This window comes from Rhinolophus hipposideros, assembly GCF_964194185.1.
Source record: "Rhinolophus hipposideros genome assembly, chromosome: 7".
In the NCBI taxonomy this organism is placed as follows: Eukaryota; Metazoa; Chordata; class Mammalia; order Chiroptera; family Rhinolophidae; genus Rhinolophus; species Rhinolophus hipposideros.
Genome location: NC_138053.1, coordinates 89,637,012 through 89,894,290, shown reverse-complemented (window position 1 = coordinate 89,894,290; position 257,279 = coordinate 89,637,012). Strand labels below are relative to the sequence as shown.

The following is a 257,279-nucleotide window of genomic DNA, read 5'->3' as shown; positions in this document are numbered from 1 at the left end:
AAAATGCACGGTGCTTTGTGGGAGGCTCAAGTGAACCAGGAGCTCAGAAGGAAGAACCCCTGAGGAGAGTGGATGCTTTGCATGTGTCCAAGGAAGTTTGGCAAGCCTTACTCCAGAGTCACTCTGGTCTCGGACCCAGCAGACATCAGGACAGGGCTAAGGCCGAGGAGAAGAGGGGACAGAGAATCCTGAAACCTCCCACACCGGGCCTCACTGGCTCTGGTGCTTCTGGATGAGAGTGGGGAGAGGAAAGAAGGGTAATCGTTTATACTCTTATACTATGTGCATTTCTAAAAAGTATTCTTTAATCCTTCTGTTCTTGCTTTCCCCTAGAATAAAATGGCCCTTCCCCCAACCTGAGCATTCAACCTGGCATGAATCAGGGCATCTTATATCCACTACCAGCACCCAGCCTTCTTTTACATCATGGGTGGGGCTCACTCCCAGAGCAATTAAGGGCTGTTGTTTTAAGGGAGCTTCTGGGGAAAGTTCTGTAATGCTCCGTCTGAGTGGTCATTGAATACGTTTATCCCTCTGTGTATACATATGTAAAAAATTCATTGATCTGTACAGTGCAGATGTGTGCACTTTATGTATGTGTGTAATACTTTAGGAAGGGTATATGTAAACTCTAAGGTTTATTGAGCACCTACTGTGTGCCCAACGCATTGCTAAGCTCTGTGGATATGTTTGTGCTGATAATTTTATTAAAGCAATTCTACCCTCCTGTTCTTCCCCCAGGAAGCTTGCAGTCCAAGGAGGGGCCAATTACAATTGTGAGAACTGCTGTGATGGAAATAATCGTTCTGTGCTAAGAGTCCTTACTTAAATCATGCACCCAAAATTAGAGAAGGAGTGGAGGACTCAGGTTTCAGGAAGCTGTTTGGAGCAGATGGCAGCTGCCCTGAGTTGTAAGGAGGAGAGAAGTAAAGTGGGGGTCAGAGGGAGGGGGCAGTAATCTCTGTTGGGAGATCAACATGAGGTGCAGGTGTGGAGGCCCAGAGTTCCTTCTATTTGCAGCAGATCACCAAGGCCCTGAATGAGCCGCTAGTGGCAGGAAGTTTGGGTTGTAACAAGATGGCAATGCAGGGTCTCTGGCGTTTCTGACTTGCCTTTGAGTACAACTCCTCTGACAACAGAAAGAAAGTGGTCAGGGAGGCAATGAAAAAACAATGTGGAAACAATTCAAAAGAAAGACTCTCTTCCCAGGTGTTGATCCCCCCTCTTGCTTTTGAAAAGATAAATGATGCTTTATTATGTCATCTGGCCTTTGTTTAGCACAGGTACAGCCCAGAGGTTGCAACATTCTAAGATTTGTTACTGGCCTCTGCAGCTGGAGGGGGCATGCAGAGGAAATGAGGAACCAGACACCCTATTGTCCAAACCAGTGTGGTTGTGCTTCCAGAAGGGTTGGCAACATTCTTCAGGTTGCTTCTCCTCCCCCCCCCCATTCTAATTATTGTCAGGATCTGTTGAAGTAGCAAAAGCTGTTGACAACCAAGACACAAAAACTAAACTCCATTTGCTATATGTAGTTTGCAATCCTTATTTCTGTTTAATGATAAATCCCCGTATCCACCGCCATGTGAGATCTTTTCTCTCTCTCAAAATGACTACGGAGAAAGTGCTACACAAAACTGGTTTGCATAAAAAGCTGGACTAATTGCTCTAATTTGTCTTTTTCACTTCTGACCTCTAACAATTACTGACAAAGGAACAATGTCACAGGAATTGACATTGGCATAGACATGTACATGGGTGCTATTGGGTGTTTTCTCTTTGTCTAATTATCTTTGTGACGCTTGAGTAATTTATTCAATGTAAAGACTACATAAAAGTAATGCTAATGATGGTTAAAATAAACCTTGTCTCCTAGTTTTTAGAACACGTCATGTTTAAAACTCCCGTGGGTAACCTTAGTGTTTAAGATTCTCTTCTGAATTTTGCATCTTTGTATATTGGGAACGGAGTGATTAACACTAACGAACTAGATGATTTGATTATATATCCAAGGAAAACAAGAAAACCGGGAATGTGTCAGAGGGGGGAGAAAGGGAGAGAGAAAAAAAAACAGTTGTAGCCACTGAAGCTAGGAGACAGTTTAGAAAATAACACAGCTCCAGCAAAGAAAGTCAAAATACACATACAAACTCTTAAAAGAGGCCACTCACATTTCTCTTCCAAAAGTAGCTAGAAAGCTTGTAATAGGAGAGAAAAATAATGAATAATTAATTCCCTCTCCAGGAGGCCTCATAGGCAATGCCCCAGTATTTTTTTTCCCCTAAAATGTTTTATGTTGGAATCCTCCTTTAGTAGGTCCATGACTCCTTCCCTGAAGGAGCCGTGCATACGTGTTCATTAGTCCTACAGGTAGATTATGTTTGTGCTGATAATTTTATTAAAGCAATTCTACCCTCCTATTCTTACCATAGACTCTCCTCCTTATTCCTGACTTCCCCTAATTTTCATGTCACTGAGCCAAGACAACCTAGATAATTCACTTTAAGTATATAGATGAATAGCAACATCACCCGACAGCAGCCAGCTGGTGGAAATGGAAAGGAAAATTGCTCCTGGTTTTTAACTCGTGCCTCTCAGAAGGAATTGGCGATTTCTGCTTGGGGCCGGCTGTCTGTTGTGCTCATGAGGATTGGAATCTGTTTAGGTATCCCTCCCTGATAATACACAAAAGAGCTTTAAGGCTTCAGAATGGTTCATGAAAGAGAACTTAGGTCACACCACAATAAGAATATAGCCTAAGAAAATGTACTATCTATCCACAGGCACACACACACACACACACACACACACACACACACTTAGCCAGGGTGACTGCAGACATGAACGTCCACCCCTTCCCACCGTGCTACCAGTTACACTCCAATTAGCTGACTAGCCGCTGTGCTGCTCCTGTGTTACAGCAGTTCATAGAGAGGATGCGGCCACTGATTCACCTGCTACCCAGGCCATCAGAGGCTCCTCAGCCCCTGTCCTTGGAATGTACGTCTGCCTGCCGCTGAGACAGTGGGAGCCATTTCTGGGACACAGGTTGAGAGTAAGGTGTTGTGGAGACCATCTGGACTGAAATGAACCTTGTGAAGGCCTCTCTGTAAAACCTTAAGAAGCTGACAGGCAGGTGCAGAGATCTTGCAGCTGCCCAAAACAAGCCTACTAGGTAAATTCATTGCTCATTAAACCTGCCACCTACCCGTCTGACAGTCTACCAGCCACTTGGTCTCTCCGTGCACTCTATGTAGAGGCCAATCTCAAATTTCACCCAGGGGCTTCCTGAGGTTGCAAACCAACGTCCTCATCTGCAGCCTCTTCCTTTTTTTTTTCTTTATGGTCCTGGTTCTGCCTCATTGCACTTTGGTATCATTCATTATCATTCATTGATCATTAAACCTTCATTAAAGGTTGGTTTGGGGCTTATAGTAAGAAAAGCAGGACTGCTTATGTCCTCATGGTGCTTTCATCATGGGCAAGGGAACAGGACCTGATGGTGGCCAGGTGAAGGGAGAGGGTACGCGTGACGTGCATGGCTGGGGTGGAGGGAAGCCAGCCGGCCCTCGAGGAAAGGAAGCAGTTCTGAGCTAGAGGACAGGGCGAATGAGCAGGCGTGCCCTGCAAAGGGCTCCTTCCACGTGCTGCTTTGGACTTGGAGCTTTGGGGCCATTGGTGGGCTCGCAGCAGGAGAGTGAAGGGGCCTGTTTATACTTCATAACAGAAAGCCTTCCCTGCACAGTGGATTAAGTAGAGCCTGGCAGAGACACCAGAGGAGCTTTTTCCTTATCATTCACTAGGACCGTGAAGAGGAGGAGCAGACTTGCGAGGGACGCTGTCAAGTGTCCTTGGGGACATCTTTGGAAATGTCAATTAGGCAGTTGGGCCCGGGGTCTGCGGCTCAGAAACCAGCGAAAGCTGTGATCCAGGCAGAGGAAATGGCCTGTACGAGAACGTGGCAAAGGGTAAGGCCGAGGTGAGTTCCAAGGCGCTGGCCAGACCAAGTTGACTGCATGGGGCAGAGAAGGTGACGAGACTTCTGGAGAAACACAGCAGATAGAGGAGGGTTTTGCATATCAGTCCCCAAGCTGGACACAATCCTTTGAGCTGTTGAGAGTTCCTGAAGTTCGTGGGTTTCTTTGTTGTTGTTGGTTTGTTTTTACCAAGGAAGCGATAGACCCAAAACGCCTTCTCCTGAGGTCCCAGGAACTCCAGCTTAACTTCCATCATCAAAGTGAAATTGTGGTGTGATTGTTTCTAAATAAAGGTCTCCAAATCAGGCCTCCAGTCTCGAGAGTATTTTGTAAACTAAAATTAGATTTGTGGAATATAATGGAATAGCTATGAGAATTACATCCCACAGACAGCCAAAGGGTGTATTTGGCTTGTCACCTCTTACTAATTTTAGTTCATTAGAAAGTAGGCACAAAACCCGGTGACCCTTTAGGCTGGGCTGGTGGCCGCAGGCCCTGCTGAGAACACGCAGTCAGGCTGTGGCACAGGTGTCCTCTTAGACCAAGCACAGATGGTCACAGCCAGGTGTTTACTGGGCAGCTAGTGGTAACCATGGGGACCCTTAAGCTTTATAAGACTCAAGTGCCTTCTGAACCTTCAAAGGAATATTAAGGTCATATTTGATACAGTTTGAAGTTTGGTATACAGTTGAGTCCTCACTTAACATCGTCACTAGGTTTTTGTAACTGCAACTTTAAGTGAAATGACGTAAAACCACACCAGTTTTCCCATAGGTTAGTTGATATAAACAAGAGTTAAGTTCCTACGGCATATTTCTGGTCACAAAATCATCACCAAACTTCTAAATGAAGACCCAAAACACTTCTAATATTAAACATTGAAATATATATGAGCTATCCATACATTTAAGAAAATTAATACAAACAAGAAGGAATTCTTTCCCGACCCGCTTATTCCAGTTCAGGGTCATAGGTGGCCTGAGCCTCTCCTGGCAGCTCCGGGGCCAACGCGGGACCCACCCTGGACAGGACGCCCTCCCGTCGCGGGGCCGCTCACACACACCCACATTCCCACTGGGACCATGTGGACACGCCAGTTGACCTCATGTGCATATCTGTGGGATGTGGAAGGAAAGCGGAATCCCTGGAGAAAACCAGGGCAGCTACGGGGAGAATATATAAACTACACAGACAGGAATCTTTTTTTTCCTCCTCAACATCATAATGAAACAACATTGAATAAAACAATTTTATTCGAGGACCTGCTGTATTTGCCTGTAGGTCAATTTATTGAAAAGTGATGGTTTCTCTCTACCCCATGTACACTCTCTTTCCTGCCCCACCCCTGTCCTAAGCCAGGAATTCTGGTGCCACAGGCAGAACTTCCTCCAAGTAAATAAATGAGTAATGGCCTTGGGAGCTTACTCTGGGCTGCCTAGACAAGGGCCTGGCTGGGACTGAAGGCCTTTTCCTTTCTCTAGGAAGAAGATTCACGTGAACCCAGAGTTCCACAGGCCCAGGGGCTCCTGCTTCCAAAGCCAGCTTCCCATGGGCCCTCCAATTCCCCAGGTGTTGGGCACCTGGATTTCCCGGACAACTTCTGCAAACTGCTGGCATCAGTGTACCCCTCTCAGTGTGTTCTCCCACTGACAAGGTTGTTCTCGCTGTTGCCCTCTAAGAAATGGAGGTGACAGAGTTGGAGGGGAGGGACTCTATCCCCAGGAATGTCCATCCCAGTGGGTCCCTGAAGGCACCCCAGCCGTGGCACACACCTTATGAGTTAAGCCTGTTCCTTAATCCGTGCCCTGCAAGGCTGGTTCCTCACAAGCCCTGTTGGGAGGACGGGTAGAGATCACAGGAGCCCCTCCTGCACAAGATGTATTATAGCATTTCCAACTTCCCTGTCAACTACAGTCATGCACAGTCCCCAAGGAATATGGAGTATGCTTTGCTTCTGGTCTGTCCTTCATTCTCTCTGTCTGCAGTAACCATATGTCAGGTTTGCCCATAACGCTCCTGTCTGGCGTGGTTCTTAGCAGCGCTTCACTTCCTTTCTCAAAGGTGTCCTGGTGTGGATGATAAATTATATGGACTCCCCAGCCATCTCCAATTTGTCAGCACCACTGAGAATCCGTCCTCTTAAATGCTGCCATGCTATAGCTCTGTTCCCAATCTCCAAACCTCCGGCCCTGTTCAAGTTTCATCACTCGGGGCCTGTCTGGACGGCAGCAGCCTCATAACTCTCTTCCAACCCACCTTGCACACCCCTCCTGTGAAACAGCTTTCAACATGGAACACCCACCCAAGTGCTTACGATGCCCAGCTACCTAGAGCAGCTAAACCTAAATAATCATAAACCACCTTCTACAGACCTGCTTTCTAAAAGCCAGATTTCTTTTCAGGCAGATTAGCTGCACTCTGAATACTTGGCTGTCGGATTCCCTCTTCACTAAGTCCACACTCCAAGCACACACTCCCATCCATGCCTTTGCTCATGCTCTGAAACCTTTTTCATCTTCTCATCGTCCTCAAGCCCTAGCGTTGCTGTCTGCAGCTCAGCTTGCTCCTTTTCCATTAGCCCTTGCTCAAGTGGAAAGAGCATGGGTTTCATGGTCACGAAGACCTGAATTTGATCCTAGTGTCCAGGCACTAACCACTGTTTCATTGATCCTAAGACACTCGTTTTCGTTTTCCTCCCCATGATAACATACCTGAGACTGAAATGTAACTTACAAGCTATGGCACCTTAGACTCACGAAAACATACTAGCTCTCTGACTTTGTGTTATAACACAGTCTTTCTGAGTCTTAGTTTCCTCGTTCTTTTAAGACCTGATTCTCAAGACTGTTGTGGGAATTACTTGAGAAGACTGCAGGGGAGACCCAGGGGGAAGAGTATCACCGTGGGAATCTGGATCCCAGGCCAGCCATTTTGTGAGGATTGCCCACTATCTCTTGGGATTGTGGCAGCAGATATCAACGTTTGTGTACTAATAGAATTTCACAAAATTCTCTGCAGTGTGCAGAGCCAGAAAGAAAAAGCAGTCTCACTCAGGAGTCGTTTAACCACAACTCTACCGAGAACTCTGTTCATAGGAAATAGCTAACTGGGCCATTTCTCGAGGGGTAAAACATCAAGGAACTTTTTGTTGGACACAGTATTTACGTGCAAAAAACTACAAAAACAGCTTTGTCTTTCATTTCATCTTAAGTAGAAAACAGCTGATTTTATGTGAAAAGTCTACAGGTAGATAGGTTCCTTAGCATTGGGATCAGAGGTGGTTGTTTTAATAATGTTCAATTGGACAATTCCCCTCCCTTGTAAGAAGTCTTCTCCTTTCAGTATAAAATTTTGCTCACTCCAAGAAGCCTGGCAGCCAGCTACTCAGGGGTCCAGTCTAGCTGCCTGACAAGGAGTCTTTCCTTCTGCTTCTTTCTGCCGACCACATCAGGTAAGAAACCCCAAATACAGATCATCATGGCTTGTGTTTATCTCTTGCTCTTGGACCTAATGAGGGTTTTCAGTGAAGGGCAACAGAACGTGGAATGGGGGAGGTGAAGAAGAACCCTGTGGGGTAAGACTTGAATTGGAGCCATCAGTAAGTATGAGATTATGATCTGATATTCTAGCTCTGTCCACTGGAACAGCCTAGAAGCCATGACACTTCATGGCAATAAGCTTACTTAGGGACCAGGTATTGGTTCCTATTTCCTATAAAAAAGAACCAGGGTTTCTTAGAGAATTGGCTGACACTAGGTCTGAGTTGGGAACATCTTACGTGCCAGAAAGCAAAGACATGTTCAAAGACTATTAATAGTCCATGTCAAAAGGACACAGAAGCCAGCTTGAAAGGCATCCCACTGACCAACTCTGGGAACCTTTGAGGATCAAAAAGAATAATCCTGGTAAATGATTAGAACACATTGAGTTAAAAAAAAAAATCACGACTCCATGGTGACCCTCAAAAGAGAGAGGAAAAGCTCTACTTCACAAAAGACTATAAACTAATAAATATAGACTAAATTACAGATTTAGAAAAGTACCATTTTGTAACTCTCATTGTAATAATTGATTCAGGCAATGATCATCGATGAATAATGTGACTCACTGGGAAAAAGACTCTAGGGTCGAGGGCATGTACACAATCTCACAGGTTACTATGCATTCTAAAGGGTGTCTGCATTGGAGAGACTCAGTCTCCACCTTATCTGCATCTCACCAGGCTTAGCATCATCATTAGTGGGACAATCGGACCTTATGAGGCCCCTGAACTGATGCCACGGGAGGCACATAATAAAACTTGCTGGAAATATTTGACCTGAATCAAATCCTGACAAAACAGAGGACTCCAGAATGTAGGACGTTCTGCAGGTCAACTGGCCTGGATCTTTATATCATGTGATATCAAGAACAGAGGAAGAGTTTGAGAACAAAGAGATGTAACAGCCAAATCAATGTGTGAAACTTGATTGGATGCTGGGTCAGAAAAATAGCTATCAAGGACATTTGGAGAGAAAATTAGGGAAATTTGAGTCCACACTGTATGTTAGATGATTTGGTTGAATTAATGTTGCTTTTCTTAAGTGTGATGATGGTGTTATGGTGCTGCAAGAGAATGCCCTTGTCCTGCGTGATGCAAAATGCGACATTTAGGGGTGAAATGTCATGACAGCAGCCGTCTGCTCTCAGCAAAAGGGAAGTGTGTATATACAGAGAGAAAGAGACAGGTAAATAGAGGAAATGGGTGTGGCAAGATGTTGGTGAATCGAAGTGAGAGGTATCAGGTTGGTTATTGTACTGTTCTTTGAACTTTCCTTTAGGTTTGAAATTTTTCAAAACAACAACAAAAAAATGTTTTTAGAATACTGTATGAGAAAACAGGTGATAGAGAAATTTCTTATTAAAAATATTTTCAAACAGTTCCGTTCAGTTTCTTTTCCCCCTAGATCATGACCTTCAGCAATTTCTCCTTTCCGTGACTCTTACTTGACTTAAAATTGTTGTGACACCACTTATCATGGGAATACACTGATGGCTGAAACACTGTAGCAACAGGAAGTGAAGTATTTCTATTTTCTTTAAAGAACATAAACTTATCACTTTAATTCAGTCTTTTAATACTGAGAATCAACTATATACTAGATCCTATGAGAGTTACCATGAATGACACAAAGATGAACAACAATATGGTTTTTGCCTTGAAAGACTTAAAATCTAACACAAAAATGGACTCAGCAAACATTTTGAGAGGCTATTATGAGCTACACAAAATATCACAAGTAGGGATCTAATTATGTATAAGACATGCCATCAAAGAGCCCTCTGTCTTTCGGGAAATACACATACATTAATTTCAATACAATAAGACAAGATTTATGAAAAGACCTTTATCATGTTCTAAAAATTATGACCAAGCATCCTGGGACAGCTTCAGAACAAAGCGTACCTCTGAGCTAGGGCTTGAAGAGTAGGTCAGAATGTTTTCAAGACAAATTGGTAGGCCTTTCAAGCAAATAGAACAAAATGTGCAAAAGCATGTAGGTAGGAAATGAGCATGACACATTTGGGAATCTATAAGTAGTTAAATATAGGTAGAATTTTGGGTATTTGTAGAGGAGTAAGAGAGATGGAGCTAGGAGTACAACTTGGTCAAGTTGATAAAGAGCTTTCAGGTTATACTGAAGAGTTTGAGCTGTGTCCTACAGGTGATGGGGAGACCTGGGAGGTAAGTGACATAATCAGATTCTTATCCTAAAAAGATAACGTGGTGGTGGAGTCGCAGATGGACCAGAAGGAGATGAGGCAGAGAGACTGGTTAACAGATGTTTGTAATAGTCCAGGTGCGAGATGCTAAGAGCCTAAACCAAGATAGGGAGGTGGAGACAGAGAAAAGGGTAGATTCAGGAGACATTTTGTATGTACATCAGTAGGGCTTTAGTGACTAAATGAATGTTGGAAAGTGAGGGAGAGGGGAATCATCAAAATAGCCTCTATATTGGGGTTTCCAGAGAAATGGAACCACTAGGGTGTGTGTGTGTGTGTGTCTGTGTGTGTGTGTGTGTGTCTCTGTGTGTGTGCGTGTGTGTGTGTGTGTGTGTGTGTAGAGGTGGGGGCGAAAGGGAGAGCGGGAGGGAGAGCGAGAGGGCTTTAAGGAATTGGCTCATGCAATGTGAGCACAGGCAAGTCTGAAACCTATAGGGTCAGCTGGGAAGCTGGAAATTCTGACGGGAGCAGGCTTGAGTCTGAAGGCTGTCTGGAGACAGAATTCCTTCCTCTTTAGGAGACTTGTCTTTTCTCTGAAGGCCTTCAACAGATTGGATGAGGCCCACTCATATTATGGAGAGTCATCTGCTGTAAGTCTATTGATTTAAATGTTAATCACATCTGAAAAAAATACCTTCACAGCTATAGCTAGACTGGTATTTGGCCAAACAACTGGCGCCAGGGACTACGCGAGTTGACACATTATATTAACCACTATCACAAACCCTTAAAAGATTGGTTGTATTTTTTGTGCCATTACTAAAATATGGAATAGAGAAGAAAAGTTGGAGACAAATTTGGGGAGGAAAATAACATCAGTTTAGAAGATGATAAATTTCATTCAGTTGGTCATGTCCAGTGGTCAATTGGAACAGACACTCAGGAGGCAGATCTTCCTACTGGGCCAAATTTAGCGATCTTAGTGGAAGCCATAGGACCAGCTAAGGCTGCTCCATGAGAGACTGTTCATTCATTCAACAAGAAATGTTTTCTGCATGCCTCTATGGACCAGACAGTGACGCTGGACGATCACAGTGACTGAAGGTAAAGTTCTTATCCTCATAGAGCTTAAATTTTGGAAGGGTTGGCAGGCAATGAGCAAATATGCACATAGATATATAACTTTAGATAGAGATGTATATCATTTACTGCTGCATAACAAACCATCCCAACACTTGGTGGCCTAAAACAACTTTTGTTTTGTTTTGATTCTGTGGTTTGGCATTTGGGGACAGATCAACTGGAATGGCATGTCTCAGATCCACGTGGTGTTGCTCGGTTCACTTACGCATTTACCACCAGTTGGCAGATGCTGGGTGACAGCTGGCTGGGGCTGCCAGCTGACGTGTCTCAGTTGTCCTCCACGTGGCGTCTCCAGCAGGCTAGCTCAGGCTTCCTCATTTGGAAGCTGGGGTTCCATGAAGGCAAGCTCTTAATGTGCCATCACTCATCGGGCATCTGCTTGGGTCCCATTTTCTAATGTCCCAATGGCCAAAAGCACATCACATAGCCAATCCCAGAGTCAATATAGGAGGGGACAACATGAGAGCACGGAATTCATTAAGGACCATTAGCATAACAATCTAACACATGTTAATGAAAAACAAAATCAGAACAGGGTGAAAAGATAATTACATTGGAAGAGGGGGCTTTAACAGACAGAGTGGTCAGGAAAGTGATTTTTGAGCAGAGACTTAAATAAAGACATCCAATTGTGTGAAGTTCTGGAGTCAAGGGCGTGCCAGAGAGAAGGAACGGCAAGTGTGAGGATCGTGAAGCTAGAACTAGCTTGAAGTACTCAAGAAATGAGAAGAAGGTTAAAACAGGAGAGCACAGTGAGCAAGGCTGGGGTGGAGGAATGAAGGGCGATCAGGTGGGAGAGGAAGGCAGAATGAAAGGTCATGAAGAGCTCTGCAGACCATGGCAAGGAGCTTAGATTTTATTCTAAAGGGTGATGATAAACCAATGCAGGACTGTTGGTGGGATTGCAGATTAGTGCAGCCACTATGGAAAACAGTATGGAGGTATCTCAGGAATCTGAAAATGGAACTACCCTATGATCCAGTAATTCCACTCCTAGGCATCTACCCGGAGAAATCCAAAACTCCAATTCAAAAATCTGTATGCACTCCTATGTTTATTGCAGCACTTTACACAATAGCCAAGATCTGGAAACAACCGAAATGCCCATCGGTCGATGACTGGATTAAGAAGCGGTGGTACATTTATACAATGGAGTACTACGCAGCCATAAAGAAGAAAGAAATCTTATCATTTGCAACAACATGGATGGATCTAGAGAACATTATGTTAAGTGAAATAAGTCAGAAAGAGAAAGACAAGTACCATATGATCTCACTTATATGCGGAATCTAAAGGAAAGAATATGTGTATGAACTAATCAGAAACAGTTTTGGGGACACAAAAAACTGAGAGTTGTTAGATGGGCGGGGGGGAGGGGATTGGGGATAAGGGGAAAGGTGAAGGGATTGGGGGGCGGCTGGTGACCACAGGATGACCTCAGGGTTTTTTGAGAATTACTTTGGGGAACTTATTCAATAGTGTTTGGGGATTTTGTTGGGGGTCCGATGGACATGTGTCCTGTTTGGGAGACCACCTCAGGGATGCTGTGGATGCCTGGTCATGACATTGTACACCAGAGGCTGGACATTAATGAATGCCAACTATAATTTTATGTGTATAATGTGATGGCTCGGTGTGAGGTCGGGGTGGTGGTGAATGGGGGGAGGGGGGTTCACGGTGTGAGGGATGTAAAAATAAAATAAAATAAAACTATAAAAAAAAAACAATGCAGGGTTTTGTGCAAGAGGAGGCTTAATCCCATTTTCATCTTTCAAAGATTGTTCTAGTCACTGAGGTGACAAGCATGGAAACCAGGAAATCAGTTAGGGGCAACTGCATTCGTCACAGAAAGAGATATTGGTTGTGGGGGAGAGGGAAGATGGTTGGGTTTGGAATACATTTGGGACGTCCAGCCAACAGCAACTGCAAATAGATTGGATGTGGGGTGTTAGGGACAGCAAGGAATGAAGGACGCTGCTTGAGTCAGATAGGGAAGACTTGGAAAAGTCAAGCATTCTCCTTTGGACAGACTATACTTCATGCGCCTAATACCTGTTCAAGTAGAAAGTTAGTTGTCAAGACCTTCAGCTCAGGGGAGAGAAAGTTAGCAATAAACCACAGGAATATATGAGATAAGTTGGAAGATGCGATAGAAAGATCAAGTGTTCTCTGCTTCCGCTTGCATTTTCAGAATGAACAAGTGAGGGATGGGAGGGATGGCGATAGGAAGTTTAAAAGAGAAGAGTATTGAGATAGTGGTCTTGGGGCACAGGATACCTTGGGGGGCTGAAATTCCTGGGAAGGATGGGACAGTGAATGTGAAGAGCCGGCCTCTAAAGACTGTGGTCATCGACTTAAGGCAAGAGTCCGCATGGTTGTTTCTCCAGCTGCTCAAATAGATTTGGAGAGTTGGGTTTATCTTTGGGTGGGGTTTTTCAAGACAAGTAGAGAAGAGGAAGGGGTGAGGCAGGAGCTGAGCGCTTATGTAAATGAATGATTCTAGTGATGGACCAGAGATTCCAGTCTGGGGGAGGAGGGAAGTGAAGGCATGAGACGGGATGGGCATTGGAGCACAACCACCACCCTCTCCTCATTACACCCATCTCAAACTGTGGCGTAAGCAAGAAATCATCTTGAATAGTGTGAGGTAGTTGAAATGTCAGAGTTTGCTAAAAAGCAGCTTGAGTTACCCTAACACACGTTCTCTATAGAATTTGACATCAAATCTACATAAAGTTGTTTCTCTCCGAATAGACTTTTATCCAATTTGAAGGTATGTTTGTGATGGTCTGACTTATAGCATAGACTGTGTGATATGTATAAAATCCACTCTGAGGGGCCCAGGGATGTTTTACAGAGCTTGGCCGTTATTCTTCACAACTGAAAACGAAGTACATACTAAAAGGCAACGTTAATGCAATCAACATATACACATTTTTTTGTCTTGAAGCGGTCATTTTAAATAAGGGCCCTTGTTGCGCACATCTTCCGGACCTCCTCAGGTTCTCTGGCCTCTCCTGTCCCCGGGCTCTCCCCGGCTTGCTGTACATCAGGCTCCCTGCAGCCTTGGGCCACCGTTTGAGACCAACAGGCTGTGTCTCAAGAGTTCTCTGGATCCTTCTGCCAGAGAGGTTTAGAGGAAATGCTCCCTTACAGGGTGTACGTGCTAGTTTCCTAGTGTTTCTGGAACAAGTTACCACAAACTCAGTAGTTTAAAACATCAATTCATTTTCTTACCATTCTAGAGGTCAGAAGTGTGCAGTGAGTCTCACTGGGCTAAAATCAAGGTGTCGGCAGGGCTGCTTTCTTCTGAGGGCTCCAAGGTAGAATCCTAGCCATGCCTGTCCCAGCTTCCAGAGGTTGCCTGCATGCCTTGGCTCGTGGCCCCTACTTTGCATCACTCCAACCTCACATTTCCTACTACTGACTCTGATCTCCTACCTCCCTCTTATAATTATGTGATTATAGGGGACCCACGTGAATAACCCACAGTAATCTCACAATCCTCAACTTAATCCCACCTGCGAAGTCTCTTGTGGCAGCCAGGTATCCATCACAGGTCCTGGGGATTAAAATGTGGACATTTGGGGGGGCCATCACTCAGCCTGCCATAGTGCGGGATGTGGTTTCCTACACGGCTTTCAAAGACACCAGATGGCAAGGAAACGTGAGGGAACTGGCTCCCCACACAGTGAAATTCAACTAATGGGGAAGAGTAGACAGAACCAAGCCAGGAAGAGACGTTTCTTTTCTTTCCTCTCTCCGGATGACTGCTCCGAGGCGAGGTTTCCCTCGACAGCCTGTGCAGACATCCCACGTACACGCACACCCCTGCTGAGCAACGGGCCAGGTCTACAGTGGCCCATCAGGAAGCAGTAGCTGGCATGGAAATACATTACTTGGCATCACTTCCCACGCTCCCCTGCCTCACCCCCTGTCCTTGCAGCCCTGGAATTGCACTTCCCAGAGCACCAGTAGCTCATCTCAGCCTTAGGCTGTTTCTTCTCCAAGGAATCTCAGCTGGGGTGGCCCCCAATTGAAAGTCACAATTTATTCCTTCAGTAATTTAAGAGATAATTACTGAGTCCCTGCCATGTTCAGACACAGTTCTAGTTAACAGAGTGACAGTAGGAAATATAAAAACTTTCTGCTCTCACGAGGCTTCTATTCTCATTGGGGGAGACATAAAACTGACAACTGAACAACAAGAAAAGATCGTTTAGTGGCAAGTACTATTTAAAACATGGGGATGCGATAAATACAAGCTATTTTATATTTGGTGGTGAGGAAAGGCCTTTCTGGAGAGGTGACATCTAAGTGGAGACCTGAATGATAGAGTCATTTGTGCAGAATTGGGGGAGGGAGGTGCACTGAATGGCAGGTACCAATTTGCATTCGATGCACTTCTAACATGGAGGATTCCCGGTGGCATGCTCTGCGGGAATAGCAGCAGAAATTTACTTTAAAAAATTCATGATTCTACCAAGCAACAAAGGTCAGATGGCTTAAAATACAAAATAAACATTTTAAGCAGAAGCTCTGACTAACCAATAAACAGGCCTCTTTGTTGTGAAGGGGGTATTTTGTTCTATTTTAGAAGTTAAATTTCCTGTCTTTACTACGTTAAATTTTTTTACTATGTTTTACACTCAAGCCTCATTTAAGAGGAAAGGCCACGAATTAGAAGTTAGAAGTCCATAGCTTCATCTAACAAACAAATTGCGTTATTAACCCAGTTCCTTCTAGCCCCCACATATTTTTATTTTTATAATTAGCTGATGTTTTGTATCATTGTTTCACCTCATTTCAAATGCTTTGGTAGATCAATGTACATCTTAGTTAAGACTGGAGCATAAAGGAGATGCCATGAGATTTGACATCAGAGCATATAATATTTCTTTAGATCTTCTATTACATGTTTTTGAGCCCATTGTAAAAGGTGTTCTTTAAGAAGTCTTACAATTGGCTGCAGCTGCTATAAACAACTGCAGATGGTTTTAAAATACTGACCTTTTATCTCATGATCTTGCCATATCCACTCATTAATTCTAATAGAAAATCCAACACAATCAGCTGATAACTGAATGTGTCATCCTACCAGCTGTAAATAATGACAGTTTCAAATCTTTCCCGTGGCTCATACTTTTATTCCTCTTTTTGGCTGACTGAAGGGGCTGGCACCTCCTCAGTGGGGACAGTACTTCACTGTCCCCTTGGCATCAGCTGAGGCACCTTGCAGGCTGAGGGCTGAAATCTTTCGAAGTCTCACTCATTGGCATATCTAGTGGTTGATGCCGGAAGACTTTAACAGCTGGGCGCAGGCGCAGCTGGGGTTCCTCAGGCATTTTTCTGTATAGCTTCTCCACATGGTCTCTCCAGCACGGTAGTTATAGGGCTCCAAAGCACGTATCCCAAGAGTCAAGCAAAAGAGGCCATGTCACCTTTTATGGCTTACCTTGGGGAGTCGCACAGCATCCCTTCTGTCACATTCTGTTTGTTGGATAAAGAGGATTAGACTCTACCTTTTCATGGGAGCATTATCAACGAATTTGGGACATGTATAAAGTCACCACAATTGGTTCTCTGGCCCTAATTATTTACATTTTCCTTTCATGCATTTCTGAAATCCAGCTGAGCACATGTTGCCAGTTTCATGGTTAGAACTCAGTTCTGCTAACTGGGAATCATTCTCCATGGGTTCTTGGATATAGCAAGAGTTTCCCTTCTTTTTCCATAAATGCCATGGACGAGTGACTGTTATATACCTCCTATTGGCCCCCATTTTGAATTAAAGCATCTACAGCAGTTTTCTTTTTTTTTTTTTAATGGTGTTTTCACTTATGTTTATAAAAATTTATCCATGCTGTTGTGTGGCAATAGTACATTTTTTTTTATATAATTGGAGAAAAATCCATGGTGTGAATTTACTGCAGTTTATTTACCCATTCTGCTGTTGATGAACACTTGAGTTGTTTTCCTATTGTTGGCTAATATGCATAAAAGGTGCTTCAACATTCTTGTCCATCTCTTGGTGGGTATAAGCACTTATGTCTGCTTGATACGTACTCAAGAGTAGTACAGGGGGTCCCTGACTTAGGATAATTCAACTTACAATTTTTGACATGACAGTGGTGTGAAAGCGATACGAATTCAGTAGAAACAATTCTTCAAATTCTGAGTTTTGATCTTTTCCTGGGCTAGCAAGCAATTTGCAGTATGAAATTCTTTTATGATACTGGGAAGCAGCAGCAAGATGATTTTGCCCAACTGTAGGCTAGTGTTCAGCATTCTGACAACATTGAAGGTAGGTGAGCTTAACACAAGGTGTTTGGTAAGTGAGGTGTAGTGAATGCATTTCCACTTACAATGGGTTTATTGGGACAGAACCTCTAAGTCAAGGAGAATGGCACTGCTGGATCACAGGGTATTTATATTTTGGGTTTTCCAAGGTTTTCCAAGGTTGTTGTACCAATTTATATCCCCACAACAAAATTAAAGGGTACTCCATTTGTCCCACAACCTCACCAACACCTGGTACGGTCCTTTTAATTTTATCTCTTCTGATGACGGTGTATGCAGCAGTTTTCTTACGCCAGTCCCACTACTGTCTGTGGAGGACATACATATGTATAAGGAGACACTTGTCTCTTTAGCCCCCAGATCTTTCAATCAAGAAGAATGTTGATCAATGAACTATACTTTCAGGAACATGCCCAAGGGGCTGTAGTCACCCTAGGACTTGATATACATGACAAGATCTGGGCCTCAAGCCTGACCCTGATGCCTTAAGAAGGCGGGAGTGTGATTTGCATGGAGGGTGGCTTAAGGCCAGCGGCTGTAATACTCTGAAGACTCACTGACGTCTCTCACGCCTGAGGCTGAGAAGACATCCAGTTGGGCCGTGGAGCACTTGGAGCTTGACTGTCTCTCTGTGGCCCCCTTACATCGTCTTTTTAGCATGGCACCTTCAGTTTAGTGAGGTTTCTTTCATGTCAGCTCAGAGCTGCTAAGGTGTGTGTCCCAAGGGAAAGAGCAGGCAGAGAGGTGTCACCTTTTAGAACCTGGTCTTGTAATCCATGCAGGATCACTTCTACCATAGCCACTCTGGCTGGCCCATATTCACAGGAAATAGTCCTCACCTTCTTAGGAGAGGCGTATCAAGAAGTTGCAGGATCCTTTAAAATTACCACACACACTAAGCTGCAAGGGAGGCTGGGAAATGTATTCTGGAGCATAGCAACCATTGTGAACAAAAACTTAGGGGAATTTTATTACTAAAAGGTCGAAGGAGAGAATGGACATATTACTAGGGGATGGTTTGCAGTCTCTCCAGCAGGCAGCTTTTTGGAGAAATTAAAATCTCAACCAGGTTGTCATGGCTGAAGAGAATATGAACAGCGAAAAAGGTCACTTCATGTAATAGAAGAGCAGACACTTGGAAACGGGAATAATATGGGGGGCATATGTGTCTGTTTACATTAAAAATATGCATCTAATTAGAGGAAACTGGCGGAAACTAGTGGTAAACTAGTCGCATAGAATGGGTGTCGCCATATAAAGAAAAAGAGACAAAGTCTTTGGATTTCAGTCTTTCTTTGTGATACGTGCAAGATTTCAGAGTCGGAGGCACCTGGATTTGAATTCTCCATCCATTGTAGTTTTGTGATTTTTCAGCACGTGTGGTAGATTACAAAAACAGCCACATCTCCAACTTCTTGTTCAGTGACTTAACAAAACTTCCAAGATATGGAGTCTGTTTCCCCAATTCTTGGCTCTTACCTGGTACTGCGTCTTGCTGTGGCCAGTAGAATATGGCAGAATTAACCATGTGCCAGCTTTGAACCTAAGCCTCAAGAGACCTTGCCCCTCCCTACTCGCTTTCTTGAGACGCTTCCAAATGCCCTGTGAACCAGCCAAGGCTGGCTAACTGGAGGATGAGAGACCACATGAGCAGAGCTCCACCAGCTCATCTGAGGCCCTAGGCACAAGAGAAAGCCAAGGCCAGACCATGGAAGGTGACCTGGCTGCGGCTGAACTGGAGTTGGGAGTGCAGGAAGACTGCCCAGCGGAGCGCAGCTCAAACTGATCACCTATAGAATCGTGACCTAAGTAAACAACTGTGGTTTTAGCCACTGAATTTAGGAGTGATGTGTTATACAGCAAAGCTATTATAGCCCGTTACGTAAACCGCTTTCTAAACCTCAATATCCTCCAAGAAAAATTGGTTTGCCAGCACCTACATCATGGTTACTTTGAGGACACAATGAGATAATGATGGTGATACACCTAGCAGCACCAAGCCTGAAACATAATATGTGCTGAGCAAGTGGTCACTAATGCCACTGACCACATCAGAGAGATGGTCAAAGGAAAAACACAGTGAAAGTGAAAGAAGGAATTACTTAGAAATCCATATTCTCTTCATTTTTGTCTGACGGATTTTCTCCATTTTTTCTTGCTTTCTGGATACGCTTTGAATACATATGCAGAAGGTTCACATACTCCTGCTATGTTATAATCAACTTCTTGTTTCATGTTTATATCTTGTTCTTCCAACTATGCTCTAAGCAACTCAACTGAGACAGCTCTTATGTTTTCTTTGTAAACCCCATTGAGATACTTTTGTTTTTTCACCAACTGAATTTGTAAATACTTTGTAAATTATGGTAAAATGATGTAATGGTTGGTGTTGATCCTTAATCAAGTGGACTATTAAATTTCAATGTCAAGTCACTAAGTAAACTTATAGAGAACAATTCCACGAGATCAGTTATAGGAATTATTCGTTTTCTTTTCTGGCAGGTCATGAGGGAACGATGAGAGCTGTAATCTGGCAACTGGTTTCCACCAACCAAATGTCTGGACGCCTCAGGGGGAGCAGACCCTGTTTGCCTCTCAAACTGCTAATCAATTATGATTTTATTATTACTTGAAAGAGAAAAATAAAAGTCCCTGGGAAAACTGAAGATAGGAACAGATTATATACTTTGAAAACCTCTTTAATTTTCCCACATAACTTTCTGGGCACTCAAAACTACTGCAAACTTTGTGTCTTTTTTTTTTACTTCAAAGATTGTTTACTTAAGAAATGTTCTTTAGACTAAGATGACAGTGTTTAATTGCAAAACTGTGAGCTTTCCGTGGTGCGCAGGGCCAAGCTCCTACCGGCTTTTGGGAGCTGACCATGCATGGCGTTCCCAGTTCCACATTCAGTGATGTCACCTAGGAGCCTGAAATGAGCCATGGTGGGGACACCGACACCATGAAAACCAGCAAACACTACAAAGCAGGACTGTTTGCCCCTGGACGGCCCGTGATAAACACTTACCAGCACACCACTGCCAGAGCTCTGGTTCCTGGCGATTACAGTTCTCGTCTTGAGTGCAGACCTTGGTTTCATCAGGAAGCAGTAGTCACCTTCCTCACTGCTGGGCAGAATAGTTTGGGGGACTGATAAAATGGGGATGAAATGAAAGCATGACCGAGAGATGTGCTGCTGAGTCAGAGACACTACGGCTCACGTGTGAGCGAGGTCCAGTGGCCTGGGACACGGTTAGAGGCAGGCGGGAGCAGAACACTCGGGGAACTGTAGGAGAGATTTGTTTTGGTGAGCAAGTTATGCGAGTTTCAAGTAGGAGTGGGATACATTTGGATTTGTGTTTTATAAAGCTTTCTCTGGGCCCCTGGTCTGTGGAGAACAGCATTTATGGGGGACGGGGGTGGAGGGTGTCGGCTGAGGGGGTGGTGAGAGGTGCCAATGGTTGAAACCTGGAGACCAGTGAAGATGCTATTTGGGGCCAGGGCAAGGGCACCGTAGCTTGGCTTCTGACCCTTGCCCTGACACCTGCTCCATGCCATCTCCACCTCCACACCTATACCTGTGTTCCTTCCCTGGCCCTCCTCCAGGAACTCCTTCCCCTCTGCCACATTGCAAGGCCAACTTAAGATTCACCTCTCCTTCCCCTTGAGTCCTTCCTGGCCATTCCAGTCCCATCAATTTACCTGCTGTGGGGCCCCTGTAACAGTACTTTCTGAAACTCACCTGACTCTCACTGTGTCACCTGTGTTGTCATTTAGCATTTTCACGTGCATTTTTCTGATCTCCATAATAAACTTGAGAGTTGGGGCTGTGACTTGTTCACGATTTCTGGCTAAGCCGAGTCCCTGCAACGTTTCAAGCAGGCGCCGATGATGGATTTCTTGGGCTTGTGGAGGAAAGACATAGAGTTTCTCTCCTGGAGAGGCTCTAGTCAATTTGCTGAGTGACTGGGTAGAAATGAGAAGTGATGCTGAGCCAGTCCGAGCTGATGAGGAAACGCAGGGAGGGATGAAAATCAGGGAGGTCATTCAACATAGTAGATACAAACCACTTAAAACAACAATCTCAAAACTGGGGACTATATTCCTAGCACAACACATGGAACCAAAATTCTAACTATAACCAACACTTGGTTATAAAGGAAAGATTCTATTTCTATAATTACCTAAAAAGGGGGGGTCTGCAAATTCTTTCTATAAAGTAGCAGAGAGTAAATACTTTCAGCTTTGCAGGGGGCCCTGTCACAACTAGTCAACTCTGCCACTGTAGGACAAATACTCCTATAGACGACACACACGTCAATGGGTAGAGATCTGTTCCAATAAAACTTTACAAAAGCAGATGGAAGGCTAGACTGGGCCTCTGGGCTGACCCCTGACTTAAAAGATTAAAATTGTTATTTTGAAAATGGCAATGCCAAACCTAGAACCCAGGCCCAGTATTTTCCAGCATATCACGCATGCTGCTCTGTTCAGTTGTATGGAACCGGCATAAGTGCACTAGTTAAATTTAGTTTTACGTATACTTGTTTGCTCTCTATTAGATAAGCTTTTAATGGGTGAGGATTAATGTTTATATTCTTTAAATCACTTATTTTTAGATCCAACACAGAAATATTTCTAGAATTTGTCATATAAAGATCCCAATGCATGATAAATACAGAATTTTGCTATTACATACACGTAACATCAACAATGTGCTGAATAAAAACAGCTTGTAAATTAAAAAAGTTGTTTGCATGCTTAAATTTCTGAATTATATTTAGAGAGGAAACAGGTGGTCCTTTCCCCCCAGAGCTGTTTAGGACACTGCGTACAAAAGAGTAACGCAATTCCTTAGGCATTACGTGCAATCTTTTCTAAAATATTATTCTGGGGGGAAAAAGGTGCAAGAGAATTCATGCTTTTACATATTTTTTTAAAAGGGGACAGGAAGTACCTATGTGAGTATACGATGCTTGAAATATTTTTAAGGATATTGACGAAAATGGTAAAAATAGTTGTTTCTGGGGAAGGAAACTGGGTAATTAGGGAGCCACAGCTGGGAGGAAAAGGAACTACACTTACTATTTGAATTTAAAACACACAAAATAAACCCCACCTATGTGTATTCTCTTTCAAAAGATTTAAAAATTAAAATATGAAAATACGAGGTTGTCGAAGCGTGCAGTGATACCACGTTTCATACTGATACCTTTCTCTGTAATAAGCAGAGATATTAAAAAGCACTCCACTGAGTCCGTTCTGAGCTAGCCACAGGACATGCAAATGAGTGCGTGTAAATCTGGTGAAATAACTCCGTGGATGGAGGAAGCTCAGCTCTCATGTCTTAGTTGTGCCCCTTTTCTCCAGTTACACAAGATGCTACCACCGAGGAGAGCAGGTGAAGGGCACACAGACCTCCCGTACCTTCTTCTGTAACTGTCTCTGAATCTATCATTACTTCTGAATAAAAACGTTAAAATGAAGCTCTTGGCATGCAAAGGCCTGGGTGTAGAGTCCGAGGTCCCAGCCTTGGGGCTGCCACACTGCCTGGCTTGAGCCACTTGCTCACAGATAACTGGGGGTGAGGGTGGCTTTCCCTGGGCGTGAAATGAAACCAAAGACAACAAAACATCAGAGTCATAGCTCACCTTCCTTCTTGTCACGCGAGGCCACAGGGGCTTGGCAGCACCTGGCTTCAGATTACTTCCCAGTCCCTGGGCAGTGGGGAGAGGCCGTTCCTGGACACGGCCGAGGTGGGGTATGTAGTGATAAGAGAAAGGGACATCCGGGTAACTGGTGGTGCTCACGCCCTTTGTCTGGCTGAGGGGACTCTGCAGGTGAGACCCCCGTGCCCGAGCTGGTCCTTTGGGTAAATCGGTGGCTGGCCTACCATGTATTCTGCTCCAGTGAGCAGGGTCATGATTTCACCAGGAGGCACATCTGGGGGCTAGGCAAACGGAGACTGTTTGACATAAACAGACATTTCAAGTCTTCAGATTTCTGTGATTTCTTTAAACTCTTTTATCTTCTTGGCTTTCTTGGAGTCACGCTTTGTGTCTACAAGAGCAGCTGAGATGTTTACATGTCTGTTTTTAGGGCTGGTGATTAAGTGCACGAAACACATAGCGTAGCTTCCCGACGCCAAAAGAATTAAAACCCAAAACCAACAAAAACCCAAAGAAGATCCCATGTGGTATTTAGAGCTGTCCCAATAAAGAAAATACACTGCATGTTAACTAATATCTTTTATTGTCAGACTTTTTTGAGCCAACAAACAATGATTCCACATGGCTGTCCGTAAGGGATAAGGCAATTGTTTCTCCTTTGTGGTCAGACTTAGCTGGCCTAAGTCTTTATATCTCTTCCATATAAAAATAAAAGTCCAAGACCAGATCCATTTTTCTTCCGGTCATAAATGCTGATTTATTTACAGGTGCCCTTTTGCCGACCACCATTATAAACTTGGCATAAAATTCGTGCATTTTATTAAAGCCTCAGCATTTCATGTCAGGGTCCTTTAAAGATTTGCTCACGGACGGCAGCCTCTCTCGCCCATACTCAACATGGTTATATTGTCATCTACCCAGAGTGATACAAGCTAACCTTCAAAGAAACAGTCTTTAACTTAAATCTTTTAGAAACGAAAGACTCCAGAATGACTTCATGTAGTTCTAAACACAGCCCTGGCGTGAGCTGTTTAAGAGTGGTTTATAAATACAGGTATCTGTAGGCTGCATATCTATTATAATACAGCAGACACAGAATGCAGACTCTGCTATGTGTAAAACTGAGTCAGAACGTGGCTTTCGAAATACAGCAAAGACAGAAAAATCCAGGCTTCCGGTTTGTTGATAAAACCACCTTATAAAGTAACAATTGGAGACTATAACTCTGAACTATTAAAATATACAGACAGACTGTTTACACCATTGCACATCCTTTTCCCTTTGCTTTTAATGCTCATGAAACAATGATTAAAGTGATGAATTTGTGGAACACATGCATGCACAGGCAAGCACATACGTAAAAGATGAAACAAAGAAAAAAGTTAATACGTGTCCACGAGGAAGGCTGCCAGCAGCACTCCCACTAAAATACACCGTCCCCTCTCCCCACTCCCTCACCTTCCCTGAAGCTGGGAAATCAGGCTGGGAAGTTAGTGCATGATTGATGGATCAATGCCACTCCCCTCAAGCTTTGTCAGTCTCCCCAGCAGAGGGGAGGGGGAAGCATTTCCCTTCAGTAGCACATTTAAGGTCCATTAGTGTTGGTTCCACAAGTTAAGGCACTTCTGGCTGCTTTGGCAGCAGCATGGGGTCTTTTTTCCCCCTCTCTCTTTTTTAAGGCATGTGTCATCTAAGAGTAGTAAAGCTTTGGAAATTGGGTTAAGGTCGACAGCTTAAAACATGATCACTGAAGTGGACAGGGTGAAAAGTCCCTCAGAGACCCCTCCGTTTCAGGAGGCTTCCAGAGAGAGAGCCTGGGCAGCGCTGCTCTGAGCTCGGCATGCAGGAGCCAGCTGAGGCCACAGTGGGGCGCAATCAGATACTGATGTCACATGGACTCCTGTCTTCACCTGGAGCTGCCCTGGCTGCTGACGGAGCGGGAGGTGCTGTAGCGCTTCTTCACAATCATGCTGATGTAGGCTTTCATGAGCTTCGCCACGTCCACCACCTGCCCGGGGAAGCAGAATTAGCAGGTGGTTACTGGTCTGCACTGGGTCAGCAGGTCCAGCCCAACAACCAGAAGCCCTCTGAGCAAAAGCCACCGGCCTGCTGTGCGAACCCATGGCTCAAGTTTTGCATGAAGCCAAACGTTTACTTGCTTTTACTGACTGCTAGTCAGGGAGAAGGGGAAGTGCGGCTTTTCCAAGTGGTGGGCGCCGCCTAGTGGTGAGCATGCAAAAGTGACAATTTTGCTTGATGTAAAACTGGTGGATTTGGAACTTGAAAAACAAAATCCCACCCCATGAGACGAAAGTGTGTTGGTATCACTGAGCCTGGGATTACTCTCCCCACTTAAAATAAGGGTGAAAGACAGCGCCCACAATCACAGCTTTTAAAGACTGGGTCGTATGGTTCTAGTCAACTCCTTATGATGCAGCTAAAGACAGAACTGAGGCTCTCAGGACGGGCAGAAAGGAGCAGATGCCCCGTCCTGCTCCATGCCAGCTACAATCTCGAGTTAGCTCCTTCTGAGGATGCACTCACCGTACCCTCCTTCTCACGGCTGGGTCCCTGCTAAGACATAACCGGCTTCCATCTCCCTGTTCTCCCTTCCCCACCAATCCCACCCCACATCACTGCTTGCAAACGCGCTGTCGTTCGGTCACACACACAAAGATCCCAGAGCAGTTCCCTGTTGTCCACTGGAGCCGACCAAACCCAGCAGCCTGGTGCGTGGGGCTCTCTAGTCAGAGGTGCCCCTTCTCTCCATCTCACTGCACACCTCCAGTCAGCCTCTCCACCTCTGCACCCACCCGAGGTCTGATCGCTGCCTCCCAGCCCCTCCTCTCCAGTACTTTATAGGCCAAAGGGCAGCGTGGATGGATTTCCCTTTCCCACCTCTGCTTGCTAGCAGCTCCCTATGTAGAGACCTCAACAGGCTTCTTGGGATATCATGATCGTTACATTTTAAGCTTTGGGGCGGATAGCATACATTTTTAGAGGCATATTTCTTGTGATTTTGTGAGCCAGAATGCGCCAAGCCCAGGGTGGTCCCATCCCTTGGCTGCTCCTCCTCCACAGACCCTGCAGAACTGAGTCTCACTGCCATCATCGTCTACCCATCTTCACACGGCTTTATTACCAAACTATGTATTTTTTTCTTAGACCTTTATATCATTTCTCTTTCTCTTCCTTCTCTCCATGAGTAAGACCCCCTGATACAAAGGAACAAAATTTCTCTGTTGCAAAGGTATACAGAAGAAATCCGGGATGATCAGATTTTGGCCTGTGAGGAACCTGCAGCTCGGGGAGGGACCACCGTACTGTACCTTCTTACGTATTCACACGAAGTATTCAGAAAGAATTACTGGGCCAAAGGCCTCAGGAAATGGGGTGTCATTTTTCTGTGTTGACAAAGCCACAAATGGTTTGCCTCTTACCTCGCTGGTTTCAAAAAGCAGCTCCCTCTCATCAACCACAATCTTGTATGTGTTTGCCAGGGGTGCCCCAAAAGAGAGGATGTGTTCATACTGGAAGACTTCTAACGGTCTCCCCTCCCCACGCTTGTAGACAGAGACGGCATCTGCACTGACGCCCAACCAGAGTTCCTGGGGAAAGCCGCCTTCCTTGCACTGTGGACAAGAGGCAGCATAATGGTTAGATCGTGAAGCTATTAGAAACACAACACCCAGAAAACATAAGGCAGGCACTGAGGCCAGCACATCACACAATACCGAACACGTGCAATGCATGTTTATGCTGGGGAACTGCGATGTGGGAAATGGTACCTCTTTGGCTGTCTTAATTGATTTCTGACTGGTCAGCCAACCCTGCATCTGATAAAACCTAATCTGTAAATCCCACACCTCTGACTCTCCATCTCTGGACATCACCACTGTGTGGATCATTTGAATCAGTAATAGTTACATGGCGACGGCCGCAGCCGAAGAACGTGACAATGACCCCTAGCAAAGGTCCTGAGCCAGGTCGGCTCTTCCAGCCCCAGTTCTGCCTCCAGGTCTTTGTTTGATGATTATCCCTCAAATACAAAATCTACGATCACAGAGGAAAATTCTCCAAATCCCTTTGTGCTGAGCAGTTTTGGCTCTTCCCGAAAAACACATCTCTTGACAAGGAGCAGCAGTGACGCGGTTTAATAACAAACTTTCCTGCGCGGATCAGTGAACGAAAGTAAGAGCCCCGATGCAGAGGACAGCAACCTAGGGCTGATCTGAACCAGTACAAACCGGAGGGTCCATTAGAGGTGCCCGGACACAGCATCACACCAATGTAACTGAGTCAACCAACCAGCCAGAGCAACCAAAGGCAGCATCTAGTGAAAGCCGTGAAGGGATCTTGGAAAACGTAATCAGCACTTAGATTTTTATAGGGCCTCATTTAAAGGTCATCAGATAACATGCTCATGATTGTGGTAAGAAAAATGGAAGCTCATCTAGATCTGGGGCTGGCACGTGGATCTGTTAAGGGACAGACAGTAAGTATTTTAGGCTTTGTGGGCCACGTGGTCTTGGCCGCAGTGACTCAGCTCTGCCACTTTGAAGTCGGTGGCAGTTAGCTCAGTTGGTTAGAGCATGGTGCTGATGACACCAAGGTTGCTGGTTCGATCCCTACACGGGCCACTATGAGCTGCAACCTCCTTAAAAAAAAAAAAAAAGGCAGCCAGAGAGAATACGTAAAGAACTGAGCACCTCTTTGTACCAATAAAACCTTATTTACAAAACAGGAGGCAGGCAGGGTTTGGCCCTCCAGCTGCAGGTGGCCATGCCTAGTCCTAGACCATTAGCAGGCTTTTCTTTCAATGAATGGTCTACTGGGAAAAAAAAAAAAAAAAGGATGAACCAATGCCGGCTTGATGCTAATGGCTAAGTTCCAATTGTGAAACAGAAATTCTGCGAATAGTCATGGGGAAAAAATAAAACTGTGAAATCCAAAACTGTACATCCAAAGTTCATAATTTTGTGTAGTTATAAAAAATTTTAATGCAGGTTTTTACTAGCATGTTATTGGTTCTATTGCTGCGTGTGAAAGGGTAGAAGTTTTTTCAGAATAGCGGACATCTTCATTTTCGACTCACTCCTAATATTATGAAAGCATTTCCTATAAAGGTGGAAAAAAACAAAAAAACTTCTGGTGGGTGGGTAGGTGTTACGAGTAAAATTTGGGGGGGGCTCTAACAAAGTGGTAAGAGAGCCGTGTCCCATCCCGTCCTCCCTCCGAATGAACTTGGCCATGGTCACACGGATTACGTTCTCCCACGCTACCCGGGGGTGAAGCGGTCGCCTGCCCGCCCGCATCGTACACCCGCCCGTCTCACCTCCACATCGAAGAGCGTCGACCCATAACCAGGCCACTCCTTGATCAAGCCCATGTACTTGGCCATGACCTGCTCCTGGCTCATGCCCTGAAATTTCTTCCACTTCTCAATGATACTGGCTCGAGCGGAGGAGACTTCTTCCTTGACCCACATGTCCAGCATCTGCTCTTCCTCTGCCTTCTGCCGAACCACAGAGCCAGTCCGGAAGCTCCGCCTCAGCGTGCCCTCTAGGAAGCTCGTCCGCCTCTTCTCCAGCCGCTCACACGGGGTGAAGCTTTTGGTTGACTGGCTGATGCGGGCCTTGAGTCTCTCCAGCGAGTAAACATCTTCGAGAGGTGGGACGGCCGCGTGCAAGGCATAGTCGCCCTGCAGGTATTGGAGCCGCAGAGCTGCGAGAACCTGGAGGTTTTCTTCAGGGGCTGGGTAGTGGCCGTGGATGACGGCTTCATGTGCCTAAGAGGAGGCGGTCAACAGCTTTAGATGCAGACAGCTGTGCTACAGAATGCCCACCTGGTTCACTCCCTTCCTCCACCAGGACTGCTCTCAAATGTCACCCCGTAAAAATGGTGCCTTCACCCTCTTCGCTGCTCTGAATTTCTTCCTCGCACTGAGACCATCTAACATGTATATTTTATTCCTTATTCTCTCTCTCTCTGTCCAATCAGAACAGTTCGTGGCACAGGATTTCACATAAAACGTTTCATCCTACAAATGAATGAAAGCAGCCATGCTGGGAATTCTACGGCCACTCATAATTTCTAAGGACCGACAATTAAACTACGAGGAGTATTGATGGGTTTCACTCCTGCTCTGATTAAGGAATCGGCTTCTAAAAGCTCCTTTTACCTGTTCAAACATAAAGGCGAACTCCACGCTGTCTTTTGGCACATTGTCGGTGTCCAGGAAGCAGTAAAGTTTGAAGTAGAATTTCCAGGGCAGGTCACCCACCTCTGAGGTAGCAGCCAGCCTACAGAGAGAAGTCAAGAGAGACTCAGAAAGCGAAACGAGAGATGGGCCTTAGGTGACTCATAGGGAGTTGACTTTGTCTGGTTTATTCTAAGGATGCAGACATTCTTGTGTCCATCTTCAGACAAAAGCGTGGCTGGAGATGGGAATGGAGGGAGAAAACAACAAGAGCGAGGCTTATGGGAGTTCCTCCCAAATTTTACTTAACCTGAGGTGGGGACCATCCTATCATCCTGGCCTCACTTTAACACAAACAGGCAGTCTTCAATTACACTGTGCTAACGAGTATTTTCCGAGTAGCCCAGTCTAGTTAGTACTAGCTAAGCGGTATGCTGAATCCACAGAAAGAAAAGAAACAAAGGCTGTTTCTTAATTCCCTTTACCAACCCTCAAATAAACTGCCACGATATATATAAACACTGACGTGAGTATTACAGAGGCTGTGCTTATAATGAGCGGGAAATGTCTTTTGTGCTACTTGGTGGGTACGAGAGTCCCGAATAACAAATGCCCAGAGAGATCAAATGCCGTTTGTAGAGCTTCTAAGTTGACTTGCATCTACTAGCCCAGTTTCAAAGCTAATGGACAAGGGAAAACCTAAGAATCAGGAAATCCCAAGGTAATGGGTGGAACAGAGCACTGAGAGGTAAAGGAACCATGACAAACTGAATCATACTTGTGACTGTGGCTTTATCAAGCAATCCAACAAATCAACAAACAAACAGCCAGCAGAGAGAGATGAAACATTAAATAAGCTGAATGCAGGTAAAATAAAACGAATCCCAATGCACACTCAAGAGGAAAATACAATGGAGGTTCAAATCCTCAACTCCTGCTCTTACTTCCCTTTTATTTAATCTGCTGGCCCTCCCAGGAGAAGGAACCTACTTTTCAAACTTGGCTAACACGTCGGCTACGATGGTTCGGCTTTCGATGGCTTTGTCGGCGTGTCCATTGGACTCGAACAAGGCGAACATGTTCCTGCTGTCCTCCATAGCCAGGCCTCTGACCAGCTTCTCCACCACCTGCAACACACACCGCAGGGGCTTCAGCTCCCAAAGCTGTGGTTCTAGCACGTGCCTCTGTCTGAGCCCAGCGGGAGCTGCCAGCAAACGCGAGGGGGGTCAAGCAGCCTCCTAAAACTGTCGTGTGGCGTCACCCAGAATTTCAACGGCGCTGTTTCCCCCTCGTTCTCCTGAAATCAGTTTTCTCTCTTCCTTGCCAAAAAGAACACAGGGTATTGGGGCAGATGTTGGGCCGCTTCCTGGCAAATCCCTACTAGTGGGAAACTTGCATGAAAACTGGAGCCCTGAGTTTTACCTGATAAATTCACGATGGCAACCACAGTGACTTCCACCAATGCTTCATCTATACGGGAAGCTTTTTGGGTTTCACTGCTCTACTTTTGGCCAGTGGTTTTATGATACAAAGTTTAAATTTGAAGAAGAAAGAAAATGTATTCACCTGACCCAACCATCTAGATATCCGTGTGGCAAATAGAAATACTTTGTTGCAGAGGTGACATAGTAAACCCCGGTCATAGTGGGTTATAAACCCCGATCATAGTGGGTTGGCAATCTCTACTAGACACTCTGCTGCTTCTCAGATTAGTAGGAGTATGCCTCAGATATTTTGGCATAAATTGGTTTGGTGTTTCCACTCATCTTTAATACATATCTTTAGCTCTTTATACATGTGGCTGGTTGCTGGTTACATCTGCTTCTGTGTTGATTACGCAGCTAGATTGTGCCACTCATAACTGGGCATGAGAACCAATCTAATTGTGCACGACTGTGCTGACTTAAGCACATTGGTAGGCGGGCATCAAACAGCGTGTGACACCGCGGCCGCTCCCTCACCTCCCCGGCGGTGGTGTGGGACGTGATGGTGATCTTGCAGGAGCCCCCGCCGTGGCAGTACACCATGGACGTCATTTCCTGCCTGTGGATCAGAGCTTCTATTTCATCTCGGGAAGGCACAAACTCTCTGCACTTGGTCCTCTTAAGAGATTCATAAATGAAGAGGGCGTATTTTTCCATCTCGGTTCCTGGAAACTGTTCCCGTATCCTAGGAGACAAACACTAACGTTAATTGTTAGACTGAGGATGGCTGGGAGCTGGGCTGCTTCGATGAGGTGGGCAGGCTCTCCTAGTGGTACATGGTACAAGCAGCAGCCATGTCCCAGCAGGGCCCAGTTCAGCCTGCGCAGGTTGAGTTAAAACACCAAAAACACTCCAAAGACCCAACGTTTGACTGGGAGCGACTTTTGCTGCCAGGTCAGCTTGGCTGTGTTGTTATACTTGAGAGTCACGCCTCATACTGTCGTATGAAAATTGTTCCACAGTTAATCTGAATCAGATTATTTCCACCTGTTTGATCTAGAATAAACACATTTCTAAGCTTTGGGGTTTTTCCTATTTGCGTAAGGTAGTGGTAATTAAATGTATCCAATGTACCACACTTTAGGACACTACACTGAAACAAGTGAGCTGGTCCCTGAAACAGCCTTCTGTGGCTAGAGAGAAAAAGGGTGTCTACTCATTCTGCAAGCTCGCTCACGTGACCAGTGAGTCGGACCTGGAAATCCTCGGCCCACACTAGGCGTCCTTCAATCAGGAACCTCTTTATCTGAACCACAATCCAACACACCACCTGTGCGAACACCACCGCTCAGGCCATCTCGTACCTTTCCTTTTTGAAAAATTAAAACCGTTTTTTTCAATTACTGAAGATTCGATACCATATTAGTTTCCGGTGTACAGCACAGGGAGTAGACATTTCTGTAACTCACCAAGTGACCCCCGATGAGTCTAGTAGCCACCTGACACCATACAGTTATCACCACATTACTGATTATATTCCATATGCTGTATTTCACATTCCTGTGACTACTGTGGAACAACTCGTTTATACTTCTGAGTCCTCTCCCCCTGCCCCTCACCCCCAGCTCCCCTGCCCCTCTGGCGAGCACCAGTTTGCTCTTTGTATCTGAGTTTGTCTCTGGCATGTCTGTGTTTTAGATTGCACACGTGAGTGGGCTCATATGGTACCCATCCTCATCTTGTACCTTTTCAGGTGGAACTTGAGGTACTTGAGGATCCCGCGACTCGGCAGGAAGGTGCAGCTCAAGCAGGCCAGGATCTGCCAGCTGTACAGGTTGCCCACGCTGCCCGGATGTGGCACCTTGTTGGTCTGCTTGATGAGCTGGCAGTACAGCTCGTCTCGCAGAGGTCGGAGGTCATGCCCGGTCTGCAGGATGCCCTGGATTATGGGAATGGGGTCGGACATGGATTCCAGTTGCTGCAGGGAATTGAAGATCTTGATGGCTTCATCCTGGAGGGTGGTGTAGCCTTTGTCCTTGAGCACTGGAAAAGCAAGAGCAACACGGAAGTCACACGCGCAGCTCGGGGAAGGTACCCTCTGAGCAGCAGACCCGAGGAGGGAGCGGGCATAGACTGGACAACATCGGGACGCAGGGCCCTGCACCTGGGAATCAGCTGGACAAAGCTGTCAAAACACAGGTGTGCACGTTACACTGTTCTGTTGTTACGTGACTGAACTATTTTACTGTACAAAACGCTTACTAAAAAGCCAGTCTGCTGCCAAATGGGTTCCATAGTTGGAATCCAAGACTGTTCAGGATCTGGTTCTCTAGGATAGGAAGGCTACCTTGAGTGCATGGGTGTGCTGGCATTTCTGACTCCCTTTGACACTTTTTCCTTTTAGTACAATAATCCTCACCTCACTACAACCAAATTTTGAAATCCCTGCTTTAGTCACGAATCTGAGTATAATTTACCCCCCATACCCCATAATGACTAAGAGAGTGTTTAAGACAAATGCCATTATACTAGAGCTAAAGAACACACAGGGAAGAAAACAAAGCCACAGTGTCATGAGAATTCCGGGCTTACAGTTGAGGTTTATGTCTCCGTACGGCAGGGGCAGAAGCGGGGAGTGGAGGGGGTGGTGGGTGTGGCGAAGGATGGGGTTCCGCTTGTAAATCTGCTCCACCACGTCCGAGTTCAGGCAGTTCTCCTAGAAAAGAAAGGAGCCATTCAAGAAAGCCAGCAGATGAAGCATGAAAAACACATATGCACTGTATTCTCCGACGCGTGACTAGTTTTCAAAAGTCTAAAACATCCGCAAGCCCAGATGGGAGTGGGAATTCTGTATTCATAACTTCCAGCACGAGGAAACCCACAATCTGCATCTAAAGACAAATCGCAAGTACAAGTTATTCTTAGAACATTCTCTGTGTTTTTTTTTTTTTTTTGGCAATTTTTTTTTTTTGTTTTAAATTAGGGAATATTGGGGAACAGTGTGTTTCTCCAGGGCCCATCGACACCAAGTCGTTGTCCTTCAGTCTAGTTGTGGAGGGCGCAGCTCACTGGCCCACGTGGGAATTGAACCGGCAATTCTGTTGTTCAGAGCTTGTGTTCTAACCAACTGAGCCATCCGGCCGCCCTCATTCTCTGCATTTCATGTGCGTATTATTTCCCCATGTTATTTAAAACTTTTCTCCCTGAAATTACATTTACTTAAAGAAATGATTTCAATGTTCTCTTGCTAATTATCTAGCCATCAATCAGTTAGCCGAACCTTGTACCTTTATCTATAATTCATTCAAAAATGCATTTTGCTAATCCTTTAATTGGCCTTTTGTATTCTGTCTGTACCTGAAAACTACAAATGTTAGTATGTTATTAGTGAGCCTGTCCCCTTCCATTCTCTGCCATCTCCTTCACTCCTGAAATTTAAAAGATCCTCTCAGAGAAATTCATCAAGTATTTATGCTCCTAAACTGTTAAATTGGGATGCAAACAAAAAGCCAAAGTTACTTTAAATTTAGAACTTTAAATAAACAGAAAAGTTGGGGGAGAGGCGATGAATCATTCTACCCTGGCAATTTCATTCCCTCTATGAAACATTTTCAATAGTACCAGATTGAAAGCCAGAAAAAAACTTTTTTAATTACTTAAAAAATTTTGTAAGGCCTCACTGAGGACAACTTCTCTAGTTTCTTAAAAAGCACTGTTTCATATTTGGAAAATTCTACTACTCCTTTGATATCTTATTTCAAATTAATTAGAGGATTCAAAAATAGACATGGTTTTGAAGAGAAAGTTTAGCTGATGGGTATTTTCACTCCTTTCTCAAAAGAAAACTTCAAAAAAATGTATTTTTGAGGCTAGAAATAAAATTATTAGTATCAGCATCTTGGGTTCCATGGAAAGCTTTGCAGAGACTTAGAGAGTAACTGACTCAGTGGAATTTAGCTCCAAATACCTGAAAAATATATCACTTTGGCATCAAGAGACCAATTTGAATTGGGAGGGAAATTACACGCCACTGACACACAAGACCCTCTTCCACCCTTGCAAAGGCAGAGTTGGCTTCCTGGACCCAATTAGCTAATTTCCTTTGACGTCCATCAGTGAGTACCCGTGTGTCTCACCATCATTCTGGCAGCTTTGCTGTCACAGCTCCAGCTCTTCCCTTTGTATTGGACATCTACCTGGGATAATAAATCCCAGACCTGGTCCTGCATCTGGGACTGACCAGCTAGGTGAGCAAGACAACCAGAACATTCCACGTCTCTGTTTCCATTCCCAGAAAATAAGTGCAGCAATCCTCGTGCATTTAATTGTGCGTTCACTCATTCAACACACACTTACTGAGCAACACATTTTGCAAACAGCAGGTTTCAATTTAACACTGTCAGTGTTGGTCCAGAAACTTGGGAGAGCTTCTGGGAGTCTGGAGGCATGTGATACAGATTCCAAGTTTTCTAGACCAATCCGAGCTTTTGGTGCATCTACTTGTGTGGTCTAGGAACTGTATAGTCACAGGTCACGCCACGTCCCTGTGATGGGAACCCTAACTCCACACCACAGACCATCGTTCCTCTGTCTACAAAGCCCAACAACCGGGTCTGCCTCAGCAACAACATCCAACACCTCCCTAGAGACCAAATATTTTTAGTGTAACATTGCACTTGAAATCTTGTATTCAGATTCCTCAAGGCCTGGAGAGGCAAACACAACATTAACCCAAGAGTTAGTTTTGATTGCAGACTAAAAACGGAGCTTGACTAATGCTGCTGTCTTGATGTTCCAAGGGTGAGAGTCTGTGAGCTACTGGGAACCACCCTGATGAGCTCGGATCCACCTCACCTTAATGTCTTGAATCAGCTGCTGGGTGGGGGTGTCGATCGGGGCCTTGGTGTCAGTCACATTTTGAATGGCGCTGGACCACCTGGTGGCCTCGTTGAGCAGCTTGGTGTACAGCCGATAGCAGTGCTTCCGTCCGTACACGGTGACGTTCCAGTAGCCTGCAACAGCAGCATCGCACACGCATCAGTGTTAACGTGTGACCAAGGTGACATTCTTGCACGGGAGTCCCAGAAAGCCAGCACCTTCAGAAGCCTATGGCATCCGCACCACAGCCCCTTTAACAGTTATTTAGCTCAATAAATACTTGCTGAATCCATACATGTGCCCCACCCTGCGCTGGGAGGCATTCAAGACACGAACAGATTCCAGTTGAGGTAGACAAACGTAAAAGAATAAACCCAGAATTAAATGTATACATTGTAACATTTACTCTGGAAGAAAAACTAAAGTTCCTTTCAAGGTTCTGGAACAAGAGTGAAAACTTCCGGCAGATTTCTGACTCTCCTTCTCCCTTCCTGTTTCTCCTGTTCCTTTCTTTTTTTAAAATTAAAGTTTATTGGGGTGACAATGAACCCCAATACAACTTAGCAAAATTACATAGATTTCAGGTGTACAATTCTGTAATATATCACCTATATATCACATTGTGTGCTCACCACCCAGAGTCAGTTCTCCTTTCATCACCATATGCTAGACCCCGTTTACCCTCTTCTACAGCCCCCGTTCCTTTCTTAGACTCTCCCTTAAAAAGGAAACAAACTTAGCTAATCCAGAAGTCTATGTGTTCAAAAAAAGATGTAATTTGGAATGGAGTGACAATATTAAAAACACACAAATATTTTTTGAATGAAGCAGCTACATTAAAAAAAGCACAAAATCAAAACTAGCAACAGAAAGAAGTGAAAATAAATCACCTGGAAACATTTTTATAATGGTGAAAAGAAAAAAAAAGAAAAAACAGAAAACAAAAAAACACTTGAGCTTACATTTTTATACACTTGAGCTTTTTATTTTTATTTTACTAAGTTCTGCTCATTGACAGGATTTCTCTCTTAGGTTGCATTATGGCTCTCATGGTGGTGATAAAGGAGACAAAACACAAGCATACAAAAATAAAGCTTCCTATAGGACAATCTTCGTCTGTTTACATTTTATTGTCCTTAGAAGACTCTTTCTGCAACTCAATAAAGCCAGCCCTCTTCACTGTGGTTTAAATCCTAAGTGCTCAGAGAGCTAACCACAGACAGCCTCAGAAGATACATCAACCAGAAAAAGAGCTGCTTCTTGAGGAAAAAAGTGCAGGAATCTAGGCAAGGATCTCATTCCTATGTTCTGAGCAAACCCAAAACAACTCTTCTGGTTTGATGCGCCACGTTTCAGGCACAGCTAGTCCCGAGCACACCGCCCTGGTTACCTGTCTCTTTGAAAATCTTCTCGTCCGGAGGGACAACCGAGCAGAGGCTGTTGAGAACCAAGGTGCCCAATTTCAGAGCATTCTTCTCCGAGCTCTTGTAGTAATCCAAAGAATTGTGGGTTAGCACAAACCACCGCTTTTTCAGTTTCAGGGAAGACATCTTGGGGCTATTCTGGACTTCTTTGTGCAACCACCCTGGAGAGAAAGACGAAAAGTGTGAACTGCAAAGGAGGCAAAGAAACACCCAACACCAGGTATCAATTTGCACAATGCTTATTATACATGGCTCGTATTCCTACTGATTTGCTAGACATGACCATGACAATCATTTCCTATTTAATATTTTTAGCAACTTCGAGGGTCCACATTACTTGGAAAAGCTGCTCAAAAGGGAAATGCTGCAGGTATCTACGCAAATGAGAACAGGATTCCATGAACAAAGAAAAGCATCCGTGGCAGTCACCTCTCACGATGAATTCCTGGCCCTCCACCCTGGTGTCCCCCTTGGATCTCTGCAGCAGCGTTATCCAGTGGTGCATTTCCTCCGGCGTGTCAGCGTTACAATGCAGCACCCGGTTGGCCGTGATGATCACAAATGAATTGGGCCTGAGCGACAGGGCGAGAAGGAAGCAAAGCCTCTTAGCTCTACTGTCAGCATCACCTCTGTTTGAACCAAGCCGGATGCATTTGTCCGGGAGTATGGGTCATGGGGATAAAAACGGCAGTGCTATTTGTATTTCACAGTAAGGGAAACCTTGCTCATTTCTGCAGGATTTTATGCATCATTAACCTTTAAACTTGGAGCGACACATTCTGAAGGGGAAACATTTCTTCACGCAAAACTTTCCAGATGAAACTCGGTTCCGGGAAGGCTAAATAAGGTGACCGGGGAGGAAAATTCTGTTTGGATGCCGTTCCAAAGTCAATTTCTTTCTGCCTCTGGGTACTGCCTTGGATAATATTTCTGTGGGTCGGTAATGAAATGTCAGACACCGGTAATAGAAGATGATCAGTAAACAGCTGTAAGTGGAATATCTTATACACTTGATTATGCCCGGTACAAAAAGCCACCTGGGCCCATGTTTTCAACACAGTCTAACAAGGGTCCATTTCCCATAACACAATCATGGAAATTTACTTTTCCCCTCATCGTCTTCTTGTGTCTGGTAATGCCCTCAGTTTCTCACAGGCCCTTACTCATACTAATTCTTCTACCTAACCACTTAAACAAGTGACTGTGAACCATTTCTTGCAAGATTTCGAATGTTCATTGTAGTTAAGTGTTCCAAGGAAAAGGAAGATTAACCAGACTGCAATAGACAGGGAAAGACAGGTAGGGGGTCCTTAGAAATAAAAGCAAGATGTTACTATCGTTGGGAAGCGAGAAAAGGTGGGCACTTGAGGAAGAGGGAAAGCCTGGGCAGGGATGGGAAGTTTGAAGCATGGGTCATCACATGCCCAGCGGGCTGGAGAGTAGGGACTTAGGAGACAACAGCCAGAGATGAGGTAGGAACCTGACCGGCTGTCAGAACAAACATCTGGGCTTTGATTACTGATGTAACACACACGTGTTCCAGGTTCCTGAGCTGCAGGGGGTTGCTGTCCCTTTGAATACATTCCTAGTCATTTGCTAAAGCAGTTACTAAAAGCAGGAGCCAATTTGATTCTTACTCAGAATTCACAAGCAGCAAAGAAAAACAGAGATGAAAAGACAAAGGTCAGTCACTGGGTACAAGAAGTCCGAAGATCATCTTGGAAGAAGATGTGCCTTCAAAAAACAAAACCCAGGGCCGGCCTGGTGGCTCAGGCGGTTAGAGCTTCGTGCTCCTAACTCCGAAGGCTGCCTGTTCGATTCCCACATGGGCCAGTGGGCTCTCAACCACAAGGTTGCCGGTTCGATTCCTCGACTCCCGCAAGGGATGGTGGGCAGCGCCCCCTGCAACTAAAATTGAACACGGCACCTTGAGCTGAGCTGCCGCTGAGCTCCCGATGGCTCAGTTGGTTGGAGCATGTCCTCTAAACCACAAGGTTGCCGGTTTGACTCCCACAGGGGATGGTGGGCTGGGCCCCCTGCAACTAGCAACGGCAACTGGACCTGGAGCTGAGTTGCGCCCTCCACAACTAAGACTGAAAGGACAACAACTTGACTTGGAAAAAAATTCTGGAAGTACACCCTGTTCCCCAATAAAGTCCTGTTCCCCTTTCCCAATAAAATCTTTAAAAAACAAACAAACGAAAAAACAAAACCCAGAGAATTCTATCTTAAGGGCACAGATAAGGTAGACATGCCAAGGAAAACGTCTGCAGTTTAATTTATGAATACTCTACATATAAATTGCCATCAAATTCTTTTTTGAATTCATTATTAAGTTTAGAAAGGGGTACTACACCCTTGCTGGAATACCATTTTCCGAAACAGTATTCTCCTGTATGAATCCTGCGTTTGTCCACTTCCAAATGAAGAAGGTCTTCTGTGTGTTTGTTAATTGTCTAAATTAGGTTTCCACTGTCTCCTCCAGCACTCCAAAAAGAAAGACTTCCCAATGATGTAAAACTGGGTACCAAGAACGAAGACTGGGGAGAGCTAGGGTTGACCGGCTGGGAACACGCAGCCTAGATAGAACCATTTCACAGCCCAGTGAAGAGGAAAGGGGCCCAGACGCAGAGGGAGCTGTGAGCACGTGCAGGTAACTAACTGCTTTTGTTAACCGTCACATCTGAGCTCACCTGTCAGGGCTGTCGGAGGCGCACACAGAATCAATCAGCCCCACATCCAAAGTGCCCTGGAATGGAGCAAAAAGTAGAGCGAGTGAGAGAACCATCGATGCCGTGCACATTCTCTTACTGTTCCCAGATCGCGACCCTCTAAAGAAGCAAACAAAAAGGTTCCTTTCTGTGTTCGTTGCAAAATAATATTCTAAGAAAGGTTCCCCTTTGTGTTGAGAGTAGACAGCCTACACACAGGGCAACGGCTACTGTTCAGTCATTTAAAAAAATTGTACATTAATCTTTCTTTTTCTTAAAATACCTTCAGTGAAGAGTGTTTTCAAACTTCTTTCAATAATACAAATGTTCTGATTTACACCAAGATCTGTCATTAAATTTTCTACTTATTCTGCCAAGAAACTTTGTTGGACGTTAAGTTCTGACGAGGAAATAAACTTTATTTCTAAACTTTAAACTTTATCTGTGCATGTGTCTGGGATTGAGAAAAGACAGAAATAACACAATAATACAATTTAGAATTCACTCAGTCCTTTGAAGAGACGTGTAGGGCGCTCCCACGATTTCATAAAAATGGGATTTTGTTTTTGTTCTTTTAAGGGTTTGAGGTGGGAAAATGGGAATGTGTTACTCTTTATAATCTTCTATAACTGATTCCATTTTACTGCACGACTTTTAACTGAAATAGTCCTGTTTTTCTCTTTATTATACTTTTACTTAAAGAAAAAAAGAACTGTCTAGAAATCCCCAGCTGCCTGGCCTCCCAGGACGACGCCCCCCTCCATGCTCACATACCACAGCATTTTGCGGGTTTGCCTGCTCATCGTGCATCTCCCGGATCTCCTGGTCTGTGGATGCGTGGACCTGACTCAGCACGCTGAACCACTGGCTGTGGGAAGGAGAAAGCAACTTTCAACAAATGACGAACCTCTGGATGTGCAAAACAGTGGGTCCCTTCTCACATAGAAAATGACACTTTCTCTGAGCAACTTGGCTTTTTAACTTGCCTACCTCTTAGGGTTAAAGGTGGGTTTCCTACTACTGGGGAGCCAAGTTACAATAAACAGCCAAAGTACCTTTACCTACCATCTGTTGCAATTTGAGGTCACTGGGAAGACCTTGACCTCCAGGTATCACTACAGACATCTAACAATGAAAATGAGTTCCTTGAGAAATTGACAGCGAAAATGAAATCCTCAGTTCTACCTACATGAAGGATCCTTATATCAAAGGTATTATTCCCAGCCTAGGGAACGTTCAAGTGCCTTTTCCGTTTTGATTCCAAGGTAAGAAGGCCAATGATGTAAGAATACCACCTCAGAATGGCCACTTGATGTCTGTTTTCCCTACTCATCCCCGATTGGATTTCTACTAAAGTGAATAAAACCACAGGCAAGCTGGAAATAGAAAACAGCTGCTTGAAGTAGGAAAGTGGAAAAGTACTTTGTCAAGAGAACTCTTCTAACTTCATTTTGAAAGAGTTTTCTCACTTCTGTCAGACTCAGGTAACAAAGGAAAACATGTCAACCCCAGAAAAGTCAAGTGGAACAAACGTCATGATGTAGCTAGAAACTTTAGTAGGAACGACTGTGAACATCCGTCTGTCCGTCCAGCCAGCCAACATTTATTAGCAGCTACACAATGTGAGAGGTACCAAAGGTGAGAGAGACACTAGGACATGCTTCCCCTGTAGACGGCTAATAAGACACATACACACACTCCTACTAAGTAAGGCAGAGGAGAAAGTACTTGGCAGGTACACAATGAGACATTTAAATGAAAAAGCAATGCCTATTGATACAAGTTAAGTCACGTAAGTTATTTATAGCAAAGCACTAAAATCTATCTCCTGCGATTCCTGCCAAAAATGTGACCAAGAGTTTTAAATACGCAACATATAGCCTCTTGAGGGGAGACCAGTGGGATCTTCTAACATGAACTAGCTTCACCAGTTCTGGTTAACCCAAAGGCAAGACTTCAATCGTTGCTTAGTTTGGGCTAGTTTGGAGCTTCCCATAAAACAATGAAAAATGTATCCATTCAAGATGTAGGCCCCAGGCGATCACACACACAGAGAAATGAAATTTGCTGTACAGGTGACACCCTTAAATTTACATTTGTTTCCTCCTGAATTAAGAATAACTTGGAATCTGAAAAGGAAATTTTAAAAACGTATTCCACTGGTCAGGGGAAAAAGTCCTTGCCTAAAATATTCCAAATGCTATATTTAGCAGGTTCATTATGGCACAAAACAGGCAGGACAGCAGCCAGATTCTGGCCTATAATTCAGCTGAAAAGCTGTGGGCATTCCCTGGACCACAAAAAACCCACACGTGGTCCCTAGGAGTCCCAGACAGAATGATGGGGCTGTAATTCCAGGTTTGCTTGTTTTTCCAGTTTGTGTCCTAATTTATGGATTTAAGCAGGGTTTTAAGTTGTTCCAATGGGAAGAATTATTTTCTCTGCCCTTAATGCTGCTACCATAGTGCTGTGTCGACTCAGAAATACTCAAAGGACAGGGGTAACGAAAGGCCCTGAGAACGCACTCGAACATTCTAATGATTTCTGAGGTGAAAAGTAAAAACATAAGCTGAAGGATGTCACCCTAATCAATGGGAAGAGTCTCTCTGGCATTGTTCTGAGTGGCCGACAGGCACCCCCACCATCACCCAACAGAGGCACGGAAGCAGCAGGAACCATTTTAGAACATGGCCAAACACAGTAAGTTCTCTAAGTGGTAACTCTCTCTTCTATCCCTATTACACTCTTCAATATCAAGGCCTGAAACACCCACCAACAGTCAGAGCACTCACTGGTTTCAACTGCCCGTGGCCAACGCTCCTGCCTTTTCACTCCATCATTCAACAAACACAAGCTGTCCCCTTTTAAAGCTCAGAAACTTCCGGAAGGGGGCCTTCAGTTATGTGCCGTTGCAGTTTACACGTGCTGCTGGTGATAATAAAATCCTGAGCAGGGATGACAAGGGATCTGCCAGGTGGCATTTGAAGCTGGAAAACCTCTACTGTAGGTGTAGGTGGACACATCTGCCCGGGGAAAGAGTCACCAGCGGACAAGAGTATATCAACCTCTTATCACTCACAGTCCTTCAGCCATTCTAACAGAAAACCCAACTAGGAAACCAATTACAATCTTCTCCGAGCCAGGGGAGTGGACAGTGGTCTGGGTGACTCCGAGGCCATGCAGGAGAGGGGACGCAGTTATGAGAAAGGTGACAGCACAGTGCCTCACCTGGCATCTTCTGGGGACTCGGCGATCAGGTGGAAGGTCCTATCGGCCATAATGATGTCGATCCCGTTCTCTTTGCTGGTGTTATCTATGATCTCTCTGCAAAGGAACAACAGCGCCAAATGCAAATCAGGATCACAGAATTAACAACAGGTGGGAAAAGCAGCTTCACCAAACTGATGCTTGAGTTGGAAACCGTAACTGAAAAATATCAGATACGTAATTCAGCCTTTTTTTTTTTTAAACAAATGATGAAGATCATTGTGTCCTCTAGGGGGAGCCAGGCTTCTCTCTGCTCCAGAGAGAGGGCTGCTGGCAGGGCCAGGGTTCCCTCGACTTCACCAAGGAGGGGCCCTTCTCTTCTCACACCAGCCCACCCCAGGACCCAGGAGGCGTAGGGCGGCAGTCCTCATCCAGCCTGCATGTTCTCGTGGCTCCTCTCACTGCTCTTCAATGGAAGGATCCCCACAAAGGGACTAATCTGGTGCGAGTTCTTCCCTAGTTCATCACAGCTTCCCATCATGCTTTACGGCCTCGGCTGACACCTGTGATGTACATTATTTCCATGGGGGGTTTGGGGTAAAGAGCAGGATTTGGGCCTGTCTTTGGATCTCAATACCATCTTGCTCATACCCCAGCACTCTTTAAACAACCCCAGAGGTTTCAAATCAGTGGGCCAGGTTAACAACATCCGGGTATGACAAACAGATCTTAAGATCGACCCAGAGGTCGTACTATATTTGATAAAGAAGGGTCTTGGGGATAAAGCCAGCCTGTTCTGACAACTGACATGGTACAACTGTTTGCAGTAAAACATTCACTTCACATCTACAAACCTGAGCAGTCTAACTGGTTAGGAAAAATAAGTATCATATAAGCTTATAGCCGGAATCACTGAGATGAGATAAAATATCAAACAAAAAAACCAAGAAGATGAGAATTCATCGAGTGTTCTGTGATGCCTTGTCTGAGTGGCTGGAGGAAGGTGAGCAATCGGGATGGATCAGGTAAGCGTATGGCAAGGGCGTCTCTGGAGCAGGACGATAATCCCCAGGCCAAACTGGCCAGACCAGGTCATGCTGGACCAGCCACTTCACCTCCTGCAAACTCAGCAGCCTTGCGTGTACAATGGGGGGTGAGACTATGACGTGTGGCTGTGGTTCTGGGTCCTGGGGAACATTCAGAAAACACTGGCGGGGGCGGGGAATCTCTATGGGTGGGGTCCAGGGAGTTCCTTTGTAAAAAGCTTCCCTGGAGATGAGGGCGTCTGGAAACTACAGGATAAATGAGGCGGCATCTTCACTAACAAATAGCAAGGGAAAGAAAAGGTAAAAGGGACATTAAAAGAGACCTGAGAGATGGCCAACTGATTTAAATTATAAACCTTATTTTACCAGTTTTCTAACTACCAGGGGTGCCCCCAAAAATGTGTACACATGACTTGTATTCATCTTTTGTTATCGGTATATATTGAGTATTACAATTTCAATAGTTTTTTTCCTTTCTTAAAATGTGTATACATTTTTTTTGCACCCTCTGTATATGTGGTTGCTGAAGTTTGAAGGGGAGTCTGACAACAGGTTAAGCCAAAATAAGTTTTATGCTTAGTATCTAGTTACCCAGCTGTCCCTAACTCCAACAATTTTCTGGAAACCTTACCTCATTTTTAACAAAAATAACAGGCCCTCAAATGGTTTGGTCCTAAAAGAGGGTAGCACAAAAAGGGGTCATTTTGGGTTCAAAGACTAGTTCTGTTCCTCTCATTGATGGGAACGAAAATGGCTATATACCCAACACAGGTAGAGCACAAATTATTCATTTCAAATGATTCACACCTCATGGGTGAAGGGTAATCAGAAAGTACCAAAAAAAAAAAAAAATGGTCAAAGGTGGTCAAGAGGTACAAAAATTATTATAAAATAAGTAAGTCACAGGGATGTAGTATACAGCATAGTGACTAAAGTTAATTATACTGCATTGCATATTTGAAAGTTGCTAAGAGAGTAGGTAGATCTTAAAAGTTCTCATCAAAAGAAAAAAATTTGTAACTGTGTGATGATCATTTTGCAATATATACAATTACCAAATCTTTATGTGGTATACCTGAAATTAATATAATGTAACATGCCAATTATGTTTCAATTAAAGACAAGCAGAAAAACCAAACACCTCGGGTCTGGCTGTTTGCTCCCAATATAGCATTCTGTGGAAGAATTGAAAGCGATATGCTGACAGATAGAGATGATAAAAAGATTCTCCACTAATCACCCAACACTCACACCATGATTTCTGCACACAACCCTCCGCATTCCCTAGTCGCATATCCAATTGGCATCTTACAAACAAGAGCCAACTGTTTGAACAGAACCATAGAAGGTGAACTGCTCAGAGATGAGGTTGTTTCCCCAGTTTCCTAATACAGTAGTACCTCGGTTTTCTAACATAATCCGTTCCGGAAGACTGTTCGAGTTCTGAAACATTCAAAAACCGAGGCACGGTTTCCACATAGGAAGTAATGCAAAATGAATTAATCCGTTCCAGACCTTTAAACCCAACCCCTAAAACTGCAAATCTAGCATGAATTTTACTATCTAATGATACCATAGATCCATAAAATTTACGGCGTCTGTAAACCGAAATGTTCATCAACGGAGACATTCAAAAACCGAGGTACCACTGTGATTCAGTCCTCAGAAGTGAAGGACTGGGACTCACTCAGCACCCACCAGTCTCCTGCTTCAAAGACCTCGCAGCAGCTAGCTTTGCAGGCTTCAATATAAACCATCAGGCCGCCCAGAGCACTGGCGCCCTGGGCCACATCCAGGGTTCACCCACGTACTTTGCTGTCCGGACTTCCACGGTGCCCTTGAGCTTCTCCTCGCTATCGTTCTCGAAGTACATCAGCTTGGACTGACGGAGGACGAACCAGCGCTTCTTCCAGTTTCTCCTGGACAGCGTGGAGGAGCCGCCGCCTTTCTTGTGAAGCCAGCCTTGCTTCAGAGCCTCCTGCTTGGAGCGGAACCACAGGAAGGTTTCGTCCTTGAGGACACACCAGCGGCGTTTCCAGGAGTTCATCAGGCCACCTGTTCCAAGATTGGGCAGGCAGGGGTTTAAGAAAAGTCAATCAAACTAGATGACAACATCAGTAGAGGATCTGAAGGTTCAGCCTATCCTTACCTTTGCCCCCAGTGACCCCGCCCTCAGACACCCCTCAGTGAAGGATGATGGCACTGCTGGCGTGTGTGTGTGTGTGTGTGTGTGTGTGTGTGTGTGTGTGTGTGTGTGTGTGTGTGTGTGTGTGTCGGGGGAGGCGAGAAGGGGGATGCTGGACGGGCATTACACTAGCGTGGCTGGATTATACGACAATTCGGTCCCTTATATCCAGAGCAGCATCTGCTCACTTAGCTGAGAAATCTTGGTGAGGAATTAACAGAAAGGACAAGTAATGAACGGACACTAACCTCACGGTGAGTCAAGGGCCATCTCTGTATGTGTATTTTCAAACACCCCAGAGGAAACTACTTTAAAACAGTGTCAAAGTTTACACATTCCTTCTTTGGTCAATGTGGGAAACATGACTTACCAGCAATTCTGCAGTTTAACAATAAACTAACTTACACAGGAAAATAAAATAGGACTTTCTTTGCATCTTTTCAAAGAAAAGCCTCATCTGAAAATGGTTTATATGTATAAGGTAAACGATTTAGAATACGAAACAAAGTAAGACTCTGAACTGAATGGTGATTAAACCTAACAAAAATGAGACGTTAATTGTAATTCATTTTAGTGGGAAACTTTTTTTTTCAGTTGAGAGAAATTAAACAAGGAGATAAGGATACTCAAATGTTATCTTTTATAAGATAAAAAATATTTCTAATAGTCTTCTAGCAGGATAATTTTATTCTAGATTCCTTAAGGACAATCAAGAGTGACATCTAACCACCATCATTTAAAAATCTGTTTTAATGTATCCACTAAAGAACAAAATCTACTCCAATAATTTATTATAAAATGTCCACAAGTTATTTTTTTGATCAGCCAGTAATAAAAATAAGGGACATTTAAACAAGGATATTGAAAGTAAGTATAAAGACAATACTTTTTTTTACCGATTAGAAATAAATTTTAAAAGACCTTCTCAGGTTAACTTCTTCAGTGACTACAGATCTGAACGTCACCACGGAACAAGTAAAGCAATGACTACACTGACTTGTTTGTGGTGTGCAAAGTGCTCTTGCTTCTCTGAACTATACAAACTGGTCGCCCTTTCTTGTGTCTAAAGCACTGCCTGCTCATCTAGCCGAGAAGTCTGTCATCACACCAAGCTCCAGAGCTGGTTTTCTAACAAGCAGCAAACACGTCAAGGACTAGCAGAAATTTTTTTTCCTTTTTGATTTGTGACTTTAATCTGGGTTTCCCAAACAAGCCCAGAGGAAACGGTAATACAAAACTATGCTCTCGTATCGTCTTTAAACAATAAAGGTTATTCCCAGTTGTTTCTGAGACATAGAATATACCACAGCCGTCACCACCCGTTCGTTCACTCTGGTGCTCTTATGTGATTAATAGGACTCGCTCCCAGCCCTCCCTCTCCAATACTGGGTGCTCTCTCGATATTTCATCATTTAGAGAATTTGATTAATGCTATTAATTTCCTAACTACAAACAACTTTAGTGGGCTATGAGGCTGGTGAAAACACATTTATGCTCATAAAATATAATCTGGAGGTTGGATTTTCTTCATCATTCATTGGTTTCTCTGAAATTCTTTTCACAACTTTAAGACTTTATTAAAGATTACATGATGCATTTATACAATAACTCTTTTTAAGAGATGAGCTTGCCAAAAATTCATTTGCTTACCTGCTTGAGCTTTTAAGACTTCAATCTTGAAATTTAATGCTTTGAATATATCTTTACTAATCTTCTGCAAAGTATGTATTTTCTTAAGGTATTATTCCTAATCTTACTTGTTTCAATCAGATAACTATGTAATAAATCAATGCCATAGATTATTAAAAAGAGCGAGAGTATAAGGAAGTTAAAACTCCTACAAAAAATTGATGCTTAGTTTCGCACGACCCCTCACTGATTCAGAAGTCAATGTTGATCAAGAACATGAATAAATGAGCATGCGGTACAAAGTCCTAAGTAAGTACTTTCCAAAAGAAGTATGCGCCAAGGTCCCCAAAGATGAATGCCCAATACAGTACATTCAAAGTTTAACAGCAAGCAAGACGTACAGCTGTGATTCTCACCATTACAGGAGGCGTCGTAAGCTGTCTAAGCAAGGTGTGGCCCTCGCTCAGATCTTTACCTTCCCCCACGCACACAACGTCCTAGGTTCTCTAACACTCCCACGGGAGGGGAAAGTACAGGTGACCATTATAATAGACTGCACCGATGCCAGGAGCAGGACCTGTGTTGTATGCATGTGTGTGTGTGTGAGAAAGAGAGAGAGAAAGACAGAGAGAAGAAAAGTGAACATGAGAGAGGAAAAAGATGTAGGGGGGGTGGAAGGCAACAGAGAGCAGAGAGGGCCTGTAAAATGGTGACACTGGTTGTAAACTCTTTGTGCTAACACTGCACCAACTGGGTCAAGGCAATGTTCTTGCAGGTATGACCGTGTCACCTATGTCATACCACCATGGCACCCTCCATGCATCTAGAAAACCTAACACCGTTAGGGTAATGTTCCCAAGCCCCTCAATCGGCCTCAGTGAAAATGAAATCTCAGTTTTCTATTGCTCTACCCCCAACCCAGGGGACAGGGCAGTCGCAGGTCCTACCTTTCATGTACAGAAAACTGTGGAAGTAAGGCAGGGTGACACAGCTGTACACAGAGTCCCGACGGAAGCAAAGTTCATCGTCCGTGTCAAACCTCGAGTCAAAGTCCTCTTCACTGTCTTCAAACTGGACAAGGAGGAGACAGCCAATGGTGAGCAAGAAAATCAGAGAACAGGCAAGGAACACGCATCGATTGACACTGACAAAATAAAAACTGACAAAGAAGCCACATGCCCATTCATTACAATGGAGTGGTCGCAAAACATTCAGAATTACAAAGCACCAGCTTTTAAAGGGAAATGGTGCATTGTGCAGATACACAAAAGCGCCAGACATACTCGAACCCAAAGGATGTCTATTCTAAAAACAAGGCTGCTGCTTCAAGGTGCACTTTTGCTCAAACTGTGCAAGTTAATTCCCTTTAAATTACTAAGCTGAAAATATCTACAAATCTTAGAAAGCCAAGGGAGCATTTAACGCAGGGCCAACAGGGAAAAATAAATGTAAACAACAGATAAATCCAGAAGCTGGCAAAAGGGGGTGAAGCCCTTCCAACCCAGACAAGACAACATCCTGCGGTGTGGACTCTGAAGCCACCGTAAGGAAAGTTCTCCAAAACGCCCTTGGCAGGTCTGTCTAGTTCCAGGTCGGGCGGGGTCTCATTTCCCCAGGGGCTGCAAAGCCAGAACGGACAGAGCCCCAGTCTCCACTGAAAGCGCCCGTTTTCTTAGGCTTCGGGCAAAAGGGCAGTGCTGGGCGTTGTGTTTCACCTGCAACGGACACACTGAAGTTCCACTTCTTGAATGCGATTGCTTTTGGGAAGAGCCCGACTTTGGAATCTCCACGTGGGGTGTGCAGGAGCCGTCACCCGAGGGATGGCACCCCAGGGGGGCGGCCCGCAAGCAGCAACGCCCACGTGGCGTGGGCGCGCCTGGCCCCGCGGGGAGGGTACTCACCGAGGACTGCGCCCCTTCGGAGCTGAACCGGTAGGCCCCCGAGCTGTTGTAGGTGCCCACGGAGCAGCGGTAGTCTGGGGACCACTGGCTGCTGTAGGAGTTGGAGAAGGTCACGCTGCTGCCCGAGGTGACGGCGCCATCCTCGTAATCGTCGCGGCCGTAGTCGTAGTCGCCCTCGGGCGAGGGCGGGCCCCCCGCGTGGTGGGGCACGCAGTAGGGGGGGTCCCCGCCGGAGGAGGAGCCCTGCTCGGAGGGGGCCAGGAGCACCGTGCTGTCGGCGCTGGGGCTGGTGGGCACCACGGTGTCGTTCATGTAGGGGTCCTCCTCCGAGGACTCGTCACTCGTGCGGATGCCACTCGTGCGCTGGTCCGAGTGGCCGTGCTCGCTGGGGTTGGGCGAGTCCTTGAAGGCGTCGTCGTCCGCCTCGAAGCCCTCGTCCACCTCCTCCTCCGGGTAGGGCTGGCTGAAGTTGAAGCTGGGCCTGTCCGCGCCCCCCGGGCCCTCGCCGCCCACCAGCGAGCGCTCGAGGTCGCGCACGCACGCGTCGATCTCCGCGAAGTTGAGCGACTCCAGGAACTCGTGCGCCGCGCGGCACGCCTCGGCCTCCAGCCTCTGCAGCTCCTCGTCCCGCAGCTGCTGCAGCTTCTGCAGGGAAGCCTCGGTCAGCGACAGCTCCTGCCGCTCCTTCATGCGCTGCAGGTCCCCGATTTCCTTCTCCAGGCGGAGGATCTCCTCCACCTGTTTGTTTTCCTTCTGCGTCTCCAGCTCGCGGCTCAGCGCGGCTTCCCTCCGCCTCTTCTGCAAGGCGACCAGTTCCTGCTGCTTCCGTGCGGCTTCCTCCTGGACGAAGAGGAAGCAAGACATGAGAAGCTGTCACTGCCCACCAAGGGCGGGCACGGACATCGCTCCTCCTTGGCAGGGAAAAACCGCGCCATGGGGTTGGTGGGGGCTCAGTCGTGGCTCCCCCAGACTCCCATGTTGCAGCCTTAACTAACAACCCTCAGTACCTCAGAATGTGTCTGCATTTGGAGTCCTTAAAGCGGTGATTAAGTTACAGTGAGGCTGTGAGGGGGGCCCTACGCCAATCTGACTGGTCCTTCTAAGAAGAGCAGACTGGGACACATATACATACACCAGACATGTGTGTGCGCAGATACAAGGCCACGTGGGGACACAGCAAGGAGGTGGCCACCTGCAGGCCAAGGAGGGGGGCTGCAGGAGAAACCAAACCAACCGACGACGTGATCATGGACTCCTAGCCTCCAGAATTGTGAGAGTATCAGTTTTTGTTCTTTTATCCACCCAGGCTGTGTTAACTTGTTATGGCAGCCCGAGCCAACTCATACAGTCATTATGTCGCTATAGATTAATTAGGTTGTCACGGTTCACTCTAAAATCTTAACACACTCCTTGTTCACCCAATTTTAATGGGTTAGAAAGAAAATGCATCATAAATATCTCCTCTCATGTTCTTCTTCCTACATCTTTCTACTTTATTTTAATTTTGCCTCCTGAGTCAAAGTGTTTGAAGTGGGAAGGAAACGGACAAACGAGATGTCACAGTGACAGCATTTTTTCACCTGTTGGGCGCGGAGCTCAGCTTCTCTTCGTGCCCTCTCTCTTTCTCTAAAAACGGTAAAGAAAAAAGACCGTGAAAATAAATGCCATGGAAAAAAAAAATCCTAGAACCACTTTTCAGTGAGAACTAACTTTAAAAAAAAAAAAAAAAAGCTTTGCTAAAGACAACTTTAAAGCATGAAGGATGGGGTCTTTCTCTTGGGAATATACCTACTTTGTGCACGAAATAAAAATACACACAGAACTGGGTCTTCGGTGCTGCCAAGGAATTTTATATTTGAGCCACCAGTAGGCTCAGCAGCAACCCCTGGGAATTCTTGCTGTAAGGATGGACACTTAGCATAAAACTCAAAAAGTGTCCTTCTGTTTCATTCGTGAGAGAGGTGCTGTACCTTTCCTCTTCCTCCCGTCTCCTCTTCTCTTCTTCTTCCCGTCTCCTCTTTTCTTCCTCCTCCCGTTTTTCCACCAGCAGCTGTCTGTACACTTTCCGAGCAATCTGACCTCTGAGTTGCTTCTGGAAAACTATGGCTGCTTTTTTCATGTGCAGAAATCTCCTCCTCAGAAGGAATGCTCTGTAATTCTTCTGTATTATCACCACACAATAAAGGACCTTCCTGTATTGCTTTCTGAAAATGAAAACAAAAACACAGCACAACAAAGTAACTGTGGAGGTAATGAGGCTTCCAGCTCTTCAAATGGGTTTATGTTAATGCTGCAAGACAAAAGAACAGGAATTAGCTTTGGAAGACTCTCTTTATAAAGAGGGGAGCGAAAGGAGGCCCCTTTGGGCAACAAAACAGAAGAAAAACAAAAGAATAACAAACAAAACTAAAGCAAGAACCCTATCATATCTTAGCTAAACAAATACCTAACCCCTAATGCTAACTTGGAAATGTTTTGGCAGGAAGCTGGGTTGTAAACAGGACCAAAAGAGATTTGATATATTTTCCTATTCTTATGGGGGTGGGGTCGGGGGGGATCTGGTTACAGCAGGACAGCTTTGTACTGCAGAAAATTTAACGGTGTGGGGTTTCATGTGGCATGCTGGTCCGCGGAGATGGGCAGAACCCAAATGCACATGAAGAGAAGCTACCTCATTCGGCAAACACTGGAGAGTGGGGCCTCTGTGGACCCAATGACATAACCCCAATGTCAACAGACAAAATACCAACGTCAACAGCCCAGGCTGCCTCTGGCTTCAGTACGGGATGAAGATGAACTAGGTACACAATTTAAATATCTCAGCACAGTCCCCTAATACTACTGTTCTAATTGAGATGTCAGGCGCCCCCTTTCCTTCTTTCTGCCCAGGCAAGCTAACGAGGCATCTGGCATCGCTAATTAGAGCACTGACCTGGGACTCCCCTTAGCCTCGTCCCTAACCCTCCATCCAGGTCTATTCTAAGAAAAAGCCACCATGGGGCTGCCCCAGCTGATGGTTCACACTAGGGAAGGCCTCCTCACAGAGCTCAACGGCTTTTCTCCTCCTATGATCCTTACCGTGCCAAGTAACCTAAGATGTGGGCCCTGATCACCATGGCTGCCCGTGTAACTTCCTCCTCCCGCCGCTTCTCCAGTTTCTGCTCCAAGGATTCTCGAAGGAAGACCTGCCCAGGAAGGAATGACATGTCAAAACCAAAGAAAATGGCTGGTAGAAGGAAGGCATCTCTGAGTCAGAGGTTTCTTTGGGGATAAGGCATTTTTCTCTCTCCTTTGCTCAAAACACACAGCCGTGCCATGCTTCTCAAACTCCCTGTGGGGGAAGGGCTGTTGAATTTACTTTTTTTTTTCATTGCAGTATAAATAACATATAACATTGTATTAGTTTCAGTTGTACACAATGATTTGATATTTGTATTGTCAAGAAGGGAAAATGTGCCCATACCCTTCTTAGTTCTTTTGGCTGGTCTAACAATAAAATTGATACAAGACAGATTAACAGGAGGAAAAGAAAACAAATTTAATTACAAACATATGGAGGTCTCACCAAAATGGGGCCCCTGAAGTGACCAAAGCAGGCTGCTTATATACTGCTGTTAGACACAGTTAACAAGTATTTGTGAAGATTAGACAAAACAAAGGGGTTAGTGTTTGGAGCAGCAAACTAATGAAGTAACAAGGCTTGTGAGCGCAGCTTGTCAGCCTTGACTCCCCTGTCTCTCGCGATCAGACTGCTTTCTGTCCCCCAGTATAGGGAGGACACTTTCACATGGGAGATTCATTTCTTGCTTTCAGCGGGGGGAGGCGGGGGTCGGAGTGTCTCTTTTTGTACCAGCTATTTCTCAAGAAACTTTAATTCAAAATAATATGCTACTGTGGCATATTTTGGGGTGGTCTGCCCTGAGCCTCAGTATTTATTGCAAAATGATCACCACAATAAGTCTACTTAACATCTGTCACCATAGATGCAATTATTTTTCTTGTGATGGGAACTTTTTAAGATCTACTCTCTTAGCAGCTTTAAATATGCAATACAGTATTGTTAACTATAGTTGCCATGCTGTACATAACATCCCTGTGACTTATTTATACTAGAAGTTTGTACCTTTTGAATACTTTCACCTATTTCGCCCATCCCCTCACCCCCTGCCTCTGGCAACCACCAATCTGCTCTCTTTATCTATGAGTTTAGGATTTTCCCCACTTTGGTTTATATTTCACGTAAGAAACCACTCAGTATTTGTCCTTCTCTTATTTCACTTAGCATAATGCCCTCAAGGTCCATCCACATTGTCATAAATGGCAAGATTTCATTCTTTCTTATGGCTGAACAATATTCCAGTGTGTGCGAGTGTGTGTGTGTGTATTACAATTTCTTTATCCATACATACATCCATCGATGGACAGAGGTCGTTTCCCTATCTTGACTATCATCGTAAATTATGCTGCAGTGAACACGCGAGTACAGCTGTCTTTTTGAGTTAGTGGTTTCTTCTTTTTTTTTCTTTTTTCAGATAAGTAGCCAGAAGTACAACTGTTGGATCATATAGTAGTTCTACTTTTCATTTGTTTGAGGAACCTCCATTGTTTTCCATAGCGGCTGCACCAATATACCTTCCCACCAGCAGTGCACAAGCTTTCCCTTTTCTCCACATCCTTGCCAACATGTTATTTCTTGTCTTTTTGGTAACAGCCATTCTGACTGGTGTGAGGTGGTTACCTTACTGTTTTCTTTTTTTGCATTTCCCTGATACGTAGTGACACTCAGCATCTTTTCATGTTCTGTGTTCTTTGGAAAACCGTCTATTCAGATCTTCTGCCTATTTTTAATTGGATTGTATTTTTGCTATTGAGTTGTATGAGTCCTTGAGATTAACTTTGGATATTAACCCTTTATAAGATATGTTATTTGTAAATATTTTCTCCCATTCAGTAGGTTGCCTTTTCATTTTGTTAGTTTCCTTTGCGGCACAGAAGCTTTCTAGTTTGATGTAGTTCTATGTAGTTCTAGTTGGTTAATTTTGCTTTTATTGCCTATCATTTTTTAAAAAAAACTTGCCAGCTGTCGTAGATTAAGATATCTAATAGAAATATATTACTAGCAGGGAAAAAAAAAAAGGTTTATAAAATGAAAGTCCTGTTTTGGGGTTATCATTCGATTCAATGGGTATAAAAGGATTGTGGTATTGCTATCACAGTTCATGAATACATATTTCATCACAGGCCAGGACAAATGGTTCACGGACTAGCCCCAGTCCTAAAGTGTAAGTAACAAGAGACAGAGATACTCACCACATTAAAAAAAAAAGAATGAAGGGAGAAAGAAAGGGAGGGGAGGGAAAGAAACTTTAAAAATGTTACTTTGTTATGACATAAAAACACTCTAAGTTTATTAAGTGATTATGATCAAGTGATTATGAAGCACCTTGGCTTCAAAAATTTTCATGCACATAAAATAACTGACAGTAAGAATGTAATTCTGGAAACTGAGTTTGAAATACGACTTGAATCACTTAAGCGGTATTTCAGTTCAGCCATCACAAGAATACTGCAATTGGGACTAAATAGATTATAGCTATTTGCTGGCCTGTTTCTGGGAATAGGCTCCTTAATCCCATGCTTGTCAAATAAGATAAGGGTGTCTGCCAAGTGGCACTTCATATCAGAATTCCTAATTTATGAAAAAATCTTGTTGAAAAAATAATTCTGACCCTCCCTCAATCAAGCTAGTTTTCAATTATGCAATTTAAGATTTAATACACGCATTAAGAAGCTTTGAATTATTCCCTAGAAATACCAGTGCCAAATATTTTTATGCTTTTCTATTAACGGTCAGCACGAGGCCGTTTTGGTTGGGGGGAGGCCTAAATGACACCCTCTGTCACCCACGATGTTTTAATTTATGCTCCCATGAGTTGCTCTGGCCTATAAAGATGCAGTATGTTCTCTTGATGGCACATTTTCCTAGACTCTGTCCTCTTGACATTTGGGCAAAAAAAGCAAATAAAAAATCCTACCACATCTGATTCACAGCCTTACCTATTCCCGCTCTCGGTGCCCAGGCATTTGTAAAACTGTACCACAAATAATTCTCCTAAAAGTTTTTCATACAATCCTCTTCCTCTAATTGCAATTAACATGCTCTGTTGATGCATGAAGACACTGTCTTCAGCACACACACAAAAAGAAAAAAATGTAATGTAAAAGACAGAAACTAAGTAGAAACCTTGTTTGTCTGATAAAGAGTTTGCAGAAATATGAATCTGGTTATCAAAACCATGGATTAGAAGCAGTTTTCATCAAGACTGGACTTTAAAGAAGCATTCAAACTTTTCTTTGAGATTTTTTTTTTGGTACTAAGGATCTTACTCTAATGCCTTTGCTCTGGTGAGTGTTTAAAAAAAAAGTAATGAAATCAAATCTTGGCAAAGCCTGGTGGTGACATGAAACAGTGTCAATTCTAAGGAGCGATACAACTATTAGAGGAATACAAGAGAGATCTTTATGAACCAACAGCATTTTACACCTTCTCTGAAGACTATAGAACGTTTTGGTTGGAATTAGAATCAGAGAAATACCTGCTTTAGTTTTCCGCCCATTAAAGAGATAGCTCTCTGCTCTGCCTATTAAATTTACTTCCACATCTTTATGCAGATTCTCCTGCACTAACCTGAAGGGCTGAAGTGAAATGCTTTCAGAGACTGGAAATGCTTTTCGAGACCCGACTCAGCTTCATTAAGGACATCTACTCTGAATTTATGCAATGACACACGGACAAGTGATGCCAGTTCTCCCAGTCCAGTGATGAGCCATTGTTACGTCCCCACGTTCCCAGGACATGGGCCAAGATTAAGTCAGCATGACGCAGCTGCTGTGAACAGAGGTGCTGTCTTTGGCTTAGGAAAGAGCGGTGCCCTTCAGGGGCTGCTCTGAACTTGACTCAACATGAGCTATTAATATGAACTAACAGGTCCAATTTCATGTGCCTTTTTTCCATCCTTAGATAGCTCAAGAGCCTATGGATTATTCTAGGAAGATGTCTTTATAAAAAATACCTCTGGCAGGCTTTATTTCCATAGAACAGAGGGTAAAGGTCTGGCAACGTAATCCAGGTGATAGAAAAATGAAACGTGCCAGAGTCAGAAGGCAGAAGGAAAAATCAAACCCAGGAAAAGAGAGGATGGAGCAGCTGCTCGTCTCAGTCACCCTGAAGTCCTCAGTGGGGAAATGGACCAGAATCTCCTGCACGGGCTGTTCCGTGGAGGCTTGGACAGGTCTCCTACCTTCTCCAGAAGTGCTTCCTCAGCAGACAGGAATTCTTGCCTTCCAAGGACTAAATATTATTTAAGCCAGCTAATTCAGACCTGGTGCCATGTTTAATTTGCTGGAAGGTCCAGATGTTCATCAGAGGTTCAAGCCTTAAATGCAAAGACCTTCTGGCAGCAATACGGACTAAAACACACACTAGTGGATCATTAAGTCGAACGTCGGTCGGTTAAGGTCAGAGTTATTTAGCAGACATAATTCAAATACTCTAATGTTTACATTTACTTCCCAGTGTTTCTGTGAACTGATAAGCTCCCACCCTACTTCTACTTCCAACTGTTTACCAATTACAGTTTAACTCTGCCTCAAAGATTTCCTCTTCTTGACTATATCCCTGACCATTTCAATCCATGGTGAGCGCTCTCCTGGGGAAACTGTGTCCTTATTCCTTAGAGAGACGATACTGTACAATATATCAGTTGTACGTGGACGTCTTATCTCCCAGCGACACACTAAACTGAGGACAATGCTCATGTCTTCACATCTCTGTAGCCTCTGTGCTACGCCCGGTACCAGCCCGGCATGGGCCTGGTTTCCATAATGTAAGTGAAGTGGGACTGGCTCCTCAGAGCTCAGAAGAGACTGCTAATGGCTGGGTAAATCCAAACAACCTTGGATGCGCCTCTGCTGTATAAAACAGTGAGACAGGAGGAGCTTACTGGTTTAGAGAGAACGCAATATCTGGTTTAAAAAAAAAAAAAATCAGAGCAGACTACATTATACTGCCAAAAGCTATACCTGAGCCATCTTCTTTAGAAGGTCTTCCTTGAGTGACCCAACCTGTGATATCCTGTGCCACTGAGTGAGTTCCTACTCTGTGCAGTGAGTAGAACAGTGAACTCTCCATTCTCCACTGGGAGAACGAGAGAAGTCAACAAGCAATGACAGCATGTTAAGTGTTACAAGGGGGCCCCAAACAAGATGATGTGAGATGAAAGAGGAGGAAATTTAACCAGTTTTGGGGTGAGCTTTTGGGATGGGGTACACTGAAGAATGTCCAAAAGGATTCCTGTCAAAGTACACATCTAAGTTGAGACTTGAAGGATGAGTTAGCTGAATAAGAAGGGGGAAGTAGAGAGACCCAAAATCCTGTGAGGACATACCGTAAGGTGACCCCCAATGAGTTATGCCCATTTAATCTGACCAGTGTGGGTGGAACCTGTGGCTTCCTTCTGGCCCACAGAATATGGCAAAAGGGATGAGATGTTACGTCTGTGAATACATTATGTTATATAAGGCTCCACCTTATATAACTGGAGCAAAAGATTCTCCTGCTGGCCATGAAGAAGTGAGCTGCCATGTTGAGGGAGGGTTAGGAAGCGGGTCCTATGGTATGGAACTGGGGTGAGGGGCGGGGGGGGGCAGGTGGTGGGGCTCTAGGAGCTGAGAGCTGTCTCATGGGACACCTAGCAAGCAAACAGGAACCTCAGTTCACAACTGCAAGAACTGGATGCTGGTGCCACACGAGCTTTGGAAAAGGACCCCGAGGTCCAGAAGGGAAGGCAGCCCCGGCCACAACTCTGACTGTAGCCTTGAGAGAGCCAGGGAGGGGACCCCTGACCCACAGATACTGTGAGATATTAGCGTGCGTTATTAAAGCTGCTGAGTTTGTGGTAGTTTGTTGCATGGAAGTAGATAATACAACCACTCTACTCTATCAGAGGTCTGTACCTTCAACTCCGGGTCAGTTTAAATTCCTCAAGAGCAGAAGAGTATGCCCATTACACATGCTCCCTTGCTGAGTGGCCCTGAGGTGATGCCTAAATACTTGTCACTGACCTCACACCGGTCAGTGTTACACACTGAATGTTGTGTCCCCACCAAAACCTTACGCTGAAGCCCTAACCCCCAAAGTGATGGTATTTGGAGGCAGGACCTTTAGGAATTAGGTTAAGACGAGGTCTTGAGGGTGGGGCCCCAAGGCAGGATTAGTGCCTTTATAAGAAAAGGAAGAGCGACCAGAGCTCACGCCCTGCCCCCCACCATGTGAGGCCATAGCAAGAAGGCAGCCATCTTCTTGGACACAGGAGGCTGCCTGGCACTCCCGGGCACCACACTGTTCATCGGCAAACATGTGTTGACTGCCTGAATGAATACGCACACAGAAACCCTTAGGATCCAATGTTTCAATGTGTCCCCCAATGAAAATAGAGTCCCTGAAAAGTCAAGGACTCCAAGTAAAACATGAACTGTTTGGAGGACAGATAATTACAGTGGGCGTGATCCCATGAGTATCTTTCCAGTGTTAAAAAACCCTGGTCAGCAGGACCACAGCGAACATGGCTCACATCTCGGCCCCATATTGTACCTTTGTCTTCCCCAGCTGCCACTCGTTGTGGGAGGCGTCGTACAGCTGCAGAAGGGCCGAGCACTTCCCCTTGAGGTCCTCCGGCAGGGCCACGTTTCTCATCAGCACGTTATACCTGCAACAGAATGGCGCCCGCGTCACCTTCCGCTGTAACTCCCTTTTCCCGATCCCTTTGCACTGAAAGAGGATGGGGTCCCTTCTGTCTTGCCTTTTGTAAAAGTCCTGAAAGGGTCTTCGCACCGCATACCCAGCTTTGCGGATCCGCACCGTCTCCAGCATTCCCGAGTAGCGCAGCTGGTTCAGCACAACCGCCTGGTCAAAATGGTCTGGCATCTGCAAGGCGCCGAAAGGAGAGACGTTAACAAGGCCACCCCACCACCACTCTGCACACACGCACACGTGCACGTACTAAACCTACACACACAAAAAAACCTATACAATAAAAAAATGAGCCCACCCCATGTATCCACCACCTGGCTTCAACAAGCATCACCCCGTCAACCTTGCCCATCTATAACACCACCTTATTTGTAAATTATATCAGTATCATTTTTAAAAATATAACCGCCACACCATTATCCTTTCGCAAAAGATACCAATAATGCCTTGATATTAATATTCATGGTCAAATTTTTGATTGTTTTACAAATCCCATAAATGTACCATCAAAGAATCTAAAATATCACAAAAATATCACTTTCTTTTTAACCTTCAATTCCAAGGCAAGTAAAGACAGTTTGGGGCTAAAGAATCCAGTGACCCAGGGAAGGCCAGGGGAGGGGATTGGAAGGGCAGAGAAAGAGCTAGCAAGTGGAGGAAAAGAGACAAAAAGAATTTTCCCTTTCTCCATTTCTAGTGAAATACCCCATTTATGGAGAGCTCCAAACCATGATCACCAAATAAATTAATCCCAGCACATGCAAATTAAGGACCAAGGAATTCAAACCAAGACTTAACATTCTGAAATGTATTATCCACTCAGTTGCCAAACAAACTGCCATTGCCGATAGGACAATAAGTCTTTCAGAGCAGAGCCCAAAAGTAGGCCATTTCCACTCACGGCTCTTTGGGCAGTGATTTGTTTTTTTAATTCAATACCCACTCCTTTGTATTTATTTTTATTTTGTTATTCTACACAACTGTGTATAAAGTGGCTGAAAAAATAGTGCCATAGGATACATGTAAGTACATTGTTAAAAAGTACCAAAAATGGAGAGTAGCTTCTATTTGCGAGCCATAAAAATGCAATCGGTCACTAACACAAAATTAGGCTGAAATCCATGTTATTCTGCATGCTTTCCAAACTAGCAAAAAGTAAATTTAAGGAATGCTCTGCATATCTCCTTTACAGCTTTTGATGGACTGGCTGCCATCATCTTCAGGAAGCTGACTTACATATAATTTCTTCTACAAACACTGGTTAAATTGTCCTTACTCAGCAGTATTCTACCTGAGTATAGCCAATAAATTAGGGTAAATATTCCAAGAATTGTGGCTCCCAGGTTTTCAGTCTTGATCATTTTATATATCCTTAGAAAAGTAGGAAGAACATAAAAGTATAAAACCAAATTACCCTCGGTTACTCTGCTACCTTAATATTTGGAATAACAAATGGACAGGAACAACTGTTCTTAAGGTAGTTGGTTAAAATGCTTCTGTTATATGTATCTGGGAATATAATCTGACCAGCAGCAATCTACAAAGACTAATACAGAGCTAACATAAAACAAATACCGAATAACCAAAGCATCAGACTTAGTCAACTATGTTAAACTCATCATCAGAGAAACCCACTAATTTAATTTGCAATCATTTGATGCTGTAAAACTTTTTAAATAAAAAAGCTCTCTAAATCTCTCGCAAACTTTCACCATTCCTGACCCGTCCTGTTTTTCCTTGCTACTTGACTGCCAATCTCTATTTAGCAAAGTCCATACAATTCCATAGTTTGGCCCTAGTCACTAAAACATTCTAAAAAATAGTACTAAAGGGGCGCCCCACCCCAAAAGTTCAGCCGCACTTACCATCTTCCAGTCTCTCCGAGGAACATTCCACCTTCAGTTTGGCTCTGGGGCCAAAATTCATATGGAAAACAACTGCCACACTGACCTTTTCGCCACAGCTAAAGACACTGAACAATAATGAACACCATTCCTGTGCTTTAAAAAGTGCTCGGTCGCCATGACAACCCCTTCCATTCTCGGGCTAATTAGTGTGGTGTGGTTGTAGGATTTCATACAGCCCAGGGAGGGGACAGCGGAGGGGAGGGAGAGCCACCAGGAGTGGCCGCTCTTTCCAGGCACCCACTGCGATTGTGTTTCTGCCCCTTCACAGAAATTTAACCAGGGAAAGGGGGATCTATAGGCAGATTGTCGCCAGGGGCAACCCACGTTGCAATCATGCCGGGGGAAACCTGTATTTCCACTGGTGGTTGTCTCTGGAGTTTCTACTTCCTTTTCTGGGGAACTTAGTGTTCAAAGATGACACAGCTGGAGGCTGGACAAGTCACAAACTTAAAGGCACGCTGCCCTTAAAACTTGGCTAACGCACTCCAGGTTTCGCCAGTAACTCGTTTTCCAGAACAGAAGTTCACTCCCACAAAAGACTGCCTGCAGTGTACTAACAGGGAAGTTTTGATGGCTACCATAGGGTAAATTTTGGGAGTAACAGCCATAAACCCGGGCAATTATAGTCACAGGAGTCGGGTCGTAATCCATTTTCTGAGTATTAAGTTAATAAACACCCCAATGTACAAGGTTCTGTGGGAGGATTAAAAAAAAGGTATGGGCTCGATTATTTCTCCCCCAACACTCCCCACCAGAGTGGTACATTTGTTGTAACTGATAAACCTACATGGACACATCATCATCACACAACGTCCGTCGTTTACATTAGGGTCCACTCTTGGACATTTTAGGTTTTGATGAAGGTATAATGATGTGAATCCACCATCACAGTGTTACACAGAGTAGTTTCACTGCCCTAAAAACCCTCTGTGCTCTGCCTATTCATTTCTACCTCCCTCCCACCAGTAATCTCTTTGTTGTGGCCATAGTTTATTTTTTAAGATAATATTTTTTTCCATAGCCGTCTTAGGTTCAGAGCAAAATTGACAGGATGGTACAGAGATTTCACATAAGCCCCCATCCACTGCATAGCCTCAGAGGGGCTACATGTTGCTTCAAAGGACCCTGAAATTTAGGAGAGTGACAGGCGTGCCATACGTCACTACTTATACAGTAGAAAGCCTAATCCAAAACCACATTAAGGATTAAAATTAACTTCCTTGGGAACACAGGAGAGAGACAAACACTGAGGAGGGTATGGGCGGCTCATGAATTTGAACCCCGGCCTGACCTAGAGTGTGGGCTCTTACAAGCCCTACTGAATGCTGGAGTAATGGGCCATTCCACACAGAGAACACAGCGTGAACAGCTAAGAGGCTGAAAGAACCTGACATGTTCTGCAGTTAGTCTGAGGCAGAAGAGAGGGAGGAGGGAGCGGCCTCGCCTACCAGTGGACAGAGCTCTTCCTTGATGGCCACTGTTTCCAAGATAAGAGCCTGGGGTGGGAGACGAGCCTGGTGAGGCGTATGCCGCAGAAGAATCCCCTTGTTGGCAATGGCACGACTGGAAACTGGGTATATTTTAATACCACGCACATCACGAAATGTTACACAGCCGTTACAAAATAAGACCAAAGTTGACTCTCGGGCCTTTCGCAAGGTGAAAAAGCAAGATATAGAAATATATAATAACCTCATGTTTGTACAACGGCCCCCACCAAGAAACAAAACTCTCCTCTACTTATGTATATGTGCATGATTATGTATGCCTAAGTATGCAGGTGCAGAAAAGCACAGAAAGATGTTACTGTGTGTTGGGAAGGAGAGACAGCAAAGAAACAAGGTAAAGAAAAAAATTAGGCTGCATTAGAAGAAGGAAACAATCCCACATATATAATATGGACCATTTCTACATGGCTATATACCTTTGAAGACGTACAAAAAATACTACTTTTTTACAAGGTAAAAATCAGATACAGGATGGATTCCAGAGGTCCCGCGTGGAAGGAGGTGAGAGGCTAAGAGAACAGGGAGATCAGGCAAGAAGCTGCTGTAAGGGGACTTTCAAGAAACCACCCAAACGCCCATAATCAATGGATAAACAAACTTTGGGAGAGCCATACAATACAATAGGATTTGGCCATAAAAACGAACAAAGCTCTGATACACATTATAACAGGGACACACATTGTACTTCGTGAAAGCAGCCAGTCTCCGAAGACCACATGGTATCCGATTCAATTCATAGGGAACCTCCAGAATAGGGAAATCTATAGACACAAAGTACGGCGGTGATTGTTAGAGCTGGAGGGAGGAGGGGGGATAGAGAGGAGTGGAGAGCAAAAATGGGCTGGGGTTTCTTTTTAAGGTGATGATAATGTTCTAAAAATGACGTGAGGACTGTACATACCTGTGAATATACACAAAAAACCCACGGAATTGTACACTTTAAAGGAGTCAGTTGGATGGCAGGGGAATTATATCTCAATAAAGCTACCTTTTTTGTGATTTTCTTCTCTTCCTTTTTTTTTTTTTTAACAAGGAAATATTTTAAAAGCCAGACATGGAGGCATTTAAAATGGAAAAGAAGGGATGGATAAGAGAGAAAGTTTGCATCCTGGAGACAGGATTAAATATATTTAGTTTCAGGTAATTTAATTCTACTACAAAAAAAAAAAAAAAAAGAAAGAAAGAAAAGAAACCTTTTCCCCCCTACAACCTGAAAAAATAAGATTTCAGAATGCCTAGACAAAACAAATGCCTGATGGAGCATGCTAAGCCCTCCACAAAACTCAATTAGGGGCAAGCCCTACCTTCTGCAGCTTAAAATCTAAAGAAAGGGCAACAGGGCAGGGGAGGTGATTTGCAACAAAAAGGCAAACAGAAATTCATTTCTGCGTTACTGAATGTGATTACCCAGAATGTGATTACCTCGCCTTCCATAATTTCATAAATAAATAAGAGGTGTGACAGCAGACTGAGACACTGTCACCTGTCTACAGCAAGGGGTCATTCAAGCTGTGCTTATTTCAAGAAAATAGAGTGCGTTTATTATCTATGGACCCTTGAAGTTGTAATGCTTTTTCCTACTTGAGAGATCACACAGAAACCAAGTGAGGACCCAGGAAGAGGGCTGGGAGGGGGGGTGCGCTGTGACACAGAGGCCCGTGGGGTTAGGAGGGGATTGGCTTTTAGGGAGAAGGCACTTCTCTCTATTCTGACAGCAAGTCACACATATTAATGAAGCTCCACTACATCTGCAAAACATCCAACTGTGTGTAGATGGGAAAATCAGCACCAGGGCAAGGGGGAAACCCTCCGTGTCCTGCAGAGAATCCACACTAGGTGTCACTGCACTGAGCGGGAAGGACAAGCTAGGCAAGGCGGTGAGGTGGGCACAGGCTGATCCTTTTTCTCACTGCCATCATCCAGTGCTACGCAGTGCCATTTAACCTGGATCAACGAGGTCCATTTTTTAAGAAAAACTTGGTTAGAGGGGGGAAAATGAATCTCTCTAGAAGAAATGGCACGCTTTATCTGACTATAAACTTATAAACTGACAATGACGTAACTCCCTGTAATTCACTTATGCCCTATCTTGTGCCAAAGATAAAATAAACGGAAAAGGTAGTGATTAAAAGAGAAAACAGTGTAGCAAATGCATTGTATTCCCCCTTTTATCTCGGCTGTCAGGAACCCCAAAGTTCAATTTCATTCTCAATGATAACTGTCACTAAACAGGTGATTTTTTTTTTTACTGTGCCTTAATTTTTGAATGACTCTTCATTGGTATTAATCAACAGATGTCAATTCCTTTTAGAAACATGAATTGTTTTTAAGTCCAAAATTACCATAAAACTATGTTAAAACATTAGTGATTTTTTAAAAAGAATAATTCTATTATTCAGCCTTCCACGATCTGCTGCTGATTACACACAAAATTGCAAATTCATGGTTAGCAGCCTTGCATGAACCAAACACTTGTTTCCGTGTGTGAGGTACAAATAGCAATCCTTCAGTTACATAGCATCTGACCACAGAAACCCCAGTGGGGTGGGTGAGATGTGTAATGTGATTCCATTTTGTAGATGAGGAAACTGGACGTGAGCAAGGCTCAATGACCTGTTCAAACCAGGTTTAATATTTGTTTAAATCAAACAACTAGGAAAGTTAAGTCTCCAAGAGCTTCACATTCCTGTAAAGTAGCATGTGAATCCAACTTGTGCGCTTCAAACCTTATTTTCCTACTGATGTTATAAAACGGGGGTGGGGGTGGGGGGAGCATATTTCCTTAGGGTATAATTCTCAAAGGAATGAGTTGGAAACTTCCTTGGGGAAAAGATTTTGCTGGAAATCAGGCAGAAAACATGCTTATACTGTAGCATTCCCCGTAGCCCTCTGTCTTTTGGGAACCCAGAGACACCTCTGATTTTAGCATGAGGAGGGGCCTTGGTCAAAATACGAGGGATATAAAAATCGCAATTTTAAGGGCCATGGCAGTGGGGATGCGAAACTGATTCACTACAGAGTTCGGCCAAATATCTGTATATGGAAATAACTAGTGAACAGAGAGCAACACTTTTGGAAAGTCAGACTGTAAATTCAGCAAACCCATCTCCGGGAGCTGTGGTCCCATTAACACAACGAAAGGCCGATGACAGACACCTTCCCTTTCCGTCCGTCCCAGCCTCAGATAACTGACAGAGAATTCAAAATGTTCTTTGACCCATCTGTGGTTGCAAGCCCACTTGCCTCTCTTCCCTCCTCCCTGGGTACCTGCCAAGGGCGGGTGTTCAAGAAAATGTGATACACACCAGTGGACACACGGACACACATATCCTGTGGAACCAGCCCACATGTGACAACACATTTAATGGTGACAGGCGACAATTTATTTCTGGAATGGGTCCTTCCCTCCCTTTTTCGGAGACAGTTTATTCAAAATCTAAAAAGCAACCCGCTCATATGATCACAATGTCTTGGAGATCAGGTAAAAGTAAACAGTACTTAGAGTAATCCGAAGTATTTATGAAGAACCACCCAGAGACTGAGCAATCATACAGGACACACCAGAACAAACCTAGTCCCCGCTTGGACACGACAAGTGCAGCCTTTGCTGGGGCTCCAATCTGCTTAGAAACATGGCAGCGAGCCCAGGACTGGCAACGCAGGTGCTCAAAGCAGAGAAACCAAACGTGGGATCTGAGGATGACACCGACACTTGTCTTAGTGCCCTAACTTAGTAGCTTAATAAACTCATTTTTTAAACTTCGTATCTTTATAAGACTTAAAACCCACGACCTTGATCTGAAGTGAGTAGTATAACATTCTAAAATTCATTCGTTTTCTCCTGTTTTTAAATGGATCCTGACCTACTTTCTCCATGTGAAATATTGTGAACTTTATTTACACACACATTAGACCTGCAACAGAGGGACTTATTACACAGTGCATATTATGGAAGATCAGTCCACCTCACCCTAAGAAATAGAAAACAAGTTGATTATTTAGTAAAAAGAACCATTGCATGATTGTTTAGAGAAGGTTGAAATCATTAGGTCTATTGGATTGGCATTACCATTATGTGATACACCTCTAACCTAATTCAAATTTAGACACAAACCAACCAACCACTCCTACCTTTGATGATCCTTCTTCAACTTTAAGAAGTCAAAGATTCCGGAAGAGTTACCAGAAGTCACTTATGTTCCACTAATCAAATATCATTCCCAGACCTAACCTGACTGAGAAAGTCGAGACAGAATTCCTGTCTTCACCTCTTACTAATTAACAAAAAAAATTAATCAAAGAAGATGCAAGGCCTAATTTGCTTTCTCTGCTACATCACACTCCCCAAAGCGGTGAGTAAATAATGGCTCAGAAATTTATCAGGCTTTGAACAGTTTTTAAGAGCACAGCTACTAACGCAGCAATAATTTTCCTGACCTTGAACAGACAGCAAACAACAGACAACTAAACGGAGTGACAGAGGTTCCTTGTACTTACATCAGTCATTTCTCTCCTGGACTGGGCAACATTTTACACAGTTGTTGCCACTTGCTATAACTTTCGCATTTGGAGAAAAAAGGCAGACACGAATTTTCTCTAGAGAAGAAGCCATCCCCTCCCAGGTGAGAAACAGGAAGCAACAGGGTTACATGCCTGGCAAACACTGTGAGTCAGTCCTGGAGGTCAGAGTATGGAAATTTCTCCCTCACCAAGAACAGCCTTCTCCCCCCACCCCGCCTGGCCCAGTACAGTTATCACCCCGAGCAAGGAAAACCCCAGCGCTGTTGCAGCTGGAAGCTGCTGTGCTCTCCTCAGACCCACATGTACCCCAACTACTTAACAAGAAAGGAAAAATGTGAACATAAATAACACACACCCCAAATCTTTCTAAGGCCTAATTTTAGCGGTGTCATACCCCTGTTCACAAATTGGCAGCCCATGCCAAATTAAGTCAAAGGTTTCAATTGCACAACACAGGTCCCCACAAGGCCCCCATAGACCTTCCCACCAATACTCCCCTACCCTTAAACCAAACTATAGATGACTCGCTGTTTCTTGACTAAAACCTTTGCTTCCTGTCTGACCTCAGCTGAACTAGCCTCTCCACCTGAAATGTTCTCTGTTGTCTTTAACTGTTGCATTTCATGAATCTCTCCTATGTTCCCTTTCCAATAAACTGTCCGCAACGCATCCACCTGGTGCCGTCTGCTACCTCCTCCTTCCCTGGGTTCTTACTAGCACACGTTGTACTAGTAGATGTGCCCTTGACCATGTTCTTTCTCACGGCACGTATTTTTGTATGCCCATTAGACATATGCCCGTGAGCTCCCCCTTAGATCACAAATCCTTTCAGGGGAGGAGCTGAACTTTATGATTTTCTCATTCAGTTGCCTAGCCCTGGACCTAACACATTATTATACATACACACAGACTTATATTACTGTATTACATAAATAAAACTGTGATGGCATAAAGCTGTTCTAACGTACTTATATGGGGATGACTTAGAAACAATATCAAAAGCAGAGTACATGCAAGGGAAAAATTGGTAAGTTGAATTTAATTAAAAGGAACAATTTCTCCTCTTGTTAACACAATGAAAAGACAAGCAACACACTGGAAAAATATTTGAAAAATACATATCTGAAAGACTGTATTCAAAATTCCCCAAAACAAACAAACAAACAAACAACCCCCACAAATCACCAAAACACTTAAAACTCAACAATATGAAAACAAGAACCCAATTTTTAAAAATAGGCAAAAGATCTGAGCAGACAAATCTCCAAAGAATGTATCGGGGTGGGCAAGAAGCATGGAAAGAGGCTCAATATTAGTTGCCCTAGAAAATTGCAAATTAAAACAGCAGTGACATGCTGCTACACACCTATTAGAAATGCGTAAAACCTGAAAACTGAAAATACTAAATGCTGGCAGGGATGGGGAGCAACAGGAACTTTCATTCATAGCTAGCTGAGTGCAAAGCAACACAGCCAATTTGGGAGACAGTTTCATACAAAGCCACAGAATCTTAACACGTGACCCAGCAATCACACTCTTAGGTATTTCCCCAATTGAGCCGAACACGTACATCCACACAAAAATAGGCACATGAGTGCTTATAAAAGCCTTATTCATAACCGTCACAGTGGAAGCAACCAAGATGGCGAGAGGACAAAGAAACTGTGCTCCATCCTTACGAAGGACTATTCTCCAGATTTTTTCTTTTTTAAAGAAAGAGCTGGGCCAGCCCGGTGGCGCAGGCGGTTAGAGCTCCATGCTCCTAACTCCGAAGGCTGCCGGTTTGATTCCCACATGGGCCAGTGGGCTCTCAACAAAAAAAAAAAAAAAAAAAAAAAAAAAAAAAGAAAGAGCTCTCAAGTCTCCCAAAGATGTAGAAGAACCTTAGATACACAGTGCTATGTAAGAAGTGGGCATATACTATTTGATTCCAATCACATGACATTCTGAAAAAGGCAAAGCTATAGAGACAGTAGAAAGATGAGTGGTAGCCAAGGGCTTGCAGGGAGGGATGAAGAAGAGTGCAGGGAAATTTTAGGTGGCTGAAACTATTCTGTACGCTTCTGTAACGACAGGACACATTTCGAACTTCAGAGCACAAGAGTGAACCCTGGAGGACCATCCCAGAAAACAATGCAGGTTGTCAAAAAGAATCTAAATGTATTACAAATATATGAAACAACCTCCCTGAAGGACTGGCGGGTTGGGAGGAGGGGAGAAGGGGCTGACTTAATACCTTTGGAAATGGAATCTATATGACTTAAGATACAAGCAGCTGCATATAAGCCCTGTACTGTAGCTGACAGCTGTTTCCCCTGGGCCAGGGGTAAGCATTCTAACACTACAGCACAACGAACTAGATGGATGGCAGTTGGTGGGAGCCAGGTTTCTCACGGTTGGAGTGAGAATTTTGCAAGGAAACCTTAACGAAACGAATGCGATTCAACGATTTTGATTTATAATACTTTCATGCAGACAACAGCAGAAAAACTCAGTTCTGATGCTGACTTAACTGTCATTCGAAAGGATGCCAGACGCAAGGTCCAAGCAGTCCTCAAAAAGGTGTTTCTAGAGAACACGCCCCAAACACAGCTCAATATCCAGTTATTTTTCCCACTTATATGCCATAATTGGAATGTGTTTCTACGGGAAACAGTTCACTTGCAAGATGTAACTTTTCAATATAGACTTTAATGAGGATGGACGAAAAAGAATTGAGAGATAAAAGTAAAGTCTCACTGGGGGCCGGCCCAGTGGCTCAGGCAGTTAGAGCTCCGTGCTCCTAACTCCGAAGGCTGCCAGTTCGATTCCCACATGGGCCAGTGGGCTCTGAACCACAAGGTTGCCAGTTCAATTCCTAGAGTCCCCCAAGGGATGGTGGGCTGCGCCCCCTGCAACTAGCAATGGCAACCTGACCTGGAACTGAGCTGCGCCCTCCACAACTAAGATTGAAAGGACAACTTGACTTGGAAAAGTAAAGCCTCACTGTATCCACTGAGTTGTCATTAAATGGAAGAATAATGCCTGCAAAGGTTTTTTGTTTTAATCAGAAATACAGAGAATACATACAATGAAAATCCCATAGCTCTCCTGGAGAAAACTACTCTTGCTACCTAGTCTCCTTCCAGATGTATTCTAATCATGTATGAACACTGTGTGCGTGTGTGTGCATGTATGTGCACGTTTACCTGTAGACACACACACACAGTTTTAAAAAATACAGATAAAAATATGTACCCCATTTTGCTCTTTTCACCAATGGGATCTCAGAGTGTTCCCCGTTAGGACACAAAGGTCTCCCACATTCTTTTCACAGCTGCACGGTACATTATCATGAGAATGTATTTAGCCAGATATTCCCTATTGATGAACATTTAGGGTTGTTTTACCCTTTGTTTTCTATTCAACTTTTACTGAATGAAAGGAAATAAAATGTGGAATAGCAGAGTCCCCCAGGAGAGTTTCCTGTTGACACCTCCACCCCTGGTCCCTCAAGAATCCTCTTTGTTGTGCCATAAACACAGTCCTACACTTCTGGGGGCCAACAGTCAGGAGTACGGCCAACGGGAAGGTCATCACTCCAGTGAGAAGCTACACAGGTAACATCATCCATCTCCATCCAACCTCTGCCTCTAAGGACATGTGATGACAAAGTAGCTGCCTTATGTGCGAGACAGGCTTTGTTCCACAGAAAAGATGACAGTGGGGGACTCCCTCAGCCCCCCGTTTACATACGTTATGTGCCAATTTTACTGTGACATTTTAATCCATCAGTTAGAAAGTAATTACTGACAATGAGAAGACTTTAGTGATTCAATTCAGCTGATTTTCTATTATGTTCCAGTGTGTTAGACCATGGAAATTTGGGAGTTTACCTGTCACTCTATATAACAAGGTCACTTAATAATATTTCTAGTCCAAATGATAGAAATCTAAAGGGATAGGTTAGGATACAAGGGAATGTCTTAAACCGACAGTTTAAATAAAAATAGCAGTCTCTCCCTCCTTGTTGAACAGGGACTAATTCCATTCATGCGGAATTAAGCACTCTGCATGATCTCACTTAATCCTACCACCACCACCCTATCAATGAAACCAGCCCACGATGATCAAAATAAACATGTGAGAGAAGGCCAAGAGAGCAACCATTCAGGAAACGCCATTAGCTAACATCGGCTCAGCGCTTCGCACCTTCCAAAGTGCTTGACATACAGGGTATCATGTGCTCGTCTCTACCATCCTGTGCTGGAGGAAGGGCAGCTACTAGTGTTTTCATTAAATAGGTCCAAAGAATGTGAGTGACCTGAGCCACATCACACAGCAGAGAGCACAGAGGAGCACCCGGCACCCTCTTCCGACATCAGATCCCTACAGATGCTGCCAAAGCTTCCCCACAGTGCAGTAGCTCAGCTCTTCTAAATATTAACAAGTTCAAGTCCAAAATTGCACCACGGGAGCCACTGCGAAGATCGGTCATCTGTGGGTGGTTATCAAGTCTGAGTGTTTCTGTTCTGGGGCATGGACTGGCTTGTATTTATCAACCTCCATGGAGGTGGTACAGTAGTTAAGTAGTAGCAGTACTATTACTGCCAGGAGTAACAATACTAGTAATAGCAGCTGCAGCAGCCTCCATGGGGGTAACATGTACTTCGGTACTGATTACGTGCCAGGCAGTGTGCTAGCTTCACAATGCTGGCTCTGATTCCATTTTAGCAAGTCTATCATCAACCTCATTTCACAGATGTATAACCTGCAGCACAGAGAGGTTAATTAACTTGCTGAGGGTCACAAAGCTTATGCCTGACAGAGCCAACATTCAAATTCAGGCAGAAGGAGGGAGGAACCACTAGCTACACTGGCTGTCCTGCAAGGTGCCATTCAGGAAGAGGGGGCAGGAGAGTTCCCGCAGTTCCAAAGTATTCATTATTTAACAATGGAGGTTGTTTCCTAGTACATTTTTTCCTGAATATTCTTGAATGAAATTCATCACAACAGTTATCTTGGTAGTGGGACTTGAAGTCAAAACAGAAATCAACTTCTGAGAATTAAAACACAAATAAGACAATACATTTAATTAATTTAGTTAGAACCAAATTTGGAAACTACAACTGTGAGCCACGTCAGTCTGCCACCTGTTTTTGTCAAGTTTTCTTGGAACACAGCCATGCATTGTCTGTGTTTGCTTTTACACGACAATGGCAAAGCTTAAAATACTTACTATCTTGCCAGTTACTGAAAAAGTTTACTGACCCGAATTAAAGAATGAAACCCAGACACACAGGGAACTCACTAGTGCAAACTGAATTGCGTGCTCAAGGTAACTTATACACCAGATTTAAAAAAACTCAGCATGAAAAAAATAATGTAAAATATATGATTAACAAGTTTGAAATTTACTATGTTGAAATGATACCATTTTGGCTATGTAGGGCTAACATATATTATTAAAACTAATTTCACAAAACGAATTCCTTTTTACATTTTTAAATGTGGCTATTGAAAAATTGAAGTCCCATACCTGACTCACATAATATTTCCACTAGACAGTTTTGCCATAAGTAAATTAGGCTGAGCCTGTGGTCTCCTTAGAGAGCAAAAAAACAGCAAGGCTTAAAATTATAATTTTATTGGCATCTTTGATACTTGGAGCATGTTTTATGTAAATGAACTGTCAGACTTTTAATACAAAGCTTATAGAGAGACTAAAATAAAATGTATTGCTTCTTACTAAAAACAGTATCATTCAAGGATGAAAAACACACAAATAATGTGGAACAGAAGAGATCTCATGAATAGTTTTCATGAGGCTGACTCAAAACAGACAGGAATTTCCATTAACGTCCCATCAAGACATGATTCTCAAACAAAATATATATATTTTATTTTTCCTAATAAACTTATATTTTCAAAGGTACCCCAAAAGATATATACACACACACATATATGTATTTTTTTCTTTTTAACAAACCACTGAATCCAGCTTCTTTAGCACCTATGGTAAGGATTAAAACACGCATTACTGGAGGAATCTGTAAGAAAGCGAGACTGAACAGGCCAAAATAGGGGCACATACTCTCGGATCCTTTCCCCCCCCAGAACTGGCGAGTAAGTTCTTGGAAGGGCTTTGCCGAACAGCTCCCCAGTGTTCCGTTTAAGCACTTTCTCTTTAACGGTGTTTGCGGGCCATGTGCCCACGTCACACACTGGTTTCCAAAACCCACAATGTCTTGAGAAACCACAGTATTGCACATTTGGTCGAATGCTTCCTTGAGTTAGAAGAATGCAAGCCCACCCTCTTCCATAGCTTCTTTCTTCCATTCTTATTCCTTTCCGGCTTCCTGCTTTTAAGGACCACCCTTGCACCTGCAGCTCTGACTTCTCTGCCTTGGGATGGCCCCGTGTGCAGAATACTGCAACACGGCGGGGTTTCCTTCCCTTCCCTCCTCTCCTGCACACACCGGATACAGATGCCCCCAGTCTGCCTCCCTCCCACCTGTGAATGGCCAGGAAACTCTGCAGGAAGTTCCCAGTCTGCACGCCTGCACGTCCCCTCTGAGGGATGAGGCGTAGTGGGGGCTTTCCTGTGGACACCCTCTGCCACAATGTGACCCTACAAAGAGGAGACCCCTGGATTGCTCACATGGAGCTGGCATGTAATTCTCAATACTGAATTAAAAGTGAAACAGCAAATAAACGGTACCAAATTTTTAAATATGGGCTATTCCATACCAAGGACTCTCATTATCTTAATTAAATCTCAAGGAACCCTATCAAGGCAAGCGGGCAAGCCAGGCATATCATGCCATTGTATACATGGAGGAAGTGAAGCAGATACAACCTGAGGGGCTGGCCCAAGGTCACGTGACTAGTAAGCACCAGGACCTGTATCTAGATTCCGTGCTCTTCCACCTTGTAGGAAAAGCAGAATGGCACGACTCCAGGTGTGGCCTGTGACGCGGGCTGGACCTGGATGACGATACCAACAGTGGGAGAACGCGCTGAGGAACTTGGCAACAATTTGACATGGTTGCCTCATTTTTATGTATTGTTTTCAAAAGCGCCACTCCCCAACAAACTGGAAATAATAAAAAAAGAACAGCTCTTTCACCACAGATAATTTCGAGAAGCACTGTTACTGGACGTACCAATGTCAATTGTGAGGGCTGCTTATAAGAACTTTCTTGATATTTGTGCGGACACAAATCTGTTACCACCACATTATTAATTAACGTTGCATAAAGTACTAGGCTTATTTCCCTTCCTATTGGTCAATGTCACATCAGGCTCAATAGAGAAGAAAAGAGAATGTACCTAAAGCCTTCCTCAAAACTGGTACGAGCATGAGACGTCTATTCAGAAAATCGGGCATCACATCCGTTCCAAGTTCTTCAAACCGTACACAAGGTAAAATCCAAACATTTTTGTATTTCCATCTTTCCATTTTCAACCTCTCCACTCCTCATCTAGAGTTGTATTTGCCAGCGGAGCCTATCAACCCTCACTTGGCAATGGAACCCCTACTGTACTCAGGGCAGATGTCCTGGGAATGAGATCATTCCAAGCCAACCCTGCAAACGCCTTCACCTCTGCCGGGTACTCACCCTCCCAGCTTGCTCTGGAGGGAGCCTCAGCCACAGGCCCCAGTCTGGCCCTAGAACCAGGGAAGTGTGAGGCAAACCTCCTGAGGCGCTCCTGCGAATTTTTTGTCCTTCTTAATAAAAGAACAGCCCCTTTTGGCACAGCCCGGATTCCTTTCAGGGGTTAATGTTTACTCTCAGAGGACAAACTCTTCGTTTGCTTTATTCAGAGATGCATCCCACGGGCACAACAGGAACTCAAACACTATCTGTTAAAAGAATTGAATATTGCTGTTCTGTGAGGATGTGATGGTGGCCGTTATGGCAGCCATTTTGCAACCTGGAGGCAGGACCCAGAGAGTCACAGAGGAAGGGATGCAAAGCCCCAACATTGCGAAGCCTCTGAAGCAAATACTTATTATTAAATGTGATACTTATGTGTATCAATTGTGTAAGTCACTGATGGCCAAGTTATTCCCTGTCTTGTTGCTGAGGAGTCAGAGTCTGCCCAGAAGGAGACGGAGGGGGTACAAGCGTGTGTGGCAGACGATGGAAGACACACGCCCTGTGGAGGCCGGGAAGGACTGCCCCCGGGAAGGAGGGGGTGCCAGTGGGGAATGGGCTTAGACTTCAGAAAGATCAAGATCCATGGCGACAACACAAGGCTGGTGAATAGCTTACAACTCTATGGTGGTTAATACTATAAGTCTCAAAAGTATCCGGAAGGCAAATCCACAATGGAGCACAGGTCAGCAGTAGCAACATGTGCTGACGGATATTACGTCTAAGCCAGATGGACATCACAGCGTTGTCGTCAAGTTCAAATCAAGGTCAGAGAGGTCAGAATCAACGGCAGCGTGCTTGGACTCAGGTTCTGTGGCCATGGTGAGATCCATTCGGCTGTGGCCTCACCTGAAACAGCCAAATAGCCAGGTGGCCTCGGAGGGGGTAGTTTTAGGAAAACAACCCTCAAAGTATAGTCAGGACCTGACAAACAGAGGAGGCGGAGGAGAAACAGAATGCTGTGGAGGAGGGCAGGTGAATTGGCTAATGACAGATGTTCTCAGTCCTTTGGTGGATTACAAGGTGAGGTCAAGTGCCAGAGGAGGAAGGCTGATGTCAGGTTCAAGAGTGTGGGAAAGCGTGGGTGGGTGGGGCGGGGGGAGCAGGGAGGTCTCCTCCTCCAAGGCCAGCACAAATGTGCACTAGAACCAATCAAAGCAAATCTCCCGATGACTGTCTGGTAACACCACGGAATCTGCGCCACACACAGAGGGAACGTGGGCCGGGGAGGCTGGCTACCTGGAGGGAGGAGAGGTCAGTGAGCCAAGGGATCTTAGGAAGCTGCAAGTTCATGACCAAGCGGCTCACTACCTCTCCCCTGACCTAGGATGCTGCTTTTTGTCTGGGCTACCTTTGTGTCCATTCAAAGCTGGACACAAAAATATTTGAGCACTTTTAAAAATGTGTATGCTATGTTCCAACTAAAAAAAAAATTTTTTTAAAGGCCCATCAATGAATCCAACTGAGGCCAAAAAATAATGAAATTCCGAAAAGGGTTCATAGGGAGACCAAGAGAAACTAAGGGACGGAGAGGTCTGTGTGGTGAAAAGGAACAAGTTCACACCAACGCTGCTAAGAGAGGAAGAACAATGGAAGGATGAGAAGCTGGGTTGGGGAGACAGATTTGCATTTTGAATAGGTCATATAAATTTAAAATACGGGTGTAGTTTAAGAGATACTTAAAAAAAAAAAAATCAACCCTGAGAGTCAATTAATATGTGTTGAAAGATTAAAAAAAAAACACACACACAGAGAAACAGGGGGCAGGGAAAGGGAGGCAGAAAGGGATGGAGGGAGAAAGGGATAAAGGAGGAAGGGACTGAAGATTAGTTCCAAATCAAACCAAAAGCCCAGGGAAAGACAAGAGAAGGTCTAACCCTTGGCATAAACCCCATCTGGCAATCCTCACAGAGCTGCCTCCCTCTTGGGGATAAATCTCTTGCCATTTTATCTAATGAACGTAATTAAACCCTGGTTATCTTGCTAAACTAAACCCCATTCTCGCTCTCTTCATCATTGTTATATTTGTGTTTCTCTGTCCCACACACTGAAGAGGTCAGAGTCCCCTTTATTCAGACTCGCTCTGAAATATGCTGAGAAATACAAATGAGGACGGCAGCTGTTTCTCTCTGTAGATGTTGGCAAGGAGGCTCACGTCAGCCATTGAAACACTAGCACAGCTGTGGAACTTACCGAGTCACTTAGACAATCACCAAGGTATGTCAAGGGATAAGAATGCTGAGGTAGAAAATGAAAAGCAGGGGGACGAAGAAAATAAGAGAAATGCATGTCCAAACATTCTTCACTGTCCACAGCCAAGAAAAGTTGTCAAACTGAGATCTGGAATTCTTGGCCAGTTATACTTTTTATACTACGACTCCAATAAGTACTAAGACATGCCGCCATGGCAGCATAAATCAATTTACAGATACCATCGGGATAACTCGTGTGGTTTCTTTCTTTAAGGCGTTTGAACCTGGGAGACAAAAAAATCTTCCCATCCACTGGAAGATGGAGCTCATTTACCACCCTTAGTTTAAAAAAAAAAAAAAAAATTAAGTTGGAATACAGAGGAAAACAATGGTCCTCACAGACAAATAAGTAAAAGGCCAAAAATTAGGAAAGAGGAGCTTGAACGGATATGAAAAGTGTGGACATAAAAATAGCAACTCAGATAAATCTGAGCCCAAACCCGGAGATGTCAATTATTAGAAAGAGTAGGAAGGGTGGCCAGATGGCTCAGTTGGTTAGTACGTTGGCCTTGAACCACAGGGTTGTTGGTTAGAGTCCCACATGGGATGGTGGGCTGCGCTCCCTGCAACTAAAGACTGAAAACGGCAACTGGACCTGGAGCTAATGGGCCCTGGAGAAACACAGTTTCCCAATAGTCCCCAATAAAATAAAATAAATTAAAATAAAATAAAATAAAAAAGAAACAAAGAATAGGAGTTCACCGGATTCATGTTAGTTGACAGCAGAAAGGACCTGAGAAACGATGGCACCCCATCACCCCATGTGTACAGGAAGAAACTGAGACGAAGTGACCACTCCCATTTGCTTAAACAAACAAACAAACAAACAAAGCCAAGGAAAGAACCACCTCTTTGATAATAGATGCAGCTGATTTACAAATATTTGTGACCATAAATTGGGAATATCAGGAAAAAAAATCAAATGAATAATTTTATTTGAAAACTGTTCCATGAGGCCTGCCTTGAGATTGGCAAGTCCTTGGTGAACACTACTTTCCAGAAGGAAAACAAAAGCCTGGTGGAAAGCAGGTGTTGGTGAATGCAGCGTCTTGGGACTCCTTCCTCTGGCTTGTCCGTGAACGGCGCGTCATACTGGGAAATTAGCCAGCCTGAGACACAGCCAATATCTGTTAAGTATAAATTAGGAACACAACATATTCGCTGAGCCCTTGGGAGTTGCTAGGAAACGGGAGGTCACGCAATGCTCAAAGGCCAGGTTATTCCCATCCCAGGGCCTCGACAGGGCTCGTTCAGGCAGGCGCTCAGCATCCCAGCAGCCAGACCGTGCGGCCAGGCTTCTGAGCTGCGTGAGCCAAGCTGCTCGAATCCGCCTGTCCACTTTGCCCCCACCGTGGAGGAAGGTGCCAACGTGCGACATGCCCCGCCTGTTCATCTGCAACCTGGCACTTTTCTTTATGACACGGATGCCTGAGAATTAGTATGACAGGAAGAGTTTTAAGTTGAAGACTAGTGCAACTGACAAAGCAAATGGTAAAAAGTAAAATAAAAATGATGTTATATAGAGAGAGAACAAACACGCTCGCCAGTCCAAGACACAGGAAAACAGGAAACATAGTATCACACATATATGGCTCTTTTCCCTTAGAATACCATGTTTCATCCACATCCTTTAGTGACCCAATTGACTTTATCTAACATTTACCACATACCCCGTTCTTGGATTTAAGGCATAGTTTCAGGGTTCTGATAATAATTTTCCCATGAACTTGTCTTTCTCTACACGAACCCTAAAATGAACGTTACATCCTTCATAAATTCTATTTGAGGATGTGGTACCGAGTTCAGTCTGCCATAAGTGCAAATTACAAACCATAAGAGGAAACAAACTTTATTTTTTTTCCTCCGGCTGGGACAGCTACACAATTAGCATCAGTGGTCTCTACCATGACACAAACGTTGCCTCTTTCCAAAATGACAAATATGATAATTATTATTTTTTAGCCTCCACGACCAACAGTGGCCACTGTGTGCCCGAGTCTGAACTAAGAGTTTTATACATAGTCAATCCTTGTAAACCACCCTAAAGATGGGTGAGTTCTGTCCTCATGCTATGGATGAGAAAACTCAGTACTTAAACGATAGACCAATGATAGACAGGCCTGTGGCTGGTGAAAAGGCGGCGAATACAGCATTTCCTGTAAAACTTCACCCAGTCAACCATGATACACCGCCTTCCAGTACAGCTCCATCCATCATTTTAACCTAGACCTGTTTTTATCATCCTGTTAACCACATGTTGCCTAAAGCACACATTGGCTTATTCACTAGCAAATAGCCACAGAATCAGCCTGTTCTCTGCGAACTATGAAAGCCTTAGACCATTAGCCCCAGACTATGTAGAAAAACAGGTCCAAGTTAAATGACTGCTACAGCATCACTGGGCTGGGCGGGATGAGTGTTGAATTAGTTTAAATTCTGTGATCGAGGCAATGAAATCATGAGACCAGGCCACCTGGGATCAGTATTGTTTAAAACGTTGGTGAACACTCTAAAACATCCTTGCCCCATGTCCGCGTGCCCCCCCACCCCGGCCCATCAATGTTCTGGCGGGTCAGTGATGTATGGACAGAAACAGAAAGGAGTCAGACATGATCTGGTCATCTCCTCACTCCTTCCTAGATTTCTACGCCCACCCAATACTGCTAATATTCAGCATACAAGGGTCGATGCGTTCATACCTATACACATCAGTGCCCTTCTAGTTCTAGGCTGCGTCCTTAGCCTTTCACAGTCCCCACAGCACCCAACAGAGTACAATCTGTGTCTTAGGCATGTTTACCAAAACGACCTGAACAAGGAACAAAAAAGCCTATGCACCCAGGCCAGTTGCTAAAGGCCCTTCAAATATTCCCAAACCGCCCTCTCAATCATTTAAATACTTTAAATCAACATGTTGTAACAAGGAGAGTGGATGTGCCATGAGCAGGCAAGGTGAGCAATGGAGAACAAGTGGCAATTGTATTGTAGTCCTTTTTTTTTTATTTAACAGAGCTTGAGAAGGGTAAGGCTTTAACTCGGTCGACACTGGCAGAGCCCCAAGTTTGTGTAAACCAGGAAATGCCCGCAGCAGACTCGGGAGCTCCTGAGTAGAAGTGGCCTGTTTGCTGATGTAAGGAAGTTACAAGTAATGGCTGGTCTAGAGATGGTCAGTTACATGGAGTTTTGCAGTTTCTTGAGCCTTCCTGCACCTGATACCGTGTTTCCCCAAAAATAAGACCTAGCTGGACCGTCAGCTCTAATGCGTCTTTTGGAGCAGAAATTAATGTAAGACCCGGTCTTATTTTTGCTCCAAAAGGTGCATTAGAGCTGACGGTCCGGCTAGGTCTATTTTGGGGGAAACAGGGTACCTGGCCCTAATAACTTCTTATTAGGTACCTGGTACCTAATAACAGGCTGTGTCCAGAATCCTAGAAATCCAAATCAAGTGACTGACATCCTGACCAGGTTCAACCTGCCCGCCCACCTCCACACAGGACCTCATTTCCCTAACTTGCAAGGGCACCTCCAATTAAAAAGCTCTAAGAGCTGCAACTGTGTGGTCCAATACAAACTGAATAGTCCAAGCCTTGCGGGAACTGATGTCATGAAGTCAATGAATCAAATATACAGGCCAATGTTTCAGAGTTAATACCGAAACAAACAAACAAACAAACAAACAAAGAAGCTGAAAAGAAAAGGAGCCAGGCCAACTTTCCAGCTGCCCTTTCTCAAGCCACCATTAACATATTAAAGATGCTTTATGTTTGGCTCTAATAATTTTGTGGGATTTATTTATTCGGGTCAGCAAAATGTGCCTTAGTCCTATACTTATGGATTGTAATAACCTTAAACTGTCCCACTGAAAACAATAACAAGGTATGCTTGAAAGATTTCATATTTAAACCCTTGTCCTTGGTTTATCGGCTCAAAGCTGAAAAATCAGTGATCCAAATTTGCTATGCATATTCAAACTTCATTTTCTTGTATACCTAAAGAGACTTTAAAAAGCTTCACTAAATAGTCTCTACAACATTTGTTTGCTAGTTCACTATGCTAAACCAGCAGAGGAGGGGGGAGATGCCACAGAATTTTTCCCAGGGACACTTTTCTCTCGTTTCATAAAGGCAAACTTTGAGCCTATCACAGTGTAATCCCAAAGCTAAACAGTATTCCCTTTTAAGTGAAATACTGACAAATGAAGCATCTGGCACACATTAATGGGTGGTTTTACCCTTTCAGAGTGGCTGAAACTAGGACAACCATTCATTTGAGAAAGTGGATAGCACAGAGCAATTACGTAATCCTGCAAGACAGACACTGATGGTAAGGGCGCCCAGCCCCAACCCCCACGCCAACAAAAAATTTCTAATACTGCTTAAGAGGAAAGGAACCAATAATGTTTAACTTAATGACTCAATATATCTGTTAAATGTCATACAATTGTCTATTTTCACCATATATTCAATAGTAAAACAAGATTCAAAGCCACACGAGCGCTATAATAAAAATTAAATTGTACAGAGATGTCATTTTTACTGAGAGCAAAAGAAAAATAAGGATAAAAACCAACAAATAACCAGTACTGACACCTTAACTCAGTGATTTTCAACAAAGGGCAATTTTGTCCCCTGGGTCATGTCTGGCCGTGTCTGGATATTGGGGACGCCTGTTACGGGCATGAGGCTGCTCCATGTCCTGCAATGCACAGGCCAGTGCTCCACAGCCAAGAATCGTCCCGTCCCAAATGACACTGATGCCACAGCTGAGACACTCTGTGACCTAATCAATAATAAAACGGTCAAATAAGGAGGACGGAGGGGAAAACGTGAAATTTAACTATGGAGACATTTGCACTTGAAATGCTGGCCAGGAGATGTAACCAGCATGAAAGGAAAACTTGAGAGAACTAGAAATAAACTCGGTTACAGAATTAGACTATGAGGCCAAAGCTTAGAGGCAGCTTTGGGGCTGGAAGAACACAGTGGAACGGTACTCACCTAGGCTGGGAGTGGAAGAAGTGAGCATTCCTGTAGGAAGGGGACAGGTGAGGAGGTGAGGGAAGAACCTGAGGCCATGCCTCCACCCAGGGAACCAGTCAAGAGCAGGAGAGGGAGGGAGAGAAGCTGGGCAGAGAGGTGCCGGAAGGAGGCGGGGTCTGGTTGTGTCACGGGCCTGGAGGAGGGGGGTGGGGATCAGAGGGCCCCGCAGAGAAAACTGTACCTGGAAGCTCTCAGCATAAGAGTCAAGGGCAGTTTTGATGGTATAGCATCACTTTTTAGAAATGTTTAGTGAAAAGAAGACTGCCCAAAGGAGAGTCTTATTTACTCCCATCCCCTCCATATATTGTATTAAAACATTCAGCTATACTTAATACAAAGAGAGTGTAAGCAAGGAGATGGAATCCTGGTAGAAGGAACTCTTGACAGCACCAGAGAGAAAAATTTGATGGAAGACGGTCCCAGGTAGGCAAGGAAAAGTTACATCAAGCAGACAGAATGAGGTTCTCTCTCAGAAAAGCTGAGAAAATTTAAACTCCCAGCAGCAGAATACATTAGTGGTGGTTTCTTCAAATATTCACAGACCCTGGGAAGTCCTATTAAAAAGCAACACAAAACCAAACAACTCATTCAGTCTGCACAATGGCAACGTTATCCCACTAATTCAAGTTTTGTTTCTTTGATTATACATTGAAGTTGTCAGGTTATTTTCCATGTGTCTTTCACCATTTGGAAATTTCTCATTCGTGTGCTTTACTCATTTTCCTACTAAAACATTGGTTATTTTCTTATTGATTTGTAAAGGCTCTTTATTTATTAAGGTTATAAATTCACTGTTACACATGTTGCAAAAATGTTTCCTGTCTGTTGTTGGTCTCAATGAAAAGCAGTTTGGCCATCTGTATATGTATACATCAAAGTCATAACAATGCATGCTCCGATTTAGCAAATAAACTTCTGAGAATTTATCTTAACAGTCTTGAATGTGCAGGTATTTATACACATGGAAAATATAGAAGCACTATTTACAACAACAAATAAAATAATCCAATAATAGAAATTTGACGTAAAGCATAGTTACTGGCAGAATTCTACTGTCATGAAAAAAAGCACAGAAACATCTGAGGATAAAGTTTTAAAAAAGTTAAGTTACAAAAATTAAGATAGACTATGACCCAAATTTAAAGAGGGGAAAAAAGCATATATATAACACAATGTAAATAGGATTATCTCTGGGTGGTGAAATTATGGCTAATTGTAATTTTAAGGTTTTTGATATTTTGCCTATTTTCCACATATTTTATAATCAATAAGGACTGCCTTTTGATTCGGGAGGGATGGAGGCAAAACCCAGTAAGTCTTGCAGTGGTGTTTTTAGTATTGTCACTATTTGTTGTAGTAGTATTTCTGAGTATCAGGGAAAGAGCTGGCCAGAGGAAGGAACAGGGGAACTCCGGCAGGGTCACAGGCCAACACAGTGAAATGCTGAGCAGACAGGAGGGTAGGGGAGGGCCTTCTCTGAGGCTATGAGAAGATCCAGGGAGGGTTGCACTCTAAGCCCCAGCTTAGCTCCACATTCTACCCTGGTTGTACCCTCTGGTCTCTAATCTCAAACCCCAGCCCTTTGTCCCAGAGTCATTGAGGGGAACCACAGCTTTTGGAATCTGACCTTTGTAAAGCTGCTGGGTGAGCAGTGTTGAGTTCTAGAATAAAATCACAAAGAAATCGCACCTTAAGGTGTCAAGGGGGCTGCCTGTGAAAATGCTAACGGGGGGCCACTTATACTAGAGAACAAGTCGCAGTATGCAAAAGACCGCCCAATTGGGCTGGGATTCTAATCAGGCATCATTCACAAGGCCCAGGGGCAGCCAAAGGAAAAAGGCATAGCCGGAGGGAGGGCTGCAGTGAGGAGGTCGCGGCGATCGTCACGGCGGACACAGGGGAACAGGTTCTCCCCATTTTGCCAGTTGGCACCTCCCAAGTGGGAAGCACGCAGGACAGGTGGAAGTGGTGTCCCTAAGCGCCGTCTCCTTGAACGTGTGTGCTCTTTAACATGCGAAGGTCCTCACCAGAGAGAGTGGATTTATTCCGTTGCTCAAGCCTTCTTGCAAATAGCAATGGGATTAGGGAACTGGGGATTCGATAAACACAGAAATGCGAGAAAACAGAGGCAGAAGTATGTGCTATTTTCTCCTAGATGACTTACGCACTGCCTTTCTCTTATGGTAATTAATTTTATGTCAGATCGATCACCCTCAAGATTTAAAAAAACTGATGGTAAAAATAAAGCATTCTAACATCAACTTTTTCCTTGGCACTAGGAATAGCCTCAGTGAAAGCCGCTTTAGCTAAGGAGCAGACACATTATTATTCATTTCTTTTAAAACGTAACTCAATTTAATATGAAAGACCACCTTCACATTTAAAACAGTTACTCCCTTAAAAGGCACTTTTAGCAACTGAATAGAAATTGAACACATTCATTTGTCTGGTAGAGGAAGAGATTAGCATTTCAGTCTCCCTTTATTATGTTCTTTCTTTTCTTTGGGGACATCCACTTCAGGGAATAAAAGAATCTCAACGAAATCTGCTTTATCAGGTTTCTCCAGGCCAATTGCAAAATTCCAGTGTGTGTGAGCTTGTGTGAAACAAGCACATAATATTCAACAGGTGACCACTCAGCTCCAGTAACTTCCCCTTACTTGTGCAGAAACCGGTTTATATAATACAATTTAAACAGAGATGGTTATTCTAAAGATTTCTTTAAAGAATCATACAAAGCACAAGGCTAGGAAAAGCTGCATGACTAGAGTGTATCAACTTGAAAAAAAAAGTTGTTTGGAATAACAAATTCAAACAAAAGAAAGCACCACTCACGATTTCCTCTGCAATCTAACATTCAAAATGCTTTTTCCTGTAAGAGGTGAATTCCCTCCCAAAAACATTGCATGATCAATGCCTTATCTGGTAAATGCATTATGGCCTTCATTTCTATAAAGCATTAGTAGTTCAAACTTGTAGTACATGCAATGAAAACCAGCACTTACCCTTAGAAACTAAACACTTCTGGTGCTCAGAGAGACCGCAAAACCTGTTCCCTCAGGGGCTTAAAACATTCCTGTGCAAAATTTTACACTACCACGATCATTGCAAGGTACATATAACTTTAAAGCAGTGTAAATAAGAGAAAAACCCCTACCTTGGGTTTCTTGTCCCCCCTTCAGTTTCTGTCCAGTGCAAATGGTTGCATCTTTAGCAGTCTGGCCTAGGAGCACCTAAACCCACAGATACAAAAACGGGCTTTCTTCGGCTGGCTGCTGTTCCCAGTCTTTTATGTGTTGTCCTGGGCTCTGCTTGCTTAATTCATTCCTGATTCTACTGAAAGGAAGTCCAGCCTGGCGAGGCCGGCGGGATAGCAGCTGAAGATCCTTTTGACTTGAGAGCAAAACAACCGCCTCCCAGGCACAAACAAATGTGCAAAGACATTTGAAAGCCCAAAGACTCTTGATTTGAAGAGATGACTTATTATTATTTCAAAAAAAATAAAAAAAAATGCCCGGGACAAAACCAAGCAAGTTGTGACGTCGGAAAGTCTACCCTGAGAACAACACTCTTCACTTGAGCAGAGCTTCATTTATGGCTATTTATCCTGGTCTTTACATACCGCCACTGAGCAGTTGCCATGACAACTTGGTAAACAGGATTCAGGGGACTACTGAGGGGTTGAGTGGCATTGTTTTCTTTAGGGAGAAGAATAGTAGCTTTAATGCTTCCTTTACTAAAATTTCCTGAAAAGGTAAAGCTGCCTTTTTACAGGTTGTCAGATACATACATGGGATATTTTCAAAAGTCAAAGGCGCTGCCTACGGTTGTTGCCAGTTACAGGAGCACAGGCAACATGAATGGAGGGCAGAAAGGCAGGAGAATTATGGAAGGTGACGGATTGCCAAGGGGGCATTTTCTAGGAAGTAAGTAGAGGAAATGGGACCATCTCAAAAGGCTGTCAGACTAACTGAATGGAGGGAGGAGTCGAAGGGGCTGGTAATCCACATATTCCTGAGGCATATGCCCTCCCCACTTTTCCAGTAAGTCTCTTCGAGGAAGTCGGACACTTATCATTCACTTTTTATTGTGTGCACTAAAGCTTCAATCTCAATGTTTCCTGTTTGGCCAGGCAATCAGAAACTATCCTATTCTTATAAAACTGTTACTTGAAAAAAATATTCATCGCATTGTGTACAGAGTATAAACATTGTGCATTTGACATGTCACGGTGTGCATTTCTCAAAACCCAAAGAACCATTCGACACAGGGAAGCTGAATGTTACCTTTGTGCTTTAATACTGATTCACTAATAAAAACAAATGAACCACATTTGTTGCAAGATGTTAATAATAGGGGAAAGAGAGTGAGTGAGCGTGTGTGTGCGTGCTAAAGGGGAGAGTAACACAGGAACTCTATTATACCTTCAGATTTTCTGTAAACTTAAAAATGTTCCAAAAAATAAAGTCTATTTTTAAAAAACTGAAATAAAAATGTTCATCTCATATGTCAAGGATGAAAGGAATTTTTTTTAAAGAAGCTAATTACAACAATCTGTCAAACGTATGTGACTTAAAACTTAACCCAAAGAGGAACAGATCTGGCAATGGTCTTAGAAAGATTTTCCTGTGATTCAGCTTACATTGAAGGTTACACCTGTGAGGCTGCCGTGAGCTGTAAGACTGGAGCATATTCTCCATATTCAAACAGAGAACGCGAGTATGAATTATTTCACACTGCCAACTGCAGCTGCTACATGCCCACGTCACGTCACCGAATCTGTCCACTACTGTGCTAAGCAGACATTGCCATTATATACACTTGAGAGACAAGGAAAACAGTCCCAAGGCCACCCAACTGCTTAGTGACAAGAGGCCGGACAGAAACTCAGGCGCACACCTTTGATCTATTTCTATCTCATCCCACTGCTTTATGGGCCCCTGCACCTGTGCGGCTCTGCGGGGGCCCTTCCCACACTCACAGGAGCGCAGTGCATCGTAACCTGCTAGACCCAGGGCTCCTCCTCACACCGCGTGGGCCTTGGCAGGCATGGAGCAGAGCCACCTATGTCCTCAGTCTGGAGCAAGAGTGAATGACCTAGTGACCAGTTTTGGCAGGTAACCCCGACAGTGTATGGAGGGACAGGGCTTGGGGGCAGGGGGGTGGGCATGGGAAAACAGTTGCAGAAGAAGGAACAGATAAAATACCCAAGTCACAGTACTAAGGCCAGCAAGGCTCTACAAAACCTTTGCGCCAGCAAGAGCCTGAGATACTGTACCATCATGTGCTGAGGTCTGCGGGGAAAATCAGAGATGAAGCTACGTTCAGGAGACCGTTTATTAGAGCAGGGCAAGGTATACTTATGAAGAGATTAAAAATATCTGACACACTCTTAGGAATGAATATGTATCCGACATTGCACTCTACTCTTCTGACATTTCACTTTACTCTTACGTGACCAGATGAAAATCTGAAGGTAAGATGCAGAAATGCAGATTTTTCCTCCAGTACCAGAAAGACCTTTCCATAAATAGTAAGGGCTTAAAAAAAAAAATCTGGAGGGTGGAGGGGAATTTTTAAAAAATCACAACAGGCTGCTTTTAGGTATAAGAAAAGAGTCAATTCTCTGTGCCTGGTGGTTATTTAGGAAGAGGCCGCTTCTTCTGTGTCATATTTAAAGAGGATAAACAGATCATATCTCATCATTTCTTAATGCAAGTATGTTCCCATCTTGACCTGCCCAAACGCATCTATGACTCGCTGACATCCCATCAGCCATCCTGACGTAGGTACTTTTCAACACCTGCACGCGTGTGAATTTGGTCACAGCCTTTCATTCCATCTTAGCAAAGTCTAGGCACTTTTGGAATTATTCGCACTGAATCCAGGCCTCCTTTAAATGTAGTCAAAATATTACATTACAAATTCATCCGTGAAACTGGAAAGTTATTTTATCTGCAGAAAGGCCTGGAAACAGAATGGCAAAGTCTAAACTGTGTTATTAGTCAAACAAATATTTGCGGTGGTGGAAAGACCTCTGTGGGGGTTCAGAACTAGCCATCCCATGATGTGCCTCAAGGGTGTGCGGATTACTTTGAGCTGAAGGCAGTTTTAGCTTCAGGCTCAAGAGAAACTTCTGTCCCTCCTTTTACCCATCTAGAGGAACTTGAATTAGAGGCCTTGCCCATAGAAATCAGTAGAGATGATTTCTTCAGACCTATCTATAGAGCAGGGCCAACTTTTATTTACTAAACCTCTGATCTTCTTACCATCCTTCAAGAGCTCTTCAAAGCCCCCAAGGCACTTTACCTCATCCTGAGCTCAGGATAACTCAGATACCACAACCCCCTTTCTATCTCAGAACCTTTCACACATGTGGAGTCTCTGATTCTCTCATGCATGTGGGGTTCCCGTGAGCACGAGATTAAATTTGATTTTCTCCTGTCAATCTGCCTCCTGTTGATTTGATCATTTGGCCAGCCAAAAGAACCTGAGAAGGGAAAGGGAAATGTCCCCCCCCACCCCACCCCCATCCCCCGCAGCCCTCGTCCCGCACCTCCCTTTCCTACTTTGTGCAAAGCCACAACCAGGAGCTGAGCAGTAAGACAGCATCCTGACCTCGTTCAGCAGGCAGAGTTTTTGCTTCCACAGTGATATGTAAATAATCGTGCATTTTACAGTCATGGAAGTCTCAGATTCAATAAAATACGGTAATAGACAATGCTTGAACCGAAAAATGTAACCTTCCAGAAAGTTCAATCAAAATGCTAAAATCCAGTGTTTAACCTTTCAGTTTAAACCCTTGTAGTTTGACAGGTTCACACATCCAGACTTTTTTGCCCAATCATGGCAGGTAACAAATGCCCTGGGAGACCCCCATTTAGATAGCTGAAGGAGTATGAAGTGCGGGCCCCAACTTGAAGAAGTGTTTGTGAATGAGCCTCTGGTGCTGTGCTTGGCTGTTCCAAAAGGGCCTTGAATCCTAGGAGGGGCTACATCCGAGAAGGGGCCAGCTGCGAGAGGTGGACAGGGAGAAGCAATGTGCTAACACAGAAAGACTGGCTCATATTAAGGACATCCCCTAATACTGACCTATTGGAATATCCCCAGCGTAACTTCCAACGACACAGATGAGAGAGAACCCAGAAGCAAAAAACATGCGAAAAATAAAATAAATTAATGAGAATGGAACCTGTGGCAATAAGAACTAAAGACAGCACATGAGAGTTTATCTTTGGCAAAGTTACACACTCATATACCATGAGCATCTCTCCAACATCCTTTTATGAACAATTCGGCCCAACATGTACTGCGCACACAACAGCCTGGACACTGAGCCACACGGCAGGGTGCGAAGAAGCACCAGGCACAGCCTGCAAAGTGGTGCTGGTCCAGGCCTTCTATATTTATGGAACAGTTTATTCAGATAAAAGGATAAGGGTAGAGAAACCAAAACCTGAAAAGAAATGTAAAAGGCTGCTGGAATAAAGTGCAGTAAGGCTAATGAGACATAAGATGCATAAAAAGAGAAAACAATACAGGAAGGATAAAACTGGACAACCATTCAAGGTAGTTAAAGTGCCACATTATCACCAGAACTTTTTGGTCTTTGTTTAAGATAAAAAAGTAAAAAAAAATAATAATAATAAAACCTACAAAAACAACAGCAGGCAACTCCTGGATCACACTTTTGTTAAAGTGGCAAGTACAAATCCTGAGGATTAAATGTGCACGATTCATTAGTTCAGTCATCAAACCATAATGCCTCTGGAAACAAAAGGCTCCTGTTTCCATAAGGCCTCCACAGCGGTCTCACTTCATGTGTGGTCGCGGGCCGTCTAGGGTGGTGTCCAAATAAGCGACCTGGTTTGATAGAAACAGTGGCGTGAAAGAGAGGGATACAGGTCATGGGGATTCACTGATGGGCAAAGCATGGGCATCCTCTGAAGTTTCCGTGTGAGATGGCAGATGTGTCCTCCTGTCACGCGGAAACAGTGTTTCAAGACAAGGACCAAACTTATGCCTCCAGCTTTGTTTTCCTGCTTGATAGTCCATTTTTCAGCAAATATGACTGCAGGCCACTCTCACAGACCTCACAGTTTCCCTCTTCTGCGGCCTAGTCTCCAGCTTCCCCTCAGTGTGGGCCATCTCTCTCTTCCCCCCTTTTCTTAAATAAACTTCACTCCACACAGCCCCCTCTGCTGGAAGCCTTCCTCCACCAGCCCCCACACCTGGGGGAGTGCCAGGTGACTCAAGGCCTGCCTTTTTGGAGAAGACCTGACAAAGTCTTTGAGGATATACGTCAGGTTACAAATCTGGAGATGACATTGCTGGAATCAAGGATGTTTCCCTCTAGAACCTGAGTGCTGTTCAGAAGGAACAACGAGAGCCAGTCAGTGAAGCTCCACGTCACAGCCCTGATTGCTTCTGCAGGAAACGGGCCCTGCCTCGTTGGGGAGCTACAGACAACCAGTTCTCACGCTGAGAAGGTTTCCCTGGTATTTATCGGTCTGTTCCCTTCTTGAATTCTGTCCAGCACCTCCTCTGGGTTTTTTTGAGGGATGCTAATGACAGTCTTTTCAGACTAGAACTTTTTTGTTAAAGTGACAGGCAAGGAGGGAAGGGAGACCTTATACGCTGTGGAACACCCTTGCGGAGAAATTCTGAGGAGGCAAAGGAGGTTTCCTTTTAGACAGAAACCTCCTGGCCTTGGTTAGGACACTTCGGGCCAGAAATTACTGTTGCCTAAGCAAATATAAGAGAGAAAAAGCTAACAGGCCACATCACCAAGTAAAAATTGGCTAATGGAGAAGTCTGCCCTTGGTAAACTGAAAATGCTAAGCCGAGTAGAGGATTATATCCTTGAGTGCCACCTGAAGAGCTGGATGAAGAGGTGTGCTTTCCTCATTCGCTCCATCACTTAGAGCCAGGGGTACTTCCCAATGACGCCAGCGAAATACCTTTTACAAAAACCACCCAAGATTAGCTAGCTACAAGTTGTCTATGACAAAGAACCAAGGCCACACGTCACTCTAGTTGTTCCAGCATTTCAGTAATATGGTCCCTGCTTGTATCTGCTTTGCAAAGCAAAACACAAAAACCCCAAATAACAAAAACACCGTAACCCTCCCTCCAAGGATTTCAAGATGCCTGAGGCCCAAGTGGCCATTCTGTCACTCACTCACCGAGGAGGGGAAGCAGCCTGTCCTACAAGCCTTGGGCCCACGAGCCACGTGTGCGCTCACACTCACCGCGGGGCCAGGTGGGCGTCTTGGGGGTGTTGGCTCTGCTCCTAACAGCACAAAGGCAGCCACTGCGCTTTTGCTAAGGCCAGTTCTCTAGCCACTGTTCTTATTTATCCCTTTCTGGTCACAGAATTGCCAGAAGGAAAAAAAAAAACCTGTCGAGTCTGCCAAGACCCGTGATCTACGTTCCTGAATAATGCACAAACACCTACATACCCATATATTTGAATACATGCCTCAAGCTTCCCTGATGTACTGACTTGAGAAGGGAAGGAGGTGAGGGCAGTCGCCCTCGTTCTTCCACACTGGAAATATACATTCCCCATCTCTGGGATGAAAGAAAGCAAGATTTTCCCTGTGAGATTTCCAGAAGCATCTACCTTTGGACAAAAAATATTCATAAGAAACTCTAAATGAGGGTTGTTTACGTACATATTATATAACACAGTCACCAGTAACATGCCATTGTGCTCAGTGGAAGGCTAAGTGGGTCATAGTTTAAGATCTCCATATTCTAATTAGCATCTTCATACTTAAAATCACATCTACCTCTTAAGGTCTCAGACAAGTCAGTTCTTGTGTCTGTGCCTTTATTAGTTGGGTATCTTTCAAATGCTACAGAGACATTTCAAAGTTTTTGCAGCCCATCTCTCGGTATGTTATGAATTAGTGTCTGCCCCAGGTCGGGAGAGGAAAAGCGCTCTGCGCCAACACAAATGGAAACATGAGGTTGGGCCGCATCATTGTTTTAAAATGCAAAACCCAACGCAATTAGGCACAATCAAATCTCAGCAAGGACAAGTGAACATCAAAAGGAGAGTAATTTCTTCATTATTCAGGCTACTAAAAAGAGTTTTCAATTCAAGTCAGCCTAATTTCAAAAGCTATTACAGTTTGAAGGAGAAAAACCTAACTCCACTCCATCTGAGAAAGAAAATAAACACACACGGGGCCGAGTTTTTCAAATTAAAATTTCTATCCTTGTAACAGTGCTGGCACAGTAGGTTCCCTCCCCCATTTCATTGAATCTTTGATGGCAATGGCCGGAACACTGTATGATTATGTGATATACAGCTGAGAAAGCTGAGCCATTTAAACTACGGCTCACCAAAAGCTGTAAATCCATCCCAGTATGCAAGGCCTTAAGTTGGGAAAAAACATGCGTGTTTGGGATGAAATATGGTGTTATTATCTCTGTTGTAAAAAGAGAAAAGAAACACTGACAGAAGTTAGACAGCTCCTGTGACTGTACACCCAAACGCAAAGCCCACTTATACTGCCTTGTAAATACTGCCCTTTGGGGTTATAAAATGGAATATAAACCAGCTGACATGGTATATGGTTATGTCTTAACTATTAATTTCCCACATTATGTCAAAAAAACTATGTATTGTTTACGTTGCCATATTTTCGTGATAACCTAAAACACTGTAATATCAATTTCAAAAATGGAGAGTTACTTTTTAACTACCAAAACAGATGCACATTAAATGAAGTCATCACAGGTCTCCTATATGAGACCAGACTCGGCCACTTTATGCCGTACAAGTGCCAAATTGTCATCATCACACCTCACAGCAAGGTAACAAACTGAACAGGTTATTCTTCATGAACATGTAGTTGTGCCTTCCTAGAAGACCGAGAATTCAATATTGTGGTTCTCATAAATAAACATCTTTAAACCATAAATCAGGAATCACTGTCATATTACGTCAAAGACAATTAGCAATCAATATAAAAAGACCTAGCCTCAGCCAAGATATCAGAATATAACACAAGTCTCACGGGAAACAGTTCAGGTCAGATTCCTTATTTTAGCTCTTATGAGGATGACATCTAGTTTTTCAATATGAGGGGCCCTTGACATGTCTGCCTTGTGAGGCTTTCCTCTCTTCAGGGGGGATTACTAAGAGCTGATCTTCGCCAAATCAAGATAATTTCAACTTTTCTAACAACACTGTAAGGCAAGTTGCCCATTTTAGTCTTGGACTCAGCAGCTGAACATATATCTAATATCAAGTTTTCTTTGTTTAGATAGCTTTTCCTTTTAAAACTCACACTGTTTCTGATCAGGGTGTGCTATTAAAAAATGGAGCCTAGACTTGAAAACTCATGATGACCAGCTTCCAGGAGTTTTCAAATTAGTTCTGACCACTACATTCAAGTCCATAAAATTCAGCACTACCACCGAGAATACAGACTCATCACGTTTAACAAAAGAAGCAAGAGAAAACAAACGAAATACCAACCGCAAAAAATACACCAACAATTTCTTTGAAAATGGAAGCGTGCCCAAGAATTTCACACCAAGTGCTTAAAAAAAACGTGAAGGCTTCATAGTGTTAACTTTTCAACTGGATTTCTTCAAAGCGTAAGGGTATCATTCAAAAGCCGACAAACAGGCCCAAAGAGACAAAAGGAATGTTTCCATTTAGTAACGTTAAGTTATAATAACGCCATATACACTGCCAACCCATCTAAAATGAAAGGACGCTGGAGAAACCAAATCTGTGAGTAACCACCCAGGAGGCAGTCTCCTAAAAGACGTGGTCTCAGCTAGTACTGTCCTCAATCTTACCTTCTGCAAGTTTGGCTTGACACAGCGAACAAAGAAAGGATTAGAGGAGCTTAGCGTTGCCATTAAGGAATGCAGCGAGTCCTATTAGAAAGAAAAAAGGATATGTTGATTTAGTCTCTTAGTCTCATTCTTTAAATTTCTCAGCACCCTAGGCACTTGTCAGAAATAATAATAAAAAAATATATAAATCATAGGAATGATAAGTTTTCGTTTTTAATGATGTCATTCTAATATAAAATAAAGCAAAAATATTACAATTCATTGTCACTGAAATTATTTCACAATACAGTATACAGAACTCACCTGTCATTTCCTTGAAATAGTACCGCTAAGAAACACAAAAACACAACAAAAGAACAATAACAACAAAAACATTCTGTTAACCAGCAAAAAACAACCCTAGGATATTTCAATGTTTCATATAGAAAACCTGAGAAGTAAGCACTTTCCCATTGGAATTCTTCCTCCTAATTCATTATTTCCATCAAAATGATAGTCTACACCAGTACTTCACAGGTCTTTGAGCCATAGTCTCTCATTCTCACCTTCAAATCACCAGGCCGATCAATCTTCTGTAATACTGCTTTTTCTTTTTTTATTGTGAAGAATTTTTAACATTTACCAAAGCAGCGAGCATGTAATGACTACTCAGCTTCAGCTCATGGCTAATGTTATTTCATCTGATCCCTGTCTCAGTAATACTATCCCCACCCCTTGTAGAAAAGAAAAATCCCAGACATCATATTATTTCATCCCTCAATATTTCAATATGTATTATTAAAGGATAATCACTTTAAAACATATATAGGTGACCATATCCATATTATCATCCTAAAAAGATTTAACATCAATTCCTTCATGCTAATATTAAAAAGTGCAACTGTCTCAAGTTGCATATTAAAACACGCAACTGTCACAAATTTCCTTATTTTTAAATGCTTTGTTCTTTGAAATCAGAATGGAAATAAGGTTCACATTTTGTCATTGGTTGATACATCTTTTAAGTTTCTTTTAATCCATTGGTTTCCCCTCCTCCATCTGTCTCCTTTTTTCTTCTCATAATTTTGCTGAAGAAACTGGTTGGTCTACATCCACTACGTTGACTATTACTTCTCTGCTTAGAAAGCTTTAGGTTTTTTTCACAGATGACAAAATGTCCTGGCCCTTCAACTTCATATGGCCCTGGTACCAAGCGAACTTCATACCAGGCGTCTGGTCAGCGAGCCCCCATCTACTCACATCCTCCAGGGCTAGGCCTCAGATTCCTGTCTCACTTCCTTCTCTTGCCCTTGTCTCTACCAGGAAGGTCCACCCACTCTTTTCCATTTCCTTGATCCCTAGTCCAGTTTAATTCCCAAGTATGTATAAAGCCTTCCGAGACAACCCCAGACAGTACTGCCCTAAAAAAAAGAAAACTGCACTGGAAGATTAAAAGCATACATAGGTTTTAGAACCAGACAGACCCAGGTTTAATTCAAATCCTAGCATCAGTCTTCAGAGGGACTGAATGGGTTTCCGTTTTTGAAACCTCAGTTACCTCATCTGTAAAATGGGGACAACAGCATGTACTTATACGATTATGGGAGGAATCAATAAGATAACGTATATAAAGTGATAAGTCCAATGAGGGGCACATAATAAATTTATAACAAATGGTAGCGGTTATTCTCACAACCTATCTGGCCCAAACCTGCTCTTCATGTAATCATGTTACCCAGCCACACAGCACAGCAGACCTCACACAGACCCCCGCCCAATGTATCCACCTGTGAGTAAATAATACATAGAGAGCACATTTACTAAGTGTCTGTTGACTCATTTCCCTTCAGATTAGGATTAAGTTAGGGAAATGGTCATCATGTTCTCCTTGAAACTACATGAAATCCTTCCACATTTAAAATGAAGATGACAATGTTGGTTATTTTCTCTGAATTCTGAACATTTGGACAAGGCAACTGACATTGACCTAATGTAAATATGCATTTGGTTATTATTGCTAGTTGCGATACTGTAAACATACCTAGGAAAAATACGAAAACCCAGACATGGGAAGAAATATACTCTATTGTCACATGATCATCTAAATATAAATCAGTGTGATCCCACGTGGCCCAACAGTCCTTCTTAAGAAGAACTGCTATTTCCTAAGCTTAGACTAAGTAGTGATTTATCATTAACAAGAAAAGATGTATATGTTTTCATCTGACTCAGAAAAAAAGTATATTTTATCTAAAGCAGTCTGTTTTAAAAGGATGATATATATGGAAGACAAAAACAAAAACAAAAGACTCTCATAGACCTAGCTCTTGTCCCTAATTCCTATTTTCAAGTTTTAGGTCACGGTGACGACCGACCCCTCAAAGCCAGCAGCGTAGACTGACTAACCTTGAACTGGGAGCTGACCGTGGGCCGCCGATGTTTGCTTCCACATTTCAAGGTATCCTGGTTATTTCGGCTGGAAACATGTTCAAAGAGGTCATAGATGAAGTCGAATCTGTGAAAGAAAAGACCAGAGGGCCATGAGGGCACACACCCAGTTATTAGGTGCTGGATTACTGTAATTATAATGCATTTTCCCACTGACAGTAACACACAGAGGCCTGGAAGAGCTAAGACAGCTTTCAAACATCTCAAGCCAACCATTGCCAAAAAGCTTTAGGTACTGAAAAAAAAAAAAAAAATGTGGTTGCCTTCAAAGCACTAGAGACTTGCAGAAGTGAAGTAGGATGAAAGTGCCCCAGGGACAAGCTGCTTAGGAGTGCCATGCTTTCCAGAGCGCCACCCAAGCTACTGCGGCCCTGATCTCTCTGCCTGTGCAAGGGAGCTATGTGCTTTGCACAGCGCAGTGTTGCAAAATCCAACCAGTTAACAGATGGAAAGGAGCTAACTCTGAAGTGAGAGGCACTGGGGTTCAAATCCCGCCTCCACCAGTTCCTGGCTGCGTGACTCGGGCGGGATGCTTGTCTTCATCGGGAAAATGGGGGCCGTTTTTAACTTTATCTCGTAATCCTGGGGTGAGAATGAAACGAGGAAACGTAGGCAAAAAGATGAGCATGGTGCCTGGCACAGGGGAGAGGCTGATGTTGGTGGCTGCTCCCATTACTAACAAGTTCTATAGAATTCGTTGCCACTCATAGTAAAACAAAAGGCTTCTCAGTAACTTCTTTTTGTCTTCCTTGCAGGGAAGACGTTATGTGCTGTGAAGTTGGGGGTGGGGGTGGGACGTCTGAGGTTTCATTGAGACCAGGAAAGGTGGGGACAACATCTGGGCATCCACACCTCCCAGCAGGGTCAGTATTTCCCCTGTCACTTCTCACTTTGCCCCAGCCCTTTTGCAGTTTTGTTCTAGGGTGCTATTTCACGCTCACTCTTTGAAGTCTGCCAACAGTGCTTTGAGCACTTTGTACAAAAGCTTTGGTTCCATTAAAATGTCACAGAGGTCAGAGGTGAAAGAGCAGAGTGAGCTAACAGCGCAAGCCCCTCAGTCTGCAGAGAGAAACCTGGGGCTGAAACAGAAAGTTCTTTACTGCAATCACAAAACCACTTTACATTATGACAGAGGCGCCCCACACAAACGCACAAACGCCTGCTGATCTCCCTGCCTGTGATCTTTTCAATACAACAAAATGCTTCCATTTAACATCAAGATTACTTTTATTTCAATGTATCTAGTAGCTAAGAAACTGCTCTGACACATAACGTGCTGTGGTGTTTTTAAAACACTGCCATTTTTACAGTTCTGGAAGTTCATCTAAACATAAAAACAGTTGGCAATGTTATAAATAGGGGATCTTCAGATAAGAGAGTTAAAACACATTTCAAGATCTGCCACTTCCAATTCTGAGCTTCTAAGCTGCCCCTTTAGATGGGTTCCCTTCTCCGCAGTTCACAGCTATCTAAATGACAGGGTGGCCACCGGGCACTGACATTCCTAAAAGCATTACGCTTTTTAATAATTGTGCTACTTTCCTTCCTTAGATATTACAAATTTGTCTCTGTTATAGGTTCACTCTGGGTCTCACACAGGTATTGAAAGTTCAAACAGGGTTATTTTCCCCCCTTTTCTCTCTCACAAAGCCTCTTGGTTTAACATATACCAATAGCTGAACTAATCAACTATTGATTTAATGGTGGGAATTTACAATTCATGGACAAATGAATGTGCAATATTTATAATTTTAGCTGAATTAATACCTGCTTATTTTTCTTGACATGCTTCCCACTAATGAGAGGCACAGGGGTTCTATAAACCCAAGGCTGAAATCAATTTAACAGAGTTCTAAGCTTGTTGTGAAGAACATAGATCACAGTGGTTAAGATTTAGTTTCCTGGGCCAAGCAGACCAGATCAAAACTAGTTGTGGGATCTTGGGCAAGTCACTTAACTGCTCCAAGTCTCAGCTTTCTCATCTGCATAGCAGGATTAAGAATGATTTCTAACTCATGGATTTGCTGTTCTTCTGGTACCTTACGAAATGGAAGTCACCACTACTAGCATTATTTTATAACCCTTGGTTATTGTATTAGTGACATGTTGCCCAGGGAATAAGATAATAAATTAATGTTTTCTATGTTTGTGAATTAAAAGCATCTGTACAGACATTACTTGGCTTGCTGAAGATATCTCGGGGAGGAGAGCAACTTACCGGCTTTCTCTCAGCAAGTTGAGAAGGTCGTCTCTAAAGGTGTCTCTGTTCTTCTCCAAGATGCCTCGGACATCATATTGCACCTGGTTTTAAAAAAAGAAACGAGAGAAGGTAGAATTGATCGAAAGCATCATTTCAGGTTATCAGCATCTCCTTTAAAAGCTAGCCCCATGATGTCATTTCAATAGCTTTATGATTGCCTTCTGAAATGACTATTTCTCTAAACACCAAATGGGCCAAGAGCAACAAGAACCTTAATTAAGCACTTACCTCTCCAGCATAGTGTTTCACTCCAAAATTGTTGACAGCAACTCTGGGCTTCACGTAAAAGTGGTTATTCTAATTAAAAAACAAAAACACATACAAACGCCTCGTTTCACTTACGGATTTCCATCGATTTCCAGAGAAAACTAACTACAATGGTGAAAACAATTTTGAAACCCACCAGGTATCAGAGGTTTACAGTACACAGCATGTGATGTCCTTCATCAAACCACAGACCTCTTGTCTGTGTCATTACAACAGGCTAAAAATGTTAAATGCTATCCTCATAAACTAAACATAAGTATATTCTGTCAAGGAACCCCAAGTCTATCCCTTTGGCTTCTTTTAATTTAGTTCTAACAATCAGAGAACAGCTCCACTGGGTTGAGAAAACAAAATTTTAATGTGGGATTCACAGTGGGGCCAGAAGCCCTGAACTATCTCATGTGTAATCTCAATGCACAGATTTGCTATTCAGACATAATTAAGAATTGGCAGGTCTCGACATACAGCATGTTGATTGTGTAACTTCTCCAGTAAGGTGCTGTCTGTGGCTTGAGGAAAATGGCTTTCTTCATTGATAAGGGCTAGCAGGCCAAGTTTCTAGAAGAGGGAAAAAAGGTTGCATGAATTTAAAGCTGAATGTATCCCTCAAAATAGTTGAGAGCTCCTTTCCACTCTCCTCTCTATCAAATAAGTGGTTAAAAAGACAAGGCACAGTAATTTCTTCGATTGAAATAATTTAGAGCAAAACTATAAGGGAATCCAGTAAATTTAAATTCCACATAAATATTTAAACAAAAAAATTGAACCCACTGTAATTTTTTGGACAAAACTTTTCTAATTGGCCCATCTACTCTTGGTACTTGGCCAGGCTTTTCAGGCTGACTTCTCATCCAGGTGAAGCCGATTTGTACAATGTTGATTCTGAACTACTGAGTTCAGTGAGACAATAGTTTTGAAGCAGCCAAGTATTTAACTTCAACCTTGCACACCGACATTTATGTTTCTAAATGGTCCGCTGTGTTCTAAACATTCATATCTTAGATGGGCATGTTCGCACAAGCGATTTCGTTCCCATCAATATGAACCAGCCCTTCAACAATATATTACCTTCTCGATCAAGTCCAGGCATTCTCCATTATCTATCCAGTCAATATCTTCCCACACTAATCCTTCTCTGTAGAAAGATGAAAAAGGGCTGGGTTATAGGAACACACAGTTGTAAAACTATCTAATTTAGTGGCTGATTAAAAAAAAAAATTTTTTTTTTTGAAATAGAATTCTGTGAATGCTGACCTGCTATATTCTAGTTGTTCTAAAGAAAAAATATGCTTGTTGAAATATTCCTGAAGTTTCTCATTTGCATAGTTTATGTTGAACTGCTCGAAGTGATTAACCTAAGGGGAGAAACCATTCGACACGTATCTTTACTATTATATATAAAGCTCTCACAATTAATATATAAAGATGAAGAAAAACAACAACACAAAAATCTGCAGAGAGAAATATCAATGTCTGTGAACAAGCGATTTAAGATCACCCAATCAGGGGGCAGAAAAGAATTCACACGTCCCACTCGTCAGAAGCATACCTCAAAATTTTCAAATCCAAAGATGTCAAGAATGCCAATCGACTTAAAGTCATCTTTGCCTTTGATTCTGCTGTTGATCTTCTTGATGACCCACTCGAAGCAGCGTGCATAAAGTGCCATGGCCAGAGAGTCTCTGCTATCTACTGCCTGAGGGGAGAGGACACGTGCTCACCGTTTCCAGTTGACCCCACACAGCCCAGACAGGTGAGTCCATCCTTATCTCGCTCAGGAGACACCAATGCTAAACAGGCATAGCAGCTGTGCACCCGATGGTACATAAATCAGTACCATGTAGGAAAACACAGACTTGAAAGAAAGGATCAACTAGAGCTCACTTACTTACTTTACGGTAAGATTTACCAAGAATGCCTTTAAATATCAGGCCCAGAGATCAACCTCACATGTCACGTTATAGGAAAGAACCTGACCGAACAGATACAGCTACAGATTTTATCAGGTTTAAACAGTAATTAAGACTGAGGTCTTTCATTTTCATCTTCTCATATTTTACTTTGTGCACATAAACGTTTTCTTCATGCTACATGGTTAGCATTTTTTACTTATCCAATCAAGAAACATATTAGATGGGGCAGAGCATGTAATTGGCTCAAGGCAGTGCCAGAGGCAAAAGTAAGTAATCTAACATAATGTTGCACTGTTTTCATGTATAATAAATATTATTATTATTATTATTATTATTATAGTTAATGTTTACTTAGCTCTTATTCTGTGCCAATCATTAAGCACTTAGCGTAGATTTTTTTTCTTATTATCCTTACAAGATCGTTCAATTAGGTATGATAATTATCCTTGCCATACAGAGGAGGAAACTGAGGCAAGGCAAACAAATTTCCCAGGAACAGACAGTAATAAGTGGAGTCAGGCCTCAAACCCAGGCCATCTGCACCACACTCCATCTTCTAAAAGACTCAGCTACACTGTGTCTTAGAAAATAATCCGACAACTTTATCTCCTCCTCTCAACTTGGATACCTTTATTTTGATCACGCACCAAACTCACTGAAACGGTTCGCTTGAATCGAAGCCATGGATCTGAAAACAAGCTTGAATCAAAGCCATGAATCTGAAAACAAGCTTCGCTGGCAAAATGCGTGTACCTGTTGGACGTTCAGCGGTGTGAGGATCTCCTCCCCCCTGAGGAACATTGATCTCTGGGTCAGAGCGTCCGTGAGCTGCGCTGGGTCCAGCCCAAGTAACTCTGCAGACCTGCCCAAGGCTGAAAATGAAGAGCGAGGCAGAAGTTTCCTAAATTTCCTAAATCTTTCAGGCAGAATTTATGGAACACACATTTCATTAGTAAGTTAGTCCCTCTTTTATCGAATTCTAGGTTAATTGCAGAGAACCCTGTGTTTGGACCAAGTGCAGTCCAGACACCCCAAAGCTATAAGGGGGTCCCTAAGACCCTGTCAGAGGTTTGCAAGATCGTAACTATTTTTAATAATAATAATAATAATAGGATGTTATTTGCTTTTTTACTCTCATACCCTCAATCTGTATACAGATGATATTTTCCAGTGGCTGTATGACATGAGGTATCTCAACAAAACAAATGCCAAAGCAGATATGAGAATCTAGCTGTCCTCCATTACATTAGATATCAAAGAAATTTGTAAGAATGTCAGACAATGTCACTCCTCACTGATTTTCTTTTAAAAACAGTCTTTTAAATAAAAATATGATGTTTATTTTAATATGCAATGGGTTTATTATGGTTATTTTGGAATGAATTTTTCTAAATGCCTCAGTTTTAATTCCTAGTGCGGTAAACATCAACACATATGGCCCACATCGCTGAGGTACTTTACAGACCACAAGTTGAGGGGATAAATAATCCAAGGAAGCCGTTTGTGGCAGAACTGGGCTATAAATGAGGCATTCTGGCTTGAAAACGGTCTTTACCATTACACTGTGCCACCACTCAGTAACTATGAAAAGCTACGGTGACACTACACCCCGACTCAGAATATTTTTCCTGCATCTCATCCTTGTTCCCCGTATCTCTCATCTGGCCCACTTTCCTGCTTTTTTAATAAGAACGAGAACACAGCCCCCCATCCCATTCTGTAATAACGTCTTAAACGTTTTTACCCTTTATTAACAGTTCACATCAGATAGAAAGTTCTGTAGCTCTCTATTCCAGGGATCAGAAACCCCTCTGTGCAAAAGGCCAGACAGTAAATATTTTAGGTCTAAATTTCCTATGAGGAAAAAGCCAAGGAAAGAAAGGGCAATCTTACCCGTTTTGAAGGAAACCTGCGCCCCACCAGCAGTGATGAATTCTATGTTCCCAAGATGTAATATACCAGCGAGCAACCTCAGAACCTCCCGAACTTCTTCCTTGCTAAACTGCATTACTTCCATTGCCGTCTGGAAGAAAATACACGCGTTTAATTTGTTTTTATGTCATTTTTCTTCCCACTAAAGAAAATGAAAAAGGCTCACCACTCAGTAAAATTATTAGATATTGTTGTAAAAGGCAAGGAAACAAGAAATAGATGCATGACCACTCACTTTTACATGATAAAGGCCTTACACAGGTACACGTAAAAGAGCGTGATACTAAGAAAGAACAGTAGAACGCAATTGAGAGAGAACCCAATTGAGGAAATAAAAAGACGAGTAAATATCGGCCTAACGTATAAGCCTCCTAGTTACACCACAAAAGAATTGCCTAAGAGACTCACAGTAACGATGGTGATAAAGAAATACTTTTTTCTACAGATATCAAAGCATAATGGAACATTTATTATTTTCTTACACATAAAAAACTGGGAGGCGGGAAAATTTGGGGGTGGGGTAAGACTTCACGAGCATCCTGCAGGGTAAACTCTGGGGCTTTGTTTTCACGGTGAAATGCAGCAGGGATCCAAAAGGTGGAATGAAATTGTCTGTCGGGAACTTTATAGACAGGAGAGCATTTTGCTCTTTTTATAATAGATATTGATGGAACATATGAATGAGTCTAGACCTGTCTTCCCCATACAGTCATCACACGTCCACTTTTCATTTTTCCAAAGAAGCTTTACGGTCTTGGCCTCTGGATAGTCAATGGAAGTTAACATAATGCTGTTTTGGGAAAAAATAAACAGGCACCTACGGAGCTGATCCCAACAACATGTATCCAAATAACTGTAGTCAGGCATCTTTAGAATCGTATCTAAGGTTTACTCATTTTCTAACGTGATTTAGAAGCCATATTCTTGTCAGGGAAAAAGCTACCCCTTCCCCCCAACACACAACTGAGGGCAAAAGTGTTGACAGTACTGCAGACCCACAAAGAGAACCTGGACCCCAAATCACTACAAAGTCCATAGGAGACTGGGAAGGAAGAAATCACGTACCACTTTGAAGCAACAGAAATTGCGAACAGAAACAACTGGAGATTTTAAAACGTGAAACGTTTTAATTTCTTTACAAGGAAAAAAAAGTTGAAACAAAGGGCAAAAACAATAGATAGGGAAACAGAATTAAAAGAAATAATTGTAAGGGAAAGAGCAAGAACTCTACTAGGAGATCCATGAGCCACAAAAATAAAACAGGCCTTTCTTACAGGAGGAAGTGTAAATCTACAGAGAAACCTTCTCCCTGCTAGAAATGAAACGCAAGCACATTAAAGAAAATCTGAGATTGCTTTAATTAAATTAGCAAAAAATTTCTGAAGGATAAACCTAAAATTGGTAAAACGGGGATATTTAGGCACTGGTCATTGGTACTATAAATTACTATAATCTTTTTGGAAGAGAACATTATGTGGCAACACAGTGCTGGGCCACATATGTACAGTCTTATAATGTTCAGAGAGGTTAAGTAACTTTCTCAGAGTTGCACAACCAAGATCTAAGTCAGGCCCAATGAGCCCAAAGTCTAGGAACTTATTACTCATCCAACTCTACTACTTTCCAAGGATATTTAAAAAAAGAAAAAGAATCTCCTGTGTAATCTCCCATTTTAATGCTGAAAATTTGTTCCAAGGAAAATTTCAACAGCAAAGAAAGTTTTGTGAAATAGTCACTACAGTGTTATCTTTTTCAGACGAAAAAAAAATTCTAACTATCCTACAATTAGACAAATCAAATACAGTAAATAAGGTTGTTGGACTAGTGTGTAGTTTTCAAAGGAAATTATAAACATTATACAGAAACAGACATTTGTGAATGTTTTATGTAAAAACTAAAAATTGTGTTTTTGTAACTGTAAGAAAATCAGGCCGGGAAGAAAATTTACAAAATCGAAAACAGTTGCGATGTTAGTGTGAGTAGGCTCATTGCCTTCTATCATGGCTTTTAATGTTGACATATTTTTCCAAAAACAAATCAGACTATTAATGGGTCAATGGCTAAAGAGATTGCTGTGTATTCAATGGAATACCATACTCCATAGAAAAGGAATGAACTGTGTTGTGTGTGATGGGTGACAAGACGCTCGACACAAGAGAATACAGTCTGTATAATTCCATTTACATGAAACTCTACAAAGTCAAATCTATATACTATGTATAGTGAATGAAGGCAGATCAGTGGTCTCCTAGGGCTTGGGGTGGGGCGGGGTGGCTGAGATTGTCTGAGAAGGGGTGCAGAGAGCTTTTGAGGTATAGAACTGTCCTTTATTTTGATTGTCGTTGTGGATGCATGGGAACGTAAATTCAAAATTCATCAAAATGGTAGACTTCAAAATGGGAGCATTTTACTTTATGCACATTATGTCTCAACGTTGACTACAAAAAATAAAAAGACCATGAATTATGTCATCAAGGGTGAGAAGACTCTCATTTCATGGGTACAAACAGAAACTGATGCAAAGAATAAGAATTATTAGTCAAGTGTTAATAAATGAAAAAGGCCTGTGGAAAAACAATTATTTAAATTTACTTATTCTAAAAGGAAAGAAATATGGCTAACAACTACAGAATAACTTATATCGCTAAAGATTTTTAAAACAGTGGTAAGGAACAAATCAGACATCAGCAAAATAATTATAAAGCACCTATGTGTTATGCCATACAAAAGTTAATATCGTCCCTTCTTATGATTCAAGTTTTCCTCTTATAATACAAGACATATTCAATACTAATTTATAAAAATTTTCTAAACTTATCTTAGAGTGAACACAGAAATGAAAATCTTCACTGTTTAAGTCATCAACGTGGACTTTATACAATATTAAAAGAAACAATTTTTAAAAAAATAAGTTTATAGTCAAATGAAAAACACCCAAACTGTCAAATGAAAAATACCCAAAGATGCCCCATGAAAAAATTCTTGGTTAAGTTTTGAGAATACCTACAAAGATTATATACGGACATCTGAAAGCAAACAGATAAAACGTGTTTACTACATTAATAAATTTGTGACTTCTTCACTTTCAAGTCTAACCCCAAGTGAATTAATTAGTTAAGACTGATAGTGGTGATAGTGGTAATTTCATTAATCATACCAGGGAGTAATTTAATGGCTGCAACCAATTAGGTGTGGGTGTGGGTGCTAACACTGCTAGCCAGACCCTCCATTCATTCATTGCCTCTTACTGTCCTATTTATAATCTTCTTAGTAGCAATCTCTTTTTGGCAAAAGTAGCCACTTTAAAGCTGATTACAATTATAATTATTTTTCTCAACAGTATGGCTCAAGACTGAAAAAAACAAAACAAAACATGGGAAATACTCAATATAGTTCAGAAGCACTCAACAGCAATTTAGTTATAAAGCTGGCACAAAGTTATACAAAATATTTTCAATAAAGTCCATGTTAAGCACATAAAAAGTGTTTGTGAAAGTGCATGTGGGGTGGTGACAAATACAGAGGGTGCCAAAAAATGTATACACATTTTTTTTGCATGTACATTTTCAGAAAGGTAAAAACTGCATTAAAATTGTAATACTCAATATATACCAATAACAAAGAATGAATACAAGTCACGCATATACATTTTTTTTGGCACCCCCGGTATGTGATACAATCCCAACCATTAAGGACCAAAGGAAACTAGGCTCCTCCCATTAGAAAGATGAGGGGGTGAATTTAGGGTAGTTTACTGCCAAAAGGGACATCTGCTCAGGGTCTCAGAAGTCAGCAGTGCGGTGGAGAGGAGTCATTCAAGGAAGCAAAAGGACTGCAGGTCAACTTTGAAGAAATGGCATTCCTCCCCTGGAAGGGGAGGCTACTCTGGGCATAGCACACTCTAAGGAAGTAATCTGATAATAATTTATTATGAAATGTTATGTTATATTAGGCCATAGTATGTTATTTTATAACAAAATTTGCTTATACTCTCATGTTTTCCAACACTGAAAGAGACTGATGTTTTCAAACTTGGCAAAACTGAGGTACAAAGTCAGCACTTGAAATCTTCATAAAATCTGACTCATGAGGAATGAATATATACATGGGCTCACACCATTAAAAACCCATGGGTATGCCCAGTAAGGCCGATATGGTGAGGAAATCCTGGTCTACAGCCAGGCATGCTGTAAACATTCAATATTTGTGGAGTAAGAGAACGAGGAGATTATGGCTCCAAGACTCACCTCACCTCACACACACACTTCATCAGCCACCATCCTGGTAGGTCAATGCAGGCAATAGAATGAATCAGTTGTTACTATTGACTTGAAATAGTTTTTCGTTCTGACTGCAGAATTAATAGTGCAACTTGGGAGGCTGCATAAAAAATGGCTATGATAATTAAGGATATTGTCACTGTCCCCCGGAAACTGTTCAGGATACCTCACAGGTACTTATTTTTATTGATGTCAGTGAATGCCAATGATGGATTCTAAAAACACATACATTCTCAATGAAATAAGCAAAATTCTTAAAAAGTCCTACTGCCAGAATATACTGACATTAAAATTGACAAAAAGAATGATTTTTTTTCAGTCGCTAGAAATGACCACCAGAGGTGACATGTTCATACATGTTCATAGAAATAATTTCTCTCCATTAACATTTTGACCCATTCTGCAAACAAACGTCTGTCCGTTAGCCCCAACAGAATGCTGCTCTTTTTCCTTCAATCCCCAGACCTCTGGGAAAAGGAACTTCATGGAATTCAAGTATGAAGATACACATTGAAATTGTATTTGCTGTTGGAAGGATGTATTGAGACACATTACATAAAAAACAACAGCGTAATCTGTCAGTCCTTGTCACTTCTTCAGCAGAAGGCAGAAATGATGTGGCTTGCTCCCTGCCGGCTCCACAGGCGCTCAAACACATGTTCCATACATAAAACCAACTTCGGTCAGAAGAGTTTCGTGGGTTTTTTTTTAACCCTTTCTGTGTCACTCCTCGTTATAGAATGCTGCATAAGGCAGAAAGATGGGCTGGGTGGTACTGACAGGGGCACTTACGGTTAAATGCCTGTATTATAGAAATTACGTCTACAGGCATATAATCATACGATAATCATCAAAGTTGACATATTTGTTGTAAAAATATAACAGAGAGAATGATAAAGAATAAGATTCTAGAATTCTGCCTCATGAGGTAAGATTTTTGGTATATTTTGTTCCAATATTTTTCTGCCACACATACATATATATGCGCGCGCACACACACACACACACACACATCTTATTTTTTAAATAAAAAGATTACAATGCCTCGTTCTGCTTCCTTACTTAGGTAATAAGCAAGTTTTTCCATATTATTAAATACAATTGAGCATGTATTATTTTATGGATATAAAAAATTATTTAAGCCATTCCCCAATCATGATTTCGTAGGTTTAGGGGGAAAGGATATTATTTTTTACAGAAAACAGTATTCTTCCTCCTTTCTGACAAGTTGCACATTTATTTTTGTTTCTTTTTTGACTATACTATTTAGAATTTCCCGAAGGTTAAATAACAACAAAAATTATATGTCCCTGATTACAATAAACGTCAGCTTGGTTGTCATTGACATTTCTGATGGGTGAACACTAAAAAGTAACTGAAAAGCAAATATTAAGGATACTTAATAGGATACTTATAAGAATACTATAAATAGGATACTTATAAGTTCGTTGTGTATATTGGTTATGTCAATGATATGTATTAATTTTTCTTCCTTTCTGACGATATATCCTTTCATCATAAGACCAAATTTCAAATGCCAAAACCTATCATTTCAATCTAGAAATAAAAGTTAGAATCACTGAAACTAGGCCGAGCTCCAAAAGTTAACTTGTAGCTATAAGAAGAACAATTCTGAATCAGAAAATGATGCCCCAGCAGGAAAGCAGAGGAAAGCCACCAGGGTATCTTCTCCAGGCACCAGGGTGAAAAGGGAGGCCTTGATGTCCACTGCACCCTAGTGGCCAACCCGCTAATGGGTTTCACCACAGGGAAACCACCACCTGGATAATTAGGAGTCTGTCACCAGGAACAACGTCCTTTCTGTCACAAAGCAGTGTGCTCTAGCTTCAAGAAAGAAGCAAAAAGAAAACAAGGTAGGAAAAAAAAAAAACATCCGGAGACAAGTCTTCTTTTCCGCAACTCATCAAAAAGAAGAATGAGTTTTCATACTTATTCTAAGACTCGATCTTTCAGCAAAGAGGGTAATAAATAAATAGTGAATGGAGAAAGTTTGAGTTGTGAGAGAAGTCTAAGAAGCCATAATAAAATTGGGAAAGAACATTTAAAATGCTATTCTCACACTGTGGTGCAAATGTAATCACTTCTGTTTTTATTTTTTTAACATTTCGAAACAAAAAATGAAACCACTTTTTTTTTGGGGGGGGCACTCAAGAGAAGGAAAAATAAGAAAGTAACTTACAATAACTTCCCTAAAGGATTCCTGATCATTGATTGTCTTGTCTTCTACACATCCAGACTGATTCAAGTAGTGGTAGTTTTCTGGCACAGATAAATAAAATTCTTCTACAAAAATGAAAAGAAAAACAACATCAATACTTGACTGGCCAGGATAAAACCGAATCTGAGTTTTCACTTTGTGACGTTAAAATAAAGTACATAAATAATTCTATGCTAATAGTCCCCTATAGAGTTCTCAATTAATTCAGGGAAAACAGAATTTAATTAAACTAAATGGGATGGTAGAAAATGTTACTGAAAAAAAGTAATCAATGAGGATCCTGTTTTGATTGTTTTCTCTTAAAAATCAAATGTTCAGAAATTAGCTTTATTCGGTTTTTAAACCATTCGGTTGTGGTTTAAAAGTAAAACCAAAAGTAGTAATACATTGTAAGTATTTTAGTAAGTATCCTTTAAATCAGGAAAGTACGAAGATTCCAACCAAATCAAAAATTGAAGATTTCTCTATTGATGATTTTCCCTTTACATTATTTGCCCCTAAAATGAACCCAACATTTTCCGGTACTCTTGTACATGTTGTTTTGATTGGTGGAAAATCAACAGAGTCCAAGCAGATGTCTTCTCATATCCTAGTGGTTTTTAAAGGAAAAATGAGTTGCTTGCGAACGGGCATTTCTGGGCTGTGGTACCATTCACTCACCTCTCTGCTCATGACCTCGCCCCGCCAGTAGTGCATAGAATATATGGTAATTCCTTTCCCCCGGATTTTGCCTTACTACTCGGTTCTGTGGACATAAATCAGATCTCTAATCAGAGGTGTTTCCCCTCCTTAATTAACACACACTGATAATTTCCAAAAATTGTTATTGTGGAAGAAAATGTGAAGTAAATCACGTTTACTTACTTTTTCTAATAAATCTTCACATGAAAAGCAATGGTGAGTCAAGGAACAAAACCAGGATATAACCCGCTTAATTAGTCTTTAATTTTCTATTCTTTGTTACTGAAATAATTACTAAAAGATAAGCCCAAAAGGACAGACTATTTCACCTAAATCCAATTTCAAACATGACACGCAGTGGTGCCCTAGGAGGTACTAGTTGACAGAAGTGATTTCAAACAACGAACACCTGATGTTTGATGATAAATCCAGTTTTTCAGATTAGGGGCATGATAGTAGAGCTTTCCAAAAGAAAAACGGTTCTTTATCTCCTAGAATAATTAGCAGCGCTTTCCAAAAGAAACACAGTTCTTTATCTCATAGAATAATGAACTGCTAAAACAGTCATATGACAGCAATAACTAGGTAGAACCAGACAGAAATGTTTTGTATTCTTCATAGGTCCTGATGAGAACAGTGTCTACGTACTGAGTCAAATACTACGGATAAAAACTAAACGAAACAGGATACAATCTACAATTCTTCCGCCCTGAATATTCCCATTCCGACAGATGTTCAGCTGAACAAACTTCCCAAAGCGACTGGAATTGTTGTTGTACACTGTCTTCGCGTTGCCAAAAGCTTCCATGATGGGGCTGTGAAAGAAGTGACGACAGCGGCGAGTGTGAATCAGGGTAGATCTAAAAACGGCAAGAATGTTCCTCACAAATGTCAAAACATACGATTGCAAGAAAAATCTGAAATCGAAAGGACTTAGGGTGATTATGGTTCTTTAAGGATGAGCCAGATTTCCAAAGCACTTCGTGAAACGGGTTTATTGTGCACATCCATCCACCCTGAAGGAGAGATCGATCGCACAGCTGGTTGTGCGGGCACAGGAGGTGACCGAGTTGAGGAGACCACGGTGGTGGCTCGTCCCTGTGCAACTCAGCTTGGGTTTGTGTACATGAGTCAGGGATCACACAGAAAAAGCCCCCATTTAAATTCTAGGAACAGAAGAAGTTCCAGTCATGGAAAATCCACCCATTCGTTGTACGTCCTGGGAGCAGCTCTTTTAACTTCTTTGGGTCTTCTCCAACTCTACCACGCTGTCAGACTAAATCAGAGGTCAGTAAATTTTTTCTGTGAAGGAACAGATAATAAATATTTTTGGCTTTGTGGTCAATGGGGTGTGTGTGGGGGGGTGTCTCCGTTGCAACCACTCAGATCTGCTGCTAAAGTTTGAAGCAGCTACAAACGATATGTAAACAAATGAGTGTCTGTGTTCCAATACAATTTCATTTAGAAAAACAGGCTGCTGGAGGAAGATGAAAACATCCTGGAGATAAATGGTGGAAACAGTTGCACAACAGTGTGAAGGTACTTAATGAAAAATGTTTAAAGTTATCAATTTTGTGTTATGTGTATTTTATTACAATTAAAAAAATAAAGTTTGAATAATACATATTTTTAAAAAAAACATCAAAAACACCACCAAAAACAGGCTGCAGGATATAGGTATCAGACTGCAGCCTGCAGACCCCTGGACTAATTTCCACACAGTAGGACCTGTAAAGTTCTCATCAGTTCTAAAATCTTATAAGGCACGAGGCAGACACTGGGCAACTAACTGCATATTTTAAATAAAACTTCAGATACCTGACCACACAGCCCTCTTTCAAAGTCCTGAGGTTACTGCCATCGAACGCATCATTGATCCTCTGCCACACGAGGTTACAAAAATGTCGTTTGCTTTATGGTGTTTCCAAAGGGCTGAACAGAGCCTCGCCCATCTCCGTGCTAAGCCCACTGTTACAGGTGGCCGGAGGTTGAAATTTCTAACGATAACAAGGCCTCCAAAAAGCTAGCCAAGGATTCTCGGGTAGAAGGCGGCTGCAGAATGGTCCTCAGAACCACTCCCTCACCAACTCAAACCTGGCCCAGGGTCCGAGTGTTATTAGAAATTGCTATATGCATGTCAAGACTTTTCCTTAACGGTAAAAGAGAAGCCAAAAAAAAAGAAAAAAAAGAGAAAACACTAATTTTAAGTCTTCCTCAAATAAGCCATGCAGAGAGGAAAGTGAATCTTATTAGTTGGAAACGAGAAACACAATAACGAAATACCTGCTTTCAAGAATGGCTTGTTCAACACAGGATGTCTTCTCCTTCAAAGACAGTTCCAAAGACTGTTGACTGATGACGGATAAAAACTTGAGAATCAATTTAGTGCTTTCGGTTTTACCTGCCCCACTTTCACCACTGAAAGACAAAAATGCAGACGTTTGTGCTTCTAAGTATAATTAAAAACAAAACAAAACAAAACCCAGCTTGGCCAAGGTCACTGCAATGCATCCACTACACAACTGTTGAAAGGTGAGGAAAACAGCTCAAAATGCCTGTTTCAAGAGCTGTGTTTGAGGGAAGTAGAAATCCTTTGTCCGCTGGCCACTGTGTTTCTGGTGTCATGAATGCCCCTTCTTGGTACACAGAACTACCTTTACGAAGTTAAGGTAATCAGGTGGATGGTGTCTTTGTGGGACGAAGGTCTGCAAGAGCAGGGACCTTTGTTTTGCTCACGAGGAGCATCCCAGGTACCCGAACAGCGCCGGGCAGGAGGCAGGCTCGCAGGCAAAATTTATTACATGAAGAAACATGTCGGCAGGACGTGGGAAACGAAAAGCAGGTACATGTGCACATAAATGCAATCGTTCATAAATACTGAGGGACGAAGGAAGAACCCGCGGGCACTCGGCTGTCATTGAGTTGTTTTATTCGCACGACCGTCCCGTGAGGAGGAGGCAGTGGCTCAGCTTCTGAGTCACAACGTAACACCAGATCTGTCTGAATCCACAGTCCTACAGAGACCCCGCTTTGGTGGCGGCGTCTAAGGAAAAGCCAACAAAGCAACACAGGGGGGTGGGCAACGCGAGAAGGAAAGAAGGAACAGCTGGGACAAACAGGACTGGCAAACACTAGCCAGACAAAAGGGAAGACTGGGGAAGGACTGGGGGTAAGATGACCGTGTGAGCGAGAGCACAGAAGCCAGCGGAGCTTGGGAAGTTGAGTAAGGGAGGGGGATTCTGGTTAGGCCAGTGGGATGAGAGTAGAGGCGTTAGAGAAGAAAGGGATAACGGACCGAGTTTGATGGTTCAGAGGCAGCCGGGGGAGATGGAAGGCAAAGACAGCTCATCAAGGTCGCCTGGAAAGAACACAGCTCTGGAGGTCATGCTCCAGGAGTGAGGGGTCCCTCTGGAGACAGCTGTTGTTCCAATCCAGGCGCGTGATGGTAGGTCCTGGACAAGTACAAATGGGCTGGTGATGGAGAGCAAGGTATAAAGATGGGAGAGATTTGGAAGGAGAAAATCACTATTGTGTAAGGCGGCGTGCGTGGTACTAGGGGAGAATAGAGGTAGTAAAAAAGGCAGGGAACTTAGAAGAAAAGCAAACCAAGGACATAGGAACCGTACAGCAATACCAACAATATCACAAGGCAGCAAGTTAATCATCGCTAAATGTGTGGGATAAAACAGGTGAGCTCCACACAGGTTGTAAAGAAGACCTCATAGAGTGCCAAGATCTGGAAGTTACTATGACAGAGGAATTTTTCGAAAAACATGGTGAATTTAATCATTCACCATGTTTTCAGCAAAATCCCCCTCCTTTTTTTTAAGGAGGGCACAGCTCACAGTGGCCCATGTGGGGATTGGACCGGAAACCTTGGTGCTTAAAAATCCCCTTTTTAAAGCACATGTAATAAAGGACAAGAAGTACTCAGAAGTGACACCTTCCGTGCCCTGCGGGGTACAGGCCCAGGGGGAATCTCCATCAGTCTGGGCCAAGGGCAGCAATTCCATTCCCTTTGCAAGTGATAGGCGTGGCTGTGGGCCAGTGTCAGGCTGTCATCTAGAGACTTAAAGTCAAGTGTGCTGAGGGCTCCTGGGCAGGTTTGCACGCACACAAGAAAACAGGCAAAAACGCACTCCCTTCCTGCAGACAACAAATACCTGGGAATCCACACCTATCTTGAGATCGTAAAGTGAGAGCCAAGAAAATCAGAGAAGCCTCCAGCGGGAGTGTCTGAATCCATAACCCTGAAATTGCCCTGCCTCATGTTGTCTGAGATAATAAAGGCCTCTGCAAGTTAGGCCAACTCTGCCTGGGTTTTCTGTTATCAGTAACCAGAATCTTCCCAGCAGAGGCTTAGCAGTCACCATTGCCTAACGGGCAGCGGCCTAGCACAGTGGCGGGCACACAAGAGGTGTTCAGCAAGGATGCATTGGATGAGGAACATAGAAACTAAGATAAAATTGCAAGAAGAGATGTAAGTAATTGTTGATATTTAAAAATTATATACATCTACCTAGCAGTTGTTGACTGAATAATGTTAAAGCAAACAGCACGTAAAGGGATAAGTTCTGTGGTTAAAACATGTGAGGCAGAAATAACATCATGGGTCCCCCACCCCACCTCTTTATCCTCGGGACACAGAAGCAGACGACATTTCACCCTCCCTTATAGTGGGACAGCCACAGTACAGGGACTGCATGTGGCCGACTGAATAAAGGAGCAGTTAAACAACTGAGCCAGACACGTGCCATGTCCACGTCTGGTGGCTAAAATGCCCCTTGTTGGTCCTGTGGGTTCTATGTGCCATGCTTGCCATCTAGGTACCTTATGGATGACTCGTCTCCAAAACAAGTAATCTGTGGAGTCAAGTCTCTCAGCTTCCCCGGTGGGGCTGTGAAATGAGCAAGAAATACACATGCCTGTGTTACACCCCCGAGTTGTGAGGGCTGTTTTATAGCAATGAGCCAGCATAACATGACAAAATACAGTCTCGGAGAAGACACTGGTCAAACTCAACAGCAAAGACTGGGTCGAGGAGAGGAAAACGCAGGACTCATTGTCTTTAATCCGTCATGGCCCTCGGTCCGTATGACCCTTCAGACACAGTTTTTCTCATTGGAGCAGCCTGTCTTCAAGCACGTCCTTTAAGTATGTCTTTTTTGATATATTAGTAAAACTTGAAACAAAAATAACACTCAGATTTGCACAGTGCTCTGCAACAGTGGTTCTAGGCTCGGCTGCACGGTAAAGCCACCTAATAGTTCCCTGGTCTGAGCCTGTAAGGGGAGAACTCAGTCATCAGTATTTTTAAAAATTTTCCAGATGATTCTACTCTGAAGCCAGCTTTGGGAACTACCACTCTTGAAGGCAGTTTCAAGTAATTCGGCTAGGACTGCACCAGGAGATAAGAAGTGGCAGCTACCTTATCTGGGGCCATGGAAATGTTACACGAACAAGGCAAAGAGTAAAAACAACTCACAAGTTGTTAAAATGCAGCACTATGCCGATGGCCCCAGACATTGATATCCAGGTAGCAGGTCGTAGGCTTTTATCTAACCCTGTCCTCCTCCCCGACCCGCCTGTGACTTTAACATTCCCCACAAAGACAATTTATTGAGGGTCAAAGCACTGTGACCTTTGGAGCCATGGACAAGGAGCATCTCTGCAGGGATTCCTCCCCTCCCTCAATAATCGTGTGTCTACTACCCATCGGGCTACACTACGTCGTGAGCAAAACGGCCACGGAGGGCATTTGTCTATGATCCCACAGAAGAAAGAGGCATCAAACAGAGTCACAAATGATGGCTAGTGCTGTCCAATACAGATCTCAGGAGATAATTTAGAGAGTGGTCCGGGGTCAAGTAGAGATTGCTCCAGGAAAACGACATTTAGACTGAAATATAAAGACATGCATGGGAGTTAACTGGGTGAAAACTGAAGGGGGGGCGGGAGACGCTGCAAGAGGAAACTCCTGGCTGCCTCGGAAGAAGGAAAAGCAGCCTGGACTGGGAATGGGGTCCCATGGGAATGGGGCGCCACTGTTTTCCAGTCAAGAATGGAACTGGTCTTTTTAAATAGGGGAGTGGGGGGGGAAGATCATGAATCACAACGCGCCCCCCCCAACACTTTCAAATTAACCGTCATTATAATGACATATATGCCATCTATAATACATTATATGCTGCATGTTATATACGAGTGATATTGTGGTTTATATAATAATAAGAAATATATTCTTGGTCTTTGTCTTGGCAGAGCTCCTAAAACCCTTCGGATTTCCTTAGTGATGACAGCAATAAAGGTCTCTTCTATTAATGAGGTGACTTTTGGAAAGTTCCTCGCCTACCCTCCCCCCAGGATTGGGGGGCTGGCTGCAAGAGGAACCAACCACTGATTGGTGGGTTGGAACTTTCAGTTTCTCCCACTCCCTCTGCGGAGGGGAAAAGGGTTAGAGACTGAGTTCAGTCTCCGACGGCCAAGAATTTAATCAGTGGTGCCTATGTCATAAAGTCTCCATAAAACCCCAAAAGGATGGGGTTCGGAGAGCTTCCAGGTTGGTGAACACGTGTTGGTGCTGGGCGAGTGGCCGCCTGGAGAGGGCGTGGAAGCTCTGAACCCCTTCCCGAGACATCTCTTCTCTCTGGCAACCTGGAAAGTGAAATGTTTCTTTGAGTTCTGTGAGCTGCTCCAGCAAATTAATGGGACCCAAGGAGAGGGTGCTTGGAACCGCCAACCTATGGCTGGTCGATCACAAGCACAGGTGACAACTTGGATATGCTGGCGATTGGCATCTGAAGTGGGGGGTGCTGGTGGGGGGAAGGTTCGTAGGGCTGAGCCCTGAACCTGTGGGATTTGATGTGATCTCCAGGTAGATAGTGTCAGAATTAACTGCTTGGTGGATTAAATAACATATGCTATATAATGTGTAGCATATATAACAACATTTTTAATATATTTATATATATAAATAACACTAGGTATACACTTCTTTTATCATAATTATAGAACTATAAAGCCAAAACAAATTTAAGAATTAAAGACAAAGAAAATACACCACCAATAAAAGCCAAGTTACCAAGACTCATGTAGCTCTCTGATTGATGTCGTTTTACGCAAACTGAAGAGCTCTTTGCACCGCGACAGCCTTCCTGCTTCTCCCTTGAGCCTGGCCCTCCTATTCTACCATGGGCCGTGTGGTGACTCATCTATTCCACCTCCTGCCTAACTCCAGTCCCTGTAAAAGAGTAACTCGTGCAGCAATTACGATGTTATTTCACCGTCACTTAGAGCAAACACATCACTTACAGATACAGTCCTACATTTTTCTCATTAGCCCAGGGCAATTACAGTCCTAACCCTTGGCGCCAACACGATTGCAAACACAAACAAGGACTTCGGAGAAAACATGTTCAGCCAAAGGAACTGAAATGAGCTTATACTGTTAAAAAAACCTTTTATAAAGATCATAGTGAAAATGAAGGAAAGAAAACCAACCCAAAGCACTGATGTGGGGTTCCATAGGCCACATTAAAAGTTTTGAGAATTTTTTTGTAGATACAATGAAAGTCCTAAGACCATTTTTAAGCAGGAAGGTGGCACAGTCAGGTTCAAGGTTTTAAGGAACCACTCTGGGTGGAGTATGGAGCGTGGAGAAAGGACAGAGGGAGCCGAGAGAGAAAGCGGGGAGACGAGATGGGAGGGCGGAAGGGTAATGAGAGGGCAGCAGAGGTGAGAAGCCTCAGGACAGCCTGTGGATGGAGAAAGGAAGGGACAGCTAATGGCCCCAGTCAGGAGGGTGGCTGATAAGTGACAGGGACCGTGGGCAATGACTCCAGAGGGCCGGGCAGCTTGCTAGCACGATGAGCTGGGTGTTGGTCCACAGGTATACACATTTGTCAGACTCATCAAGCTGCAGAGGTCAGATCAGTACACTTCATGTACTTTTACCTTCATTTGGGGGGAGATGCTTTCTAGATCCAAGAATGACACGTTGATCTCAGGCCGGCTTGGGACCTCAGAAGAGGGAGAGTCCACTTGCTGAGAATGAGGAGCGTGAGGGGCCCATTTCTGGGAGAAAATTAGAATGAATGTAGGACATGCCACCCCTGCAATGCCCAGGAGACATCTCTGTGATGACACCTGAGGGGAACATCGATGTACGTGTGGAACTCAGAGGAGAAATGGGGGGGGGGAAGCGCTTAAGTCTGGGGGGTCGTGAAGACCTGAGAAGGAAAGGCAGGTTGGTTAGAAGAGGAGGAGGTGCCCAGAGGACGAGGAAGAAATCCAGAGTGATGGAGCATCGTGGAGACGGGCGGGGGGGGGGGGGTCGCGTGGGGTAAGTAAGGGGGGGTGTGGAACCAAAGCTGTTTTTTTTTTTTAAAGATGAGACATACTAGAAAGTTTTGAATGAGAACACCAATGATCCAGGAGAAAAAAAGAGGTCAATGAATCAGGGGCAGGGAAACTCAAAGATGGAGCAACGTCCGCCGGACAGTGGGGAAGAGGATACAAAGGAAGGAGGGCCTCTAATGTGAACAGGGCCCTTTATCCACTCCCAGGCCAGCCTCTCAGTCCAGGGCAGGTGTCAGCAAACTACGGCCCCCACATCTTCCCTGCTGCCTGTTTTTTGTAAATAAAGTTTTATTGGAACTCAGCCCAGCGGGTCGTTTGTGCATCATGAGAGCGTCCGCACGCCAAGGGCTGAGCTGAGTGGTTGTTACAGAGACGGTGTCACCCACGAAGCCTGACGAATGTACTCCCTGGCCCTTTACAGAGTACCCTTGCTGACACCTGACAAACACCTCCATACCGTGAATCAAATCCCCGATTCACATGATTTTCTCAAAGCACACATCAGTCACTCTGTGGCTTGCAGAAGACTTCTCTACTGCATACAGGATTGAGTCCAAAGGTCTTCGCACGCAGGACAAAGCCCTTAAGGTGCAACCCTGTACCAGGCATTCGGATTCTATCCTGAAGTGAACCCAGGGAGACTCAAGTTCAATTCCTGTCTGTTGTTCAGAGCTAAAGTCTCTTTGGCAAGTCACTCAACAGCTCTAAGCCTCGGCTTCCCCAGAGAAAATGCGTCTTGGGCTTCTCCGAGGATCACACACCAATCAGTCTTTCTCAATAAATGTCAGTTCCCTTCCATGGTCTTTCTCTAGCTCCTTCATGTCCCTTAGCAAATCCCATTGCCTTGTAAGCATACCTTCCATTTCTTACTTATCCTTGTTTTTCCAAACATCTATGTTTTTCTGTACCCTCCCCCCGCCCCATGCCAGCGGCATTCCCGCATATTCTTGAACTCATTATCACATGCCACTTTCTCTATGAAATATTGTCTTGGTTCTTTCTTGATCATCTACTACCACCTTCTCTGAGCTATACACATACACATTTCTATGGTACCATTTGGCAAGCTGTAGTGAAATCACTTATTTATATCAGTTTCTTCCCATCAGAGCACAAGTTCCTGAAGGGCAGTGATTGGGTCTTATTCTTTTTAATTTTTTTTAATCCCCAAAGCTTAGCACGATAACTTGCCCTATCACATGAGCATAAGACATGCCCCATGCCTTATTCTGCTTGGTAGCTTTCTGATCCAGGACGCAAGTTCTGCTCACTATTCCAATCCCATCATTTCTCAATATATTACCAGAAATAGAAAAAGACCAAATGCACAATTATCATTCCAGAGTACAGAAGACAGTTAGGAAGAAATAGCTACAGTTTTGGAAAACCAAAACGTGCAAAGCAAGCAGAGGTCCTAAACCAATAGTTGCTCCTCTATCCGTCCTCTGATTGACAGGCTATTGAGAACTGGTCTTCCACCAGACACTGTCCTGGGCAAAGGTGAATTAGCCAGAGGCCTCACCTGCCTTATATAGTTTAAAAGATCGTATGTAGTAAAAGGCCATCGTCAACTAAACGCTGTCTGTCCAATACAACGTATGAAAAAGTGAAGTCAATGTGAAATGCACTAGCTCAACCAAGGTCAAATGCTGACCAAGTCAGTTCGAAGAAAAAATATTCCAGGAAGTTTTAAACTTACATATTTATTATATTTTAAAAACTATAATAGCATAAGCATTCATTTAAACGTGCACAGAAAGTTAAAACTAGAGCTTCAGAGAGGTAACAATTTGAAAGTGAGACCAACGAAAGAGGGTTGCACTAGAAGTCTGGAGACGTGGCATTGCCACCAACTAGCTGGGGACCTTGGACAAGAGATGTGGGCTCATAAAGTGAGAGAAAAACTGATCTAGGAAGTCCTGTCTAGTTCCAAACAGGCTTGTTTTTTGATTTAAAATGCATCAGCATGAGAGGTTTTCAAAGCAGTGAAACACGTTGTAGCCACCAGGTGGCAGACGATGCCTGAGAAAATCTAAATAGGGCTCCAGGACCCTGCAATTTTTATTTTTATAATCAATTTTCTCTTAATTCCCACAGCCCCTACCCCCACTTAAAAAAAAAAAAAAAAACCTGCTGGAAAGAGCTATTAAAAACCAAAACACATTTTAATGGACATCTATTCTTAAATACTCTTGTTTCCTGAGTTAATTTAGATAAGTACAGTTACTCTTTTCACGTCAGCATTACACAATGGGGGCTTCTGTTTGGGATCCACTCCCCCTCCCTTCCCCACCTGCTCCACCTGACTTTGGTGTGAAAATGCCAACCCCTTTCCGTTTTATTACACACATGCACATGCACACACATACATGACCTCATTTGATTTTCTTACTTTCTTCCTAAGCTGCTCTGTCTAGCGAGTGGTACACTAACCATGCTCTCATTCTTTCCACTTAAAGTATAATACTACGCACAAGCAATTATCAATGGCAAATATTTAGGCACCTCCGTGTAGAAAACAATTTGATCCTCTTAAAATAGATCAAGTTCTCTTTCTGTCTATCTTATTAGATTCTGCACGCTGAAATAGCGATCGTAAGTTCTAACTTTTGAACTTTAGTGACATCATCTGAATGATCCCACAAATAGTGCTTCTCGTCGGACTGTGACTCTCAAGGCTCTGCTTAGATATTAAGCAAGTAGCTTCATTTTGATGAACTGTGAGTTATAATCACTCACATTTACTTAATTGAATAAATGGACAGTCCCTCAAGTGGTTTCCACTGCCCAGCTCATTAGCACCGCTAAGGTGACAGAGAGAACATACCAGCCCAGGTGCTTCCCTCCCTTTAAGGAGAGAGGCAGACAGATAGGCTGAGAGGTAGGGGTGGGGGAGGGGGAGGGGGTGCGGGGGTGTGGAAGAAGGAAACAGGAACGAGAGAGGCACTGCTCTGTCTTTCTTATTCACGTAATTCTGATTTGCTGTAATACAAAGCCAGGACCACGAGAGTTACGGGTTAAGACAGCGGGTCAGAACACAGTCCCTGACGCAGGTTTCTGTGTACGGCACCTACAGCTATCACACAGAGCAAAGGGCTGTTGGAAGGCTTCCGTGAGCTGATGCCTGAAAAGTTCTTGGCACTGAGTCCATGACACATTCAACCCTTCAAAACCAGGTGAGCCATTATTTCTTGCCCATCTCCAACCAGCTACCACACAGGGCTCCCAAATATCCTTGGCTGCGAGTGCCTCCATTTCCTTTCCCTGGGGTTTCAACGAGGGGTGTCCTCTGGCATGCCTGCTCACCCCCACACTCCCACAGGAACGGGAGTGGCTTATCTGACAGGTGACACAGGGGAAAGGGCTAGGGTGCTCATCTAGAAAGTGGTTTCCCACAGTGACTGTGGCCACCAGTTACTTGCCTGTACCTATGACCAGGTGGGTCTAATTTGGGGGCTGCAGTGTCAACAAACCTGATTGGCTGGAGGTCTAAAACTGCCATATGGCTGTCCATCTGTCTCCTGGGCCTGACTTCCATTGAATCGGAAAACTGGAGGGGTGGTGGAGTCTCAGTTGTCACCCTCCCCAAATCCAAACACCCCTTGCCTCTTGAAATAATATCATTATCTTGCCACAAGTTGGGACTAGAAAGTCAACTAAAACAGACATCAAAATCTCCTTTCACTCCAGCAGTTCTGTCGAGTACGCTATTGGTTCTCAGTGACAGCCATCTCCGTGAGCGAGTGCCTGCAGGACCACTGAAGGGAGTGCCTGGCGACTCCATGGAAACCTCACTGAGAGTGACATTCAGCGCACGCCTGCCTTGGATACCATCCAAGGGTGTTCTGATCGTCAGGAGACCAGGATTCCGATATAAATAATTAATAAGTAGATCCAATAAGACGTCACTAGAATATAGGGGATGAGGTCAAGTTGAATTACTTAATAAAAATTAAGAACTATTTTTAAAGAAAACTAGATTCTATTTCTTTTTTAGACCGTTCCTAGTAATACATGTTTGATCGTGGGGCTTCTGGTCATTTATTTTAATAAAGAAGACTGAGCTGAAATATGTATGTTAAGACCCTTCTCTGTCACCAAAAAAATAAAATAAGCATTCCCTTTTACCATTCCCTTAACATACGCATATACCTAGCAGTCCCTTTTCTATAGCCAATTCAAATGTACGCTTTAGGAGCATCCAATTAAAATCATTAAAAATTCTTCAATGCGGGTGATTCCATCTAGAATAATCTAGATGCAGGTGTTTGGCTGGCTGGGAAGGCACTGTTCGTGGAGACACCACCAGCAGGCGGGCTTGGATGCTGGCTCTGCAGTGGTCCCCAGGGCCGCCCTCCGCCAGCCTTTTGGGTACCGGTTACCTGATGAGAATGCACTGGTTGTCGTGGCGCTTCCATAGGCAGCGGTAGCACTCGTTGGCGATGGCAAAGATGTGGGGGGGGAGCTCCCCCAGGTGACACTTGCTGTAGCGCTCCATGGTGGTGCGCTCGTACAGGCCGCTGATGGTCTTGTAGGGGTTCACGGAGGCGATGATGGAGCCGATGTAGGTCTGTAAGCACAGGGGCAGCGGGTCACACATGGCACTGGGGGGGTGGGGGTGTCCATGGGCGAGAGCTGGGACAGGGACAGAGAGAGTCTGGATGTCACTGAAGCCTGAGGTTTAAACAGAATCCACCTGAGTGTAAGCTAAGGGACGATGACTTTTGTGTCCCACGGCACACACTGTTCCCTTATCTTGGTACAGGATCTTGTCGTTCCATACAAGTGAAGGAAGCCATTTCAAAGACAGCTTACAGTGAAAGGTACAGGAGACGCTGAAGCAGGCCAGGCCCAAATCCCTGTCCCCGTGTCCTTGGTAGGTGTTTATTATGAACCGGCAGGATTCAAGAAACAACAAGAGAGGCAGAGCAGAGGGGCTAAGGGGAGGGAGGAAGGAGAGTTACTGTTGAATGGGTACATGGTTTCTGTTTGGGTCGGTGAGAACATTCTGGAGGCATGTTATAGTTGCATACCATTGTGAATGTATTTAATGCCTGAACTGTACATTTCAAAATAGTCAAAATGGTAAAGTTTATGTTATGCATATTTAACCATTTTGAAAATACTAGGTATTCAGTCATCTCAAATGCCTCCTGAAATGCCCCATCGCTTATCTGGAACTTGGCTGACTGACACGCTTACCCTTCTGGAACAAAAGCCCGGCCAGAAATTAAGGAAAATTCAGAGCAGCGAAACAGAGGCTACTGAGTTATGAATGTGGAATGCCCTATATCCCCCCGATACGGATGTAAGTATTCACTCGTACTTCTGTGAGAAATGCTAACCAAGTTTGGTTATCTGTTTCCCAGGCTCAGACGCAGCTGACGAGGCCAATCAGAGGGGAGGGAAGTAGAGTCCTGTAACCCCCACCACCCACCGGCCAGCTTTTAGGTGCGTGTGCTGTGCAAGGGCTTCAGGGACGCTACCGGCTAAACCGTGCCCCCACCCCCAATTCCCATGTTGAAGCCCTAAACCCCCAGTCCCTTAGAATAGGATTATTCTGGATTGGAGGTAGGGCCTTCAAAGATATTTAAGTTAACCATTAGGATGGGTCCTAATCCAATCTGACTAGCGTTCTCGTAAGAAGAAATGTGGACACACAGAGAGACACCAAGGATGTGTGCGCACAGATAAGACCATGTAAGGACACGGCAAGCAAGTGGCCACTTGCAAGCCAAGGAGAGATGCCTCAGGAGGAAGCAACCCTACCAGGTATCTTGATTTTGGACGTCTAGACTTCAGAACTGTGAAAAACTTAATTCCTGTCCTTTAAGCCACCCAGTCAGTGATAGGTTGCTGTGGCCGCGCGAGCAGCCTAATACAGAGGGCCTGGCCACTTTAACACTCACAATAACCCTGGGAGGTTCCAAGTATTCCTAGCCCTGCTTTTCAGATGGGGAAACTGAGGCACAGAGAGACAACTCTGTGTATGGTCACAAAGCCAGGAAGTGGTAGAGTTGAGATGTGAACCCAGACAACCTCATTCCAGAGCCTCCTCTTCTCTCATTCCCTGGCAAGGCTTGGCAATGCAGCAGAGAAAAAGAAAAGCAGGACCACGAGACAGAGAGTCCAAACATCCTGAGAGCATCTGTACCCTATTACAGCAATTTGTCATCATTTATATTCACAGTGACTGCCAGGCACATCAGGCAAAGTAGCGTATGCTCCATGTAACTGTTTTCAAATGGACGGGGGTCTGTAATGAGTTCTGGAAATATACTGAACCAAAAAAGGTTAAAAACATAAAAGACATATTACCATACGACCCAACGATTCCACTCTTAGGTATATGCCCCAAAGAATTAAAAACAGGTACTCCCACAAAGACATAGCAGCGTTATTATTCATGAGAGTCTCAAGGTGGGAAGAGCCCAAACGTCGATCATCAGATAGATGGGTACACGAGATGGGGCATATCGATACAATGGAATATGCCTCCGCAAAACAACAACAAAATGAAGTACTGATACATGCTACAACGCAGGTGAACCTTGAAAATATCACACCAACTTAAAGAAAATATCACACGTGCACACATCCCGAAGTAACAAGGAGCGAGCATCATGTTCCTTCACTTCCATCAAATGTTTAGAACACACACCTTCATATTTTAACCCAAATTGAGAAACAAAAATGCTCTGGTGACAAATTATAGGCCATTTAGGAAAGGAGAGAAGTCATTTAGATTTTCAGGGATGAAATAACTTCATTAGAGTTCAAATAGTAAGTACATATGTTGTGGTTGACAGTAAATTCAGTAAATGGACTCCCATGAACCAATAGGGATAGCAAACAACCAGACTGAATTTGGGCCAAAACACAGTAATCTGAAATCCCATTATTTAAAAAAAAGAAGAAGAAAGGAAACAATGTGTAAAACGTGTGTCTGGCTGGTATGGAGAGACCACCCAATTTTTTATTGTTACTTTTTAAGATGATCGGAAACCTTGCCTCACGTAGAGTTAAGTGTCTCGATAGCGTGACACACGCCCCTTTAGCACCCGGGTACATTAGGCTCTTAAAACATGAAGGCCCAAGTTTTACAATTTCACCCTCTCGCTAATGACCCAAGTCATGTCTTTAAAAGGCTTGTCATCCATTTGAAATGACAATTAAGACAACATGTTTCCACAACAACTTTACCTGGTATTTCAGAATTATGGGGCACAGAGGACAATACTACCTCCAGAGTCACACTGCCACCTGCCTTCATTGGCTCCAATATAACCTTGAGATGTGGGCAGGGCGAGCCCACGGTTCTGCGTCCTCTGACAGATGAGGAAACGGCTGAAGGCTGGTAAGTGCAGCCCCTCTGGTCGTAGTGCCGATGCGTCATGTTGCAGTCTGCAGCGACCCCTTCACCACTCACCATGTACAAAACGAGAATCATGCCAGACTCCGTCCAGCCTTGTCCTCAGCAGCCAGTGTCTCCATGCCCTGTAAGCTCTGCTTTCCACAAACCTAGAATCTATCCTCTCTCCCTCCATCTCTGCTGCCTTGGCCTCACTTGCTGAAGATTTCCATTTCCTTTCTCACTGACATCCCATAGTCCTGTACGCTCATCCCAAGCTCCACACTTGACAGATGACCTTCAGAAGACAGAACTAACTCTCCAGCTCAAAACTCAACAGCTCCCATGAACTATAGGATCAACCACAGGGATATCTGAGAAGAGACTTTGAGTGGCTCACAAAAAGGTGATAGGACACCCCAAATCCTAATGAATTATTCTCATAACAGTTACAGAAGAGGGGGGCCTTCAGCACTCTGAAGGGTCTTCATGTAGTCATAGAGATTTTAATGCTTGTGCCCACGCACACACCAAATAGCACTTTGAACCTCCCGAAATCAGAAATGTAAAATAACATGGCAACAATAGTTCCTAATGGTTTATTCAAAGAAAGACACAGTGTGAAATCTTAGCGGTCCAGCAAAAAATAATTACTGCCAAAGACATCTTTTTTCCTCCCCCACTACCTTCAACACACCGGTTTGCATGAATGATTTTGTCACTAAACGAATAACAGATGCATTGAATAATAAGGCAAGTTCAACAGGTAACGTAAATTAAAAAATGGTGACTGGGGAATGGAGGGGGCAGGAGAAGGCCCCACTTGTAAATTAAGCACCATGCGAAGCCAAGATAAAATATAGTAAGCAATCCTAAGAGCTATGAGACATTTGTTGCATGCCTGGACCATTTATCACTCTATAAAAAGGTATTATTACCGCTCTAAAAACGGTCATGATAACGCCACGCAGTTAAGATTCTGGACACACGCCACTCTCAAACACGAGGTGGGACCAGGTACTTACTGGTTTCCTCATATGGGATTCCAAATTCCACAAGAATAAATAGCCTGGTGGTTGTAACAGCTTTTCAGAAATAGCAAGTATATTCTATTTTGAAGCACATTAAAAAAATTTTTTTTTCTAGTCAGAAAAGTTCCTCATAACTCAACAAATAATACATTTCCTTGCCCATGTTAATAATCTGGAACAGCTGCTGCACCTCCTGCTTAAAAATGTTGGGAGAAACTCACTGAATTTCTTCAACCCAAAATCTATCAATTCAAGGTTTTCTAATACCTAGTCTCTTAACTCTCCATAAAAAAAAAAAAAAAAAAAGAAAAATCAAGTATAACCAAGAAAACAAAGTGACCCAGTGGCCTCAGATGCTGAGTGGCTTGTAGATATGGAGGGATCTGTGCTACTGTTGGGAAGTCACTATTCCGACACAGGAACAAATGACCTGGACAGCAAGGGTCAGCCAAGTCACAAACCTGGAAATACTCAGCCTGGAGCTCCCTTCCCTGGGACACTGCTTAACCCCTCTGGGCCCAAGATTCTCTTCATTAACAACAACACACCCTCTGTTATCCCACACAACTGCTACTGTTTCCCTGAAAATCAGACCTAACTAGAAAATAAGCCCTAGCATGATTTTTCAGGAGGACATCCTCTGAACATAAGCCCTAATGCGTCTTTTGGAGCAAAACGTAGTATAAGACCCGGTCTTATTTTCGGGGAAACACGGTAGGTGAAAGGGCTACATAAATAGGAGGGGATTATTGTTTTTGTTAATGAAAATAAAGCCACAACTGCTTTTCATCATGTGGTCCTGAAAAGCTGGTTGTCGACCAAGTAATGTGAAACGCACTAGGGAAATTGACTCAAGTTGGTTGGCATACTTTCCTAAAGGGAAGAACTTGTTAAGAAGTGGAACCATTAGCCAGGTTTATTTCCCACCCACCACTCTCCTCTTTCCTTCTCTTAACCATCATCTTGGCAAAATACGGCAAGGAATGACTTCCGGAATCTTTACCGTGAATGCAGCTTCAGTTTTAAATCACAGATCTGTACACTGGGTGTCTTCACTTCGACGCCCTTAGCTTGAACGCCATGTGGACAAGGGTGAGCGCTCCAAAACATGTGTCTTCTCACAATCCCATCAAGACAAATGACACCACCATCTACCCCAATGGTTGATCCAGAAATCTAGGAATCATCCTGTGGCAATTCAGCCTACTTGCCCCAAACTCAATCAAACACTTCGATTGTACCTTCCAGTATCTTCGGAGTACAAACACTCCCAGGACTGATTCGGGACGCCACCATTTCCTATATGGCTTGCCAGTCACCTCTCCTCCTAGACTGGATGCCTGCTGCACTGATTCATCACCCTGCAGCCAGAGTGAGTTTTCCCAGAACTCATGCTTAAAGTGGTTCCCTATAGCCTTCACAAGCATATTCAGGTCATTAACTTGCACGCGGAGCCCTTCCTCACCTGCTCCTCACCACCCTGCCAGCCAGCTGCATGCAACCTTCATTGCAGCGTCTCCAATGTCCTGCAGTTGGACAAACGCATCCCGTCCGAGGATGTCATGTCTTTGCACATGCTGGTCTTCTGCCAGGAAGGAGCCACCCTCCTCTTGACCACATTCCCCAAGGAATGCTTTAAAACTCGGCACTACTCATGCCTCGGCTGGGAGTCATTCTTCGGACCCTCTCCTCATCTTCTCCTTCTGAGGCTCAGTCTGTGCTCCTCGTAAGTGCTTTTACCACATTCACTTGTCGCCCTGAGTTACTGTCAATCCTGTGCTGGGTCTGCCTTCGCCAGTAAACTGGGAGGTCCTGGTGGGCAGGGCCTTTCATCTCTCCAATCTTTCAAGAAATAATCACTGTGAACAGGCGTGATTTTGCATCCTTGGGGCCTAGCACCCACCCTGACACAGGGGCAGGCCTGAATCGATGTAGATATGCTGGGGTCCCATGACGCGACCACTGACCCACTAAATAAACTCACATCGTAACTGAGTCCTAGGCTTTAGGCCACTACTTTCTACACACCGTGTTTCCCCGAAATAAGACGTAGCCGGACAATCAGCTCTAATGCGTCTTTTGGAGCAAAAAGTAATATAAGACCCAGTGTTATATTATTACATTACATTATATTATATTATATTACATTATACCTGGTTTTAAAGTAAAATAAGACTAGGTCTTATATTAATTTTTGCTCCAAAAGATGCATTAGACCTGATTGTCTGGCTAAGTCTTATTTTGGGGAAAACACGGTAACAAAATCCTTTGCCACCAGAATTAAAAACATTTGTCAACAATTCAGAAAACCCGTTAAGCATTGAAGCTGGCTGGAAACTAGATCACAACAGATAACTCAAGTTGTTATTGAAGTCAAGCTCTGAAATTCAGAAGTGACATTTCTGTTGAATGAGTGAATTTCTGACTAAAATTCCCTCCTTGTCAAAAGGGATCTGACCCAAAAGAGAGGCAAGAAAGAAAAGAAAAAAAATCACAGAAACAAAACTGCCCTCACCATGTGCTGATGTGGAAGTGGGCACTCAGGAGCATAAATGGTTGGTAAAGTTTAAAAACACATATATAGTCAGACAGATGGTTACAATCATCTTTTGGCAACACCAGTTCTTCATTTCATGTGAAAAAACACACACAAAAACCCTTGACAAACCACACTGAATTCAGCTGTTCCCAGGGTTGAGACACAAGCCAAGATTGCTAACCTTCGAACTTCAGGCCATCCCCGAATCCGTGAGAGGCACACTGTTACTTGACACCAGCTTTGGCAAGGAACGGAAACAAACCCCCCAAAAAAGTCTACTTTGGGAAAACCCAGCTCAAGGAAATAAAATGCAGATTTGGATTTGCACGTCCTCAACAGTCAACTCCATGGCACGGTACGTCCACTCCAACACCACAGGCAACCATGACAGAACTCGCCTCCTGCAAGCAACAGGTCTTTCACTGGCGGCTGCATTTTAAAAATGCTAACAACACGCTTGGCTTCGAAGTTAATTCAGGAATAACATCAAACACGTTTCCAGATTCGGTCTGGAATGCCACCTCACCCAAGGAGGGTATTTTTGAAACACCTATAAATACCAGAGCTGTGAAGCACCTTTTGTGCTGACGCGAGCATTTATCTTTAGACAAGGCCCCGCTTCTTAAAATGGGCTCGTTTGCTTCTGATCCCTGCACTGTTTGTTCAACAAGCCCGACAAACTAACCAAAAGGCTGGGTGGAACAGAGCACGGCTTCCTCTGGAGCCATCTCCAACACCATAATTGCAGGCCAGCTCTGACATTCCCTGCAGCTCTCTTCCTGATGTGGTTTTGAGCCTCCCTTCCAGGCTGGGAGAGAAGACTCCTCCATGCCATCGAACCAGAGCACGACCAACCCTATCACGGAGAGAATGTACTTCTCTTCCATGCAGCAGAAAACAGAACTGCCACACGACAGGCCTTGCTGGCCAATCCCTCCACTCTGGACACGGGGCTTACCTTCCATGCAACAGAAACCTCATCTGCTCTTGTCAACACCGTGTTTAGATCCTGTGTACCTAACAATCTGAAATGATCCGGGCTCCAGAGAATACAGTATGTCAGGCATCAAAAACCCAACTCATCTTTCCCACTCTCCTCTCCTGGAGGTGCTGCCAAGGCTTTCAGCGCCATGTTCTCGGGGCCATCTGGGCTGGAAAAGGCTGGGAGTCATTAAAGCTATCCTCCTTCTCCTCCTCCCCCACTGCTCCATCCATTCTTTCCTCGCTCTCTACCATCTGTGCCCTGCTCTAAAACCCTCGTCTTTTCACCCTTGAATTACTGCAACTCTCCCTCAGACTCTGCTCTCTCTCGTCTGACCTCATATCATGTCCCTATCAACTCTTCTAAATTGTTTCTCAAGGAAATTCTCTCTTCAAAAACCTTTAACAAAGACGGGTAGTCTGCATACCACCGAGCCCAAATGTCACTGACTAGCTTTAAGGCAGGGTTTCTCAACCTCTGCACTTCTACTTCTGACACCTTGGGCCAGGTGGTTCTCTGTTGTGGGGCTGTCCCTTGCATTGTGGAACAATTAGCAGCATTCCTTGCCTCCATCGACCAGATACCATTAGCATTCTCTGCCCTGGCTATGACAACCAAAAATGCCTCTGGATATTGTCAAATATCCCCTGGGGCCAGCATCACCTGGGTGAGAACCATTGCTGTAAGGGTGTCCTGACCCCAGCCTGCCTTTACATCTTACTGCTCAGAGCTCCCCCACAAACACCAGAGCCCATCAGTAAAAGGACCTCACCCCAATTCAGTGAGGCCACACATCAGATTCACTCTCATTCCTCCATCTTCATGTGTGGTCTCACTAGCCTTGCCTTCTAACCAACTCTTATCCCTCTTTCGTAGTGTCATTACTGCCAGCTGCTCCATAGGGCTTTTCACGGCCAGCTCTGGCTTTCTCCCCCACCTACAGTCTCTTTGTACCAGACACATACCCTGCCTCGCCACTCCGTGAGTCTTTATGAGCTTCCAGATGTGGGTAGTTGTCCTCACCAGGTCTCACCAGTGGTGGGGAAGGACAGAGCAGGGTGGGACCCTTATCAGACCGTCTCCAAGGGGTGAGACAATCAGGGGCAAGCCTCCGTGGCAGGAGGTTCAAGGTGGAAGTTTGGGCTGGGCTCCCAGGTGGGGAGCTGAAGTGCTGAGCAGGGCTCCTACCTGGGAGTCACCAGAGGATGGGAAAAGCTGGCAAAGTGGAGCCTTAGGCATGAAGAACCTGGAGTTCCAGGAAGAGAATTCAGCATTAGGGCATCAGGCAGGGGCCCCCACAAGGCGATTACGGAAGGAGCAGAGCTGCCTCCAATCAGGTGGCAGAGCCCAACAGGACCAGAGGCTGGAGTAACACAGACCTTCTGACACTAACAGTCTGTACAGCCTCTAAGCCCAGAAGGACAGGGTGCCAAGTGCCAGGCAGGAGCTTTCTCAAGAAAGACTCGGTGGTATCAGCTGAGTAAGATGGGGAGAAAAACACAAAGGTTAACAAAGTTTCTAGAGCTGTCACTTTTCATTTTAAAATAGCCCTGTTAGGCACGGGGGTTATGACATCTGACCTTTCAAAAATCATAAATTAAAAAACACAAAGATTAAATGATTACTACAGAGTCCAAGAAGAGGTGAGTGGAGAAAAGGGACACAAGTTGAGGGTGCATGGAAATGACTCTGAAATTGCATGTGACATATGATGAAAAAGGGTGTCTTATACAAAGAAAACACTTTATTTTGATAAAAGCTACTTTGGAAGATGTTAATTCCAGAGTTTCTTTGGGGTAAGTATTCAGTGCTAAAGTTGACAGATCATTTTGCTGTTAATGTTGTATCATAGGAATTATGTTTTCCTACGTATCTAGTCATTTTTTTGCGCTAAAGTGATGGTTTTTATTGACTCCTGAATTGCAAATCGCTTACAGAGGTAGCTGCGATGCTCGAACATGACTTTTTTTTTAATTGAAGTCTCTCAACACACTTGGCAAGGTTGTTAACCAATCTCTTATCATTCCTCTAGTTTTCACCCTCTAGTCTGATTTGTACAACCTGTCATCTGTAATGACTGATTGACAACTGATTACTTCTCAACCCCACAGGGAAATGCCTTGGACATAGGAGTCCTCTCTGCTTGACTGTCATTTCTCCTAGAACTTCAGGCAGTAGGTAGCCCACAGTAATTGCTTGATGTGAATCAATGAACACATCTTCGAAATTATTCTACCTTGGAGGAGAAAAGCAAAAATGATTTATTCTTACATGTCGTTAAACCAGTGTATACATTTGTAGGGATCTTGGACAAACCATTCAGAGAGTTAGTTTCCCGGTTGATAAATGGGAATTAGAATTTTGGCGCTCTGTCAATGTTCTCTCCTAAAGAGTTAAATGGCTACTGAATACATCCTGGGAGCATGTGCTCAGAATTTAGTTTTCATTTATTGTTTTATGAAAACAGAAATGTCTTAATAATAGGAATTAGAGATTTTTATTAAGTCTTCATAGACCCCAATATCTAAAAGTTGAGTAGTTCAAGTCTGGTGAGTAATGAACACTTTTAATTACATCTATGTCTTAAGAAAAAATTCTCATTAGGTAGTCTTGACGTAAATGAATCACAATTCTGTGTATCAAAACACTGCTTGTGTTACTGTGTAATTTCCCTGAAATTTTCACAAGCTGGAATTTTTCTGTATGTCTTGAAGGCTCGATAACGGAATCTTCCAGCCCAGACTGTGGTAAACAGCCAAGAATTCTTCATAGAGGTGTTGTAAGGAAGCCTGATATCAGGAAGGCTGTCTGATAGGGGCACAAAGAACCCTCCTTGCTCATCTGGAATACTCTTCTGCTTTAGAACACAGACTAAAGTTTTGTCTGTTGAGTGTTTTATCCCTTCATCGCTCTGTACCCCAGTTTTAATGTAGGAGTTCAGAGGCTGGAAAAAAATATTTTATTGGGGTCTGGTCAAGTCCTCAGGTACTAAGGGGATTCCCCAAAGAGAAAAAAGTTATTGGTCCTTTTTGGCTCAAAATAACAGACCTCTCCACTTGGAGATCCTTTGCACAGCCAAAGGACTCTGAAGATGTGATTAAACTCTGAGATAGTGGGCCCAGTCTAATCACATGAACCCTTAAAAGCTGGGAACCTTTCCTGGCTGCAGTCAGAAAGAGAGATGAGGGAGGAGAGGTTTGAAACACGGAGGGAATCGATTCACCATTGCTGGCTTTGAAGGTGAAGGAACGGGGCGTCTAGAAGCTGGGAACAGGCCTCAGGTGACAGTCAGCAAGAAAACGAGGACCTCAGTCCTACAACTGCAAATAACTGAACTGTGCCAGCACCAGGAATGAGAGGGAAATGGACCTCCCCTAGAGCCTGCAGAAAGGAGGAACGAACGTAGCACCTGTACCATTGTTTGTCTTTTAAAAATATACAGGCATCACTCCGCGCCAGGATAAGAGGCAGCAAAGCTGTGTTTTTCTGACAGGCCAGTGGGCTCTCAACCACAAGGTTGCCGGTTCAGCTCCTCCAAGTCCTGCAGGGGATGGTGGACAGCGCCCCCTGCAACTAGGATTGGGCACAGCACCTTGAGCTGAGCTGCTGCTGAGCTCCCAGATGGCTCAGTTGGTTAGAGCACCGGCTCTCAACCACAAGGTTGACGGTTGGACTCCCTCAAACGATGGTGGGCTGTGCCCTCTGCAACCAGCAACGGGCAACTGGACCTGGAGCTGAGCTGCGCCCTCCACAGCTAAGATTGAAAGTTCAACAACTTGACTTGGAAAAAAGTCCTGGAAGTACACACTGTTCCCCAATAAAGTCCTGTTCCCCTTCCCCAATAAAGTAGAATTAAAAAAAAAGAAAAAAGAAAATCATGGTGGCTGCATTATGGATAATAATACAACTATGCAAGTCTCCGAAGGAAGGTACATAAGGGCAAAATTTACTGAATTAAACTGCAAGTTGGATATACAAAAATCCTATGGTTTTCTCCCAAAGAGGCGGAAAGAGATCTTCATTTCAGAAAAAGAAGGACAAGATTGTACTCACAGGGTTTCTTGGGCAATTTAGCTGTCAGGTTTATGTCATCATCGTGGAATGGGGGGAAAAATCTTTTAAAAGGCTCTGCCTTTTAAATCCATAGTTTGTTTTCCTCCAAATTGACTTGCATTTTCTTGACTATTAAATGTATAATAAGAATTTGCGTGTAAGGATATGAGTGCTGAAATACTCACCTACAAGAGACAAACACCAAGACAAAAATTTTAAATCTAGCCTCACATTTTATTCTCCACTAGAAAAGGTTATTTCTAATATGCATGGCATTTACTTTACAAACATTTATTGCACAATTACCAGGCACCTGGCTGTGTCCTTGGCTCAAGAAAGACAAAATAAGTCCTTGACAAACGCAGGAAGGACAGTGCTATGTAAACAGTTACAAGACAGTGTCAAATACTTAACAATAAAAACACAGGTGTGGAGCATTCCATGAGACGGAGGGAGCTCACTGCCACCTACGAGTTGATTTCTGAGATGGGAAGAGAGGAGTAAGTGCACAGGTTCTGCCAGCGCATGGATGGCACAGAATACACAGCCACTTGTACATAAACATGTATGAACGTTACCTTTTCTGCAGAACATATGGGAAACATTTTACATCTAAAGACTTAATATAAGCACACTCAGCAAGTCAGAGGACTACAACACGATTGAATTTCTCTAGACAGGGCTGTTTGGAAACATTTGGCAAACATTAGGTCAATCTGGCAAAAATAACACTTTCACAGTGTAAAACGAAGGCAAATATACATACTTAACAAAAATGAATAGAATTAAGCATTAAACCCACAAAGCTCTCATTCCTCCTCTGTCCCAACTCTTCTTTCGGTCTAAGGTAGATAAATTGGAGGAACCTTAACACTAGGCAGGCCTTGAGTTTCAGTTAGTACCTCGAGCTGTATAAAGACTGTTAATCACCAACGTACTGGCAACATGTAACTCCGAAAGAACAATTATTCAAAGATGAAGGATTTTGCAATAGGAAACGTTGTTGTTGTTTTTTGAAAACTATGAATTTGAACTTGACATGAAAAATAAACACGTATAAGCAGTCGCCCCAGTTTACTGTGAAGACTTGCAAACAGGCAGACGAAAAGAAATAAAATCTGCAGGCCAATCCATCTTGACAGATGTAATGTAAGTATTTGAACGTCAAAAAGTGGTTGGTTATTTTAGGAGTGGACTTTAAACATTACTTTATAATATAGAAACAGTCACATTTCATAAATGTTGAGAGAAAAACGTCTGCTTATTATGCCATGTCTCCATTCAAAACAGAGCCCACAAATAAGGAAGATGGGTTCCCTTGAATCCAAATATCCCCCTGGGTGGGCTCCAGAACCAGAAATAAAGGAAAAAAATCCATAAAAGGAGGAAAAAACAAGAAAATGAGAAAAAAAGCTTAAGCTCAGATACATTGCTTTGCAAATCCACATTCCCCCTAGCCCTTAATTGAGGAAGTCAAATCACTGCTCACGGCTTCTTTATTACAACAGAACACTTACAAACAGAATGCATTCACAACAAGACAGAGGCCAAATTACCCTTCAATTTAAGTAATTCCTCTAATAAAAATCAAGGCGATAAACATGAAGAACATGATTTATCAAGCCAAATTTCTAATTTGGCAAAACACTTGAAAACATAGTTTTACTTATATTAACCAGAGAGTCTCAAAAGGCAAGAAATCCTCTTTGAAAACAATCGTTTGGAAAAAAAAAGAAAATTCAAATGAGGGAATCTGAAAGAGCGTCAGAGTGGCACTTACGTATATTTGGTTTCTCTTGTATCGCTGGTGTAAGTTGTGCATGATGGAGCCTCCATGGAGTTCTGTCAGCATGGCCATGTCATCCACGCCCTCCTCATTCGTGGGGTGCATGGCGGTCACCTTCTGGTGTGTAATTGTGCTCTGCTTGTATGTGAATACCTGATGGGGTGGGAATAAATTCAATTGTTTAGTTATCAGCAATGAAGAGTTTCTAGAACTTTCCCGGACTTACAATACAAACTCGGTACAATTTCAGCAGCAAGATCCTGAATTGGCCAATAAAAAATACACGGCATTGAACTTTTTCATTTTCTTTTGTGCCACCTACCTCTGTTTAAGGGAACCAATTATTTTGACAGTTGCTATTTGGTATTCCTAAAAGACATTCGTTCAAGTGCTCACCATCCTTTGGGAACCACAGAAATTATCAATTTACTGTTCACGTCTCTGCCTATCTCTCCAACTGATACAAATCAGTAAAGAAACTGGCTAACCAAGTTTCTAGAAAGTAATTCGGTGTCACTACATAATGTTTCACACGGGATCATATATTTCAAAGCTTCATAATAACGTTCCTCCGTTTAAGTGTTAACATAAATTCACCATATGTCCAAACACTTGTTCAACGATTGGAACCCATTGGCACAGTAATGTTGGAAAAAAACATCTTTGGACACTGTCCTCGCACAATTGGGATATACAGCATCCATGTGAACTTTGGGTAAAACAAATCCTCTCTCAAATTTAAAATCAAATTAGTCTCTTTGCTTGACAGCCTGTCTTCCTTAAGAGTCCAACACTTGTGACGAGGTGGCATGCATGCTGTAGCACTCACATGAGACAACTCTGATATTGTGAGACTGATTACTGAATTTGCATTTATTTCTCAACTCTACTCAGCGTTCTATTTACCACCACTGATTTGGTTTAGGATTAACCATGTCCAGTCAGCTCCATTTGTTGACCAAAGTTTGACCAGCTTTCTGTACAAACTTGTGTAGTACTAACAACGTCACTCAATTATAGCGTCTCCTCCATATTTATTCATTTTACACTTTTATTGTATTCGCCATTAACACAAAACACTAAAATGTAAAAAGCAAGAACCTATGTAACATGAAAAATAGGTAGTCTTCAGATGCACACACCTCACATGGGCCTGTACACAAACAAACAACATTCTGGAATATTTGCAGGACTTCCTGATTGGGGATTCTATTTTTTTTTTTTAATAATGCAAGCAGTACTTCTTTTTTTTTTTTTTTTTTTTTTTTTTTATTGGGGAAGAGGAACAGGACTTTATTGGTGAACAGTGTGTACTTCCAGGACTTTTTTCCAAGTCATGTTGTTGTCCTTTCAATCTTAGTTGTGGAGGGTGCTGTTCAGCTTCAAGTTGTTGTCCTTTCAGTCTTAGTTGTGGAGGGCACAGCTCAGCTCCAGGTCCAGTTGCCGTTGCTAGTTGCAGGGGGCGCAGCCCACCATCCCATGCGAGAGTTGAACTGGCAACCTTGTAGTTGAGAGGACGCGCTCTAACCAACTGAGCCATGCGGGAGCTCAGCGGCAGCTCAGCTCCAGGTGCCATGTTCAATCTTAGTTGCAGGGGGCGGACATCCCTTGCGGGACTCGATTTGTTGAACCAGCAACCTTGTAGTTGAGAGCCCACTGGCCCATTTGGGAATCAAATCGGCAGCCTTCGGAGTTAGGAGCACGAAGCTCCAACTGCCTAAGCCAACGGGCCATCCCGGGGATTCTATTTTTAAATATCGACCAGTTGCCTACATGGCAACAAATGGTATGTTATTGCAAAAAGAGAATGACACACCAGGGAAAGCAAAAGTACCAATCCAATGGTTTTCATAAGTCATGGAAAATGGCATGTTTTATTTTTCTAGAGAAAAATTAAAACTCAGCAGTGGCATTTCTGCCAGATGAACCGCAAGAGTTGGTCAAAACCAGTCCTGAGAAACTGCTCAAGGCCAGGGCAGACACCCAGCCATCTCTTCGGAGGACCAGCCTCTCTCCCCAGCCATTTCCTGTGCATACAGACCCACCAGGACATGCACCAGCCCCGGCCGCCCTCACAGTGAGGTGACCAGCCCCGCCACGTGGGCACCCACAGGCTGGGGCATGTAGGGTGGAGTACGCCACAGCAAGGGTAACAAAGGGCAGAAAAACGCAGAGAAACATTCCAGAGTGTACAAACACTTAAGACACCCAAACTTTCATTTTAACTCACAAACACCACGGAAGAAAGTTAAACAGAGAGATTTAAGCTAAGAGTAGAAGTAGTTCTAGGGTGTCCTGGAAAATTCCAGAAGCGGACAGCTGGAACTCTGCCTTCCCCAGCTTGCTACATGTCTATGATGCCAACCCAGGAAGGTTTTCCAAAAATACGGCAGTTGGGCAGGGTAGTTGGTCTTCCATCAAAAGCGATGGTGAGAGTAGGGGCAGAAGCAGAATTTGACTGGCCCAGGGTACTGCTAGTCAGCCGAGGGCAAAGCAGCACTCTGGGTCACCTCTCCACTGCCAGCACACACGGGGAAGGTCACTCCTCAGGCTGCTCACTCAAAGCTCCTGCCAACACAACTGGCAGGCACATTCCTTAAGTTCCCCGGGGAATTTGTCCTGTAGGAACGAAGACATGACACCAAAGCCAGCACAGCTATCTCCTGCTCAAGCCCTGCAAACTCACCATCAGCAAATCCTTCCCAACATGAAAACAAACTTTTTGCACTAATTGTCTGAGGATATGGAGATTTCCAGAATTTGAGGACAGAAATAATTTAGAATATTAAAAATGTTGCCTGTATTTATGTTGATTCTGCGGGTTGCAAATAATCTTCTGCACAGTACAACACTTAGACACTAATATATATGTGTGTGATAGAAGTGTACATATATATGTATTTATTTACATCATATGTAAACATCTCGTTGTCTTTTTTAATGCACTGGGAACAGCAAGACAATATGTGATCCCAAGTAAACAGCTCAAAGCTGGTAATATGGCCACTGGAAAAAAAGGCTATGAATTGTAAATAGAGTTCCCCACCTTCGTACATCTGACTTGCTCATATATTTTCAGGACCATACTGTATATGAAATGTGGACCTATACCCAGGCCAGGAGAGGAAAAATCAAAAGAACTAGAACAATCCTTCTCAAGACCTCAAGGAGACAGAATCATGATGGAATGTAACAGTTATTAAACAAGAGGCTACTAACAGGGAAAAAAAAGATAAAAACATTCTGCCAAGATATAGGACTGCAGCTGCTCAAAACAATGACTATTTCCAAGAAAAGTGGAATAATAGAGAAAACAAACTTGTGAAGGAAACATAGGATCACCATCCATTCAAAGATGGGTTAATATTTATAAAGATCTTAAATATTTGGTACATTGCAGGTACGAAATAAATGTCTGATAAATCAAGAAAATCCATTCATTCAACCAAATATTTACTGGTTGTATTCTAAGCATTGGCAATACAGTTCACATTCCAACAAAGGGAAGGGAAAAAACTCCAAATACACAAGTAAGTATAGAGCATTGCCAATGGTGATGAATGTCTATGAAGACATATGAAGAGGGTAAGGGGATTAAGTACCAAAAGGGGTTACTTTATATTAGGTATTTGGGGACAGCTTCACTGGTGGGAAGGAAAAACCCTAAGTAAGGAATAGAACCAGCCCCCTGCATTCAGGGTGTTAATGCATACTGTTTGGACAAACACCTCATGGAATTTTCAAAGATGTCAAAGGATTAGTAAGACCCACAATCTTATTTAAGAATTTTTAAGAAGAACCCTTTGTATACTCAAGTTATATCTATGTGTAACAACTAACAGGGTATTAGTTGTGCAGATTCCTCCCAAACAGAGGAAAAGAAAATCCTAGGTTGAAGGAATGGAATTCTTTTTATACGAACTTTTCGGGAACAGACAATAGTCAAAATATGGTAACAAAATGTATTCCTAAAAGCCCAACTCAGAATAAACAGAGTTACTTTAATGGAGCTCATACTAAGAGAAAGGTGGTACAGTTAAGAAATGGAGTAAAACGTGCACAATTCATAAGAGAGAATCAATTCAGAGAAAATGGGCCGTCAGAACAAATAGCTCCTGTTATAGAAATATAAGCCATTGGTCACAAGACGAACTGTATTAAGCATGGGAACAGAACACAGGAAACCAATGGACACTACTGGCAAAACAACTCAGTGAAGGCTTGCTCGCCTAAGGCTGGGTCCACTTCTGTGGGAAGAATGAAAAGACATGTAGTCCATTAATTAGATAAAAACAGCTGAGCCATTATCAATCCCCTTTTATTTCGAACCTTAGGATAGGACACACAGTGCAAGGAAACTGTCACCAAGCTTACGCAATAATTTCTGGAGCCTAGAGTGATACATTCAGATTTTCCTTTATTACAAGTTGTCAGGAACTCCCAGTCATAATACTTGACTTTTTCAATTGAAGAGAAAGAAAAGGAAATCTTACTTTGTCCTCTCCTGATGAATGGATGGGATAGCGAATATTCTCGGTCTGGGTAACGTCATCTCATGCTAGCCTGGAATTTTCTCTAGAGCGGTTCTCAATGTTGTCCCCCAGGGAACATTTGGCAACATCTATAAAGATTTTTCTGCTCAATAACTTTCAACATCTATAAAGATTTTTCACAACTGGGGGAAGAGGGGAGGGTCTACTGACATCAAGTCGGAGAAGGACAGGAATGCTGCTAAATGTCAAAGAATTATCCAGCCCGAATGTCCAAAGTGCCGAGGATGCAATACCCTGGTCTAGAAATCCCATGACATGCCCACCAACCAGATGTCAACACAGAGTCTAGAAAAAGTGACGAGAAGAGCCAACGCCTATAAGCAAAACCTTTCATGAAACATAGAAACAAGTCTTTTAGAAACAAAGAACTAAAAACGATGAATAGAGGTAAATGAAAGGTCAGAATGACATTATGGAATTTAGTTTTTGATTCTTTCTCATTTGACCCAACTTAAGGGTGACGATGACAACAATGGGAAAGATTACTACTAGGCGTTGGGGTCTGCTTATATTTTTGTTATTATTTTCTAATTGCACTGTATTATGGTCAGGCAACAGGGTCCATACTATTTCTACTTTGGTCTACCTGGCCCAGGGTTCTCACACCTGTGTCTGGGTCCCTGACGTCCTACTACTCTCTTCCTGGAGGTCTCAGCCCAAATGTTACCCCCTCAGAAGGCACCTTGCCACCCTCCTCCTTATTCTGTCACATGTGCTATCTTCATAGCTCCTATGACAGTTTGTAGTCACTTATCTATTCTCTTACTTACACCCATCTCACCCCCACTCTGGAACCTCTGCTCAATAACTTTCAACTCTTTGGACCACAGCCTACAGTAAGAAATGTTTCATACTGTAAAACTACTGCTCACAATTTCATCAACTTCATAAAACACCTATCATAATATTCGATGCACCCCAATATTTCCATTCTATTTCTCTTAAATGCTGGCTGTGACCCTCTAAACTGATTTCACACTTCACTATTACAAGTCACAAACCACAGTTTGAAAACTGTGAGGGCAGGAAGCATGGAGACCTCGCTCCCCAGCCTTGGCCCACGATACAGACCCAGTAACGACCGAACACATGCTCCTGGCCTCCCAATGGGTATAAAATGTAAGGAGAGGCAGAGTGGGGTAATGACCAAAACAGGCCCTTCGAGTCAGATCTGGGTAACTTGTTTCTCCTAGATCTACGCAACCAATAGTACAGGGACAATCAGCAAGGTAACTTCTCTGGCCCACGGTTTTCCCCATCTGTAAAATAAGACTGATGATACTACTATCTAACTCATAGCATTATTGTGAAAACAAAAGGAAATAATGTGGGTAAAAGTCATATTGATTGGAACGAAGGAGAGCTCAATGAAAGGAGCTAGTCCTGGGAGGGGGACACAACACAAGGAACAAGGCAGAACATTCTATATGGAAGTAAGAGTCAGCACAGACGGGGGAGCTCCTGCTCTTTAGGTAAGGGCCAGAACACCAGCTGTGCGGGAGAAGAGAGGGAGGACAAGGGAGCGATGTACATTTGGTTCTCCCTTTTTAATGCGGATCCTGAGCTGTGTGCTGATGAAAAAGTACTTGACATAACCCTTTGTTCTTCCATTTCAGTCCGTTTGCACAAATCTCGCTGCCTTGTGTAGGTCTTCCCTGGAACTCTACTTTGTGTCTGGAGATGCCTCTCAATGTATTTTCCTTCTTTCTTTTGTTTATTGACTCATTAATTCATGAATGAAAGTATGATGGGTGACAAAGGTTCAGACGCTTGCTCCTGACATGTGGCTGCAATGAGCAGTCCTGTCAGTGAAACCTGAGCTTCCTCAGGCTAGGCTTCAGTGACTCAGGCCACGCTCTTCAACAAGTCCACTTAACTGAAAAGTCTGTCTTGGCCTGTTATCTCGCTGCTGCCTCAGGAGACTACAGAAATATTTGGGGCATGAAAACGTAAAGTCCACTAGAAAGTTCCACTGGAATCTAATCAAAAACAAAATTAGACATGTCTAATGGGAAAAAACTGGTGCCTTTCAGATCCCATTTGTCAGAGACTCGGCATCCTAATAAGCAGGGCACAGGATGTTAAAATTATCTTTATATAAATAAATGTTCTGTTCCTTTAAACTCCCTTGGGTGAGTTGGTTAGATAACCGACTATTAAGTATAGATAAAACAAAGGTTGATATTTTCTTTTTCAAAGACTCAGGCTAGTTTGTGAGATTAAGTCATTTAAACTGTCATCAGGTTTTCAATGCCTAGTGCAGCCGCATGCATGGCATTTGGGTACAGAACCAAAATAAGGGAGCGGGCCGGGCAGAGGGAGCTGTACTTACTGAGAGTTGGCTGCAAGCACCAGGCACACTGATTTAACCTCATTTGTTGCTCAGCAGGGGAGGAAATACTGTTGCTCATTTTTTAAAGGATGAATTCACAAAGGATCAGAGAAGTTGGGAAACCTGCCTGACAGCACACAGCACAGCTAACCTTCAATTGCTTGGGATCAAGGAAAAGTGTGCATGTCAGAATCAGACCGTAGGGGGACACGAGTTCAAAGACGACCTTTTGAATTCCAGCTCTGCCACTGACTGGCTGTGAATTGTGGGGTACATTAATGGAGTAAATGGGAAAGAGCCCCCGGGCCCTTTGAACTCCAGAGCTGGGGTACAGAGGGTGGGAGGAACACACAGTGCACGGCCTCCCCAGCATGCTGGGTTTAATCTCTCATTTATGCCATTATTTTTCATTTACTTTCTCTGGATCCCCCTGTCATTAGCGCCATGCTGTGAGCTGGACCCTGGGAATAAAAAAGAGCTTACCATCCACTGAGGAATCAGAAAACAAAAACAAAACAAAACCCCAGGCAATCCTAACCATATGGTGGGGGCACAGGAAACTCCCAAGGTACAATGGGAACACCATGATGGCTGGAGGACAGCCAGGGAAGAGCAGACACAGAGGCCAGGCAGAGCAAGGCATCTGCTGGGTGGTGTGGCCGGGACAGGGTGTGGGGGCCCCCGTGCCCTGCAGTGGCGCCTGGCCTGAAGGAACTGAGGGCCATGTAAGCAGCTAAGTGGAGGCAGACACTTCTCTACCTACTCATCATTACGGACAACTCTAACATCTCATGTGACAATGACACTGTTTTGCTAGAGGCAAGATGCAAAGAAGAAATTGCACCAGAAATGCAATTCAGTGAGATGAGACCAACTTTGTAGAAACCCCACAGGTAAGCAATGTTTGAATCACTTCTAGGTGTGATCACTACAAGCACTGTTGTTCCCAAAATGGAGGGTTTCTTCCTGCTTTCACGTGCACAAATAACGCACCACCAAAGCATCAGTGGTGATATGCACAAGCCAAGAAGGACGGAAGTTCTGGCAGCTCAGTTCCTGAACAGTAAATGTTAACCACTGAGCAGGAATCTGTCTGATGACACTGCAGAGTCTGCAGACAGACCAACGAGATTAAGAGTCCGAGAAATCTGAAACACCCAAGAAGCTAATCTGTGGCCAGCACACCCTCCGGTGGAGACGCTGAGCTGTGCCACATGGCAAACAGCACGGAAGGCAGCGAACTCACCTGCACCGGGCACCTGCCCAACACCGGAAGGCCTGGATGACACAGCGGCCCTGACCCCTCCTCGGGGTCCAGTGGGGAAAGCTAACTGTTAGAGTGAGCTGGCGTAGCTGGAAGGAAAGGCTCCCACCCACACACCCACACACATATACCACACACACACACCATATACACCCCATGCCACACACACACACCACACACACACATATACCATACACACATGCCACACACACCACACACGCCACACACTCACTACACACATACGTGTTAAGGAACATATTAGAGTATTTGCAAATAAAGGAAGTTAAGACCTCAAATCTGAATTATACGTAACATTAGGAATCGTGGTTTTATTGAAGAACGTACAGATTTCGTTTAAATGCTAAACGACATCACTTTTATTCATTACAGAAAATTGTATGTGTAATTTTGGGGGAATATTTGCACAAGGAACGTCACCCTTGCTGTTCCAGTTGTGCGAGGAGATGTCTCAAAATGCTTTCTTGTTGCTTACACCACCACGCAGGCCAAGCCTACCCAGAAAAAGACGATGCCCCTGCCCCTTCCGCCACTTTCCACGTTGAAGAATTCAGTGTGTGGGAAAAGATCACAATATACAAATGGTTTTTCATTATAGAGTTATATTAAAATAAATCTGTGATAAAACTATTCTGCACACACAGTAGCATCCTAGGTTTTTTTTTTTTTTTTTTAAAGCGTGCACACACACACACCCCCCAGCAGCTGTCCTCTTGGGCATTCACTCCACATAACCTTGCAGGAGAATATTCACAGGAGCTTTACCTGTAACAGGCCAAGCTGAAAAAGCCAGTCCCAGAAGATTCCATGCTGTACAGTTCCCTTTACGTGATATTTCTGAAGTAACAAAGTTATAGAGAACGGGAGACAGACTGGTGTTTGCCAGAGGCTGGGGGCGATGGGGCCGGGAGGGCTGTAGAAGGGTAACCTGCGGGATCTTTGTGGGGCAGGACACCCCTCGGTCTCGACGGTAGCAGTGCTGAAACACTGTCCTGATGCTGTAAGATGCTATCATGAAGGAAAACTGGGTAAAGGGCACATGGCATCTTTCTGTACCACTGCTTACATGTGCTTGTGGGTCTACAATGATCTCAACACACAAAAAGTTTAAGACATACAGGCAAAAAGATGGCAAGAGAATATATTAGAGCTCCAATAATGGGTTGCATGTTTGTAGGCATTTTTAATTCTGTTTTTTCATACTTTTCTAGGACTCTTTCCCCATTTTCTAAAAATGTTCAACATTTCTAGGCTTACAAAGAGAAATCAGTCCAATCAATATCGCTATCAATGAACGTATCTGCATACATATAACTGGTTCAATTAAGTTTTTTTAATTGTAGAACTGCTTTCACACACAAAAAAACAAAACAAATAAACAAAAACAAAACAAAATGAAATAAGAATTCCCCACCAAGAGTCACGAAGAATTAGTAGCAAAAACAGTTTCTGTTCTAATCCACTTGTTTTAAGTTTCGGCCCAGAGAAACTACAAAGCAAGAAGCAGTGATGGGGTGAAAGCCCAGGTACCCCAATTCTTGGCCTAAACGTCCTTCAACAACTGGTCGATGAGCTCTTGCTTCTGGGGCTCCTTCGCTCCCATCTTAATATCCTGGCCCTTGTTCTAATTTTAAGGGCCCTTTCTTCCCAGTCACAAGCCTGGACCCTTAGAGCATGAACTTGAACTCTGGTACAGAACCTCCAGGCCAACCATTCTGAAGCACGTTGCTGTTTCATAAGCATCTCAAAACAAAGACAACAAAACACCCAACAGAGAAACTAAAAAACCCCAAACCTAGACTTCCACTTCTCTTCCCTCTGTGCCTACTTCCTTATCGCCTTCTCAGAGAATGACACTTTCAGTACCAGCTGCCCAAGTCAGAAACCAGCATCAGCCTAAAACGAACCCCCTTTGCCGGCCACGTTCCAAGCCCCGGTGACTGGATGATGGACACCGCCTGGAATCCATCTTCTCTCCCTCCCACCTCCCGCCTCGGCCATGGGTGACTCCTCACATTTTCCATCAGACCCTACAACCCCTTCCTAATTAACGCCTCTGCTTCCAGTGCCCGTGGCATGAATCCAATGATACTCAACCTGGGACTCCAAAAAACATTTGTTAATTTTGAGTTTTAATGATTAAAAAGAATTTTCTTTTTACTAGTTTTAATGACAAATTTTCTTGGCACTGATAACTTAAGAATTGAAAGACGTTTTCCAGAGATGAAACTTTGTGTTTCTTTGGCTCGTGGTTCCCAAACTGGAATCAACTAGGATCTTGCAGGGGCCACAGCTCAAGTCTGACCAGCATGGCCTTGGATAAGTGTGAACCCCCACTCTGCTCCCCATTAGCTGAGCACTCCATACTCTGCTCCCTCATCCTCGGTTTCATCACCTATAAAATAAGGGCGGGAATAACGCCAACACCTCATAGAGTGCTAGGGAGAATGGAGTAAGAAAACTCAAGTAAAGGATTCAGCCCGGTTCTTGGTACTGAATAAGCAACTCCAATATTTCTGCTGTTCGAGGAGTTACAGTTATCAGTGATGTGATCTGATCCTGCCCTGACTGGAATTCTCTCCTTTGTTCCCAGTCACTCCCAGGACCGAGAATAATCTCTTTAAGGTGGTTTCTTACAAAGTCTTTCCTGAGGGCCCTGCTGCTTCTCCCACCAGACCGACTCTGGCCTGCCTGCCTGCCTGCTGTGTCAGAAGCTCTGAGAGTCTCTTGCCTTCTCGCCTACCCACCCTGTGTTTCACACTGTGGGGAGCTCTCCTGGTCACCCTTTTTCCAAGCCTCAGTCACCGCTCCCAGCCTGAGCTGAGTGCCGTTCTCTCCCACAGCACCTTGGACAGAACCTGTCCTGTCACTTAACACAGGACAACCGTAATCTCTGTATTATCTCTGCCTAGGAACCAGAGGTGGCAAAACTTTCACCTCCTGCTCGGAAGTGGCTGATTTCCTGGGGCAGAGGGATGAGGATCTGGGGTTCCAGATGGGCCAGTGGGAAGGAGGGAAAGACCACAAATTGTGACATCCGCAGCAGTCAGTGGCATGCTGCAGCCATGTGCCGGACCAATGTGGGAGGACCTGGACGGTGTCTCGCGGAAGGAAACCTCTGGGTCTAGGTGCCTAGTCACCTGTCTGGCACCAGTGGCTGCTTGCTAACTGTGTGCTAAAGGGATGTGCACCAGCTGTCCATCTGCAGAGCTAAGAGCACTAACGAGCACCTTGAATTTGTCATCTAATACGTAACTCCCAAGGCTGGGCTGTCCATCAACATTTTTCATTTACTGGCTGCCTTGAAACTGCCTAAAACTGAGTAATGTGACAGTAATTCCTTGGCTGCTCTTAAGTAAAAAGAAAAAGGCCATATCTGAGCCAAATATGCATACATCTTGGAGTTTAAAACAGAGTCGAAATCAATTTTATGAGCCCTAGCTTCAAGCACTATGTTTTCTGCATGCTACTAATTTCCAAGTGTCAAGTAAGAATTAAGAGATATCACGCAAGGTATGATTAATCCAGTGAACAAAAATAGAAGCGGAGTGATTCCAGATTCCAGACAGAAACCAAAAGTCATTTTTGGCTGCTAGTTTGGTAAAGTATCTACAAAGGAGGCAGGAGGACAGCTTGGCTTACACTTACAGTACAAGAACTAGGAGAAAACACACCATCCAGAAGATAACAGGAAGGGGGCAGAAACGAAGCACAGCAGCTTGGAACACGCAATGATGAGCTCCCAGACTTTCCCTGTGTGCCAACCCCACCCCTACTGCCAAAGAAATCTCTAGAAATGTCAGGAAAATGCTACCTGAATTACTGAAAGGCTCATGAAGAGGCAGAAGGCCAGAAAGAGACAAGACTGAAATATATATATATGTGTGTGTGTGTGTGTGTGTGTGTATATATATATATATATATGTCACTAAATGAACAAGACAAAGATCTCTTTACAAAAGCATATTTTCTAAGAAAAATTATTACTACGTACTGAGATATTTTTCCTCGTACATGAATAAAATAAGGGGGCTAAGAAGAATACTGCTTGTTTGTTCTCTGCCCGGAAAGTATTAATAAAGAATTATTCTCTATAAATGTCTGAATACAAAGGCTGTAAAAGCCTTGTATACCTGCTGAAGAAATCTGGTCCATGTACCTGAGGTTCAGAGAAACTGGTGAGAATCTGGTTGAAATCTTAATCTTCAGAGCAAAGATTATGAGGGATGAACATGGCCTCATTTTAGTCAATATCATTCTTTGCCTCCCATACTCCACTCAGCTTTCCCAAAGGGAAATTCTTTGGGAAATTCTTCCCAAAGGAAGGGAGATTCCTCCTTTCTGGCAATACTCGTGTAAGCTTGCCTCTCTTCCAATTTCCATTTCAGAATGTTACAGAATCAAAACATGGCATAAAGACAAAGGGACCCCACACGCTCTCACTCCCCACCAAGTGGTCAACATTCCAATCATAGAACAGCTCCTTGGGCATGGATGGAACCACAACACTGAGCTCTACTCCCCATTCCTGCTTTCACTGTAACACTTCCACTTCCGCTGCTCTCACTCTTCATCCAGCAAGGCCACTCCACCTTTAGCTGCTTTCCAGGGGCAGAGAAAATGGAGAAGGCCGAAATCAGACACTCAATGATCTCACATGTGCACAAGATGGGCACAAGATGGCAGCTGGAAGCTGGTAAAGAACTGGATGGTGAGAACGCACCAAGCAACAGCCTCCCACCTCGTGGACATCTGAAAACAGAGCAGTCAATTCCCTCAGAGACCTTACGATGTGCATTAGAAATAAATGAATACATCTATATTATTCGAAACCATTATATTTAATTTTTTTTTAAATTCTCTACTTTCTTCATCTCTTGATAGCTATATATGCGCCTGTTAAGAATATGTGAGTGACTACACTGCTGGAGAGAATGTAAAATGGTGCTTGCTGCTTTGAAAAACAGTTTGGCAATTCCTGCAAAGGGTAAACGTAGTTACCATACGTCCCGGCAATTCCACTCCCAGGTATATACCTAAGAAAAAGGAAGACATAATAGTTCATAGTAGCACTACGGCCATTAGCCAAAAAGTGGAAACCACTCAAACGTCCATCAACCGATGAATGCACAAACATGTGGATAAACATTCATCAACAGATGAATGGATAAACCTATACCGTGGACTATTCAGTACTAAAAAGGAATGAGACACTCGGACCTGCAACAACATGGATGAGCCCTGAAAGCATTATGCCAAGTGAAAGAGGCCACACATTATGATTCCACTTCTATCAAACATCCAGAATAAACAAATCCAGAGACAGAAAGTAGACCAGTGGCTGCCAGGGGTTGGGTACATGGGAAGGGGGAAATGGGAGTGACTGCTAATGGGTGTGAGGTTTCCTTCTGAGGTGATAAAAATGTTCTAAAACTGATTGTGGTGATGATTGCACAACTCCGTGGATACACTAAAAACCACTGAACTGTACGCTTTCAGTGGGTGAATTCCAGGGGGTGGGAATTATATCTCAGTGAAGCAGGGTTGCATAAAGCACAGCATCTCCAGAGTGGCTGAAAAAGGTGGATACAGGTACACAAAGCTACACCTGGGGTTACGTAGAAAGCTACGTCACGAGGAGTCACCGAGTCACTTGCTTCATCTCCAATGTACACAGTCACTGTGACAAGCCACTGTGGTGTCTGGCACAGGATCAGTGTCTGTCATCCCATCGATCCCAGGTGAAACCCCAGCTTACATCCTTGCCACTTCCGATCAAGGCCGCGCAGCTGTGGGAATCACACCTCCCCACATGAGGCCTCAGTTTCCACAACTAGAAACTGGGAAATAAGATGGCCTGCCTCACATGGTTGCTGTGAGCTAAGTCATGTAAAGCACTTAGCACAATCCTTACCTCAGAGTAAATGTTCAGAAACACCTGCTTTTCTTGACATCAAGATCATCAGGCCTATGCAAAAGCAGTCTGCAGGAGCTCCCTCGGCTGGGGGTTTGTTACATATTCAAACGCTGGCTCAGGAGGCCTCTGCTCAAAATCACTTTATTAACCATTATTTCGGGGGACTGGAATATCTCAAAACAACCTGTTTTACGTCATTAACAATAGCCAAACAATGCAATCATCGCTTTAGCAAAGCAAAACCGCTCAATTAATTCAGGCCGGGATTTTATACAAGTGCGAATTAGTGCAGGTTCCTGCTGTCCCAGTGTCACCTAAGCATGAAGCCACAACGATCCTCTGCCACTTTCCACTCTACGTGCAAGGTCCCAGCCATAAGGTGACAGGTGGCCAAGGCCTCCTTTCAAATCTCCCCAACCGTCTGGATTCTTACTTTCCATACTACTACCATGTGGAGATGGCAAGAAGGCGCCATGCAAAGAAATCCAATTTCTTTGCTTGCAAAGCACCTGAAAATACCGTGTTTCCTGGAAAATAAGACCAGGCCTTATATTAATTTTTGCTCCAAAAGACGCAGTGGGGCTTATGTTCAGGGGATGTCATCCTGAAAAATCATGCTAGGGCTTATTTTCTGGTTATATCTTATTTTCAGGGAAACACAGTAGGATCAACATTTTCTTTAATCTGTGGGAAGTATTTTCTTTTTCTTTTTTTTTTAAGGAGGGCGCAGCTCACAGTGGCCCATGTGGGGATTGAACCAGCAACCCTGGCGTTATTAGTACCATGCTCTAACCAACTGAGCTAACCATCCACCCAGGAAGTATTTTCTGTGATATGGAAAAAGATCTTTCTTTAATCTATTAGTGTAGACATGAATAATGCATACTTAATAGATAAGCCCTCAAAAGTCATTAAATGGGATTCACTGAGTTTTATTTCAGAAATATGTGCCAATAGTCCTTCCCTCATGACTATCTCCTGATAGACATTTTCTCTCTATGATGGTTGTGAATAAGATGTTACATGAATTGAATAGTACAGAGCTAATCTCTCAAGTACAGCATTTATTTGGGCAGAAATGAGGTAAAAGCAGAACTTTCAGAGACTTTCACACTGTTTTTGTTAACTCTGCAAAGGATTACAGAATTCCCAACTAACTCCCAGGCGCAGAACCCTATTTGGGACTCATAACCTCTGTAAGAGGCTATGCGGGCAGCTGGGTGGCTCAGGTGGTTAGAGCGCGAGCTCTGAGCAACATGGTTGCCGGTTCGATTCCCACATGGGCCAGTGAGCTGCGCCCTCCACAACTAAAGACAACAACTTGAGCTGAGCTGCCAGAGGGGCGGCTGGATGGCTCAGGTGGTTAGAGCGTGTGTTCTTAACAAGGCTCCCGGTTCGACTACTGCCAGGCTGCGCCCCCTGTAACTAGACTGAAAATGGCAAATGGATTTGGAGCGGAGCTGCGCCTTTCACAACTAAGATTGAACGACAACAACTTGACTTGGAGCTAATGGGTCGTGGGAAAAACACACTGTTCCCTAATAAAGTCCTGGAAATACACACTGTCCCCCAATAAAGTCTGGTTCCCCTTCTCCAATAAACTCTTTAAAAATAAAAAAGGCTATGCTACTCCAAACGAGTACTGTGAGAGCACCAAATAGCATCCGTGATGTGTTGAACCGGTTTTTATTAAAAAAAAACAAAAAAATCCTCCTTCAAAACATGAAGACAAACCCTAGTGAGCACAGCAGACAGAGTCGGTAACTTTTCTCCACTCGTACTGTAAACACCCGGGTGGGTGGGTGGCAGTGTGCCCCAGGAAAGCGCAGAGAAAGGGCATCTGTTTAATGCTCACATTGTATCTGAGCATGAGACACCCCACAATGCATTTCAGCAGGATCATCATTATGACTTACAAACAAAATCAGCATCAGTACCTTGCTTTTTGAACTGATTGCTGAAATTTCCCTGAACACCTAATAAAATCGGGGAGCAGTTGTGCAGAACCACAGGGAGAGACCTGGGGTCAGAGGGTAAGACACCGGACAGAGGCCAGGCTGAGACCAGATATGGTGGGGGCCATGCTCCAGCTTTAGTGTGCCTAGGAATGACCAGCAGAATTGGGGGCAATGATGCCCCTGAGGCCCCTCCCCCAAAAGGTCTGACTGGGTCGAAGTCTGGGATAGAAGTTTTGCAATCAGCTAAGGAGACGATGTTGGTGACAAACGGGAACCAATGAACAGCATCTAAGACCACGGCCTATTACTGATATTGTACTTATACATCCCAGTGTCACTAGATGGAGAAAGAATCCCGGAAATGGGTCTATAAAAAACACGAACAGATGTGGATCTGAATTCAGGCACTCGTGAGGACCCAAAGACAGAAGCTATAGGATAGTAACCAATTGGATAGCAGGGAAGAAGGCTTTCAGGATTTATGTGCCAGGGTGACTTAGCGGTACAAGTCAGGGAAAAACTAGGAGGAGGAAGATTTCAGAGATCTGGTAGCAATTCAGGGCCTAGGCAGTAAAACAAAACAAATGAACAAACAAAACCACTCACATTCAACATTGCCTAGAAGACCAGGGTTCAGGTTCCAGTTCCCCCATGCCCTATACTTTGGCAAACCACTTTGTTCAGTGACAAGAGGCTATGGGCTTTAATTCCAAGTTCAATGGAAAAGGAAGGAAGTCCAAGAGAAAGATGGGCAGACCTGTGTATGAAAGGAGATGAGAAGAAAATGGGATAAACACAATCCAGCAGCTTCTGACAATCCCTGGCCAGGTTTTCCACTAAGAGACTGTTAACACAGCAACTAGAAAGAAAAAATTAACACTGCAGAGCTTTAGCATACCTGCCCTAAGAGACTCTGTGCTTCACGTTTTACTAGCCACATTTGATTCTTTCTACTCTTAGAAGCCCCTGTGAAAAATACTATGGTCTAGTAACCACCACTAACGGAACAAGGGGCTGCTGCTACTCACACACTGTAAACATATCAAATATATAAAGTGTTTACACGTCTTCAGAGGAGGTGTAATAATTGCCAACATGGTACAACAAAAAATAAGCTGTAAGCCCTTATTTAAAATATCTGGCTGCTACAAATAAAGTTAAAACCAATGGTGTGTGTGTGTGTGTGTGTGTGTGTGTGTGTTAGTGGTGGAGGGATTCAACACAGCGAAAGCTATCTGTTTCAAAACTGAAAAAGAGGTGATTTAAAATGTTTAGAAGCTGCTTACATAATCTTGAAGACAGACCCAGAAAAAAGTATTATTCAGAAAAAAAATGCACGTTTCTCAAGTGAATTCGGCTTTAAAGGGTTTTTTTTGCTGTGTATTAGAAGAATTGAAATATTATGGGTCATTATTTTGTAGATAGAGTTACGCCTATTAAAATGGAAACAATATTTCAGTACAAAAAGTCAGGGCAAATTATTATCAACACAAACAATTCTATTAATCAGGCCAGAACTCAATAGTTGAAAGATTTGTCAGATTTTAGAAAAATGGCTTAAAATGGCTTTATTTTGTACTGACACCAACACTTACCTCTGAGAATTTAACACTCTTTACGCATGAGCAAGCATGAAACAGCAGAGCTCAAGATGAACGATCATTTGAAATTTTTTCAGATTCAAATTCAGTTTTCAAATTTCTCTGAGCTAGAAAGGTTGGTTATGTTTCATGAGCTCCACAGACCATCAAAACGGAGCAGCACTGTGGTCTGAGACACTAAGAACTAATTCAGCCTCTCCTTCACCAAAGCCAAGTTCTATTGGAACTTGCAACAATGGAAGCTGGCTCCTATGCCAACTCTTCTTGCAAACTGCTTTTCATCAATAAGCTTTTTGGTAAGTGTGTCTAATAATAAGCGCATGGTCTCTTTGTCCTGCCCTCATTATTCCAAACTCAGGCGGGTCTGAGGCCTGGAGTGTGTTTAATCGGCTGGGCACATATTAACCCACGCCCAGGCACAGGCCCGTTTCTAGCTGAGATTAACACAATATCTGAGAAGTAGACAGAGGACTGAATCCTAGAAGCCATGAGACTAATGTTTGGGGAGGATTGTCAGAAGTGGGCCTTAGCATTACATAATAAACAGAAAATCAAGTGGCAGGATAAAGCAGGGCCTTAGAACATAGCACCTTATAGAAAACTCTTTGCACGTATATACGCACGCTTCGAAAACGTGTCTGCACACCTGCCGAAGTTTAAATAAGTGTGTAATTTCTGATGCATGTGTTGACTGAGGTAAAGGCTTAAGTCTGCGTGCCTGCCTTTTGCCAAAAGCTCTTTTGATCAAAGTGTATTAACTCCATGCCCACCACCGTGTGGGCAAGTGAATTCGGTTTTAAAGGTGTTTTTTTTTGCTGTGTATTAGAAGAATTGAACTATTATGGGTTATTATTTTGTAGGAGCTACGCCTATTAAAATGGAGACAATATTTCTGTACAAAAAGTCAGGATAAATTATTATCAACACAAACAATTCTATTAATCAGGCTAAAACTCAACAGTTGACAGATTTGTCAGATTTCAGAAAAATGGCTTAAAATGTTTATTATGTAATGCAAAGAAGCTGAGGAAATAAAGACAGATGAGGAAGGGTCCTGAGAGCCAGGCAAGAGAAGGGAGGATGGGGAGACAGACCCTGAAAGTGCCTCAAAAGGTGCTATGATAAAGCTGCAGGGGCTGCAGGCAGAGGGAGACCAGCTCCTCCGGGAAATCACCTCCTTACAGCGGTTCCATCACTGCAGTGGTGTGACTTGACGTGAGTCAGTCCACTCACTTCTCGGAACCTTCCTTACCCGTCCAAAGGCGGTTAAAATGCCTCCCTCCCCAGCTAGGAGGCTATTGTGAGCATTGGACAGGTGGTTACACTGCACAGGTTTAAGGAACCTGGAAGTGTGGGTCCTGTTACTGCCAAGATAAGGTGCTCCCATCTGGCAGCTGGCCCATCGGCTCAATGGTGAAACTGTCAAAGGCTTGTTTCCTTGGAAATACTGCTATGGATTCTGGTTCCCTGTGCCGTGTTTCGTCTCACTCCCCTTGTACTCTGGGCTCATGAACACACATTCACGAGGCCATTCACAGCCGTCCTGGCAACCAGCCGAAACCACACCCAGCGAGACCAGTTCAGAACCAGCCCCCACACGTCATAAAACCTTCCACAAGCTCAGCTTCAAATGTGCTCTCCAAGCCATCCTCACCTTTCATATGTCTGTGGCAATGACCTACTTCCAATTACTTTTGTACGTATGTGCATAACGATAGATATATATTCCTAAATATACATGCACACACAGTTATGATCTCTGTATTACCTGGCAAATCCTGTGTTCTATCTGGCAATCAGCCCTTGGAGAAGGTGCTACTCTAATCCCAATTTTATAAATGAAAAAACTGAGGCCCGGCGAGCTTAAATAACTTGCCCAAGGTTCGTATGTGGCAGGCAGGGCTGGCAGCCAAAGGTCCATCTGTCAGAGTATATACCAGGCTATTGCCCGAAGTGCAGGCTTGTGCACCAACAGTGTATGTGACACTTTCTCATTTCAAAATAGGTCGTTTCGTTCATTTCCATAAGGTCCTAGAACTTCCTTATCTTTCTTTTCTTAAAATGTTTTTTTTTTCAGTTACAGTTGACATTCAATATTGTTTTATATTAGTTTCAGGTATACATCACAGTGGTTAGACATTTATATAACTTATGCAGTGATCCCCCAATTAGCCTAGTACCCACCTGTCACTATGTATTACACAGTAGTTGTTGCAACATTATTGACTATATTCCCCGTGCTGTACTCTATATCTCCATGACTATTTCGTGACTACCGATTTGTACTTCTTAATCCCTTCACCTTTTTCTCCCAGCTCCCCAACCCCTCTCCAATCTGGCATCCATCAGTGTTCCCTGTATCTATGAGTCTGTTTCTGTTTTGTTTGTTCGTTTATTTTGTTCTTTAGATTCCATATATAAGTGAGCTCATATGGTATTTGTCTTTCTCAGTCTGACTTATTTCACTTAGCAAAACAGTCACTCTTGCCTGCCCTTTGCTAAAAATCAAGTTAAAACAGAAGAGTGTTTTAAAGCTGCATCTGTGCTCAGTACTTGGGATCTAGTAGAACCCATGAAATATACAGTGATGGGTAAAATTACAGATTTTTTTTTTTTTTTAAAGAGTGAAACACAGTCATGGGGAATGGGTAGTTAACGCTTAACCAACAAGCTGTTAGGTCTTCTGAAGTTCATTAATAACATTAAAACTCGTTTGTACAAGTCAGGCTAGGAGGTTAAGTGAGGACAGCAATAAATCATAATTACATAGTTACATAAGAACTTCAAATAATTAACCCATATTACTTCGTAATTTATCCCAACAAACAAGAGCACTGGCACACAAGAAGGAAAAGTGGGCAAAACAAGAAAAGTGGGTTGTCCTAACTCAAACGAATCAGCTGCTGAACTAGTCACAAATATCATCAGCTCACTTTTCCTGTTCTCGCCTCCCCTCAATAAACCTGGAGAACTCTGCTCCATGTTTCCGTCAGTTGTTTCTGTATACCCTGAAAATGATTCTTTCAAATCATATTACTGGAAACAAATATGTCCCAACTAATTTTGTCCATGTATTTTTCTTAGAATAATGAATTCCTCATTCAACTCAGGGTTGATCATTTGGGCTCTAAGTATTTTACATAATTCACAGAAGAAAAATTCATTTCACTACCATCAGATCCATAACACATATTAAGACAGACCTTTAATTTTTTTTCATTCTCAGAGCACCTTAGTGAGGTAAGTGGAGCAGAGAACAATGATTCCTGAAAGTAAAGATGATATTCAATGGCTCTAATATTTATCCACTACACTTTCTCTAACAATTTGTGTAAATGGCTCTTCTCTTTTTTTGTAGCTGCCATCAAAAACGGCAAATGTGTAGTTATTAAAGTATTTATGGTAAGAAAAGAGGAATATTAAAAAGTGAAACAAGAAAATGTATCATTTTGTAGTCAAATTAATCTACCAGAACTGAATGGTTGTTTTTTGAAAAGCAAAGGATGAGTGGTCTTATAGCATATCAGAACATAAAACTGGCATAAACAGGATTCTAGAAACTAATGTATTCTCACCATCTAATTCCAAGTTTCACCTTATATACTAATTTTTGTCCTTAAAAGCATGTCAACCCAACTGTGAAACTAGGTGAAAATTATAGCATTAGGAACACACGTTATATTGACTAAATTATTCTCAGTCAATGATGTTCTAACCAAGGCCTACACAACTCTGAAAGTTTCACAGAAACCATCGTTAAAAAAGGAGGAGCTTATTTCTGCCCACTCCTCCTTATATAGTCTAAAATTTGTAAACCCTCCAGTAAGATTTTATTTCAAAAGAATTCCATTTCCGTTTTTGAATTATGACAATCTTAATTATCCTACCAAAACCTATAACAGAAGCCATAACTAGCTGATCAAAAATCTTATCTCTAAGCAAAATGAATGAGAATAATTTAACGTGCTTGTTACAGAACTAAACCTTGCTGAGACAAGGCCCAAGAATTTATAAGACTGGAGTTGGGAGGGCATTTTCTGCTCTCACGTAAAAGATCCCTACTGTTCAATTAACTGTAGCAGGGACTTCCAAATACTTAAGTAGGGCTGCTAATTTTCAGTAGTCAAACGAGAAACATACAACAATGGAATAAATTTTTCCTAAAGCTTAACTTCTTCAATTTAAAAGGCTGTCCTTTATGCTGAGATTATGCCCTTCCCACTTTCAATGTGTTAAAATTATCTTTAAAATTAAAATGACGGCCCAATAGTTATTAAATACCTTCACCTGACAATATTAAAGATAGGGTAATTCTCCGCTGGTCTAGAATTTCTGGATGCAGAAATCCAAAGGCCTGGGAACCAACGAGCAACAGCATCCAGACACTGAGGAACATCAAATGCAGGCTGTTTTCATGGGTTGTATTACTGATTTTGTTTTCAAACTAAAATGAGGCCAAACAGAAAGACAAGCGATTGGAAGACTAACAAAAGTACCTTTAAGTGTCATAAGACTAAACAAAATTTGGATGACGTTTCCTTCACACCAAGCTTTTCGCAACACTGAAAAAACACGTTGAAGTCATTGAAGGGTGATAGCCATTTCTGGGTGTGAGACAGAATGTTCTAGAATGGACTTGCCAAGTCCCTTTTCTTCTTCCCTCCCCACACCCAAGTGTAAAGACTAACACCTGGCTTCAGAGAGTCCATTACCATAAGAAGCAATTCTCCTAGGTTTTGGTCATCAGAAAGCACAGATTTTCACTGATCATTTTCCCAATGTCTTTATTATCTCGGTTTTTTGTTGTCAATAGTATAGGCATACCTTGTTTTATTGAACTTCACAGATGTTCCTTTTTTTTTTTTTTTTTTTACACAAATTGAAGGCAAGACTATCAGCAAAAAGATTAACTGCTCGCTTTATTGCAATACTAGCCTTATTATAGAGGTCTGGAACTGAACCTACAACACAGATATGCCTGTAGCTAAAAGAGGGTGAAGAGAAGCTGGGTGGCCACAAACAGGTCCCTAATTAGCCAGCTGTTATTAAAAGGCGGGGAAGATCATATTGTGCAGGGCCTTCCTTTGGGATAACGCCTCATAATACCTGACAGGTGCCCTGTATACATGCTGTCAGCACGTCCCTAAAACTCTCATGCACTCCCTTCCTATTCCTCAAACCAACCCTGAAAGGTAAGTATTACCATCACCATTTCACAGATAAGAAAACAGAGCATGAACGCTACGCAATTGTCCAAAGTTACCCGGTTAGTGGCCGAGTCATAGCTGTGACTCTGCTCCCTGTTACAGAAGTCGTTATTAACCTCTCAATACAATACACCTCTCAAGCCATTTAAGGAAAATCACTTCCCTGTGCCCTCAACACAACTGTAACTAAATCCATTTCAGTATGACACAATTTGAAATGGATATAGAGGACACAGTTCATCTCCGTTCCTTCATCCATGACAATATTCTGGGATGTGTTGGGGAACAAAACAAACATAGTGTCCACTCTCAGGGAGCTCAAAGTCCAGGAAGGGAGACACGCAATAATCATAGATACTTTTTTATGTTATTTAAAAATAGTGAAACACCCAAATGGTACTCGCATCAGACTCATATCCGAGAGAAGACAACGTTGATGTTAGCTGAGTAACACTGACTATAAGAACACAAATGAAAGAGCAACCACAAAAAAAGAAAGCATCGCTTGGTTCAGCGTTTCCCAAGGCGAATGTGTGTTAATGGGCGTTCATTTTATGAATAGCTTCTCTTGCTGTTTGGGAAGCATTATTAAGTAAAGCATGAGACACATTTCTTTACTGCAGAAATTAAGATTAAAGGGGTGCTCTTAATTTCTGAAAAATACTGTAGTCTTTCCCAAACTTGACTTAACCCCCCGACGTGTTTCTCCCAACATCAGTTGTCTTTGGAAAACACTGGTGGCTACTACTGCCATTAGTGAAATATCTGAAGTTGACAGCTACCAGCTACATCCAGAAGGACCAGTCCAGTCTGTCAGATGACTCACAGAGACCACATCAGCATCACCACCGGCGTCTTAGTGGTCCCGGTTGACATAACTGATAACGCTGCTTAGTGTAAGTCCTAGAGGGTAGAGAGCATGGCTCTCCTTCAGTACTGCCTAGGGCATCAGCATGCCTCACGAGCATATGAGTTTCAACTGCATTTAGAAAATGGATATTACTCAGAAAGGTTAAGATGACAGCAACTAGAAAAAAGAAGCCCTTAAATTCTCTTTTTGAATTAATTCTTTTTAAAGCATTTTTCTCCTTCCATTTGGATAACTGAAAAATACCGTCAGCCCATACTCTGCACATGACATGCATTTACCTGGTCACTCCAACCTAACCTGTGGCTAGACAACAGTGGAGATTTAATCCCCTCCCTCACCTTTAAAAAATATATATAATGATTTTTCCACAGGTAACTAAATTCAAAAGGTGGCTTCCAGGCATAATCTTAAGTGTAACTGATTCACATAAAAGTCAGTTATGAGTAAATTTTTTTTTTTAACAACAGACTCTTTATCTACGCCATCCAAGTAAAGTACCCACTTATAAAATCACAAATTAGCAAAAAAAAAAGGTAAGGTCGAATTCTGCAACAATCTCTAAGTTTACCCTCCTGATTTGACCTTAGAGATTGTTGCAGAGTTTGTGGTTGGGAGGAGAAAACATTATCCACAATGCATTAACACAAAAATATTTCAGGACCTGACATTCTTTTCCTGTATATGCTGAAACCGAATCATAGTTGCATGATTCAGACATAAGTTAAACATCTGGCAAAAAAAAAAAAACTTAACAAATTTAGAGAAGCATTCAATGGTGTTAAATAAATGTACTTATTTCAAAGAACACTTGTTCACAATATATTTGAATCAGAAAACTTGATTATGAAAAAAAAACCCAACTTATTTTGTTCTTCCCCAACTTGGTTTGAAATCTTTCCAACATTTCGAAGCAGCTAACATTCATACCATGCCATACAAAAGAAATTAAGATGGCAGGCTGCATACATCTGCTTTAACCTAAAAACAAAAGGCGTCGTGCTCTGTCTTTCAAGCCAGCATAATAAAAGCACGTAAAGTCCAGATGGCTTAGACTTTCTCCACACGAAATAACTGAGAAGATGGATGTCTGAACTATTTACTTAGCAAGTCTGATTCTAACGGCAATTCTAGACCCGGCATTTCTATGAGACAAAGAGGAATGCTTTTAGGTGAGTAAAAAAATTAATTGGTGTCCACTGATACCTCTCAGCATACCAGTCCATTCTGCCAAGCCCAGCAATAGTAGGAAAGATTTTTTTTATTGATAAAACACCATCAATTTATTCAGTTATTTCTTGCTTATAACTGGCTTGACATATTAAATCCAACACTCCAAACTCCAGCAGCTTACATGTCTTTTTTTTTTTCTTTTTAAGAGTTTTAGAAAGCAAACTAAAATGAATTCTCAGTTAAGCAGCCTAAGAACTGGAGTGGACATTGGCAGTAAGACGGAGATGAGAAGAAGGCCATGTACACAGGTACGCTCAAGCTCAAGGCCATCCTGACACCCAAAAGCTCACTGTCCAAAACCCTGGCGGGAGATGGAGGGGTGTGGGAGGTGTCAATAACTCACTCTGGGTTTTTCCTGCCTCGTACAATGCCTTTTAACTGAAAGAGCAGACTGTCTAGTAACTTCAAGTCTACACTGCGGTCAATTTTACAGTTCTGAACCTCAAGTCTTTCAGGGAGAGAATGAAAAAGTGGCCATTATGTTCTGGTGATTTTTGTTTTTTGTCCTTTCTGGAGAGGTGGCCTTAGGACTCTCACCCCAGCTATCTGTTTAATACAGGAAAGTCAGGTCCCAGTACTGATGGACCCCAAAATTGCTTCTGTCTATGTCACAGGGACGTGGTAGTTAATAGATCTTTATATATGACATTTAAAAAATTGGCAAATTGGGTGACAGGGTTGTTACAGGGATCAAAATGAGACCAATCAAATGGAAGTATCTTTCGAACTGCGGAGAATTCAATGTCAGGCTTCTGTAGGTAGCACTTCCACACGTCGTGACCTTTTGAGATTCAGATTTGCAAAACTGTGACCGTGATTTCCCTTTTATTTGCCAAACTGGGTCCTTCCGGAAGATCAACCCAAATAATGTAAACTTAAATAAAACTAGAAGTATCAGTTCATATACACACATATGATCTTACTAGTTAATTTAGCTGAGGAAATCAGAATCAATTTGCTAACCACAGGTTAAGAGGGATGAGAGAGATAGTATCAATTACTGACAGATACAGCTGCAGATGTAGCAACCAAGACCTATAAAACCTATAAAAACCAAGTCTGCATGTAACTGTAGGCACATTAAAAAGGCAATCGAGTGAGGGTACTGGTTAAAAAAAAAAAAAAAAAAAGACACAGTAACAGAAAGTCCAGATTCTAAGTCAGCCGTGACATTTATTGCCGTCCATGAGTGATTTTGTACAATGGCTGAATCGTGGAAGCATAGAAACAGTTCTCCTCGCCATGCATATGTAAATTAAGTCATTCATCAGTCAGGGTCTTATTTTCAGTGCTACCCCAAATGCTTTCATTCACAAGGTTTACTGGGCAGCAGGTACTAAAAAAATTAACGCACTCCTTTGCCTCTGGCTTTGAGACATTAATTGAATTTCTTAACGGTTGTGATTTCCTGTCGTGATTCCCTCACCAGCTGGTGCATTACAGAATGGTGACCATCCGGCCTTTCGGTTCATCTGTGCCACTCTCCAGGCCTGGCCTCGCTGGCCCTAGAACCAAGTGGGGCCTGATCCATTAATGAGAAGCCCTCTGTTCCCAAGGTTCGTTTTCTCTCTCAGGTGACCTTGATCAAAGTACTCGGGGGCCAAGTGTGCTCACATGTAAAATGACATGACAAAACTACGTGATCCCCTATATCCTTTCCTCCCCCACATTCCCCATGTTTAGCAGATACCCCCAAAATGCTGGAACTAAAATGACCTGTGTAAATCTCCTGGGAATTTCCTCCAGGAATTCTTCGAAAGCTGTTGCCAGGCAGCCACAGAGGAGTTGAGAAGGTACAACAGTAAGCTGGACCCCTGGGGATCCCTGTGGACCAGTGAGGTTAGAACTTGAAATGAAATCGTACGACTTGAGATACCACTTAGAGAATCTCAAAATTTCATTATAAAAATTCGTTATCATAGCTCATTTCTTAAAGTTATATGAGGTCTGACAATTAAGTTGGTGAACTCATCCTAGAAAAAAGTGCTACTTACCTACCTCGTTGCTGAATATCATCACTATGGTCACTTTAGAAGTACTCCCCGTGGGAAGCTATGCCCCGATGCCAGCACCTAGTCTACCCTTCAAAGCAATTTTGGAACTCTTTCTGGAATGGCCAATAGAGCTGTCATCGTATTACCCTTGATGTCCTGAATGTCACCAAAATGTCTTCCTTTCAATATTTCTTTTATCTTTGGGTAAAGAAAGAAGTTGTTGGAGGCCAGATCAGGTGAGTAGGGAGGGTGTTCCAATACAGTGATTTGTTTACTGGCTAAAAACTCCCTCACAGACAGTGCCCTGTGAGCTGGTGCATTGTCGTGATGCAAGAACCATGAATTGTTGGCAAAAAGTCATGTTGTCCAACTTTTTCACGCAGCCTTTTCAGCGCTTCCAAATAGTAAACTTGGTTAACTGTTTGTCCAGTTGGTACAAATTCATAACGAATAATCCCTCTGATATCAATAAAGGTTAGCAACATCATTGCAACAGGTTTGTGAACTTAATTGCAGACCTCCTATGTCTTCTCTAAAAATTGCTAGACTTCCACAACATTGTCAAATGTCAAGGCCACTTGCAGTGATTACTGTCTGTCCCTTTGAAGTCAGGATGATAACACAGTCTCACCTGTACAAGAAAATGTTTATGACACTCTCTCACCTCCTTGGACAGAAGAGGCAGGAGGAAAATGACCCCTGACAATCCTCGGTTCTAAAAATCTATGGCGTTACCGTTTTCCCAGGCAGATGACAGGACAACTATTTTGTTCTCAAGGTTAAGTAAGCCAGCCCCTCTCTGCTGTGCTATCTTGTCCTTGAGGTCCTCAGTGTCAAGATGTCCTTTCCCTGTGCTACCAGCTCTCCTCCACCTCTCCTACTGGGAAGACATCCATTCTTCCCAGTGGGAGGGAGGAGCTGGTCTGCACTATCTATGCAAGGATCCTATCTGCTTCAGTTAACCTCCGACCGTGGTTTCTCCGAAACTAAGACCTAGTCGGACATCAGCTCTAATGCGTCTTGTGGAGCAAAACTTAATACTGGACCCGGCCTTATATTATATAAGACCCAGTCTTATAGTAAAATAAGAACCGGTATTATATATTATTATATTATATTATTATTATATTATATTATACCCGGTCTTATAGTGAAATAAGACCTGGTGTTATTACAGTATATTATTATTATACCCAATCTTATATTATAGCAAAATAAGACTGGGTCTCATATTAATTTTTGCTCCAAAAGACGCATTAGAGCTGATGGTCCGGCTAGGTCTTAGTTTCGGGGAAACACGGTAGCCTGCTCCTGGTTAAATAGACCACTTCCCGGGCTGCTTCTGGGGAACTCAGTTTCTAAGACTTTGCTCTTTCCATCTTCTCAGAACTACAAAATAAATGTGCCCATTTCCAGATGTGAGACTATAACTAGAAATAGTGCCTAAGAGAAAGTCTAAATTGTTTTTTAATGCACATAATAGTTATCTCACTGCTCTTATCTCCTACTCTCGAGCCTACACATCAAAACATCACCCTTGTTTTTAGAAATATTAACTGTGACCTATCATAAACCTTTAAAAAGTGGCTGTATATGACTAACCACTCTTTTTCTACCTTTTACATTTTTCTTTTCTCCTTAACTTTAAATGACTATTCCTTTTAAATAAAATGTGGCCTATCTATACAATGGAATATTATTCAGCAACAAAAAGGAATGCAGTACTAATGTATGCTACAATGTACTGATGTATGCTGGATAAACCTTGAAGACGATATGCTAAGTGTAAGAAGCCTGACACAAAACTTTACATAGTGTACGATTCCATTTATATGAAATGTCCAGAAGAGGCAGATCCATAGTGACAGAAAATAGTTGACTGTGGCTGGGGGTTGGGGCTGACGGGGTGGGAATGTTTAGGAACGGCAGCTAAGGGGTAGAAGGCTTCTTTTTTGGGTAATGAAAATGTTCCAAAATTGATTGTGGTGATGATTGCTCAACTCTGTGAATAGAACAAAAGCCACTGAGTTGTGTACTTAAAATGAGGGAACTGTATGGGTTATGGATGATATTAAAATACAGCTGTTAAATTGAAAGAAAAAAATATTCCTTTTCATTTCAGACCATAGCTCAAACTTATGAAAGTTATTAACTAATCATATCCTAGCTGCTAAAATGTGGCTACAGCCTCTTTTGCTCTTTTAGCTAAAAGTAACATCTGCAAACTATTTTAAAATCCCCATCAAAGATAGCAACAGGCCAACAATGATACTTCCGAGTATGACTTTCCTCAAAAGGCAGGCATTCTTTTCTCCCTGGCATGTATATCATCACACCATTGCAGAGAATGTCCCAAACAGGCAACATCCAAAATGAGTGTGGGGCTTGGAGGTTGACATTTACTGTCACTAATGCCACTTCCAGTGATAGTTTATGAGGCCCATGTACTATTTTCTAGGGCAAGTTAAATCCTGTTGAAGAGGGGGAAAAAATAAAGCACAATAAACTTCTTCAATGAACAATCTTCAAATTTTGACTATGAACATTTTTTGAATCAGAAAAAAAGAATGCTATACTTGAAAGATGTGCAATTTTAATCTCCCTGGTTTATCACTGCCCCAGGAAGGAAATTAGGTTAATCGGACAGGATTTGCCCCCTACAAAGGCCTGCTGGCAACATTCCCTGGAGGCCTGATCTCTTTTGAGTCCTTTGTTACAAAAGCTTCCTGAAACTGGGGACAGCATATGTTCCAGCCCATTGTCCCAGAAGTGAGTAGGTCTTCACGTTGCCCAGTAAACATCTGTCATTAGCTCCCTTTGCAAGAGCGAAAGCAGATGCTTGGAGTACGCCATTGTGAACTCTGACCCGGCAGGAAGATGGATACATTTCAGAACAGAAGATCATTCCAGAAGACAAAAATACTTGCTGAATTCTCCAGGGTTAGCTACTCCGTTACCCTCACGAGAAGACTTAGAAATATTGATAATTAATTCAAAAATAATTGCAAGAACCATTTGGAACACCCAAACAGCAGCTAGATTAAAGACCGACTTGAACCTCTGAAATGAAATCACTGCATTTGGAACTTCTAATACAGTCCATGTGCTGAATTGACAGATGTAATGTTATAGTTTTAGGGGCGATTGCGCAAGCCTGCTAGAAAGCCTTCATCTAGGAAACCCTCTGGGGGGGCATTTTCTTTTCCCTCAAAAACTCATGTGAATAATCCAAACCATTTTATTACATACTGCATGCAGTGCCTACTGCGATAATCTTCAGTATTAGGTTGGTGCAAAAGTAACTGTAGTTTTTGCAACTACTTTTAACCTTGTAAACCTCAGTTACTTTTGTACCAACCTAATAAAATGTATTGACACAGATATTTGGGAACAAATACCAAAGAAACGATTGTTCAAAATGAGTCATTTCCCGGAGTATTTTTAAGATCTCAATGAGTCATTCGATCAAAGTGAGGGGGAGCGGGGTGTTTGGTTCCACAGATGGTTCCACCTCTTGTCCTAGGGAGAGCTTCTAGGTACTGCCTAGGTGCCAGGACGAGAGGTAAGGCAGATGACCAGGCACAGTTTAAAGGTGAGCCAATTCTGGGGTACTTCAGCACCTACATGACCCTGAATAAGTGCTTCTTCACACTTTGTACCTTATACACTCCACTAGCCTTACCGTACTTCTGGCCCCTTTTCTGGCTATCTTCTCTATGCCAGGGTGGCATGGACAATGGGATAAAAGCACATATTAATTTAAGGCTAACTATCGAAAGCTTGGGAGTCTGAGCAGCAGCTTCCAAAGGCACAGAATCATTCCCTTCCTTTCTCTGGCTTTGGCATCTCACTTAGAAAATGAGGATGTAATGCAGGGCCTCAGCTCCCGCTCCCCGCACAAGAACGCAGGGTATGGTGAAGCCAAAAGGAACACCAACAAAGCCATAGATAGGGGAGTCATACCACTATATTCTCGCTGGCGGCTGGGTTGTAGACACAGGAAGCAGGAGCCACACTGTCCGCAATCTGCCGTCCACTTGCTAAGTGTACTTGCTAGCCGCAATCCACGCTTGCTAGCATACCCATGGCAGTTAGATTAGTGGCTAATGGCTAACTGGTTACAGCTGATGGCCATCTGCTACCTGAGCCAGCACCTTTTCACGTGAGGCCAAGAGCCTGGAAATTGCTTTCTGGGACTCTGTCTCCACAGAGGGTTACGCATTTTCCTACACTGTACATGCCAAGTGTTGTGCGGGGCGGCCTGCGGGGTCTCTGCTCCTGCTCCCCACATAAGAACGCAGAATATGGTGAGGCCAAAAAGGAACACCCACAGAGCCATAGGTAGGGGAGTCATACCACTATAGTCTTGCAGGCAGCTGGGTTGGAGACACAGGAAGCAGGAGCCACACTGTCTGCAATCTGCTGTCCACTTCTCTGCAATCAGCAACCCGCACTCCGCCGTGCTAACTGCAATCCGTGCTTGCTAGCTCAGCCTCCATCTTCTTGCTAGCCCCCATTTTGCAGCTAGCGTAGCCACAACAGTTATATTAGTGGCCAATGGCTCACTGGTTACAGCTGACGACCAACTCGCCACAGCTAATGACCATCCGATCACAGTTGATGGCCATTTACTGCCTGAGCCAGCACCGTTCCATGTGAGGCCGAGAGCCTGGAAACTGCTTTCTAGGGCTCTGTCACCACAGCAAGTTAACAATGTAACTACCTTTCAATGTTAAAAATAAGCATGAGGAGTCAAAATTTTTACAACAACTTCTGAAAGTGTATAAGCACAATCAGTTCACTTTGGGAAGTTCTTCCTTGGAAATATGTTGAGATGGAAGGAACACGTGACACACAGGTTTTTCTTATTTTTGCTGTGCCTGGGAGTGGCTCTCCATTAAGCTAGAAAAAAAGAACCCGGTTACAGACTAAACCATCAACAGGTGTTAGTATTTAAAATGAAGCTCGCTAGAGTATGTCCTGTTTCTGACAGGACACTGTTCAAAAAATAATTCCTCTATGGTACTCGGACGGTGTGAGTCTCTCTCTCTGTCTCTCTCTGTCTCTGTCTCTCTCTCTCTCTCTCTCTCTCTCTCTCTCTCTCTCTCTCTCTCTCTCTCACACACACACACACACACACACACACACACACACACACACACACACACACGGCCTGCCAAGCCCTACAAACTAGTTCTCAAAGTGTGGCTTCTACAGCAGCACCTGGGAGCAGAAATGCAAATTTTCAGGCCCCACCTGAGCTGCTGAATCAGACACTCTGGACTGAGGCCCGGGATTCAGAGGCTTAACAAGCCCTCTAAAGGGTTCTGATGCCTGTTCAATTCTGAGAGCCACTGACCTACAAGTAGCAGGGAACACGGGTGTGTCCTAAGGAGCTTCATCCTCTTCAGCAAGGCTTTTCTCCTCACAGGGGAGATAAAATGATGGGGCTGGACTAATTGCTCTATTAGCCACGATCACAGCAAAGACTCCTGCTGACTGGTTGCAAATACAGATTCCTGGGCCCACCTCCAGAGAGGCTGGACTACTGGGTACCAGGTAGGAGCCCAGGACTCTCCATTAGGAGCCGCTCGAGGGATTCCAATATGTAGCCAGGACTGGGAACCATTAGGTCTGCTGCAGCACTAAATATCCCATCAGAAGTAATTGGGGGAAATGATCCTTTAGATCAGGGCGTGCAAATTTTTTCTGCAAAGGGCCAGATGGTAAATACTTTAGACTTTCCATCTCCTCACTGTGCTGTGGCTGGAACGCAGTCTTAGACGACAAGTCAATGAATGGACATGGCTGTGTTCCAGTACAACTTCATTAAATCTGAATTTCTTATCATTTTCATGTGTCATCAAATACTCTTCTTTTGATATTTCCCCAAACATTTCAAAACATAAAAACCATTCTTAGCTGGTAGGTGAGCTACAAGCACAGGCAGTGGGTGTGGGCTGTGGTTTGCCACGGCTGTTTTAGTTAAACCCCAGAATAACCACGTACACTTTACTGGGTTCAGTAGCACTGTGTTCAGGACATATGTAACTTCAATATAAACAGCGGCCTTTTTCAAAACTGAGGTTTGTCTACAGCTTCCTTGGCCTTATTAGAGTTTGTTGGCCTTCCCTTCCCAATCAACATTCCTCAGAAGTAACCATTTAGTTTGATTTCTTAGATATTTCTCACCTTTAAAATGGCAGTGCAGTCAGAGAATTTGAAATAAGAGCCGGAAGTTCATGCTGTCACTGCAGTTCTAAGTAATATGCATGCCTCAAGTGGAAGTAACCAACTGGCACCAACTGGGCATAACCCCCCCGCCCCCATCCTCTCCAACGTGAGCAGCCCCTCAGGAGTTGCCTACCTCTTCTTTACCCTGAATGTCGTCCGGCCCAGGTCGGGAAGGTGCATCACTGGAGGAGTGGGGTCGTCAACCATCAGGAAGCCCCGCCTCCTCCCCAGCACAGAGAATAGCCCCGTTTGGAGTAAACAGCAAATGATCAAAATATCCACCGAGTTCACGGTTCTCCAATTTTAGTGTGAACAGATTCATCTGGGAACCTTGTTAAAATACAGGTCCCAGGACCACATTCATAGAGAAGTGGACTCCACATCTGAGTCTGCATTTCCCACAAGGGCCCCAATGATTATCGCACATGGAGAAACACTACACTAGGGCTTCGGGCATTTAAACCCGAATGCCCCGCTCTAACAGAGTAGCCAACGTGAGAGAGTGGGAGTCGAGAGGCAGAGATGAAAAGATCAGGAGCAGGTACAATTCCCTGAAGACAAAGAGGGATGGACAGACAGACAGACAGACAGACAGAGGGACCTGCAGTCACAGAGACAATGTGGGCACAGGAGACATTTCACAGAACCATCTAAGAGAAGAGATCCAGAAAAGGGGCTGGATGGGAAAACTAAGGGAACGTTTCTAAGCCCAGTATTCGAAAGCGGTGCTTTTTCAACAACTTTTAAGGTAATATTTTGATATTAGGCTCATTCTGTCTATGAAATAGTTCTGAACTTGGCTGCTCACTAAAGGGCACCCAAGAAGTTTTTTAAAAAACATACCCTGGCCCGAGTCCCAACTGAGATTCGGATTTCGTTGTTTTGGGGCAGGGCCAATGCTCTTGGTAAATGCTGTTCAGTGAGTTGTAATATGTGGCCAGTGTGAGAACGACTCTATCAGAAGCAGCAGCAGGAAGATCACGAACATAAGATAATGAAACATTAAAAAACAACAAAAACGTGATTTTTTGCTGACCCTTTTATTCCCCTGGAGCAATAAAACAAAATAAAGAAAAACAGCCACCATAAAGGAGGAGGAGGGTAGGAAGGTGGCATGAGAACCCACCAATCTTGAAGACTGACTTCAAAGAGAAAGCACATGACAGGAAAGACGACAGGGACGCTAAATCCCTGGGGCCCAGAGAGAGAAAAGAAATGAACACAGCGAAACAGCCAGGATGGGGAACAACAGGGCTTGAGAAGTGAAATGGTCAACAAACCCCCATCACCAGCCCCACCCCGTCCTACTTCACATCCTCCTTAAGAATTTAGGTGATTACTCAATGGAATACTACTCTGCCATAAGAAAAGACGAAATAGTGCCATTTGCGACAACATGGATGGGTCTTGAGATTATTATGCTAAGCGAAGTAAGTCGGACAAAGTCAAGAACCATATGATTTCACTGATATGTGGCATATAAAACTGAAAGTAACAAAGGTACAAGACAAACAAAGAAACAAAAACTGATAGACACAGGCAAGTTTGGTGGTTACCAGAAAGTAAGTGGGGAGGGGGATAAACGGGATCAAATATATGGTGATGGAAGGAGAACTGACTCTAGGTGGTGAACACACAACATGCTATATAGATGATATAATACAGAATTGTATGCTTGAAACCTATGCAACTTTACTAACCATTGTCATCCCAATAAACTTGAATTAAAAAACGACATACAAATAATTACACGAAAAGATGTTCAACATCATTAGACATTAAAGACATGCAAATTAAAATGACAATGTATTACCAGTACACACCCAGTATAATAGCTAAAATTAAAGACTGACAATCCAAAAAAAAAAAAAAAAAAGCGAGGTGATAAAGTGGAAAGATGATCTCAACTCTGGATCCAAACCCCAGCTCTATCATTGCTCACTGACCAAGTGTGGATTGGGCATGATATTTCATGGGGGCTCCATTTCCGTATCATTAAAATATGGCTAATCGTGCCTTCCTTATAGGGTTGCTGTGAGGATTAAACAGGACAAACAGATGGAACGCGCCAGCATGGTGCCTGGTAGCTCCCTACCCAGCGAATGTCATCCTCTTCCCTTGACCCATCCTGAATGCCGACCCCAATGAGGAAGACATGGCTTAGAAGCAGGGTAAACGCTCTGCTCACCGCGCACCTCGCAGGACAATTATGGAAGAATGTGATTCCCGAATCTCCCCATGATGGCATCCTGGGTTGGAACTCTAAACACATGTTTAAAGTTGGAATCAGACAATCGAGAACTTTCGCAAGATCCCCAGTCATGCATTGAGGGTACCCGCATCGGTCTCTGTAGATGCACTGGATAAGCAATCCCTCCATGGGTCACTGAGTCACTGGGAAAACTGGCTGCAAGTAACAGGCCTGTAAATGTGTTTTTGAAATGGAGGGCAACTCAGTCACAAACCGACAACTGCCTGACTTTGTTTAAACAAATTGCCTCTCCTTTTTCTACTGAAATTACACTCAGCTTTAAATGATGCCATATCTGATTCCTGTAGATAATTTCTGGAATTGTTTTTGTTTCCAAACAAGGTCTACACATACATTTTTCACAAAATGATACTTAAATAAAGCCTCAAAAAAACAACAACATCAAGTCTTGGCTTAACCTGAGCTTAGCATTCAGTATTAATTATCTATTTTCCGTATTTAAGGGTACCAAGGCTGCAAGATAATATCCTGCTTACCTTCAAATATGAGCAATTTAATTTGCTAAACTAACCACAAAACTGAACGCAACAATAGGGTCTGATGACCCCAAATGTCAGTCCTTTTCTTCGTGCCTGTACACTAGCATTGTAGGACCAGGATTCTCACTGGTTTCAGGAAGGGTCTGATTACCGTGTTGCCCTGAAAATAAGACCTAGCCGGACAATCAGTTCTAATGCATCTTTTAGAGCAAAAATTAATATAAGACCTGGTATTATAGCATATTATAATACAGTATCATATTATATAAGACCCAGTCTTATGTTATAGTAAAATAAGGCTGGGTCTTATATTAATTTTTGCTCCAAAAGATGCATTAGAGTTGATTGTCTGGCTAGGTCTCATTTTCAGGGAAACATGGTATATTCAGGCATAAGTCAGCTGAGCTACCCAGATGCGGAGCCTGGAACCCAGAAGTCAACCAAAGATAGAAGGCACAGGCAGGCCAGAGTCAGACTTGAGTTCAAATAAACAGACCGAGCCTAAGGGTTGGGAAGAAGGAGAAAGTAAACAGGTTGGCCCAAAGGAGGACAGGAAGTCAAAGATCATGACCCAGGACAGACCATTTGCTCTCTCTTGCATGTGTGCGTGTGTGCGTGTGTGTGTGTGTGATGTGTGGTGTGTTCAGCGTGTGTGTTCAGCTATAGCCTTGCAGGGGCCAGTAAACCCATCCAGTGCAAGGGCCATGCAGGGAGGTGACCTGCCTGGGCTGTTCAGTCCAAGGGGGCTGGGGCTGGAAGGCAAAAGCTACATTCGGAAAGAAAGGGTCACAACTAAACTGATTCCTAATCCACCTAAGCTGGATTCACTTAAAAAAACAGGGAGACAGACCCCAGAAATCAGGGACAGGGGTCTCCTGAGGTCTTGCCAATGGATTTTTTAGAGGAGCTTGGAATACGGCAGGTAACAGAACAGAAATGGTTGCACCCTTGCAAGCTAAGGTCTATAACACTTGATATAGCCCCCTTTCCTTAGAACACCAACATATCTTATAGCGTTTGTCACTGCAAAATTGCTTCCTGTTTCAGTGTACGTGTTGAAGTATATGGACTAACAATTCAGGTTTCAAAATGTCAAACTTTGGGAAAATATTCTGAACCAAATTCAATATCCACCCACTCCTTCATATGAAAATGCAATTCATATAGTATTTTTGGAGTTTAGCAAGTGAAATAATTCCTTTGAAAAAGACTCTGATTATCTTCATTGCCCTTCATTCACTCTATCCTATGGTCCATGGGTGGTTTATATATGGATAGGATTGAAATAATACAGTGAAACTCCCACTACGACTCTATGACATGTGGCTTTTTCTACTGTCCTCTGTGGTCCTGTAAGACTTGTCATTCTCTATTAAAACATTATATAACAGTCTCAACAGAGCACACAGCATTCTAATGACTAGTCTGGCTTCATATTGATTACAAATGAAGTGGCATTCAGCCCTTCAGTGTTGAAGGAATGCCTCCACCTGCCAGGCTCTGCTCCTACCGTAGGTGCTACGGATACAGCAATGACAAGCCCCATTCTCAGAGAGCTTGGTGAGGAGTGATAGAAAAAAATTAAATAAACACACGCGACACAATGTCAAGCTGGTGGCTCTTTTAAACAGAGAGTCGAGAAAGCCTCTCTGGAAAGGTCTTCACCGGGGCATTCTTTCCTGAATGAAGGTGGGGAGAGAGCCACATACATCTCTGCAGGAACCAGGCTCCCAAAAGGGGGAAAGACAAGTGCCCAGACTGCTTGAGCGACAATCTCTTTCCAGGTTACAGTAAGTGAGTATTCCACCCAGAGCTATGATTTGCAAATACATACATGCTTTTTTCTGGAGCTAAGTACATTAATAAACAAACTTTTTTCCCCCTATCATCCCAGAGTGAAAATTAATGGAAACACGTGACTTTCCATTTTTGAGCCATAAGGTGCCAAGCCAAATTCTTGGAAGAGGTCTAGAGAGTCATCATGTGGTTTTCAGAGCATAAAAATATATTTTTCCCCCACTCCAAACCAATTAAGCTGGACAAAATGCATTTTACTTGGTCTTCAAAGCAAGACTGGAATCCCCAGTGGTGTCCAGTCTCTGGAGTACAGACTTCTGATTCTAAGAAACTCCATGGGCTGGTGTTTCAGATCCATTTCAGAGATGGCCATTTCCAGGATGAAATAGAAAAGTGTGGGAAAAGAGAAGAGAATTTAAAAGTTTCCCAGCTCAATGCTGTCCCGTTAATAGAGCTGCATTGTTTTGATTGAAGTAAATTCCAAGAGTAACAGATGGACCCACGCTAAAGTTTCAACAAAAGGAGCCAAGTGCATCTGAGTTTTAAAAACTGCCACTTGTCACCAGCATGCCTCTATTTCACCTTAATTTTTGGATGGCTGTGCAGAAACAGTACTTTCTACCCCCACACAAACATCACACGGCCGGTGCCCAGTGCTCAGCACTGGTCAGCAGACCCAAGTCACGAACTAATTCTCCTTTCTAGGAATCTGGAGGGAGCTAGCTCCAAAGCGATTCTTTCCTGGTGTTGTCTATTCCTTAAGAAAGGATACAAACCGGAATTTCTGATGGGCTTTTATTTCTAAAAGCAGCACAGAGAAGGCATCCAAGAGGAAAGCAGTTTAAAAATAAATTGTATCGGGAGTTAGTACTTAATGATTATAGAGTTTCTCTTTGGGGCGATGAAAAAGTTTTGAAAATGGATAATGGTGATGGTTGCACACATTACAAATATAATTAATGCCACCGAATTATACACTTAAAAATGGTTCAAATGGTCAATTCTGTGTAATTTATATTTACCACAATAAACACACACACACACACACACACACACACACACACACACACGCTCCAAGCTCTAGTTCAGAAAATAAACTGTATATTCACTCATTTTTCTTTCAATTCAATTTGGACATAGCATATCTTTCAGAACCCCGCAGAAAAACTGAAACCCCCAAAAGAAATACATATGTCACAGCTGTTAACAAACACACAACAACAGAATGAAAGATGGCAGTGGTACGTCAAAAGCCAGTGCCGTATATTGTTTTAGGGATATGCTTTGCCTCTCACCTGAACTGTAAAAAACAAACAAACAAATTGTTTTTCGTTTGTCTGTTTTTTTGTTTTTGTTTTTTAAAGATTTTTTTTTTTTATTGGTGAAGAGGAACAGGACTTTATTGGGGAACAGTGTGCACTTCCAGGACTTTTCCAAGTCAAGTTGTTGTCCTTTCAATCTTAGTTGTAGAAGGTGCTGTTCAGCTTCAAGTTGTTGTCCTTTCAGTCTTAGTTGTGGAGGGCGCAGCTCAGCTCCAGGTCCAGTTGCTGTTGTTAGTTACAGTGGCACAGCCCACCATCCTTTGCAGGAGTGGAACCGGCAACCTTGTGGTTGAGAGGACGCACTCCAATCAACTGAGCCATCCGGAAGCTCAGCGGCAGCTCAGCTCCAGGAGCTGTGTGCAATCCTAGTTGCAGAGGGCACTGCCCACCATCCCTTGCGGGAGCCGAGGAGTCGAACCTGCAACCTTGTGGTTGAGAGCCTGCGCTCCAACCAATTGAGCCAGCTGGCACTGGCTCATGTGGGAATCGAATCAGCAGCCTTTGGCATTGGGAGCACTGAGCTCCAACCACCTCAGCCACCAGGCTGGCCCCCAAACCAATTGTTTTTTGAAATTTTACTGTAAAATTCTATCTTTAAATCATAAACATATGGCAAAGCAAAAATGCAAAATTAGAATAGAGGGCTGTTAACGTGCTCTCAGGTGGAATCACATGAAACTGCTGATATTCAACTCCTCCTATACAGAGGGCAATTTCATATAGTTCAACCACACCACACAGGTTAATTTGGTTGGAAGCAGCAATTGCAGTATATGGGATATCTGAGAGGCTACCGGGGACCAAAACACAAATATTCTTATGTTTCTTTCCTTTTCAGAAAAAATGGGAAAGATTTCCCCAAATACATGCATTAACATGCATTAATATGAAAATGTTTTTCTGCACACACAAAAAGAGATATAAAAGGTTCAGAATAGAGATTAAATATACTTTTAAAAAACATCCAGGAGAGCTGACTAGAAAGAATCTGTCCTGCTGTCCCACAGTTTGGCTCTGAGAGTCAAAGTACCCTAATGACACTACTTCTGCAACATTAATATTATCCTCCAAACTCCTTTTCCTCCATCGTCCTCAATTTAGGTGTCTACCCCTTCCCCCACCAGTCACAGCCCAGGGACCCTTTCCTGGCTTGTGAGCTGCTCTGCGGACCCCAGCTGGCCCCTCCTGCTGGCAACCCAACTTGGAGCAGCGCCAACTGCTGCTCACTCACCCCCTTCGTCTCCTGTTGGAGGTGGCGGGTGAGACCTCTCCCCGGGCAGCTGCCTTGGCCAACAGCTGGCTTTGCATGTGAAGCTTGGAATGCAGCTCCCGTGGCTGCTGAGAATCATGGGAATTCCTGGGCTTTCAGACCACCGTGTGCAGGCAGCTTCCTTTCCGATGACATTTTCACTCGGCCAAAATACCCAGGATCGCCCACTTCCCTTCGGCAGTCAGATCCGATTTGTTCCCCTCAAAGTTGAAATCTCTGAGTTCTATTGTTCAATTCCTGACAATTGGTGGGTCATGGTGTTCTTCAGAGCTTCGAAACAGGAGAGAGACGTGCTGCACTGTCCCACTGTAAATTTTCCAGCAGTCAACAGTTTGGGGCATGGGGGTTTCTCTGGGACACAGGAGTGGACACATATGGTGTATGGAGAGGGAGGGTGTGGAGAAGTCAGAAGGCTACCTGCGGCCACATGACATTCATGACATTTTGTGTACCCAAGGCACACAAAAAGAAACCAATGCGGGCAAACCTGAGAGGGGAAAAAAGCAAAAGAAAAGCAGCTGGCCACGGCAGAAAGTGACAAAAAAAATGCGATGAAAATCACTACACTAAACCATTATCAAGTTTCACAAAATTAGGCCTGTCGTATATTAATTCCAACAAGTCAAAAGCAGAAGGTCAAACCAAAAAAGGTTAGAGGCGCTTTAAATGGAAGATGTGATTCTAAATAATTAGGATTGTGTTTCCCGTGTGGCCTGAGCTAGTCTTTCTTGGGGGTGACTTCAAAGTACCAGGGAATCTAATAGTCTTTTTGTGGATTAATAAAATGAGAAAAATAACTTTTAAAACAAAGTCTAATTATACTGCTGCAAATAAAAAGAGGAGGGCATCTATTTGTAGACTGGGGTAATTAAATCCCCCATCATAAAATAGTTCAGAAGACCCCGTGTAGAGACAATGCACACAGAAAACCCAACAAAATCACTGCATGCAGCAATCGTCTTGATTAAGTTTACTGGGGTAAGTTAAATAACCACCCTTTAAAATACAATTAGGTAAATTGATATCTCTCTAAGCTATTTCAGAGCAATCAAGTTAGGTGCTTTTTCAGAAGATGATAGTTCACCCTCAAAGTGAGAAATCAACTTTAGAACTTATCACTCAATTCTACAATGCACCTAAAAAATGCTCCAGTGATGGCCCATGTGCCTTGTAAATGTTCTAGAAAAGACAGAAAGCGTAAGCTGAAAGATAGCATTGGACAAGAGTTGATCTTTTAGCCATATCTGCACCCTGAAGAACATGGTACCTTTTAAAACTGGCTCTTCTGAAACTCTGTTCAAAACTTGTTATCTAAGACGATAAGTAATTTCAAAATTTCAGGACGGGTGCTGACCTGCCCATGTGCTGCGTCCTCCAGAGGCCACAACTATGCATATTTCTCAGTAAAGCATGCTAGCCTGTCACTTGCACATGTCTTTTTCCATCTGCAAATACTTCCCGATGAGTGTAACATAAATTATGAGTCAGAGGGGAATATGTTGGTCCTCAGTATTCCTAGAACCAACCGACATTAATTTCAATTTTCACATGGAATGCAATTTTAAATGAACTTTAAAACTATCTCCTTGGCAGAAAAAAATGAACAGCTGAGTGAACGTGCAAAATTCTCAGAGACTGAATGAAATAAGAAAATATGCCCTTTCGTGCTGTCCCCCCAAAAAAACCATACTGTCACCTCCCAGGGTCCCTGAGGCTCCGTTTTAGGATTTTCGTTACTCAGGGCTCAGCTTGGTTTCTAACACTAAACTAGCAACTGCTGTTTAATCCACTTGAGGATTATTCCACTGCAGTCAGCACCACCGCTGGCCATGTTCAAGGTGAAATGGTTATTTGAAGGGAGGGCACCAAAAAAGAAGTTTCGAAAAGCCAAAGAAATATTTTCCAGCTTTACCTAAAGCCCTCCTCCTCACCTTTATCTCCGCTTCCTCCAAACAGTAATACAGGTACGAGGTTTGAGAGTACTTCCCTGTCTTCACTGGAGGTAACCATGACCCTAAGGGGGCTTTCAGGAATGCCTTCTAAATCCTCCCTACTCGAATGGGGTCCAAGAACCAGCAGTCTCAACATCACCAGGGAACTAGTGAGAAATGAGGCCCTGAGGCCCCACCCCAGACCTGCCAATCAGAATTGGCATCTGAATAAGACCCCCAGGTGGTTGGTCCAAGTACAGTCAAGTCTGAGGGCACTGCTCTAAACCAAAGGGTAACTAAATATTAGGTTGGTGCAAAAGTAACTGCAGTTTAAAAGGTTATAAATAACTGCAAAAACCATAATTACTTTTGCACCAACATAATAATTTTTCAAGCTCTTTATGTTCCTTGGGAAGTCATATTTGGGCTATATAAAAGTTTCACCGAAATTGTTTTTAAAGATACAGAAAAATACCCATTTGACAGGTTTTACCAGTGATCATCTGACCTCAAACACTAACATCTTTTTTTGTGGAGTAAAATATACATACAATTTACCATTTTAACCATCTTTAAGCACACAGTTCAGTGGCATTAAATACATTCACACTGTTGTGCTACTGTCACCGCCCTCCATCTTCAGAACTTTTTCATCTTCCCAAACTGAAACTCTGTATCCATTAAACAGTATCTCCCCATTCCCCCTTCCCCCCAGAAACATCAATTTCTTAACACTCTTTAATAATGTACCAAATTGGGTTGAAATGAAACAGTGCCTTGAAAAGTTGCCATAGATAGGCTTGACTAGGTCAAGGCCAGGTTCTCCATCTTTGACCCTGATTCCGTCAAGAGTCGATCCTGGCCCAGTTAAAAAGCAGGAGTTCCTGTTCTGTGCACCAGTACCAGTTAATGAACTTCTCCTAATCCTTGGTGCTACGCCCCTATGCTCCACAGTGAACTTGTGACATGAGTGGAAGAAGTAGGTCAGGAGAGAAAGAAACTAGAGTCTTTTGGCCACTGCCAGTTTTTGCGTGAGTCCAATTCTTTCGATCTTACCTCACTTTTCTCCTATTTTAAACCCTGCAATTCCAGCACGAATCACTAAGCTAATTATACTTGTTACACTTGGGAATGACAGAGCAGACAACATAAGACCAAGTATTTGATGACTGAATGTAGATGAAAAGTCAAAGTTGAGAGCTGTTTTCACATTCAAGTACAGGTTACTCTGGCTTAGTTCTTTTGAGACCCACAATCCACAAGAGTGAACAGAACTACTGAACTGACCATTCCACTCCCCTCCTCCCCCGCCGACTAACGGAGAGCTGCCCAACCACTGAGGCCGGCAATGGCTTCACATGACACAGGCTGCTGTCCTCATGGCACAAGTAGTAGCACTAAGGCTGCTGGAGTTGCCATGTTAGAAGCCTCTGCCAAGTACAGTGCAGTTAGATTGGAATAGAAAACCAAGGACACTACCGTGTTTCCCCGAAAATAAGACCTAGCAGGACAATCAACTCTAATGCGTCTTTTGGAGCAAAACTTAATATAAGACCCGGTCTTATATATTAATTATATATTATATTATATTATATTATATTATATTATATTATATTATACCCAGTCTTACAGTAAAATAAGACCAGGTCTTATATTAATTTTTGCTCCAAAAGATGCATTAGGGCTGATTGTCCGTCTGGCTAGGTCTTATTTTCGGGGAAACAGGGTATGTTAAGTGAAAGAAGCCAGTCACAAAAAATGGCACACACTATATAATTCCACTCATATGAAGTATCCAGAGTTGTCAAAATCACAGAGACAGAAAGTAGAAAAGGGGTTACAAGGGCTAGTAGGAGGAGAGATGAGGACTTAGTGTCTGGTGGATATAGAATTTCAGGATCACAAGATGAAGAAGTTCTAGAGCTCTCTTGCACAACAATGTGAATACACTTAACACTAATGAACTGCACATTTAAAAATGGTTAAGATGGTAAATTTAATGTTACGTGCTTTTCGCCACACTTTTTAAAAAAGTATCTTACTGATTAAAAGATAAGTCAACAAAAAAAGAAAAGAATTCCATTAGAAATCTATTTTACAATACTTTTAGCAACAGAGTTATGTCAAGTCAGGTACACTGTTTAGGTATTGTTTTCCTTTTTTATATCATCTTGTGATGTATGTGCAGGGCCTGAAAGGGACTGATGGGGAAAGTGAGAAAAGAAGACTAGTAGAATCAAGGCAAGACAGAAAAATGCTGACCAAGTCTACATGGGAACATAAACATTTAAGCAGTGCCTAATCCTAAAGTTCAGCCAAACCATTTAGTCAGTCCATCATTTATAGACCATTCAGCACTACCTGAGAACCTGAGGAGAAGCCAGACTAGGCATCAGTGTAGTGACCACACTGCTGATGGCTGTTACACATGTGGTCTCTTTGCCACGGCCTCCCTCCCCCCCTCAAATCTATGTCTACAAAACACATCTGTATCTTCACCACCAGATAAATACTGAAGCAATTTAAGACACATGAAAAAGAAACTAAGGAGTTGATAAATAGCCCAGTGACATCAATGCGTATTAAGCCAAGAAATGGCAAAGGTGCCACCCCAAGGGGACCATCCCAGCTAAGAGGTTTTGATAAGCAAGTGTCCTGTCTGTCTCAAACTACACAACACTGACCTTTCAGCTTTTGTTTTCAACACAACTTGCAAATGGGATTCAAAAACTATGAGTTTTAAATACCCTTTTATTTCTCGGTGCCTTAAACTTTGATATGTGCCTCTGAAAGAGGGACTTGTGGTAACATTAAAATTGTTTCCTTACTAAAATGGAGAAACCAGGCTCCTTTCACAAATTGTGCAAATATAGTTGACCACTGAACAACGAAGGGTCAGGGCACTAACACCCCCCCCACACACACACACACAGTTGAAAATCTGAAATAACTTTAAACTCCCCCAAAATTTAACTACTAATAGCTTACTGTTGACTGGAAGCTTTACTGATAACATAAACAGTCAAGTAACACATATGTTATATGTTGTAAGTATTACGTACTATATTCTCACAACAAAGTGAGATAGAAAAAAGAAAACATTATTAAGAAAATCATAAGGAAAATACATTTACAATATTTGTTGGAAAAATCCACGTATAAGAGGACCCACGCAGTTCAACTGCAGGGTCAACTGTACAATCAATGAACCCGTTTCTGGATTTACGTATTTGTTTTTCAGTGACATGGCTGTTCATCTGTTTTACACTAAAGAATGGGGAACCAGGAGCAGCAGAATTCCCACATGTAGAAGGAACTTCTTCAGCAAGTTAACAAAGTGGATAAGGAAACTCAGGTGAGGGGGTTTCGTGGATCTTGTTCTCACAGGAAATCGAGACGCTGACATACTACATTCTCACTGGCAGGCAGGTGTTTCCAACAGTTAACGAAAGTTGAAGAATTTTCGGGGAAAGTGGTAATGAAACCAATTGGCAACTATCGACATATCTGAACCATTTTCTCAGATTCTTGCATTCTATACTTCTGATTCCTGGACAAAATCACCAAGAAGGGAACCAGACAAGTGGAGTGTTCTTCTGTCCCATACTGGCTGGAATGCCTTCTGTGCTCCCTTTGGGAGAATTGTATTGCGTCTCTCACACACTCAAGGTGTTCGCTGCACATGCCTTCTGGGAGTTTGTTTTGCCACTTAGAAAAAATGTTGACGGTTTGGGGGGTAGAAGGAGCGAGCACACACGGCTTTGTGTAAGACTGCCTAAGGAACCGGAACACAGATGTCACAAAGCCGAAGGGAATTGTGCTCACCTGACCATAGTCTGTCCGGAAGACGACAACGCCCTCTGCACAGGAATTTACAGTACTTGGAAAATGCTGGCCATTTTCTCTCAGCCAGACCCGTGTTCCCTGTAAACAAAATAAACAGGATTTAACAATGAGTTTGGATTGCATTTTGTGGCAAACCACCACCCTCAAAATCACTATGACTACTATATTCCTTTAAAAACCAAAAAAGAATGTTTTTTTTGAAAATAAGACTGTTCTTTGCAAACGTGCAAAGAATGACTCTTCAGAAAGCATCATCCATAGCCTTTACTGTATAAAAATGTGACCGAGGGAGCGTCCCACTAGACAGAGAGCAAAGAAGGGACTAAGAAGACAGCAGCCTGTGTTACTAAAAAGCAACTGACTTCTGTGGATTATCTCGTTTCACTCACAAACACCCACTGAGGCAGGCACTATTATTATTCCCATTTTACAGATGGTGAAGTAGAGGCCTACAGGTAAAGTAACTTGCCCCGCATCACGAGACTGAGCGAGAACTTGACCCCACGCCGTTGGGCTCCAGAAACCACAAGTCTGACCAGGTCACTACACTCACTGCTTCACCCCAAGTTGAGAACTCTTTGGGACCTGTGGGCTCCCATATTCCTAGGTCCAGGCCCTTTGCACTTGCCCACTGGAGGGCATTAGAACACTCCACAGTCTTCCTACTTGTATCAAATCCATGTGTCAACTGGAATCTCCAAGAGAGCGGCTAACATTTTAGTAAATATCAGAAACCAATCCACTGGTTATAAATAAATCGTGGTAGGATCTTCCACCAGGCACCTAAAATGCACTTCGAAGTCTGGGACTGTAGCCTAAAAGATAGCAACTTCCAGATTGCATTGTTTTCACCTGGGCATATTTTGGGGGCATTGATCTCATTTCCATTTTTTATTTCCCCACTGGACAAATGAAATGATAACCACAATATTCAGCTTTTCAAAGCTGAATTTCCTCTTCCTTTGCCCAACATGAAAGCCATTTGTTTCCAAGGATGAGTGATACAAAAGTTTGGAAAAATTACTGGGTATGCACTGGTGGTTCAAATTATAAAGAATTACCTTTAATGTACAATTTTATGACATCTGATGTATACCCATGCATTCGTACTTCATTAAGTTATTTCTACTCTATTAGACAATTTTATCAACTCCAACAAAAATGACACAGTGGGAAGTATTATACCAAAACTATCACTTAAAACAGCACTTAGATTGAACTTCTTTTTCTAGAACTTTCAACCTCATTTCATTGGTCTGTTTCATTTCTGTTTCAATTTGAAATGATAGGTGAAATATTGACAATACATCGGTTATGTTCAACTTCTAGTTTAAGGGGCTACTACTGCTCTTGTAACAGAGAATTGGCAGGGGTAAGTAATGCAGACTTAAACTCATCACCTCATACTATTAGGTTGTTGCCAAAGTGACTGCGGTTTTTGCAATTATTTTTAACCATTTAAACTGCAATTACTTTTGCACCAACCTATACTTTAAACTCTGTTTATCAATTGTAAAAATAGTAGCTTCCAGTAATAGAATGCCCCTGAAGTGTCACAGTCACGTGCTAAGAGGTCAATGATACTGTGTCTCACACTAACCCTGGGTAAGATAGGAATTATATCTCCAGGAGGAAACGGAAGCTCAGAGCATAAATTCTTGACTAATGTCACACAGTTAGTGACTGAGCCAGGCCTCCTAGTCGCGTGCTTTTTCTACACATCACACCAACTCTATTTGTCTCCTTAAAAGTAATGCACAAATAAGTCAAATGCATTAATAGGTCAGTTGACAATCAGATATAACAACAGAGAGGTCCCTTTCAGTGGCCACTTGTCACACACAACCATTAGCCCTTTCTCACTTTTTAGGAGGGAAAATTTAAGATGGTATAAAAATCTGATTTTCAAGTCATTCCCCTCAGTGCCAATGATGATCCTGTTTAAAATACACCCGCAGAGACCCAAAACATTAGCTGTCACCACTGTTACTCAGGATCCCCAGTAAGTCAACCTCGACTTGGAGAAAAGCATTTGGGGCCAGCTAACTAGACCCGGCGTCTCTGGAAGGAAGGGGACCCAGAGGCGGGAGCCACATGTGTATGCGATTCTCCAAACATTTCCAAGAAGACCATGGTGGCTGAGGCCTAAGGTTGAAACGGCACCAGCTTCTGTTCCCTGTGACTGGCTCACACAATTACCCTTGCAAGTTCTGCAACTCTCTTAACATCTCCTATGATACCCCTGGGCCAGGCTCTTCCCACAGGCACCCCATTTCTCCTTATTATGGGAACTTTAAGTTGTTAACCCCACCTTTCTTTCCATCATCCCTTCAAAGAAAGGGTAAAATCCTTTGATCAAGATGGAAAAGAGCATCAGAAATGAATAGCATGTGTTTCTCTATAAATCCTGAAGTCGGCTTATTTAAAGAACACACATAATCCAACGGGGTGAGTTCCCATCTCCACAGGAATGGGTCACGTCCCTCTGATTCCCGCTTGGGGCTGAGATGCTGGTAACACCCAGAAACAGTGAGAACTGACTGGCTGTCAGTTGTGATTCTTTATTAGCAAACAGCCTTCCAAAACGAACATTTACGTCAGGCCTCCTATAAGACGGCTCTCTCAAATATTCCATACCAACCCGCATTATCAGTAATGCTCCAGAAAAAAAGAATTCTAGGCCTCCCCATTACTTTTTTCATTCATAGGTCAGAAACTGCAGCATTTGAAAGCTTTCAATCTCTCTCTCTCTCTCTCGGAAATTTTCAGCACATAAGGTGAGAACTTTTACTCATGAAGTAAAACCATAAGCTAATAACTCACCGTGGACTCCATCAGAATCCTGACTTCAAAGCATTGTTTGCTCTGACTATCACCTGCATCGTTTTTATCAAAAAGGATTTCATGGACATGCTTCCCACTAAACTGTCTAAACTAAGATTTTATTATGGACATTATTGAATTAATATATATGGTCACCAGGATTAATATAAATCTCCAGACGCCCAGAGGCTTCACAGCAGACAGCTTCTTTTTTACCTGAGTTTTGTGATGGTTTTTGTCTACCTTTTCATTTGAAAGTACTATATGTAAAGTTCTTTGTTGACATACTCTTACCTGATCAAACACACAGTTCAACTTCCATAGTCCAAAGGTCTTTCTCAACAGGTGTGAAGAGCTGCTGATAAGCAAGGTTTGCGAATTCCAGCCCAGATGGCAAGTCTACAGCCCACAGCCCTGGCTTCCAGGGGCAGGAAGGGAAATGCATTCAAAACTCCCTCAGTTCTTTGAAAAAGTTTAACCTGGCGATTTTTATAGACTCAGAATTGTAAACTAAAATCACTGAAATGGATATGTTATATAGATTGCTTCTTGGTTGTTTCTCTGAGCCCCCAAATTTCCTACTTCCATTCCACTGGAATAGAACAGACACCTCGGTCCAGAAAAGAGGCCACCCACAGGCGTTTGAAAATGAAGTCACAAGCAGACATTTACCAGACCATCCAAGTTTGACTGGGAAAGAAAAATTTGCCCACCACATGCAATCCATTATATTCATCATTGTTAAATAGGGCTGATAATTTAATGTACGATGCAGGCAATAACGGAGAAAGCTCACCATTTGGGTAAAATATGTCTTTATAAGCAGGTAGAACACGTTTGACCATTACATACGCGTTTTACTAAAACTTGGGCAAATTTTCATCTCAGTCTCTGAGACGGATACGTGTTCAATTTAACTCCTAAAAAAACAACAACCCACGATTGTACGCATAATTACCAGTAACAGTTCTAGAATAAAAAGCACTTGCACATAAAGCTCCATCTCCTTTGATCTTCAGAGAAATCCTGTCAGATAGAGAGGCACGTAATACCACCCCTTCTTTAAAAGTGAGGGTCACAGGGGTTCCATGTCCCACTGCCGACCGATGATTTCCCAGCTATAACAAAATAGACTGGCTATACCAACTGTTGGTGACGATGTGGAGAAAGTGGTGGGGACATAAAACAATGATGGGAAACCAGTTTGGCAGTTTCTTAAAAAGCAAAACATAATCTTGCCATATGACCCAACAATTCAACTGCTAGATAGATATCTACCTCCTCAAAAGAAAAATATTTTAAAACCTTGCACACAAATATTCATAGCAGAATCACTCATCCTAGCCAAGCACTAGGAATCACTCAAGTGTCCATCAAATGGTACAGAGACACAATGTGATAAATCCATACACTGGAACTAACACTTCAGTAAGATGTCTCCCGTGGAATGTTGGGGAGTGGGGAAGAGTGGGTGCAGGGGTGGGGGTGGGGTCTTCCTTCTGAATGACACTGAATTCCTGAAACTGGATGGAGATAATAAATTATAGAGCAAAGATTTTTGTAAAACTTTTTTTTATTAGTTTCAGGTGTAGACCAAAGATTTCAATAGCATGTTTCCCACTTTTTTTGGACGTATAATTGACATATAACATGAGTTTCAGGGGTCCCACAGTATTGTTAACAGGTCATTGATAGAATCCCCAACAAGAATGAATCCCAACAACATTATGCCAAGGCAAGAGGCTACACACACGAGCACGTATTATAGGATTCCATTGATATGAATTTTTTGGAAGAGGCAAATCCATAGACACGGAAAAATAGATGAACAGTTGCCTGGTGTTAAGAATGAGAGGGACACAGTGAATGTGAAAAAAGGAACTCTGGGGGATGATGGAACTGTTCTTATACAAGGTGTGCTTATGGCTGCACAATGGTATAAATGTACTAAAATTCATTCAACTGAGCACCTAGAACGGGTATATTGTATTATATATAATTATACCTCAGTAATTCCAAATCATTTAAAAAAAATTAATTTCCCAGCCTATACACATCTCAACTGTACGTGAACATTCTTAATCATTCCATAATGGGAAAAACACAGTCATTTTTCTGGAAGTGTCAAGAAACATACAAAAAAAAAAGGAAAAGGAAAAAAAAGCCCATGACGATGAAAGGTAACGACTATGTTGAAACTCCAAGTGGTGTATTGAATTCATGAAGTCCCTGCTCTCCACTAACACTGGCCAGGGGGCTAAAACACCATACATGAGACCTATCCACGATCAAAAGACGAGGTGTGGTAGATTGCGTCACTGTGTCATGGTACACAATTATTAATCATAAAACCCCGGCCGACTGCCTGTGACTTGCAGTGCCTCCCTGGGGAAGGAATTTTACCTGGCCCCTTCCTTCTGCCCACGGCTATGGGAAGTAGCTATGCAAAGCCTAAAATATTTACCTTCTGGCTCTTTATACAAAGAAGTTCACTATTACCTACCTTAAAGTAGAAAAGATAAAATCACCATTATAGATTTCATCCTCCTGTTGCACTTTGCAAAACTATTTCCCTGGTTTTAAAAATGATTTCCCTGAACCCTGACTGAAAAAATTAAGTTTAAAAATAAAGTAGGGAAACAACCCTAAAAAGAGATAATGAGGATGGGCTTTAAATACCATGCTGTGTGGCATGTTCTAATTACAGATTCATGGAAGAGAGAACATTCTTCAGCAAAACACAGAACTCCCTCTCAGCCGAGAACCGGGCACCACACCTACTTGTGTCCCATAACTGGTCACTTGGCTTATGTTAAGTACCACAGTACGACCTACATGATAAAGTCATAATTTGTTCCTGAAATGTGAAATGTGATCCTTTTTTTTTTTTTGGAGCATTTCTTTCATTTTTTAAATTTTTTTCTTATTGGGGAATATTGAGGAACAGTGCGACCCCCCAGGGCCCATGAGGTCCAAGTCAAGTTGTTGTCCTTCAATCCAGTGATGAAGGGTGCAGCCCAGCATCGAATCCAGTCTCCATCCTCAATCCTAGTGGCAGGGGGCGCAGTCCACTGCCCCACACGGGAACAGAACGGGCAACCTTGCTGCCAAGAGCCAGCGCTCCAACCAACCATGCCATCCAGCCGCCCCACCAGCAGCCCAGTGGCAGCTCGCCGTCCCCAATCCAGCCGCGCAGGGTGCAGCCCACCATCCCATGCGGGAATCAAGCCAGCAACCCTGCCACCAAGAGCTCGTGTTCCAACCAACTGAGCCAACCCGCCGCCCGTTTAGTTTTTTTAAAGACAAAGAGATCGATTTATTTTGTGATGGGTAAGATAAATCAAAATGGCTATTTAAATCCACAGTGAATTCAATAGCCCAAAGAAAGTTGTCCTCTTTTTGCCTGCAGTGACTTAAGAAGCAACCTGGCTCAGAAGATGTCTCCTGTGGAATGTTGGAGAGTGGGGGAAGGGTATCATTCTTCCTTCTGAATGATACTGAATTCCAGAAACGGGATGGGGATAATAAATTATAGTACCAAAGACTTCAACAGCACTTTTTCTACTTGTTTTGGACGTATAATTGACATATAACATTAGTCTCAGGTGTCTAACATAACGATGCAATGTTTGTATATATTGCAAAATGGTCACCACAGTAAGTTTAGTTAACATCTGTCACCTCACATAGCTATAATTTTTCTTGTGACAGAACTTTTAAGATCTACTCTCTTAGCAACTTTCAAGTATGGAATAAAGTATTGTTAACCATAATGGTATGCTCTATCACATCCCTGTGACTTATTTTATAACTGGAAGTTTGTACTCTTTGACGTCCTTTATCAATTTTTTCCACTCCCCACCTCCTATGTCTGGCAACCACAAATCCATTCTCTATAAATTGGTCTTTTTTATTTTTTTTAATTCCACATATAAGTAAAATCTCTCCAGCTTTATTATCTTTTTTTTTTCTGTTGAAGTAGGAATACCTTTTCAACTTAACAGATGTTATTTTTTCCTAATCCTTGTTACTGAAATCTACTTCAAAGGACACATGGCTTTTATAGCATTCAAAGTTCTAATGCTGGTTTTCTCATACTCGGCACTATTGACGTTTTGGTCAAGATAATTATTTTTTTCGGGGGTGGGTGAGGGTACTGTCCCAGTTGACAAGCACTAATCTAGAGTAATACAAAGTTCTAAAGGAGTTTTCAAAACCATGCATTGTCTGAGACCTAATTAATTGAAAGCAGACTCCGTTGTAAATTCTAGGAATTTCCACAACCTCCCAAGTGGGATCAGCCCGGAAACAGTATACTTGGGGCACATCTAATTTCCGGTGACATTAAACTGAGTCAGAAGGGAAGGAGTGACCTCTGCAATATGATTCAAAAAAGTTGACAAACATAAGGAAAACGGTCTCGAAGGCAGACGGTTTTAATGGAAGGACTCTCCTTTTCCTCCTTTCTGTCTACTGGCTCTGTAATATTTAAATGCACTTTAATGTTAATCAGAACTGACTTTTAATGTTTTTATGCAGATGACTGGGAAGGCACCGGCAGAACCTGTCCTCTGTGCTATTTCACCTCAGGAGCCATTTCAATCCCAGGTGCTTGCAAACATACAAAACTTGTCAGAAAGCTTGGAAACGGTGCAGAGAACAATGAAGAGAAAACTACATGGACAACACGAGTATAAGAAATGCAGCATGACACAAGCAGTGTGGACAAGACTGGGGACAGACCCAGGAGATTGAGAAATGAAAGGGCAAGGTGGAAGCTAAGATTGTCCCTGCAGAGACGGCCACCCCTGGGTAGGGGCGTCTGGAAATAAAGTGAAGAAGGGAGGGCAGCCACTGGCTCCAAGCATCCCAACAGCAGTGGGTGGTCCCTTTATTCCCTTGCAGCACAGCAGGCAAAGAGTGTGGACCCACTATGCTGAGTGATCTCCTGACTCATTCCTTACCTCCAGATGGCAGGGTTTTAGACTTGGGCCTGGCAATCATTTCTGAACAACTGTATCAGATTCCAAAGAGGAATGTTTCAAGTCCGCCCACAGCTGTTGGGCTCTGAATGGAGTATGGGCGGTTTCAGGCTTAGGTCTCAAAGGACGCACAACTTAACTGGGTGCCGAGGCCGGCACCAACTGTTGAGGAAGAAAAAGTAATAACGGGAGGCTCAAGAGAGAAACTGTGAGCATACAGCCCGTAATGTTGGACATACGTGGTGTGAGGGTCCCAAGTGGGTGCCATCTTACGGCTGGTTGTGGAACAGCGATGGTGCCAGTTTTCTATACAGGCAATCCCCAGAACAAGTGCTGTGCCCACCAGAGATAATGCCACCATTCTGTTCCAGAGGAAAATGCGGTGCTGACATTCTGCTGCTTGAGAAGTCAGTCATCCTTGCCCCAACTCACAAAAGATTATGGCAGAAGTGTTGGGTAACTCCCCAGGCTGGCCCTAGACAAGTCTTTAACAGTATTGCTTTTTAAATAAGAAATGTATTCAGCTAATTTGCAGCCACAACATACCTGTGCCTTTTAGCTACGTCACCAGCATCAGGGGCATTTCCTGGGCTTGTCTATGGACCCCGGGATCATTAGTAGCACTACTGCCACAGGAAGACGTGCAGTGTCCCAAACAACTAACTCATAAACACAACATGATTGTCAACTGAGACATGTCTGCATTCATTACTGTCAAGTTCACAGACAATCCATCCCCTGTCTTCGGGCAGTTCCAGACTCCAGCACACCCAGTGAGAAGGATCACATGGCACCCACATTCTTTCCCATTGTCCTGTGCATAAGGGCAAACCCTGTCACCACCACCAACTACTAGGAAGGGCACTTCCACATAGAGCACACCACGAACACTACATGAAGAGCAGGAAGTGGAAAGGGAGGGAAAAGAGGAAAAAATGGAAAAAGGTATCACCGATAATAAACTAACCTCTGTACCTTGCAAAGCCTCACTGGCATCTCCCACTCCCAATCCAAATCAAAACCAACACAAACTCTGCTAAATGGCAAGATGCCTGAATTATGAACTTGTGATGCTGTAAAGAGTTTACTCCCGTGGTGACAGGGATCCAACTTGCTAACTGATTCAGTCCTGATTTTATATTCCAATTGTCCCTACTTTCCTTGAAATAGCTTTTCAGTTACACTATAGTGACTAGAAACAATCCGGGAAACAATTTAATATTGAAAGAAATGAGATATCAAGTTACTGAGACAATCCCAAACACGGTAGGAATGTGACAATACAAGAAATAATAATCAAATTATTCCGTCTATTCGTTAACCAAGCATCACAGAGCCAACACATGTGTTTAAAGGGAAACAGAAAAATGGACCTAAAAAATCAGCTACCACCCTTAGAACTCATTCAATCGCGCATAAGTCACTTTACCCATAAATCCATCCATCCATTGAGCCACCCTTCCACAATCGCATCCTTCCCACAAATATCTTTTGAGCCCCCTGTTATGTACCAGGCACTGTAAAGGATTCAACAGTACAGGAAATTGCTCCTGCTCTTAAGAGCTTACAATATATTAGGGGTAAACTATGCCTATTCTAAAACCTCCCACATCATGTCTTTTTCTTTCAAAGGGAACAATCGTGCAACATAAGGGGCAGTAGTACAAAAAAGAGAAGTAGGTAAAGGAGGAAAAGACATGCAGGTTTTCTAAAAGGACTAAAACTGTTCCGAGTCTAAGAATTCTCAAAAACTAGTGGGAAACCCTCTCTAAGAGATGCAGAACAAAAGAGCTGGTTTTAGCTCCGCATTCCAGTCTTCCTTTTAGTGGAAACAGTATGAGATAGAGAACAGAAGGGGCAATAAAAAACAGCGCAAGATGCTTGTACTCCGCGTGGACTGTAAGACCAGACAGCCTTTACTTCTCATTTCCTAGAGTTTACTGTCCTTTCCTATTCTTGACAAGAATATTTCCCCCAAAAAAAACTTCACAAATAAACAAAAACTGATAAGAGGATCTTAATGAAATCCTGGCTGTGTTCTGGCTACCATCTGTTTATAGACAAAAATACACAAATTTACTCAGGAGTTTGTCACTGACTTCATTAAAATGGATGACCCCACGAACACAGTGGGAAACAAGACGGCAACATCTCATAGCTGTCGCAGACATACTAATTATTTCCTTTGCAGAGCTCTATTAAATTTCAAAAACAGTTAATGTTTTTCATAAAAATCACACTTCCCGAATTAAAAGGTGCTTAAAAGATAATCCAGTCCAATCAGAAAGACAGACAACGTGTTGGTGAGAATGTGGTGAAATTAGACCTCTCATATCCTGCTGGTGAGAATGGAAAATGGTGCAGCTGCTGTGGAAAAGTCTGGCGGCTCCCCAGAAAGTTAAACATAGAGTTACCATCTGACCCAGGAATTCCACTCCTAGGTGTATGCCCAAGAGAAATGAGAACATGTGTCCACACACCAAAACCTGCACACAAATGCTCAGAGCAGCATTACTGACAACAGCCTCAAAGCGAAAATAACGCTCGCGTCCATCAACTGAAGAACAGATTTTTTTAAATGTGGCACGTTCATACAATGGACTATTACTCGGTGATAAAAAGCATGGAGAACTGGTCCATGTTACAACACGGATGAGCATTGAAGACATTATGCTCAGTGGAAGAAGTCAGTCCCAAAGGACCACATATTGTATGATTTCATTGATAGGAAATATTGAGAAGCTAAATCCATAGACAGAAAGCAGACTGCTGGTTGCCTAGGGCTGGGTGTAGGCAGTAACTGGGGAGTGACAGGAAAAAGGGATGGGGTGATGACAATGCCCTAGAATTAGGTGGTGGTGATGGCTACGCAACCAGTCGTAGACATCAGTATTATCAGTATACTGATATACGAATACTAGTATTTAGGGAATATACGGAAAAAACACTGAGTTGTATACTTTAAGTGAATTTTACATGTGAATTCTATCACAGGGAGAGACAAACGACGGCACAGAAAAACGAGCAGACATATATCCAACTTCACTCACCCTGGATCCAGTCACCCCAAAGGCCCTCTTCATCCCTGACCTCCCATATTAACTATGCCAAGAAAGTCCCTTTTCAGTTGACACTTGTTTCTGCTGAGCTTCTATGATATACAAGCATAGGAATAGCAGCTATTATTTTTGTCCCACAAACATCATGATTTTCAGAAGAAATCCAGAAAGCAAGTCACTCCTCAGGAGTGCAAACGGCCACAACTACGTCGTGTTTGTGCACTTTCCTTAGAACGCCAACACAACAGTTATTTCAGCGCTTTGACGCTAGGGGATGTTACACTAGGATTTACATCACTTGTACTAGAGGAGGCAGACGTGGTTAGTCTGACTTGCCATTGAAACTCCAGCACCTAGAACAGGGCCAGACGTACTAGGTGAGGGCTACGTATTCATCACTTCACTCTCAATCCCAAATCCTACCTCCGCAATCTGCTCCATGCCCAGTAAACTCAGGGTGGCATCTGCAAGAACCGTGCTGCTCACAGAGAGGCCGGGTCAGTGAAGACTTCAGGATGAGGTCACAGAAACCGCACGGGACGCTCCCCAAGAAGGTGTGGGTGCAAATCCTGTAGTTCAGGACAATTACTACCTGAGACCCCTCTGTGCAAACCGAGGAGTCATCTAGCTTGCCTGTTGTACAAGCACTAGGAGGGCACGCGATATGACTTACCAGGTGCTTCAAAGCCACAGGGCTTCGACATAATGTGGCAGGATCTATATTTGGGGTCTTGCTGCCATCACCTCCCGGGGTCACACCCAGGATGGCTTTCAGCCATCATACTGCTTTAATTCAACCTTCCTGTGCAAGCCTTGCTAGAGAAACTACCAACACACAGGCCTCGGTGAACCACCTGAGCCAACCCATTCTCCAAACCACCTCAACTCCACCTTTGGTTGCTTTCCAGTTACAAAGTATTTAAAAAATAACCTACAAACGACACCCATTGGGATGGTGATGGGGGGCTGCGGAGGACAGAAACATGGTAAATGACACAAGTGCCTGTGTTTATCCAACTTGGTAGCTCTACCAAGATTTTTACTTAAAAATAATCTCTCCTGCACCAAAATGAATTTTCGTTTCTCACCTCCTGTTGGTTTCCACAGAGACCTCGGAACAGAGGGCACTTCTTTTAAAAAGGCAGTGTGTCCGACAGCAGTGCCTGGTTATGTGTCTATCGCTAACTCAGGCTGCAGTCAGACTGCTCCAAGGACACAGGCCTCACGGCGGAGGGTGAGTACCAGGCAGGGAGCAGTGACGACACTCGGGCACCTGGAGTGTGACAAGCCAGAGAGGCCCAGGAGTGTAGTGGGGGAGGTCTGTGGTGCTGTTGCCATTGTTGTTTTAAGTACATTTTTAATAATCGTTTCAGATTTCACAGAGAAGTTGCAAAGATAATACAGCGTCCCCGTGCGTCCCCCACGTAGCTTCCCCCATGTTAACATCGTACGTCGCTAAGGCACAGATGTCACATCCAAGGAACAGGGGTCCATTACTACGAACTCCACACTTCATTTGGATGTCAGCAGTTTTCCCCGTATCTCCTTGTTCTGCCCCAGGTTCCCATCCAGGACACCGTAGCTCACTGCCGTGCCTCCTGGGGTCTTCTGGGGTCTGTGAGAATCTGTCACAACTTTCCTTGTTTGAAGGCCTGGGCAGTTTTGAGGAGCACAGTTGGGTGTCCTATAGAATGTCCCTCCGTCGGGGATTGTCTGGGGTTTTTCTCAGGGTCAGACTGGAGTCTAGTGGTTTTTTTAACGATGGCTCCATCCAGGGTCAAAGTGCCTGAATGGGAATCCTGGCTTTCCTGCCTCTGAGCCATGTGGCCTGGGACAAATTAACCAGCGTGGACCTCGGTTTCTTCATCTACGGAGGAGGAGACATAAACACTACCTACCTCCAGCTCACTGTGAGGATTAAATGTGCTAACTCTGAGACAAAGGTGAATAGATAAGCAGAAATTCCCCACGGGGAGCCAGAGTAGCCACTGAAGGATTGAGCAACAAAGATGCTTTGCCAGACACAGTCCAAAGAGTAGTAACAGACAAACCAGAAGCCTGCAGTCCAACCGGAACGCAGTTTAAATAGATCATCTAAACTCGAGTCCCCAAGGGCTACTGTGGGCATACACACAGAATACCTGCACTGGGGTGCTGACGGAGCAAACAGGCCTCACAAGGTCAGGTTCTGAAGGACGAACACGACAGACCCCAGGGGGCAGCTGGAAACCTCGAGTTGAAAGGTCCAATTTTCTGCAAATTAGCCAGGGACCAGTGGAGGCTAAGATACACTGTAAATTGGCTTACCAGCTCAACTTAATCACCATCCATAAACTATTAACAGCTCCAAACAACTGAACAATGAAGGCATTCACCTTTGTCCAGTCCCAGGGAAAAAAAAAAAAAAAAGGCTCAGCCTCTAACCCACCAAGTGCTAGAAACCACTAAGGACTAAAATTGTCTCCCCACTTACCAATAAAACGTGGGTCAAATTACATGGCTTTACAATGCAATAGGCTTTTTTTCTCACTAGGTTTTCACAAAAACAAGAAACAAAACAGTAGCAGCCAAGTCATTTTGAAGTATCAACTTTTAATTCCATCCGAGTTCAAAAGACCCTCGGTCACTCAAAACTTGGAACTTCTCAAGACCTCCTTGAGTAGACTCAATGGGTGGGCAGAAGCAGGGGCTGGGCCTGCAGTTAAGACCCCGCTGGGGTGCATGAGGAGAACAAGCTGAGCCTGGTGGGCTGACGTCGGGGGCCCTGCCAAACAAATCTGGCCGGGCCCCATGGGGGCAGGTAACACGAAGCTGAGTCCCGAAGCTGAAAGAAAGTTCCTCCCCAGGCCTCCTGGCTCCTTGTCAGCTTCTCGCCTGCTCCTGGATGCCAAGCCCTGTCTAGACCAAAGTGGCCTTGGTCCAAATGAAGGCCCTTTGCTCCCCTTTCTGGTTCCCAGGAGGCCTCTCACTACCTAAGGGTCAGCGGTGAGAACAAGAGATTCAACCCAGCAAAGGAGCAGCTTTCCCAGCAAGAGACCAAAGGAAGTTTCCTAGGAGTGGAGTCCAGTCCTCCCCCAACCCCACTGCATGCTTCCTAAACCACTCCAGCCACAATTAAAGCTCCACCCCAGTAAAAAGCCAGACTCCTGCCTGGATGGAACGGCATGCCTGCAGTAAAAATCCACAATGATGAACGCCTCCCACAGAAGGATTCCTCCTCCAGGACGGGGTGGGATGGAGGATGAAGCAGGGCCTGGCAAGAGCGCCCCCAGGGAGCGAGGCTTCTGCTCCTAAGCCATTCTCCTGGCCTACCTGCTTCTCTCTAAACACTGGGGCCCTCCTCTCCTGCACAGGCTCATGGAAGGAAAGGAAGTACAGGCAGAGAGAAGCCATAACTCAGATGCCAGGCCGAGCACAGGTCCAGGAAACTATCCAGAATAGAAAGGACTGGAAGGGAGGCTGTCATCCGACTTCACAGCAGAACCGAAAGCGCTCCAGCTCTTTACCCGTGGCAGAGCCCAGGGACCACCTGGGATGTGCGCACCTGGGGTAGCAGGGCCAGATCTGCAGTGGCCCCACCATAATTCTGGGCCCAGCTGGGGTGGAGAACTAGGGCTCCAACTCCACCCCCATTGGTGACATTGACCGATTCAGTCAGTGCCTCTCAGCCCTGGTCTGACTCCTAGGAAACACTTGGAGCCCTTCGTGGAACCCTGTATAAAGCAAACACCAGTTTAAACAAAGGGAACTGACTTTAAAACCATGAATCTGAACTGTTGCCTTACAGGGGAAGGCATTAAGCTCCAAGCATGACCAGGAAGGAAGAGAAGGAGGGAGCGAAGTCAGTAAATTAGTTACCAACATATATATTCTGTCAATAGAATGCATCATTCCTGAGTAATTTACTACACAATGCTGGCATACACCCCTGCAGTTATTATTTACTCTAATAATTAATGCTCACTGCCCTCTACGTATTTGTCTTGAACTTACTTAAAGTCATTTTAAAACATGTCATTTAAAAATTATTTTCGAAGTTCCCACAAAACTGTACCTCTCACAAAGCTAGGTTGCTAAACATCACCTAAAAAGGTATCCTTTGTTAGAAAATGTCCTTTCTTAGCATTATTTATGGACTCTTGAGTATCACCGGAGAGATTCCAATAAAATACCATCATATCCTACTCCAAGACACATGCAAAGTGCCCCCACAGGTGTGTGAAACCAACATTGCTAGACATACCTGCGTAAATCCACATTTAAGCCCCTAACTCAGCTTTTCAAATGGCAATAAATCTTCCTTACAGACTTCCACAGAATGTCTCTGGGCCGCTCGCTCCTGCTAACACCAGGCAAACTGGAAAGCCTCTTATGTTCTACAAGCTAAACTCCTTTGTTCTCCCAACAAATGCCACAGAGGTCTGTCAACAGACACTGGAAATCCAGAGAAACCATTCATCTCCAATGCCTCAATTTACAGGCTATGGTGACGGCTCTCCCTGGTGAAATCCTGCCTGGGCGACGAGGTCTAGCATCATTTGAAAGGGCAGAGCCAAATTGGTGTAAACCCCTCACTTATCAGAAAAGCGCAGAAGTCCCCCAGAAAGGTTTAAAATGCAAATGGATCACAGAAAACCAGCAAGGACAAAAACTGCCTGGGTGGTAACACACACTTCAGAGCGATGGTGGGCAACCCACCAATTGCTATTAAGCCCTTGAAGAGTGTCACTAAAACTCTGCAGACCCTCCTAATCTCAAGAACTCCTTGAACTCCTTTTGTTCTAAGAAAGAGATGACCTACAAGGATGAGTGCCCTCTCGCTGTCATCAATCACGGACTGGCAGACAAACAGAATTCTCCTAAGAAGCATGGCTGGCAGGCAGCGGAGGCCTGGAACAGTTGGGCGAAGTCATGAAGGAAGCAGTGAGTTCTCATTGGGGGAACAGCAGCAAGAACTACCTCGAGCAGCCCACAACTCCAGGTGGAAAACGCCAGGCGCTCCCTGCCCAGGGGTTCCCAGCTCCCTGTGAGGCCTCCTGGGGAAATAAGCGCATCTTTGGACCACTGCTTCCAACAGAACTGATGCAAGTCACACATGGGATTTTAAATTTTCTAGCCATCACCGCCATTAGAAAAAAAAAAAAAGTTAAAAGAAGCAGGTAAGATTAATTTGAGTACTCTGTCATTTCACCCAATAGATTGCAAAATATTCTCACTTCCACAGGTAATCAATGTAAGAAATGTATGAATGAGAATTTCACCTTTGTTTTTCCATACTAATTAATTCTCAGTCTCGTGGGCATTTTAGATTCACTGTACATCTCCCTTCAGAACAGCCATATTTTCATTGCCCTCTGGCCGGACCACGAAATTCTAGACTCTAGAGACGTAATTTCATGAGCTAAGACTGGTGATGGTGTACAAAGACATGAATGTCTTCTTTTTGTTTACTTTTTCTCATTTTACAGAACATACGAACTTCCCCAGTGACAACCAGAAAAGGTATGTATGAATTCCACGGCATCTCACGGGCCCTACCTTAACCTACCTTAATTCAACATTCACCTGAGGAGATAAAGGAACTATCTTTTCTCTACCTCTGAAGTAATAAAATAATGTGATAAATTAGAACTGCTCAAAGAATGTAAATTCTACATGCTCCATGTATGAGGTGACTAAATCAGCACTGGTACATACATTACCCTCTGACACTTTTTACCAAAGGAAGGAAGAAAATTATACCCGTTTACTGTAACACGAAAGTCACAGCAATTTCAACAGCCATGTTTTATAAATTCTTGAACTTTTAATTGCACGTCAGCTCATTATCTGAGTTACTAGCGGTTTAGAGTTAAGACAAAACCAGACAATTAATTATACATCAAGCGGCACAAAATATGTGCTTTCACCCCAAAACTGCCCTCTCCTCCTCCCAACCATGACCAGATATTTTCAATGTGATGACAGAGAAAGAGGAAAGTCCTGCATACCTAATAAGAGCTGTCTAAGGCAAATGTATTTCTAATTGGGATTTCCATGAGCTATAGGTTGGAAAGTGAAATGTACTTAAGCAGGAGTAAGACGTAGCCACGAGCATATAGCATCCGGATCTGAAGAAAAGACTGACTGCGGAAAGACTTGTAAAGTGCCCCAATACCCATCAGGGAGGTGCAGAACTGGGAGAGAAAGCAGCAAACTGGCTTTTCAAAACATGGGGCTGAGCCATCCGAGGGCAAAGGCCCAGCTAGACCATCTGTTCTCACCCCCTTCCCATTTGTGATGCCCCCACCCCAGTCCTTCAATCTATGTGCCACCGAGAAGCCCGAGTGATCCTTGTAGACCCACATCCCTGCCTTGCTTCAAGCCTTTTTCACTTGGAAAAATCCCTCCCTCGGCCTACGGACCGGGCACACTCTGGCACCTGTTTCCCCTGCCCAGTTTCAACTGGACTTTTCTCAGGTCTCAGCCAGGCTGAGCTCATTTGCACCCAACCTGCACGGAGCCTCTCCCCGCTGCTCTGCGACCAATAGCCGTGCACCCCTTTTAGTCTGGCCATCAACATCACACCCCCAATTCAGTAATCTCTGCTCCTGCACCTCTGCCCTCTGCCAGAGAAATCAGTACATAAATAACTCCCGCGACGCCAGCGCTCTGCTAGAAGTGGGCCAGGACCCCCTGTGTGGGAAGGACAGAAAGATGGACTTCTTACGAAGACCAAAGAACATGGTGGGCTGTAGCATAAACGTGACCCATCTGGATGGATACTTGGCCAGGAGAGTGCATTTGTCTTTTACTAGCCCTGCCTCATTGCCAATGACCTTGACCTTCTGTATCCAACTCACTTCCCTAAGCTTATCATTACAGCATTTAAACAGGTGACAAGACTGGTAGTACAGATTCTGGGGAGTCACGTGTGTGAAAACCAATAATACAGGTGATAGCTACACCCTAAAAAAGAATCATATCCTCAAATTACCTATCAACACTCACCCTCTTCTAGAGTCACTAGAATGAGAAGTCAGGCCCTACTTACCCTGGAACCCAGGCACAGATCCCTCACTGCCCGGACCCACCATGCTACCTCTGGTGCCCACCAGACTAATTTTCTAGACTGCAGAAGGGGCACTGGGAATTCCCACCACTGCCCCAGCGCCTCGTGCCCTGGCTGCCTGGCAGCCTCTAGAACCAGACCAACATGAAGCTGTATTTTCCATATGGGTGAGAGTTCATTTAAAACAACTGATTTGAGAAGCTGTTTGCTTTTTCAGTCTAGGATGACGTAGGCAAGAGGAATTTCCAGAACTCTGACCTGGTGTTCTATTTCTTTCATGAATCCCAAGGTAGGCTCTCACCTTTTAGCAAATTCATTTTACCTAGCGAAGCACCACCCCTCAAAATTCCAAATGCATTCATTCATTCTACAAATATTGACTTAGCCCTTGTTGGCTGACAAGGCTCGGTTTCAGGGCCAAAAAGGACACCGAATTCAAAGGCAACGACATGAGCTTCAGAATCCAGCAGCCCAGACTCCCATCCCCCGACAGCCGCAGAACCCTGGAGAATAACCGTAGCAGCAGACACACGAACCGCGGGCCAGCGCTGTTCTCAAGATTTCACATGCACTAACCTGTTTAATTCTAATGCCACCCTAGTCAGTGAGCAACAAATAATGCCCCCACTTCACAGATGTGGCAAATGAGGCACAGAGAGTGCAAGAACTTGCCCCAAATCCCAGAGCTAACAGGTGGTGGAACCGGTTTTGTTCTTTCCTTCCTTTTTAAAAAACAGTTTTATTAATGTATAGTTCATAGACCATAAAATTATTTACACCCAGGCAAGTCCATCCTCATAATTCCATATAATTCTGCCTCTCCCCTCTTAGCTTCCCCTGAGACTGTTTCCTATTTTACGAAATGCAAATGAGCTCTAATCAGCAGAGCAGTTAAGGGGTTAAATAAGGGAATGAATATTAGTCAAGTCGCCTGGCAGAGAGGACTGCTCACCAGCCTCAAAGTGGACAAAAGACAGTCTGCTCTCAAAGAGTTTAATCTAATCAGAGACAAAACTAGTAAATACAGAAAATAGCCATAATAAAATGCAGAGAAAGATAAATGACACAAAAAGTGCAGATAAAAATACAAAGGGGAATTGTGTGTTTAAAGGAAAGTGAGAATCTGTTTCTTGAGCTCAAGTATTTGCAACAGAGAGGCTGGGCTGAGAACTCCGAGTTGACTATCGGGCGAAATCACTGAATATACAAGCTCCGAGAGGACAGCCTAGAGCCTATTATTAGCCCAGAACCTCCAGATTGGTGCAAAAGTAATTGAGACTTAAAAGGTCAAAAATATTTGCCAAGACCACAATTTCTTTTGCACCAACCTAAGAGATAAGTCTCACATATCTGACCCTATAACATGAGGTAATGAATCATGCCTACTGTGGAGAGGGGTCTAAACCCCTTTTTCTAGAGATGGGTATGACTGTCTCTAAGCAAACCAACGCACACTTACTAGGCTTCCAAACTCTCCCAGGAAACACTTTCAAGAATGAATTTAGTGTACTCCACCTCAGACATTTGTCTGGTCCCATTCTGCAAAGCTTACTGCTGTCTGCTCAGGACAGACTTCTCCCTTCCTCACCTGAAACCCTCTTCTCCCAAACTGTTACTACGCTTGCAGCCAGAGTCCCACTGCTCTGCTAGGAGAGAGGGCAAGAGGGCACAGGGAGAGGGGCACAAAAGAACCTTCTCCCACTGGCAGGCCAGCAGCTCTCCTGCGACCAGCACCACCTCTGAGACACCCAACGTTCTGCTGGCTGCAGGAACAGCCCCCAGCCTGCCTGGGCAATGGACCCCTTTCAGATCCACTGATTGACACGTGCCCCAAAATGAGAAGTTCTGCTTTAGGAGTTGCCAAAGCAAAAGGCAGTCTTACCTTCGACATCACCCATTTTCAAGTACATTTTATAGCTCTCAGGAACCCAATGACACCAACTGATCCTGTTTGCTTTAAAGAATAAACTCCCTGCAAGGGAGGAGGAACTAAGAAATGTAACTCCTGATGTCACAAATACTGATTGTCCAAGCAGAGCCTTCACGCACACATCGTCCTGTGCATTGACCCACTCGGGGACAATGCATGGGTCCAGGGTGAGAGCTGGGGGCACTTAAGAGTAGCTTGTTAACAAAGTGACATCTGAGGACGCAGAACAATCCAGCAATTGTTGAGTCCCATTTCCTGTTCCATATCTTCCATGGCAAATCAAAAAAAAAAAAAAAAGGAAGAAAAATACCCCTAGATTAGGTCAGACACATCCTCAGCTGCAGTCCCTGGGAGAAGCAACAGAGATTTCTTACACTTGGCATTTTCACAAAAGTGATAAGTGTCTCTCACACACAGCCTGTATCCGTTAACAAGCACCAAAAAGCCTGCGGCCTGACAGGACAGCTGCTGCCCCCTCCCCGGGGCCACTAGCAGGCTTCTAGGGTCCCTGTGCTTTCTAGGAGTAGGGTCCAGAATGGTGCTTCTCCAACACCTCTACCAGCACAGACTGGAATGAGGAGCCAGCAGGTTGCTCCTACGACTAAAAGAATGTGAACCCTTTACTTCAGGAAAGGTCTAAAGCAGCTTTCTCAACATCAGCACCACTGACATTTGGGGCCGGACAACTCTCTGTTGTGGGGGCCATCCTGGGCACTGTGGGAAGTTCTAGCAGATCCCTGGCCTCTACTCACTGAAGAAACCCTTCCCTTAGTTGTAACAAGCAAAGATATCTACAAACAGTGCCAATGTCCCCCAGGGGGCAAAACCATCCCCACTGAGAGCCCCTTCCCTTTAGAGCAGTGGCAGCTTTACAGCATTTAATCCCCAGGTGGTTCTGGCCATGGCGGCTTCTGACACCGCCCCCCAACCACGAGGCTCCAGGATGCTGTCCACAGCAGTATCTCCTGTCTACCCCTTCTCCTCTCAATCCCCTTTGCTAATGTGGAAAAGAAGAAAGGAGGTGCATTCAAGGGTCCCGAAGATCATCAGGATTTCTAACAGCCCCCCGAAAAAGTTTACTTCCTCCGTTTCTATTCTCCGCTTGCCTTGTGGCAACTTGACTTATTAAATGGTGGAGCCAGGATTCAAAACAGAAGTCATGTCAAGGCACCTGCTCTGGACTCTCACAAAGGGGAGACAGAGAACGAGCCAAGAGACGTAACAGAAAAAGAATGGGGTGGCCACCGGAAAGACAACACAGGCTGGGAGAACCCAAGGACAAAGTGTCAGACGCCACAGAGAGGACCAAAGAAACAGCCACTGGTCACTCAGTCTGTGGATGACTGATCACTGGTGACAGTCTTTTCATTTACAGTTATTTATTGGAAAAAGTAAAAACACAGGACAATTTCATCCATTTTTCAATGAGGCTCAGTGCTGTCCCACATCCAAAAGGATTGTGCGGACAATATTAAAAGACCTTTTGTGTTACAACATTTACATAAGGAGGCATTTACTCCCTCTTTAAAAAAAACGAAAAACAACCACCCACAGAATAGACAACTTCAGTGTGGAAAAAGGCAAGTAAAGTATATTGACAGCTGAGTTTTTGAATGTAACTATTATAGGGGAAAAAATGGCAAATTCATGCCTTGCTTGGCATTTCCTAATCTTAGCTGCTAAGAAGGAAAAGAAGATGTGTATAGCATGTATCCATGTGACTTCCTTTTTCTGAGCTTTAAATTTTACTCTGAAATGTAATATAAAAAATCTTATCTTTACTCCTCTTACGAAAAGAGCAACAAACCGATGAACTTTAGTTCAACAAAACCAAAGCAAAAATTCATCTCTGAAGGTTCTCTTAAGCCGTTGTTAGCAGAAAGTCTGTATTATTTATATCAGCTGGCACATACTTAAGGCAAATGATGAAATCAACATGAGACCATGTAATCATGGAATCATGTGTGTTAAATTGTATCTGTGAGCAAACTAAACTGACCATGAAAAGATCAGCCTTGGGCTCCTGTGAATAAACTTACAATTAGGTTTCCAGAGGATGCCTTTACCTCTGGTGTATTTAGGTGGGGTGTGTAAGGTTTGGATAAACCGTTTCAAATAAGTTTACTAGTTTCACCAGCTGAAAAGAGAGGTACAAAGTGGGACCTGTGTTAAAGTTACCATGACACTGTACTCCAAGAACACAAATAAAAATACATTCATTCCAGTCTCTCTAAACGTGGGCGCTCGCCAGACAGAAATCAACATAAATAAATATACACATTATACATATAAAATATGTAAATAAATATAGAGATATTTTTATACAATGTGTTTTACACACATTTATAGAAAATCATAGCCACCGATGGAATATGATTCAGTCACAAAAAAGAACAAAGCACTGACACATGCTACCAAGTGGATGAAAGTTGAAAACATGCTACGTGAACAAAGCCAGACACAAAAGGTCACATACTATAGGATACCATTTAAATTTTACTTTAAATGACACCCAGAATAGGTAAATCCAGAGACAGAAAGCAAATGGGTGGTGGCCACAGGCTGTGGGAAGGGTGAACAACTGTTCAACAGGCTCAGGGTTTTATTTGGGGGTTAAATTAGGTCATCATGGTGGAGCCCTGACCCAACAGGGCTCCTTAGGTTCCTTCTAAGAAGAGACACCAGAGACCTCACACACACACATGCACCTCCATGCTGAGGTCACAGACACACGGCAGCCCTCTGCAAGCCAGGAAGAGAACCCTCACCAGACGCTCAATCAGCCAGCACCTTGATCTTGGACTTCCAGCCTCCTGAACTGTGAGAGAGTAAATGTTTGTTATTTAAGCCACCAGTCTGTGGTACTTAGTTACGGCGGCTCAAGCAGGCTAAGACGATACAGCTATAACCAAACCCATTTTACACGCAAAAGCGTGCGGCACTGAATGGTGACTAGTTTGTCCAAAACCACACACTCGGCAGCCCCAGGACAGCATTCAAACCCAGACAGTGTGCTGCCACAACTGTCCCCTGGAAACCACACTCTACGGCGGAGGTCCTCAGTCACTGCTGAATGAACACTAAGTGACAACGAGGGACGCGGCAAGATCTTAGTATGGCACCTCAGCCTCCAAACCTCACATCTCTGCCAAAAAAAAAAAGGAGAGAACTTTGAAAATTGAAAAATAAACGTTTTTCCCCTTTCAAAAGACAGGAGTACCCAGCTTCTGTCCTTGGATTAGCCAAGTAAAACACAAGGAATGGCCCAAAAAGACAGAATAACAAGGGGATCCATCCCGAAAATGCAGGAATTTAACCGATATACCACCCTCTCAAAGCGCTTTCACAATACAGTAAATATCTTTTGAAAACTAAAACTAACCCAAAGGAAAATATAAGCCATTCCATTCCCGTCCTTTGCTCCCAAATGAAGAGACTTTACTTCTCCACTATGTAGAGAATACAAGCCCCCGTCCAGTTCTGTTTGGCTAGCTCAGCAACAACCAAAGCATTCTGCATTGCTTATCAACACTTTACAAACTGGGACAAGTCACAGACAGCTACAAATCTGGCCTCTCTTTAAAAACAAGAAGACCTGGCAACACTGCGCCTTATTTCTCTCAGGTCTGGGAGCTTCCGTGAACCACCATCCCCACCAGGCCGTATGGCCCAGGACCTGGCTCACGTCACTCATCTTCCTTACCTGCTGGCCCCTGTGCCCAGGATTTGCAACCCTTTCTCCCAGTGCCTCACAGAGTCTGGTTCTCAATACAGGTTTTTAAAAAAAGCGTTATTTTGTACATAAAGCCCCCATTCAGAGTAAGCTTTTGAAGGGAAGTGTTTCAATTATTCAATGGGCTCCTAATTAATCCTGGCTCAAATCAAAAGGGAAATGTGTGTGTTTTTAGGCCAGTCTCGGACATAATATACTGAATCAAATCTTAATTCTGACTAAATGGCAGAATATAAAGAAAACCCTTTTTAAAAGCATGAATTTTAGCCACCTAAGTAAGTATTCTATTTATAGGTGCCAGGGGTGAAAGCTTCCAACATCTTTCACCCGCCACCCTGCCCCACCACACACACACACACACACACACACACACACACACACACACACACACACGTCCCACCTTAATATTGAATTTCAGCCTCAAGCAAGTCAGACTTTTTCCATTAGTTTGGTTTGGGATGATTCCTGAGCTATACACACGCTTCCTGGCCAGCTGCCAACCGAACACTAGAACACAAGGAAATTCTGTTTATTCCTCAAAAAAATAAGAACTGATTCTGTCTTCCCTTTGCTTTTCATAAGGTTCACCAGAAAGGAGACTGCATTTCTTGTAGTGCTTCCAATCTTTTGTGATTGATATCCTACCACAAATATCAAACACTGCTGCTTTCTCCCCAGTTATAAAACAAACATAATCAGAATTCAAAGGCACTAAAAACTTTGTGCCATGAACTGCTGCTGAACATTTCAAACTGCGCCTTTCTGCATTGCCTCACGTGGCCATCTGAAACTCAAGACGGAATAACTGATTTCAAGTTCCATCCCTGATATTGGAGAAGCTATTTCTTTAAAGATCTGTCTTTGGCAAAATTGCATCTGCAGAGTGGAGACTCCAGCTGAAAAAGGACGATGACACCTGTCATCACTGAGGCCCTGGGACAGAAATAAGTCAGAGACTGAGGAGGAAGCCAGGAAGGGCAGATCCTCAGAGAAGCAAGGGGCCAAAGCAGGGGCAGGTGTGTGATGAGTGGTTTGGGCGTGGCCATAGGCCAAAGTAGGGTGTGTGTGTGATGAGTGGTTTGGGCGTGGCCAGGGGCCAAAGCAGAGACAGGTGTGTGATGCAGGGTTTGGGCGTAGCCAGGGGCCAAGGCAGGGGCAGGTGTGTGCTGTAGGGTTTAGGCGTGGCCAGTGGCCAAGGCCCGGGCAGGTGTGTGCTGTGGGGTTTGGGCGTGGCCAGCGGACCACAAGATCTGGAGTGAGAACACGAACAACAGGTTAGAACCAAGATATGTGCGTGTGTATTAAAGTTGAGACATAAGACTGGTAATAATCATAGCTCCAAATACAACAGGCAAAGCTAAGCTTAGACCTCCGTGGGGGTGGGCATGAGGACACAGCTGCTGAAGTGGCACCAGAAGTAAAAAGCCCCATAGTGCAGGGTACCCTCTGCACCACAATGTTGAAAACCTGTACAGCATTTCAGTCAAGGCAAGAAACAATACACCCCTACCAGGTAGCCTAGGCTGCCCACTGGAAGCAGGCAGTAAGGAGGGCAGGAAAGGCAGAGGCACATGAACAAGACCTGTCTGATCCCAACAAACGGTCAAGACCTTAATATCCCAGCGCTCACAGATATCACAGATATCACAGCGCAGGCAGAGAGAGCTCACCGCCAGAGTGCACTCCGCTGATCCCATCTGCTGGCGACGCACACACTCTATGTAATTCCAACCTTGGACAACCTCCCCCATGGACCTTCACCAGTTCCTGCTGGAATACCCTATGAAGCCCACAGGGTCCATTCATAAGAGAACCTAATATCCATCATCAGTAAGCCTATGGTATCAGAGAGTGGCCGGCATAAGAGGAAATCTAAATGTCCCATGACCATCACCTTGTTGGGATCAGTGATGTCTGAGAAAGCCTATGTGGCCTGTCTATGTCACTGTTAATTCTGCAGATGTGTTCTTTTCACTGAATCCACTATTTTTGTTTCGCCTATTTGCAAATATTGAGTCTCTAGTCCCAGACCTGTCCTATATTTGAGGGTGTCCGAGACAAAACACAGCCTCAACTGGGTACACAAGCCATGAAAATGACCTTGAAATATGATCATTGCTTAGTGTGGGATCATACAGAACTTGGACAAGTCCAAACATTTGATAAATCCAAAGTTTTGCAGACTGGCAAGCCACCTGGCTGGCAGAGCTGTGGTAAGCTCTTGAGATATCAACTCAGAAGAGAAGTGAAGACACACACTGAAGTCAGACGAGAGACTTGGAATTCCATCTACCAGCCCTGTGACTTGACTGAACTCTCCAAGCCACAGGCTGATCCACTCTGTACAGGATTAACAATCGTTCTTAACATGCAGAGAATTCAGTGACAGGATGTATATAAAGGGCTTAGCACCGCAAATGACACCAGGTGTCTCCCAGGTTTCCTCTATCATCATTGTTCGTTTTAGAGGTTTATAGCGCCTGGATAAATCTACGGGACCTTTCAAGGTTCATCGGGTAATCAACTGGACCCTCTCAGTGCCCTCTGGTGTCCCCTCCATAACATCATGGTCTCAGTAAGGCAAGGGCAGGGATCCCACTCGAACCCATATGTCAACGGGCGCATAGCCGTAGTCTCACACGCCAGGACCCTCACAGGTCCCTGGGCACAACTGAATCACGCTGAATTCCATCAACATTGGTCTTCAGCAAGCAGTGATCTCTGAAGCAAAGAAATCGTTCCTCATACTCGAGTTTCTTATTAATCTGAATTAACCGAGCTGGTGAATAAGTACTTGGCACGTGTCCCATACAAGCTGAATGGCTCGGCCGTGAGTATGAAGTCCAAGCCTTGGACTTAATGGACTTAATGTCATCACTGAAGCCTCATTATCAACTTATCAAGCCTAAACTTCCATCATGAACCATCTCTAGAGACCGCAATTCCACATCAGGGTCAGCTAATGCCCAACAAATTATCCACTTAAATTAATTTTGTGTCAACAGATAGTGGCACAGACTTTTATTCTAACAAATTAAATATCCCATTTGGAGTCCTGAGGAGTCTATTTAAATGAGTCCCAATCAATAAACCCTGCATGCATGACATTAAAGTTCAACTAGGAAGATGTCTCATTTCTAGCATCTGCCATATTAAAAAGCAACAAAGTCAAATGAGCATCAGATTAAAAGTGTTTTTTGTCCTCCTGCTAGAAGGGGGAACAAAAAAGATGAGAAGAAACACAGAAAGAATGCACTCTATCACAACATATACTTTAAAGATCTTACAATTTTATATGTCAATTACACCTCAATAAAGCATAAATTTTAAAAAGAAAACTCACCCCTAAACCACAGATTAAATCCAGGAACTTTAAAATGAACCGAACTCTCAAAAAATTACGAATAGAATTACCACATGACCCAGCAATCCCTCTCCTGGGTATCTACCCCCAAAACCTGAAGACATTTATACATAAAGACACGTGTGCTCCAATGTTCATTGCAGCTTTGTTTACGGTGGCCAAGACATGGAAACAACCAAAATGTCCTTCGATAGATGAATGGATAAAGAAGTTGTGGTATATATACACAATGGAATACTATTCGGCGGTAAGAAAAGATGATATAGGAACATTTGTGACAACATGGATGGATCTTGAGAGTATAATGCTAAGTGAAATAAGTCAGACAGAAAAAGCAGAGAACCATATGATTTCACTGACATGTGGTATATAAACCAAAAACAACAAAAGAACAAGACAAACAAATGAGAAACAAAAACTCATAGACACAGACAATAGTTTAGTGGTTGCCAGAGGGTAAGGGTGGTGGGGGGAGGGAAATGAGGGTGAGGGGGATCAAATATATGGTGATGGAAGGAGAACTGACTCTGGGTGGTGAACACACAATGGGATTTATAGATGATGTAATACAGAATTGTACACCTGAAATCTATGTAATTTTACTAACAATTGTCACCCCAACAAATTAAAAAAAAAAAAAGAACCAAACTTAATTTCCCTCCTGCCTGAAGATTTGGGGAGAACAGTAAGGGTGTGAGGGTATTCTTCCATTCATTTTCAGCAAATAAGAATTCTGCCTGCTGGTTCAGCAGCCTTTACCAAGCTTTCAGTGATTCATTACTGTGGATTGCAAGAAAACAACATGCTAGGTGAAAATTAAGCAGAAAGAAGAAGGAAAAAAAAAATCACACACTTCGTCATCAAAATTGAGAGAAGTGGAAAAGAAAAGGCGTGGGGTTTTGTTGAGCAAGGTTCAGTTATCCTGGTCTAAGAATTCACCTCTTGCATTATCAGGACCTGTAACCTCAGTGCTTGGCAATTAACCAAATAATCAAATGACAGGAAAGGCCCACTGAGCATAGTGCGGATCTGCAATGCTGGCCCCTCCTAACTTTCTTCCGGCTCATAAACACACGTCAGTTTCCTGGTGTTCTGTGACCGAACTTGTCCTGTTGTCCATCCCCTTGCTGTTTTAGGATAAGTGGAAGCTCCCTGTGAAGCAGGCCTGGAAAAAATAACTTCACGAGTATATCCCACTATAGAAATACGCACATTTATATATAATAAATATATGTTATTTTTCACTAATGCTACAGAAATCAATTTTGGAATATAACTAAGACACAAATATAGCTCTAAATATATAAACTATAAAATATAGTTCAGATATTAACATTGATTTAAAAATCAGATGACTGCATCACACATAAATGCACACATACATACCTCTAAAAACTACACTACAGGGGCGGCCGGATGGCTCAGTTGGTTAGAGCGAGAGCTCTGAACCACAGGGTTGCAGGTTCGATTCCCATAAGGGCCAGTGAGCTGCGCCCTCCACAACTAGATTGAAGGACAACGACCTGGAGCTGATGGGCCCTGGAGAAACACACTGTTCCCCAATAAAATAAATAAACAAACAAACTACAGGAAACAGTCTTGGCACTGCTGGCACATGGGCTGAGTCAATCTGTGTTGTGGGGCGCTCTCCTGCGCAGTTTTGGATGCTTCCCAGAATCCCTGGCTTCTACCCTCTAGAGGCCAGTAGTACCCTCCCCACATTGGTGGTAACAACCAAAAATGTCTCCGGACGTTGTTAAATATCCCCACGGAGGCGAAACTACCCCCGCCCCCCCGTGAGCAACCACTATTGGACATAAAACAATTTTAATCCCATCCCTAAAGATCTGCTCAGCTCTTACCAACATCCAGACTGCACACTTTACGACAAAGAATGTATCTGCTGATAGAACCATGCTACTAGCACTTTTCTTTTTAAAACCACAAAATCTGTATTCATTAGGAATGAAAAACATTAGTAACTACCATATCACTATCTTAACTGAACTATAGCTTTGAAAAGTTAATTTAAATGTAAACCACTAACTGTCTTTTTAAAATCTCACATCACTTGAAGGAGGATCAATCTCCTAAATAGTTTCTTAAAATTTCACTACTGGCTGTGAAAATCCAAAATTGCTCTAAAAAAAAATATTCTTCATTTACAAAAAATGTATCCCTTAACTTGAAGGAAACAGCGCTATTATCCATCTCTGCTGAAGCACATGTGAACAGTCCAAACGCCCACATCTGTGACTAAACAGCTCAGGGGCCACTTATAACCACAAGGCAGACTGAAGCTGTCAGCTCTTCAGATGACAGGCAAGATGTACAAAACTTCAGATTCCAATGCAAACATGCCTCTTACAACATCACTTCATGGGTGTCTAGGCTTTACCAGAAAACAGACAAAAGCCAAGAAAAATGACTTAGGAAATTCGATGTGACCTTTGCCTTCAGTAGAGACGATCCCCGGAAACCTATAAAAATTTCACCGAAACTGTTCTTTGAATCTTCTCCCCAAACAGAACTCCTACTTTGCCTCTCACTCAGGATGAATGTTCAGTTGCTGCCATCACAAAAACAATCAGGACTGTTGTTTTTGTTTTGTCTGTTTATAGGGAAGTTTCTATTCCTTGTTCCAGCCGCCGGCAAAAATGGGTAATTCTTCCCGGGATCTGCTGTCACATGACTTTGGTCTGCTCTCTATGGAGAAGCAAATACACATTCCCAAAGATCTCTGCACAGATCTTTCTACACGACCTACTGCCACCACCTCCAACTGACTTCGAGTTCCACAGAGCTGGACATATTTGAGTCCAAATCCTGTTTCTACCACTTCCCAGCTGTGCACACTTGGGCCAATGACTTAATTTCTAAGACTCTGTATTATCATATGTAAATGGAGATGAGAATGGTACCAACTGCCTAAGATTGTTGGAGAGATGAAATAAATTAATCCACGTATAGAATTTAACACAGTGCCAGCCCATGGTAAGCGATCAATAAATTCTTACAAGTTAATCCAGATAAAAGAAAGTGCAGAGGGCTTGGAGGCTGAAAAGATGCCACACTGGCTAAGCCCCCCTCAGAGTTCCATTTATTCAGATTGTTACCAAAATCCTCCACTATGTCAAATCCTAAGTATACACCGTATTTCCTCCTTGGACAAATAAACCATTCATTGACTTGAGTTAGAGAACACTTCCTAGAATATAATTTTTTTTCTTTAAAAGGTAATTTCGTCCTAAGCTTGATGTAATAAAAACAGGATATACCTTTTCTTTTTTCCAATAAGCTTGCAAAAATTCTGCTTGCCGTGAGGGAATGGCTATTCAACTTCATCAAACATTTTATAGTAACCCAAAAGACAACCCTTCCAAGGGCCTTTTATTCTTCTGAGGATATCCTATTTCCTTGTTTCACATGCACACGTCAAGTCTAAAGATTCCCATTTAGGGATCTGCTGGAGGTTTAACAGCCCAGGGGCATTTTAAGAGACTCAAAGGATACAACGGAAGTTATATTTCTGGCCCCATCACTTAGCGTTTGGTAAAGTAACCTAGTTCTCTGTGCCTCAGGGTAAAAGGAATCTACTTGATATTGCACAGATAACAGGCGAATAAAGATAAAGTTACATCCCCCCGTTAAGAGCCCTGGGAACTCCCTGAGATTTTTCCACTCCAGAAGCACATTTTTCTTAACACTGCATACAATCTACAGAAGAGCAGGGCCTAAGGCAGCCAAACTAGAATGAGTTTTGCTCTCCACTTTTACTCTCAGAACTGATGACACGTTTTAATTTTTGTTGATAAAATACTGGAAAAGAATTACAGTGAAAAGACAGCTGTACAAATTACCCTCCACAACAAATTCGAACAGTCCCTGACTTGCTTACTATCCAAAATATGCACAGCAGAATGCACTCCTAATTTCACAACCAAAAGCTCCTTTTGTCAGATGTTTATGTCTTCTGACGCTTACTTTGAAAAACAGGAGATTCTATCTTTGAAATATTTATAGAAAAAGCCACACTGTCCTTTTCAAAGCGACCTTAAGTGAAACACAGTTTTAGGACCTAAAATACAGTAAAGCTAACCTACCAGATCTGCCCAAGGGCAAGAAAGAAATCGTTACAGCTGAAAAATGTAGAAGCGCCCTCCCTGCCCCACCCCGCCCTCACCCTTTTAGACATTTTTACCTTGTGAGGATGGGGTCATCAGGATACTGCCTTGTTAATCATAGGTACTGCATTTCAAGAGTTTCATTCTCTAGGGATTCTCGCAAAAGCAGGTGCCAAGTTCAACTTGAAGGATATGAAGTCAGGTGCAGACTATAAATTCTGGCATTAATTTTTTGCAGACCTTAAGAACCACTGAGATTCTTGGATGTTTCTCTTGGTAACATAGCTGTTCCATTTGAAATCTGTAAGCAGTTCAGAAGTACTGCCTACTGAAGACTCTCCTCCTTCTAACAAACAATACATCTACCAGATGTGGACAAAAACCCTCCGGCAACATGGCCTTGGTAATATACATACTTTATTTCCCAAACCAACAGCTGTAAGAAGGGCAGCAATGGAAGAATTAGGAAAGGTCATCGGAACAAAGATGTGTCATTAGAGACCAAGGCCAAGATCATCCACTGCCTCGTATTCCCAATTACTATGTGCAGACGCGGAAGTAGAACAGTGAAGAAGGCTGATGGGGGGCAAAAAAGGGATTCATTTGAGATACAGTGTTGGAGGAGACTCTGTAGACACCCAGAAAGATGAACAAGTGGGTCCTAGAGCCAATTAAGCCTGAAGCATCGCCAGAGGGAAGAACGACAAAACGGCAGTGGTCCTACTTCGGGCACAACGTGAGAAGGCGGGGTTCCTTGGAAGACAGTAATGCTGGGAAAACAGCATGCAGCAGGAAAAGAGGAAGACCAGATGTGAGGTGGATGGGCTCCATGAGAGAAGCCACGGCCATGAGTCTGCAGGAGCTGAGCAGGGCTGCAAGGACAGGACATGGTGGACGTCACTCATCCACAGTGTCGCCAGGAGTTGGAATCAACTCAAAGGCATGCCACACACATTATGTACGTACATATATGACATATTAGATTTCTCTCATATATAAACTAGTTTTAACAAAGAAAGTAATAGCTCACCTACTTGCTGCTAAAACACTAGTCATTCTCTATAAACATACATGCCTGCTGGGGGAAAAAAGGAGCAAGCAGACATTTTTCATATAAAACAGGAAGGAAAGGAAATTTACAAAGAAAGGAAATTTGTACATGGAGAAATTCTTTGATATTCAACCTCGGTGGTGAGCAGTAGATACAGGGGTCTCCCGAGGACACGGGACGTACTCTCCACCCAGGATTTAATTATGAAAAGAAAAAGGTGGCAAGATCAGGGATTCTGGGTGAGGACAGACAGAGCCTCGTAGGCTAGCACGGAAATGGACAGTATGTGTGAGTGTGGTTCAGATGCACTGTCCCAGGTCTGGGGTAGCTGACGAGGGACAGAACAGTCACCAGCTGATCAAGTGTGTGGGGGCGGTCCGCTTCCTACTCTGGCTTCTCTTGTCATGCTCTTCACTTGACCCGCTGACCAATGCTACCACCACATGACTAACTCAAGTCAGGACCTGAGTAAGGACACTTTGCAGGGCCTTACAAGTCTTGGCTTCCATCAAAGAAATTCCCTTTCCTTTCACTTTTACTGAGATACTGAAGGATGCATTTTGTTTAGCATCCCAAAAAGTCTGGGTTCCAATGTCCATTTGCTCACCAGGCTAGTCCACAGGGGCTGTCACATGTTAGGGCTGTGACACTGACAGCAGTACCCCTGTAAAACTAATTTTGTTTCACGAAGTTTTTGTCTCGGGGAAAGAGACCAGGGATAGGGATCTGCTCGTTGGTATGATGATGAGCAAGGGTTCGAACGCACCAGGTCCGACCAAAATTACCTCAAATTACTTGAGACAGAGTCACAAATCGAAAAATTCTTTGATAACAGCACTTTAACTTACCGCAAGGAGTAAACAAGGAGGGCCAGGAGAATCTGAGCTCTTAACAGCCACGGGGACAAAAGCAGAGTAATTTATTATGCAAACACTTGCTGGTCTCAGAATGATAATGGAGGTCAGCCAACAGGTTGTAAATGAGTACCAAAACAATGCAACACTCAGCAATAAAATGGAGCTCCCCATGCACACAACATGGGTAGGTCTCAAGGGCACTGAAGGGGAAAAGCCCACCTCAGAACCTTTACATACTGTCTGATTCATTTATATACGACTCACAACATTATAGAGAACAGATTAGTAGTTACTAGGGGCTGGGGGGAGGGCGGGAGTATTTCTCATGGGATTGGACGAAGCACGGAGAGGTCTGTGTTTGGATTGCGCTGGTGGTTACACAAATTTATACGTGATAACACTGCTTATAACTACACATATGTGCATACAAATAAGTGTATGTAAAAACTGGTAAACTCTGAACGAGGTCTGTAAGACTGTACCAACGTCAATTTCCTAGCTTTGATAGTGTACTACTATTATATAAGGTGTCACCATAGGGGAAGTTAGGTGACAGGTACACAGCAGCTTGCTGTACTATTCTGGCAACTTCTGAGTCTATCATTTAAAAAAAAAAATCCCAGAATAAAACTGTACAAAATATATGGGGAGAGGGCAACAGATACAACTTAGCTCAACATGTTCTCAAAACTTTGATAAAACATGACTTCTTTTTGCTAGCAGAGAACAACTGTCAGCCTCATTACTCAGTACAGCGCAGCTCGTATTTCTCTAATGCTCTAGGGAGAGGATCTGAAAGGGAACGTAGGAAATGAGAGGTAAAACACCAGAAGGTTAAAACACCAACAAAAGCCAGAGGGCAGAGGGTACAGCTGGATGGGAATATTCTAATCAGACAGAACAACTCAAAACACGACTTGGATGATAAACAACAGACTACAACTTCAACACTAATATCTGGGTGCTCTCCATCACCCAAAGAGATAGAAAGCAATTAGGAATCAGTGTAAATGAGGAAGGGTGAAAAAAGTACAAGCGAGATCCAAATTTAAGCTGTGGCTATAAAAGTGCAGACACAGCACAGGGATTCTCAGCTGGAGCCACTTTGCGCCCCCTTCCTGGGGACATCTGCACTGTCTGGAGACATTTTTGGTCATCACAACTGAGGGAGGTGAGTGCTACAGGCATCGAGTGATTGGAGGTCGAGGATACTGCTAAACCTCTTACAATGCACAGGACAGGCCCTCGTTACAAACATTGATCCGGCTGAAAATGTCAACAGTGAGGAGGTTAAGAAGGTCTAGAAAGAGGGCCACTTGTCCACATCTGAAAATCTGAGGTGGGAAATAACAAGAGGACCGTACACCTGGCCCTTAGCTCACATCATTAAAAGAATGAAATGTAGGCGGAAATAGACAGAAGCAAACCTGTATTAAACAATAACAGTATGCATTATAAAAGGTGTAGTGTTATTTGCACCTAGCACTCAATACTTTTATTTCAAAGTTTATGGAAAGATTTCTTTGGGGGCAATTAATAAAAATAATACACCTTAAAGTCTCCCCTCCCCTCCCCTCCCCTCCCCTCCCCTCCCCTCCCCTCCCCTCCCCTCCCCTCCCCTCTCTCTTCCCTTCCCTTCCCTTCCCTTCCCTTCCCTTCCCTTCCCTTCCCTTCCCTTCTCTCTCTCTGTCTCTCTCTCTGTCTCTCTCTCTGTCTCTCTCTCTCTCTCTCTCACTCACACACACACACACACACACACACACACAAAACAGTGTTGTACGGTCACAGAAATCCCTACAGTTAGAACCAGAACCACATAACTGTTGTGGCCCAGGGTTAACTCCCAAGGATACTTACAGTGCAAATGAATGAGAATTAAAAGAAAAATCCATACAAACAATAGCCTAAACAAATGGCCAATGGCTCCCCAGGCAGCATCAAGCCAGGTCCCCTGTGTGAGCTTTGGCCTTAAATGAAAATCAACAACTGCACTGGGATTTTCTGGGGGCTGTTGTGAATCAAGAGCGGTGCTTGTAATTAACTGAGCAGAATGCCTCTCTCCTCCACTCTGGCTCAGAGAAGAACCGAACAGTGGATGCAGAAATCTAGTTTTATATGTTAGCCTCCTCCATGAAACAATGCATGTCATTAAAAGCCTAACAAGAAGTTACTTGCGAAATCCCTCTTACCCTAAGTACATCACCACAGTGTGTCTCAGCTGTGCCTGCTGTAAGCTGCACTGACACCTCTCATAAAACTTTGGCTGCCAAATAATCTAAGTAAAAATGTGCAAACCCTTTGATCAAACATCTCCATGCCCGGAAAATGTTATCCTCAAGAAATAATCAGACAAGTGTGCGATAATCTAGGTACAAGAATGTTCATGTGCTGTCTTTTTAAAAAGCGAACAACTAGAAACAATCTAAAATGGTCATATAAATGATGGTATGTGCCCAAGTAGGCAGGGGCTACTCTTAGACCCAGATACCTAGGATCCCTGCCTTGGGCTGGGTAGGCTTCAAAGTGCCTTGTACATCACAAAGACAAAGAAAAAGAAAGAAAAAAAGCAAATAAACAGAAGTTCCTCAAATAAAGAGCGAATCATGGTCTTGGGTAAAAAATATTACTAATTTTGAAATTGCAGTATCAGATATTTGATATGAACTATTACTTACTATTAATAATATTAGCAAAAGCTTCCCAAACCCCAAGCAGAACAATTTTGCCCATTTCACTTTTAAAAAAAATATTAGAGCCAAATTTCATCAATCGAAAAGGAACTAATGTGAAGCAAAATCAGTATTTCAAGAAAATGTTTAAAAATCAGATAAGGAAATAAAAACGTGTATGACTAGGAAGGAAGATTCATACATATACATAATCCCAAACGTATTTTTAGAAAGACTATTTTCGGACCAAGATACATTAAGGTATACACTCATCTGATAACAGATTTTTCATGAATTATCTTCTGTGTTCAGGTTTCTTTATAATACACCCAACATTGAAAAGTTGGAAGAACAATTTAAGAAATATTTGAGGGGCCAGAGACTGCTTTAGAAAATGATGAGAATACACAAAATAGTGACTTAGATAATGAAATTACAAAATGTGGTACATCCTGCAACATCAATAATCTATCAGATGTAATCCTATTCCTTTTTAAATCTAAATATTGCTGCATAAAATTGACAATGCCAGTAACTACTGTCCTGCCTTAACGAAGCAGGTCTTCTCCAAACTGAAATTAATAAAAAAGCAATCCAAGAACCACGACTCAAGAAAGAGTTTCGACTTTGGCATCACTGTCAATAAAACAAATTATTGTGAAACTCTTGACTATAACCATACTTAGTGATTTTGCTGAAACCTGGGCAAGAAAAATACATTTTTGGAAAAATATTACAGAGCATGTTTTTCACTCATGCAAACACCACTGGCCCATCAACAGAACATCCAGCACCTGCAACTATAATTATTTTCATTCATCTTTGACAGTCTACTTGCAGAAATAAAAACCATAGCTTTAAACATTTTTCGATTGTGTCCTTCTCCTGTCTAGGAGAAGACACTTAATTTACCAGTTTGTAAGCTTGATTTATAACTTTTAAATATATAGATAAGTGATATGGGGCCTGCATTTGTACTCTTATCCCTGGCCCTGACAATGACAGGGGCTGCCTGTACACATGCAAGTTTCTTGACATTCAAAGCTTTTCTCAATCAACTCTTAAATGACATACATCACAAGTGTACTCTGATACCAACATATATACAGAGATATAGAAAGTATATACCATATGACATTAAGAAGAGGACTCAAGGAGTTTTGTCTTCTTATAGCATTTTCTAAAATTTCTAAATTTAGTGCATATTCTTTGCGGGATTAAGAAAAAATGATTTAAGACTCAGAAAATATAGCAAATCTATACTTATCAAAAGCTGGTTTTTTTTTAGCAAGAATATTCCTAATTCTAAATATATTCCTGATAACTTATCGTGTTTCCCCAAAAATCAGACCTAGCCGGACAATCAGCTCTACTGCATCTTATGGAGCAAAAATTAATATAAGACCCGGTCTTACATTAATATTTGCTCCAAAAGACGCATTAGAACTGATTGTCTGACTAGGTCTTACTTTCGGGGAAACACGGTAACATCTATGAAGCTAATAAAACCCCAAAATGTATTAACAGTAGGCCACACACGAGCATGCAATCTACTAGATAAACTTTTTTTAAGCAGAGTTTTAACACACAAAGTAGCTCTCACGAACAGACTCTCCCAAGATAAGTGCACCTCTCCACAATATATTCCATGGTCAATGAATACTACTGACATGATATTAACTGACCCCAAAAAATTATATTTAAAAGAATTATGGGATTCTGTTGGGACCCAATGTTAGTTAAGAGAACACGTGAAAAAACTACCTTCTAGTCCAGCACCCCTGTATCTCATTTTATCTTAGCTCTTAAATCACTGACAGGTAGTAAAGATAAGCATGCCTACCCCAAAGTGCAAAAATTCAACCTTGCCTACCCTTCCTAATATAAATATCTCATTTTGTAAATTACCACAATGTCAAATGCTTTTATATGGAGGCAATTTTAATGCTGAAAGCAGCTACTGAGGCTTGGGTGAAGGCAGGGGTATTAAATGTACAACTCCCATATGCTACTCCCTCATTCTGGCTATATTTCAACAGACGTGTCATGGCTTTGCCACGAGAACTCCAACACCTTTTCTTGTAACTGGCAGAGTCAGATGATATGATGTTATGTGACATAGACGCTAGATTTGAAATTGGGGACTCAAGTTTCTTATTTTCGACCTGGCAGATACATCTTCCAAAAAATGTTTTCTTCAAGGAAGGCTCTTTGAGAAATATTCCTCTCTGCTGCCAGTGATTGCCCCATGAGCATTAATAAGCTAACAAGTAAAACACAACTGATATGGAGAAACTGGGAAAAGTAGCCAGAAATCTTTACTCGAAGGAGAAGATTCCAGCAGTAAAGCTCAAAGAGCAATACTCCAATAAGTGATCGGTGGAATTGGGCAGACAAAGAGTCAAACCCTTTCTTTTAATAAAATAAACTCTTCTCAAAAATCGAATTCTCTAAGTGCCTTATTATACAAATCTTTCTACCATCCTCATGAGGTTGGGACCAGAAACCACATTTTACAAGGAAACAGAAGGTGTTTGTCTTTCCCAAGTAAAAAACAAACCAAATAAAAATTAGTGTATGTTCAAAAACTGATTCACATTTTCCTGCTGGGTTTGCAATGTTTCTGGGGTGTGGACCACTTGTTTTCCCAAACTCCCATACAGTTTTCAACTCAAAAATCACATACTAACTGCCCATTGTACACAGCACTTTATCAAAGAGCCTGGAAATGATGCTGCAAGCTTAAGACCAATGACACCAATAGGAAAGAAAAGCATGGTCGTGAAGAGAACAGAGGCTCTGAGACAGCCTGTCTGGGTTCAAATCCTGGCTGTCACTTTCTAGCTGTGCGATGCTGGGATAGTTACTTAACCTCTCTGTGGAGCCTTATTCATAGGGTTGTTAAACAGATTAAATGAGTTACGGAATGTAAAGGGCTCAGAATGTGTATGGTGCATAGGAAGCACTCAACAAACATTCGCCACATGTATTATTGTCCTCAAAGAACTGTAAAACGCTTCATAATCAATGAAAAAGTTATGAGCCCCCCCCCTTCTGCCATAAAAAAACATCTGTACTTGAGGGGGAAAATAACAACTATGCAAGGATAGAATCCCATCCTTAAGGACCTCTCAGTGCAAACGAGGTGATAAAAACCTATACACGGGATATTTAACCTCTCAAGAATCTGTTTACTCATTTGAGAAAGGGGGAAATAAAAAGATATGTAAAGCCTCCAGCTAACAGGGGTAAATTCCTAAGACCAGGATGGAAAGAGACAGAGCCACGTTCAGAGGATAGAGGGGTCACCTAGACCAGCCAAGGGTGGTTTCAAAAAGGAGCCGGATAGGCAGGCTATCCCGTCAGCACGGAGGGTGGTAAAAAAGGTACACAGCACTAGTAACAAATCCTCTGGAGTTGAATCCGTGTGGGGGAAAAGCATAAAGAAAGTCACGGGCGGCCGTTCACTCTGTTGGTTAGAGCCCGGTGCTCTTCACAACAAGGTCGCCAGCTCCATCCCCGCGTGGGCCACTGTGAGCTGCGCCCTCCACAACAAGATGGAAACAACTACTTGACTTGGAGCTGAGGGGTCCTGGAAAAACACACTTAAAAAAATCAATGAAAAAGAAAACGTTGCAAGATCAGAAGGCCTTGAAACTAAGGATTGTGAACTTGATTTTATAAGCAATGTGGACATGCTTTAGATAGAATTCTGGAAATAGAAAATCTGTGAGGAGTGTACAGGTGAATGGGAGCAAATTAATCAAGGCAATTCAGCCTGAGAAATGATACCGGGGAACAGCTCTGAGGCCCAATGTTCCTGCACCACTGAGTACTGGGATTTCAGTCACCATCCAGGGCCACTCTTTCTTAATTTCTAAGTTACTATAATTAACCTCTTATTATTACTCACCCACTGCGGGCCAAATGCTTTGTAAATCTTATCTCGAATTCTCCTAATTACCACACAAGGTCAACACTATTATGGCCACTTACAGAACAGAGAAATAAAGGCCAGGAAGGTCGGGTAACCTGGCCGAGATCCCACAGGTGGGAAGGGTGCAGCCAGGCTCTCAGAGGCCACATCTTCTCTACCTTTAAGGATGAGATGCTTTTCACTCTGCCTAGAAGCCTTTAGACATGGGGAAGTATTGCCAAGCTTAAAGTAGAACGCTGTTTGCTCATTCTTGAATATTCCCTGCAAATGAATGACACGAAGAAGTTACGCAGTAGTTACTCTGAGTGCAAAACTCTGAAGCTCATTAATAAGAAGGTACTCTATTTCCTACTAATCTCAACAGAAGAGCTCATTCAAGGCTCGTGTCTTTACAGGTGACCCCACTTAAAGCCAGGGGAACTGGGCAAGCAAACTCTCAGCTGACTCCCTCTACTGCTCTACTTAACAGTGACGGCCCTGCCCACGCTGGTTTGGGCCTGATTTTGTGAGCGGTCAGAGCAGAACAGCAGGCCACATGATAGGGGGGCGGGGGGATGTGGCCCCGCCTGGCCAGGGAGATCAGGGCTCCCTGCTCAAAACAACTGTCTTGCTTGCAGCTGCTCCCAGAGCTTTGCTGTCCCCAATGTGACAGGGGCCAAAGAAGGAGTACTTGACAACAGAAATCATTACAGAGTGTGCAGAAAAGGCAAGGCACTAAAACGCCATTGTGAGAAAAGGGGACACCAGCGGATGTTTTGATTCTATTTTATAGTTGTCAAACAGGTGGGCTTCGGGACTTCATGGGACAAGCAAGTCTCAGTGCTTCCCTTCTGCCCTAGAGAAATGATTTGGGAGGATGGAAGGAGCTGCCAAAAATAACGGTCCTATTTTTGTTTTTCTTTACCAAGAAATATCAATAAGCTCTAAAACAAAACAAAACACTATGAAAAGGGGAGAAAATGGGCTCAATAACTCTTTACAGCTCAAAAAGCTATTTGAACAACTCCAGGTAACAACCAAAACCAAGATATCTTCCCAAATTGAGTGGAAAGGAGGAAGGTGTTTCCACTTAACCTTGTTCAAGTTGGGTTTGTTCCAACCCAGACTGAACCAGGTTGTAAGAAATAGTGGAAAACGTTCCAGCTATACCTAACAATTTATCCCTTAAAACATTAATACCTGCTTTCTATATTTGTATTTATGACTAGCATATTTATGTACATTTTACACATTTATGATGAAAAATCAAAGCATTCGTATATGTCCCATTAATAATCCTCAAAAGATCTTTTGCTTGAACCGCCATTATGCCACACCTATTCCTAATATAGAAAACTAATATAGAAACTAATATAGAACTAATATTTTCTATTCCTAATATAGAAAATATAGAAACAACTCCTAATACAGAAAAGTAGGGCTTATTCATGTGTTCCACTGGTAGGTACTCACTTGCCCCTCCAGTGTTCTACACCCTGTCCTTGGCCTTGGAGACACAGAAATAGTGTCTCCTTCAAAATCTCAACAACTCATTTGCACAGCAGTCTTGCCACTTTGCTGGCTGAGCCTTTTCAGTTTGCTTTTTTTTGTTTTTAATTGTTTCTGGTTACACATACAGCAAAACTTAAGTTTTTGCCTGCAGCAACCTTCATAACAAATTTCCTCCAAAGGCTGAAAAAACAAGTTTTCAGGGAAGTGCACATGATTTCCAGAGAAGCCATAAAGATTTAAGGCAGGCCATGAAGAAACAAACTCCATTGGGGAGCGTGGGGGGCTCCATTTCTCCAATGGAGGGGTACATTTTGAAGTCAGTAGCCACCAGCTGACAGAGGAAGCCTCCTAAGCTTCTCACCGGCCTGGACGGCAGGAAGATATCTGATGCTAGTTAAAGCAGGCACTCGCAGGCAAGAAAGCTGCGCCTACAACACACACAGGAATTCATTCCACAAGGCAACTGTTTCGTGGATCTAGCTCAGGGGTTCTCAACTGGGAGTGATTTTGCTCCCCGTGGTTCATTTGGCAATGTCTGCAGACGTTTTAGTTGTCATAATCTGGGGGCGCTACTAGCATCTAGTGGGTATCTTGTTTTCCCCGAAAATAATACCTAGCCGGACAATCAATCAGTTCTAATGCATCTTTTGGAGCAAAAATTAATATGAGACTCAGTATTATGTTATACCCGGTCTTATATTACAGTAAAACAAGACCAGGTCTTATATTAACTTTTGCCCTAAAAGACGCATTAGAGCTGACTGTCCGGCTAGGTCATATCTTCGGGGAAACACATAAGAGGCCAGGCATGCTGCTCAATGTCCTATAACGCACAGGACAGCCCCCCAACAACAAAACACGAATCGGCCCCAAATGACAACGGTATCCAGTTCAAGAAACCCTAGTCACACTCTAAACATTAGCTGCCAGTCCCAGGTAGCCCCCATTTCCCTATTATTTGGCCATTCATCCATGAAGCTAAGACATGCAACATCTCGTTCAAAACTTTTTTGTCAACTGTTAGCATTAGCTTCAAATTGTTGTCCAACAAGCAACAAGCCATTACGCCTAACTCACAATGGGAAAGGTCACCAAAGAACAAGACACCACTTAGTGAGGGAGCCCTACGATTTGGCTGTCCTGGGAAATATACTGCTTCCACACATACTGTTTCTACTCTAACATGACATTACACGATTTTCTTCACTGGACAATTTAACAAAAGGATGTTCTGTTATAAGACACTCAACAGATAGAGGCAGGATCTATGTTGAGTTTGTCTCCAAATAATAATACAGCACTGTGCAGCCTATCTGACTGGCCCTGCAGGCTCCACCTTAGGAGAGGAACTTTAAAGGCTGATTAGAAATTAATGTTGTAAAGAAATACATCCCAAGATAAAAAGTATGCCTTTAAATAAATGAAAATGCCCCCCAAATACTCAAATCACCAGCAACAGAGGAAAAAGGTTCTGGATTCTCTAACAAGCTCTTCAACCTTGGGCAAGTGACTTAACATCTTTGGGTTAAGGTTCTTCATCTAGGAAATGAAGGGGATGAAGCAGATGATCGCTAACGGCTAACTTCAATATTCTACTAATCACTGAAATAAAATCCAACAACGAGGTCTCTTTATACTGAACCAAGGCATAATGTAAGGAAAAAGTTTTTCAACCAGAGAAGTGGGGGCAGGTTGCCACTGTCCCACGTTATCCTGCAGTTCCCCCCACTTGCACTAGGGGGCAGAGTTCTCCCCAAGGGGAGGGCACGGACCTCCTGTGGTCTACAGACAGGCTTCATGCGGACTGGGACCCTAACAACCCGAATACAAACTCTGTCTCATTATATTTCTTTCGGGGCCCAGAATACAAAAACAAAATAAAGCCAAAAAAAAGTTAAGACTTAGTGTCCTGCAGGCAGAGCCCACCTAGGTTTTCTTACAGATGAAGGCAATTAAACCCAGCCCACTGGTCTTTCATCGTTGGTTAAGCTGCAATTCCTGCAAAAAGTTCTGGTGCCTTCTTACAGGCATGAGAAAAAATATCTACGGATTAGTAAATGCGACAGTCTCACTTTTATAGATCTCATTCTTTAAGAAATAAAAAGTAAAAAGATGTATTAATGGATGACTAATTTCTTTCCTGCCCACCTCTCACAGTGAATGTGGGCACCACATGTGAGACGCCACTTTGAAAAAACTGGATATTACTGTTACACAAAAATATATGTATCCCTGTGGCCAATATAAATAGTTGTCTAAGTGGGCATCCAGAAACCAGAACGACTCGAAATATTATACCCAACTAAGTCTGATACAGCAAGTTAGCATACAAACCCTCACCGATGTAATTTGCTGGAAGATTCCAAAACTGTCCTAGATTCCCAAAACACCCCCTGGCTTTCAATGAAAAGCACATCAGCCTCCCTTAAGTCAACGAAGTTTACTCTGAGCCACTTCAAACCTCAAACTTAAACAGAATTTATTAAATAAACACAACCAAGAACGGAAAGGGAGCCAAGAAACCACAGTAACTCTCGATCCCAGATTTAAAAAGAAAGAAAAAGGATTCTCAAGTCAAGGGTTTCACGTAACTGCGGTGTCCTGCCCTCTCTGACCATAAAAGGGGCATCGGATTAATCTTTTTAAATAGTCACTGTGTGCGCTAAAGGATTTTCTTTACATTCAAATTTGAAATCTGCCAAGGACAGCACAAACACTTGATCTTTTGATCTCACCCTCTGGAATGATCTCAAACCCTAAAAGAGCCCTTCTAGGGGAGACCCAGAAGCTACGTAGACTGCGAAGGTCCGGCCAGCGGAGAACACCGTGAATGATTCAACCCTCGTCTCCCCCTGCTCACACTTCATTAAGCCGTCTCCCCTGGAAGTGTTTGCAGCCCTCTCACAGGAAGCCCGCACGTTTTGTAAAGGAAATACCAGACCTTTCTCGGAGAAAGGCACGTCCCGGTCGAACACTTTATTGGGCTTCCTGCACCCAGGCAGTCGAGCGAGCAGATGTCCTGGCCGGGCCCCGGCGCCCGCTGCCTCGCCTCGCGCGGAGCGCCGCAGGGACACCCGCGATCCAGCCACCCACGCAAAAGGAAGCTCACGTTGCTACCTCCCGGGGCAAAGTGGAAGCGCGGGACAGAACGAAACCTGCCTCGGCTTACTCATCCGGAGGCTCCCCCAGGTGTGCGTGTGTGTGTGTGTGTGTGTGTGTGTGTGTGTGTTGGGGGGGTGGTTTCTGGCGACTCCCGGAAAGTCTCGTCCTCTGGGGCTTAGGGAAGGTCCCAGGCGGGCGCGCGGCGCGGTGGGCAGCTCTTTGCCCTGCGGGCATCGAGGCCAGGTCCCGCCAGGAAGGGAGCCCGCGCCCGGTTCCCGCAAAGCAGTCCGAGCGGGGCCGCGAGCGCACTCACCTCGGGGAAGAAGTTGTCCATTGTTCCAGTGCGCTCCCCAACTTGCCCGAGTCCGGCGTCCAGCTCGCGGAAGTCAGCCCAGCCGAAGGTCCCGGGAAACCATGCGTGTCACGGCGCGACTCCCAGGAACTCGAGCCCTCGGGGCTCCTCCGCTGCCATCGCCTGATCCCCTTCTCGTCTTTCGCACCTTTTGTTTGCCCAAACCCAAGTCTCTAACTCATCCGTCCCAAACGCAGCCTTTGTCTCCTCTTTCTCCAAGTTGCTCACTTCTGGGCGCAGCGCTTGCGAGCGGAGAACAGCTGGTGGCACATTCTTCCCTCCGGCGGGGGGAGGGCGGCGGGGGGCTTGGGAGTGCGTCCCCTCTCTCTGCGCCCCGGCCAGAGGCGCTCGGCGCGGGCAGGGGAGCAGCGGCCACAAAGCGAGCCCCGAGTCGCTCTCCCCACGCGCGCGCCGCCGCGGTGAGTATCAGGGCGCCGCGTCTCAGGCGCCTCACCGCGGCTTAGAGGCTCGCAGACGGGAGCACAGGCTCCGCCCCGCTCGCTCGCCCGGCCACGCCCACCGGCCCGCCTCGCCTCGCCCCGCCCCTCCAGGCGCTGAGCCCCGCCCACTCAGCAGGACCCTACTCAACGTCCTCTCCCCAGCCCTCCGCCAACCCCACCCCGCGCTTCCGCAGGGCCGGCCCCGCCCGGCCAGCGCGCCCCGCCCCACCCACCACCCAGGCCCCGCCCGCTCGGCCCCCAGGCTTCCGCAGGCTCCGCGGCGGTCAGGGAAGGCGGGGCCGGTGCGGCTCCCACTCCTGTCCCCGCCCCCCCACCTAGGGGCGGGCGGGGCCGTTGACTCTTCCCTTTGGTGATAGAGACCAAATAGTAACCCGGGAAGAGAGGGTGGGGGTTTCTTTTGTGTCTTTGATCTGCAGCAGACCCTGGAAGCCGCTCAACGCGGATCTCATTAATGCAGCTCGGCAGATGAGCGACCCCGGGGAAGGAAGCGGGGTCCGCGGAGCTGCCCCGGCTTGTTGGGCCAGATCAAAGCGGAGAACGGAGGCTAATCAGAATTTCTGGAAGCTGTCTTGCCGTGTTGAGTTTCTTTCCTGCAGTCAGGTTAGCAGACGTTTTCATAGCAGCGGGGGAAAATGGTTTTGTAAACTGGAAGAGGACGTGGCGAATTGCACCTTTAAAAATGTAACCTTTTCCTGGGACGTAAAGGAAACAGGCAAATGGAAGTGAGAGGCAGGAGGGATCAAACCCACATGGTACTGAGTCCTGGTTTCCTCTAGGGCAGCTCCTCAAACTTCAGCGTGCACTGGAATGACTTGGACATCTTGTTAAAAGGCAGCTTGGAATTCTGTGGGGCGAGAGCTGACAATCTGCGTTTCTGACAAGATCCCAGGTGCCTTCAAAGGGTGGCACCTGGCCCCGTGTGGTCTGCAAACTGGAGCCTGTCCGTAACAGAGACATGGAGAGCAATGGTTTAGAAACTTTTAAAAAATGCCACGGCATTCGAGCGCATGACCGGTGGACTCTTTGAACCGAATGTAAACCAGTCTGGGTGTTGTCAGACTCCGTGGTGAGTCATACCTGGCGCAGGAGGGATCTCATATTGGTACCTGGCAGATTGGAAACAGAAACGACTGGTTCTTCGCCACAAATTGTTTGAGACGCTCTCTCTAGGGGATTTGCCAACTGCTACTCATCCTTTAAAACTCAAGTCGGAATGTCACATCGTCCATGGGAAGCCTGCCCAGAGAAGCCAAGCCACTCATCTCGATCCAGCTCCACCTAACAACTGGCTGAGGCTTATTCCTAAGACTGTAGAAGAAACTATATCATGTTCTACCCATCTTTGCTTGGGAAAATGGAAGTTTCTTACGAGGAAACTGTACTTTAAAATTTGTCTCTCCAGTCTGTCTCAGAGAAGGAATACATGAATGAAGCATTCTTCTGTAATCCTTGTGTGGAATTCCAAGCTTATTTGTAAGCCATCTCAGAACAGTTCTCCAGCATTAATACCACTGTATTCACCCCACGTCTTTTTGGAAAGAGTCAAGGTATAAATTAGTAGTATTGTGCTATGCTATTGCCCTGTTTCACAGGTTTACACACATAAGCCATTAAAGATTGTGTCCCAGGCTGCAAGGAAAGTAAAGATGGAGCGAGGATAAATACCAACAACTCGGGCACCATCCAGAGTGCTTAGTCAAATGAGTCCTGCTGCCACCTGTGTTCAGATATGGGCACAGAACAATTATAGTCATTACGGTATTAATCTGCACAGAACATCTTTCAAGAGAAATTATCAGGCAGTTTGTTCTAATGAGTGTATGGGTGTGGCTTGGTTCCCAGCATCAGCCCAGCCACCACTGTGTTGGGTGGCCTTGGCAAAGACAACTTCCAATACTGGCTCATCAATTGTAACAAATGTATCACACTAATCCAACATGTCAGTAATAAAGGAAATTGGGGAGAGATGGCAGTGAGGGTATATGGGCACCTTCCCCTCAATTTTTCTGTAAACCTAGAACTCCTCAAAAAAGTCACTTCCCTGGTGAGTAAGAAGATGTGGTAAATAGTTTCCCCCCCACTTGACTCACATAAAGAATTGTGAGCCACATCCAATACATAAAGGGTTGAATTTTACTCAATCGTTATGTCTTTAAAAAGTTTACACCACCTTACCAAAATCCCCTGGTATTCACCTTCTGTTAGGTTGTTAAAAAGAAAAACAAAACAAAACCTGATTTTTAATCTCAGGAATGGGCTGGGTGCCTAAGAATCTGCATTTTAGTAAGCACCCAAGTAGGCAATTCTGACTGTGAGAATCACCACTTCAGATTGTCAGAATTCATCAGATTTCCCTTGTAAATGCACATTCTCAAAAAGGTGTGAAGATAAACTGAGCAACAAGACTCTTTGCCGAACAAATAGCAAAGTGCAAATAGCAAAATAGCAAATAGCAAAAAGCAATGTTATTTTAAGCATTCTAAATAGGATATCTAACTTTCAAGTATTTGGGGTTGAATCAGTTGTTTAAAAGGGCTGTATTAAATTTACAAGGGCTTTGACAAAATTGGACAGAGAAGGGAAGTATTTTAAATCAATAGATTTCTAAGAATTTCCACTGTTACTACCGTTTTTTAAAAGTTAAGTGCTTCCTTTCAAGGATCTGTGCTACCCATTGGTCAAAGCTGTTTGGGCTAAAACAATTACAACCTGCCCTCTATGAAGTGACAGAGGCTCAAGAATGTAATGCCAAAATGGGCACATTCTCTGAGGCAAAATTCCTTCTCAATTATCCTACTTAGTTCTCAAAGATACCATATTAATGGAGTGTTGTATTTTCAAATTAAAACATCCAAAAAAGCTCAAGTTACGTTCTCTTATGCAGCTATATAAATTAATCCACACTCGACCAAAACATTTTAATATAGATGGGACCATTTTGCCACTTTAAGGAATAATTATGTATGCATATATGTGAGTGAAGTAATACAATCTTCCTCTGTTTTTGTTTTCCACCATGTGTTTGTTTTTAGTTGAAATGGCTTGTCCTAACTTCCTTTTGTAATTTCAAATTGAAGTCCTTTGTTGTTACTCTGTTGCTTTTTAGCAGCTCCTAATCTGGATGTGTTTTAGTGTGTAGAGTCTTTTCCATTACCTTTGTTTTTATAAAATACTCACCTCTAATTGCTCCAATGAGAGTAATGGTTTAATTACTAGTTACAGAAAGGGAAAGTTCTAGAAGGTTCTTTCACACAAATTAGAAGTTAATAACTGATACAACTCTAAAACACTGTTTTTCATGCTTAATTAGACAGCATTTCATCCTTTCCGGTTACTTATAGTCTTGAATGTTTAAAAATTCACTTGTGTTGGCCTTTTTGAACAAAAAGAAAATTAAGGGAAAATTTAAATGTTCGGTACATTTTTAGACAAATGTTTCTTTTACTTTTCACTACTTGAAAATCAAAAGTCCTGAAGGGAATTTTTTTCATGTGAAACTGAAAATAATTGTGAAAGACTTCTATAGAAAAAATAAAATTTGGGGTGGGGGAAGAGGACTTGAAATGCTTCACATTGTAATAGAATTAAACAAGTACAAAAGAATAAACACAAAGATATATCAGGGATAAGACATTCAAAAAACTGATTTGCTAGCAGTCATTTTTCTAAACAAGATGGGCTAGGGCTAGATGAAATTCACCTCATCAGAGAGCACTCAGTGGAGAGTTAATTCTGACTAAATCCCCATCGCTTCAAACTACAACTGAAAATGCTTTCTAAATTGAGATCCCGCACCAACACAGAGAGTTGATTTCAGAAACTAATCCATTTTTATGTGAAGTGCTTGGTCCCAGTCCTGTTGCGTGTGATAAATAAATGGTATAAATCCTGGAAACACTTGGTGACGATATATTCCGCCCCATTGGACTATGTTCAACAGCTCCCTTCTCTCTCTGTTGTATCTTCATGCTCCCACTCTTCTCTTACAGTGACTCTGAGGGTGACTTTCCAGCTCTCCACCTCTGTCATTAATGCTGATAATGTTCACCATTTCCAAACCTTGTGCCCTCACTTATTCCTCCCCCTTCCAGCAACTTCAGTCTTTTCTGCTCATGTTATCCAAGCCAATAAATGTGTCTATTCTACTTGCAAATGCAGCTTCTTAACTCACTTGCTCCCTAAACTATTGGGCCATCTCTCTTCAAACCCCCAACTTTTCACTGTCTACACTTCATCCCCAAGCAATCAGTGTTTCAACGCCTTACGATGAGATTTTTGCCCTTCACTCTACTCTTTTAAAGATGGCTATGACGTTGAAGTGATCAAATTCAACAACCTGTTCTCAAACTTCATCCTCCTTGACATTGTCCGTCTGTGAAACTAATTTCTTAGCTTCGGGGGCCAGCTTCACAGACTGCAACCTGTTGAGTTAGCTGCACTGGCCCCTACGCTCCGAAGGGGCTCCAGGCTTGGTTTCATATTCTGTTATATTGTCTTAAAATTCTTACTGATTTTTGAACAAGGGGCCCTGCTTTTCCATTATGCACTGGGTTCCCAAAGTTATGTAGCCAGTCTTACCTAGCTTTTATAACACCACATTTGTTGGGTCCTCACATCTCTTTGACCTCTTTCTCTGTCACTTCTACAGGCTCTTCCTCTCCATTCCTCCTCCAAAATATGGTGGATCCAAAGCATGCGTTGTCTTCTTCACTCATATTCTTGCCATTAATTCTCAGCACGTCTGCTGCCCTCTCCTCATAAATGATTCCTAAATCCATAACTCAAGCTCTAAGAAGTCCCCACCCCATATTTTCAACCATCTGTTGGAGTTTCCCTAGTGAGGTTCTTCTCATCCTTCATACTCCTAAACTAAACCTTCTTTACTCTTCTCATCAACTTCTACCAACTTTCCTGTATTTGTTAATGGAATAATCATAATTCAGTCATCTTGATGAATGGATATCTGTCATTCATGGCTGCCCTATATCTTCTGATGATCCAAGCCACATGCTGAGAGTGGCCAGGACAGGAATGGAAAGTCTTAAGCCTGGGCCCTAAGAACCATGTACACTCATTGGAATAAACAAATACCGAAAGACTCATTCTTCTAAATCTTCATGGAGAAATCACCTCACGTGGGCCCATGAATTTTGTAATGTATTTTGATCAAATTATTTCTACATACCAGGGTCTCACACGCCCTATGGCACAGCCTGAGGAACAGTACAGAAGACAGCCTAAGGCTGGCAGGTAAGTGACAAACCTGGGGCCTAGGATTCGTGAGCTACATCACAGGATCGATTCTATGCAAACTCTCTTTAGCAACCTGGCAAGGCCTTGTTTCCCCAGCTGAAATGGCCTGAAACCACCACTGTTGCTTTTGCTTCTTTAATGAGTCAGGAATATGTTTGGAATGTTTTTTTCCCTAACGTTTCCATCAAATGCAAGTGTGCTGCTGCTGAGAGTATTAGGAAAAAAATCAGATAAGTGCGGAGAGTTGTTTATATAAAGAACGTCCAGCACAGAGTTGTTTAGAATAGTTAGGAAGCTGGACAGAGCATCTGTGCCTCTCAGCAGGAGACTGGTTGAGGGAATTATGGTAACTGCGTGGCAGCACACTCTTTGTTAGTGATCTGTTTCTGTGGCACAAGCCACCGAAAATGAAGTGCCTTCAGACAACGACTTACCATTTCTCACAAGTCTGTGGCTTGATGGCTGTTGATGTCAACTGGGCTCTCTTGGGCAGCTGCCGGCGACGGGCACTCAGGTGTGGATGGTGAGCAAGCAGGGTCGTCCTCACAAGGCAGGGACAGCCAGGCAGCTGGGCCGCTCTCTCCACGTGTCTTTCTTCCCACGGTGGACGTCTCAGGGTTCCATTCGCAGTATGTCTGGCGGCATTTAGCACATTCACAAAGTTGTGCAACCATCTATTGAATTCCAGAATATTTTTGTCGTGCGGGGTGGCCTGCGGGGTCTCTTGTCCTGCTCCCCACATAAGAACGCAGGACATGGTGAGGCCAAAAAGGAACACCCACGGAGCCATCGGTAGGGGAGTCATACCACTATAGTCTCACTGGCGGCTGGGTTGGAGACACAGGAAGCAGGAGCCACACTGTTTGCAACCCTCACTGCTCCGCTTGCCAGCTCAGCCACCATTTTCTTGCTAGCCCCCATTTTTCTGCTAGCGTAGCCACAGCAGTTATATTAGTGGCCAGTGGCTCACTCGCTACAGCTGACGACCAACTCGCCACAGCTAATGGCCATCCGATCACAGTTGATGGCCATTTACTACCCGAGCCAGCACCTTTCCATGTGAGGCTGAGAGCCTGAAAACTGCTCTCTGCGGCTCTGTCCCCACACTCCACCCCTACAGGGTCTCGCTTCACAATCTACTCGACAAGCTTCCGCGAGGGGCCCTGTGTGAGGAGCCTGGAGGTGAGTGCAATATCCTGGACGTAGCCAGCCTCTCTGGGCACAGCCCGGGTTTCTCAGGGCACCACCAGTCCTTCTGGGCACAGCCAGACTTCCTGAACTTCTTAGGGTACCGCCAGTCTCCCCGGGCACAGCCAGGACCTCTCAGAGCACTCTCTGGGCTCAGCCAGACTTCCTGGACTCAGCCAGAGGTCTCAGGGCACTTCCACTCTCTCCAGGCCTCTCAGGGTACCGAGCTGGAACAACAGCGACTCACAGTACTAGGTAGATCCAGTATGTCTCCTGGTCTTGGTAGAGTGGTGTCATGTGGGGCTGCCTGCAGGGTCTCTGGTCCCGCTCCCCTCACAAGAATGCAGGTTATGGCGAGGCCAACAAGGAGCCCCAACAGAGCCACAGATAGGGGAGTCATACCACTATAGTCTCGCTGGTGGCTGGGTTGGACACACAGGAAGCAGGAGCCACCCGATCCACAACCTGCCATCCGCTTCTCTGCAATCTGCAAGCCGCACTCCGCCGTGCTAACTGCAGTCTGCACTTGCCAGCTCAGCCAGTCTTTCTCACATATTCTCCATGGCGCCTGATGGAGACACAAAAGCAAACATCCGCCAGTTCCACTACACGGTGGTATGTTCTCAAGCAAACAGTCAAGCGCTCTATTAAATTAGGGATGGAAGGCAATACCCCATAGTCCATAGTCATTCACCAGGGCTTTCCTGGGGGTGAGGGATGACCTTGACCTCACCTTCAGCTCCCATGGAGGACTCAGCAAGCATTTCCTCCTGGGACTGCAAGTCCTGCATCCGGGCTGCCTCAGCAAGCACTTCCCATCTCACAGGGCCGCAATGACCTTTGCTTTCTCCGGCCTATGCTGGTTGGGGAACCGACCACGTCTTTCCACCCCTCCACGGGGGTCCAGCTCTCCAGCAGCTGCTCCTCCTGGTCTTTCTGAGACTGAGTGTTCATACGCACAAACTGCTCCACCGCCCTTGGGAGAGCTTTGGCCGGCACCGTACCCAGCTCGCTGCACCATGTGTCATGCAGGGCGGCCTGCGGGGGGTCTCAGCTCCCGCTCCCCACACAAGAACGCAGGACATTGTGAGGCCAAAAAGGAACACCCACGGAGCCATAGGTAGGGAAGTCATACCACTATCGTCTCACTGGAGGCTGGACTGGAGACACAGGAAGCAGGAGCCACACTGTTGCTAGCCCCCATTTTCTGCTAGCATAGCCACAGCAATTATATTAGTGGCCAATGGCTGACTGGTTACAGCTGACGGCCAACTAGCCACAGCTGATGGCCATTTACTACCTGAGCCAGCACCTTTCCACTTGAGGCCAAGAGCCTGGAAACTGCTCTCTGGAGCTCTGTCCCCACAGTTTCATCACCCCTGTGGGGACAAAGCCCCAAAAAACAGTTTCCAGGCTCTTGGCCTTACATAGAAAGGTGCTTGCTTGGGTAGTAAATGGCCATCAACTGTGATCAGATGGCCAGCAGCTGTGGCTAGTTGGCTGTCAGCTGTAACCCGTAAGCCATTGGTCACTAATATACAGTCGTGGCTACGCTAGCAGGAAAATGGGGGCTAGCAAGAGCGGATTGCAGAGAGGCGGATGCCGCTGGTGAGAATATATTGGTTGGACTCCTCTACTTATGGCTCCGTGGGTGTTCCTTTTTGGCCTCACCGTGTCCTGCGTTCTTATGTGGGGAGCGGGACCAGAGACCCCACAGGTCACCCTGCACGACAACCCCTAAAGGAAATCTCATACCCGGGAAACCGTCACTCAGATTCCTGCCTACCCCCAGCCTCTGGCACCTACTAACCTGCTTTCTGTCTCTGTGGATTTGCCTCTTCTGGATAGTTTATAGAAATGATCCCTGATATAATTGTTCACTGTGTTTCTGTGCTCATTGTCTGCCTTCCCCGACTAGAATGTCAGCTCCTTGAGACCAGGGGGTTTGTCTGTTCCACTTCTTGTTCTATCTCAAGTACCCAGAACAACGTTTGTCACTGTTGCACAAATGAAAGGGTGATAATGAAAGGTGATAATGAAGGAGAGTACTGTTAACTGAAATACTTGCGTGTTAACACTGGCCAATCTAATGATAACAGCGGTGCTGCTAGCCCTAGGACTACGGTCTGTTAACAAGAGCTAGTGTCCTGCTGGGCACCGCTCTCAAGGCTTTCTTCGCATTCTGTCACTTAATGCGTACGTGGACTCAGCAAGGGAGGTTTTAGCCTCCGCATTTCACGCAGGAGGAAACCAAGATTCACAGAATTCAAGCAGTTGCCCGTCTGCCCACTGTTGACCAGGGCACACAGCCCCATGACGTCTTTCAAGCCTATGCTCTTTCTTCTGTGCTCCCCTAGACAGGTGGTGAACTTCAGAGTAAGACAGAACAGGGTTCAACATTGGACTTCACGGCTCTACAACTTCGTCCTGGGCAATTTGTCTAGTGTGGGGCTGGGAAATTACCACCTACTTCTCAGCACTGTAAGAACTGAATAAGATAGGCGAAGCACTTAGTGCGGCTCCTGAGACGTAGGGGGTGCTCAAAATTTTTAGTTCCCGTCTCTTTTTTAAAAAACAATGAATGGGACAAGTTTTATTCCGTCCATACTTCTTGCACCTGGAGGTGGGGTGGAATGTGCTGAGCCAGCTCCCCTGCCTGGCAAGGGAGTGTGCCTAGTGTGCCTAGGTTTTCACAGCTGGGACAGCACTCACCTGGGCTGGAACACTTAATAGCCCTTTTACCCCTCAGCTTTCTCCTTTCTGACCTGGCCACTTATCTTAATGGGAAACAATCCCACCACCTCTTCAGCTGCTTTTCCTTTGGGACGTAGAGTTCTCTTTAGACTCCTTCTGCCTCCATCTTCTCATTCCAAGCCCCCTTGTTCTGACCACTGACCCAGAACACACAGAGACATTGAAACAGAATGCAGTACTCAGCAAGAAACAAATTACCTGTGGTCTTGGCGCTGGCATCTCAGTCAGTGCCGGGAGTGATGCAAATGGGAAAGTCTGAAGAGTTTTGCAGCAATTGCGTGCACGCAGGGGAAAGGCCACGTAATGACACAGCTAGACGGCTGCCGTCTGTCTGCAAGGCCAGGAAACAGGCCTCAGGAGAAACCAACCCTGCTGACACTTTGACCTTGGACTTTAAGCCTCAGGATTGTGAGGGGAAAACAAATTCTGTTGTTTAAGTCATCCAATCTATGGTGTTTTGTTATGGCAGTCCTAGCAATTGGCCCAGGAAAGCTCAAGGAGAAGTATAATTTTATGCACATATAGTATGTAGAGCCTGTTTAGGGCAAATCTTCTGGGTAAGAATTCACTCTCAACCCAGCAACCACAGGATTCCCACTGATGAAGATCAGCCTCGTAGGAACACAATGAAACAAAGACGCAAATAATCAGGGCTTCAGCGAAACAGAGGCCCATTTTTCCCTCTCATTAAAATAAAGAAGTGAGCTGTGCAGGGCTGTTGCAGGGCCTCCAAGGCACTTGGGCCCTCCAGGTCCTTATTTTCTACCAAGCTGATTGGAATGGGTTTAAGAGACAGTGGAAAAAGAAAATGGGATGGCATCTTGCTGGGAATTTTGTTATACATGGAAGCAGAGAAAACCAAGAGGAAGCTGGAGAGGAAAGTAAAGACAAAAGAGAGGTTTTATTTTGAGATGGAGACACCATCCATGTTTGGATGCTGGTGGGAATGGCCCAGTTGAAAGGGAAAAGGGGATAGACAGAGGGGAGGGGAGCATTGCTGGAGAGATGGCTTTGGGTTGTTGAGAAGGGAGGAAATGAAATATCCAAAGTGTATACTGAGTGAGCTGAGTAGGAAGGAGGGCCTCGGCGAAGAAAAGAGCCTCTCAGCTTTGGAGGTGGGACTAGGTGTGAATTCAACAGGGAGCTCACCTAACTTAAGCTGGAGGGCTTTCCCTGGTACAGTGGCTTCCTGAGCCTGGGAGGGTCCTTAGAGGTGCATTCTTATGGTCCTATGGTTTTGTAAATCTTTTATGAGATGTTTTCATTGTAATCAATTCACCTTAGGACTGCATTCACCTTAGGACTGCTGTATCTTTCCACTCCAAGTCTACTCTGTCACATTTATGTCCATTCTGGGGCATTGGGGTGAGTGGGAGCCTTTGTGTAAGCCTGCATAAAGGGGATTTTACTGCTGTATCAGTGAAACAGAACCAACAGGAGATTACCTATGTATCTATTGAGAGAGATTGATCAGTTTTAAGGAATTGGCTCACGTGATGGAGAGGCTTGGCAGTTCCAGATGTGCAGAGTGGGCTGGTACACTGGAAACCCAGGGAAGAGTTGCAGTCTGAGTCCAAAGGGAGTCTGCTGGCAGAATTCCTTCCAGCTCAGGGAAGGTCAGTCTTTGTTCTATTGACGCCTTCAACTGATTGGATGTGGCCCACCCACATTATGGAGGGTAATCTACCTGACTCAAAGTCTACCAATTTTAATGTTAAACTGATCCACTTTCACAGAAACATCGAGAATGAAGTTTAACCAAAAATTTGGGCACCACGATGCAGCCAAGTTGACATAAAATTAGCTATTACAACTGGGATATATATTTTGTGTGTTTGGGAATGTTTTCTGTTTGTCTTCAAGTGAACGCTAGCTGCCCAAGAGCAGGAATTGCTTCAGTGAATATTCCTGCCTTATACATTGCTGACTCTGCTGGGAAGGAAAGCTGGGGATGTGAAACCAGAGGTCTTATGAAAACATGACCGTGACCTCTGCTGCCCAGCACCAGAAGCAGAGAAAAAACTGGGTTTGAAATAAACAAAGCAAGTCTGCAGAAAGTTCTTCGAAGTCTGACAGGTCACATGTAAAAGAAATGTGGATGAAGTCTGCCCAACTTGCCAACAATTCTAACAGGGTACATGACATTGCCATATATTCCTCGTGAAGTATAAAGAAACTCTTCAGTAATAAAAAGCAAATTTCTATTCATCGTGCTAGAGAAATGTGGGATTATCATTCTTATTCTCGCTATAGAAAATGTTATTACAAAACAAGATTTGTCATGTGAAGAAGTGATTAAAGAGGATGCAGCCAACGAAATGTAGAAAAGTATTATTAGAGATGAGCGTTCATTAATAACCAGCTTTTTAAAATGTGCAATCTGTGGTGATTTCTTTATTTATCCTACAGAATGCTTACTTTTGACCTAATGTGCTTATAATTGTGTATTATTTTTACAGAGTCCTCCAAATTGCATAAGCTCTGAGCTCACAAAACCAGAATCCAGGCCTGAGAGAGCTGAAGAGAAGCCACTGAGGAGGGAGAGGACCTACGAGGACTCATGGAAGCCAGAGAGGGGACTGTTTCAAGGGAGTGTGCCTAGAATGTTCTGGACCTTTAGGGACATCACTGTCAACAATCTCACACCGACTCGTCCAAAGGCAGGGCGTTATGAACCACTCCATCATAGGAAAACTTGGGAGGTTGTAAGTGTCCATATGTATCCGAATCACCAAGGGGTACGGTTGCCAGATTCAGCAAATTAGGGTATCAGACACCCAGTAAATTTGAATCTCATATATACAATGAATAAGATTTTAGTGTGAGTACGTCCTGTGCAACATTGGTCTCTTATCTGGCAACAACACCTGGGGAGCTTCTTATAAATACATTTAAGGAGGTTTCTCAGGTGATTCTTATGTACTGACTGTCCCTGGCTTACGATGGTTTGACTTACAATTTCTCGACTTTATGACGCCGTGAAAGCTGTACGCGTTCAGTAGAAAGCGTACATCATATTTTGAATTTTGATCTTTTCCCAAGCTAGCCATTTGTGGGACAATGCTCTCTCTCGTGATGCTGGCCAGCGGCAGGAGCCACAGCTCTCAGTGAGCCATGCGACATGAGGGTGAAGAACGGGTACTCTCTCTAATCCTTTGTATATGCATATACACAGCAGAACAATACAGATTTGAACTGCGAGGGTAGTTCACTTCCACGTAGTTTTTTCAATAAATATCTGTACTGTTTCTTCTTTAGATTTTTATTAAAAATATAGCTAACGTATAATATTATATTAGTTTCAGGGGTATAACATAGTTATTCAACATTTATATACTTATAGAAGTGATCACCTCGATAAGTCCAGCAACCATCTGACACTGTACCACGCTATCACAATATTATTCACTGTATCACCTGTGCTGTACATTATACCCCATGACTTATTTGTTTTATACCTGGAAATTTGGACCTCTTAGTCCCCTTCACCTTTTTCCCCTTTTTTAAATTTTTCAATTACAGTTGACATTAAATATTATTTTATATTAATTTCAGGTGTACAGCATAGTGGTTAGACATTTACATAATTTAAGAAGTGATCCCCCTGACTAGTCTAATACTCCCCTGGCACTATACATAGTTATTACTATATCATTGACTATATTCCCTAGACTTTGCTTTATGTCCCCATGGCTATTTTGTAACTATCAATTTGTACTTCTTAATCCCTTCACCTTTTTTCACCCTTCCCCCAACCTCCCTCCCATCTATCACCCCAATAAATCTAGTACCCATCTGACACCATACATAGTAACCATACAATGTTATTGACTATATTCCTTATGCTATATCCTACATCCTCATGACTACTTTGTAACAACTAATTTATATTTCCTAATCCCTTCCCATTTTTCATTCACCCACAACTGCCCTCCCATCTGGCAACCATCAAAATGTTCTCTGTATCTATGAGATGTTTCTGTTTTGTTTTTCAGATTCCACATATAAGTGAAATCACATTGCATCTGCCTTTTTCTGTCTGACACTGCACTCAACATAATGCCCTCCATGTCCATCCATGCTGCTGCAAATGACAAGAACCCATTCCCTTTTGTGGCTGAGCAATATTCCATTATATATGTGTACCTCCTACTCTTTATTCATGCATCCATCAACGAACACCCAGGCTGCCTGCACATCTTGGCCATTGTAAACAATGCTTCAATGAACATATGGGTGCACACATCCCCTTGAGTACCGTTTTGGGTATCTTCAGATGAATACCCCAAGTGGGATTACTGGGTCCTTCTTTATCTCTTGTTATTGCCTTTGTTTTAAAGTCTATTTTGTCTAGTATAAGTATTGCTACCCCAGTTTTTTAATTTCCATTTTCTTGAAAAATCTTTTTCCACCTTTTTGCTTTCTGCCTGTGTGTGTCTTTCTATCTGAAGTGAGTTTCTGTGAGGCAGCATATGTAAGCAACTTGTTTTCTTATTCATTCAGCTCTCTTATATCTTTTGATTGGAGCATACTTTCCACTTACATTGAAAGTAATTGTTGATAGATACGTAGCTATTGTCATTTTATTATTCATAACTTTGATTTTTTTTTCCTGTCTTACAGAAGTCCCTCTACAATTCCTTGTAATACTGGTTTGGTGGTGATGAACTCCTTTAGCTTCTCCTTGTCTGGGAAGCTGTTTATCTGTCCTTTGATTTTAAACGATAGCTTTCCTGGGTAGACTCATTTTGGTTGTAGGTCCTTGTTTTTCATCACTGAGTATTTTGTGCCAATCCTTCTGGCCTGCAAAGTTTCTGTTGAGGAATCAGCTGACAATCTTATGGGGGTTCCCTTATAAGTTACTAGTTGCCTTCCTCTTGCTGCTTTTAGGATTCTCTCTTTGTCTTTAACCATTGACATTTTAATTATGATGTGTCTTGGTGTGGGCCTGTTTGGATTCATCTTGTTCGGGGCTCTCTGCACTTCCTCACTAGTATGTCTATTTCCTTCGCCAGGTTAGGAAAGTTTTCAGTCATTATTTCTTCAAATAGGTTCCCAATCCCTTGTTTTCTCACTTCTCCTTCTGGTACCCCCCTGATGCGAGTGTTGTTACGCTTGATGTTGTCCCAGAGGTCTCTTAAACTCTCCTCATTTTTGGGGGGATTCTTTTTTCCGTTTGGTGTTCTGAATGGGTGTTTTCTGCTACGTTGTCTTCCAAGATGCTGATTCCATCCTCTGCTTCATCAAGTCTGCTGGTGATTCCTTCTTCATTTCAGTTATTGTATTGTGCAGTCTTCATTTCAGTTATTTTTCAGTTATTGTATTCTTCACTGCTGTTGGTTCATTTTTATGGTGTCTGTGTCCTTTTTTATGTTTGCTATCTCTTTGTTGAAGTTCTCACTAAGTTCCTTGAGCATCCTTGAGCACATTATAACCATTGTTTTGAACTGTATCTGGTAGGTTGCTGCCTCCATTTCATTTAGTTCTTTTTCTGGAGTTTTCTCCGTTCTTTCATTTGGGACGTATTTCTTTGTTTCCTCATTTTGGCTGCCTCTGTGTTTGTTTCTATGTATTAGGTAGATCTGCTATGTCTCCCAGTCTTGGCCAGGTGGCCTTATGTAGTAGGTGCCCTGTGGGGCCCTGGCACAGTCTCCCTGGTCACCTGCACCAGGTGCTCCAGGATGTCCTCGTGTGTGTTGTGTGTGCTCTTCTGTTATAGTTGAGTCCTGACTGCTGTTGGCATGTCAGTGGGTGGGACTGACCCTCAGGCTGACGGGCTGTGGGGTTTAGCCATATCCACAGCTTATAGACTGCCATGCAGGGGGTTTACCCCACTGAGTGGGAGTTGCCCCAGCGGGCTCTGGTGCCTATTGAGAGTGCCCTTTGTGTGTTCCACTTGTGGGGCTAATTGGATGGTTCTCTGCTGTGGTCTGAAGCCAACCTCCCAGTATGTTGGTTCCGGGTCCTCTTGGGAAGGGCTGTGGTGCAGGCCCAGGTCACCCACTACCTGTGACCAGCTGGGGGCTACCTGGTAGGAACTATAAAGTGATCTGTGGTTGTTCCCTGTGTGTGCTAAACCTGGACATGCATGGGAAAGGCCACACTGCTAACTGAGTACGGCTGCCACCAGTACCAGGCCTGGGGTAACGCCATAAAAAGCCAGGATACCCCGAAGTCTGCTGCCATCTGCCAGCTCCCTTAAACTTTAGCCATTGATAAAGTCTCATATAATAAGCAAGTTGGGTGAGGCAGGGTCTCAACGAGTCACTAGAGTGGGAACAGCTGTGGTCACCAGGTTAATGTAGATTCTGGTTTGGTGCCAGTGCTGAGCCTGGAGCTACTGAGCAAAAGTCTCAGAGCACACTGAGGCCAGTTATCACCCTCCTGGGCCCCACGGACTCTGGTAGTTTTTCAAGAAAGGGTGCAACATGGGTGGGGCTGACTGCTTGCAGAGAAAGGGCCTCCTGCATTGGGGGAGTTGGGTAGGGATGATTCCCAGTGAATCAGAAGGATGGAACAGTGGAGCTAACCAGATCAATCAGATTCAGATTTGGCTGTGTGTGGGTGGGCTCAATACAGGAAAGATGGCAGCCATCTGCCGGCTGCACTGAAGGAGGACTCTACACAGGAAAAATGGCAACTGTCCTCCTGCCATTGCTCTGAAGTCACACACCTCAGTCAGCCCCTGTATGCCACCAGTGTCCCCCAAGTCACCATTTATCCGCCCAGGGTGAGTGCCTGAGAGTGAGTGAGTATGTGCACGAGCCCTTTAAAAGGATGTCTGGGTTTCCCACAGCCTTCCAACCCACTTGCATGGTTGGAATCCCCACTGTTTTTCACTACTGAATGTTGTGGGGGCTCTTCTTCCCGGCACCAGTACTTTGGGCTGTGGAGCCTGGTGTGAGTCTGGGGTCTCTTGTTCATCTGGGGGGAATGTCTGTGCCTGAGATATCCCTCCTAATTCTTAACTGCCACATGCAGGTGTAGGGCCAGCCTGTTTCGTGTCTCTGCCCCTCCTACCAGTCTTGAAGTGGCTTCTTTTTAATATCCTTAGTTATAGGACTTCTGTTTAGCTAGACTTCAGCTGGTTCTCCAGGTTGATTGTTCTATAATTTAGTTGTAATTTTAATGTGTTCACAGAAGGAAGTAAACACAGTGTTTTTCTGCTCGCCTCCTCGGATCTCTTACCTGTACTGTTTTTGATCCCCAGTTGGGAGTTCATGGATGTGGAGGGCTAACTGTATGCATTAATCTGTGCCATTTTATACAGGGGACTTGAGTATCTGGAGGATTTCCTTTTTTCTCATGGTTCAGTAATATTCCATTGTATGTACATATACCATATCTGCTTTATCTAGTCATCTGTTGATGGCCACTTTTTTCCATGTCCCAGCTATTATAAATAATACTACAGTGAACACATGGGTGCAGATACCTCTTCACCATAGTGTTTTCATTTCCCTCAGGTAAATACCCAGAAATGGAATTTCTGGATCATATGGTGGTTGTATTTTTAATTTTTGGAGGACCCTCAATACTGTTTTCTATGGTGGCTGCACCAGTTTACAATCCCACCAGCAGTGGGATTGTAAGGGTTCCATTTTCTCCACGTTCTTGCCAACACTTGCTGTCTCTTGTTTTTTGATGATCGGCATGAGGTGATATTTCGCTGTGGTTTCAGTTTGCATTTTCCTAACCATTAGTGATATTAGCAGGTTTTCATGTACCTGCTGGCTATTTGTATGTCTTCTTTGGAAAAATGTTCAGTTCCTCCGCCCATTTTTTAATGGAGTGTTTGGTTTTTTGCTCCTTATTTTAAAAAAAAGTGATTTTTTTTACTGTGGTAAAATATAGATAACATAACATTTGCCATAGCAACCATTTTTAAGTGTATAATTCAGTGGCATTAAGTGCATTCACAATGTTGTACAGCCATCACTGTTATCTGTTTGAAGGAATGGTTTATTGCCCTCAAACAGAAACTCGGTAACTTGGTACCCGTTAAGCGTTAAGTCCGTGTCTCCCTCTATTCTACTTTCTGTCTGTATGAATTTGACTATTTTGGATATTTCATATCAATAGAATCAAACATTATTTGTCTTTTTGTAACTTGCTTATTTCACTTAGGATAATGGTTTCAATGTTTCATCTATGTTGTAGTGTATGCTAGAACTTCATTCCCTTTTATGGCTCAATAGTATTTCATTGTATGGATATGCCACATCTATTTATCCATTCATCAGTGTTTCTACTTTTTGACTAATGTAAATAATGCTGCAATGGATATTGGTGTACAGGTTATTGATTTGAGTTCCTGATTTCAATTATTTTGGATAGAAACCCAGAAGTGGAATTGCTGGATCATATGGTAGTTCTGTGTTTAGCTTTTTGAGGATCTGCCAAACTCCCTAGTCACTGTGTACATTCTACCTGTTATACACTGAGCTCCAAAACAAAATAGCACCTAGGCCAGCTTCTTGGGCATGTGACCTGTGCCACCACACAGAGCCCCACGCTCAGAAGAGCCCCCATGCTTGGTTTAATTCTCTGCTGCCAGTCTTGCAATTCCTAAGAATCTTATCGTTGAACTTGTGTGTTGTAGGTGAAATCCGACGGGACGATGGAGCATGTGAGCAGAGGAGAAATGCACAGTAAGTGTGTCCTCAGCCCTTCCTTGCTCCCCATTTGCATGCAGTGTTCATAAATGCCCCGTGAGCACAGAATTCTGGCAGGCCCAGGACACAAGGCAGTTCAGTTGAGACCCAAAGTGAGTACAAGATAGGCATGTCTGTCTGTGATGGAGTGAAATGGGAGAGGGGAGTGCTGACTGCCCTAAGTGGCCTCACTTCTGTTCAAATCAAAACTTGCTTTGAAAGCAGAAAGAAAGCAGTGGTGTTTTAAGAAACACAAACCACCAAGGAACCCTATCACATCCTTTCTTACTCATGTTCCTTCTCTGTATTCATCAGCTACTTATGCTGAAAGTGATGATATACAAGGAACTGGAAAGATAGTGCAATGCACAGTCAGTTACTTTTCATTTCAATCCTCCCTGACTCATTATTAATTCAAAGGTGACTGGTGGTGAAATGTGTGTGCAGCAAGAAGGGAAATTAAAATGGTTCAATGAGTTTTGTGCCGCATTCCCACTGTTCTTATAAGAATAAAATACATATATATGACGCATGTATAAACAATGAAATATGAATTGTGCAATTTCGGGGATTCCACACATGAGTCAAACACAGTTGAAATAAATATTTTCATTTAAAATTGGTATTGCACAATATAAAGTTGGATAGTAAAATTCCTGCTAATAATTATAAAGTTTAAAATTTTTCCTTTATTAAGAATGACAGTAAATAGCAACTAAAAAAAACACCCACCATGACAAGCCAAGAGAGGGAACACAGAAGAAAGGAAAAAGCTTTTTATTTTTGTGCTTTAAATGGTACATTTTTTTCTAGTTTTTTGAACAAAGGGTCAAGCATTTTCATTTTGCACTGGGCCCCATAAATTATGTAGCCAATCCTGACAACCTCCTATTCTCAGACACTACAACAGTGGTTTTATGTGCAGTTAGGGTCGTGGGGGAGGGATGAGGTACACCTTGAAATGCCGTGGTGTTATTTTAGGAGGGGTGGAGCTGACCATGATTTCGTGAAGGAATGCACTTCAGAAAATAAGTACACAGATGAAAGAGCCTGCAGACTCAGGCTTTCATGACATGGGGTCTTAGCAGTCTCATATCCAAGTGAATGACAGAGATCCTGTTTTAAAGGAAGAGAGAGACAGACAGACCCACGAATGGGAGGGCCACACTTCCTTTTTCAGTCAATATAACATGTCACGCAAACAAATTTAAAGAATTACAAGTGAAAATAGTGATAGACTCTACTTTATTGATATTTATATGAAAGATAAAATGTATATACTTTTCTCATCCAAAAATCAGCCGGATGGTCTTATGGATATTTAAGAAGAGTTTATTTTGATTAACTGGTCAATAAAATAAAAAGAAACTCAATTATCAAGCCTCATCCTTTTCGATTTTTTAACATAAATATTTTATGAAAAATAAAATAAGCCAGTTAATATCAGAAATAATATCAGAATCATAAATAATAGTTATGTTCTCCTTTAGCATATTTGAAAAGTCTGTTTTCTTCGAACGGTATTCTAAAAAACATTAAATATTTTGGAATAATGACATTGAAGTGTTTTTTTGTTTTGTTTTGTTTTTTTCCTTTTGGAAATCCTGAATCTATCCTCCCACGGAAAAGTTGTTTGAAAGAGAGAGAGAGAGAGAGAGAGAGAGAGAGAGAGAGAAAGAGAGAGAAAACTAAAAGAAATAGTGATTTCCCAGGTTGCTCTGACGATATGCTGCTTTTAAGGTCCTATCAATTAAGATAGCCAGTGACATTAAAGAAAGTAATCAAAATGCATGTAGGCTTAAAAGCGATCAAGTGTTCATTGTATACCATATTGGGTTGACATTGTTAGACATTGTGAAAGCCTTAAAGACTTGGTCACTACCGAAAAGATGAAATTTGATGGGAATGAGACATTCTCTGTTTAGATTTTAAAAATAGACTCATCTATAGAAAGAGCTGTCTCAGTCAGGATAGGTTAGATTATGGGGTAGAAACAAATGATCCCTCCAAATTCCAGTGACTTAGCAACAGGTTTTACTTCTCCTTTACCTTACACATCCACAGTGGGTCACCTGGGAGCTATGCACTACAGTTTCCTCACTCTGGGGTCCAGGCTAATGGAGAAGTTATCATCTGAACACTGCTGATCACAGTGTCAGAGAAAAATCTCTCATTCATTCTTAAAGTTCCCAGAGAAGTAACATGGGTCATCTCATGTCACGTTGGCCAAGAAAGTCTCATGACTACATCTCACTCTAGAGGGGGAGGTAAGTGTACTCCTTCCCTGGACCCAGCATGAGAGAGCAAGTCTTACTTACTGCCACAGGTTAGACCTGGCACAACAGCTGTTGATGTGAAAAATTGCATGGGGGTTAGTTGATGGCAAAGCTTGGTTGATGGAAAAAAAAATTAACATAGTCTTAGAATGCATTGATTGACGTTTCTGTGGTAGGCTGAATAACAGCCCCCAAAGACATCCCCCGAATGTGTGAATGTTACCTTTTATGGCAAAAGAAACTTTGCATCTGTGATTACATTAAGGATTTCGAGAGGGGAAGATCATTCTGGATTATCTGGGTGGGCCTTACATGTAACCACAAGTGTCCTTATGTAAGAGGAGAGATGTAGGGAGATGAATGATGAACTTTGAAGAGGAAGGAAGGAACCAACCTGTCCACACCTTGACTTTAGTCCTGTCAGATTCGTTTTGCACTTCTAACCTCCAGAAGTGTAAGATGGTAAATTTGCAGTTGTTTTAAGCCACTCAATTTGTGGCAATTTGTTAAAGCTGCAATAGGAAAATAAAGCAAGTTTCTTTTGTTTCCACATGAAACAATCAGAATAATAAAGAGGCTCAACAGTGTATCATATACAGAGTTGTTAAAGCTGTTAGGGATGTTTAACTTGAAAAAGAAAATACAATGGAGGCTTTCATCTATAAGGATTGGCTCCTAGATTTGGGTGAGGCCCACTCTGTGTGGACACAGCAGCCAGAACTTGATCAGTGAGTGGTATTGTTACAGGGTTTGGCTCATGACAAGAATGAAGCTTGTTCAATGTTAGAACAGGCTGTCTCGGTGCCACTGGATGTAGGCACAAAGAGGCTGGGTGATCACTGGTCAAGGATATTGCCAGAGGGAATCCTGCACTGGGTAGGAAATTTGGATAAATAACTTTTCAAGTCCCTTCCATGATTGTTTTTTTCCTCCTACATCTAGTTCTGATAGTTGCCTGGAAAAGCGACCTACAGGGTTGGGAAGTCCTGTGTTCACAGGTGTGGGAAGTCCTGAGGCTAAAAGGGGGCTCATTATTAGCCCACTGGTTGGTAAAGCTGTTGGTTAAAGGGAACATGTACAGTTCAGACTAGAAGTGAATCCAAATGGTGGAGGCAGGAAGGTGACCAGTCAGAACATGTAGAAGTGGCGAGGCAGAAGCCATCAAGGAAAATGGCGACAGCTGAGGTACTGAACATTGGTGAAAAGCTCTATGAAGGTAAAACAAAAGAAGTCTATGAATTGTTAGATAGTCCAGGAAAAGTCCTCCTACAGTCCAAGAACCAGATTACAGCAGGAAATGCAGCCAGAAAGAATCACCTGGAAGGAAAAGCTGCAATCTCAAATAAAACTACCAGTGGTATTTTACAGTTGCTACAGGAAGCAGGTATAAAAACTGCTTTCACCAGAAAATGTGGGGAGACAGCGTTCATTGCACCTAAGTGTGAAATGATTCCAATTGAATGGGTTTGTAGAAGAATAGCAACTGGTTCTTTTCTCAAAAGAAATCCTGGTGTCAAGGAAGGATATAAGTTTTACCCACCTAAACTGGAGTTGTGTTTCAAGGATGATGCCAATAATGATCCACAATGTTCTGAGGAACAGCTCATTGCTGCCAAATTTTGCTTTGCTGGACTTGTTATCGGCCAAACTGAAGTGGATATCATGAGTCATGCTACACAGGCTATTTTTGAAATACTGGAGAAATCCTGGTTGCCCCAGAACTGTACACTGGTTGATCTGAAGATTGAGTTTGGTGTTGATGTCACCTCCAAAGAAATTGTTCTTGCTGACGCTATTGATAATGATTCCTGGAGACTCTGGCCATCAGGAGATTGAAGCCAACAGAAAGACAAACAGTCATATCGTGACTTTAAGGAAGTAACTCCTGAAGGGCTCCAGATGGTAAAGAAAAATTTTGAGTGGGTTGCAGAAAGAGTAGAGTTGCTTCTGAAGCCAGAAATTTAGTGCAGGCTTGTAATATTGATGGGCTCAACTTCTGATCTCGGGCACTGTGAAAAAATCAAGAAGGCTTGTGGAAATTTTGGCATTCCATGTGAACTTCGGGTAACATCTGCTCATAAAGAACCAGATGAAACTCTGAGGATTAAAGCTGAGTGTGAAGGGGATGGCATTCCTACTGTATTTGTGGCAGTGGCAGGCAGGAGCAATGGTTTAGGACCAGTGATGTCTGGTAACACTGCATACAGTTATCAGCTGTCCTCCCCTAACTTCAGACTGGGGAGCTCAGGATGTGTCGTCTTCTCTTCGACTACCCAGTGGTCTTGGCTGTTCAACCATACTTTCTCCAGAAGGATCAGCTCAGTTTGCTGCTCAGATATTTGGATTAAACAACCATTTGGTATGGGCCAAACTATGAACAAGTATATTAAACACATGGATTTCCTTGAAACAGGCTGACAAAAAAATAAGAGACGGCAATTTATAAGAAAGAACATCATTGTATTTTTTTTAGGAGAAAAAACTATCTAGTTTAGCTGCAGGAAAAAATATCAAGCAAGATGGAAAGATTTTAAATCAATCAGAGAAAACAAAATGTACTAGTGAATAAATACTTCTCTAGATTCATGGATTAGTAAATATATGTACATATTAAGGACATTTTAAAATTAATCTCTTACCCACTATATAGTCATTGTTAGGTAGGTAACATAATCAAATATGTTTCTTAAATGCTAATCTCCTGTTATAGAGCTCTGAAGTTACTACTTGACTTTGTATATTTCAGCCCATAAATTTTAGAAAGTTAAAATGGTTGTATCTTAGAGAAAGATGGTGAGAGCAATATAATCCTCTGTCAATTTGATCTTTACAAAATTCTAAGAGCATGGTTTTTTTTATTTGCTGCCAGTATCTCAAAATGGTGTGTATTTTCTCTAGCTATTAATAGAGATAACATTTTGAAAAAAAAAAAAAAGAATGGTGAGCATGAGTAAGACTTTGCCCACAGGTAAACTGAGGCTCAAATGGGCCAAAAGGGGAGGATCATGAGTTCTAAAATGAACCCCATGTATACCCCCATATACAGTAGTTTTAAACCCCACGGTCAACTGTATAGCTTAAGGGTCAGGGCCAGATTTTGAAGGAACCTCACAATCTGGTTTTCCTCTTCTCTTTATCCCTTCTCCATCTCTTTTACTGGCTCTATCTCCTCCAGCCACTCTTTGAGGTCATGTTTCTTTGAGCACCACCTGCATCATAATCACCTGGGGTGCTGGTGTATAGTGGCAGGCTCACTGACGTCAGAGGTCGGGCCTTGAGCATTGCAATTCTTAGCCAGCTGCTTAGTTGATTTCATTGCTCCTTAAGGTTTAACATACAATGCCTTAAATATTAACACTCTGAAATTCTACCCTTATAATTTCTTCTTTCTTCTTTTATGCTCTTGCTAACTGATCAGCTGGCACGTAATCGATAGATAAAATGTTTTTGAAATGAATGAATAATGTCATCCAAAGCTATGTCTTCAACTATTGACTTTGGTTGATGAGTACTCCTTAAATCAAATCTCTAGGCCACATCTCTCCTGAGCCCTAGATCAAGCTCCCAAAGCTATTTGTATAGCAAGTACCCCAAACTCAGTATTTTGTAGAACTGAGCTCATTATCTCTTCTCTATAATTCCCTATCCCTTGCAAATACATTCCTTCTCCAACTTTTCCTTAGTTGGCATGGTCATCTAACCTGTGTTTCAAGGAAAACAATTTGAAATCTTCCTTTACTCAACCTCGTTTCCATTGAGGTATCCATTAGCCCCAAATTCTATTATTACAATGTCTCCTGAGTTTGTCTCTTATCCTTCATTCCCCACTGCAATGACCTTAGCTCAAATTTTTGTCTTCTGTTGCCAGGAAAACTGTGAGAGCCTCACGATCAATCCTTCAGCTACAAATCTATGCACCTCAACCCTTTTCATCGCTACCACAAGGATTAATGTCTTAAAAGCACATTTGATCTCATCAGCTCCCTCTCCTTTTTGATAGGATGACTTCCAGATCCTCTAGGTTGGTGAGGGAAACCTTCACAGACTGCTTTCAGACTATTCTGCTTCTGTCTCCCCTCCTCCTTCAATCACACATTGACCTGACAGCCCAGTCACATTGAGCATCTCACAGTGCTGGATTGAGTGGCTGGCCCTTTGACGCTTACATGCCCTTAACATGCTGGGTCCTTTGCCTTAATTACTTTCTTCCTTCTCTGTCTGGCACTTTAAGACCAGTTCAAGCAATACCCCCTAAATAAGTTTTTAAGTGAGGACGTGCATACTTAACCAGAACCTCTTGTATCTTCCCGCATCTGTGCATGTTTCTATTATATTACAGTAGTGCATTGATTAGAAATTAGCTCTATATCTGCTTCCTCTGTGAAAAGACTATGATTTTTTAGGAGGCCATGTCTTTTTGATCTATCATTTCCAGTGCCTGACATAGAACCTATTATATAGTAGCTGCTAAATAAATGTTTGTTTGCAGAATTAATCAATAGTAAAGCTGATTTTAAGGAAATGCTTAGAATGGTTCTATTTTGGAAGGTGCTATGGAGACTACCTAGAACCAGTGTCAAGTCATGTTGCCTTTGAATAATCTCACTAAGTTTCTGGAATCATAAGTTTATTCCATTTCTTCTTTCATACTTGGGATAGATGGAAATGATTGGGTCGTACTTTTTTTTTTTTAAATCTTATTTGAAGACTTAACCTTTCCCAGAACTTTCTATATTTGATGAGAGAGAATTTCTTTTAAAGTCTTATCTTTAGAGAGAATTTAGTACAGCCACATAGGTCAAGCCATGAATAATTACAATGGATGATGAAAGTGCTTATTCAGTACAGACAACAATTAAATATGACTGGATGCAGTATGAATTAAGACTCCCGTTTTCCATGGGGGAATGCAAGTGCCTAAACTTTCTCCTTATTCTGAAAGACGCTTCCTGGAGTTTACACTTCATTCCTTCATGACTATCTCCGTGCCTATTGCGAGACCATGGCTGTTGACGACAGGAATCCAAGAAAGAGAATCTTCTGCTTGGAATTGCAGAGTAGAGTCACCAGTCTAGTGGTGACTTAAAACCTGGTTTCAGAAAAGATGGCGTAGTGAATTCAAAGCATAGAATCTCTCTCTTAGCTATTTCCTCAAGGAATGGATAAAATATCCATGGATATTTTATTTATCCAATGGATAAAATACCAGCCCCACCCCTCCAAATTACCATCAACCGCCAAACAATGGAAGAACGATGGCCTCATGCCATTACCTTCAAAATGGGGTTGGATGCCAAGAAGAGGAACAGAAGATTCTGGTGTGGTTTTGCTCAGCCTCTAAGGATGCTCATTAAGCCGCCCCACCTAGAAGAGAAGGAGTCTGCAGGGGTAAGTCCAGGGAAGAGAAAAGGGGAAGGTTACAAGAGAGAAGGCTGCATCTTACTTACTACTCCAGAGTTCAGCAAAGAGCAAAGGATCTGTCAGGTTTTCTCCTTTTCCAGGGCTCACCGATAAACTACGGAGTCAAGCGACCTCCTGTAGGAAGCTCCACGAACATGAGCCACATCCCCATCTGGGGGGAGTGAACCTTGGTCCAAAATATTTAACATAAACTCAGTCAGGAGACAGCATCCAAGCGTTGGCTATTAGATGATTTTATACTTTAATCATTGTATTATTCTTCATCACCGAAATGTTTTGTAATGTGTGTATGCCTTTAAAAAATAAAACAACAAAGTCACACTCATTTAGGAAAAAGAAAGAAGCCCATAACACACCCAGTCCCGAGAAAGCCCTTTTTCCCTAGGGTGCCTTAGGGAATGGATCTCACCTTACTAATCAAAACCAGCTCCTCCAAGCACTGATTCCCGTGACTCATCACCTTGTGAGCTTTCTTCCCTGGCAAAGAATAAACAGAGAGTACACTATCACTTGTCTAACCCAATACCTTTCAGAGACCTGAGGAATCGGGAGTTAGAATTGTTGTTCATGAGGGAGATGGTTGGAAAGGCTCCAAAGAAATACTGACACAGAATGTTCTCAAGGACATTTGGGAGGAGAGCTGGATTTTTCAAACAGTTCTAGTGCTGTTTCAGGTTCCTCCTTAACTCCAGACAGAGTCCGAGTGACAAGTCCTCCTAGCTGCCTCATTTCCAAAGTCAGAATTCCTCATGGAGTTGAGTCCTCATCTTTCCCCTTCTCTTGGGGCCTCAGATAATTTTGGCTCCACATGTCTCTCACATCACTTTTCCACCTGCGAGGCAGTAATCCTTCAGGCATCAAAAGCATTGCAGACCTGTGCTTGATTCCAACTACAGAGGGCTTAGATGACAAAATCATTTACATCGGAGAAAATGCTAATGTGACTATTTGAAACCCAGTTTTGTTAGTAGATAATATAACCATAACATTCTAGGAGGTAGAATTTATATTCTTTACATTTCCCCCCTCCCCAAAATTTGCAAAATAGATGCATATTATTTATATATCCAGAAAATATATACTCGTACGTATATAATTTGAAACAAAATCAGAGATTCTGAAGGGGATTTTAAAAATATTTCTATTCCCTGGCCTCCCCTCCCCTCCCTTCCACCACAGCAAAATAACAATTGAATTAATTTCTCCTTTTAAAATTATTCCCTTAAATGCGGCCAACTGGTTAAGAAGGACATTTAGAACAAATATAAGGAAATAACTTCATGCAGCTTGTGGGCAACTGGAGGAATTTGCTATCACAGAAGGACAAATGGTCAAATGCAGTCATTGGATGACTTGGAAGACCAGTGAAATGAAGACATTTTCGGGGTGCAGTGGCTGGAGGGCGGCAGGCAGGGGCTGCCCTAATCATCAGCTGTTGAGAGGAAACAGGATGTTGTTGTAGGATGAAGAATTTCAGCTGGAACGGGTAACAGGACCATTCTCCTGACCCGGATTTGAATATTCAGAACAAGATCCTACTGATAAATCACTCCTTGAAACTGAAGCTGCTTTCCGTTTTACTGTCACGTGACCTTTGGTCTGCCCAGTGGACTCACATTAATGGGCCACATGGCAGTCATTGTTGTTCATGAATGCACTTGGGCATTGACAGAGTTTAAAGCACTGTGCCACGCACTGCCAACACCAAAGCAGATCAGAAGGGAAAAGTCTACCAAGGAAAACAGATTCCCCAAATCTGTTTCCCCAAACTTTCTTATAGTAAGAATCATCCTTGAACATTTGCTGGATAAAGATTCCTGGACTCCAACTCAGACCCACTGAATGAGAAGGGCCAGGGGAGAGACTGGGAATCTAGATGGTGATGCTGACCAAGTCCCCTGAGGGATTGTTACCTCAGGGCTATGTGGGACACCTGGGTGAGTAGGAGACAGTCAGGTGAAATGGGAGAAGGGTTTACCCAGGATAAACAAGAGCTTCTCCACCTTCTGTATGCATATGATTTGCCCAGGTTTGTGTTAAAACGCATATTTTGCCCATGTCTAACCAGCTCCCAGTTATGCGAAAGCTGCTGGTCAGCCGATCACACAGCATCACACAAGACTTTTCATTGTCTTTATAATCAAGTACAATTACTTAACCTATAGACTAGATCCTTTGTGCTCCAACCTTTTACTTCTCTGGTCTAATCTTTTGCCCATCCCATTTTGTATTTTTCTGACAAACTCAACTGTGTTTTTTCTACAGACATTTGCAGGCATCTTCTCTTCTACCCACCTTCTGTCTCTTTGTTCAACCAACTTCCAGTTCAAAGATTTTGGTTTCTATGCATTCTTTAGGCTCCCCCTTAACCGGTGTCCTTCTGGAAACATGACCTGATGCCCCCAGATCTGGGTTAGGCACCCTGCTGTTCTGATGGCACCTTTTGCTCTCCTTGCCACACTGGCTTGGTAATCGCATGTTTGCTAGTCTGTCTCACAACAAATGATCTGAGCCTCCATCCCCAGGACACGCAGCCCGGCTGTAAGGAGCTGTTTCAGAAATAGATGTTCATGAATTGCACTGAACTAAGTTGAAGGTCCATATCCAACAGCTTGGAAAGCATTTGAGAAAGCTCAGAGACTGGAAAGTTTTGCAAGATGTTTTCAGGACCTGGGTAATCGTTGAGAGTGAGTGGTGTTTCTAAGTCACAGGGAAAAGTAACGATACAGCAGGGGTGAGGGATCTTGTCCACCAAGAGGTGGCTCTGCAGGCAGCCACGAGTATTGGCACGCTGCCACCTCGGCTTTAACTTTTTTTTGAGTCATATAGAACCTTTAAGAATCTGATGAGAGAGCTATAGATCCTGCCCCCTGAAAAATGCCCATACAAACAAAAAGACATATAAACAACATTTTGCAAAGGATTTCAGGGAATTTAGAGAAACCTGAAGCCTAAGGACCCCAGGTTAAGAATTTGACATTAAAGGAGAGCCTGTAGGGAGTAACCGTTGGCAGAAGGATGGATTAAAGCAGCCCCGGGGGCTGCTTTAAAAATACCCTTATTGGAACACATCCACACCATTCATTTTTGTATTGTCTGTGGCTGCTTGTCTGAGCCAGAAGGCCACAGCTGAATAGTTAGTTGTAGCAGAGACCTGATAGCCTAGAAACCCCAAATGGTCTGAATTGGCTCTTTCGAGAAAAGGCTTGCTGACCCTGGATTAATGCGAGGGAGGGAGCATCACCAGGAAGGTGGCTCTTCCAATGTTCCTGCCCTGTGGGTTTTCTACACGTATGTTCTGCTGTTGGCATCTTAGGAAAAAAAGAAAAGAAAGAAAAGGAAAAAGGACCGTACATTTTGAATTGTGTTTCCCTTTTCAGGTTAAAGAAATAAATGAAAAAAACAAAACATGTCAACAACACTCAGGAAAACCTAGTGCACAATGGAGGTGTGATTTAAAATGCTAAAAACCAGAAATTCAAAATTATCTGAGCATTTTAAAGGAAGTGCTTCGAGTTGGATTGGAAGACTAAATGTCTAGGATGCAGCCTTCCTCCACTATTCCCCACTAAGAGGTGGGTGGACGCGCACAAAAGTGCAGTGGGAAAACCTCGCCCCGGACCTTAGCTGGATTCTTTATCCGCTCAGTGCGTTTCCTCTTTTGCAGCATGGAGTAACAGATGCTCATTTTCCCCAGAGTAGTTGTGAGGATTCAATGATATAATGCAGAAGATAGATCTCATGCAATGTTACTCACAAGGCTGATGTCACAGAGAAGTCATGAGCGCATGCTGGTGTCCAATACATTTTACTGCTAGTGTAGGTTTCACGTGGCCCAGGTCTCCATGAAAGGATTCTGTTCACACAACATAATTCAGTGGTGCTGAAGAAATCCAGCCCTTAGCACAGTGCCTGGCACATATTTGGTCCTGAAGAAAAGCTTGTCTAAATGATTGGATCAAAGAATGAGGAGTGGGGAGAGCTATTTATAAACTTCAGAAGATAGGAATGTCTTTTCATAAATTATGTGAAAATCCCACTTTCATACCTTTAAAAATATAATGCATGGATTTTTGGGGGTGATCAAAACACAAGTAATTCTGAACTAGATTATATTGAGGTAGGAAACAAATTATGCAAAGGACAATAACTTCCAAATCTTAAAAAGAGAAAAAGAACTCTTTGAAGAGGTGAGGCAGGTATGCATAGCGGACGAGGAAAGTCACCATTTTCATTGGCCTGACATCCTGCCCTTCTCCCCGCTCTCCTCAGACATAATTCATTTCATTCCCATCAAAAATATTTAAAGAACCCTTTGTAACAACGATAGAGTTGTAGATGGGGATACAATTATCTCTTAAATCCTTCCTAGCGGCCTTTTGTTTTCTGGCTGCTCATAATCTCTCAGCATGGACGTTGAAACAATTTATGGGATGTGCTTGCCTTTCCTTTCTCTTTGTTTCTATTAGATCCTTTATCCAAGGTTCCCAAGCATTTAAACATATTAACTCTTCTTAGAAGATTTGTATTTGTTGTTGGAAACTTTTGTTTTGTCATTTCATGTAAATTTCCTTTTTTTTTTAAAATTGAGGTAAGAGCAGATAACATGAAATCTACCCTCTTAACACATTTATGTGTATAGTACAGTATTGTTA

General features: G+C 43.3%; 2 protein-coding genes and 1 pseudogene across 6 annotated transcripts; 1 reads left to right on the top strand and 2 right to left on the bottom strand.

The window, feature by feature from the left end:
* Window positions 1-23,358: 23,358 nt before the first annotated feature.
* On the bottom strand, window positions 23,359-109,973 carry LOC308499968 (unconventional myosin-X). Of its 4 annotated transcripts, XM_081053987.1 has the most exons (34): window positions 109,876-109,973; window positions 109,177-109,280; window positions 102,658-102,787; window positions 101,518-101,636; window positions 100,401-100,547; window positions 100,106-100,206; window positions 99,920-99,986; window positions 99,317-99,409; window positions 98,813-98,881; window positions 98,543-98,625; window positions 96,283-96,391; window positions 93,898-93,978; window positions 59,257-59,381; window positions 59,049-59,163; window positions 52,475-52,581; window positions 51,367-51,600; window positions 50,977-51,022; window positions 49,397-50,236; window positions 48,443-48,566; window positions 45,493-45,736; window positions 42,657-42,752; window positions 40,203-40,296; window positions 39,411-39,466; window positions 37,147-37,289; window positions 36,684-36,878; window positions 35,270-35,427; window positions 33,008-33,131; window positions 32,161-32,458; window positions 30,953-31,160; window positions 29,982-30,118; window positions 28,974-29,094; window positions 28,128-28,580; window positions 26,233-26,424; window positions 23,359-24,800 (listed from the first exon to the last, which is right to left on the bottom strand). In XM_081053987.1, the coding sequence occupies exons 3-34, from the start codon at window positions 102,779-102,781 to the stop codon at window positions 24,699-24,701; spliced, it is 5,205 nt and encodes a 1,734-aa protein (XP_080910113.1). In that variant the 5' UTR covers window positions 102,782-102,787; window positions 109,177-109,280; window positions 109,876-109,973; the 3' UTR covers window positions 23,359-24,698. The 4 variants fall into 4 exon arrangements, with proteins under 4 accessions (XP_080910113.1, XP_080910115.1, XP_080910116.1 ...); XM_081053989.1 differs by lacking the exons at window positions 93,898-93,978; window positions 96,283-96,391; window positions 98,543-98,625; ... (7 more) ...; window positions 109,177-109,280; window positions 109,876-109,973 and adding an exon at window positions 85,232-85,355; XM_081053990.1 differs by lacking the exons at window positions 93,898-93,978; window positions 96,283-96,391; window positions 98,543-98,625; ... (7 more) ...; window positions 109,177-109,280; window positions 109,876-109,973 and adding an exon at window positions 82,033-82,127.
* Window positions 109,974-110,548: 575 nt separating this feature from the next.
* LOC308499781 (unconventional myosin-X-like) lies at window positions 110,549-226,681 on the bottom strand (the record flags this gene model as incomplete). The annotated part of the gene is given in 7 exon segments (XM_081053614.1): window positions 110,549-110,711; window positions 112,180-112,314; window positions 122,637-122,824; window positions 135,991-136,149; window positions 182,072-182,170; window positions 226,579-226,656; window positions 226,658-226,681. Coding segments are annotated over 7 exon segments (846 nt in total).
* A 21,692-nt stretch (window positions 226,682-248,373) lies between these two features.
* Window positions 248,374-249,649, top strand: LOC308500024 (bifunctional phosphoribosylaminoimidazole carboxylase/phosphoribosylaminoimidazole succinocarboxamide synthetase-like; annotated as a pseudogene). Its single transcript has one exon. The product of its transcript is annotated as a bifunctional phosphoribosylaminoimidazole carboxylase/phosphoribosylaminoimidazole succinocarboxamide synthetase-like (transcript).
* The last annotated feature ends 7,630 nt before the right edge of the window (window positions 249,650-257,279 follow it).

Bases quoted from the DNA above. Each gene is read 5' to 3' on its own strand.
- LOC308499968 (XM_081053987.1), bottom strand. From the start codon at position 102,781: ATGGAAGTAATGCAGTTTAGCAAGGAAGAAGTTCGGGAGGTTCTGAGG. The intron at 52,582-59,048 runs GTACAATATGGG...CTTCCTGGGCAG, and splicing joins GGCAGCTGGGGAAGACAAAG to GTCTTCCTTCGAGAATCCTT. The intron at 48,567-49,396 runs GTGAGTACCCTC...CTCCTTGTCCAG, and splicing joins CCGAAGGGGCGCAGTCCTCG to TTTGAAGACAGTGAAGAGGA.